Raw genomic sequence first — 234534 nt, forward strand, 5'->3', positions numbered from 1 at the left:
GTTGTGGAGTTAGTCAAAAATGAGGGAAAACCAATATTTGATCAATAAATCAATGACTACTTGCCTTGACTTGCTGACTTTTCAGTGCATTATAGTTGTAGTCTTTGCCCCTATAATATACATATCTTACTTGTCACCAATGCGCTATAATTTTTGAGAAAAATGCAAAAATAGGCACAACATTGGCCAGGGGTGCAGTACCCCCTTAAACTTACAATCAAAGAAATTAATGTTGGCACACTCTCGCATAATAATTGTAAATCGCTGCCCCTCTCCCAAAATTCAATGTTGTCCTCCAGTCCCCCCAACATTGACTGAGAGGGAAGGGGAAAGGGGAAGGTTTGTACTTCTCATCAAACATAGTTATACTATTTCACTGAACTCTCAGAGCAGCAATGAAGAGTTCCAACATATTCCAACTATTTATTTCTTTGATTAGCTGTCCGAGAAATTTGTGTATCGGTCACCTGGAGCTACAGGGTTTTTTCATATCTGTAACCTCTTCATAGAGTGCATAGTTCATATACTTTATGTGCAAAAGTCACCATGTATGTTTCTTTTGGTGCGATTTCTTTCAATAATTTTTTTGTAAAGTGTGACATGCTGTGACCTAAAACACATTTTTGACTAAAATCACATTTTTGACCAAGAAACACATTTTTGACCAAAAATCACATTTTTTTTATTCTAAAAAATACTGGCCATCAAATAAAAGGATAAGACCACCAAGACTGAAATTGTAAGAAAAATGTTAGACATACATTATTTTGATAACTTTTGGACAGTTTAGGACCCTTACTATGCAATGTCCTGCTGTTGTCTCATAATTAATAGAATGACCCATAAGCGAGCAGCTAAGAAAACTACAGGTCCTTTATACTACTAAAAGCCACAATCAGGGAAAACAGGTACACTTTGTCTTTTGATGAATCTCTTCCCCCAGCCCAGCTCCCCCATTTCAATGTTGGACAAAGCCATGTTGTCATCCGGTCTGTGAGACCCTCCAACATTAAAAGATGGGGAGTGGGGCAGGGTGGGATACTTCAAATTCATGACAGACCTGTATCACTCGCCTTCATACTATTGGTATGACATGCATTTCAATTGTTTTGAGCAAGTGTACCAACTTTTTTTTCGCTGATTGCAGCTTTGGAGGATTCATTGATCGTAATTCTGTGATGGCATGTCACTAGTTTACCACTATAGTCATTGGATAGCATGCTGTGCACTAATAACTTACTCATAATGAACACTAATGAAGTTAAAAATGATTTGAGACACTCAGGAAATGATGAAGATCTTATTAGCATTTATTTCACTTTTAAAAAAGAAATCAAAATGCCCTACATGTAGACAACTTCAATAAATAAAACTGAATAATTATTTTTTACTATGCACTCATGCAGTAGTTTCTTCCCTGAAACATTCCACACATGGCTGTAAGAAAGGCAATTGTCTCTGAAAAGCTATGCTAGCACTTCTTTGAGTCATGTTTCTTTAAGTCGAGAAAAATCTACATGCTACACAAATTTGCTGTTTTGGCTCCAAAAGGGGTGATCATGAAGCACTACTCCAAAAGCATGATTTAACAAAGATATGCACACCAGGTTTTGAAACCCTTTTAGGTTTTTTTTAACTTGGCCTAACTTTACAGCAACTGCAGCCACTATTTTTTGGTTAATCACAAACATGTCAAATTCAGTCAATAAAAGTAATTATTACCCCTCATACATATTCATGAGAGAATGACACCAATTCATTGGTCAATCGCAACTTGACACAACTCAAGTAGATTGACCTATCCCCAGTTTGACCTCTCTTACCAGTTGATAGTTTTTCACATTCTCATGACATCATCATTAGAGACAAAAGTTCATACTCCCTTTCGTAAGCATGTTTTAGATCTGCGAAGGTAGGACTTGGCATTCTATATTGTATCATGGTTCTCCAAATGATAAAACAGGAATTTAGAAATTGATTATAGCAAACAAAAATGGCAGCGACCACAAAAAGAAGTGCTTTGCTGTCAGAAACATATTGCAGAACTAATTCTGCATAAGGATGCTTGAAACACCCAATTTATGATTCGTAAAGCCACAAAGCTGTTCAAGACGTATTGCGAGTAGAATCGTGTCCGGAGCTATATAAATTACTTCTACACTTGATTACACAAGTGATTTCTTATTTTAAAATGGTATGAATTGGTGTCATTCTCTTAGAAATATGTATGAGGTGTAATTGTCCCTCTAACCATGTAGTATTTGTATAATATTACATGGCACATTATCAAAATATGATATCAAAGTCTACAATTATTATAAGCAAAAAGATCAAGTTGAGATTAAGGCATGTTGGCTAACAATCATTGAACTATCCACCTTTTTTTTCAGGACAGAAATATATATATTTTTGAAAGGAACCATCTCCTCCTATTATTGCATTACATTCCTACTTGCTCATAGCAAATTACTTCTTAAAAGGAAGCTGTTTTTCAAATATAAATGTCCCATTACATTAGTGGTTATGAAAAAAGGTTCATTCTCTATCAAAAATTATGCAATTTAAAAAGTTAATAATTGGCACTTTAATACAATCCTATAATTTACATAAATATTGGATAATAACAGTATGAGAGTCAAACTTAAGTAATATACATATCATGCAACTTAAAATGAAGGACTAGTTCACCTTTACCAAATACATATATAATGCAGTCAAGAACATAACAGGTCGTAACAATGGTTTCAGAACAAGATCTGGTTGAAAATACTTTTATAAATCTGTTTGAGTTACATAAATTTTTAGTTGTAAAAACTACCATATTCATTCCATTCGTAAGTCATTTTGGGTGAGCACTTATTTTTTACAATGTTTACATACTTGCATACGTTAAAAAATGGCCAAAACATTCATCCATCATCATCATCAGTGTGCCATATGTTTTGGACCATGATCCAGATTTGCATGGGCAGTTTATAATATCACAGTTTCTTTGTTTTAAAGTCACTGGTTGGGCACTTGGGCATGAGTGGTTAATGGAATGAATAGAGGCCTTGCATGTGACGTATCATCCCGTAAATATGGCGGACTACTCAAATGCATTCAACAAAAGCATGATTGCAATCTACCGTGACAGTTCGTCTCACACACATAACCCTACACTACGATCAAATAAGTTGATGACAACATTTGATTGAATGGACTGCACTCCGCCATAACTACGGTGAAGGACACCGGCTCAAATCCTTTGTTTGGAGCCAATCGATAATTTCATGCAGGGCCTCTATACGGTACTTGAATTCAATGGACACTTATTTTGTTGCATCTGATCCCAGTCTTCAGCATTTCTTATTCATATTCTTTGATGTTTTATTATTGTTTGTTTTTATAAAGCATATGCCATATTTGTCCCACAAAATTGTAAACAGATTTAAGTACAGCTCTCTCTTTATATATATACTTTTTCTTAATTCTTTACAACAATTGATCATTGATGATTTGACCTTTTCCAATGGTCAAAGTCTGAATTAATTTAAACTACCTATGTATCCATGACAATGACATGTATAGTAAAATTTATAGCAGAACCCACACATCATCATCAGTCGGCTGCGGAGCAGGCGACTACAAGCTTTCTCCAACTAATGCGATCTTGGGCAAGCAATTTTGTTTTGCTGCAGTATCCCTTCAGTATCTCCCAGGAGGTGCTGGACATACTGTAAATACAGTGTGCGCGGCCGTCCCGGTTTCCTCTTCCCATGTGGTGGAATATAAAGCGCATATTCTTTCACAGGCTCGCCATCTTCAAGACGCAGTATATGGCCGAGAACCCACACATTACATTTATACTTGTTGAAGTTATTCATCTTAGCATTTTTGTATACCAGATGTACATTTCCTTCAGTCAATCCAATCACACACAACTGACATTTACAAACTGGGTCCTTGTTTGGGACCTTATTTGTAAACTAGCTGTATGTTTGCTTCAGTCATTTCAATCACAGACAACTGACTTTTACAAACTGGGTCCTTGTTTGGGACCTTATTTGTATACTAGCTGTATATTTGCTTCAGTCAATAGAATCACACACAACTGACTTTTACAAACTGGGTCCTTGTTTGGGACCTTATTTGTAAACTAGCTATATGTTTGCTTCAGTCATTCCAATCACAGACAACTGACGCTTACAAACTGGGTCCTTGTTTGGGACCTTATAAATATTCTTTAAAGTTGTTCATAATTCTGTTATTGAACAATATGCCATATTTGCATAATAACACAGTCTACAGATGAGTTTACAATATTACAATAGAGAAATATAATTTTAAGTACAAAAATATACAATTAGCTCTTGCATTAGATAACAATTAAGAAAACCAGACACTTTTCTTTTGAAATGTATGAGAAAATGTAACTCCTTAGTTCCAAGATTTTTGTATGGTATGTAATTTCTCATCAGTCTTCACATTAGTGAGATTTTGTATGTATGCACAGTTGGTTGTTAACAATCTAAAAAGAATGTGTAGTTTGATGACTTTAGGCTGAGAGTAATAGCCCCATGTTATAATTCTGTGCATAGGCATAACTTACACTTGAAAGCTTGAGCTAAATTTGCACTCAGTTACTTTGAAGCAATGTCAGTTTTGAAAAGTGATTTCAAGCTATTTTCAAAAGAGACACAGTTATCTTTGTTTTCAAGTTGTCCCCTTGACAAAGACAGCTTTTTGTGGAATTTGATTGACAAAATTTGTGTGGTTATTGCAAGAAGGCCCATCTGCATATGTCATATATTACGATGTGTACATTATATAGAATGCAAAAATTGTCAAATATTTATAGGGCAGCTATTGCTGATACGACATACTTCCACTTTGATATTTGCAGTAAACCTTTGACGAGTGTATACTACTGTGATGTTACAAAGTCGCAGCTAACAGCACTTACGGTGCGAAGTTCATTCAAAAGTTTCCACACTCGGTATTTCAACACAGTAAATATGCGCGGTACGCTTTATTACATCAAAAGTTTACAGGAAAAGATAATAACCCCTTGATATTGAAAATACCACACGAATACGTTATCATGACATCATTTTGCTATTTAAAAAAATATCAATTCACTTTTAAGTTAATAAATGGGGAATTTGCAGGTGGGTCGAGATTAGTGGATGTACTCAGTGTTTGAAATAAGTCCTATCGCAGTGCAATTTGCACCCCAAAATTAGCCTGTTGCAATACAACTTTAAAAGTGTGGTGCAAAATTGCGATACCACATTGTACTGATTTAAGTGTTGATTGTCTGAGACTGCACCACAACTTTCAAAATGGGGTGCAAAAGTGCGTCCAAGATTAAAAAAATAATTGGAAGACAGGATGTACACATGATAAACTATGTCGCTCAAGATGGAAGTGGCACCACTTTTGCAAAAGTGACAGTTACTAACCTATAGGATTAACACTCCTGAAATTAAGGTATGTAATAAGTGCTAAGATCCTTTTCATAAAAAGCAACCTTGTTTAAAATCAGGTGCATTTCAAAAGAAAGTGACTGGTGAACAATTATGAGTAAATCATCTTTAATTACTAAGAGAGTATAATATTTGAACAATTATGCAACTGTTGCACCAAAGATTCAAAACCAACTTTATTTACAAACACACATGAATTTCTTTATTAAATTCGCTGACGTAGTGCATGTTAGTAACCACTAGTTACTGCTCCAAGCCTGGGCTCATACACCTGTTCCGAATTTTGATATGCCATAGGCTTTGTGATCATTTCGATCAGTGGTTTGTAATAAAGAAAGCGTGATCCAGTTGACCTAGCAACAGTCATATTCTAAAGTGCACTATGACAGCAAATTGGCAAGAGTAAAAAGGAATATAATCCATATTCCAAACATATTCTACAAGAATGATGCAAAGAGTCAAAATGTAAACAACCTTGGATTTCAGTAAAAATGGAAAAAAGAGGTTTTGACTAAGTTTATGTTTATTAAAAGTTGGTGTTCCTGCCTTGGCTGTAACACCTTATCAGCAAATATCTACTTCACAGAAAAGCAGGTAACTACAAAAATCGCCAGAATTATTTGTGTATGTTTTCATCATATTTGCTCATGTTAACACCAGAGTTGCTATTAAAGCAGAACACAATATGATGGTAATCCTTGGTTGTCATAGAAACTATCATCTCCATCAATAACATCATCAAATAGTGGCACTGTGAGAGGAATCTGGACATCTGTTGATGTTGCTTTATCTTGTGTGCTGTGCATCTCTGGCCTGCTGGGGCGATTCAATGAGGTTTCCACAGGTTTGCTATTTGTTGTTGCCTAGATGATAAAAACAATATGACAGAAATTATTAACTGGGTCTTTAAACAGAATAAATCATTGTAAGGATCTGCATGGTGTTAGACAATAACTCCACTCTCACTCCGACTGCACCACGTTTCCACTCTGCGATCTCACAGAAAGGCAGGCAACTCCTTTGCTGTTGGTTCTCCTTATATTTTGGAATAATATGCCCATGAAGATTTTTGAAGCAGTCTTGAAAACAGCTTTATTCCCATTAGTTGCTCACTTGATGGTTTTCTCTGTATTTCTTTGGTTATGTACAGATATTTGTATATGGTTATTATTGTAAAGCAGTGTCAGAAGAATCATTGCATGTGGTAAACAATTTGCCAACAGTTCTTAAGTTTGCTCTTCTCTTAACGTTAATATCACCGAGCTTGACAATAAACTCACTTTAACCAACAGTTTCACAAGGCCATTGTATTCAATCTAGGTCTAATATTTTCCTTGACTATTGTCCTCGACTATCTGGTCATCTCAGTGAATGTCCAAATTTGTAACACAATGAATTCTGGACCATAAAAAATTAGGAAATCTTTAATGACAAAACAATCAACTTACTTTTTTACTTTCAAGCGGGAAAGGGCCTCTTTCCAGCCTGCGTGATTTCTTCCTAGCTGATCTTCTCGGAGGAGGAGTACATCCAGGGGTATCTATCCTGCGACGTTGCATGTGTGTTCTCATTGGATACAAGCTGTCTCTGGGCATCTTGCTGGTTGGATTCTGGAGATAAAAAATGTGTGTAAAAGGTAAATTGGAGATCAATACCCCTGAAAGTGCAGTAATGTTGAATTTAGGTATGAAAGTGTGAGTACATAAAACCTTTCCAAAGCGGTGCAGTTTTCCGGTCATGTGTTTTCCATTTTGTAAGTTTTATTTTTCCTCTTGGAAAAGTGCTCTAGGGTCAATAAAATTTTAATATGCAGAAAAGTCAGTTAGTAAAATATCCTCAAGTCCTTAAAATGTATCTTTTCCTATACTTGTGTAAGATGAATAAAGCAAAATTTACTGAAATCAGAAACTTTTCTGAAAACTGGTATCCCTGATTATGCTTATTTTCTTGCTACATGTAACATACTGAGTATGGTCAAATGTGAATGTGATCTTGAAATCACTAAGTGTTATAAAGATGTCTCTTATCTTGTCTCAAATGAGAGTGTACAAGGAGCAGTTGCACATCACATCCCCACCTCACACACACAAAATTCCTTCCTTATAGAAAAGAAATTATAGATTAAAAAATCCTGTAATAACATCAATGATTCAACTATCTGGCTCACTACAAATTACAATTTCATCTTCTGGATACTGCCGCTTATTACGGAGAGTGAAACTGGAGCGTAGAATGTTGCGACGTGATATCCTACTGCCACCACTTCTTCGTGTTGCAGAATTGGAGGTTCTTCGTCGAGCCACACTGTTTTCTTTAAGTTGGCTGATTGCTTCTTGCAGTGCATCTACCCATGACAGGGCAACATTGTTATCATTGGAGTACAGAAGAAGATAATCACCATCAAACACAAGCTAGAAATATTTAGAGAAAACAAGGTAGAAAAAATTGTAATACTTGCTTCCACTACAGAGATATCAAATCTATTTTCACTGCAATCAAGAATAAATAGTGAACAAACCAATTAAATGTTGGTGCTGACAAAGCCTTACTGACTGCAGATACAGAATTAGTTCTTGTGGAATCAGGTTGTTAACATACCAGGTTTCGCCAGATCATCTCCTACATGATTATTACAAACAAATGTGTTGCAATTTTTAAAGGTAGGTCACCCAGTTGACAACCTCATTCCGCTCTACCCTACCAATTTGCATCTGAACAAAGATCACAGTTTTTCATGACAACAGTAAAGTTTCCGGCCTAGAATATGTTTGGTTTTGATGATAGGAACAATGAAGTGGTAGATTTATGCACCTCTGCCACTGTAATAAGTATTTTTGCTTCTAATATCCACACCGCTTGAGTAATTTAACTCAAAACATTTGGACTAAGAATGTTTGGGTGATGGCCCTGCATGTAAGGTAGAAAACACCAAGTGATACAAATCGTTCAGGTAAAATGGCTGGACCCAGAAGATGTGAACCTTCTGAGCAGTGATCTGTGTGTCACAAAGCAGAATTGGTATACAGTTTTGTCTTAGTATAAAAATAAAATAGGGATTTTGAACAGTTTTTATCAGCTAACCATGTAGAAGACAGTATCCAAATCTTGACACCCCTTTGAGGGAATAATATACTAACTAACCTTAAATAGTGCTCCGGCCCCTTCAACTTTCTTCTCTCCTAATACAAGCTGCACCTCGCATCGATCTAAGCATATGATGCGTCGACAAGCATAGGTACGGGCAGTGTGGTTGTGATCCAGAAGATTTGGTTTAGCATACACCAGCATATCATTAAACAAGAAGAACATGCGCTCATTGGATCCATTGCCTTTATTAGACACCTAAATATTCAAAATAAGGATCAGGATATAAATAATGAGAAAAAGGGTTTTAAACACTGATTTACAAAAGATTTGTTCTCAAGGTAGACTACAATAGCCTTAATTACACAATTACTTGACCACCAGTGTATCCATTTGAAAACTTGTACTGTAGCAAGTTTATATTCTCATGGTGTAACTATATGTAATTCATTATTTTTTGAAAATTTACATTTCTTTCCATATATAATCACCTATTAATATATTGGGTTGTTTCTGGCTATAATACATCTTTATAAATCTTTATCAGGCAAAATTGCAATTCATATTTGAAATGCCTCTCTAAGCTGGATTGTTTGAGAGTTCCACCTCGCACTGATTCTTCTAGAATGGGTTTGTGAAAATAAAAATAAGGGGCTGTGCAATAATTATGAGCCCTGGTGGGAGGGTAAAATTGGGGGGGGGGGCAAGAAATTAGGCAATCAATTTCTGGCACACCATTTTGAAATCCCCCAGGGGCTCATAATTATTGCACAGCCCCTAAGTGATTCTCCAAAATCATTCTGGCACATTCTAACACAGTAAGTTAAAAACTATCATGTGACTTCTTTTTGATTCTTGCCCAATGAGTTTGTGAGAATTAATCACAATTCCAGCCAGGTGTGACCAAATTAACTCCATGTTGTTGCACTTTACTTTTGAAACCAAATTTGTATTTTTTACCTCCCAAACCTACACAATTCATGCCCATTGGTCATTCAGGGTTCATATCGATACAACAAGATATATATATTAAATATAAACTTGTATGTATTTCTGAAAATACAATGCATAAACCTACCTTCATAAGTAAGCCTTCTTTTAAGAAGCGTCGCCCAGGGGTTAATATTCTTGGTGCATTGGCTCCAGTTAAAATGTTTTGGATCTTCAACATCTTCTGGAAATTTTCATGTTCTCTGATGTAATCATTGATTCCTGCTGTTACCTTGTTGATAGTAGTCACAGCCTCTGAAAATTAGATTTCAGTCAAAATGAATAATGTAATGACAATATTGTCTACATGATTCTAATTTGCTAAGTTTGGATGGTATGGATAATATGGTTTCACTAGCAATTAAGGTTGGGTAAACACATATATTGATATATTGTATGCTAGTTACTCCTGAGGTTTGTTTGTCAGGAAGTGTGTGGTTTGTTTATTTATAATATTTTGGGGTTCACATTATCACATATTGCTGCACCCGTGCCTGGCAATTAAAAGTGCAAACGTTTTCTGATTAATAGTGTTATAAAGTGTCTGCGATTTGTTAATTAGTACAGAAAGGAAACAAAATGGTTAATAATCAAAACATGCAGCACTGAGTAACACCATTATGGACTTATTTTGCTTCCTGATGTATTATAATAAGGCAACAACATCTTCTATTTCCTTAGGTAATAAATTGTCATAAATTTAAAAGTGAAAAAAAATTCAACACATCCACACTAATGCACCCTCATCATGTGCACACAGACACAAATATTCTTGCAATCCATTCAAGAACACAATTTTGAAACAACAAAGAGATGCAATGTACCAACCTTTGAGTTGTTCATAGTCCTCATGGTCCTCAGGAGTGTTATCCAATAATTCCTGTAGTAGCAACCTGTATCTGTAGTTACATGTAGAAATGAAGGGTGTCATATATCAGTCAAAATTTGACACTGTTTGTTTTCATAAAAGTAAGCACACTTTTAGCCAAAGTCAAGTAGTGTAAAACATTCCTCCATGGTTAAGAGTTCCAACTTGAGGAATATTGCTGCACACTGGGATAATTATAATCACAATAGTTGAAAATAAATTGTGCATCATCCATTGTTGCAAGTTATCTACTGTGTAAACTCAATATGGATATAATTTTTTCAGTTAATTTCTACAAGAATTGATTCACAGATTCTTGCCAAAATGGGCTATTCCAGTTGAAATCCATACATCCCCTATGGAAGATATAACCTTTATCTTCCACACAAGGAGTGTGACTTTCAAATGGGGTCACCTGAATGTGCTACTCAATTTACAGCCCCTATGTGGGAGATTAAGGTCATGTTGTTCACAGGGGATGTGTGGATTTCAACTGCAATAGGCCAATCTAACCCTGCTCTAAAAGAAACATTCTGATACGTTTCAATCTACGCAATTTTGAGTTGCTAACAAATGCATACACTGCAGAAATATGTTTGCACTATTATTTTGTTATCATCTTTTAATCGGTAAGATTTCTGAGATGGAACTGTACCTTGGAACTCTTTGTATCGGTGTAATGAGAAGCGAATCTAAGTTGAGATTACAGGTTTCAGCTTTGGACTCTTGCTGTCGCAGAAACTGTCCAAAATCAGCACGCTTCCTCTCCCAATCCTATCAAAATTAAGTACAGAATGAGAAGTAATTATATATTATGTCATATAAGGCAACAAAAGTATGTCTCAAAGCTGCTGCATGCACTCGTTTTGTGGTGCATATTTGTCTCCGAGAAATTGGCCAATTAAATGTTTCCTCCAAATTTTTACAAAAATATTGTTAATTCAATGTTATGGAACAATTGTACCTTAATTCCTAAAAATGTTCAGCATTAAAAGCTTCCTGATTTATACTATGATCAGCTCGTAATAGGGGAAAAACATTTGGTTTTTGTTGCTGCGTGCGTCAATAAAGTGCAAATTTACGCCTGTGTAAATTCACAAAAGCGTGCTTCAGTCAAGCAATACATAAGCGTGGTTCGCTTAGATGGTGCACCAAGCTCTTTGTACACTATTCTATATCAATCCACAATATTATGAGTCCCGCCTATTACAAGCTGATCAGAGTATAGCTTGATTTTATTTCTAAAGACCTTCAAATTTGACAAACCTGCAATGTCTGCATGGACTTTTCAAAATTATTTGCATATGTGCAGTACACTTTGAAGAATGGTGCCAGCTGGATGAAAGCTTGAGGGATGCCTTTCTCCTGCATGTGTGTTGAGAGTTCTTGGTTTACAGCTTGGATGGACTTCACATTCTCAAAGATCATTTTGTGGTCAGGATCTGGCAGTAAGCCAAGTTGCTGTAAGGGTATCATAAATTGCTGGAACAAAGCAAAAATTCAATACAGATAAAATCAAAAGCTGAATCTTAAGGTGGCACACAGGATCACTAATTATCCATTATTATTCACCTCATAACTCGAAAAGTATTTATGTAAAGTATATAAAAGTATACATTTTATGAAAGGAAATGAGCTCATAAATCCATTTAAAATGTCAGTTTTGGGTCAAAAAGTACAATTTTCGAGACAATCCCCCAAAACGGCTTTTTTGACCAAAAATTTTTGGTCCATATAAAAATTTATTTGAAAATCAAAAACTATAAAACATGAATTTTATTAATTTTGACAAATAAATCAAGAAAGTGTTTTTTTATTTTTTCGAAATTTTGCTTAGTTTTTAAAATATAGGCAAAAAATCAGTAAAAACGTGAGACCCGTGTTCAAATTTTTGAATCATGGGTGATAAAAAAAGTTCTAGGCCCTAATTTAAAAAAATAAAAAAACACTTTCTAGAATTTGATCATATCTAAACGTTTGACTTAAAAACTTACCTCAGAGATGCTTCATTTAGACGCTATGACGGACCAAAATGGTTAAAAGTGGTCAAAATGAACTTGCGAAAATCGCGATTTAGAAAAATACAGCGGATTTTAGGTCCATTTTTGAAGATTATTCCATAAATAAATAATCCGGTGATTTGTGACGTTTGGTCAAGTTAGAAAATGAGAAGGGGCGTCCAACTGCAGCAGATTGGCATTTTTTTGGTGATTTAGAAGGTAAAATATACAATATGACAAAATTATCCGTGCACATTCGGCAGATGTTTATCCACATGGAGTAGCCATTTTATTTACTTCAGTCTTGTTTCCATGGTGCAGCAGAGCGTCTGGCAAGGCCGCGGCGTCGCGTCGGCGTTTGAGGAGCGACTGGGCAGCGGACAGACAGACTGGTTATCTGTGAATCGTTGCACAGTGCATGGTCGTGTTGCAAAGCGAAACCATGTTTATTTAAGCACAATTTTGTCATGTTCGTATAAAAAAAGATCATGCTCTGTATTAAAATTGCTGACATCAGAACATTAAAAATAGCATAGAATAACTGACAAGCAATTATTTTATGTCCATTGTCCTTTTCTGAACCGCAAACATGATGTTGTTACTACTCGTTGCTTTTTCTTTTTGGTAATAAACTTTCTTAAATGGAAATGGCTTTTTTTGCATTGGTGCTTGACAAGCACCACAGCGGCCCGTCCGCGCCAAAGTTATGCATTTTAAAGTCCGTTATTATATAGGCCTACACCTTTTTACGGAATATCAAACACGTACAAAAGTCATAGTCCTATTATAGGCCTAAAGCCACAATAAAGTTATACCAAATTTATTTTGCCAATAAAGTTATAAAATATTTTGTACCGCATAAAAAGTGAATAAAAATACAACAAAAAAATTTAAAAAAAGTGTGTCTGTTGTTGTTTTCAATCAAATAAACGTGTATGATTATAGGCTACAGTAGCCTATATAATAGGCATCATGCTGTAAAGAGCGTTTTTAAACATTGCATGAAAACATTCACGAAAAATGCTTTAAAGCAGTTTACCTTTTAAAATATGCAGAAAACATTATAAACGTGAAAGTTGAAAGCCAGACAAACATTGCAAATAAAAAGACATGCGGCCAAAACATTACTTAAAAAGTGTTGTAAAACCAAAAGCTTTTATCATAATCATGGCATGGTAGACCTAATAGGCCTACTAATGGAAATGTAGTTAAATGGGTTATGAAAAAAGCACGAATTTGCGTTTTCGATTATGTTTCTCGTTTGAAATTATTTAGCATTAAAACATTCACGAAAATGCTTTGATAAACGCGTGCTTTCGCTATGCCGATCATTGATCAAATATCGAAATTTTTGACTTAGGCCTACAGTTGTAGGCCTGTGCCTAGATGATCGATATGATTGTATTGAAATGTCAACGTTTTTTGACATAGCGTTACGGTCAATCAGGAGTATAGAGAACGTTTGAAAATGAATCTTAAATCCGTGTTTTAATAAACTTTGAAACATTATTCAGGGCCTTAGGTATTTAATATAGGCCTACCGGTAGTAACTGCTTGCCTATTTTTTATGGTCTTCAAAATTAAGACGAAACTGAACGACCGCAGAGGCCCCCTAACCAAGGCTGGGACTGCATAAAATATATATGCCTATCGTTTCTTGTCCAACTACACCAACTTGGTAAATCAAATTATAACAATGAAATGAATGAATGAATGAATGAAATAAAACAAATTTTTTAAACATAAAATAATAAGCCTAATGATGTACTATACGGGCTAAGTCTAGCCTATTAGCAAAATATTTAGGGCCTACGTTTTCTGTCATATCTACCAGATTGCGTCATCATTACAGGGCTTCTTACGGGTAACTACTTCTTACAGATAAATTTTCAGAATGAAACTTGAAAAACAAAACATAAACAAAAAAAAATCACTATTTATGTTCATATAAAAAAAAGACCGTAAAATTTATACCACTACCAGCACTTTTTTTTGGCGAAATTTAACGAGTAGGCCTACTGATTCTGGGCCGGGACGGTGGTGGTCTGTCGGCCCGCAGTTTCGCAATGCAATGGTGCAAGCTTTACCTATACCTTGGAAGAGATCAATACGATAAAATACGGTAGTGATCGCGATTGGCGACTCAGCGCCTGAATCAGCAATCACCCGCCCATCCAGTTTACCTTGTGTGCGTGTTTTTGCTAGCTGTATGCGCCATAGTACGCATTACGCTGAACGCGATCTATTATGGGAAAACAATGATGTTATTTGCTTTTGCATTTTGACAAATTTTTAATGAAAAAGGGTCTTTAAAATAGCTTTTCTTATGGTTCAAATTTTAAGATTTCTTTAAAATCTATTAATGACAAGATAAAATAAGGTGTGAAGATGACATTAGTGTTGAAAACTCAATTTTGGCCATGCAACACTTCAGTGATCCTGTGTGCCTCCTTAATCAAAAGCTAAACATAAAACTACCCGCCCGGCACATGTTATTTTGAACAGGTTCCAATGCACATGCTTGACATTGCATCCATACTCTACCTGATAACTAAGCTTTAAAAAATTTGGGCATTTTAGTTTCATAGTGTACAAAGTCATCCAATCTGTTGATTTCATTACATTAAGATGTAATTTGTAATCACTTCTTGTTCTTACAGATGCTCTAAAGTCCTGTTATATGAAGGAAGCACAAACAAATTAGATAGCCTACATGAGATACTACTAAACACCAATGAATAGTGCTGTTCAACTCATGACTAAAATTGTTTTGTCTTAATATGCCTGGAATTCATGACTTTAAGATTGACTAATGACTAATTAAGATTATCAGGAACAACATGGTGCAAAATGTGATCATAGAAAATTTCTGTGTGTATGTGATTCACTCAAAGGGTCTGATTTATCAGTGGCCTAGTGGTCTAAGCCAATTTAATGGCTTAAAAATTTCATGTTGGACCTGTAAGTATTCTATATCAAATAACATGATATCAGACAAAAGATGTAAATAAAAATAAGAGAAGGACAGTTACAGTAGTTACTGGTCTGCCTCTATGCCACCTTGCATCAAACCACCAGCAAGACCAAGTTGAGAATTGGTAGTGGTTTGGCAATTTGCTTTATTTTGCAGTACCTAATATTGAGAAAGCCGGGCCATTAAATTTAAGGCTGGGCCAGTGCCTTTACAATATAACTGTCCATCCAGCAGAAAATGCAAACCTCAGTCGACCACTGTTCACAAGGCAATGAAATTAAAATATTAATGGAATGGCTTTTGATAAGGAAGAAAATACCTCAATGATAATGAGCAGCTGTTCCTGGTAGGTCTTCTCAGATGCAAATATCTCAGAGATGACTTTGTCTCGTGTCCGTGACATTTTAACTAATGTAGCTTTACCTCCCAGTTTATTACGCTTATGACTGAGGACATTTTCAAGGTCTTCTTTCACGCTATCTCTCCTAGCTGTTAACTTCTCACGCCAGGTGGTACTAGGAACTTTGTGAACTGTTATGGAAATACAAAATCAAAATAGCACAAAGATTTATAGTTAATATTAGTCCACTGTTATGCACTAAACTCAAGTTTGTGTGATTTTTTCAGGGGTGGGGGTAGTGGCCAATTTATCACACATGAATATGATTTTTTTCTTCTGTGCATTTTGTTGTTGTAAATATAGCTTATTTGCAAGTCCATCTGAAAATTGGGATCTGCAATAATGAAAAAAAAGGGCACACTTTGACTGTCTTTTGGTGAATATCTACCCTTGCTCCCCCAATTCAATGTTGGATAAAGGGATTTTAATAGTCATCAGGGGTCCATTTCGCTAAACTTTACAAAGCTTCGTAAGTCTCAAAATCATTCTTAACTTACGACGAGTCGTAAGTTCCATTTCACTAAACATACTTACGAACGGTACCCTTCATAAGTAATAGGGATTTACTACAGGAACCCTTCGTAGAGTTACGTCTAGCACTTGGTATTTGGAACTTTATGAACGGTTACCTGAGTTGCGAAGGGTTAAAAGTTTAGTGAAATGGACCCTAGGTCAATGAGACACTCCAACATTGAAAGATGGGGAGTGGGAAAGGGTAGGATAAAGGGCAGAGTCTCTACTTTAAATTCATATCAGACCTGTGTCACTTGCTTTCATACTGCCCTTCATACTAAGTAATATATGACATCCATTTAAATTGTAGCTTTTTCAAAACCCTTTTATAACAGTAGTGTGACACATCGTAGGTCCATATTTTATCATTTCATAAAGTTGGCTGGGAATTTAAGACCTGACCTTTCAAAGATTTATTTTTCACCAAAGGACAAACAGATCACAAGAAGTTCTGAGCCTCAGTGTATAATTTATTTAATCTGATCCTAATATGTAATTGGTTCTGCTGCATTGCATAGTTTGTGAAAACAAACAAACAAATAGACAGGTCAGACACTGAGCATGTCTTGGAATATTCAAAAATGTGTATACAATAGACTTACTTCTTTTTTTCCTTGAAGTACTGGTACTGGTTCTGGGTGGCATTCGTTCACGAATCACTGGGGATGAACTCGCCATTGCACAATTTTCCTGTGATTCAAAAGAAACAAACACATGTCAATTCAAATCAGGGCATGTAGTATAAATTTTTATGTTCTTTTAAAATAGGACTATGATATGTTCTTTATCACATATAGAGCAAAATGCTCCCCATTTTGGACAACCTGCTATACAAATTTCAGCTTGTGTAGCAATTTTTTACAATGTAAATAGTGATAGGCTATAAAATTTGGTATAATTTTTTTGTTTTGTTGAAGTGAAATCCCGGTTCCCGCACTCCGTGCATCCGTATAGGGCATTGAACTTGAAGTCTGTACTTAATATATAATTAACAAAAATAATCATTTACATCCCACGTGTATTTTTTCTTTTGAGATTTGAATGGATCACACCACTAATGCGCCATTTGTGTAACCCTAATGAGTTCCGGTAAAATACAGAAACTTTTTGAGGTATTTTGGGCTGGTCTTTAGACTAATTAATCAGAAAGAGTGGCGAATTATAGCTTTTAATAAAAGTTTAAAGCCTATACATAAATTTGAGTCGCCAAAAAAGTCGCATTTAATGGAGAAAATAGGTCCGCGAATTAAAAAATGGCAGAAACGGGTTTGCGGTCTTGAGCATGGAGCTATTATAAGATGGAGAGGAAATAGATTACGTAACGCATTGAAACCTTGTGCCGATTTGAAATCTGACAAGCTATTCATCGAAAGGTACCTTTTGTTTGGGACAAAGGGCTTCCGCCATTAAATCGGTAAGCTGACCCGACAGTGTATTAAGGTTGGTCTGAACCCTGGAATTATGAAAACTTTCGGGCCTCATAACTGCTAAATTATTAGTCTAAACAATATAAAAGTATACATTTTAGAATGGAAATGACTTGATGAATTCATCTGTGAGGTCAATTTGGGCCAAAATGCTCATTTTGAGAAAATCCCAAAAAAGCGGGTTTTTGGCCCAAATTTTACGTGCAGCGTAACGTAAAAAAATTGTTTGGCCAAAAATTTTTTTATTAATTTTAAAAACTAGATAAAAATATCTAGGACCGTTTTTTCATTTTTTTTTTTTTTTTCTAACTTCACCGAAAATATTTGAAATTTGGGCGAAAATCAGGCTTTTTATGATTTTTTGAAAATTTTGCATTTTTTGACCATTTTTGGTGCAAATTTCTCAAAGTTGGTCAAAATTCAAAAAATAAAAAACGGTCCCTAGATATTTTATCTAGTTTTTAAAATTAATAAAAAAATTTTTTTGGCCAAACAATTTTTTTTTGTTACGTTACAGACGAAAAAATTTGGGCCAAAAACCGCTTTTTGGGATTTTCTCCAAAATGATCATTTTGGCCCAAATTGGACCTCACAGATGAATTCAGCAAGTCATTTCCAGTCTAAAAATGTATACTTTTATATTCTTTAGACTAATAATTTAGCAGTTATGAAGCCCGAAAGTTTCCATAATTCCAGGGTTAAGACCACCCTTAACGCTTTACCTAGCAGGCTACTGTCAATAAGTGATCAAATGCAAGTCGCGTGAAAGCGCTTAATGGAACGAAAAGTACCTATTGTTATACATAAACCCAAGGGTGTGATTGAGTAGCCGTAAGCACAAAAGGCACACATTAGCCGCTAATGCATAGTTTGTTGTCACCCCACTGACATTAGGTGCTTCATTTAAATAAATTGAATGCGCCTGCTGAATTACAGACCCGTCTCAAACATCGCCTTTATAGGGAAGCTAATTGAGAAGGCTGCAATTATCCAGATCAATGACCATATGCGTGCTAATGAGCTTGATGAATTATGTCAGTCTGCCTATAAAGAAAAGCATTCCACTGAGACAGCACTGCTCAAGGTGACCAATGATATTGCTAGGGCCATTGATGATAACAAGGCAGTCTTCTTAATTATGCTTGATCTTTCTGCTGCCTTTGATACCATTGACCATGACATTTTATTCTCTCGTTTAGAGCATGGCTTTGGTATCAAAGGCACAGCCCTACAGTGGTTCAAGTCTTACATAAGTGGTCGTCAGTTTAGAGTATCTGTTGGAGGGGTGATGTCTGATAGGCATGTTCTTGAGTGTGGCGTACCTCAAGGCTCTATTATTGGGCCAAGAGTGTTTACAAAATATTCTCAGTATATTGCTAACATAATCCGTCGTCATGGTTTACATTTTCACATATATGCCGATGATGTTCAAATCTATATGTTTTTCAATCCCAAGATTCCTGGTGATTCAGCATGTGCCATTTTCAAGCTATCCATGTGTGTTGAGGAAGTTCGTGATTGGATGCTTTGTAATATGCTCAAGTTAAATGACTCCAAAACTGAGTTTTTCATTGCTGCCCCTCCACACAATATGCCCAGTCTCTCCAACATCAATATAAAGATTGGTGATGCTGAAGTAATTCCATCTGCTACCATCAGGAATCTGGGAGTTGTTTTTGATGCTACGATGAACATGTCTAACCATATAACATCTATTTGTAAAACAGTTAACTTTCTCTTGTGGAACCTGTCCAGAATTCGTCGGTTTGTCACCGAAGATGCATCCAGTAATGCCATGCGGGCACTAGTGTTATCCAAGATTGATTATGCCAACGCCCTTCTGTCTGGATGTAGAAGCAAAGACGTTGCTCGCTTACAAAGACTACAAAACCGTGCTGCCCGCATTATCTTCCAAGTTCCCCGTCGTCACTCATCTTCACCTCTTTTAAATTCATTACACTGGCTTCCAATAGACAAGAGAATTTGCTTCAAAGTGCTACTTTACATTTACAAGACATTGAACGATCTGGCACCACCCTACCTCTCTGATTGTCTGACCATCCGTGTTCCAACTAGGGAAGGTCTTCGTTCAAATCAAGATCTTACGCGCCTTATAATTCCTAAGACAAACAGACTGATAGGTGATGGATCGTTCAGTGTCTTTGGACCCAGAATCTGGAACAATCTTCCTTCATCCATTAGGTCATCTCCCACAGTTACTACTTTCAAACGTAGCCTGAAAACTCATCTTTTAACCATTGCTAATTTTATGTTGTTTCTTTTGCATATTTTTGTTTACTTGTAGTCTTTAGTAGTAGGGTAAGTTTTTCTGTAAAGTGCAATGATCATTTCTTTGAAATTGCGCTATATAAATGCCGTTGTATGTATGTATGTATGTATGAATCAAGGCTGAATCAAACACATCAAGGCTGCCATATGTCTATAGTACAATAATGGTATTAAATAGCTACGTCCCGGGAGCTACGTATGCATGTAACATATAATAAGTATACCGGTATAGGCCTATATAAAAGTTGTTTTACAAATTGAGATTTTATTTTATTTTATTTTATTTTAAGAAGGAGAATGTCATAATCAGTGGCGTACTGAAGGGGGGCAGCTCTTCTGTGAGAGGTCTTGGGAGGGATGAGGTTGGAGGAGGGATATGAAGAATGAGAGGGACTGGAGGAAGAGAGAAAGAGGAAGAAATAAAGAGAAATAAATAAATAGACGTAAATAAATAGAAAGGTAAGGAAAATGATAGGAATGAGAGGGACAAAACGTAAGAGGGGATGGAGAAGGAAGGGAGATAAGAGGGAGTGATACTATCTTTAGCAAGTACAGAGAAAGGAAAAGAAATGAATGACAAATAAATGTAGGCCTTATAATAATTATTATAGAAACTAAACACAGCCCCCCCACACACACACATAGGCCTAACACTAACAGCACTATAGGCAGCCATTCGATGATACCAATGCCTTTATGCGTTACGTATTTAAAACGCCCAGTCAGATGTATTTTACACCTGCCAAGCACAAGTCACCCAATTTCGAAAATTGGACGTTGAATGTACACTCTCATGAATATTGATTGGCAACATTTTCCAATATGTCAGCACTCAAATCGGACACAATAGAACAATAGACCATTCAGTGCGTTGGTCTTGAGGGCATGTCAAAAACAGTGAGGGCGCTATTCGCGGCCTCGTAGCGGGAAAACGAGGTGGAAGGACCCCCATACATATGTTAAACTTTCATCGATTTGCAATCAACTGATTATCATAAAATATTTTAAAACAAGCCCAAAAGGCCTCAAAATGAGCAAAGAAAACCGGTGTTTTTATTTCAATGGAGCGATTATTTACTTGGTGTGCGCCCATAAATCACCGTTTTGGCTCAAAAAAGTGGAGCCACTCGCAAAAAACGGGCTGGCCGCAAAGTACAGGGTTGAAAAAAATCCCGACTTTGAAAAATCGCTGACGCAAAAATACTTATGGGATTTCAATATTTTTTGGATTTCTATTTGATTTCATCCCTTTTTAGTTGTATTACGAAGTTGTATAGCTCTATCTTAAAATATTTTAAAAACAAATGAGAGCAATTTCAAAACGTTTAGTTTTTGCATTTGACCGCCCGTATGCGTGTGTGCATGGAAAACAACGGAATAGTCTGTGGGTGCACTGCTGGCTGGACACCCTATTCAAATGCACTGTTCTTGTTCGAATACTGGCCAAGACTGCTGATGGAGTCAGACGGTGTCATCATGGACAAGGTTCAGCGAATCCAACTAGATTTTGAATGCAATGGCCTATGTAAAAGGAAAAATAGGGAGAGCGTGGCGCAATGGTTAGGGTACTTGCCTTCAGTGCATGAGGTCCTGGGTTCAATTCCGGTGGTGGCGATTTGCTGGGATATTGACTTGGAAAAAAAAGTCTGAGATTAATTGGCAACTTCTGTAGATTAAATTCAGACTTCTGCTCTCCCATGGTTCATTTAGAATTGGGTAAATGAATCATGAAAGTACTCAAATCCTTCGGAGGGGACGTTAAGCCGTCGGTCCCATGTGCAGAGAGCCATACCTGTACATGTATTTCGCAGCCAGTTTCGAAAAGAGTAGGGTGTTAACCCCTGGCTGTTCCCAACCCGTCCCGATGTTCAAATGGACCCCAATGGAAATAAGCTTCAATAGAGGCTTTCTTGGGTTATCCAGGGTTGTCAAAACCCGAACAAATCAAATCAAAAAATCTGAATAATACTTTACCACCTGAGATTTATTTAAAAAAAAAAAAATGAAATGAAATTGAGTAAGCTTAAATATTTAAAGCCATATTATAACATCTGCTGAGGAAGACACCCTCACTGAATTTTTAAAATTCCTTTTCTTACACGATTAAATTGTACTTTATTAAACCAATATACCCTGCAAAAATCAAGACTCTAGGTGCTGTAGTTTTGTCAAAATCCGAGATTTTGAATAAAACGCCTGAATCAGCGCTTTATTATTACGATGGAATTATTAGTCGAACGCATACACGATGTTCATAATACATAGTACGTACACGGCATGCGGGGCGGTGATATACACAGTCACAACAAAGGATCGTACCACAAGTTTGACATGACCGAAGGAGTGGTACGTATTGGCGACATGTGCCCTGGTAGTAAATTCCAATTTTCTTTGCTTTCCCGTCTGAATCTGAATCTGAATCTGAATGTATACTGCATAACACTCCTGGTGGAGTCATACACGCAGGATGAGGTGTGCGCATGAAATTAACTAGTCTTGCTGGTTGAGGTGGCTTATGACGGCTGTTTTAAATTGCTTGGTGTCTTCTATGGTGGTTACTGAGTAGGGAAGTGAGTTCCAATCTTTGACTGTTTGGGGGAAAAACTGTATTTGTGACAGTTCTTGTTAGATGTGATGAGTTGATAGCAGTTGGGATGTTGGTGCCGTGACAGACGTCGGACCGGCAGAAGGAGGTCATTCACCGGCAGGGCGAGGAGGTTTTGTCTTGACTTCTGGAGAACTGATAATCTGCTTACTGTTCTTCTGTTCTTGAGTGAGTTCCATTGAAGGTTGGTGAGAATTTCAGTAACACTGCTGTGTCTGGAGTAGTCATTGACGACAAACATTGCGGCTCTGCGTTGAATTTTTTCTAATTTGTTTAAAATAAGATCCTGTGTATGAAGATGAGTACTCCAAGAGTGGGCGAACTAAGGTGAAATATGCATTTTCTTTGATGGATTTGTTGTAAGAGTAAAGGTTCCTTTTTATAAAGCCAAGTGATCTATTTGCTGAAGATGTAATACGGTTGATGTGTTTATTCCAGGTTAGGTTGTTAGTAATATCAACTCCAAGATAAGCGTGACACGCCATGGATTCCAGTGGGGATTGTCCTAGGGTGTAATTGTAGACCTTGGGATTACGAACATGTGTAATCCGCATGACAAAGCACTTTTTGGTGTTTTTGGCGCCTCACACTCCGAGTCAAGGTCCACTCTATGAGTGGCTATGAGGTCGTTTTTGGTTGCTATAAGCACACCTCCTTTGGCAGGACCGAAATTACGATCCTTTCTAAAAACCGTGAAGTTGGACGGGAACAGCTCAGAACTGTTCACAGAATCATTCAAATGAGTCTCAGACCCTATGATGATATCTGGGTCTTTATCATCAATACAAACTCTCAAATCCGCAGTTTTGTTGCGGATGCCCTGGAAGTTTACAACCAGGATTTTTAGGCTGTTTCTTTTTGGTTTGGAGGTAGGTCTAGGGTTCTGGTAACCCTTGGATTTGGTGGATGGAGATGAGGAAGCCAAAGGCGAGCTAGGAAACTCACTGGTATTAATGCTGTCACAATCAGGTGATAAACAAGAAAAACTGTTTGACAGCTCAATGTCTGATCTTGAAAACAGAGAGCTGGAGAAGTTTGGAAGGCCGCATTGGCAGCAAATTCAAGATACATTACTACCATCCGCTATGTTTTGATACACTACCGAGTTCATGTCCATGCAATCTGCATGATACCAGCCTTGGCACTGATCACAAGCCACTGCACGCTGGCCCCATTTGGCTGCTTCACCACACAGAAGGCATGGGAACTTGGGTTTATAAGGGGCGGGATTCGGATGTAAATCACCGGCTTGCATAATAATCAACAAAGAAATTACTGACATGACAAGTTTGATAGGTTGGTTACTTTTGTGTAGCCCAATTGACTGGGCTTTGTACTTGTAGGTATTAAGTAGGTTAACAAGACCTGGGAAATACTTGGCATAGTATGTAGGAACCATATGGATATTAAGTAAATTTGACTCTTGCTTAGAAATGAGTTCACCTGTATGCATATCTGTATACAAGCGCTGTAGTTGCAGACCACTTCCAATGACGAAAATCGTCATGAATAACAATTCGGAGCCCTTCATTTTGTACAGGAAAAGGGAAAACAATAACTTGGATAAGACAAAAGAAACCTCCTGCCCCACCGCAAGTTACTCACAACCACCGACCATTGTCGTCACGACACACAAACAGTTTAGTCATCCATCTCTCCCGCCGGGATGGCCGCCATCTTTAAAAATTTACGATGCGACGAAATCTCGCGGTAGAATACGTTGATCCAAACACAGTCAAAAATGTATCTTCTGGGTTTGATCGATTACCCAGAAGAAAGCTTGAAAATAATGATGTTATGAGTCACTACAACCACCAAAAATAGGTTCAAAATGTTCCAGGGTAGTATGTGTACCACAAGGTGAACCTTGTAGGAAGATTTTCAGCCCAAAAGATGAACTTTGAAGACCAAAAATCACCAGCGATGTTGAGGCCGAGGTACACACCACCACATGCAGACATGCGCACACCACATGCGCACACGGTCTACAGTTGTTCGGCTCAAAAATAAAAGGGGATATATCTGACAGTAAAAGCTAACATTTTATTGCAAAGAAATGCTAATCTATTTTGTTTGAAAATGTTATAATGGCTAAGAAGTTTAACTTTAAGCTTACTGAGACGAGTTACTCAATTTCATTTTTTCAATCAATCAATGTTCATGCATTTTTTTTGTCATGTTTGTGAAACTTACCCAGACGTCGGACTAGATGAATCAACAACTCCCAGATATCAGAGAAATGAGAAATCAGTGATCAAACTATCAATTTTCATCAATCAATCACGCACAATCTGCTAAAAAACAAAACAACACAGATTTTCGAATTATGCGGCTCGTTTGTTTAGAATGACGTTATTTACCCGTTGGGTATACTCATCCCCATAGAATTTAGGGGCGTATTACACAAGCAAATATGAACTTTGTCTTAAATTGAGATTAAATTAATTATTACGACAAGCTGCCAATAGCAACTTGCATCCTCCCGTGATTTTTTGGACTTTGGTGTTGCATGTTTGGTTTGGATTTCTATCAAAATGACGGACTCAGTAAACTTTGAAAGTTTAAATTTATTACTGAAAGTAAGTATATGTAATTTTTCCAATTCAGGTTAAACCTAGATTGACGCAGAATATTATGTCGCATCCTTAACATGCTATAAGAATTGCTAAAAGTTAAGCTTAAAAGTTGTAGTATTTTATAGTAAAAGGGCATTTCGTGATCCACAGCCTCATCCCCCCACTTTCCCTCCCCGCTTTGCGTTTCAAAAAAGACACGAATTTTTAAATTAAAGAATAATAGGAAAAGTCACACACAAAAAAAGCGCGCACAAATTTGGTATTTTACACTATTTTCGCCCATTATCAGGTGTTATGCCATGTGTCAATGGCAATGCAGAAGTGATAAACAGTGATCGCACTGATTGCCTCATCAACAATCATGACAACTAGCCCGAAACATCATGGCCCTGTTCCTTCCTCACTCATGCACTAGGGCCATGAATGCCCTACGTATGTAAAAACGGGGCTCCGTGAACTCACGTCGCGGTGATGACGTCACACTGACGGCACCTATTTATAGGAAGAATTCAAAACACGGTGACGATAACAGTCACAAGTGTGGTCTTTACATCCTCAAATGTGCTAAAATTTACGAACATGCACCAAATATGTTTTGTTTAAGTCTCATCTTCACGTGAGGAATGGTAGGAAGTGGTATTTATGAGAAAAAGTGGTATTTTTGTGTATGCGGTACCGTACCCTGGACCAGATATGCTCAGGAGTCCCAGACCTTCGTACGGAGAAGGACAGTGGAAATCGTAGTGACGGAGGTGTGAGTACCTCGGGCTACATGACAACATGTATATTGCAGAAGGGGCAGAGACTCAAATTTGCCTCTTCTATGCACTCGATGATCGCCATATAGCACATACCTGGACACTGAACAATTAGGAAATTTACTTTACTCAATTTTTAAAAACTGTGGATAGTAGGGTTCTGATTCACTGATTGAATACCGGATTAAAGCACAATGAAGAGCTATAAAATGTTGACACCCCATTCACTAAAAATCACTAAGCCAAGTTGTGTAGCATCACATGCTTGTGGTTTGACCCTGTTTATTTTATGCGATAAACACATTACAGGGAATACACATTGGTCAGTGCCACTCAGGGGCATAGCAATTTGGGGCCTATGGACAAGGAGCAGTGCAGGCCCTTTTAACATCTCTAACCATTTTATTTTTTCTTTTGCTCGGTCCCCAAACCCTTAGGGAGTGTTCATTAATACTTTGGTAGGGGGGGCTGGTCTACCTCAACATTTTCACTCGAAAACTTTTTGACCCCCCCTCGATGGACTGCTAAACTTTTTTGACCCCCCTCTTTTGACACACAAAACTTTTTGCCCCCCCCCCCCATTATCGTATAACAAACATACTTAATAGTGTTGTTTCCAGTGGTGTGGTATCTGGGTCACATGTCATTGAGGGAGGCACTAAATTTTGAAACATTCGGTGGGACAATTAGCATGAAATACAAGCACAAGGAAATTTTCATTTTATATTTAATTTAGATTTGTCCCAAATCAGGGTGTTTATCTGATTTTACAGGGATAAATGAAATAGAGGATTTATTTGGAGGTTCATAGGTGCATAATTATATTGTGCATATTATATTATGATAGTACTGTACAAATGCGCGTGAACCGCCCAACAAATTTTGCCATATTGAAGGTTATGGTCAAATATTGTTAAAATTAGAACTAATTTATGCAAAAAGCTAAATATGAGATTAATTTAGTCACGCAAATGTACACAGGTATCAGTTTTGGCCCCCAAAGACCGTGGTACCTGGGCATGCGCCCATTACTGCCCAATCTGCCTATGGTAAATCTACCCATGGGCCTTTGTGTACAAAATAATGTTGCAATGAGAAATAGTAAACTGACCATGCTGAAGTGTGCAGTTTACGTACAAAGAAATCCAATTTATTTGCAATATTTTCTGGATTTAGTTGTATTTGATCAGATTGGTACATACGCTCGTATTCATACTGATTTGTAGCCTTAGTTTGAAGAGATATAAAATTTTATGATAAAAAGTGCCAGTGTTTCTTTAGACCAACCCAGATGTTGCATGTTGCTGATCATCTTTAATGTTATATTAATTAATAGATATGTGTACACTAAGGGGTGGTGCAATAATTATGTGTACCCCCAGGGGTGAATTATAGGGGGGCAAAGATTTTTGGCAGGCCAAAGGGGGGCAAGCATTTTTGGCGGTCGAAAAGGGGGTCAAGCGATTTTTGGCAGGTCGAAAGGGGGGCAAGCAATTTTTGGCACAGATATTTTGGGCACAGTTTCTATATTACGCCCTAAAAAGGCGTAGGAAAACGTTACGAACACGTTCAAATATGCACAATTTCCTGCTCGCTGCGCTCGCATTATATGTTAAGACAATTTAAGGTTTTAAATTGGGTTCCCAAAATCTTGCATGTGTAAGGGGGGCAAAGATTTTTTTGGCACGTCAAAAGGGGGGCAAAGGTTTTTGGCACGTCGAAGGGGGGCAAAGGTTTTTGGCACGGCCAAAGGGGACAAGCGATTTTTGGCAGACCATTTTGAGAATTCACCCCGGGTACACATAATTATTGCACCACCCCTAAGTGCCATAATTTTTTCAAACAAAAGCACTGAAAACGAAAACTTGTCCATGTTAAATTTTGGGTTTTGAAGAGGAAAACTTTTTGGCCCCCTTTCCTACCACCTAAAACTTTTGGTCCCCCCCCTCTTTTAAGGTCCAAAACTTTTTGGCCCCCTCCTTTTTACCAGCCCCCCCACCAAAGTATTTCTGAACACTCCCTTAGGGCCCCTGAGCGTTATCCACCCGCTTGCTACGCCCCTGGTGCCATTCTTCTATGGTAGCACCTGTACAAGTACTACTACTAAATACATTCAAGTACATTCAAAATTGATGTGACTCTATACTTATACCATTTGTAGGCTAGTTCCAAGGAGTTTGTAGTGAGGATATGTGAGCAGGCATTCTTATATCGAGATCTCATTCATCCACCACCAGAAGTGATTCATAAACTTGCAGATGAGTTGACAGTTGAAGACAAAGAAGCTCAACAAGTGAGTACAAATGCAATGATTACACTGTTTTTGGATATCGCATTTCCTTTTTGAAAAGGTAAATATGCCATGTGGTAAAAGGTCTTATCTTTTCCACCAAATTCCAGTAATTATTTAATTACTTTGTGAATGATGAAGAATCGTATTCACCTATTACATACATATTAGATAACATGTGTTACACTTCCCACAATTCATTTAGGGCTCATATTGAAATACCCTACCACGTTTTCACACAGAAAGAAGGCAGGATTCCCCTCGCTAAGCACGCGCCTCAGGAAAGCTCGGTCAGGAAAGCGCGCTCCTAATTTAAGTCAGTGAAGTGGCTAATTGCAGTGTTATAATCACACAGGATTTTAACAAAAGAAGGCTAGCACAGGAAAGCTGCAGGATGGCGCACACCTTCCTGTGTAAGGGTATTTCAAAAAGAGCCCTTATTCTCTGATTTGCTATTCAGTGCAACATGGATCAATAGTGACAAGAAAAACCTCAATTGCAAGATCTGGATGAGCTTTGTTAATCGAGACATTTTTGTTACTGAATAGTAAATCAGTACAGGGAAGAAATGCATTGTGGGAAGTGCAAGATATCTTCACTGTCTCCGATACATATCTTAGTCTTATACCTCATCTAAAGATTCCCACCATCTGATTGTTTAAAAGCGCGGGCATAATTTTGACTATGCCTGCCAAAGTAAATATTCCCCAGGCATAGTTCTGTGTGTGCTTTGTTCCCAGCGTAAAATGATTGTAATCTATGCCGTTCACATTAAAACTATGAATTTCTGTTCCAAAATCGATGCTTTTAAAGGACTACAACTACTGTGCTGAAAATTCAGCAACTCAAAGCAAGTAGTTATTGATTTATTGATCAAATATTGGGTTTCCCTCATTTTTGACTGTAACTCCACAACTGTTATCTGTGCTGAAATAAAATTTCCAGTGCAGTAGTTGTAGTCCTTGCCCCTATAATATACATACTTGTCCCCAATGCGCTATAATTTTTGAGAAAAATGCAAAAATAGGCACAAAATTGAGCAGGGGTGTAGTACCAAACAGCAAACAGATGACAAGAATCGTAAGATTTGGTATATAAAACAAATATTGACTGGGGCATAGTCATGGTTTTGAGATCACCGCAGGCCTATAATTTTAACCATTCCCCTCAAAGCAGTCAATATTTGTATAATATTTACTGTGTCCATGTGAAAACACAAAATGGTGAAAGATATTATGCTAGTCTTTTAAAATTTCCTGGAGTGCTACATATCATACTTCTCAAGACATTTAGAAGTGCTGTAGGGGTATGATTTGAATCACACTCCTGGTGTGTAGGAGAGTTAAATGGACATAATCTGTATTGCATAACAGAATATAAACCGAAAAAATTGGTTTCAGGGGTTTTTTTTGTCATTTTTTTGTGTGTTACTTTTCTATTATTCTTTTATTTTGGAAAATTTAGAAATACTCAAAAAGTTCTTAAATTCTGAAAATGAAGAAGAAAAAATCTTTGAGTGCACAAGCTTTTTTTGTGCTGAGTTAGAATTTGTTCTTGCATGCAACAGCAATTTTCTTGTGGGAGATTGTAATGTAGTAAGGTTTGGAGGATGGGTAATGCTCCTGTCAGACTTTCCTGCTACTTGCCACTGCGGCAAGACGTATCAGCGAATGACAAGCCTTGATTCTGTCAGGGTGTCAGCGGCAATGAAACCAGCATTAGAGTTTGTGTAATGTTAAGAAATTAAAAAAAAATATACTACGCATAGATTGTAATCCTAGTGTAATTTCCTTTCAGCTTCTCTCATCATTGAGCAGTCTCATCCGGCATGTACTATTTATTGGTTGTTCTGATGCAGCAGCAGTCCATAAAGTTTTCCCAGGTATGTAAAGGTTACAGATCGCTAGTCCAAAAGTCTGTTAGTCTGAATTTGAAGTAAGTTTTACTGAGGGTGCAAGCATAACAAGGTGAATCTGGGGACATCTAGATGTGTAAAGTACAGAATGGGACACACTGACTGAATGCTAACTGTTTTGTCCAACTGACCTTCCTAGTACCTTGATAATGACTTTGGGAGAAATAAGTGCATAGTCTCTGAGAAAATGTGCATTTAAACTATTTTGGTCCATAATTAGGCATTTCATTCTTTTTCCTATCATCATTTCTTTTTCTCATAGTTCTTTGTTCCTGTTCCTTCCCCCTTTCATGGAAGAGGGGTGCTCCCCTGACTGGATCTGTACCTGGATGTTTTAACATGTTCCAAAAAACACTCTACTATTGTATAGTAATACTGAATTTACGCAAAAGCAAAAGACCATAGGCAATTCCACCATCTCGGAGACCATCTATATAAAATGCATTTTCTTTGTTGATTTCCCAAAACACCAAAACATTGTTTAAGTTCAATGACCAAATATTATGTATTTCTCATCGCGAGCAGCTAGAATTTAAAACCCTTTTGACGACACATATTGCTTTGGTGAGAAGTAAACAAAAAGGTATATATTATTATCACATGTAGGTAGTTACAAGTGCTAAAAATGGCAATTACTTGTTAACAGTATGAAAACAAACACTGTTGCCCCCCCCCCTTTACACATGCAAGAGCTAAATGACCTAGAGCTAAATGCTAGGATCATTCATGGTTGACTTATTCAACAAAAAAAACTGTTTGTGTTTTTAATATGAAAAGTGATAATTTGTATTCATGTCATACCGGTACTCTATTAATGATTTCAAAATGCATTGAATTTGTATTTTCTTTAATTTGGGTAATCTATAAATGGAATTTATATCCGGGTAGGGAAAGAATGGGTGGATACCTGAATATCCAGGCTTGAGTCACTGCCTTAATTTGGGCCAAAAACACTGTTTTTCATGCTAAAAGGAAACATGCACAAAGTAATTATTGCTTGCATTATGATTTTAGGGACACCCCCTTGCAAATATTTATAGGGAGGGGATGTGTCCCCCTGCTTCTGCCACCTATGAAGGAAACAGATGACAATATGTTATTTACATTTTACATTAACAGATAGTTTTCACAAGGATTTGAGAACACTTTTATCAAGAACTCTTGGTGCAAGTCTGTAAGTACATGTATTATGTAGATTCTGTTATTTGCAGTGATACTCTCCATACATTTTGACTCATTTGGTCTATTAGGTCTTCTGTTGTACATGCTACAAATAGGCATTTTGAAAGATGTAATTTGTATGAATGCCAGAATTTTCTTATGCTTATTTTTTAAAATAAAAACTACACATTAAGTTTGAGAAACTGCATAGCACATTTTGACTGGTTTTGTTTGTTTGTTTTTGTTAAAGGTCAACATGGAGAAATCGTTCCATTAATAGTCAAGGTAAGAAACACAATAACCTACAATACAGTAGTCCTGTCCACAAGAAGAGCTATTTGCTTAAGCACTCTGGTGCTCAACCACAGACTTGGGGAAATCCACCATGTGAACTGTCTTAGAGATCCTGATCCCAAAATATGTCCCCAAATTTACCCCCAAGAAATTTAGGGGATTTTGCTAGTGGTCAAGTGAAGCCCAAGGACACAATAATGTAATGTCATTTTGCAATTCTCGAGCACCGAGTATCCTATGACCTTGGTATGATGGAATGTTTACATTTGTTAAAGAGTTTAATTCAGTGTGCCACTTATAGAGAGGTCACTGTTAGCTTCCTGTTGCAATTCCAAAGCTGACTTGGGCGAAATTTGAGGATTTCTAGTACTGTGAGTGTGGACATACACTTTGGGATTGACTTACGAATCACAATTCTCGGGTACCCTGATGCTCGAGTATTCTATCCCGTCTGAACAAGGCTAGTATGTCTTGTTGTTCTTGGGTGAAAAGCATGGAATGCTCAACATTCAATTAAAAAACGGTGTGTGCAAACCTGGACCTAGGGTCTGGAAGAGCTAGATGATTTGAAAGGAAGATACCCCTTTTGTTAGTGACAGCTTAGCAAATTATAATGGAATAAATAATCCTTTGTTGAAGGGGAAATTAGCTTGTAGTATGTAAGATGATAGAATTGTTGTACAGCCATAGTCTGTGTTTGCTTCAGCTGATCCCTCTGGTGATGTTTGATATTGTGTACACTTAGTAAAAATAAACCGAATGAGAATCCTAAACTGATATATATGATAACTGTATATGTTTCATTTCAGTGTCTTTGCCTCGTCTTGTTGATTTTGACTGGAGAGTAGATATCAAGACCTCATCAGATACACTGGCAAGAATGTCCATGCCAACATGTGTGTTACAATTAAAGGTAAATGCTAGCTTTATGTTGCCAAGGCATCTTTAAAAAATATTGTGTAGCATTCATAATTAAGCAATAATCTTGTTTAATTAAAAAAAAAGAGTGGGATTAAGCGTTTGCCTCAGAATCATTTTTGGAAAAAGGTTTTTTTTATTTATTTATTTTGTTTGTCCTTTGTTGACCCATTATTTTCTCCGTAACAAATCAAATTATACATTATACAGGGTGATTTAAAATGAACTGTACCCAACTTCACCCAATTTTTTAAATATATTTTTGGAAATTTTACATATCAAAAAACTATCATAGAAATTAGTGATAAGTGTGCTGTAGTAGAAATTTTGAATTTAGATAATAAGTTGTTTTAGTCAGAAGATATCGCATTTTCAAGTTATCATCCCATTTTTAGACCAACACACGGAACTAAGTTTATTTGTGTTCTCTACCGCAGTAACAAAATGCAACTACCGTACATTTACAGCAAAACCAAGGCAAATTTTATTTCGCATTATTAAATCAATAATATTGCTATTCAATTACAATGTCAGGTTTGCAAAGATTACAATGTTAAATAATACATGTAGAACAAAGGACCCGTTGACTTGAAATTGTAGAGGGACATTTGAATTTAAATAGAAATGGGGCTGGTGCAATATCCATACACTCGAAATTGAGACCTGATATTTTCACCAATAATAGCAAACATAGCCTACTACCCTATTACAGCTTGCAATATAAAATTATATAAATGTCGATAAGTATTTAATTCTAATTGTATTGATTTATCAATTCATCTTATTTTCATTTTTAAATAAACATGCCCAATTTATGTTGAGCTGAAAGTGTCTCAAGGCAGTTGAGTGAGCAAAATGCTGTAGAACAGATAGTTTGAATAAAATACTCATCCGTGTGCAACATCGTTATTGGTGTGTGTCCTAAGATTGTACTTTTCTTCAAAACCATGATTTTTTCACCAATATTAGAAAACATACTATCCTGTTACAGCTTACAAACACAAATTATATAAATGTCAGACGGAGAAATAAATTCTCATATATAAATGTCTGTAAGTATTTAATTTTAATTTTTGAAGTTGGGTACAGTTCATTTTAAATCACCCTGTACATTGCAAAGTAGTGTATAAAGCAATGGTTTGAGATATTGAAGGCACCGTACAAACTGAAAGTAGATATACAAAAAATAGAAATTTGCCTGTTCAAACTGTTGATTCACTTATATTTGTTTGTTTGTTTCTTCCATAGGTGCAAGACAATGCTACCAGTACTGAGAATGTTCCTGCCGTGAATTGTATGAATGTGGAACTAGGCAAAGAGACATTAGAAACAATGTTGGATGGATTAGGAAAAATTAGAGACCAACTCAATTCAGTGGCCAAGAAGTGATCCAGTAGTTGATGGGTTTACTGAATTAATTCCAAGTACAAAACTGTATTACTGGCTTGAATTTGTTGAGTGAATGCCACTTGACTTATGGGGACTCCCTCCTTCCTAGCCTGGAAAAGATGTTATTCCTTAGAATTGTAGTAAGAATACAGTGTTATTTTGGAAGAGAACCTGAACCATGAGCAAATCCTCTTATCAACCAGTATATTATACTGACTTACACACAAGTCATCAGTCATTATAATTTGTACATAATATATAAATAAATGAACACCTGACCATATAGTGATATTATATTTTTTCATGGTACATATTTCATTATGTGCACCTTAATATACTAATTGAATTTTTTGCTTTTGAATGACAGTAGTTATTTTATAGACTGTGGATTGTAATTAATTTTTTGGGAAAGAGTAAGTTTCAGTATTTAAGATAGGCAACCTGATTGACAACCTAATTGACAACCTAATTGCCCATGTTACCCCATCAAAATACAGATATTATTATTAGGTTGAAGCTCATATTTTTGTCATAACTTCATTTGCGCCTGAAATATGTTTCATTTAGGCGGTATTAAGAAAAACATAGTAGTTTGTTGGAATGCCAACCTGAAAGTCATGTTTCTACATGTGATGGGCCACATTTTTGCTTCTAACCCCCCCCCCCAACTTTTGTAGTAATGTAACTTACAACATGGAATAAGAATATTTGAGTGATGGGCCTTTATAGAGAGGTAGAAGCTATGAGCAACTTTTGATAAAAAGCAGTCATCAACCCTAACCCTAACCCTAATTGATGAATCCTAACACTAATCTTAATCTTAAAGCTAAGGTGGCTCATTACAAATGTTGAATTTATTACAGAAGTGGTAGTATTTGTATAGTTTGTTAAATTTGGTGCACTTTTGCACAAAAATAGCCACCTTGGTGGGAAAACCATACCATTGACTTAATTTGTTAATCCATGTTTACATATTTATACAGGGTGTCCCTGAAAGAAATGTATTGTCCGAAACTTAATTGTTTAGGTATTTTAACAACACAACTAAACATAACTAAATACTTGGTGTGATTAAGGAATAAATTAGCTATCACATACTTTTTGAATTTTGACAATTGACCATACCGTTCTTGAAATATAAGAATTTTACGAAACTCCCTCATTTTCCACAGATTCAAATATCAATCGATTAGAGGTTAATGACTGCGCATCAGTTGTTTTGAGGGTATTGTGAAATATCTAAACATTGTGCTTTGGAACCGAGGAATATCCGAGGGATATTCCGAGGTCCAAAGCACAATGTTTAGATATTTCACAATACCAAAAATAACTGATGCAAAATCATTACCTCATTCATAACCGTCACTTTTCACTTTTTAAATGAAATTTTCGTCACATTTTCTTCTTTTAAATTTGAAAACAGAACACAATTTTAACTGTATCTTTCATTTTCCCTGTCAAAAATAGAATATCCTATGAAGGAAATTACGCTAGCGACCAATCACACTAGCGCGCAATCACGCGATGTCCAAATACGGCGGCCAGCGTCCGCGTAAATTGTTCGAACGCATAACACGTCACGTAACGCGGTCATTGTTGAGCGTACTTTTAGCTACGTCACGAGACGTGGTCATTATACTTTTTCAATGACCTGCATTTGGGTCCGCGTATTTAATAGTTATTATTTATGATTGGATCGCACTTGCTGCGTATATTAATGAGGTTATGAATGATCTATATAGTATATTCTAAGTGCTGAGGCCATCTTGGTGTAATAATTCGTCTCAAAGCCCCCGCACGCATTAGTTTTTTCGCGTTATTCCTGATGGATTGAGTAAATTTCTTCTTTTTTTCCCACTGTTTTATTTTTTCCTCATCCACCACACAAAAATCTCCAGGGCTGTCAACTCTCACGCATTGGCCGTGAGTCTCACGCATTGGGTCACTTTCTTACGGTCTCACGCCAAGGTAGTATAATCTCACACAAAAAGCTGGAAAATTAGTAAAATCTCACGCATCGTCATGCATAATTTGTTGTTCCTACACCCCCCCTCGCTTTTCACATTCTCGAGCGCCGTGGCTCAAATAATCATGGTGAACATTGTTTGTTTGTTTGTTTGTTTATTTCTTCTTTATACTGGGTCCATATTCAGGGGAAAATTTAAGTATTCCCCTGTTGGAGTCGGCAAATCCCGGTACGCCTCTGCCTCACGCCAAGCAATTCCAAAAAGTTGACAGCCCTGAATCTCATGTCTGACATCGACATAGCCCAAAGCATACATCTCAATAAAAAATATTGTTCATCTTGACTACAGTGCAACCTCCCTGAGATTGCTGAAAGATGAAAAGATACACAAAATTAAAGTAAAAAAAATTAATTTAAAAAAAAATTAATTAAAACCACATTCCGTATTAGGTTTTTAACTTGGGAAGGGCTTTGAGACAAGCTATTAAGTTGGCCTAATCACTAGTTGAACTAGTGAAACGTTCCAGGTGAGCGAAAAATAGTGTAGTGTTGAAGTTAAACTGTTTTGTACATTTAAAATGCAGTTAGATTTATATATGAATATCAAAATTATTCCTTTCAGTTTAAGATAACATGAAATCAATGTAAATGTTAAGCCAATATATTTTATACTGTCTTTTAAAAGATTAAAAGGCAAATGAGATACTCATGTGTGTTTGTGTTGTTCCATTATTGTATTGTATTCAAATATCTCATTATTGGCTGCATCTAAAGCAATAAATGCTCTGGTGATCATGTAATATATTATACAAAATATTGCTTCTAAGGTGGTACTACACCCCCTGATAAATTTTGTGACTAATTTTGCATTTCCTCAAAAACTAACTACACAATGGTAACAAAAGTTATGTATATTATAGGGCAAGAAATCCAATTCACTGAAATTTCAGTGATTCGAGACAAGTGGTTCGTTATATGATATTATGTTAAGAAATGAGGTACATTCTAGCGGTACCTCTTTTCTTATTATAAATACCGTAACTTACCACTTGTCTTGAATCACTGACATTCCAGTGTAGTAACTCTTTGCCCCTATAATATGCAAAACTTTTGTGCCCAGTGTGTTATTATTTTGTGACAAAAATGCAAAAATAGTCACAAATTTATCATCAAGGGATGTATGTATGGCGATGGGCTGGTTCTTTTACCAGAGTGAGGGCATGAGCTCCCTCTGCCTCCCTAGCTCAGTTGTTAAACATACCAGCAAGTGTAAGGGCAAAGGAAACCAACAAGTTCCACCCACATTTGGAGTTTTTTTGAATCTGACTTAATTCACCTTGAGAAACCGTAGAAGCCATCAGGACCCTGAAACAAGAGAAAGCACCTGGTTGTGAAAGTGCCATCATGGCAGAAGCCCTGAAGACTGATGGTGTCTTCATTCAAGAGATCAGTCATGAAATCTGCAACCAAGTATTTGCTGAATATAATGCCAAACCTTTTTTAATATGACTTAACTGTATCAGACTGGTTGTTGATCCAATCCTTACAAAAAACAGGCTGCATGGTTTTAGAAATGCAATTCAGAGGCACTACTGACCAAATCCACATGTTGAAAAGAAGAATAGAATTAGGTGCCAGGCACCAGCAGCTACCCCTTTTTGTAACATTCATTGCTATTGAAAAAGCGCTCAATTCCATTGACAGTGATAAGATTGTCATTGTTGCATCCCAGAGAAGATAGTGAAGTCAATCAGAGTGCTATATTACAACTATGGAAGGCTCAAGTGTTTGTAGCTGGCCTTCTGACTGAGAATATCATGGAGTTCTTCATCATAGCAAAGGAAAGCACACAAGTATTTGTAGATAACTGGGAATTTTGAGTTCTTCATCAGGACAGATTAAGTAAGGGTGCATTAATGGGCTACCCCATTTCTCTTTGTTACTCTTTGTTATATCATTGACTTCCTGTTGAAGAAAGCTTAAGATGAATATGGTTCTGTGCACTCACCAGAATATGTGGAAGATCCCTACTTAAGTTTTGAATGATTAACATTGTCCTGTTATATGGCAGCAATTTTAGTATAATCCAGTCCAATCTCGCATCGAAGCACCAATACTCATCAACATGAACAATGGAAAAGCATGTTATACCGGCCTCCTGAAAATATGATCTGATTTTGGATGGTGACGAAAGTGAGTTAAAGATTTCTGCTACCTTGCTTGGTTATCCTATCAATATCAAGAAGCAAAATTCTATCTTGTATTTGGTCTACAAGGTGCAGAGCTCTTGCATGAGCTGCTTTCTGAAAATTGGACAGAATCTGGAAATTACACCACATATCCACTCAACTCAAAACATCTTCCAAACATCCCATCTCTTAATATTTTTGTGTGGCTTTGAAGCATGGATTCTCACAAAGAAGTTGGAGGATGACACCAGCTCCTACAGAATAATATTGGGGATCGGTCACAATGATAGTTTCCATGATGTGACTGTGTACCAGATGACCAACTTGCTGCTGCTTTCACTCTTCATTTAACAATAGCAAATTAAATGGCATGGGCAGATCATCAGGAAACTATGAGATGAACCAACAATCAGAATATAATTATGCTAATATGATCCCCAACATGGCACAAGGAGACCGGGAACAGAGAGTCATGTACCAGACACCAGTACATTGCAAACTTATTCATCCTGACTTGTTGTTAGCCTTTCCCAGCTGAGATTAGAAATGCATATCAGGACAACTAGGTGTCATTGGAAGCAGCGTATGACTGACTATATCATAGCCAATGGATGATGATGTGTACATCTGTTATATCCATTAATCAAAAATCTTAGTCATGGCTGTGGCTTAGCTGTTATTAGCCACAGCAGCTAAAGGGAGTATCCCATTATGCTTTGCAGTGCCATAATAGAACTTAAATGTTTCATAGAAAATGTACACAAAATCCCTCACTTCAACTTTCAATTAATCCCTTAAATCAGGGGAGCTTAGACTTTTGTTTGGAAAAGTATGACCCCTGAAGTATTGTGAAAATACCATAGCTCTCAATATCTAAGCGGCTCTTGTTTATATTTTGTATACATTTGCTATGGAGCATGCAGATATACTGCAATGCATGATAGCGCTGAATTTCATTTGTTACTGCAAGCTGTCTATCGCACGGTAGACAACAGCAACCGTGTTGTGCCGGAAGACTCTTTTGCAGCACGTGTATGTACAGGGTGTCCCAGAATGATCTATACCGGGAAAGATGGAATTGTTTAGGTATGAAGGCCATATTAAATGGTCATATTGTTTTACATTTTGCGTAAAAATGGTGAATTCTAAGTTTTGACAACGCAACCTATTTTGAAAATCTGTAACATTACTAACCGTTCAGCACAAAGTTATTTGGAAAAAGTTACGCAGGTATTTTAGTTGTGCCCTGTTCATATTTCCACTAAATAGCCGATATCTATCTATTATTTATGACGTTACGAAGCAATCATTATATGGAATTAAGGATTTGCGGCCTAATCCCATTCTCTCTTTGGCGGTAGTTTTAGTTATTGTGGTGTGAGGTCCATGTCATTTGAAATGCTTGCAGAGGTCGAACAACTGGTTGTGGTACAGAAAAGATGGCTCCTCAATTTATTGTACAGCAGCGTGGATTTCTTTCAAAAACTTACTGGCAAACCGGCAGTTATGTTGAGACATAAAGAAGATTCATTAGACGATTTCATGAGCACGCGTTCCAGTCAAAGGAGCGATAGTGTATAACTTAAAGAAGTTTGACGAGCACAGAACTGTCAGGAATCGGCATATTGAAGCTTCAGGTGCTCGTAAGACTGTAGAACTAGATCGAACATTGCAGCTGTCCGGCAAGCTTTAAGGCGCAACACCAACAGTACCGTAGTTGTCGTCGAAATGCTGTGCCAAACATCCCACGTTCTTTATTTAATCGTATCGTGTCATTTTCAAGGGTATGCGAGTCGTTTGTGCTGAAAATGAAAAGCAGGTTTTTCATCGATTTTACATTATTGCATGCCACGCCAAAACAAATAAAGGTAGCGTGGTGAAATTAAGAGAATAAGTAGGAGACATGTCCAGCATTATAATGCAGGTATCAAAAATAGATACACTGCCCGTCTTCTATTTTTAGTTATTTTTGCAAACACAGTACAAATCATTCTGGGACACCCTGTATAATATGCCAACGAGCTTGCAGTATGCGCAACTAAAAGGGTAAACAAGTTTCGTTCATTTTAAAAGAAAAGGGGAGTTTTCATGACGGTAACTTAATTTTTCCTAAATAAACAGTGTTTAATTACGAAAATAGTAGAATGAGAATAAATGATAGAATTTTTGTTTTTACTATCCTCTAGCGTGTGGTAGACGACAGGCAGGTCCTATATTATATCTCAAAATATTGGACATGCCTGTTGTCTATCACACAGTAGAGGATAGTAAAAACAAAAATTCCTATTGTTTATTCTCTAATTATGATCAGGGGCATATCAAGAGCCTCATGGGACCCATATGGACAAGGAACAGTGTGAGCCATTTTATTTAATACCTCCATTTCCATCAAGCCCCTGTGCACTTGCTTGCTATGCCTCTGATCATGATTAAACAATTTTGATGTACTTGAAGGAGCCTATATGAATGCGGGTCTAAATGAATGCATATTATTTTCAAGAGAATTTACCATGCCCAAAGGGCAGACCACTCTGAATCAATTCATTTGTCCCCTCTTCAGAATTCCCAAACAGTAACTTTCATCTTTTCAATTTTGGCCTTTCTAATCTAGAGAGGAATTTGTTACTGTCATACTGATAGTACATGTACTACATAAAGTAGAGGTCTAATCACATTGAGGGTAAAATTCCATATCAATAACTACATGATTGGTTGCTCATAATTGGGCCCTTAATCTGGATTCAATTTCATTACATGAGCCATTCTCATAAACTATTCTCAGAGCTTTATGATGAAAACCCCATCATAATGAGACTTATGGTACCGGCGTTCCAGAAATATGTGTGATCAGATCACATTACATGTTTTACAATTCGTAAATAAATCTTTTAAACCAGGACAATGATCATACTCTTATCTGCCTTTGTAATTACAGATTACATCAGTAAGTGTGTGAAGTTTGAAAGTTGAGCAGCCTAAGCCATGATGGCGTCCATTCAGCAAGTTGTCTTTCCCTTCATAGTGTGTTTACTTCATGGATTCCTAATATGTCAAGGTGCAATAACAGGTAAGATTGTTATCAGGTAAATGTGATGCATGTGTTACAATCTAGCAAAACGAGGTCAACAATGTTCACTTCTACCATTTTCCATTTCCAAAATAAATATGACAAATGTAATCCATCCCATGCTAAAGCACAGCAATTGTCTCCAAAGTTGTAAATTTAGATTTCTTATCTAAGTTAAAGAACTGTTTTTGTTTTGCTGTAATGACACCACGTCGATTTATGTGACAGATTCCTTGTTAGTTTCTTATTTTCTCATACATATTTTCCTCATTATCTCTAATTGGGGGTTTTTGAAAACAGTTTCCATGGACTGTGTCCCATTTTCATATGCTTTCATTTAGAACTTAATCCTGTGGTGTCACCATGTTCCAGTTAATCAATTAGAATCATATTTGTAAACTTTGATAACCATTTGACCACCTGGATACCTGATGACTGAGTAACTGTCACAACAACCCATAGTTTATGAAAATATGTATTTCAAACACTCACAATTTGAGAAGTTGGTGTTTACTCTCCCCCTCTCTCCATCCTTTTCTTGCAGGTGGCATGCTTTATGCAAAAGAAAGTGAGAGTCGTGAGGTCAAGGAACTAAATGGACTCTGGAATTTTCGTGCTGATAAATCAAGTGCCCGAGATGAGGGATTTACTCAAAAATGGTTCATGCAGTCACTGGCAAAGGTAATGCATGATTTAGTATTTAGTTTTGCAAATTTTAACACACACACCCCAACTTGTAAGACTGGGATATTGTGTGTAGCTATCCAACTGAGACTAACCAACTGCGCTTTATGCTATTTTGCATTGCATGTGTGGATATATCCTCACTTTGCTCAAAAAAAATCATGGGTGTGTATCCCCAGTTAGATAGTTTGGAATCAGTGTGTATATCATCTGATTCTGAGCTGTACTATGCAATAGGGGATCTCACGTGCTGCGTAAATAATGCCTTTAGCAGTAAACACCCTGGTTGTATAGCCAGTAAGAAAACTAGAGATATCCCTGTTTGCAGACATATCCCCAGTTTATCGGATAGTAACATAAAAATATCCCCATTTTATTATTTACACATGCACCTCCACTCTCTTGCAAAAATTTATATCACCACCTTTCCAATTTCACAAAACTTGAAATGTGTGTCCTTAGAATGGCAAAATCAATATGTCATCACAATGCACTATCCTTGGAAGATAAACAGGGGTGTGGGGGTGTGTGTGGGTGTGTGTGTGTGTGGGGGGGGGTGATATAATACCCTACCTTAGATTACAGTGTTCACGCACAGGTTGCTTCTCCATTTGAAAAAATTAATACTTTTGATATTACATGTGCCTATTATGAAAATTGTAATAACATTACCCAAGACCATCAAAATTAATGTATATTTTTGATACATAATTGATTGATGTTTACTTGGTTAATTGAGTAAATTACATTTTGTTTTCAGACTGGAGCAGTGATAGACATGCCAGTACCATGTAGCTATAATGATGTTACCCAAGACAGAACACTGAGAGATTTTGTTGGCTGGGCGTGGTATGACAAGGAGTTTATAGCACCTAACTCATGGGGCAGTACTCTGAATAGAGTCTTTCTTAGATTTGAAAGTGCACACTATAACACAGTTGTGGTAAGATATATATTCTGCAAATAATGACAAAACAACTTTAAAAGGAAGGTATTAAACTTTGATAAACGTTGTGGAAATATTAATGTGCACAAATTCCTGTTAATTAACATTGCACTAATGCGATACAGTGTATTAGTTAGGATTTGTCAAGTGCCTGTCATTGTCACCAAATCTCGCTGTTCAAAAGTTGAACCTGAAAACATAAACCAGATATCTGCACCTATCTGGGAGTTCAGTCAGTTCAAATAGCTATTGATATAGCTTTGATTTATTAGTCTAGTCTTGTTTTGAGTTCACAGGATTATTTTTAGAATTTGGCATCTGCCAGAGGCATTAATCTTGCCTATCCCAGAAGAAAAATGCTCATCCAAAATGATGTGTGGACTTGATGCGATATCCGACTAATTATCTCTTCTAATTTCATCCTAGTTTAATAATCATTCAAGGCGTGTAACCAGTATTCTGAATGAGGAAAGCCTGATAATTGAGGTAATATGGGATAAATTGGGGTAATATGCCATCCCGGCCCGCCAATTACAGGCTATGCCCGTGAACGTATCTATCATTACATATAACTGCTTTTCTTGGTATACTTGATGTTTCAGTGGGTGAATTCCAAGCAGGTAGTCACTCATGAAGGAGGGCATCTGCCATTTGAGGCTGAAGTGACATCATTGTTAAACTATGGGCAAGAAAACAGAATAACAGTTGCAGTTAACAATACGCTTACTCCTGACACACTGCCTCCAGGAACTGTCACACACAAAAGTGATACAAAGAGGTAATTGTTAGATAAGTCTTGATATGGTGATATGAAATGTAACAGTCAACTTTCGTATTTATTAGTGTCTTGTTGGTGTGCAGTTCCATGATGACTCTTTACTGTAAACTAGTATTCTTGTCAGGTATATGCAGTGTTAGAAATAAGGCAGGCCCTTGGGCCAAAAACTTCTGAAAATCACTGCAGTCCTACTGATAAACTATGCTGTAGGCCTGCATGGCCCATGAAATTGTTACCAATGTCATCCAGATGGAATTAATGCTGACTTTAACACCAATCCTTCCCTGTTATTAGGCATTACCTGTGGTTGATATACAAGTCTGAAGTCGGTCACAAAGGTGGACTAGTGTAACATTAAGATCTTTAAAAGACTTTAATCAGTTGAACATTTACTATGCTGATTTTACAATTGAGTGGTACGTCCTACATATTTGATTAGGATGTGAAGAGTTCAGACCTTAAATGGCCCTTGAAAAGTTTGGCTTATTTCTAGCACTGGGTATAAGTTTATGTATGTTGCTTACACATCCCACAATCTGTGATATCTACTTTACAAACAGTGTGTTGTACTTCATGTATGCCAAACTTGAGGGTTAAATCAGAAAATGAGTGTGAGATATCTAGTTGAAACAACATAAACTCAATTAGAAACTTTGCTGTTTGACTTCTGTTAAATAAAAAAAGTGAAATTAACTTAGAAAAATAACAGTGGTTGGTAATGTTCCCACCTTTGTTATGAGTAACAAGGTTGAGATCAGTCTGAATAGTGCACGTGCAGATATCAGGCAAATAATAAATGAAGTCAGGCCAGTTCATTATTAATATTAGAATTAACAGCCCCATTGGCTATCATTAAAAAAAGAGTCATGAGAAATCTGTTATTGCATATGTTGGTATCATTTATTATCTATTAACACAAATATATGTAAACATTTTTCTGATGCAACAGATACCCACCTGGCTACTATGTGCAAAACTTGCAGATGGATTTCTTCAATTACGCAGGCATTCAAAGACCAGTCAAGTTGTATACTACACCACTTGTGTATATTGATGATATTACCATAAATACAACTATATCTGGAAGCACTGGTAGGTACATTGGAGAGGTTGCAGACTTTTGAAACTGACAATATCAATATGTAATATATTGTTCAAATCTATTTAACCGGCTTTGTACGTTTGCATTTGATGGTTGGCAGCAAATCACAACCTCACAATTGTAGTCATGAGCATGTGTAATGTGCTTTTTGGCATGAATGGTATACTTCACTTTTGTCTGCTGTATTCCTGTACACTCTAATTATATTGCACACTGTCAGAAGTTTGTATTAGTCAAAGTGTTGCTAATTAAATTAGGGAAAAATTACTTTCTCTGAAATTGTTCTGGTAAATGTTTCTATTTCTGAATATTTTTAATAAAGCACTATCTTTCTTACTGTAAATAATAAATCTTGTAAAGTTAACAAGCGGATTGGAAGAAATGTGTCAAATGTCCAATGCTTATTTAAAAAGACTAGTTTGCATCGGACGTCACCTGTCAATCAAACTCAGAAATGATTTTTTTCAATTTGTTGTGATGATTTGAGTTTCTGAACGTGGCAATTAACAGTGTGCCTTATGGTTAATTTTGCACCTTTAAGCATACAAACCATCTCGAAAGGTAGGTCTTAATAATAGGAAACTTCCTTTCCTGAAGGCACCATTCAAACATTGCCTAGAATAGTTGTTTTTTGCCTTGTAACAGTACTGTAAATAATTGCCATTTTCTGCGATTCCTTTTCTCCGATGATGGCACCAGATGAATCAACCTTCCTTTTACACGCTACTAACCAATCTAGGGTTGGAATTGTGGGGAGCTTAATTGGCAGTGACGTCAGATACAAACGAGTCTTTAATTTTGTCTCGAATTATTAAACTGATGTGAATTTATTTTATTTCACACTAATTGCAGGTATTATAGATTTTTCCATTGCCCACATTTCTGGTGCAGTGAATGTAACAGTAGAACTATTTGATGCTGCCAATCAGCTGATTGCCAAGTACAGTGGTACAAAGGGTAAACTGACTGTCAAGAATGCAAAGTTTTGGTGGCCGTATACTATGAGTGATACACCAGCATATTTGTACAAAATGAAGGTAACATTTTTGATAAGACTGCATGTTTATGTAAATATTGGGAAATTGATGACCTTAGACAGCTTCATTTCACATACAAGGATATTTAGTATTAATTGAGTATTTTGACAAACTTCAAATGGCTTATTGCAATATTTGTGGGTTTTCATGTGTACTAACTGGAAGGATATGCCATCAATATTTAGAGGTTAATAACTGCATCGGTTATTTGGAGGGCATTGTGAAAAATCTAAACATTTTGCCTTTGGAACCGAGGAATATCCCCGAGGGATATTCCGAGGTCCAAAGCAAAATGTTTAGATTTTTCACAATGCCCGACTATATAACCGATGCAAAGTTATTAACCTCATTCATAACCGTCACTTTGATCTTTTAACTTTACAAAATAACACAAAATTTTCCTCAAAAGTTTGTAAAAATAAACAATTTTACATCTTCCCTTTCCCAAAATCGATCAGGCTAAAACAAAACGACCAATAACAAAAGCGCGTATCAGAATCTGTGCAAACATGGTAGCGCGCCATCCAAATACGGCAGCCAGCCCGCCCGCAGTTCGTTGGCCGCACAATCTGGCGCACGCAGAAGTCAATTGTGTGCGACATTGGAACAATTACGCATTTTGCGGTCAATTGTGAGATATTAATGACCTCGATTTGCGTTCGGCGTTTTCACAAATAATAAAATATGATTGGATCGCACGCATCGCGTTTATTAATGAGGTTATGAATATTTAATAGTTCAATGCGTGTGGGGATGCCAAGAACATAAGTTCTTCTCTCTCATATTTATCTCATACAGTTTGACATGCACGAGTTGTTAGACCTCCAGATACTTTAGCTGTTGAACTGAAAAATCAGTTTGTATTTGGCATATTGTCTATTGTTATTTTCTTCACAGAATAAATCATATACCTAAACCAGCTAAACGGCATGTGATGTCAGGTTTGTCAATAGGTTCAAATTGTTATTTTGCTATTGTTTTATTTGATAGGTGAACGTATCTAGTTCTGGTGTGCATGATATCTACAGACTACCAGTGGGTATAAGGACAGTAAAGACAACAGACAAACAATTCTTAATCAATGGTCAGCCATTTTATCTGCATGGAGTCAACAAACATGAAGATGCTGATGTAAGTAGAACTTTAAAAAAATCCATCAAAAATGCAATGCACACAAAATTACTTATAGTGACAGTCAGATTTTATGTTGCCTAACTGCTTCACCAAATAATTGAGGTTCATAAACAGATCAGTTTGGTCATAATACAAGCTCATGCTTATTTCATAAAACATAACAAATAGTGTTCAAATGTGTTAATACAAACACAGTTTCCAAATTCAACAGCATTACCTACAAGAGAAGAAATGTTAAATGCCAGATTTTGTCTTTAGTAAATAGATGGCTTTAATATTTGTCACTTGCACGGTTTATTATTATAATAAATTGCTGCAAACCTTTGACGAGAGAGAGAGCATACTTCTGCGATGTTGACAAGGCGCCTCTCATAACGCGTATGACAGCAGAATTAACAATGATTATGATGCGTAAAGCACACATACTACTTTTCGGAGCCCCTTGTTATTATGGCGGAAGTATGCTCTTGTCAAATGTTTACAGCAAAATACTTTAGTTCATGGCCATTTGTGCTTTTGGTTTTGTACCCCATACAGATCCGAGGTAAAGGTCTGGACTTGCCACTGGTCATCAAAGACTTCAGCCTCCTGAAATGGCTAGGTGCTAATGGATTCCGTACTAGTCATTATCCCTATGCAGAAGAGATCATGGACTTGTGTGATAAGCTTGGTATTGTGGTCATTGATGAAAGCCCTGGAGTAGGAATCAAAACGTATGTATCACTATCATAGAATATTATTGCCCCTTGTGGACTTTTCTAACTTTCACCTGCTTAGTTGTCCTGTTGAACTGGTCCAGTGTAACCCTTTTATGCACTTTTAGAAAGTAATTTGGTTTTAAAACAGCTTTTTAAAGGTGTGTGACCAGTAAAATTTAATGCCTAAGATATGATGTTTCATTGTGTGAACTAAAATGTGTAAGATTGCATATGTTGAGTGAGAAATTCAGGCTTTCCACTACTACAAAAATCAGATCACCCTTTAAATTCCATAACAACTTGAGACAAGTTCTGGTAGTTTTGTTTAACTAGTAGATGTTTTTAATAAAGCAATATTTTGGCAAAGCAATAATTATGTCAAAAGAAAGTCACAAGTTCTTGCACCATTTCAAGTGGGGTTTCTTGGTCCTACATTCCCAGGCAAGTTCATGCAACTCATTTTACATGACCTTGTGGTACAATTGTCACATTTTGTGGACCATATCGACACCAAATGGAATTGATTGGGTTATGGTCCTGCTGTCCTGGTTTAATATGCTTTATGAACATCATTTCAATACTTAAGGCTTATATTCAATAACCAATAAGTATTGCACCCAGTGATGTTTTTAACATAAAAGCCTACCAGTTATGTAGTGTTATGTAATGATGCAAACATCTTTGAAATTCTGTAGAAGTGGGAATTGCCACCATCATGCTTTTCACATAATTTCCCACTTCAAGGAAATTCTAAAAATATAGAGGTCTATTTAGAAACTGTGAAATTAGTGAAAATAATAGAAAAAAGTATTTGAATTATCATAGAGTGAAAAATAAATCTTTGAGTTAGTAATGCATGTTGCTTGAGAAGGATTTAATCTTTCCCTAGGACAGAGAATTCCTTTTTAGAGGGTTGAGCTTTCGGTACTCTAGTGAGTGCCATCTTCAGAGTATTCACATGTTGTAACATGCAATTATACTTGTCAGTCAGATTTTTTTCATGAAACATTTTTTATCTATCTTTTTGGAACTGATTTTATCATGGTCCACAATGTCTTGTGTTATCTTCCACAGACTGGAAAACTTTGACAATACATCCCTTGCACATCATATAGAAGTAATGACAGAGATGTGGAGAAGAGACAAAAATCGTCCATCTGTTGTAATGTGGTCTGTAGCAAATGAGCCTAATTCCAAAGCATCCGTTGCAGGGCCATACTTCAAGTAAGTGTGTGTGTTGGGGGTGGGGGAGTATTGGTGTTGTGGGAAGTGTAATGGCTGTGAACACAGGGTGGGTGGGGGTATGTATGTGTGTGAATATGTCTGTGTCAGTGTCATGATATCGTCAGCCTGCTACGCTAATCGCCCAAGTCATTTTTTGTAATTTTGAGAACAAAGAACAAAATGTGGTTCAAGCATGCATCAGTTACGTAATCACCCTTATTATTTCAGATTATTCCCTTTCATTTGTATCATTATCATTTGTTATTATGCAAAGATTGGTGAATAAATATGTTTAAATGCATGCTTGAACCATATTTTGTAGTTTGTTCTCAAAATTACAAAAAAATGACTTGGGCAATTAGCGTAGCAGGCTGACGATATATTGGAATTCATTTATATACTCTTCATTATGTACCAATTGCTCGACCATTTTACATTTTCAATCTCCTAAGTGTACAATCATCATGCGCATATTTTGGGGGGCTTTGGGGCGCCAGCCCCCCGGGGTAAAAGCAGGGGGCGGCCAAAATGAAGGGGAGGCGGAAGAAGAAGAGGCGGCAAAAACGAAGGGGGCGGCAAAAAGAATTATTAAATAAAAAAGGGCGGAAAAATTTGATAATGCATAAGAATTTCTGAAAAAATGGTACTATACAGCCTGTCTAAAAAAAAATTGTGCAAGTGAAAAGCGCCCTCTCTGGCAATTGGAAAATATCGTTGTGAAAAAATGCTTACATCAACGTCAAGGGTGTAGTCTTAGCTCTCAAATGCTGTTTGTTCTGTTCAATTTGCTTGTTTTAATCTCGAGATATGTTTAGTTAAAGACTTAAAGGGTAAAATCACAATTGTGCCACTTTTACTAGGGAAGAGGGGTTTACATGTAATAGTGATAGCATCAAGTTTATCAAGAATTCCTTCGTGAAATCAAAAGAAGACATCAATTACACAATACAAATTTTTTTTTTACTGTTTTTACTGTTTTATCATGATGCAGGAATGATGATTCTCTTTTTCCACTTAAAAGAGATTAAAAGATAAATAAATATTTCACATTCTGCTGTAAAAATGGATTTCACATTCTGCTGTTCTGCATGTGCATGTCAATGATTTTATCATGGTAAATAATGTTCTCGTAGACATGTTAAAAGACAAACAAATATTGCGCACTTATACATGTTATAGGTTAATGAACATGTATTACTTGTTGGGAGAGATATTAGACAAAATAATCCACGCGTGCTGATGTTGATACGTCGATGCACCCGAAGGGGGAGTGCATTAGACGCATCAACATCAGCTATCATTGATTTACATGCACAGCTCTCTTCCCTAGTAAAAGTGGCACAATTGTGATTTTACCCTTTCGTTGTTAAATAAACATATCTCAAAATTGGAACAAGCAAATTGAACAAAACAAACAGCATTTAAGAGCTAAGACTTTCGCCGTGACGTTGATGTAAGCATTATATCACAACGGTATTTTTTAATTGCCAAAGAGGGCGCTTTTCACTTGCACAATTTGTTTTTGAGACAGGCTGTACATCAAAATGTGCTGCTTTTAGGGCACTAGTGCCTGAAACCTTTTTTTTTTTGCTCTTCACTCTTTTAAACGACCGAGAAAAAAATTGGGTCAACCTTTTCGGGCTGTTGAGGAAGGGCGGCAAAATTGAATTTTCTTCAGCCCCCGGGTTGGGGCAGCCACGATACGCCACTGATCATAATAATCATATACATCAACCAGTGCTAAATGAACTTCTCATCATTATAAATTGATTGTAAAAACAGGAAGCCACATATTTTATATTGCATTTTATGCCACAAAATTACGAGATAATTGTACTTTACAGAATGGCGCTGACCAGGGTATCATATCATTTCATTTTATTTGCCAACAAACATTTAAAAATACATAATTGCACATTCAAAAATATTACATCAAAAATGTTCTATTATTAAAAACATTTATAAATACAACATATGGGAACTGAGCGATCCGGCCTGGCGGACAGATAGCACTGGATGGGAAGTTGTACCAAAACAAAATAAAACAAAACAGGACTAAACAAGAGTCACTTTCAAAGTGGCTAACCGTGTGGCTCTCAAACAACGCTTAAACAGAAGAAAAAAACCTCCAGTATGTTAATTAGCCTACATCTTGGACTACAGTTCAAAGCTGCCTCAATTTGTTTCACATAATCAAATTAACATGTCTGCAGGATTTTGAACATGCATTGTCACACACACAAATCAAAGTCTAAATTCAGCTTTACTGATTGAGCTCAAAAGGTCTGACAAAATCTCATTTAGAATTGTGGCTCAATCAAGCTTACACTAATATCATTTTCCTCACTTCGTTTGCTTGCTTGCTTGCTTGCTTGTAGGAGTGTTATAGGTCATGTTAGATCATTGGATTCAACTCGTCCTGTCACATTTGTGGTTGGTGGTGGTTCTCAACCTACAACAGATCATGCTGTAAGCATCGTAACTCAGATACTCATAAACAGTCAACATTAATGGGTATATTTTCTCGGGAAAGTTTTCTGGACATGTGACACCCATGGGCGCAGACATATTAGCCTTATGGAATGTGACCTGAGCACAGCGGGTTGTCTACCAATGTATTTGAATAAAGAAGAATTCCTCATTTGATGCAAAATTAGCTACTTGTCACAAGTTAATAATGTTATTGTGAGAGTTTCTGCAGATAAATATTTTTTCCATAGGTAGATATTTTTGAAATTACAGCTGAATATTCAATCAATTTGATATGCAAGAATTTCTATCGCAATTGCGGCCTAGAATACTATTCCAACTCAAAATGACTAAGACTTGAATAGTGAGGTCACGATAATTCGCATTGGTCATCTGTCCAGAAAATTTTCCCAGGAAAATTTACCCATTAATGTTGACTGATAAAGACTTGGGACAGATTTGTCTTTAACTTGAGCTAAGCTAAGCAAATATTATCATATGCAGAGATGCCACGTCTCTCTGATTATGCAGGAGGTTCACTGAAAATGTCACATTTTGACAGCCATATTTAACAATCTCCTTGATTAAAACATTTTAGTAACTATTAGGTTGCACACATTTCTGACAATCCCCATGATTGCTGCAGGTGTCCTTGATTCCAGGATGTACTGAAATGTTGACATATCTGCATCTGGGTAATTAATATTCTGCCAGTGTTGAAAGCTCAGGCTACTAACTAAAACTTTTGACAAATTCTTCATACTGGTATTCAAGGAATGGGATTCACTTGATCTGCATATCCCACAAGTCTAAAGATTTGTCAGATTCTGAAGTATATATTTATCATGAGTGCTTAGATAACAATTGATTTTTATTCGGGTGCGCCATCGGATATCACATTACCGGTGCAGCCGGTCAATGTGTGAAAACTACAGTACTGGTGCAGCCAGTCACTGTGTGAAATTGGTCAAGATTTTGTGATGAAGTCAGTGCCACATCTGATGAAAGCTTGACCAATTTCACACAGTAACTGGCTGCACCAGTTTTCACACATTGACCGGCTGCACCGGTAATGTGATATCCAACAGCGCACCCGAATAAAAATCAATTGTTATGGAATCCCGTCATGAAAGCCTATCTACTTAAGTGCTTAGATAGTTTTATCATATTACATTTGTCCATGAAATTAGGCATATACAATACTTTGCTATAAAAATCATTTTTGTAAAGTCAGAATATTTTTTAAATCACTTGACTTTTTGTGTTACACAAAACAACCACAAAAAGGACCATGTTATAGATATAGGTGGTACTATTTTCCCCATTGATTCAGCTTTGACTTTGGTTGCATTCAAAATAAATTATATGCTTATTTCATGTTTTATCGCCATGTAGCATAGTATTTGCGAGAGCGTGAAGCCATGTAATGGGCACAAACTTACTTGCAGCTTTTTTTCATTCCTGCATCATGGCAATCCATCATGAATTTTATAATGTCTAGAAGTGCTAATCAACATAATTCCATTTAATAAAAAGCCAATATTGTCCATGGTTATATCTTGCAGGAGTGTAATAGCTCATGTTAAGTCCTTGGATCCTACTCGCCCAGTGACATTTACTATTGCTGATATGCCTTTCCCTCCTCAACTTGATCAAGCAGTAAGCAATAAAAGACTTTTTTAATGGTAATAGCCAGTTGGGCCTAACCAATAGGCCTACTTGATTTTGGTATTGGAAACCTGTTCAAATCTATTATTTGAAGCATGTGTGAGAAACAACATTGTATTTCTCAGAGAAATATATTAGGACTCACACTCAGCTTGTCCAGAGTGGTTGTTTTGTAATGAGTCGTGTAAGATGTTTAGTCATAATTTAATGTTCATAGATAATTGTTTGAAAATGCTCAATTCAAATTTGAATGGTTAGTAGGCTATCCTTTTTTAAGAGTTGAATAGTAAATTACAGCATTATGTTTTAGACTCGGGGTGCCCATATAGGCTTAAATGATGTACAACTATACTTATTTTGATGCTGGAGATAAACCTTTGAATATTTTTTACAGGCCCAGTATGTTGATGTCCTGTGTATCAATACATACTATGCCTGGTACTCTGACCCAGGTCATTTAGAGGTCATCACATTGCAAGCCAATAATGACCTGGTTGAATGGCACAAAGAGTTCAATAAACCTGTCATACAGTCGGAATATGGAGCTGACACAATCCCAGGATTTCATGTTGTAAGTGTACATACTAACAGACAAACATCAGATTGACTCAAACAAAACATAATGAGTATAAACAGATGTGTTACATATTTTCCGCATTGATTGAGTATCCACAAAAGTAAAACATGCTAGCTTATATGAATTTGTGAAAGTCAGGAGGTTTGAAGCAAATAATGTAGTACAGAAATTCACACTTGTGAGATATTCAAAGTTTTCATTTTGCTTAAGGGATCTAAAATGAGCGTTTATTGCGTTTCGACAGTATTTTTTGTGGGACATGAGAGCACCTCAGACCTGTCGAATTGCATTCTGAATCTGAAGCATGTCTTTCTGATATCAAATAATTTCCATTTTTGAAAATTACAATATAATACAAATTTTATGACAAATTATAAAAATTAGATATTTTTCAAATTGTTGATATATAACAGTCCTCGAAGTAAATTATATAAATCTAATGATATATTCTTAAAGTGTATGTAGCAGGAAGGAAAAGCCGTAGGTAAATTGAAAATTTTGACCTTTCATATTGAAGATATGGATTTTTTCCCCAAAAAGACCTAATTTTTTTTGGTGTTTTGGGAAAAAAAATCCATATCTTCAATCTGAAAAGGTCCAAATTTTCAATTGATCGTCGACTTTTCACCCCACCTACATACACTTTAAGTATAAATCATCAGATTTATAAAGTTTACTTCAAGTACTGTTAAATATCAAAAATATCGATTTTTAATGATTTGATATAAAATGTGTATTAAATTGCGATTTTCAAAAATCAAAATTATTTGATATCAGAATGACATTCTTCGTATTCAGAATGCAATTCGATATGTCTGATGTGCTCTAATGTCCCAAAATAAATACTGTCCAAACGTTCATACCCCAGCCCTTAACTAGACCATGATTTCATCAAATGACCAATTCATTATGGCATAGTAGCTCATATTTACTTCATGAACCGCCTTTTGTAAATGACATTGTTTATTTATGGATGGTTTCTGAATTTTATTACCTAACCAATATTGACTGACATGGACTTATTGTCCTATTGTCTTTAGTTAGTTTCACCTGAGACTAATATAACTAAAGAGATTGGAAGCAAGCTCTTTACTCCATTGATTGTCACGGTATATATTAGTCTCAGGTTTCACAAATTACAATAAAATAGATTTTTGGTGGAGCAAGAAGCTAGGGTTGTACTACTAAGTTAACTATAGTTGTGACTGCTACTAGTGGTAGTCATGGCTCGCAACTATTATCATGTGATTGACTTGAAAAAATATTGATACTAATTTGATATGCGCCTGCCAACAAATGTGATATTTACATTACTGAAAATGGAATAGCTATGTTTATATAAGTCTAAAATGCATTGTATGCATTGTACAAGTTCCCTGTTTTCAAGTCCTACTTTGATTTTATTTTCATGATATTTTTCAAGTAATAATTTAAATGGAACTTTTAAAAAATGATCTCCAAATACTCACCTGCAATAGTTTTCATAGTTATCTGATGAATAGTGAACTACAAATAAGCAGAATGTCTACAAACCTAGAAGCTGCATGGGTATACCCATTGTAAAGACGGGTGCATGGCAACAAGTCTCTGAATGGCCATTCAAACAATACTTTTAGATTTGGAGTAGGGTTAGATTTACGGATGAGTTTGGATTAGAGGCAAGGCAGGATTTATAAGGATTAGGATTAAGATATTATATAGGTTTAGGATTATGTTTGCAGATAGTGACATCTATGCTAAGGTTGCTTCTTTGTTTCTATAATTCTGCAGGATCCCCCATTGATGTTCACAGAGGAATACCAGGTAGAATTCTTAAAGAATTACCATGCAGCCTTTGATCAGCTAAGGAAAGATTTCTTTGTTGGAGAACTCATTTGGAATTTTGCAGATTTCATGACAGACCAAAGTAAGTAGAATAGAACTGGTGAATTTTCAAGTAACATGTCAATCCCGCCGCGCTGTGGGGTATGTTTAAATTAAATAGGGCAGCAGAGAGAGGTTAGATAGGTTGTCTAATTAGAGTGTTTTTCTTTGATGAATATTTATTGTTCATAGGGTGATGAAAACTTTCGACAACGGAGCTCCCTAATTTGCCAAATTAATGTGAAATGTGAAAACATTTCACTCTGTATGTAAATGTTGCCCGTTTGAGACTCTACCCAATATGCCAAAATACATGAAAGGAAAATAAGTTCTAACAGTTTTATTAATTTTTTGATTACATCCAAAAAAAGCTCAACACAGAATATATTTATTTTGTCTAATTTTACAGGTGTCACTCGAGCAGTTGGCAACAAAAAAGGGGTGTTTACAAGGCAGAGACAGCCTAAGGCATCAGCCCACTTGCTGCGACAACGATACCAATCCCTGATCAATGATACACTTACTAACTGTAATAAGCATAACAATATTGTGAAGAGTAATACCATTCTTTAAATAGTATTATACAAATACAATATGTTTTGAGGGGAATTAGTCAAAACTACTGGTCCCAAGGTGTTGGATGATTTGACTACTTCCTGACGTGCCAGCGGAGGGAAGTAGTCAAATCATGCAACACCGAGGGACCAGTAGATTTGAATACTTCCCCAAAATAGAACATGTTGTAATTGTTTTACTATACCTCATAAATATTTTAAAAGTCAAAACACACCGGTATCGGTCAGCATGCTGGCTAGCATAATAATATTTTGCTTACCTGATTTTATTGGAGGATTTCTGTTCAATCAATTTAGATTCATATATTCTTTTTAACACTCCATAAATAACATTTTGTTTCTTAAAACGTCAAATTTGTGTATTATCAATCGTTAATCTTGTAACTGCAGCAGACGCCATTTTCACAATAAACGCATTTGCAGAATCGTTGTGTAGCATAATGTTACGTCTGAAGGAACAATGGCGCGCAAGTCAAGACACTGTGTGGTAGTAGGTGTGTGGAAGTTTCTACTTCCCCGCATGCGCGTAATTGCAAGACGCTGGGAAGTAGTTAAAATACAATACTCGGACGCTGGCGTTATTAACCAATAAGATGTCTGGATTACCTATAAATATTTATGAGGTATAGTAATGTGCAATAGTCAATGGGAAATTCATTATGGGAACAACCATCGGTTATCACAGTACTGGTGCATCTGGTCCCTGTGTCAGTGGTTGAGCTTTTGTCAAATGTGTCTTTGACTTTATCAGTCCTGATGAAGTCAAAGACACGTCTGATGAAGCTCTACCATTTACACAGGGAGCAGCGGCACAGGTACTGTGATAATGATGGTAGGCGTACTCGTAGAAATGCTATAACTTATTATGAATTCCTGTTGAGAAAATCTATTTAACCATTATTTTCCAAAGAAGGTATATTGATTCTGATCATTTAAAAATGGCAAGTAGTGACTTGTATTTTAAAATGTAATTTAAAAAGATGCATTCCATTTTGATAAAATGTACCTGTTACCTAGGCCAGGGACTACTAACCCAAGAAAATAAATGAGTAACATTATAGTGGTGGCCAGTGGCGTAGCCAGGATTTGAACGGGGGCACAACTTGTAAACATTTTTTACTTAAAATTTTTCCCTTTTTTCTTTCACTCTGCAAAAGTAGGGTAAAAAATAAGGCTATTGTTCACCCTTTTTTTTCACCAACAACTTCTGTCTACCAATGGCCTTACATGAACCGACGGCCATGATGAGCTGGGAGCACTTCCCCCCACTGGCTACGTCACTAGCGGTGGTATATTTACATATTGCAAATGTCTACTAACCCAAGAAAATAAATGAGTAACATAGTGGAGGTGTATTTACATAGCATTACAAATGTCAACTAACCCAAGAAAGTATTGAGTTACATAACATAGGGATGCCATATTTCATTATCATTGTAAACACTACATAATGATGAATAGCTCATCCACACCCCTTATAGTGACTACAGAGGGTGACGATATAGAATATTTTACTGTGCAAGGCTATTTTTTTCTTGATCTCTGCCTGCTCTCATCGAATCACAGAGAACGCTCCACAGCTTGTACAGGGATGGTTTTTTTGTCATCTGATATTGGGCACTATGCACAAATCACATGTTTACATTCAGGATGCTTTCTGTTGTTTCACACAAGGCAAAATAATACAAAGTGCCTATGGCAGACCACATGAAATCTTTTAAGGTCCACCCTTTCAAACCTTTGTTGTTTATTGTGTGATATTATGTAGCTTGTAGCAAGTTTGATAACATTTTTGTTAATATTTATTGATGCAATCAAATTCTTCTATGTAGGCTATGGGATCTTTTGCCCTGCATTGTTTATCTCAGACCAACAGATTGTGTACCAAATATTAACACAATGCCAGTTTATCTATAGACTAAGCAAGTTTTGAAAAAAGTACTCTGTAACCATCATGAGCATAAAGATGCTTTAAGTTTGCATAACACCTATCAGTTGATGGATGGATGGATGGATAAAGAATGAATTATTATAAAAGGCAAGTTGTGTGTATCACACACAGACGCTCGTGTAGGAAGCCAAATGCACTTTACCAAGATCTCTCTTGACATGAAAACAAAATTTGGGACATATTCATATCAGGGGTCAGTGCAGTAAACATTGTAAACATGAAAAAAGTGTGATGAAAGTGTGGATCAACAGAGACGAAACTCTGAATGTCATTTTATGTAGCAACCTGCATGAATAGCTCCATTATACTTCTATTGAAAAGACTGCTGAGTTTCAGTTTATCACCTCCACAAAAATGATTGTTCATATCAAGTGGGCTCATCAAGAGACTTGCAATCAAATACAAAACGGACACCTTGAAATGACCTAAGAATGATGTGCTAGTGATGATCTGTGTGCTGATTTTTGATTAATCAAATTGATGTTAAAAGGCAACCAACTCACATGCAGTGTGTTACAATTGTGTGCTTGATTAGATTCCTTGCTTGCACCTTTAACTGGTATTGTAAAGCCACCTAATATCTGAATATAGAATTTATATTTATATTGTACTAATTGTTTTTTTCAAAAAATGTTATTTTTGGATGTGGTAAATCTAATATTTAATGTCAAATAATTTTTTATTAAAATAAAAGTTTTGTATCTTCAATAAAGATTGTTATAAAATTAATTTCCAAACTGTGTTTGTGTCTTTCTTTAAGGATGCAGGTAAGATTGTTAGGAGGCATTTCTTAACTTTAATTTCACCATAACAATATTTGGCACTTTTTCCTCACAAAACCTGGAATATGTCGGAAGACCTTGTGTTATAGATAAAGAGTGAGAAACAGCCCATTACCAGAAACAATCAGTGTCTTGTTGAGGTATGGTGAGCATGTTAGTCACTCAGAAGGCAGACCCCAAAGGTCAACTATACTTTTCCTAAATCCTTTTGACTTAATCTAAGCACTTTTATTTTTGTGAATCTGAATAACCTTTGCCCAGAAGAAGTTTCCAGAAGTTGATCATCTTGGTGTCTATTCAAAAATTGATCACTACGATATCAGGAAGCTATTCATGCTTTTGTCAACTGTCCCCATTTAGATGATATCAACCTTTACCCTAATTAATTAACACCCAAGGAAATGGCACAATTGATGAATTTCTTCAAAGTGTAAATGGTACAAAAGCAAATAAGTGTTTTTTACAGCTACATGTATTGAAAAATATCAAACCGCTTTTTAAAATTTTTGAGTACAGGCTACATAATCTCCTGGAAGGAAATTATAAGTTGTCTAAGGTGCTAAATAAACATGGATGTACAATAATAGGCAATGCCCCTTCACCCAGGCATATGTAGTTTCACATTTTATGATGGATATCGGGGCTGGATATAAATTCTTTTGTCGGATTGAAACTAGTATCAAAGACGACCAATTACACAAACAATCTATAAAACAAAAATTTTCTTCAAAAATCACAATTTATTGTTAATTCATTATAGCAGTGTACATATTATTCATAGCTTTATAAACTGTATTCACTACACATGTTTTTAGTTATTTGTCCATGAGAGACCATACAAGTCACTTCTTTGGGGCACCAAGGTGCATTGAGTATGAAAGCTGTCACCCAAGCCACCAGAGAGGAGGTTTGACAATTGACAACATGTACAATTATTATACATGCTGATATGCATGATGCAAATTTGACATCGTTCAAACTAGCTGATTGGTCACACACAGGTTACTGATGTCAAAATGACATCATACATTCAAGCTCCAGCACCCTTGTGAAAATATAATCCTCCCTAGTTCCATATAATGTTATGCCACTTTTCAACTTAGTAACAAGTGAGTAATGCCAATATATTAGTTTCCCAAATACACATTAACACATTGAGAGGTACACAATAACTTTGATCTTTTTCATAAAATTTTAAAAGGTGAAAATTTCAACTTTTAGAATTTGAAATTCACTGAAATATCACAACGCATATCAACAGCACCATAACTGTACCAATAGACCAAGCAAGTATCACATCAACACCTTTTTCACATCACTTGTCTTCACATCACTTTTGTAAGGGATTCATCCAATGAATTTAATAGGAGAAGGGCTACTCCATATAGATCCGCCATATTGGATTGTTATGGTTAAAACTAATCATATTTTTTTGGATCTAGGAAAGCATAAGCAGTACACCGGTTTGTGCATACTAGCATTAAGAGAACAAACAAGTATACGCTAAAAACCATGTTTTGCCACTGGACAAGAAAAACCTCATGTTATTCCAAAGATCAAATGCAAAACCTCAAATGTAACAAGTGGGTACTAGTTCCACGAACCTCACACATGGAATTTGGGTCAAATTCTTTTTGTTTTTAATGTCAACTTGAAGAAAATGCCCTGGCACACCTGATGATAAGTACCTTTAACTGTAAACCACATTTGTGTCTGTAAATAACCAACACCATTTTCTATGTAAATTCTGCTGATTTTAAACAGTTTTTGTGCATCTAACGCAAAGTAACTAGGGCCCACTTTTTAAAATAACAGGTTTAGCATTTGACCTTTGGAAATATATGGAAGGGCTTTCTCACTCAGTAAGATTGCTGGTTACATACACAGTGAACCAATCTCAAACTACAACTTCCCCCCTCCATGTGTGACATGCAACACGGTGGATGTCTGGGCTACTACTTTCCCTCTCCATGTACGACACGCAACATGGTGGGTGTCTTCTATAGTTGAAATTCATTGAATACAGCTGATGTCAGCAGAGTTTATTGGGAAGGAATTGCAGCAAAATGGAAATGTTACATGAATGAAGATATAAAATAAAAACCAGTAGCTATTTCATGTACAAACATTAATTAACATGGCATTTGAACATCTCAGGAGAGTTTGCTTTAAAGTCATCAAATATCTAGCTGCCCTATGTGGTTTACAGACTCAATTTGTTGCCTGCTATAACAACTGCTGTTTTGTTGTGATTGGTAACATGCAGACTTGATCTGGTCTTGCTAAATCATACCATTTGTATAGCCTAAACTTGCCCTTACACATGTACGTACATGAAAATGTATACAAATCTAAATGAAATGTACCCATTAGGCTACCTAAGAAAATCATATTCTATGGGCAGATGGACCTTTCAAATAGTGTTTTTGTTGTTTTGTTTGTAAAAAAATTGCACAGTTTCACTTGCTTCCGTCACATTTTTTTCAGTCAAAAGCAATTTCATTTGTTGCTAAAAAATGGTGGATATATTACGAAATATGGGTTGGTCTTCATTGCCTAACATTCAATAAAGTAGCTCATATACATACATGCAAGAGTTTTGAGCTTATTCTCATCACATTTCCTTGTTCAATACCATCTATACATCATATTCCCACAACATTTCAATATTGCACTCGCTAATCTCATGTGGTCCTGGAAATCAACACTTTGTAAAATGGACAATAGTTATCAAGTTGAATTATATTTATTCTGTCCAACTCTTGGATATTTTAACCACAGATTCACCAAGTTCAGGCAATGCTGTAACTCTTTTTTAATTTGAACATCAAAGCTTTACATGTACATCCAATGAATTGTTTAAGTAACCAAAACATGTGAAGTCTTGAATATCCAGAATATACTTGTCAGACATGTCATAGTATTGCCAGCATATATGCTTGTTTTTTGGTTATTGTTTTTGCTAAGTTCATAAGAAATTATACTAACATATTATGAAGACAAATTAAATTTGTGACATATTCATACCCCTATATGAAATGCACCTGTGATCCTACATGCATAGAAAACTACCATCAACAGAATGGGTTTACATGAGGTAGGCTATCCCAGGCAGGAATGCTAACCAGAAAACACACATTTGGTCATCCAAACACAGCTCACACAATCATAAGATTGTAATATGACAGATTTTCTTACTATAAATTACTAACGATGCAGTAGCATTGCCGAATGTTTTTGGGAAACCTGAAGACCGCTACAAACAATGCCAATGCACTTTCATAGCATAGCAAAATAAGAGAGTCATTCCTTAGAACAAAATCAAGGGTAAACCATCATATTTTCTTCTACGAATCCATTATGCCTACATCTCTTTTACTGCGTGTACAGTACTAAATTTACTTAAGGGTATACAAGGTATTGTTTTTTATTATCAGAATCAATATATTATTGAAAAATAACACTTTGGTGTTTTGCAAAAGTTCATTCTACAAATCATATACTTTGAAAACTTGCTTAATTTATTATTGTAAATGAGTTATGTACGTTTTACAAAAGTGTTGTTGTTTCAGCCCTCTTTACAACATCACTCAAGAACCACAAGACCTACCAAAGTATATCTGTGATATTTGAATTCTTCTACATGCTCGCTATGAATTGAGCAATGCAATTTTTGCTAAAGCTCACTACCATTCGCAAGATGCTGTGAACAACTTTTTTTCTGCTGCTTCGACCAACAATACATCGTATACCCTTAACTACAACCCAAAAACTGTACCTTATCACCTGCCAGTGGTGGGTAAATCTGTTGTTGAGCGGGTAAAATTTCTTAAGTACCCACCTCTCTGGCGGGTAACTTTTAAGAGCAGTACGAGAAATACAAATAAATGTAGGGCCGGGAATGATTGTAGTGCAGCTGGGTATTTTAAACAATTACCTGCCCAATTGGCACTATACCATCGTTCACCCTGATGTGGCAATGAAGTCAGTGCCCATTTCATTGGGCGCAGCTTCAAATTGTTAGCGTTTGCTCGAGGCACTGCCATATACATGCACACGTTTAAAGATATCGCCTAGATGCACTTGCGAAACGGCTGCATCAGCATGTTGACCCCACTGCCACATGAAGGCGATAAATGGTATAGGGTCACACAGTACTTTCTTAATGCAAACCTATGCAGTCCCTGCCCAACATCTCATGCACACATGCACATGTGCAGTGATTTGCTTAAGGTACACAAGCTGATTGGACTTGAGTGTGTTGAACAACAACAGTACTTATGGTTAAAAAAAGAGATAAGAGATATTTCTGACAGATGCCATTTTACATGGTTCTATTCATAATCATAATTTGTAAATATTGGTTACCATACTAAAAACTGTCATTTTCTTATTAGTTACTTATGTGCTGTTCTGTTGTATGGTTTATGATCACTTATCAGTAACCTAGTGCCTCAGAGATAACTGCAGAAAATAGTCATAGGATAAAGCAACAATACTATCTCTATTAAAGAGGTAATATATATAGCATAAACAATTCATACGTAAACTGTAAGATAATACATAATAAAGGTAAATACAGATATATTGAAAACTTTTATATTGGCAATTACGTTGGGAAAAAAATAACATAATATAAATAAATATTAATTGAAATGAAATTTATATATAAATAAAATATCTTGGTATGCTTATGAAGTATTCTGTTCATATAATATCTACATATCTTCTGTTATAGCACTATAGACATATTCCTCTTTTGATGGCAAAAGACAGTCACTATTACTTTCTTTGTGTCATAATTCCTTTTGATATTGGTTGTGATAACAGTTTCTACTCAATTACATGGTGTACCTATTGCAAATAATAGACCATTTCAAATCAAGATCGGAAAAGTTCTGAAAACAAGGAACAGGTACCACCATTCAATAAAATGGTGGACAAGAAATGTCATGAATCATATAGTAATTGAAAACCGTATTAAAAAGACTAGTTTGCGTCTGACGTCAGGGCAACAACGCAGCGTGATTGGTTGCGACTTGCTTACCTGCGTAGTACTGCATTTTTGATCTGGTTGACAGGACGTCATACACAAACTAGTCTTTTTAATTCGGTCTTCAATTATAGTACCCTTCCATGCAAAAAAAAAGCTTATTTAGCCAATGTCAACATGGGGTCATTAGGTAAAATATTTTACTAACATATTGAACACCTCTGGCATTTGACATTTCACAATATGACAGTAAGAGAAAGAAAAGTACAAATGCTCATCATTTTTTGGCACATAAAGTCCAGAAAAAAGTGAATAAAGAGATACATTCTTTTGCCATCAAAAGATTTAAATAAATTTAGGTTAATAAAAAATAACCACCAACAAAATAATCATCATTAGAAAATACAAAAGATCTATCACATTACCTATACCGCATGATTTGGGAGTACAGATCTAAATCATGCAGGCACCCAGGATTATTACACAGGCAAATGTGTTCCCAACTTTTAAATGCACTAGGCAGAAATATCAGACATCATGCTTGGCATACCTTCACAAACTATTATGACAAAACATTTCCAGAAAAAAGGTAAGCAAGCCAGATGTCAGTAATCCAAGTGCAGCCAAAAAGAAATACTCCTAACAGTTTTTTTAATGGCATCACATACATTTACATCCACTTTTGTTTTAGAGCAGTTTGATAGATAAATGATCTACCTGTAGTAGCTGGCTGAATTGTTTGTCGCCAGCAACAAAAAATCCAACCGAGCTAGGCAGAAATATCAGACATCATGCTTGACATACCTTCACAAACATTGAACTCATCAATTTAGAAATTCTCCTTCCAAAAGTCATTATTGTAAAAGAACAACACAAATCCAAGAATAACATATCAAATCTAGAGCACATGAATGCAGCAGAAATCATGAATAAAACACTCGTTTTTGGTACAATTGATGACAGCATCTTCAACAACTTCTCTGAAATTGTAGCATTTCCAGTTACTTAAATTGATTATAATGACTTTAACCTTTTAATCCTTCAAAAAGTTTATTTGAAACAAATGAAATGAAATGGATCAACAACAGCATTACATAGGCCTGTGTCTAGCGGTATACTGCTGAGAATAAGAGTAACACAAAATATTTGCAGCTTAATGAAATATAAAATAATAATTGCATAAGTTGAATATCAAATAATCAGTAAACCATCGAGTACTGTACATATTACTTGTAATATTTGCTTCTTGTACATGGCTTCTAAAATCTTTGTACTATATTATTTATACTTTGTTCAACTTATAAATGGTAAGACTCTTAACATCGTGGATAGATATAGAATGGCATGCATGCAGTTCAACGCAGCACCTATTCTCTAGTTTGTTCAGCTTATATTTGGCGAAAAAATGAAATATCGTGAATAAATCTGTGGATTAAATTCCCAGAAAATAAAAACGGTTTGTTCCAGAACTCTAATTTAATGGATCTACTAAATAATTATATATATATTATATATAGAGAACGGCATGCACGCACATGGGTGCAGCACTTAAGCTAGTCGCACATTGCATAATGTGTGACTGGTGCTTGCATATGTAAATTATAAGTAAGGACATAATTGACATGTGCAATAACAAAAATCAAATACATTTTTTGCCAATTAAAAGCTGAACAAACTATAAGTGCGCTTTGAGTAATGCATGAAGTTGCGACTTTATAATGATGTGCACAGTAAAAACTGAATAATTTTTGCCACTTATAAGTTGAACAAGGTATAACTCTTGAGCTGCTTGATGCATATATTCACATAAGTGCAAAATTTACAACAAATAGACAACCCAGCTAAATCCAAACCTTTAATTAAGAAATAAAGGGTAATTCATTATCCTTTACGCAAATAATGTGTCGAGGCAGTAAAACGTAAATAATGGGTGGCAGCCGATCCCATTATTTAAACGCTTTTACTGCCGAGGACACATTATTTGCGTAAAGGATAATGCGCACCCTTTATTTCTATTCTATTACCAGAAAATAGTGCGATTTAAAGAGAAAATATCATTTTTTTTTTTTTTTTTTTTAAGTTGTTTACTTCAAGGTGGAGCGCGTCAGCGTAAGTGACAGCGCCGATCGCGGAAATATTGCATCGCGTAACCAAGCGTAATGCTGTGTTTAGAATGTGTTACGGCGCTTGACCCATTATTGCAGAATAATGGTCTCTCACGTGACGTTTCAACAAATCACAGTCGCGATTTTGAATAATGGGTCGTGGGGTAATAGAAATTGAAATGAATACCAAATGTGATGTGATCAAGCTATATGGTCCATTTAGATTCCTCTTGGCAGCGATATCAGTGCCTGCTTTTAGTGCCTGCCACAGTGTTAAATTGTGTGCCTTATGACTCAAAAGAACTGGCATGTTGACATACACAACCAAACATGTGCGAACTGCGAGAGAGTGCTGACATCACTATCTTGAGAAAGCCAAATAGGCGAGTTACTTGGCATCCAATACCAATTTCAAATTAATATTCATGCCCAATTAACAGGCCTGCAATCTATTGTTAACATCAATGACACTGGATTTATGGTCCTCAAGAAATTAATATTTTGAAATTATAAAGATCCTACTCAAAGAGATTAGACTCTGCCATGTTTGAGTGTTGATCATGCTTGTGTGCATTCTGCCTGTAATATGTTATGCCGATACTTTGTGATGCGCAACAAGCTTAGAGATTCCAATTATTATTTGATTTTGGGCTTTTGCCGTAAAAATGCCGGAGGTACACTACATATAAGTCTCCATGCGTGACATTTGAACATGGTGGAATTACACACAATGCATTCTGAGTCTCTTCTAGTCTAATCTCTTACACAGACAAATGGATCATCTTACTTGATCACATCATTAATCCACACAATGGATTAGAAGAAACCTGCAGGTCCAGGCTTCATTTCATGTGATGGGTGCTAGATATTTTTGTAATTAGCTATCATTTACTAAATTTGTTAAGGAATATACCTTATTATATAGGTTATTTATTACTACTGCCTCTCTAGTCTATTGGGTTAAAGTATACAGATATTGATAATCAAACAATAGAAATACACTATCAATTATACATCAGTACATTCAGATATTTAGAACTTTCTGACCCTTCACTTTTGTGAATAATGTAAACAATTTGATGAACGTAAACAATTTGAGTTTGAAAATGTCAGATCCAATTTAAAATCCAAAATATTTCAAACAGAATGTCAGTAATTCATGTGACCAGTAGCCAGACTAATACAGACTATTTTCCAACAGTCAAAGTCCCTGTGCATTGTATGCTATGAATTCTCGCATATTCATGAGGGCCGATCATTCGATTGTGCGTTTCTAACAATAACACCAATGTTGCGTGCCTTCGCATATACGCGAAAAAGCGTTCTGTGTGTTCGCGTTTATGCAAAAGACCGTAAAAGTACATGATATGTGCGTAAGTTTCGCCTGTCGCATTTCATGGAACATTCGGCCCTCATTATCAGGTGATGCTGAGACTTTGACTGTTTGTAGTTTATAACCTCTTTAGTCCATGCCAGTAGCACTGAAAGGTACTTGCACTTTAAATTTTGACATGGAATCATTACTAGAAAGACAATAAATTAAGCTTTAAGGGTAGATGAGGTATTGTTGGTCAAAGCAACCAAAACAAAATTTTCATTATTTAGATCAATATATCATTGAAAAATAACATCTTGATGTTTTGCAAAAGTTCATTCTACAAATCATATACTTTGAAAACTTGCTTGATTTATTGTTTATGAGTTATGTACCTTTTACAAAGGTGATGTTGTTTCAGCCCTCTTTACAACAAAACTCAAGAACCACAGGACCTACAAACATATATTTATGATATTTGATATTACCAAACCACAACATTTTAAAATAGTTACTAACCTTAAAATGCCATCACTTCCTTTCAAAATATTGTTTCCAAAGATCCAGAAACTCCTTGCGTAATTTCTGTTTTCTTTTCTTTGTAATTTCCAACTTGAATCATCTTTATCTCAGACTAGTTTGTTGGTACAAGGTGTATAATGAGTTCCAGATATATGGCCTTTCATGGTAGATGATCAAAGTTACATACACATGAACGAGAAAAATTTCATCTAGAACAGTGTGCCTGTGTCAATTCACAGACAAGTTGCCACTAAACCAACCTGATTCACAGTACCATACAGACTGTATCAAAATGATTGGTACCCATTTGCTTCCAGTGATTATGGACAAGACCACCACAGCAAAATGCAACATAGAAGCTACCTTATTTATAGATCATGTTAGATACATTCATAAAACTATAAATCCTGGACATTTGAAGAGGGTCCAATGTTGCATATTGAAGAAGTAGGCTTGTCAATAAACACCAAAAACTGATGGGTACCAATCATTTTGATACATGTTGTATGTGTTTTAAATTGTTCATGCTTTGCAAGGTAATTTTAAGTTATATATAGATTGTATTTGTGCATAGACAAAAAACTTTGGGAATTGTTTCATTCTTCTGAACACAAAACTGCTTGACTTGAAGTAGTAGTTGTCTTTTTTGAGAACAACTGAGTTGATAAATATGCAATCTTGAAAATGAAATGTTAGTTTGTGAAAGAGCTCTGTCTTAAAGAGCCAGGTAAAAATCTGGAAAATGTCAAATAAATACTGCTGTAACCATGGTGGCGACAGAAAATATGTGTTTGTGGTATGGTCAACTAATTGATTGGTATAAAGAATGTTGGTGTTATTTAAACTACATAAACCAGAAACACATTCCGTTTGGGGTGCACAGTGAAATTGATTTTAAATGTCATACATTGATGCCATGTATTACTGTATTAGATCATAGAAGCACTTTGAGGCCTGCAAAGTTGTCCTCATTCTCTCAACACTTTTGATACCTGTATCAATCAACACATCACTCATTGCAACAATCACATAACCAACATTGCAAGCTTAGAGACAGGTATTGAATAACCTTGAACACTTTGAATTCACGCTAGCACAGTACTTTTTGCATATTTTTTGACAAAGTCACCAATACGAAAAACACTTTATAACAAAACAAGAAAAATAATGATTCAATCACATTGTACTGTAGAAAGGATGATTACGAGACTGCACCTTAAGTTTAGCTAGTGGATGTGAGTTACCATGGTTACGCTTACGACTGGACCCCGGTTTTCCGTATTCTTGTTTTGTTACTTGTGCTACTGCACCACCAGAGGCTGTGTCTGGTATTGGTTTACTAAGTAATGCTTGATGCGCTTGATTAAGTACCCGGTTTATGGCAGCGTCCTGTGTTGACTCTTCAAACGTTTCTTTATAACTTGTCTTTTTCAAATGTTCACCTTCACTTTTACTCCTCTGTCGTTCTAGTCCTGAAAGTTCTTGGTGAGATTCCTGAGATGACTCCCTTGTAAGAATATCTTCTCTTTCGATACTACTTGTCGAACTCTCGCGATCTGCCTCTTTGATAGTATCCTGATTAATGCTCAAAGAGGACGCTGTTTCACCATCACCAGATTTGGATCGAATAATGACTTTTCTTCTCTCATACCGACGACGTGCAGATGATGGTGAACATTTTTCGTTAGACATTCTAGCAATTGATGAGGATCTTTTGAGGTCAACATGCATTGGCCTAGGTTTGTCAATGCCCATTTCTAGTTTACGGATTCTCTCATTGACATTGATTAACTTGCCTTCTTCTTCTTGGTCCCCAGATGGTTCATCTGTAAAAAAAACAAGAATGACAATATTTTGATCATTAAAAATAAGAATAAGCTTGAATCATCCACTAAATCTTCTCAACAAAAATTATGTGGTACATACACATTTAGGAACTATGTATCTCAGAACCATATCATGTTCAAATCTGCTAATTTAAAGTCAATTAAAACCGTGTGCTTAGGCAGTGGAGTGGATATATATACGTAATTATGCAAATTTGTGACCCAAAACAATGCAGCACCACAACTCATCACAATACCTTAACAACGCATCACTTTGGTTGTACAGTGGAGTAATGGAATATCAGTCTCAATATCTAAATTAGCTTATTTTAAATATGTGCAATATTGTGACACAAAAGTTTCCCTTTTGATGATAGAGTGGATTAATGGTGTCCCCCGATCTCTCTCCAGAGAGACTCATCACAGAAAAGCCCAGTTCAACAATGTAACAGTGTGGGGGACAACATGGTAGTTCTTGACCTACAGATCTTGGTAGCTACAAGTTGCATTTGCCATGAAATGTTTTTCTAAAAATTCAACAATTTTACTAATTTGACCCCAGATTACCTTTGGCGACTTCAACATGTTCAGCGACATAATATTGTTGATGTGCTGCGTTACGTTGTTGTTCACTTTTGGGCACTACACTAAAATTACACCGGTACAAACCTGTTTCATCTTCCAATGTTTGAAGTTCCTCTTCACCTACTTCTTCCTCAGACGAGTCCCCGCCTCTTCCCAGCACAATCTTCCCCAATTCTTTGATGTTTTCCAGTTCTTCTGGTGTCAACTTGCCTTCCCAACTATCCTGGCTCATCTTGACTGTGGAAGGCTTACCGGTATCTAATAAAGCTGTATGTGAGAAATAGGAGAAGGGTGTACAAGCAACACATTTAGTGTAACGAAATGGAAACTCCATTTCTTTCTTCAGTTTTCTATTATGTATTCATATCGAAGAAGTATGTTCTCGAAAACACATTGCATAATGGGTTTTTTGCATTCTCATTTCAAAGATACTGTGCAAGTTCCTAAAGTGCAAGAAATTTACTTTAAAAAAAATGTATGTGATCTATTATGGTTGGATACATGAATCTTTACAATTATTATTGAGTTCTACATTAATGCAAATCACTTTTGATACTGATTATGTCATATCGCAAGCTCCAAAATACTCAATAATTAGACTCATTCCATCAAATATGACCCATACCTGAACCAGAAAGTTCTCTTCTTACTAAAATAAAAGGTGTAGCAATTTAGTAAGTTAAATTATTCCAGATATTCTAACAATACATTTACTTTACACTTACTTGTTCCATCAGCACCTTTCATATCTTCAAACACCTTCTTGTGCCTTCTCACATCACCAACACGCCATGAGCTGCCCTCATCTGGATAAGCTGCTGCAGCACTCACTTCCTCCTCCTCTTCTTGCACCTCCTCCTCTTCTCCTCCACTTGCACCACTCATCTCGGATGATGTAATAGCTTTTGACTCCACTGAAGTTGGACATGTTGTCTTTTCCATCATTTCAACTTCTTCTTTTAACTTTTCAACACTGCTTCTTTCCTCATAATCCTTGGTATGACGCTTCACTAAACCAGGTTCCAGTGGTATTTTTTCATCTCCAAATCTAGAATATGATGCTTCATCTTCAGTGTTTTCAAGTTCCACTCCACCAGATGCCAGCTCTGGTTCTAATTCCTTACTAGTATTTGCAGAAGTTTCATTTGTTTCCTCTTTTAAAGTTTCTGACTTTTCTCTATTCTCTCTGTCATTATCTGGTGTGTCCTTTCTTTCTACTGGTTGAGATTTACCCTGATTTTTGTCACTATTTGGAGTTACTTGTAAGTCATTGTTACCACTACTACTAATACTTGCTAATGAGGTTACTACTTGTGCAGTTTCTAATGTTTCTTTGGTCATAGTTGTGTCACTAGAGAGAAGTTGTTGGGTTAACTTTTTCACAATGCCTTTCTCAAGGGCTTGCAAAGATGGTGATGCAAAGTGTATACCTGAACTATCAGAGGGAAAAGGACTTGATTCCACATTACTTTGAACTTTGGATGTATCATTGTCTTCCGAGATCTTTGGTTGGGTTGAACTAACCATGCCTTTTGTTCCAAGAGATTGTGAAGATGGTATCACAAAAGGTTTTTCAGTTTCAGAAATTGGTGGAGGACTTGATTCGGCCTTACTAAAAACTTTGGCTTCACTGCAGTCTTGAGACACTTTTGAAGACCGAATCATTGGAGGACTGCTCTCACTTTCCGATTCAGATTTAAGCCTTTTTTCAATGTCTTTCTTCTGTTTTTGTACAGAACCTGCTTCTTTAAATGGAATGCTTTGTTTTTCTGGAGTATCATCTAAACTATCTTGGGTCAATTTGGATTCAGATTTTGATAAGTCTTCCGATTCCCCACTGATTTGGGTTTGGTAAGATTGTGACTTGGATTTGGATTTTTCTGCGCTGGAGAGGTCATCTGCATCACCGCTAAATTATGCGTTTCATAACACCGAGCCCTGGATCGTACTGATCCCTTTGGATAATCCTTGTCGTAGGAACTAGGACTTGGTGTTTCTGCTGTGTCAGATGATGCAGTTCTATAACCATCTGATTCTGGAGAATCTGGAGTTGAGAGGATTGATAGGTTTCGTTTTTCAAGTGGCGAAAGAGTTGCTTTGATGGTTGATTGGATTAATAAATCTTTGGTACTGGGGCTGCTTGAGGCAACTGGTTCTCTTCTTGGTGAATTTTCATTTGAGCTATTGTTATTGGTATTCAGTTCACTTTGTGACATATCCAAGGACATTTCTTGTGAAGCTTGAGACTCATTTATTTCTCCATCGTCTTTTTCTTCCACGTCCCCTCCATCCATTTTAGATGGCAAATCTTCTGCAAGTTGTTTTTCACAGGTAACATCCTTACACTCTTCAGTCCCTGAAGCTTCTTCCTGTTCTTGTAATGTTGATTGCACTTCTAGTACTGGCGGAACACCTTCATCTGGAGTGAAAAACACATCCATTTCTTCTGGACTTAGCAGTACCCTGTCTGCCTCTGCTTGCTCTGGTGCTGGTGGTGTAGCATTACCACTATCATCTTCACCAACCTCATCATCATCTTCCAAGTTAGCCATTTCTATATAGTCATCATTATCATCAACAGTAACTGCAACACTTGATGTCACACTTTCAACATCTACATCTGCAGGAAACATGTATCTACCATCTATTGGAGCAAGCGGTAGAAACAAAGGATAGTTTACAGGAGTTTTTCTACCATCCTCATTAGCATCAGTAATCCTTTCAAAAGCAGCTGTTGCACCTTCCACTTCTGGTTCTTTTTCATCACTTGGATCTACAAATTCTTGATCTGCAAGTTGCCCACTTGCACTCATTTCCTGAGCAGGCTCATCAGTTGTAACATCAGCAATATCATCTTCAGTAGACTCCCCTGTAATAGCACCTTCAATAAGAAACTTTCCAGGGTCTTCTGCTGGAATCATGACAGTTTCTTCTGCTTCCATGTGAAGTGTTTCATCATCTCCATCTTTGATACCTTCTTCATTTGATTCACTTGTTGTTACACCTTCTATACTGAGTATCCTCTGGGTAACTGATCCTTTAGGTGGAAACTGACTAGCAGCCATTTTAGTAGGACTAGTAGGCACTTCAGGGACTACAATCTTGATTTCTTGCCAGTCTTCATCCTCATCGTCGGAATCTTCTTCTCCAACTTCAAAATCTGCACCTGCATAGTGTGCTGTCGGAGAATCAAGATAAATGGGCGATGATATAGCCGACCTTGATGGATCCTCGGGACTGGTTCCAAACAACGCCTCAGCAGTGTTATCATTTGGAGACCATGACCGTCTTCTTGGGTCAAGTGTCGGTGACATTGGCTGCTCCTCAGATATAGATGGTTGTAAATCAGCAGGATTTAAGTCAGTAAAGTGAATGTCTGTCATATGAATGTTACTGTCAGCTGAACTGGTTGTACTAAGGGAGCTTTCTGATTTACTTCTCCATAGCTTATTGTGTCTCTGGTTACTGTGAACAATAAGAACACATAAAATGTAAGGATTAAATACTATACAAGGATGACAATTATGCAATGTATCATCATATTGGTAATCTTTGACCTTTCTCACACATACGTGTTAACACTAGTAAACGCAGACACTTCAGAAATTGACACTTTGAGTTTCACCAGTCTGTCCATGAACACACATTTTTATTGGCCTTACTTTTCAGTTTTGCCTGTTGATCATGGACGGATCCTACACCCCAACTGTAGATGTTGTTCATATTGCATTTTTATGCTATTTACGATCTATTGACACCATCCAGCAAAAGTTTGATATTAGGATTAAGCAGTGTGTTGATGTAGGCTTGCTCATTGCCCACTGTTACACTGCAATTTCATGAGTGTGTCCATTATATTATGTTTACAAAAGCACACAAACAGAGCATGCACATTCCCATAATCAATTTTATTTACTGATGTAACACCTCAAATATGGCTAATGGGGGTATTAATATAACAGCAGCAGACTTTCGTAACATAGACAGAGGAGGTACAGACTTACCTAGCATCTAGAATCCCTTGATATTCTTCCAGTTGTCTTCTAAATCCACGATTAGGGTTGATAACTTTCCGTTTGTCTTTCACAAATTTTAATGCCTCTTCTAAGGTCCATCTGTTTTCTTTCATAAGAAATGCAATTACCTGTCCAAGAAACAAGGAGACAATATATTACCCAATTGGGTATAGAGGTTATCTGTGTTCTATAAGCTGCATATCCTATCAGCGACTGCTATACCTTGTTTAGGACTTTCAAAAGAAGTACCTGCATGTGCAACCATGGCTGTTTCAAAATAGCCCGCCAAAGTCATGCAGGTAACTCTTAGGTCGTGCATTGAATTGGTTTGAATGAGGAATACTACGGGAACCAGCGCCTTTGGTTAGAAGTCACATATGAGTGAAGTGGATAACCTCTATTGTGTGGTTTCAGCTTCAATGATCCATTGTCACATATATACTTTATTATATCATGATTACAGTGACTTTAGCCATGTGATAGTTTTTACTATCACATGGCATGAAAAGAAACCATTTGATATCATGATATAAAACAAATATTACATACCAATGTTCGTGTAATAGTAAAAATATATCATTTGGTCAAATTTTGACTGATCTATTTTGACTTTTCTGAAATAGAAAAGTCAAAATTTGACCTCATGATATATTTTGTACTATCACACTCATAGGCATGTAATATTTGTATAATCATAACTTATCATACCATGGATAATATATTCAACAGTAAAAGGAAGAAAAATTGAATTGAAAACATATTTCTGTATTCAATCACTCAGTATCAAAGCTATTTATGGTGAATATTGGAATCAGATCGCTTTCTTCATAACTGCTACCCTAATGATACAGATCATGTCTGTGCTTAGATTTATGAATATCCAAACAGCACCAGGACGGATTGGGACATCAGGGATTAACACCCTACTCTTATTAAAACTGACTGCAATCTATATTGAAAGGTACAGGTCTCTCTACACAGGAACAATTACTTTATGTCTCCTATAGAGGCTGAATCACTCATGTGGTTCACTTCCCATTATGCACAGGGAGAGCTGAAACCTGAAAAACCTGAATATATAGATGTTACCATTAATTAGCTTCAAACTTTTCCCAAGCCAATGCCCCTGCAGGTTGCCATCACTTGACATTGAATGTGGGACCTTACTTAACATCCACTCCCTAAGCTGAAGTGTGGTATTCTCCCCCTTATGCCTGGGGAGAGCTTAAGCCTGAATTATAATGTGCAGATGTTACCAATTAGATTAAGACTTTACCACAAGCCAATCACTTGGTATAGAAAGTGGGACCTTGCTTAACACCCCCCAAAGGCCGAAGTGTTCTTGTGGTATTTTCCTCCTTAGGCCTGGGGAGAGCTTAAGCCTGAATTTATAATGTGTATAGGTTTCCCCAAGCCAATAGATTGCCATCACCTGGCACTGAAAGTGGGACCTCTTGCTCTACATGTAGAGGCGAGTATCCAAACCTGTGTCATGCTCTTCCATTGGTTCTGGTGACCTGTTCCCAAGAAAATGTTTAAATATAAAATATGTTTGAACTTACTGTAGCTGCTGACCTGCTTATGCCCATTTTGCAGTGTACAAGTGCTTTGGATCCAGCTTCTCTGTAGAAATAGGCAAAGTTGGAATAACATTATAGAACAATTTGAATCAACACTTAAAATTAAGATAATTACTATCCATGTTCATTTGTCAATCATACATTTATTGATCAGGTATGGATGCAGGCTGGTTCAATGCAGTACATTGCTAAGATCAACATTTCAATACACAGTTGGAAATGAATGCTCAATGCTACTTTTTAGATCAGGTAATTAAAAAGTTTACAGTAAGATAAGAAGGTTTTGCATTTTAGACCCAATATGTATCAGCTAAGGGTAGACTAGGTATTGTTGGACGAAGCAGCCAACAAAATTGATTTTCATTACCTAAATCAATATATTATTGAAAAATAACACATTAATGTATTGCAAAAAATCATTCTACATATCATATACTTTGAAAACTTGCTTGATTTATTGTTGTAAATGAGTTATGTACATTTTACAAAATTGTTGTTGTTTCAGCCCTCTTTACAACATAACCCACAAAAGTGTATCAGTGATATTTGAATTCTTCTGCATACTTGCTATGAAATGATCAATGCAATTTTTGCCAAAGTTCACTACCATTCACAAGATGCTGTGAACTACCCAAATAGTCCCTGCGATTACACAACTTGGTTCACTTACTTGGCTTTGGATATAAATCGGTGTGTGTCCTCCCAGTGCTTGAGTAAATCGGAAGTTTCCACGTCATAAAGTCGGATGTTGTGGTAATTGAAACGCCCCGGAAAGAAGTTATCTATTTCTTTTGTAACATTCAAGATGTACCCAATTCCATTATATTCTAGTTCACCAAGATTGCCAGCATTCCACTCAGAACCCAAATATAGGAAGTCTAATATTTTGGAAGGTGAGTCCATTTGTCGTAAGATAATGATCATCTGTTCATCAATGAATCCTTTGAATTCCTTCAATTCATTGCCAACAACTTCTTCTAGTCTAGTACGAATCTGGTTGGGAAGAAATCAAACAGTCAACAAATGTAAGGGTACTACTTCTACATTTAGGTAACACTCATAATATATAATGTAGTCGAGGCAGCTTTGTACATTATGCGACTATTATATTATGCTATTTGTAAGTTTATGTGAGCATAAGGCAGGCGTAACTTCTTAATTTCTCAATTATTCACCCACGACATTCAAAAACATACATTTTGAGATGGGTAAAAAAGTCATTTTTGCAGCATTTGGTCAATATTTTAAACAATAAGGCAGATATCCAAAAAACAAAAGAAAAAAAAATTGTCCCAGTAGAATGGAGTTTTTAGGTTAAAACAAATGCACACAGCGTGACGAAACTTTAAGATGTATATTTTTATATTGTGTCAAAACTAAATTTAAGGTAAAAATACCAAATCCGTGTTTATATTTAGATTATTGAACTCTTTTCCTTTCCCAAAAAGTGTATATTCCGTATATCATTCATGAAAAGTTAAGAGGTTCTGGCACTGTTACTTGGTGCGCATGTGAGACTTGACAATCACCTTGAAGTAACAATTTAGTCCTTATATGGTTTAAAAAGCAATGATTTTTATAGGGGAGCAGTGTGGCACACTGGTTAAGGTCTTTGCCTTTGGTGCGAGAGGTCCCTGGTTCAATTCCCCGCAGGACCAAAAAAAAATAATAATCTCCGCTCTCCCCGTGGTTCATCTGGTAATGGCGGGGCAGATGATCCATGATAAAGACCTCGTTTCAGGCGGTTCCGATCAGGGTAACGCCCGATTGTCTGCTACACTTGACTGTCCTGTAAAAATACCCCGACCAGCTATCTACGGCGACCCCCTTCGTTCTCCAGGTCACTTGTGCCTGGCCGAAGTTTCATCAGCGTTATCTCCTAGATTTCAGCTGTTAATGCCTAGATATGCCCGACATAAAAAAAAACAAGAGCACCAATGGCGCTGTGGCTCTACGCTTTTTTTGTGGGAAATAAATTGTTCGTGGAGTCGAATGCGCAACAGGTTGGTAGCTGTATGGAAAGGTTGGGTAGGTCGGCCTGAAGGTTTAAAAAAATTCCCCACAAATATTCAATACGGTCCTTGAAACTCGATGCGGGGGTCAATCTTCCTCCGCCGCATTATTATTTTTAGCCGCATTACTATTAGTTGCAAAATCTGAAAATAATTCATTATTGTGCAAATTACTACTGAACCAGCAAGAATAATTTGTTCTGCAAAATTTTAAAATCCCTTTTTTAGTATTTTTAGTAACTTGGCAACTATTAGAATTCATCTAAATTGACCTCAGACGACCCCAAAATGACCTTCCCAAAATTTGGCTCTAAATGGTGACCTCAGATGACCCCAAAATGACCTTCCAAAAATTTGACTTCAAATGTTGACTGTACCCACCAAGTTTCATGCCCATACGACAGTTTTAGTAATTTGACCTCAGGTGACCCCTGGCTGACTTCGAAATGAGCTTCCAAAAATTTGACTCTAAATGTTGACTGTACGCACCAAGTTTCATGCACATACGACAGTTTTTAGTAATTTGACCTCAGATGACCCCTGGATGACCCCAAAATACCATATGGCAGTTTTTGCTAATTTTACCTCAGATGACCCTGGATGACCTCAGGTGTCCTTGACCCACTAACCAATACAAACTTGTTCTGCCTGGGGTCAAGATGCACCCACCAAGTTCGAGGAACATGCGACCCCACAAAATTTGGCTCCAAATGTTGACTGTATCCAGTTTCATGTTCATACAACAGTTTTTTGTAATATGACCTCAGATGACCCCTGGGTGACCCCAAAATGACCTTCCCAAAATTTTGATTCCAAATGTTGACTGTACCCACCACGTTTCATGACCATACGACAGTTTTTAGTAATTTGACCTCTGATGACCCCAAAATGACCTTCCCAAAATTTGACTCCAAATGTTGACAGTACCAACTAAGTTTCATGCCCATGCGACAGTTTTTAGTAATTTGACCTCAGATGACCCCTAGGTGACCCCGGATGACCTTCCCAAAATTTGACTCCAAAGGTTGACTGTACCCACCTAGTTTCATGCCCATACGACAATTTTAGTATCTTCCCAAAATTTGACTTTAAATGTTAACTGTACCCACCAAGTTTCATGCCCATACTGAAGTTTTTAGTAATTTGACCTCAGATGACCCCTGGGTGACCCCGGATGACCTTCCCAAAATTTGACTCCAAATGTTGACTGTAACCAGTTTCATTACCCTACAACAGTTTTTGCAAATTTGACCTCAGATGACCCCTGGATGACCTCAGGTGACTTTGACCCGCTAACCAATACAAACTTATGCTGGGGTCAAGATGCACCTAGTACCAGGGATCTATACGATGATTTTGTTTTTTGGGTGGATCACCGCATTTTACACATAAAATACACGTAACCCACACACAACGCAATTGAATAACAGACCGGTACTGCACAGTGCCGCTGGTTACCAGCTGTTCTCATTTATGTAATCAGCAATTGGAGCCTACAAAATCTGGTGCATTTATAGTGTACGGTACTAACATGTGATATCGGGAATTGACACAAATTTTACGGTAACAAAATCAGTCATACCCAGAAAGGATAAAATTGAATTGAGAAAATATTGTATGTGACATGGTGTACTAAAGATGCATCCACCCACCAAGTTTGAGGAACATGCTTCCCCTACTATGCTAGTCTGAGGTGCTCTGACGATAACACTCCGATCGCCATGCAATCTATGAATCTAAGTTTTGTAGGCCAGTGGGACAACGGAATCACCACGTGAACGAGCTACTACTACAATAGTCTCTGAGTAAAGAGGCAGACACAGACAAAGAAACAGATAGTGAATTAAATAGTGATGATCAGTTGAGTTGTAGCAACTACAAATTTCGAACGCTTGTCAGGGGTCAAATCCCCACCATTTATATTTCCCCACACTTTTTAGACAGACACCTTTTTATCAAAAATTGAACCCCCACCCTTATGCAGTGTTTGTGACCAAAGCTTACAGCATTACTTATCAAATTCGAAGACCGAACATCGGCGCTTATCGCTGTTTCATACAGTCACTTCCGGACCAAAGCTTACAGCATTACTTATCAAATTCGGAAGACTGAACATCGGGCGCTATCGCTGTTTCATACAGTCTCTTCCGTGTCCTTTTTAGCACTATCTGCGCCATCAATCCATTTCAGAATCCGAATTGATGCAGAATTTATCCTCATCTATTATATCAAACACTCATGATTTTCTTATTCATCTGAAACATCTTTCAAAAGATACGACTTTAGATTGTTTACAGCATTACTTTATCAAATTCGGAAGACTGAACATCGGCGCGCCGCTTCATACAGTCACTTCCGGGTCCATTTTTATCATTATCTGCGCCATCAATCCATTTCAGAATCCGAATTGATGCAGAATTTATCCTCATCTATCAAACACTCGTGATTTTCTTATTCATCTGAAACATTTGCGACATATTAAATGTTGGCAAAACTGCATCACTGCAACTGCATCGAAAAGATACGACTTTAGATTGTTTATCATAAACACATGGGCAAATTGTAAAGGGCTGAGATACCTGTGAGATCCTGAATACATGAAAACGTCAGTCTATACTCTCTACACGGCCGCTGTGGTTCGGATCGCTCCACTTCTAGTGTGAGCGAGCGGGCCAAATGCTGATGTAGAGACTGAAAATTATATTCATTCATAAAACTCACGGGGCGTCGATTCTACTGTGGGGTGACGTCGTATGAATTGAAAACATCAGCAAATTAATTTTTGACATTTTCTTTCCAGATTTATGAAGAAAATATGAATGTTTTTCAACAGATCATCAAATTACTTTATTATATTTTTTTTGCAATTGGTTACCCACACGCTTTATAATTATATATTGCTCCCACGCTTTTTAGAAACCCACCCTTTATTCCGCAAAATTGTAATTTTTACAGATTTTCAGAATTCCCAACCCACGCTGTAGAAAGCGTGCCAGACAAACAATGATAATGAATAGCCAGATGTGACCTTCGCTGTCGAGACGTTGTTTTCAGGGTTGTCAAACCGCGATTTGGTAACCCAATTAGGCGACTTTTGAAGATTTTCCCGGGACAATTTCCTGCCCCATAGAATGCAAAGGGTAAAGAAAAAAAATTGGGCGACTTTTTCGATTATTTGACCTGCGATTCGGGCTGAATTTTTTGGCAACCCTGGTTATTTAGCGTTAATTTAGCTAAATTACTACGCCGCTGGTCTCTAAATATTTTGAAGTGTTGTCCCATGGTAACAAAACTCCCGAGAACTCAATAAACAATCTGGACAAAGGAATCATCCAATCACGTTTCTATCCATGTGAGATCACCGCAAAAATTCATGATAAAAGGTCACTTTCCCAAAGAAAAATAGTGCAATCCGTCAATTCCGCCATGATCTCACAACTTAAATTACTCAGACCAAAATAATCTCTAGCGCATACAGGGAACCAAGCAAAACGATAGAAATGACTTGTTTCTCATGACGACTTTTGACTTTTCTCACTTCAAAATAAGTACTTTCCCACCCCAAATTCACTTCTAAAGGAGTGCAATCGATTGCTAAATAACTAAGCAAACCTTGGAACGTAATTTCAAAGCCAAATATCATAAACAAAAGAAACCTTAGCATAAAAAGCAAGAACGCAAGTGGCCAAAATATGTAGCAAAAATACAGTCCTCACTGACTGCAATGACTCAGGCTCACCTAGCTACGCTAAGAGCCAAAAAAATGATCACTGTTACCTCTTTACTTGTCACTTCCTCTATATCCACATTCATCAAGACTTCTCTTAGTTTGACCACAATCAAGCGTTCTGTTAATTCCTTACCTCTTTACTTGTCACTTCCTCTATATCCACATTCATCAAGACTTCTCTTAGTTTGACCACAATCAAGCGTTCTGTTAATTCCTTACCTCTTTACTTGTCACTTCTTCTATATCCACATTCATCAAGACTTCTCTTAGTTTGACCACAATCAAGCGTTCTGTTAATTCCTTACCTCTTTACTTGTCACTTCCTCTATATCCACATTCATCAAGACTTCTCTTAGTTTGACCACAATCAAGCGTTCAGTTAATTCCTTAGCACTTGGTCTGTACATTTCTCTATAATAACAACAACAGAGATATAAAATGTTAAAAAGTCATCATGTTATATACTCTTTCATTAAAGGACAAATCTGAAATAATCAAGTTTGGTTGTCGCCCTACTGCAAGCCTGTGAGTGGGGTTTAAAAAACAATTGGAAAATTTACCTACCAAACTAGAGTACAAATTCAATACTATTCGTGCGTATTTCACTGGCAATAATTGAAGATTATAAGCTTGCATTTCATTGCATAAATGTGAGCGTCGCACATCGTCATCATCCCTATATCTTCGTGTCAAAAATTGCAGTGATAGTACAGCGAATCCTCTCATTTTTCAACAGCTACGCATTTTGTTCGAGATAGGCCGAGCAACTCAGGCTAAGCATACCATCACTATCATATGAGATACACACAGAGTTTCTATATTCTACACATTATTACGATTTGTGCATGCTCTAGTACCCCATATGATGTTTCTATTACAAGAAAATCGATTTGTTTTCAGGTAAAACCAGGGTTTTGTTTCCAGTACACTCACTCGAAAAGCAGTACACTAATTAGCGGGCCTTGCAGCTTGCTGTGGATATATTTTACTGCATTTTTATGTAAAGATTTTGAAATCCAATGTAAAAATGTTGATATATTTAATTTTGAGAATTACAATTCTACTTTATAGGTATAAAGGAACACGTTTAGCCCAGTCAGTTAAGTTCCAGGTGCAAGCCCTATAACACAATGCATATGTAAACTTTCTTTATCTGTGTCAATAATTATAGAATATTGATTTCAACGGAGTATTGAGCTGTATGGAAAAAATATTTATAATACAGGGTGTTGACACTGTGCGTCGCTCGACAAAATTACATTTTATGGTAGCCATGATGTATCTTCTTTTTTAATTCCATATGATTTTTATGAAATCAAATGTCAAATTTCCCATGGATGGTTTGGAACAAAAATCGCTTACAGACAATCATGTATTTCATTCCGATGGGCGGAGTTCTAAATAAACATATTACACAATGAGTACGGATGAGGAATCAAAAAATATCGCAATGATGTTATGCCCTGCATTGATTTCGCTGCAATTGCAGTTTATATGCATGTGGGCATGACCTTGGATTTTTGGAATACCTATATAAATTCAATACTGATCCCAAAAGTCTCAAAATATGTTGGGTCAAGGGTTGGGAGGTATGAGCTACATTCGGTGGGGAACCTTAACCATACAATAAATTTTTCACGAAGAGTGGGACTTGTGACAAGAACAGCTTGAGCAAGTGATTACCATTCTGATTTACTTCAAATGACTGGTCTTTCTTGTAAAAGCAAGAATACAAATTCAAACCAAATATCTCTATATTACAAATGGATTTCTTCACTCACCCTTCTTTTTGTATTTTGTGTTCTACAGTTTCATGAGACTCTATATCAGGTAGCATGTTCCATTCCTTGATACATTCTGTTTTAGATTGGATTCTTGAGTCATAGAAACTAATCCATGTGAGGTTCAAACCCCCAGAGAAATAGGTATACTTCCTTGCATTATCACACACTTTGTTGAGAGCCTGTAACGCTGACCTGTAACACAAAGGGACAAATTGGATCATTCATCTCAAATATTGTTGTCTAATAAGATAAATGCATAAAATTTTATAGTAAGTTGAGTTTTTTGCCCTTAAATCCCCATTGACTGCCATATACATGTATCCAAGTTACTGACCAATTATGCTTCATAATCAGTTATAACAACATTTCCGAAGAATGATGAATAAATTTGTTTATTTGTTCAGTGTTTTTACTGTAATACTATATTATTCAGGCAAAACCCTCAAACATGAGTTACACAATTCTCATATTAGAGTAATGATATGGATATCAAAACATTACTTTCAGTGTGCTGAAAAGGGGTTTCTAAAGCAAAATTAAATGGGCTTAATTTTCCTTCACATATACAATGTGATGTGATCAAGAGGATCAGTCTATAATGCTACTAATATGGATTTTGAGTTATTGGCAAAAAAGGTACTCAAGTTCCTTGGTTTTAACTGTAAGCAACTGGTAAATTGCCTAGCATTAAAACATAGCACATTTAAAGGGCCAGTAACGGATGTAAAAAACCTGATACTGAAAATTTACATTGATCGCATTACACATTGTGAAACATATCAGTTATCAGTTATAAATCAGTTATATATTACCTCAGATGAGACATCCAATTAGTGAAATTAATTTTAAAAATACCAACTGTAGGAGTCATTTACAAACACATATGTGATGTCATTAGTTAAATTAATTTTCAAAAATATCCCACATGGGAGTGTCCATTTTCAACACAACTGCTGCAGTGATGTCAGCAAGATGTGTGCATCACTGGTAACATTGCTACATCTGCTGCACCTGCTTAACATTCCATAGCAAGTTGTGAAAGCCCACAGAGCAATAATGAAGGAGGAGACATTAATTAGGTTGAATACAGTACACATAATATGATCTGCAACTAAGACCAACATCAGAAATATTAACACTTTCGTTTGTTTTTTCCCAGTTATTACCATTTCTAACTTACTCATTATCTACACTTACTGAATCCCCACATCCCTGATATATTTGGTTTCACAGTTATGAACTTTTTATATGATCATTTTCTCTCTGTTTTTATCGTATTTTTACTCCCTATTTTTACCTATATCCCAATTTCATTATTGCCAACTTTAATCCAATTATATCATATCATGTGACATATGCACTTCTGACAGAATCACCTCACCTTCAAACCAAACAACAGAAGTGTTTACTTTCTTTTTGTTCACAAGACTAATTTTAGCAAAAGTGTTAGCAACCTTTTTTGTTTGTTATTCTTTGCATTGTATGTCAAAAGGTCAAAACGATTCAACCAGGAAATTGGCTGTAGAATGTGAACAATCAGTCAAGGTTTAGCGGCACTGGTTAAAGCCAAGGATAACATACAGGCTTATATGAGATTGTATCTTAAAAGGGTGTATCTTACTATTACATAATGAAATTGTACTTTCTTTTGCTTCAGTTTATATCTTTCAGTTATACTGAATAACAGAAAGGAATCTGGCAATAACTACAAACACATTAGTCTTTTCTTAAATCTGTAGATTAACTTAATCAACCATTTGCACATTGCATATAATGCATCATGATTCTAAATACATCATACAAATGGTTACTATCAGGCACTGATTTGTACCCTTACAGGTAAACATACAACTTTTGGTTGTTGCTTCATATGTTCATATAGAAGCCCCATGCGAATGAGGATTATGAATACAATGTCACGCTCTAACACACATGTAACACTGGTACTCAACAACGGAATGAATCTATATTCCTCATTAGCATATTTGGGACTTCTATATGAAGCACCTACCCAACATGGGGTCATCAACAGAAACATTTTCTTAACATACTAACAGCTATTTCACAACTATCTCAGGTACTTCACAATATGACAGTAATGATAAGAAAAATGCAAATGTTCATCATTTTTGGGCACATAGATTTTGACAGATTGAAAGGATAATCATGCATCTTTTACACAAGACATACCAAACACTGGTTCACTACAAGAACAGTATGTGACATATTTAGAAGTTAAAATGCATTATGATACGGGCAAATGGAGAATTATGTTTAACAAAACAATTGGACACAATAATGTCCATGCATTATTATGATAGGTACTGAAAGCACAGTGACAGGAAGTATGGAGATCACAGGCAATTATGGTGGGTGCACTGGGTAAGGCCAAGGATAGCCCACAATGCTGTGAAGACTAGATGTCACCTATATAATTGATATTAGGACTGTCACTAAAAGTACAATACTCAAATCACACCTATTATTTGTAGGCATATAATATGTTTTGCATATGTTAAAAGTGTGTCAAAAGTCTGTTGAAATCTCATTAACATAGGGCTGTGGTAGTCTAGTCCCCTAAGACTGTAAAAACAGACAGGTACAAGTTAAATGACTTGACTTGACATTTTGATACAAGTTGCACACTGATACTAATATGCATATTTGTATTCAATCAGGAACATTACTAGTATTCCATAAGGGTTTGCGTAAAACAATTTGCTAAATATGCTGTACTTGTTGCTGCCTAAATGTACTTCTTAGATTTAGGTATACATACCACATGGCCTGCACGGACACTGGCTTGAAGATATGAAGTTGGTTCTCCGCTTTAAGCATGAAACCCCTGTGCATAGAGAAATAATGCATACAAATGTGAACATTTCACTTGAATAAGATAAGTTTTCAAATGTAATAAAGCATCAAATCATAAAAATATCTCACTATAGCTTAAATGATACATGTATCATGTAGTGCCCTAAATTTAGTATTTTTTCTCAAAAATTATCAAATTTGACAAAATTTTCCCATTAAAAATGGCAATTCCCTTGTATCTTGTTTGTTTTTACTGTGCCAAAATTGTAACAAGTATTTCACTTGATTGTGACCACCTACCCATCTCCATTGAGCGTTATTTCTGTATCAGCCCATACAGGTAGTACCAATCCGACAGTGGCATTTCTCTTCATGATATCAACACCAAGAATTACATTCTCTTCTGTGTCTTCAACACCAATACAGCTGACAAGGACTAAGTAGCGGATACGATAGTCATAGTCATGAACACTCTCTAATCGCACAGCCTGAAATGAAAGCAAAAGAATTAGGACAAATTCAATGAAGACCTCAAAATGTAATTTTTTTGCACTTTACCAATTTTTGTGGTAGCTGCTTGGAAAAAAAATGTAGCACAGAAATTTACAGTTTTGCAGTAATTCTCTTTCACAGTGGCCATACACTCCATGTATGAAAGCATAATACCATGCAGGGAATACATCACAGTTATTAAACAGCCACCACGTTTTTGTGAAACTGCATGTTTTTCCTTATTACATTGATAACTAGTTTGACAAAAAAATATCGTAAGTTTAAAGATGTCAATTCTTATTTGATTCTGGACTTAAGCGATAAATGCCAGCAATATACTTGGGTCCACTGTGTGACAATCCAAAATGGCAGATATACGGTGCATACACAGGTATTTGGAGTCTGGACTCTAAACAGGAGCATTTTGTGAAATGAAGTTGTCCATTTCATATGTCATGAAATTGGTGCTAACTTGACATTTGTTCCCGTTTAATTGAATTACTGATGAATGAAGTAATACATTAAGCTTTCTTGCCACTTACCAGGGTAATTGAATCCTCTGGGCGTAGAAGTACAAACATGCTCTGTAAATGTATCTGAAGATCTCCAACAACTTGAAAAACAAACAAACAAATTGGTTATTATACAAATATAATATACTGCAAAGCCTTTATAAGGCCTTTAGAAGGCTTTAAACTTAAACTGTTTCAAAGTTTCAGTGGGGATCCCAATTTGCTGAATTTTTCCATGCACACAGCTTAGTATTAAAAGTTGTTGGCCATATAAAAATATGCAAAATTCATGGGGATTTCCACTATGTTTCAGAGGTTACCGCCTAAATCTAAGACAAACCTATGAACTGGACTGATCAATATGTCTGAAAATATTGTATGCACTTAAAATATGTCAGAATATTTGATTCTGAGGTTATTCTTAACTTACCATGCTGATCCTCATCTATACTGTAAAATATTGAGGACAAGGTGAAACTTCTTTCGTACATTCTTGTGTATTGGATGCAGTTATGAAGTGGTGGTGTTACAGGTACATGTATGCAGTTTGTAACAATGTCTATACTCTGCCTGATAACAAGACTTTAATCAACTGCAAATACTATGTATTTCATTTGTTTTCATTATGCATAAATGTCATTTAAGAGCTGGCAAATCTTTTCAGCCCAGGGTACCATTAAAATAGTATGGAAACTCCCAGCCCAATTGTATGAAAAGAAATACTAGCAACACTGAATAACTCATTCACAAAGGCAAATGTTCATTCACTACATACATATAATAAAGGTCATTGTAAATAGCCACTGCAACTGATACTACCTTAAATTATGGTGATAATTACTTTTATCTTGTCTTGTTAAGTCAGGAAATTACAATTTCCCTGGATATATTTTGCACAGCTAATTATTTGGAAGGGCTCTTCCTTCTTTCTGTCATTATAACACTAACAAGATATTGTATATGTAACTTGATTAAAATCATGTGAATTAAAAAGTTGCTTTATTTTCTGTATAAATCACTGACTTTTAAATCTGTTAAAGCATATCAGATCTATATGAGAGTGTTTTTCACTGTGTCTTAGGGTTGATGGCATGTGGTACCTTGTAATTTGTGACTACAAACCACTTCCTTTTCAAGGATACTTGTTTTCGTTAGAACAATCCCTCTTGTAAATGTTGCTTCTGATTATATGCAAAAGGTTGCATGTATGGATGTGGTCACAACTGTTGCTATGGGTCACATATGACATATATACACAAAATATTAACAAAGGACTGTACATCACATAAATTCAAGTTCATTAGATTTCTGATCAACCTGGGCACATTTCACTAACAATTACAACACAGTATTAAGTCCTAAACACATCACACTAAGCTAGAACTCACAGCTGCAGAAATCCTGATGTTTTTAGGCACCTGAGCTTTTGATCCTATAACAGGATCTGTATCAAAGGCAAAGTAGAAATTACTAGATTGATGTAGATTCCTCAGTCCCTTGACTTGAAATGAAGTCTCACTCACCTGGATTCTTTTTGATAGGTCTGCAGTCTGTTCCATGAGGTAGGAATAGGGCTGCCCCCTTCACAGCAAAGAAACTGGAACTGCAAAACAATAAAACAAAATACTTAAAAATTATATTTAACTGTGTTTCCTTTCCGATGTTTATGATCTAAAATTCAACAGAAATTGCAGATATTGCAGATTACACTCACATCATATGATGGGGAACCTATAACACAGTACAAATCATCCCTCAGTAATGTAACCAGACATTCATAATAAAAGGTGCAGTGTCTGTCTGACTTGACAAAATCTTAACCTTCTGTTTTGACAACTGCCAGTTGATTTTCTGGTATCAGGAGGAAGGGGGGAATGTCCTGACTGGAAGGGTCAAACCCCCTAGCTATACCAGTCTATAGTATAAACAACGCAAGGAATACATGTGCCACTGCCTTTGGCAGGGATCCACTAATTCTAGCTGAATTTGTACCAAAGCATAGTTTAATTACTGTTACATTGATCTTTCTTGATCTGTTTATCCTTAACCCTAACCCTACCCGTGGTTTTTTTGCTATCAGAAGGGAAAGAAGAAATGAAAAAGGAGAGAAGATGAAGAGAAAAGTCACTTGGCACCCCGGGATTCGAACCTCGGACCCCTCGCATGCCACGCAGAAGATCGCCAGCATGTAGCCACACAGGGGACGTTGGCCCGGCCAACGATTCCCTGGGTATATATGACTTGGTCTGATTGCGTCATCAAGTCCCGTGGAATGCATGCATGCAGAGTGGTTTTAATAGTGAGCTTTAGTGAGTCCTAGTTGGGTTAGGGTTAATGAATCATGTGCAAAGAACCCTTATGATGGTGAATGATGAATCAGCTCCTGGGTGAAACAGACTGGGACTTTTGCACACAGCAAGTGTATGACCTTTTCCAGACCTTTTTTGCACAGATGTGTTTGCCATGCATGCATTTGGCAATGCATTTTCTATTTTCAGGTGTTTTAAACATGCAGCAGTTACTGCTGACATGGAGCCTTTTCTACAAAAATGCATTTTTCTAGCTGTTCAAAATAAATAATATCCTCATCAAGATTTACACTACTGCACTTGGTAGGGTCTTTTTAAAATGATTATATTTGACTTATTCATGGTAACGTGTTGGAATCCCATATATTTTATCAATATAATATAATATAATATAATAATATAATAATATGAAACAACAATGATTGAAGAATACAAACATACTAATTAAGTAAGCATTTGAGAATGGGCTTGAGTCTATCCACAACGATCACATATTAAAAACCATATTGCCGATAACAGTTCACCTACTCAATGAGATCACAGATCCTGCTAACATTCAGTAAGCTCATGGTAGCTTTATTTCTGCAGATATCACAACACAGAATATTCCAAGTGGTAGCACCTCATACATGTAGGCCTATAATATGATTCCAAGGATTTATACTCCAAGATGGAAAAATGCATAATTGTATATTTTACCATTCAGAGTAAACAAAACATAATTTAAACAGTGACATTATCTGCTTTAAACCGAAACTTTTTACGTGTGTCATATCAAAACTTGTGATAGACTGTTTCTGGTTCACCTGCACAGATAATGATGCTATATGTATCTAAATTCTGTATAAACACAGGAAAAACCAACGCCTGGAAAACTTCCTGATATTGGTTTCAAAAGTGGTTGCCAACTGACAGTGGGCTAGCTGCAGCCGGCAAATGGCAAAAGGCTGTACCTTTCCATAGCATTCTTTTATGTATCTATTGTCTATAGCCATGGTCAAATACTCACACCTTTCAAAAGTTTTTTAGGCTTCTATAAGGTGGAAAAAATAAGGCAGAGCTAGTTGTGCTCTTCGTAATGCATGACTGATGCATGCTTATGTGAATTTATGCAAGCGTGAGTTGAGACTTCATTGATGCGAACAAGTAATTTAAGCCGAATAATTTTTACCTATATAAACAAACATTACAGTGTAAAGGGAAATTCACAAATGTTGTATACTGTACATTGTCAAGTGCATATAGTTTGAATAACAATTGTTCTAAACTTTGATTCTCCCAGAAGATAAATGTATATTTTGGTATAACAATTATCATACAATAAATGTCTTGTTGACATTACATACTGCTCTGACATAATAATAATAATAATAAGAGAGACTTAATATAGCGCCCAACGCTGACAGCCTCTGGGCGCTGAACAATAAAATACCTTAAGCTACAAATACAGAAATACTTAACTTAAACATGATAATAACAAGCATATCTGACACAAGCAAAAACATTATAAAAGATCAAAGCACATAGTTTCAAATATCAAATCAAAGATATAAAGAGAGCGTGACCAGCACCATGTGAGTTGATTTAATTAACAAATAAAATACCTTAAGCAATATATTAAACACCTTAAGATAAGCAAGATAATACAAAACCAATTTACATTTACGAGTATATTGAGTCAAATATTACTTCAACAATATAAATTAGGATATACAAAAACAAAGTACATATTTAAAAGTATCATATTTACAGAAAAAGCACAACTTAAAATAACTTTGGGATTGTGAAGACGCGTGAACAGCACAATAACAGGAAAAATGGTAACCCAGGAGAGGAGAGGTTACCAGCACTTCACTCAGTATGTGCAACAGCAACATACTCCCTGAAACACTAGGGCTGAGTTCACGAGAATGATAAAAGCGATGTGCCCGGCACAACAATGACGAGGAAAATCCCTGGAGAGGAGAGGTTACCAGCACATCACTCTCAACAAGTGCAACAGCAACTTGCTCCGTAAGATGACAAATCGGCAGGGTAATCAAATTAAATAAACATATACATGAAATATGGGCTAAATTCACGACAATGATAAAAAGCGATGTGCCCGGCACAACAATGACGTAGAAAAATCCCTGGAGAGGAGAGGTTACCAGCACATCACTCTCAACAAGTGCAACAGCAACTTGCTCCGTAAGATGACACATCGTCAGGGTAATCAAATTCTCGCTATTCGCAACAAGGGCGCCGTACTGCATGATATCAAAGTAAAAAATATGTGTGAATGTGAATAGCAATCTAAATAGTATGTCATTCTAAGCAGATTCTACAGCCCAACAATTTGCCTTTCCCTCAGTGACTGATGTAAAAAATTTCAAAATCTCAAAATTTTTCACTGAAATTGTACTAGGTTTTTGAAAGAATTCTCTTCAAATTCCTATCCAATGGTTCATGGTATAGACTGTATTAAAATTACCAAAGATCAGTATTGTTTTTTCATGGATGTTAAAACTAAAACTTCAAAGGAAACACTAGAACTCAACTGACCAACTGACCCTCTCAATTTTTCCCATTTAAGGGTAAACACAAAAGCCTCAAAATGCCGGTCAAAACAGAGACAATGATCAACATGAAATTTCACAGGTTGGGAATACATGTAAGGTCAGTAGTTATTCAAAACTGCCATGAGAATTTCAACCTAGATCCCATAATATTACATAGATCAAATAAAGCATTGTGTTTGATACAGCCTTTCTGCATGTTACAGACAACAGAGAAATAACATGAACCCTGGTAAAAGATAATTTCACATTATGATAGCTGCTAGAAGGTACATAGAGAGGTCAATGTAGGCATACATTAACAAGTGTTTTGATATCATAACCTGTGTTGAAACAAGGGCACTGATGATATCTATTTTTCCTTATTTTTCCTTACTTTTTCAGTGGCAATGCCCGGGGGGGGCATTGAGGGGGCAAAGTGAATTTTCAGGGGGGGAATCTCCAAATTTTGCACAAAATTGCAGCAAAATATGGAAATTTTCGTAATTTTTGGTTTTACTGGGGGCAACAGGGGGGAAAGATTTGACTGGGGCATTTGCCCCTCATGCCCCCCTGCTAGAAGGTACATAGAGAGGTCAATGTAGGCATACATTAACAAGTGTTTTGATATCATAACCTGTGTTGAAACAAGGGCACTGATGATATCTATTTTTCCTTATTTTTCCTTACTTTTTCAGTGGCAATGCCAAGGGGGGGCATTGAGGGGCAAAGTGAATTTCAGGGGGAATCTCCAAATTTTGCACAAAATTGCAGCAAAATATGGAAATTTTCGTAATTTTTGGTTTTTACTGGGGGCAACAGGGGGGAAAGATTTGACTGGGGCATTTGCCCCCTCATGCCCCCCCTGCTAGAAGGTACATAGAGAGGTCAATGTAGGCATACATTAACAAGTGTTTTGATATCATAACCTGTGTTGAAACAAGGGCACTGATGATATCTATTTTTCCTTATTTTTCCTTACTTTTTCAGTGGCAATGCCGGTGGGGGGCATTGAGGGGCAAAGTGAATTTCAGGGGGAATCTCCAAATTTTGCACAAAATTGCAGCAAAATATGGAAATTTTCGTAATTTTTGGGTTTTACTGGGGGAAACAGGGGGGCAAGATCTGACTGGGGCATTTGCCCCCTCATGCCCCCCCCCCCCGGTGGTGCCGCCACTGTTCATTATGCTGGACTAATCATGCTAATGATGTGGGTATACTTTTGCTACATGTAATCAGTGGCGTAGCATGGGTCATCATGTTGGGGGGGCACCGACCATGATTGGGGGCACCGGGTCTGATTGGGGGGGCTATTTTTTGGCTATTTTCCTGTGGGATTTTCTAAAATTTCAGATCGAGGGGGGTGTCTCTATGACACTACGCCACTGCGTGGTATAACATGGACAGTCTCTTATGTAGAAATTCCAAAGCAGTATGAAATTTGTTTGAAATTTGTTTAAAATTTGCTACCACACCCCAATTGCTTAGATCATGTAATTACATACAAAATATGTAAGTTTGTAAGCGCATGAATCAACCAGTTGTGGCAACATAGACTGTAAAAAGATACAGTTACATCGAATATATCTCAGATTAGAAATGTCATGTCATGTCATCACCACAAACTAAAGTACTAGAGCCAATAACTTAACATTTGCTGGACTTAAGGGCTGGGGTATGAACGTTTGGACAGTATTTATTTTGGGACATTAGAGCACATCAGACATATCGAATTGCATTCTGAATACTGAAGAATGTCATTCTGATATCAAATAATTTTGATTTTTGAAATTGCAATTTAATACACATTTTATGGCAAATCATTAAAATTGATATTTTTGATATTTAACAGTACTTGAAGTAAACTTTATAAATCTGATGATTTATACTTAAAGTGTATGTAGGTGGGATGAAAAGCCGACGATCAATTGAAAATTTTGACCTTTCATTATTGAAGATATGGATTTTTTTTCCCAAAACACCAAAAAAAATTAGGTCTTTTGGGGAAAAAAAATCCATATCTTCAATATGAAAGGTCAAAATTTTCAATTGACCGTCGGCTTTTCCTCCTGCTACATACACTTTAAGAATATATCATTAGATTTATATAATTTACTTCGAGGACTGTCATATATCAAAAATTTGAAAATATCAAATTTTTATAATTTGTCATAAAATTTGTATTATATTGTGATTTTAAAAAGATGAAAATTATTTGATATCAGAAAGACATGCTTCGTATTCAGAATGCAATTCGATAGGTCTGAGGTGCTCTCATGTTCCACAAAAAATACTGTCGAAACGCAATAAACGCTCATTTTGGATCCCTTAACTGAGCTATAACCAAATAGCAGAAATACAAAGTTTTTACCAGTTAATTATTACACACAAAAACAAAAATTACCAGTATTCCAGGTACTGATGCAAAATTAGGAAACAATCTTTATCCATGTCATTGTCTTTTTTAAAGACAGTTCTTGTTCAAACAATTTCATAGATTTCATACAATGAATTTCCAAAATTTAGTGGCCTTTTCCTCTGGGATATTTAATTCATTATAAAAATCAAATGATAATTATTATTATGCTTTTGCTAACTAGTCTCAAAAACAAACCAATTTTAATGGTTCAACTTTAAAAAACAGGTTTCCCTTTAAAATGGGTAGGTGTTTTTATGCTCCAAATACTCTGAAAGAAATTTGTAATTTCAGTATTACCCATGAAAGAAAACATTATGTTCCACATGGCAGTATGTTTGCTCAAGAAAGGACCTTTCAATGTTACAATGTTTTCTCAGCTCACTCACTAAATTACAAATTGTGAAAACTGCACTCAAACTGATAGTTTCAGTGCTGAGCAAATTTAAATATTTCAGTAGTTGAAATGCTTTTTATATAAAACCAGTCGGACATTAAAGTGATGAATACAATAAGGAATTATTTGCCCAGGTGGACTGACTTTTATTGTTTGCCGTTTCAAAAGTACACACATTCCATTACAAATTGAAGAAAAATGATGAAAAGGGTGCTGATCTTTCCTTTTTGAATCGTTATTCTTCTATGGGAAGCATAAACCTTTAATTTGAGGCAAATAAGGAAACAACCTGATTGGAAAAGGTAGATCTCATAATTGCATTTATTAAAAGTTCTACCAGTCCAATCTTCCCAGTTCATGATTATACAGGGTGTCACATAAAAAGCGGCTTCCAATGAATGTGGCGATTTTTTTTCATTCAGGGTTTACAATGTGAAAGCTACATTCTACTTTTTACACATGTATGGGACACCCTGTATAATCATGGTGTGGCATGAAACCAGACTGTTACATGAAAATTTTGGACAGGGTTGGGCAGTCGTTGTTTTTTCCTCCTTGTATACCAACTCAGCCATTTAATTTGTTGTAAATTTGTTTAAAAAAATAAAAACAGGAAAAAATATGAATTGTCTATTTTAATTCAGGTTGGTCTCAACAACAAATCTGATTAAATATTTGATCAGATTTTGACATTTTAGCCATATGTTTGAGCCAATAAGTGTTTTTTCTTTATTTTTTCACTAAATTTCTAACTTCCTTTAATATAAAAAAACAACCAGTTGGGTACCTGAAACATGCATGTACTAATATAATAAGCCTAGCCTTAGCATGACTACAATTGAATTCATTTGCCTATTTTCTTTGGGCTTTTCATCAGATTAAAGTTCAGTATTCTGAGCAATTATATAACCCTTGAATAAACTTTGATTTCCAAGGCATTACACACATTTGAGTTTTATAGACAGACTGTTAAAAATAGATCTATGCACTATTTCACTCTATAAAAGGTCTTGAAATAAACATGGCAGTAAAAGGAAGCATATTATCAGGCAACTGTCAATGACATACACCCATTTTCCCCATCTGAGCACCAATGCCCGCCATACCAATGTTAATGATCGCATTGCAATTGAGTTAACCATTTACTTTTCAGGTCAATAATTTGAATAAATCAAAGTATGCTCTATTTGAACTGGTATTTGCACATGCAGAATTTAAAAAACATGCATGTGTATGTGTGTGCATATTTGTTTGTTTGTTAGTTTATTTATTTATTCATTTAAACTATAGACCACTTGGCATGTGACGTCATTGCCCGGCAGTATGCGCGCGCATTATGGCTATTTCCATTGTTCTTTGCCCTGCAGTGTGCGACGCATCGTAGTCTGCTAAGGGCATGTGCATTTTAAATCGCATGCCACATTTCATATAGTACAGGAAAGCCATTGAACAGTGTAGCGGCTCGTTCGAGCATATCGATAGATGAGTCCCTCGCCTTTGTTGATAAACAGTGATGTCAAGTGGTCTATATTTACATATTATTATGTTTTGATGAATCCAAGTGTGTGAAAATATTGGATCCAAAACATAATAATGACAAAATTGGATGCTTATAATGCCTAATATTTATTGGTCTCGCTATGAGTTTAAAAAAACCCCATATTGGACTCAACTTTGTCTCGTCTAATATTTCAAAACTCATAGCTCAACCAATAACTATGCCTGAGGTAAATATGGGCAGAATCAATCCAATTTTATACCAGTATTGACTAAATTACCAAAAAGCTCAATAGATGAGGGTTCCTATAGTGCATCTATGACCCAAGTTTGCTTGCAACAGGATTTGAACTGTTTACATGAGATCAAATTTTAAAAGTTGACCTCAAATGACCTTTAACCTTATATGACCTTAAATACCCCCCACAAAAACAGTAGCCAGAGTTTCTGTCCATGGCCCACCTATCCTGAAAATCTGAAGTCAATCCGCCTATCCATTCATGAGATACCGTAAAACCCCGTCTACAAGCATATAGTGTTTTTGATGAAAGTTCGAGTAATACGATACATGCGTAAATATGCCAATACAATAGATTGGTCTTACAATAATACTTGTTTGTATGTGCTTGGATCTATAATTTATTTGCTCAAACTCCATAATGGCGTCTGGATTAATTTAGCTTTTATCAGAAGCACTCTATATGCTTGTAGACGGGGTTTTACGGTATAGCATCTGGAGGTACATGCGTATGGACGAACACTGCAAAAACAGGCCTTGAGCTGGAGGCATAACAAATGTGGTGTGGGGTTGTCAGGGGGTTTGTGTGTGGGGGGGTGTGTGTCTGTTTTCACCTTCAACCATTGACTATGAATTTCAGTTTGCACATAAAAACAGTGGATGTCCACGGTTACAAGACATTCAAAAGGTGCTACACACCTTTAAAAGGAACAGTAGAAGTATACATGTCTAATGTCAGGTCCATGGTGTGGCGATAAATTGTCAGGTTATAAAGTGAAATATCACAATTTTCATGTCCTCGGTTGCCTGTATAAAATCTTAACATACATGGTATTGGTTGCAGGTAATCGAGTAGGGGTGTGCGTAGTGTGAGGGAGGGGCATTAGTGTGTTGCATATGCTTGAATTACATTTTGACAGGGGTGTGCTGCTGGAACTGCTATCCATATTAAGGGATTGAACTGCTACTCATATTTAGGGATTTTTTACTCAAATCGGGACACATGGTTAGGAGTTTTTCTTGCAAAAAAGCGACCCATAAGAGCAGCACATCCCTACAGTATACCTTTACTGAGAGTGGCTCCTGGTTCATCCAAAAATGGCTCCTGGTTCACTCCAAATCTTGGTGAAACATGGCCCACTTTTTTTTGCCAAAGTGGCCCCTGGTTCAAGCTCTCTTATTTTCACCATTGGTGAGTACACAACCCCATGAAGAAGTGTGTGCTATACCCACACAATGTCTGCACATGTAAAGAATGAAAATTGATCCTAGGAATTTGTATGTATGTCGCATGGGGTTTTTCAGCATATCAACATGCTATGTAACATAACTCACTTATAACATACATGTAGATGAAAATCAATTTTGCCAGATAGCACTTTTTCCAAGATAACGTTTTATGTGCTTGTGTATGTAAGAATGCATACATGTACTTATAAGGTGATAACTCATAGATTTCCCAGATTGTGAAAAGATGTGAAATTGGCAAAGATATGAAATCCCACCATAATTGCCACCTTTTATCCTTATTTCGAATATTGTTTATAGGCCTACAGATTCCTTTCAAACTCTCTTCCTTATCTATTCATGTTTAAATATAGGCCTGTATCTGAAAAAACACCAGTACGTGACAACCTCTCATCTCAAAACATTGACACTTCCTGACATTCTCTCTTTTATTTACATGTATGAAACATGCTGTGCCAACTTTATGTGTTGAACCATGGACCTACTTCACAGGCAACCTTCTCTTGGCTTCCCACCAGGATAGGCTTTGATACACAGAGGTGAACAAACAACCAGAAAAATTATCTGATCAAAACATGCTCATCATTTAATTTAACCATGAAAGTTTGTACAAAGTTTCATTTAGAATATGACACAGAGAGTGTCATCCCTGTCATAGTTGTTGTTGTTCCAAGTTGTTATCTAGTTACTAGACATTGGGTCAGATAGAGGCCAAACTCCTAGCGCTCCTAGAAACAACCTGCGCTTTTCCCAGCACGCTATTCTCATCAGCACTGTGTGTTGTCTCCTGTGTACCAGGTGGTACTAGACTGCATGTAGAATATATTGGTCCAAAACAAACAACCAAGTGATGTGACGAAAAGGCTTGTATTTTGTTACTTTTACCAGAATTACATGTGTCAGCTAACATAGCTAATGAGGCAGAGAGATTTCCATTATACATGTGTAATTGTGTATGGGTCAACAAAATTGTCAAACTCTGTTCTAATTTGGTACCTAAATCCACATTCTTAAATGTCAGAATATAAGCAGAAATGGGTAATAATATAAATGTTTTTGCATGGACCACATCCATCACGTTTGAGAGCATTTTACAACTTGTTCCTCATATTATTTAGTCTGGTGACTATGAATTATGATGTTCATAAAATCACAAATCATAAGTCAAAGAGTGTCAACAAGAACAGCAAACAATGGAAATGTCATTCACATTATTAAATTTATGTTCCATTGCCATGGCAACATGTGTAATTCAAGTTAATACTGCATGCAACATTATCAGTCCCTCTCTCTCTCCCTCTCTCCATGCACACATTAGAATTGATACAAATGCGATAAATACACAGGTGGAAAAGGTGCAACACAAATGTTTTTTAATGGGGGTTTTAATGTTGCTTTTGATGCAGAATTAACAACATTTTAGCGAAGTCAGTTAGGCAAGTGGGATTGCAGGAGCTATATTTGTCCAGTTTTAGATATTTAATTGAAAAAAATGCAGTGTACTTCTTAATATTAATTACGGTAATACATTTATCTTATAGGAAATTTGCCATTTATCCCCATTCCAGAAAAATACAGAACTAATTTTTTTGGATTAAAAAAATAGTATCCTGTTTTGCCAAATGAAACATAGCTAAAAATTCTAATCATTCATTTAGTCCTAACTGGGGATAAAAGAAAAAGTTCATTATTTTACTAATTTCTTGAAAAAAGAGCCAAAAACATGCATTTCGGCATGTTTTCTGACAATCGAGTCACAATTGTGCTCTAATTTTCACTTTTTTTGTGTTACTTTAATAAATGGTTGGTTCTAAAAATGAGACAGTCTTTTCCAAAGATTAGAATGCATAAACTGAAATTAGTCTTGGTACAAGTCTTTGGGCTTGATTGTCACAGCATACGAAAAACACCCTAAAAATGCATGTTTTTGGCCCTATTTCCAACAATTGGCTAAACATTAAAATTTGACTTTTCAGAAATGACACCCCTTAATTCCTTGTGTTGTGTTGTGTTGTACAACTTTATTTGTCTAAATATTTGCATGCATGTTAGCCTTATTTTGTTTGCTTTTACATAGCGTTTGTGTAAAGGAGGTCACACACAGGGTTTGATGTAATTTGTAGGGTATTACAAATGGCCAGACATATGAACACACAGTCAGTTACAAAACATTTTATATTTTATTTATCAAAGCAAAATAAAATATCAAAGCACTATAAATTTCTAAATTTCAATTTTTTTGTTATTATTCATTTTACTGCTTCAGCTTGAGCAGACATGCCAATCATAAGGACTCCCACCTAATAGTATGCACTGGGACAGACACAGGTAAACACCTTACTCTTTTTGAAACTGACTGTAATTAGATGTATGGCTCATTGTTCATAGGACCAAAAGCATAATGGCTCATCTGATGGACCGAGTATTCTCATGGTTCATTAAGGGAACAAACCAAAAGATCGATGACGTCCTATAAACGTAACTAGTTTCGTTTCTCAGCCGACCCCCTCCCTCCCTGCCAGAAACGTAATAACGAAATGTTGAAAATTTTGACATAATAATAATAATGACACGTTCTTCGGACCGATGTTTTTGTACAAACGTAATCGAGTATTTTTACCCCCTCCCCCCTAAACGAAACTAGTTTTGTTTATAGGACGTCATCGATCTTTTGGTTTGTTCCCTAACCTGATTGCAGTACCATAACAGAGAGCATTATAAGTCTGAATTTAATCCTTTTTTATGTTACCAATTACATTCAGTGTTTTATTAAGATCAGAGGCTCCGGAAGATTTTTAATATTGGGGTGGGGGGGCATCAATATGAGGTCCCCTTCGAGGCATGAAACACTGAGGGGTGGGTGCGGGAGGGGGTATGAATTGTACCTTATATTAAATGAATTGTACCTTAAAATTCTGAATGTTACCTTAAAATTATGTATTTTACCCTAAAATTATGCATTTTACCCTACAATTCTGAATTTTACCTTTTTTTATATTAGGGGGAACTAGGTACTTGCCCCCCCTGGTTCCGGAACCACTGAAGATTGTTGAAAAGAAATTAACAATGTTGAACAGCTAATTTGTTTGGAATACTCACCATGATTTCTTCAACCTATCATCACTCTCATCAGTTTCCTGAAAACGTACAAAAGAAAAATGTTTTGTCATATTTAGTGTGTTGATTTTACAAGCTTGTCATTTTATTCTTGAGTGAAGCATGCCGTAGGCTTCTTGAAAAGCCTAACCCTAAGCGTGCTTAATACTACAAAATAGTAGGGGCCTACTCTACAAAGCAACTTCATTTGATATGTCTGCATTCACATTTTATTCTATTCCTTGCTGTTTCTGCTGTATTCGGGTATGCACTGACTACCATCATAAAGGTGTTTCTAGTTGCACTGATTGTAATTTCTAAAGTACACATCATTAATTTACATATTTATTTTTTTAAGCGTTAGAAAATGTAAAAAAGAGAAATGCAGACGTACAAATGTAACATTGACACCATGACATTTTTTATCATCTTTTTGCTAAAATAATTATAACTTCCATAATTTAAAACTTTCTAATGTAAAACACTTGCACACCCTTTATGAATGTCACATTAACAAAATAAATCAAATGTAACTTTTGATACTTTTAATGATAATAGGTAAATGACCTGAATATGCCACAAGTTATTAACACTATTTTATTCAGGAAATACAAAAATACATGAAATAATGTTATATAATAAATAGGATAATAAAAATAAAGAAATACCATAGAATTATACAATGTAGAGGTTAAATATTGACTTCAATAATCTACACAAAAATTCACAACAATACGCACAAGCATGTTGGAATGCAGTTGAACAGGTCTCACTGACTGAACAATAACAATAAAGTGGTCAGTACCTGAATTGTATATTTTTTTGCATTGGAATTAAGAATTTATATCATTTGTGAAATTCCAGAGGCGAGCTGCATCATTTGCACATTACAACATATTGTGTACATTTGTAACAAAATTTCTTGTTCAAGTTGTATGAAAACAATTTGGAACTTTGAATTTTGCACTAGATACAGCTACAGACAATACAGTGTGTTGAATATAAAGACAAGACATCTATACTAATAAAATCGTAAGCTCTGTCTGTCCGTCTGTCCGGCAATGCGTTTCGCCGCGCTTCGACGCATCACTCCGATATGGGGTAGTTTGAAAGGTCATCGGAGGTCAAGGTCAAAGGTCAAAATTTCAACTTTGTCCGATCGGGCCCAAACTTGGTAGGTGGAATCCTTGATACGAGGCGAGTATATGCCCGAAATAAAATTGAGGTCAACCGAGGTCAAAGGTCATTACGGAGGGGTCAAATGTCAAACTTTGTCCGATCGGGCGCAAACTTGGTGGGTGGAATCCTTGATACAAGGGGAATATATGCCCGAAATAAAATTGAGGTCAACCGAGGTCAAAGGTCATTACGGAGGGGTCATATTTCAAACTTTGTCCGATCGGGCTCAAACTTGGTGGGTGGAATCCTTGATGCGAGGGGAATATATGCCCGAAATGAAATTGAGGTCAACCGAGGTCAAAGGTCATTATGGAGGGGTTAAATTTCAAACTTTGTCCGATGGGGCCCAAACTTGGTAGGTGGAATCCTTGATACGAGGCGAGTATATGCCCGAAATAAAATTGAGGTCAACCGAGGTCAAAGGTCATTACGGAGGGGTCAAATGTCAAACTTTGTCCGATCGGGCTCAAACTTGGTGGGTGGAATCCTTGCTACGAGGGGAATATATGCGCAAAATACCATTGAGGTCAACCGAGGTCAAAGGTCATTACGGAGGGGTCAAATTTCAAACTTTGTCCGATCGGGCACAGACTTGGTGGGTGGAGTCCTTGCTACGAGGGCTTAAACATGGTATAACAAATTCTCAATATGACAGGAACAGGAAGATTTCACCACTCCCTGTGAGGACTGCAATGTCTTCCCAGCATTCATAGCTGAAAATGATTTCTAAATTTCAAATGGATGTATCAAATAAAACTGAGGTCATCAAAGGTCAAAGGGATCAAGCCAAGGTCATTTAGGGTCAGAGGTCATATGGGTTCAGTGGGGGGTCAAACAGCATCACTATCTGATGCTGGTGGTGCTCTCACGTACAGCTACAGTGCCCTCACAGCCGCAGGTACTCTAGTGTTGTAAAAAGATTTGCGTAATGGTGCATGCCTTGAGGCGAGGTGATTTTCACATACACATGAAGAATTCCCTTTTCTGCAAATCCCCAGAAGAATTAAGGATCTGTGCCTTTATATTTGCTGGTGAGAATTTCGGTATTAAGGGAACCATATATGCGCCATTCCGCGAATCTTTAGGGTAGAGCCAAACAGAGAAATAAGCACAAACAGCCCCACTAGATGTACATGTAACACAGGCGTTGTAATTGTATCCTAAAGTTGTAGAAGCATTAATAATGAAGTAAAACAGTCAATTTAAGAAAGAAATTTATCAACAATGGCAAAAAATGAAAAATTGATTTATCAATGATTTTTGAAACAAATCATGTGATTTAAATCAACATAACCAAGCAACCCTGACTTGTCCAAATCAAATCCTGATAATTGCTGAGCATTTGCATGCTGCATCAAACATGAGAGTTTATTCGGGGAACACATTGAAAACACCAGCAATCATACATGTAGTACATGTAGACATTCCCCATACTATTCAGTTCTGTACTATTCTCAACTGTGGACAGGGGTAGACACACCTGTGTGCATTTGCCTTAATCGGTATCATTCCAAGTGTGGACTAATTTTTTGTAAACATGGTAACCTACACATGGATGTCCACATTTCCTGTGCGTCTAAAATACTAAACTGATTTCCCGTACAAGTTTTTAACTTACAAAATATATACACCATAATTATTTGGTTGATTTTTTAAATAACAACGGTAGTGGATTCTTTTTCACTTGGCAAGATCACCTGATAGTGAAATTGAAGTCGCACAAACACCAACCACCAGGTGAGATGGACATCAATTGTCCCATACCATAGATCTAGGATCTGTGCCCATACTTTAGCACTTTATTTTAGACTAAAGCTACAGATTTCACAAGGCACAAAGGGCAGTGAACTTGACTGCCATTAATACTATAGTTTAGATCTCTATCTGGTTGGCAGAATACATTTGGAACCAGCCAAGGGCAACTTGATGAATAATTATTTTCAGATCTGTCACAGATAGCATTGAAGTAAACAGAATAATTAAAATGAACAAGTAATTTTGCTTGCCCCTTTTGCCATATTCAAAATCAGGCCCGTACGCAGGGGGGGGTGTGGGGGTGCGACCGCACCTCCCCAAATTTGCAAAAGTATACAAAAAGTCCCAAAATTTAAGAATTTTAGCGTGGCAGTAAAAAAATCAGGTTTTTAATGGTTTTTGGTCAAAAAGTCCAAATTTGGGGTATAAGTCCACTTTTCACAAAATCGCCCCCCTCCTTGGGAAAAAAGTCCACTTTTTCAAAATCAGCCCCCCCCCCCCCAAAAAAAATCCTGCGTACGGGCCTGTTCAAAATGTTTTACTATCATATCTATTGAAGAAGAAAGAAAACAAAAACTATCCTTCTAACATCTTTTTATATCATAGACCTTTCTTCCAGGGTATGATTATTTCAAACATTACACAGAAACAAACCCCAACAGTACAGTAAATGTAAGTGAAATGGGCCCTGGGGAAAATGCTGCAAGAAATAACAAACTGCATCAGGACTGCAAACTTTTGGCTCCCACAAATATTCACAAGGCAAACAATGATATCAAATGAAGTGTTCATCATGCTGTGGCGGCGCCATGGTTTTTTCGGGGCACTGCTAGGGAAAAGTGAATTTCAGGGGGGCAGAGTGAATTTCATGGGGGGAAAGTAAACAAATTGTGCATAAAATTGCCTTAAAAAGTGGACATTTTCATAATTTTGGGTTTTTACTTGGGGGGGGGGGCAACAGTTCTGACTGGGGGGAATTTCCCCCATGCCCCCGCCACTGTGTTAATGCAATAATAGTGCACATCTGCTGATATGCTCATACATTTTCAATTGAGGTGATAACTGATATGCCTGTCAATATGCCCCCCTTTTAAAGTTGAATATACCCGATGACCCCCTTTTAAAAAAGGTCATACATGTACCCGATGACCCCCCTTTTTTAGGTGTGGCTACCCAATAACCCTTTTTTTCTTGAATTGTAGCATCAAAATGCCACAAAATAATATATCAATTTATATTTTCTTTGTATCTTATTGTTTTTATCAATAATCAATCAAGTTAATGAGCTAAAATGACTGGAGAAGCTCATTAACATATAATTTTTGCAAATATTTTGCTAAAAATCCATGTTCAGGGTACTTTTATTTTGCATATTTTGGCCTTGAAACTTGGACAAAGTGTTTCTAATAATTATGTTCTAATGTATTATATGAAGCCACCCCTAATTTGCAAATGTGCATAATTAATTAGCATTTATGCAAATTAGCTCATTAATTATGCAAATATGCAAATTAGAGGGCGTACTTAGCCTTAGTGCGCAAAAATTTTGAGTCTCCATCTCCATTGATCTCCACTTTCCAGCCCTTAATTTATAACCCCTCTTTTGGGTTTAAAAAATTCCCTATTTTTGGCATACAAATTCTATGACCCCCAGTATATTCATGACCCCTCCACCCCCCTATTCAGAAGAAAATGACAGCCCCCTTGAAAGGATATTCATTATGACTTTTCACACATGGTAATTTGAAAAGCAACTGGATAAAAATGTTCACAATTTTTCCAATCTCCATCTGAAATCAAATACAGTTTTTGATATCCTTACAGTTTATACAATTTAAAACAGGCAGGAAGGAAAAAAGGTCACAGTCCTTTTGTATTTCATTTTTCCTGATGATCAGATATCTTTTATAAAACACATCAATGCTTTCCCAGGTACCTATATGTACCACCTAGCCTAGCTCTATAGAGTTAGATCACATGCAGCATATAGAACAAATATGTTACATGTTGGTGAATTGATTTCAAATTAGCGCAAGGTAGAATGAAAATTATGAATATTTTATTTTGAAATCAACACCAAAATTATCACAGATGGAAAATATCATATTTGTAATTAATTTTCCTGTAGGATGATATAAATTTATAAGAGAAGATATTCACTTTGTTGACAAGTGGTTTGTTTTGCATCATGTGACAGCACCACATATGATTGGTAGAGAAAGCGAAACCCATACCTCAATCACTGACAGCCGACATTTAATAGTTATTTCCTTACAACTTGCATAAAATTCATACTGTTGGTGGTTTGCATTTAACCTGATTTTGAGCAATTGTAATTTTTTCATTTTACAAGTTTACCATGTATGAATACATGGAAAACACATTTAAATTTCATGCCTCATAATAATACATCGGCTTATATTGGTGTAAAAATATTACAGTGTGAAAATTTCTGTCCCTTCCAGTACTCCACAGCTCTTGATTAAAAGCCGTCTACGCAATTCATTTCAAGTCAATGAATGATATGGATGAAAATGGCCGAGGGTAAATACCAACTCCTATTATGCACGTATGAGCTGTATTGACATCATAAAAATGTCATCAAAAATGCCTATGTAATTACAAAACCACACAAGTTTATTTATTACTTGATGAAGCATAAAACAAACATGTTCGAATGATACAGAACAAACATATTTAATATTGATCTTGCAATATAGTCAAGACGTATAAAGGGAAATCATGTGAGCTTTTTGTAATTAAGGTCCAGAATCATAAACTGACTTCAAAAAAATATGAAAAACTTTTGTGACAAAATGCTCCACCCGGGGGCTCCACAGGGGTTAAAACCAAAAAAAAAAAAAAAAAAAACACCACACTCTAATTTTCATCAAAATGATCTCTAAATCTAAATGAATGATTTTTGATAGCAATTCAAGTAAATTAATACTAATTAAAATCATCTAGGGTGTCTTGTTACATACAACCGGTTAATCAGACCCTAAAAGGCATGAATTTCAGTTAAATGTGTGGCCTGGTTCCTAATATCTTTTTATGAAATATTTAAAGTTCTAGCTGTTGCTAGAACTAAGAAGCATGTACTACAAAATCCTGTACATGTGCTGATTTAAAAATGCAATTTCATATAGAGTTTCAGGGTCTAAAATATATGAATTTGCTCTGTTTTCAAAAATATCATAATTTTGTCCAAATTTTGACCAATATCCGCAAATTTAAAGGAATATCTTCAGGTTGTTTATATTCTTAAACAAACACACATCTATTTCCCGTATTTTTTACGTCCTCTCATAGCATGTCTGCGGACGTGTTCACCCGTTATCATAACTCTGTACCCGTGACCAACGTCCATGTATCATTATACCGGTAATCATTTTGTCCTCCTTTATTTTTCCTTTCTATATTATCATGTCCACTGGTCTCTGATGTGTGGCTCAGCGCTGGCCTCTGATGTGCGCCGCTTACGTGCACAATGATGTTGGACACATTACGCACGCAGCGCTGACGCGCTGTCAGTTAGATATGGTACGTGTTTGATCGGCACCCAGTTTTATAACCAAACAGTCCGGTTCAACCATATTTTCACAGATTTTGAGGCCAATTCTTGACCGTTTTCAACCAAATAAACTTCCTTGCCATCTCGGTATATTCCTCGACCTCCCGTATGAATTTGGTGACATTTGGATCGAAACTGACGGAGCCTTTAAATTACATGCATTGCATAGATACAACATTTCCCTATTTATAGTAAGATCAATCAAAACAGTATTTTCAGGCAGCCCTGCCTAGCATCCTGTATTCCTGGCCTAGATAACATGATCCGATTCCCAACCAAATGGTACAAACCAAGCACACTGGTCAATAAAACTGAAACCAACCAATTTGTGACACATTGTGCACATATAACCCAAATGAAAACACGACTGGCTGAGTGTTTTGCTGGCGTTGTTTGTTGTAGTGGATCAAAGCAAATACTCTACATAAGATTATATCTCATGTATTTACACAGTCTTTGCTTGTAAAGACAATTTTATGATAGCAACTAATGATCGTGTACATGGTAATGGTACTCAAGCATCCAGAAAGGGTTGCCAGCATCAGAATGTTTAAATAAATTGTTTCCAATGACCTAGAACTACCGTAAAGATTCGCCTAATGGCGCATGGGCTACTTTGACATTAGGCACAACCATACAAATCCCACTAGCAAATAAAGACACATACCCTTAACTCTTGTAGGAAGGTGGGAGCTCTTTATTTGTACCGGTACATGAAATTTACCCCAAAGCAAAGGAGCATGTGTGCCATTAGTCAAATCTTATACTGCTTGTCACAACTCCAGATTGGTAGTGAGGGAAAATGTGTGAGAGAGCATTCCAAGCAATAGACCTTTTCAACAGGACAGCAGGGGGGTGCAACGCACCTCCCTACATTTGGAAAAGTATACAAAAAGTATACGAGAGGTCTGGGGTTCAAGTCCCCGCACATGCAGGTATGTCCGGAGTTTTTTCTCTGGTATATCTGCCTATGCATGTTATGTTTCCATTTGTAAATTCATGTTTAAATGTACTAGTGTGCGATGCGTAATTCTTCTTTCCCCTATATATATTGATATATTAAGAATAACGATTTAATAAGCATCATTAATTTGATCTCGTGCGCTAGTTGTAATGTTTAAATGTTTCCATGTTCCAGTGTATGATGCGTAAGCCTCTTCCTCTGTTTGTATGATTATATTAGGCTGGCGGGTAAGCATCATTTTTTGATCTCGTACACTGGTATGTAATGTGTTGTTTGTACTGTTCAGTGTTCACCCTTGACTGCTCATATCCATAAGTACCAGACTTGAGTCCTGTTTATCAGGGACAGTCTGTGTAGCTCAGTGGTAGAGCGCTTGCCCGACAAGCGAGAGGTCTGGGGTTCAAGTCCCCGCACAGGCAGGTATGTCCGGAATTTTTCTCTGGTATATCTGCCTATGCATGTTATGTTTCCATTTGTAAATTCATGTTTGGAAATGTTCTAGTGTGCGATGCGTAATTCTTCTTTCCCCTGTATACAAAAAGTCCCAAAATTTCAGAATTTGCAAGCATAGCGAGCAAATAAATCAGGTTTTTTTGGACAAAAAAGGTACAAATTTTGGGAAGAAAGTCCACTTTTCACAAAATTGCACCCCCCTTGGAAAAAAAGTTCAAAGTCCCCCAAATGAAATCCTGCGTACAGGCCTGCTTTTCCCCATGACTTAATATCGATATTGAGTCTTGGATGTAAACAAACTATGTGCATTCCCCACATGCTCGCAATGTGAAAAATACCAAAAAGTATAGAAAATAGGCCGTTTTTAGCGGATAATGGGCGAAAATAGTGTAAAATACCATTTTTTTCGCGTTACGCGCGCACATCATCCCAATAAGGCCCTTTTCGGGAAGCTCGAAGACATACAGTCTCTACAACTGCAATTTTTTTTGTCTGTGCCCCCAAAATTTTATTTTGCCCCCCCCCCCTGACCAAGAAAGCTGGCTACGCCCCTGCAGCAAGCATTGCAGTATAGCTGCATGCTCCATAGCAAATGTATACAAAATATAAACAAGAGCCTCATAGATATTGAGAGCTATGGATAGTTTTGCAATACTTAATAGGGGTCATATTTTTGCAAACAAAAGTCTTAACCTCCCCTGATTTAAGCCAGTTATTGAAAGTTGGAAGCACTTGAGGGACTTTGTGTACGGTACATTTTCTATGGCACATACAGTTCTATTAAAATGGTACCGCAAACATTGGCGTACGCAGGGGGGGTGTTACGTGTGTGAAACACCCCCCTTGGGTTTGTCCAAAAAATAAAAATGGGGGGAGAAAAGGCAAAGAAAGAGAGGGGGAGAGAGGGAGGGAGAGAAAGAGAGGGGGAGGGGGAGGGGGGAGAGGAGAGGAGGGAGATGAGCATGGCATAGGGGACATAATATCAAAATAATTATCATAGGCCTATAGATGTCTTAACTACCCCCACTCAAATTTTCTCTCCCCTTATATACCCGGTATTGACTGACCCGCAACGTACGTAAATATGTCGATTAATGTTAACACCCCTCCCACACACGCCCACACCCCCCATTTAATTGTTAATTGACATGGATATAGGGCCTACATGTTAACACCAACACCTCTCCATATCGTCACACCCCTACCCGGCAACGTCACGTAATCACGTAAAGGTTTTAATTGTGCAAATTGAGTTCGGGCCCTTTTTTCTGTTTGAAGCAATGATTTAAATAGTGTAAAAATTATGCACCAAATGGCTTCAATTGGACCTTCATTTTGCAAAATTTTCCAACTTCTGCAGGAGGGAAAACTCTTGTCCACGAAAGGCTTCATGGACCGTTATTTCACCAATTTTCGGCTTTTTCAAACTAAAATTTTACACACTACGGTGCCAAAATGGTCCGCCAAATCGCCTCAATTAGGTCTTCATTTTGAAAAGTTTCTTAATTCTGAAAGGGGGGACATTCTGTGTAGTGGATAAACAAGTAGCCATTTTGACTTCTGCTTTCGACATTTACCAATTTGTAACACAATTTATATATAGGCCTACAACTTTAAGTAAGACGAAAGGCTTCATGAATTTTCGGCTTTTTCAAACTAAATTTGTACACACTAATCATGCTAATAGTGCCAAAATGGTCCACCAAATCGCTTCAATGAGGTCTTCATTTTGCAAAAGTTTCTTAATTCTCAGGGGGGCACATCCCCCTCAGACACCCCCTGTGTAGTGGATAAACAAATAGCCATTTTGGCTTCTGCTTTCGACATTTACCAATTTGTGTTTAACACAATAGGCCTACAACTGTAGGGAAAACTTGTTCACGAAAGGCTACATGGACCATCATTTCACAAATTTTCGGCTTTTTCAAATTAAAATTTTACACACTAATAGTGCCAAAATTGTCCACCAAATCGCTTCAATTAGGTCTTCATTTTGCAAAAGTTTCTAAATTCTGAGAGGGCCACATCCCCCTCAGACACCCCCCTGCGTCGCGCAAGCGCGACGGGATGACCGCTAGGAGGTCATTTCTTTATTTTGATCGTTTTTTTTTATCGTCACCCCCCCCTTCAGAGATTCCTGCGTACGCGCATGACCGCAAAGCATAATGGGATACTCCCTTCAGCTGCTGTGATTCCACACACATAGCACACTATAATGTGTACAAACATCCATATCAAAATGATGCACTTGTCGGCTGATACATGTGTCCTTGTTTACCGTATTTAGAGGAATAAATAACATATGGTACCGTAGAATGGGGTGAATAGGGACAGTTTTGGCACTCTCTAGATTGTAGTTTTTTTCCTGTAGCCCCATGAGCCAAACTTTTGAGGGCATATTATGTCCACCCATGATGCCTTTAATCCAACATTATAAAAAATTTAATATATCGCTCATTCTACAAAATCCGGTGCCAATAGCCCTTTTTCCATTCTTTGGTCCACAAATAGGGGAGATTGGGGTTAGTTGAAACATTTTTCACAAAATCGTCTTTTTAACGCAAACCGATTACTTTCAAGAAACACTAACCATATCAGTATAAACATATACATACATGCTACAAATACAGCCTTAAACTTTATTGGACCTGCTTATGATTATTCATATAATCCAATTTGAAAATTTGAAAAAAGTGTTTCAACTAACCCCACCCCTGGGGTAAGTTGAAACATAGGGTGGGGTTAGTTGAAACACGACTTGTAAAAATTTCAAAATAATTATTATTGTGTTGTTAGGGTTATACTTCCCTTGAAGGCACCCTTTAACATACAATCAGTGTGAAAAAATGAATAAATAAATATGTGGAGTGCGGGTCAATACTTTGGACACAAGGTGACGAGTGTCACCATAGACCAAAATATGAGAAGCCTAAAATATTATAAAATGTACTTTCTGTATGCACTTTTTGCTTGTATTATTGCTTTTTAACCATATTAAAGCAATATTGAAGAAATGGTAAACATGTTACAAATTTGTAAAAAGTCAAATTTTTAACCATATTTTTCTATGCGATTTTCACGTTTCAACTAACCCCACCTCAAAAGTTTCAACTAACCCCGATGCCTATTTTTACATTTCAAAGTTCATTACACAAAATAAGAAATACAATAAAACTTTTATTTAACATTATTCTGGGACTTACTACTAGTGCTTATGATACTCAAAAAATAATGCCCTGAATCTTCAAACAACATGGAGATAACGCATCTTTTCTGAGGGGTATTAAAATTAGTCAGTAAGTCAAAAAACAGATATTCCTTTCCCAAGCCAACACTGGTGGGGCACCAGTGCTGTTGCTAATTTGGTGGATGACCCTTACTAATACCTATTACTAGGTGCCAGTATTTTACCAAATTAATTTTTTGTGTCAGAAAAAAATACAATGTTTCAACTTACCCCGCGTTCCAACTAACCCCAATCTCCCCTACTTTGTCGAGCATTTAGGGCATCAAATATGTTGTTTTTCTGGTAGAACTAAACGAGATCTACACGGACATATATAGTTGTCCATACTTTAAATGCTTTCTTCAGCCTGATTAACCCTTGCAAAGGCTCGAAAATCGCTAAAATTGCGTTTCCACTGCTCAAGTGTCAAATCTGATCCTTAATATTTTCTTTGAATAAATGCGATATCTTTACATATTTGTTGTTTTTTATTTTGATACGGCGTCATCATATTGCATATCAACATTATTTTTTAGTGATTAAAACGTCTTTGTGTAATTCTAAAATAAATTGCACTTTCCACGAAAACGCTGTGAGCTACGTTACCATTTTTTAACACACGTTATTGGAAAGACGTAAAACAGAGGTATCAATGTAGTTTACGGTTTTTGAAAGGAAACACTCATAGGTTTTTAAAAATAACAGTAAAAATCGTGATGCTGTAGCATTTTTGGCATAGAAATGTTGTAAACATTGAAATTTCGACCGACCATGTTAAGATTGGTGAGCTACGTTACCAGAATTCCATAGTATGCACTTGTATAACAAATGCACTTGTATAACAAGTACTTCCTAATAATATGTGATAGGTACCAGTGATCGAACCCCATTTATATTAGAATTAACCGACATAACATTCTAACGTTCGCAAATCACATCAAAAACATTAAAAACCCGTGAACTACGTTACTGTGAGCTACGTTACGCACTCATTTATGCATCTTCAAAACTTCTATGAAATGGTAAAATCGGTGTTACATTTCACTCAAGTGATCTTTCGTTTGCTTTTTATGACCTTGGATTAAGTAAAACCAGCCCATTTTGTAGCCGGTAACGTAGCTCACATTACATTGAGTTTTAGTGTTAAAAAACATCATGAAGTCCTGAAAGAAAAATATACAAGTGGTGTTGACAATCTTTTACATCTGAAAGTAGTGATACATTTGCTCTTAAAAAACACAAAAAGCAGGTCTTTTTGAACAACTTTATTTTTTTCAATTTTTACAGTGGATTGGCACCGGATTTTGTAGAATGAGCGATATATGGGGGTATATATTTTTTAAATAAAATTTTGGTGAAGGAAAGTACAACTTTGAAGGAGTGTATGCATTTTTACCCCCACATGGAGGGTAAAGGGACACCAAGTGAGTTTTAAAAACAATAGAAACATGTCAGGGTAATTCATACCATCATAACTGATTAAAATCCGATTTCTTGACAACGTTGATCAGGCTCGTCAGTATAAGAAGAGGGGGTAGGATGTGGTGGGGTAAGAGTGGCTGGGGTAGGTTCTGGGTGGTAGGGAAGTAGGTGGGTAGGGTAGGGTGTTGGGGTAGTGGGATCAGGGTGGTAGAGTATGAGAAAAGGTATCATGGTGATAGAGGTAGTGGATAGGGTGATGGTGGTGGAGCAGTGGATAGGGTGGTGGGGTAGGCACCTAGGTTTCATTATCATTGAGGTATAGGACTTTTTATTTTTTCGGAGAAGAGCAGGTAGGGTAACTACCGTGATTCGTCCGAGTATAGTCCCACGTTCGAGTATAATCCCACCCCCATTTTTGAAAAATTTCAGAAATTGTAAAAATTTTTGGAGTTTCCTGGACCTAGACCTAGATGCTAGGATCATTCATGGTTGACCTAAAAAAAAAAAAAAAAAAATTAAAAGATATTTTGTATTTTAATATGAAAATTGATAATTTGTATTCATGTCATACTCTATTAATGATTTCAAAATGCATTGAATTTGAATGCATTTTGAAATCATTAATAGAGTATGACATGAAAACAAAGTATCAATTTTCCTATTAAAAATACAAAATATCTTGAAATTTTTTTTTTTTTTTTTTTTTTTTTAGGTCAACCATGAATGATCCTAGCATCTAGGTCCAGGTCCAGGGACACTCAAAACCGGAAAAAATAAACTTAAAAAAAAAAAAAAAAAAAGTTTTTTTTGTTTGTTGAAATTGAGTATAATCCCACCCCCAATTGTGAAAAATGTTCACATAAAAAACGGGTGGGACTATACTCGGACCAATACGGTACTTGATTATATTTCTACATGTTCATACTACATACTCTGAAAATTTGCGCGAGGCCGTTTTTTTAAAATCACATTTTTGTTCCTAAAATGGGGGTTATAGCGCCCTCAATGGGCACTCTCTCCATAGGGCTACATGTAAAGACCAGTTATAGACAAATGGCCCTAAAATAAAATGGCCTCGTTCATTTTTCCTCAAATTTTGCATATGATGTAGATTTAACATCTGGAATGTAATGCAAGTGGTGTCGTTGCAGCTCTTCTAAATTCATTTTTAAAATGTCCGCCCCAGACCAAGGTTTAGGGGATAGGGTGCTGGGGTAGATGGGTGGGGTAGGATGGTGGAGTGCTGGGGGTAGGGTGTGGGGTAGTGAATTCTGACAGTGGCATGATAGTACTATTAGGGATGGATGAGGGTGGTAGCCTGGGTAGGGTGGTGTGGTAGTGGGGTAGGGTAGTGGGGATGAGCTAGGTTTAGTGAGGCTAGTGGGGTCAGGGTGTGGCATAGTGATTTAAGGGTGGTGGTGGTAGGGTTAAGGTGATGGGGTACGTTTATGAGGGTAGTGGGGAATGGGTGGAGCAGTGTAGGGTGGTATGATAGGGTGTGGTGGGGTATGGGTGGTTGTGGCAAAGGTTTCCCTATTCACCCCGTATTAGGTGACATTTACCTGAAAAATATTTAAAAAATTGTTATAAAAATTCCTTTCAGAATTACTGAATAATCTTTTAGAAAAAGTTGTAGGACCTTACAGGCTAGGTCCTGGTGAATTTCCAGCTCATTTTCTAAAAAAGTGGCCGTGGGAGCAGGAAAGTTTTGACCAATTCTGCTTTTTAGAACCTTTTTAGATAATTTTATTTTGGACACCCTGTATCCTAAATTTATTCTTTCACATCTGCTGAACCATTTTCTAAACATTGTTTGAATGCTCTTTCAATCTGTGGAAATAAAAAAAAATAAGTGTAAAACCAAATGTGAAAAAATGAGATTTCAAAAACTTTTCTCACTTTTGTCCCTATTAGGCCTGGCATTTTCGGGTAATTTTGTACCCGGGTACCCGGCGCGTTTTTCTTTTTTCGGTTTTGTAGTGTCGGTGGACCTAGACCTAAATGCTAGGATCATTCATGGTTGACCTAAAAAAAAATTAAAAAAAAAAAAATTTCAAGATGTTTTGTATTTATAATATGAAAATTGATAATTTGTATTCATGTCATACTCTATTAAGGGCTGGGGTATGAGCGTTTGGACAGTATTTATTTTGGGACATTAGAGCACATCAGACATATGAATTGCATTCAATGAATACGAAGAATGTCATTCTGATATCAAATAATTTTGATTTTTTTGAAATTTAATACACATTTTATGGCAAATCATTAAAAATTGATATTTTTGATATTTAACAGTACTTACTTGAAGTAAACTTTATAAATCTGATGATTTATACTTAAAGTGTATGTAGGTGGGATGAAAAGTCGCTGATCAATTGAAAATTTTGACCTTTTGTATTGAAGATATGGATTTTTTTCCCAAAACACCAAAAAAAAAATTAGGTCTTTTTGGGAAAAAATCCATATCTTCAATATGAAAGGTCAAAATTTTCAATTGACCGTCGGCTTTTCCTCCCTGCTTACTTTAAGAATATATCATTAGATTTAAATAATTTACTTCGAGGACTGTTATATATCAAAAATTTGAAAAATATCAAATTTTTATAATTTGTCATAAAATTTGTATTAATATTGTGATTTTCAAAAATGAAAATTATTTGATATCAGAAAGACATGCTTCAGTATTCAGAATGCAATTCGATAGGTCCGAGGTGCTCTCATGTCCCACAAAAAATACTGTCGAAACACAATAAACGCTCATTTTAGATCCCTTAATGATTTCAAAATTGAATGCATTTTGAAATCATCAATTTTCATATTAAAAATACAAAACATCTTGAATTTTTTTTTATTTTTTTTTTTAGGTCAACCATGAATGATCCTAGCATTTAGGTCTAGGTCCGGGGGACACTAAAACCGAAAAAATAAAAACTTAAAAAAAAATATAAATTTTTTTTTTTTTCCTTTTTAATTTCGGGTACCCGGGCAATATAATTAAGAAATGCCAGTCATTTTTTACTCTGTTCAAAACGTGACATGTACACCAAATTGGCCTACTTTTAGCGACCCTTAACTCCGAAACAGTTTAGTCAAAGTTAAAAATGCGATGACATTATGTGCATTCTGCTCGTGAGAAAAAATTTCGATATATAAACGGGTCATACTAGGATTTCAATTTTGAGTTTTATTTCAACTGGTGGTGAAGGAAGGTTTTCTTGTTTCAACGATCCAATAGTAGGATACAAGATGTAGGCTAAAAAGGTCTTACACATGCGCGGTGGTGTTCTTGAAATCATCTAGAAACGCTTCATTCGCTGGTATCATTTCAGGACAGGTGGTCTTGGTACGAGTACTACGAGTCTATGTGTACTTGTGTAAGTAATCAAACAAATAAATAAATAACACATAACCGTGGCGCACACAAGGCAGAGGGCACACACCATGCATTATCATGATGAATTACAGTCAACAGCTCATACATGTAGACTAGTCACACTGACACACAGAGTGTGTCAACACAGTCACAGCAGTGCATGCACATAACATTTGACATTGTCATTGATTGAAATTGTAAAGGTACTTACCGAAATGGAGATGGTCGAGCTGGAATTACTCGAACTGGGTGATCTTGACACCGTTACAAGAGCCATTTCCTAGATCTAGAGGTCTCAACAAGACTCCTACCAAGATCTAATATTTTACATGATCAAAATAAACAGGTTTGGTTTGGAACCAGCAGTTCACTTCGTTTGGCCAGCCATCGTCGCAATGAATCAGGAAGTGGGAGGATGAATTGGGATTGCAATATTATAGAAACAATATGAATTACCTATAATATATTATTATTTTATATTTATGGCTTAATTTACATATTTCTCACTTCATTTAATCAATATTATTATAAATAAGTAATAAGCTGTTAATATTCTGTAAAAACATTTTTATCATTCTTAATTGTGGTTTATTGTTGCTAATTATATTCTTTACCATATGCAAAAAACGCTATTTCATCAGCTGATCTTGTTGCCAGTTCAAAAACATGAAAATCACTGAAAATAATTATTTTCTCACCCCAAGAAAAGGGTGGAAACTATTTTTTAACTAGTTGACCTTTTTAGTATAGGAAAAATTACAAGTAGGGCCTACATGTACAGTAAAATAAATAATAAAATGAAAGTCACAGAGTGAAAGAAGTGTATGAAAGTGAAAAAAGGGACAGGAACACGAAAAAAGAGAGAAAAGTATAGGGAGGGGGGAAGCTGGGGGACCGGGGACTAGAGAAAAAACTAAATGCAAAGCAGACTGAAACTTGTTTTTTTTAAAGTTTACTAAAATCACTTTTGCCAAAATCATAAAAATAGTTATATTGGTTTTGAACATTTCAAAATCCCCTCTAAATCATTGCACTGAGAGGGGACGAGCCCGGAAATCACACAGAAGAAGAAGAAAAAGAGCAATAATTGCCTCTAGGCCTACATTTGTCATTTTAGTATGAAAAACACTTATGTTTTGTGTCCAAAAATTGCAAATGTTTTGTACACTTTGCGTGCACTGGCCCATAATAATAGCAAAACACATCTCATTTGGGGCTAAAATGGTCTGAAATAGGCTATGTGACCGTACACTCTAAATTTCAAGGATTTAAAATAAATCTCAAGGGACTGTGATTAGGGACCAATCAAGTGCGAGATTTAAAATTAAATCTTTAAGATTTAAAATTAAATCTTTTAGATTTAAAATTCAAATCTATAAAGATTTATTTTAAGTCTATAATTGATTGGTCCCTAACTACAGTCTTAAGGATTTATTTTAAATCCTTGTAATTTAAGTGTACCTACTGAATGAGCCGTAAATGTCCTCAATTGTATTCTGAGTTACAGTGTAAAATGGGCATGAAGGTCATATTCATAGGTACCTCAATTTGGTGCTACGTGTATCTCATTTAATGAGATAGGCCTACACATAGCACCAAATTGAAATACCTATGAATATGACCTTCATGCCCATTTTACACTGTAACTCAGAATACAATTGAGGACATTTACAACTCATTCGTGGTGTACGGTCACATATTGTAATTTTTTGCATGCTTCGTGCACAAAAAAAAAGTCTTAATAAAACCGGAACATTATGCTCCCGCCCCCCCCCCGACTCCTTTAAATTTTAATGTGTTTTCCACTGTTCAAGTTCATGGCACTCCCGCAGGACTACCCTTTTTTTTTTTTTTCTTTTTTTTTTTTTTTTACATGAGGAAAACTTGAAAAAGAAGTTTCCAAGAGAAATAATAATTCAGGGGAAAAAGTTGAAGGTATAATATAAAATACACAATTTTGTGGAAAAAATTTAAGAAAAGTAATGAAATTTTGTTTAATAATTCTAGAGAAAAAAAGTGTTCATTGGACCAAAAACCTTTTGGTGAGAGTATTAGTGCAATGAAATAAGGGGGGCAGTAATTAATTTTTTGGCACCGGTATACATTAAACTGAAAACGACTGGAATTGCAGAATAAGGCTTAGTTCACATTTAAATCGCTGAGCGACTAGCGATTGATTTTCAACCAATTAAGTAAAGCGCTTTTTCACTGTTTTGGAAAGGGATTGGTCGAAAATCAGTCAATCGGCGCAAGCGAACGAGCATAGAATCGCCCAAGAAAAGGTCATAGCGCGTGCGTGTTACGTACCTTGACAACACTGTGGCAACAGTACGCTTCATCATTATACGTTTAGAGTGAAAGAAGGGCCACAAATTGTGCCTTTTTGATCAGTTTCGGGCAACGTCATTTGGTTTGCATTATGATTATGAAGTAGCTGTTTATTCAACAGGTATAATTATCGTGTTATAACTATAAGAGAAACATGCTTTCACTTTAAATTTTAACAGAATTGTTGTGAATTGAATTTTGAAAAATGGGAAGAAAGGCACATGAAGCATGAAAGTGTACATACTTGTAAGCTTACCTAAAACATAAAATACGTAAGCTTTACAGTACTAAGTTATGGCCATGATAAAGTAATATAATTCTCTGATGAATTCGTGTAACAAACCTGGACGGGTTCAGTCTTCACTGACGATGACCAAGAACCAAGAACCAAGATGTGTATGCATGATGCCTTGATGGTTCCAATTAGGCTAATGAAAGTTGACCCCCAGTTTCCCGTTACATAGTTTTTCATGACTGGGTAGGTGACTGTTTCATTATTCATTATTCATTATTTTCAAACTTTCATTATCGGTGAAAAGTTAATTACGGAATGCTATGTTTTGAGGCCCAAATAAAATAATAAAGTATAGTAATGACCATGCTTCACTCAAATATTTTACCAACTTAGTCTTCAAAACAAGTTTTAATTAAGCACATCTTCTTTGGAATCTTCAAATTAACCTATAGGTTGTGCAACATATGAAAGCACCAGAAATCCATGATAGTCTTTGGAGAACCACTTTTCCATATAAATACACTGTGTCTGTGTGTTCTATTGCACACTACTTTTTACAAACCAAACTTACTCTCCACTAGCACATCTTTGGAAGCAATATTTATACGGAAATTAGTTTGTCTACTTGCACAAACTGTTTTTGATCATTTAGGTTGCACAATAAAATATTGTAGCTGTTCTGTCAAAACTTTAATACTTGACACAGGTCCTAAAGCAGATCTTTGAAAGTAAACTTTTATACATGGAAATTGTATTGTTTTCCAATTTAGGTTGCACAACAAATGAAAGTTCGAACGTTCACATGGAGGTTGCTGGTAAAAATCATCACAGGGTACACGTGTTAATAATAAAACAACGATGCAAGAAATTGACAAATAAATCATTTTATTTATAAGTTTCTTTTATTAAATACATATATTTGTAATAAAAGCAGAATAAATTTGACTTCAAACTTTATTTATTTTATTTATTTTGATGTTGTCTATATATAGCGCTACATAGTGCACGGTAGAAATGCTTTCATATTTGTTCATACGCTGGTTCCCATAAACTTGGCTGCCTCTCTTTGTGTTCGGTCTATCCATTTAGTGGTAGGAGAAACTTAGATGCAGGGAATTTTTAGTCTCCAGTAAATGCGCCCTACGATATTGCCATTTTACCCCGTAGTTTAACCCAGCGTTTATAAAGACTATTCGGGCCGGTCAGGGTCGGCGTAAAAGTGCTTAAAATACGTGAAAGATGACATTAAAACTATCCTTTTTTCTTAAAAACTTGAAAATGTGAAATAATGAAATAATGGAAAATAATGAAATATTTGATCGGCATTTTTTTCTGACCGGAGTCGGGTAACGGGAAACTGGGAGTCAACTTTCATTAGCCTTAGGGGTACTTTTCAAGAAACGACCACGTGCGGGCACAGAATTTTCGAGGACAAATATTGTTCACGTCACTCACGATTGTCCAAATTAAGGGTGTTTTGTTTGGAGCAAAATTCTCAATGAAATGAAAAATAGGGTGTATTTCTAGGTCAGGACCTTCGTCCGCGTTTTACCACTACAGTTTTTCATTTTATGCATTTTTTCTGTCCATATTTTTATTACCGTAGTTAGGCATGTTCACAAAATTTTCAAGTAGGATATTTCACATTGAAATTATTTTGTTTAAAAAGGTGATTATTTATCTTAAAAAATGAGGGGTCAACCATGTCTGTAGTAGGTCAAAAATTAGCGAAGTTATGGGCAAATGTCTGTTTTTTAAAAACTGCACTGTAATGCATCATTTTTTACCACGATGATCCATTTTACACAAAGGCGATTTTATTTTATGAAATCTAACTTTCACTGCATGCTGACTTCTGTATCAAGGATAAAGTACCAGCACAAATTTGTGTATTTCCCTATGGGCAGTGAATGTCGCCCTCTATAATAAGCAATGTGGACATGTCTACCGTAGTTCAACAGAAAAATTGATATGGTATTTTTTTGTCTTCATTTCCCCGTGAAATAGGGGGGGGGAATTCAAAAGCGTCCTTGAAATGGTAAAAGTGTGCATGTGATGTCATGGTTTATTATGTGCATTAACATGCATACTTTTAGCTGTCAGAACAAAGAAATCTTTGCTCTTCAAATGATAGATTGCAAATTACCGTTGAAAAATAATCAAAATTTCTCCACGGGTACCAGTATATCTGAAGGTAATTTGAAAGTAATTGAGTTTTCATTTGTGAGGACTTTTATAGGGGTGGGGTGGGGGGTATTGGCATATTGGTAAACTGCAACTGCTATAAAAAATCAACACACTTTAAGCCAACCGTTTTTTTATTGTTCCAAACACGAGCAGAAAGTATGTGTGCTTCTTTAAATGTTATGAAACCGAAACAAATATACCCCATTCAAAACAATGATGCATGCGACTGATAGATGATGATAGCGTCTGAAGAAAGAAAAAAAGAAAGGAAGGAAGGATGTGAGGAAGAGATATAGATAGAAGGAAAAAGACAGAGGAAAATAATGAAAGCAAAAGAAGTAAAGAATTGATGTGAGCACGATAGAGATAGAAGACTGAGAACTAAAGAAAGGAAAGAAGTTAAAAAGGGTGTTTTGGTACAAAAATTGCACATTAAGCCAAATTCATGTTAAAAAACTTCAATATTAACTGCATAAGTGGGCTGGTTTCCCCTGTTTACTAATAGTCCCATTTACTGTCAGCGCTCCCGTTTACTCGCCTAGCGTTTGTGTTGGTCCCCGCGCTTATATAAATGGTGTATAAATTTTAAGAGGGTGCATGAGAGAAATTATTATTGATGATTGTAGCCACCACCTTCTGACTTGGAAATTTACCTGGCTGGCGCCCTCTATTTTGCATCACTTGGAACTCAGGCTAGCCAATGGAGGAAAGTTATCATGTCGGTTGTTTGATGATCTCGGAGAAAAGTCACCTCTTTCTACCGTGACTATTGCGTATTATTGCATAAAGCTATGGATATTATGTTGTGCCTTTTTGGAGTAAAAGGAAATAAAACACCTGTAGTTTGAGAGCCAACAAGAACGATAAGTATTGTGTTTCCTAGCTGTCATATCGTATGCAAATCTTGCGTGTATTGAGAAATGGGTCATCCGAATTCGTCAGACCAAATCGTGTGATCAAGAAATAGAACAAAAAGGGTTCGCTAAAGAACAGCGATAGACTCAAGAACGAGTCAGAAATTAGACCCTACATTAGTAGAAAGAGGTGTATTTGATCGTTATCTCGATTTATACTCAAGTCATAAAGTTGTCGCCTCGAGAAAGTATCTCGGGGCAAAAGTCTATTGTGCATGTACATTTGCAGTATAGTATACTGCATTGGTATCGTACACAGTGTGTACATTATAATTTGTGCTCAGCTCAGCGCTGAGAAATTCACTTGCGCACATGTTTACAAACCACGTTGGGCGCTAGACTTGATCAAGACTTGCGTTCATGCTGATAGTGGACCTAGATAGGCTAGGTCTAACTTGCATGGTTTTGGACTTAGATAAGTCTAATCTTTGTTATGACTGGAAGCATCCTTGCCCTTGACAAGTAAAGTTGAAATTTGTTTCTGAATTTAATTCAGGGACCATCTCAGATTTAGTGAGATAGTAAACAAGCCAGTTTGTAATATAGAATCTCATTAATTATGGCTGCAAAATATCCAGGGGATATTGAACAGATTGAACACGCTAGCATTAAAAGCAAAGTTAGCAGAAAATCAAAGAGTAGTATTAGCAGTGCTATTGCCAAGGCTGCTCTGCGTAAAGCAGAATTAATGAGTAAACAAACAATAGTTCAAAAAAGACAAGCAATTGAGAAAAAGGAGCTTGAATTGCAACAACAAAAGGAGTCTATAGAGATAGATGCAGAATTGGAATTAGAAAAAACCAAATTAGAAATTTATGAAAATCTCAGTACATCTGAAGGTAGTCAGGAAGGTTCGCCTCTACCATCTACTATAGACAGCCGAAAAAACGTACAAAGTTGGCTTGATAATCAAAATGATAGTCCTGGAAAGGTTGAAATTCAGGAACCAGTCGTACAAAAATCTGATGTCAGAATGCAAAGGCCTACAATTAATGTACATGTAGACAGGTCTATGGCAGCTGGTCAAGACATATCTCCTGAACCACAGGGAGAAACTGTTCATGTTAAATTGGCTTCTAATATAAAGCAGTGTGATGATAGGAATATAGTACCTCATCATCAGGAGTCAGACCAGAAAGTACAGGTGAACTTGGAAGTACCAGTGCTACCAAATAGACTTCCTGCTTCGTTGAAACCTAGAGACATAGAACCAGTAGTCAGGCCGAAAGTTAGACAGCCAAAGTTGGATGACCACAGATCTGAACGTGATGTGAACCGGCCACGGCTTGATTACGATAGTTATGCTGAGGAATATACATTCCGACCAAGACATGTGTATGATGATGCACCTCCTATGAAGCCATACAGACATATGAAGGGACCAGCACCCGTAGATCAGTATGATCAGTTTATGCCATATTACATGGACTATAGACCACAGCAACAGCCTGTTGGCCCCCCACATTTTCCAACAGTTGGTGCACCCACACAGCCTGTTGGCCCCCCACATGTTCCAACAGTTAGTGTACCCACACAGCCTGTTGGCCACCCACATGTTCCAACGGCTAGTGTACCAACAGAGCCTCAACAGCAAAGACAGGCAGATCATTCTGCAGATCAAGCTGAGCAGCTTAGTGAATTAACCAAATTGCTGATAAAACAGCAGTTGCGAGCTTTATTGCCAGAGACGAAGATCCAGACTTTCGATGGAGATCCGTTAAAGTATACATCATTTATGAGAGCCTTCGCATTTGGTGTCGAGGACAAGACAGATGATGAGAAAGAAAGACTGGAGTTCTTATGTCAGCATACAGATGGAGATGCCAAGAAATATGTAGAGAGCTATCTTCATTATGAGGATCCAAAGGAAGGCTTCGAGAAAGCTAAAGAAACTTTAGCCAAGAAGTTTGGAAGTGGCCATAAAATTGCACAAGCAATGCTGAAGAAGGCCAAATCCTGGCAAGAAGTTAAAGATGAAGATAAAAGCTTAAATGCCTTTTCACTATTTCTTACCGAGTGTAAGAACATGATGCAGACAGTGGATGCGTTAAGTGAGTTAGATCATTCTAACACCCTGAAGATTCTTGTTGCTTGAAACTGCCATACCGACACAGGAATCTATGGAGAAATAAAGTGTATGCTATTGAAGAAGAACAAGGAAATACAGTAAAGTTCAGCGATCTTGTTCAGTTTGTCGACAGACAGGCGAGAATAATTGCGAATCCAGTGTTTGGTAGAATAGGGAACTCAGAATCCTTCAGTAGCAACAAGAAGAAAGCCTTCACTACAACTGCTCAAGAGGTCACAGAGAAGAAAGCTTCAAACAAGTCATGCACCTACTGTGGAGATGGCACCAAGCACAAGATCATGGAATGCAGAAAATTCTCCAAGTTGCAACCTAAGGAGAAATCAGCCTTCTGTTTTGACAAACAATTGTGCTTTGGTTGTTTGGAAGCAGGACATCCTAAGAAGCAGTGTAAGGATCTGTTGAAGTGCAGTAAATGTCAGAAAACACATCCCACTGCGATGCACAGAGACAAACGAGAGCAAGAATCTCAATCACCTAAACAAAACAAGTCTCAAGAAGAGGCAACTGCTCGTGGCAGTAATGTAGTGACTGGTTGCACCAAGACTCTAGCTTCAGCAGCTACAAGTAGTGATACCTCACCATTAATGACCATAATACCAGTATTGGTGAAGCATGAACTTAGCGATAGTTTCATAGCCACATATGCTTTCTTGGACAACGGTTGTGATGCGTTTGTCGCCTCTTCGCTACTACAACAGCGAATGAACCTGAGGACTCAAAAAGAAAACTGCTAATAGGAACTTTGACTTCAAGAAAACCGTGAACTCAAAGGTGGTGTTGGATAAATTGCTAGTGGGTGATTTAAATCAGAAGAATTTCATCCCGTTACCACAGGTGTATATCGAAGACAAGATTCCAGTCTCCGCAAAGGACGCACCGACTCAAGCAGATCTGAGAAGATGGGCACACCTTTGCAATATACAGTTGCCAGTAATACCAAGCGAGTACCCATGTATTCCAGAGGTAACAATGATGATTGGAAGCAACACTCCGGCAGCCAGCATGCCGCTGGAAGTAGCCACAGGAGAAATTGGTGAGCCATACGCTATACTCACACCCCTGGGATGGGCAGTGTACGGTATTCCAGGAAGATCCAGCCAGCAAGTTCAAACCTACTTCTGCAGTGTAACAGAAGGTAGCCTGGAAACCATGGAGACCCAGTTCCAGTCTTATGTGACCCTGAGTTCAACAAACGATGAGTGATAGAGGCCTGCCAGTCAAGCAGCTGGTAGAAAGACCAGACTGGATACAGGGGCCGGCGTTCTTGTCAGAACCAGAAGAAGAGTGGCCGGGTGCAGAACCGGCAGTATCAGAAGAATCTCCAGAGTCCACAGATGTGGAAGTCCACGCTGTCACAGCTGAAGACCAGAGCGATACAGATAATGCTCTAGACCAGCTGATAGAGCACTACTCCAGCTGGACAAGGCTCAGAAGAGCAGCGGCCTGGTGGCTGAGACTTAAGAAGATTCTTAGAACAAAACAGAGACAGAGTCACAACTTCACAGACGCACTTACTGTGCAGGAGTTGGAAGAGGCAGAGTGTGCAATCATAAAACATGCACAGAAATCTCTGCAACTAGACTCGAAGCTTACCAATTTAGACCCACAGGTGATGGATGGGATGGTAAGGGTAGGCGGTAGACTGAAAAACGCCAAGATACCGCAGAATGCGAAGCATCAACTTATCATTCCGAAAGATCACCACATAGCGACTCTCATAGTCCGTTATATTCATGGAGAGATTCATCACCAGGGTAGTAACCACGTTCTCGCCGAATTACGACAGAAATACTGGATTGTGAAGGCTCGAGCTAAGGTGAAGTCAGTCTTAGGGAAGTGCATAATCTGCAGAAAACACCGAATGCCAGTTAGCAAACAGAAGATGGCTGATCTTCCGCCTACCGAGTAAAGAGTGATGATCCAGCCTTTACAGTCACTGGATTAGATTACCGGACCCTTCCATATAAAGCAGGGCAGAGTAACTAGGAAGAGATACGGTATGCTGTTCACGTGCATGAATAGCAGAGCAGTCCACATTGAAGTCGCTCACACCCTGGACACTAGTTCCTGTATTGATGGGATTAGGCGATTTATAGCAAGGCGTGGACCAGTCAAAGTAATTCACTCTGACAACGGAACCAACTTGGTCGGTGCGGACAATGAGTTACAGCGCGCTCTGCAAGAACTAGACCAAGACCAAATACAGAACTTCTCAACATCCCACACATTTGAATGGCGATACAATCCACCAGCAGCCTCCCACCACGGTGGAGTATGGGAAAGGCAAATTCGTACTGTAAGGAAGTTAATGTGTGCCATCCTCAATGAACAACACCTGAAGACATGCAGGTCGGATGAGCAACTTCATACCTTCATGTGTGAGATAGAATCGACGTTGAACAGCAGGCCACTCACAAGAGTGTCGGATGATCAGGATGACTTGGATGTCATCGCGCCCCGTGACCTCTTGTTGCTGAGACCGAGGGCGGACATGCCACCAGGGTGCTTTGTCGAGAAGGACATCTACGCTCGTGAGGCGTTGGCGTCAGATCCAATACTTGGCCGATCTGTTTTGGCAAAGATGACTGAAGGAATATTTACCTGAACTTCAGCGCAGACAGCGCTGGCTGCAGCCACAGAGGAATCTGAAGGCGGGAGACGTTGTTCTCATAGTAGATGAGTCAGCTCCTAGGAATTCCTGGTTGATGGGAAAGATCGTCACAACTTTGCCAGACAAGAATGGCCGAAAAGCGACAGGTTGATGTGCGAACCAAGTCATCCACCCTCACGGAGGCCCATCAGCAAGTTGTGCCTGTTGTTGGAGGCAGAAGAATAAGCTGTCTGTTTCCATGGTTTCTGGAGACTTGAAGTCCAGAGCCTATGTCTTTTATGTTTGTTAGATTGACTTTGTCTTGATGTATCCGGTAGGGAATGTCTCAGGTGTCTTGTTGTTAAAAATCATCAAAATCATGGCCTATTGATAACAGATTTCTCTAGGTGACACTTGCGCAGTGCGTAGGTCTTCGATGCAAAGGACATCTGCGCAGGCAATACAAATTTATACATTAGGGAGACACTTGCGCAGTGCGTAGGAGTGCGATGCAGCACTCAGCGCAAGAGATCTTGAACACGGTAACACAAATCAAATGGGTTTATCGGAGTAAGATTATTATGAATTTGGTGAAGAGCCTTTTATGGAACGTTTGAATTTGTCTATTTTTCAATGGTGCACAACCTTGTCTGTGTATTCTGGCCAGGACATGGACAATTGTTGTGCAATTTGTTTGTGGAAGGTTTTGAAAGACTTTTGATAAGAGAGGATATGTTTTGTAATGGAAATTGATTCAAAGGTTTGATTCTTTGATGGAAGTCATCTGTGAGCATTTGATTGCCTAACATGGAAATAGAGCATTCCTTGTGTTTGTACTTGTAGTTGTAATTGGCAACCATGTTGTTTTCGAGTTGCCATGTCGTTGTTCGGTTTGATTCAAGAAAAGAAAAAAATCATACTGACACGAAACACCCATAAACACCAACAAAAAACAAATATTATTGTATGAAAGAAAAGTTGAATAAAAAAGGAAATCGAAAAATATAAAAAATATTTTTGAGTATAGTAATAGCGTCGGTAATCGTTTGTGCCACCTATGGCTGTATGGAGCCATTTGCTTCGAACTACCGACCATAATTTTAAGGATCAGCAACGTTTGTACCACTCATGTTGGAGCATGAGCTCGGAATTGCTGATCAATGGATCCAGCGAGTTTGTAATTCATCAAGTTCATCATGGACCGTCGGATTCCAGGGAACCCCGCAGTAAGGAGCAGCGTTGGAGCAGTAAGTCAGCAGCGCATGATCTTCTTCCAATGTTTCATCTGGAGTGCCGAACCGACGTGGATTATGTTATTTGGACAATGGACATTTTGTGATTAGGACATGAAAACTTTTGATTAGGATTTAAGATAATCCATGGAACCAGTGATTTTTAGTGAAATTCGCTAAATTGTTTGATACCACAGTCAAAGTGCTATAAAGCATCATTTGAACAATATTATGACTGTGAAATGTGACTATAGCGCTGCTACAGTGTGAACTCTTACATTATACTTAGTTATATTAGTGGAGAAATCATTATAGACAGTATATAATCTCCATAAAGCGCCATTGTTGAATCAATAAGTGTTATATTCAGCTATCAACATAATCAGTAAAGTTGGAGATAAAAGATTATTGTTAAATTTTGGCAATGTTTTGGCCCAAATTTAGTTTGCCATATTTGGATCAAAATTTATTGTTTGTTAATTAAAAGAAGTGCTTAGTAATTGCATGTTTGCACATGGCAATTAAGGGGCCGGTATGTAGCCACCACCTTCTGACTTGGAAATTTACCTGGCTGGCGCCCTCTATTTTGCATCACTTGGAACTCAGGCTAGCCAATGGAGGAAAGTTATCATGTCGGTTGTTTGATGATCTCGGAGAAAAGTCACCTCTTTCTACCGTGACTATTGCGTATTATTGCATAAAGCTATGGATATTATGTTGTGCCTTTTTGGAGTAAAAGGAAATAAAACACCTGTAGTTTGAGAGCCAACAAGAACGATAAGTATTGTGTTTCCTAGCTGTCATATCGTATGCAAATCTTGCGTGTATTGAGAAATGGGTCATCCGAATTCGTCAGACCAAATCGTGTGATCAAGAAATAGAACAAAAAGGGTTCGCTAAAGAACAGCGATAGACTCAAGAACGAGTCAGAAATTAGACCCTACAATGATTCTTTGTTTTGAAACCCACATTGTATTGATACTGTGTGTAAAAAAGCTCTTAAAGGAATGTTCATGCTAAAAAGATGTAAATCTAATTTCTTCATTGAAGATATTTTGAAGATGGTTTATATAAATGTTGTTTGGGAAATTGTAGTATTTCTTTAGCAAAACGTCTTCAAATTATTTAAAACAGGGCTGCACATATAATTTGTGACGCGAAATGGGACACATCAAGTAAATAAGTAATATTGTTTGTGATTAACTTAGTTGGAAGCCAGTTTCTCATAGGCAGCAATACAAACAATATTTTGAATAACTTGTCAGTTGTCACCTGCTTAATTTAGCTCATATATTTTCAATTCCAGAGAATATTTACAACTTTCGCCAGAGTAAACCTAATGTTAAATTCCTCAACCAAAGAAAGACTACGTACGGTATAAGAAACATAGTTTAACATATATAGAGGTGCAATCATTCATTTGGAACAATTTGGATGACGCCATTCAAAAATCTAATGACTTTACAGATTCTTAAATTATTTAGAGTGTAGGCCTATACTTTTAAGTTTTGCCTACATCTATTTTAAAATGATTTTATGCATATCATAATTTACTTGTACTTTGGTTTTGCTTTTAAATATGTTTTTGTCTCGCCTGAACTTTGTTCAGGATGGGACTTAGTAATCACTATTTCTGTCTGTCCGTGTGTGGGGGTGTGGATGGATGTGTGTGTGTGTCCGTCCAAAGCTGTATCCGGGGAACCGTAAGACCTATGGGGACGCTATTTGGTGGGAGGAACTTGGGTATCCAAGTTTGCTCCGTAACTGTATGTTTTCGGTAAAAATATGCAAATTAACATAGCTAATTTGCATAATTTATGCGAAAATCAGCACAAATTGATAGCGGAGTTTGTGGACAGACTATCTCAAGATCCATCGGGCGCATGGTAACGAAACCTGGTGACAGGCATGATACACACCTGCTGATCACCTGATTAGTTTTTTTGGCGAAAAGTATGCGCATTTAGTTGTTAATTTGCATAATTTATCCGCCTTGTGGACCTGTATCTGGGGATCCGTAAGAACCCTAAGCCCTATGATGATATAATATTGGATGGCTGAGCATGATACCATAACATATCGGATGAGTCATAAAAATATCGGACGAGCCAACGGCGAGTTCGATATTTATATGAATCCGATATGTTATGGTATCATGCAAATAAGCCATCCAATATTATCATTATTAGGTTTTCTTAAGGGGGTACTACACCCCTGCCTAATTTTGTGCCCATTTTTGCATTTTTCTCAAAAATTATAGCGCATTGGGGACAAGTAAGATATGTATATATTATAGGGGCAAGGACTACAACTACTGCACTGGAAATTTTATTTCAGCACAGACAACAGTTGTGGAGTTACAGTAAAAATGAGGGAAAACCAATATTTGATCAATAAATCAATAACTACTTGCTTTGAGTTGGTGAATTTTCAGTACAGTAGTTGTAGTCCTTGCCCTATAATATACATATCTTACTTGTCACCAATGTGCTATAATTTTGAGAAAAATGCAAAAATAGGCACAAAATTGGACAGGGTGTAAAGTACCCCTTAAGGGCTGGGGTATGAGCGTTTGGACAGTATTTATTTTGGGACATCAGAGCACATCAGACATATCGAATTGCATTCTGAATACGAAGAATGTCATTCTGATATCAAATAATTTTGAATTTTTGAAATTAGCAATTTAATACACATTTTATGGCAAATCATTAAAATTGATATTTTGATATCTAACATTACTTGAAGTAAACTTTATAAATCTGATTATTTATACTTAAAGTGTATGTAGGTGGGTTGAAAAAGCCGACGATCAATTGAAAATTTTGACCTTTCGTATTGAAGATATGGATTTTTTTCCCAAAACACCAAAAAAATTAGGTCTTTTGGGAAAAAATCCATATCTTCAATATGAAAGGTCAAAATTTTCAATTGACCGTCGGCTTTTCCTCCCTGCTACATACACTTTAAGAATATATCATTAGATTTATATAATTTACCGAGGACTGTTATATATCAAAAATGTGAAAAATATCAAATTTTTATAATTTGTCATAAAATTTGTATTATATTGTGATTTTCAAAAATGAAAATTATTTGATATCAGAAAGACATGCTTCAGTATTCAGAATACAATTCGATAGGTCTGAGGTGCTCTCATGTGCCACAAAAAATACTGTCGAAACGCAATAAACGCTCATTTTAGATCCCTTAACTTACTCCTAATAACCCTGAAAACATAATAATGATGAAACTTGGTAGGGGGTAGCATGACCAAAGGATCTCGACCTGATTTGATTTTCAGCGCAAAATATGGTAATTAAGTACCTAATTTGCATAATTTATGTATAATATGCAAAAACGTTTTTTCTCAGAGACTAGGGTGCATCTTGACCCCAGACAGAACAAGTTTGTATTGGTTAGTGTGTCAAGGCCCCCCTGGTCATCCAGGGGTTATCTGAGGTCAAATAATGGGCACGAAACTTGGTGGGTACACTCAAGGGGGCGCAGCACTAATTCAGCGTCCCATAGGATAACGTGTGAATTCGGCCTACTTCAAGCGCCATTCCTGGCGCCCCTGCAATACTTGGCAAAATAAATTTGGTATCAAATTAAAGCTCTGTTTCTCTAGATTCCAAAACTTTTGTCGACATATATCGATGACCATTGACTTTTTTCGCTATTTTGCGGTGCAAAAAAAATTAGCTAAAAATATACTAAACTCACCACTCACATTTCAAAATGGGGTTTTCTCTTAATCCGCCACAGAGAATTGCTTTTAAGATCAATTGTCCAGTTTTTTTCTGCATGTTATCATTAAAGACACTTGTCGAATTCATATGAGCTAATATTGAGTGATTTAAAGTGAACATGTCGGTAGATATGGTCGCTACAATCTCATATTCACTATGGACTATATTAGCGAATTTCGTTGTTACATAAAATGCGGAGTGATTTAGTGTTGCGCCCTCTTATAAGGTGTTAAAAGGTTTTAAAATCCACATTTATTACTCATTATGTAAACTAGAGGAAATTTGAAGCTCAACACCGAAGATTTCATGTCTCTGCGACATTCCGTTCAAAAGAAATGATGTTTTAAAGATCAGTGCCGAAATCCCGAAAATCGAATATTTTGACTTTTCCTCCAATATCACGAAAGTTTGTACAAAACCCACAAAACTAGTGACAGGCGACAATTTGAGCACGTCTTTGAACCAAGTTTAATTTCTTTTCTAGATTATCAGTGTTGCCATTTTCTTTTGCAAATCATTTATTACTGAGTTTGAAGTATAAATACCCCCGTTCCAGTGGTAACAATTACGATCTTTGCGTAGGCCTACTGAATATTCAGCAAAACGGCTTCATGCAGATTAACAATGTCTATTAACTTTAAAATCCATTTTTGAGCCTTTTGAGGATTTTTGGACGCATATCTAGACTTTGTAGGCGCCTACCGGCCAATAAAGTGTTTTTTTCCAATAATTTTTTCATGGGGATCACATTTTGTAATCTTTGTTTATCATCACCCTTGCAATGGAACACATTTTGTGAAGCGCATCTCTTATTTTTGCGAAGAATGTAAAAGGAACGCGTTCATAACGACGGCCGTTACAAGGGGCGTAGCACTAATTCAGCGTCCCATAGGATAACGTGTGAATTCGGCCTACTTCAAGCGCCATTCCTGGCGTCCCTGCAATACTTGGCAAAATAAATTTGGTATCAAATTAAAGCTCTGTTTCTCTAGATTCCAAAACTTTTGTCGACATATATCGATGACCATTGACTTTTTTCTTTTTTTTCGGTGCAAAAAAAATTAGCTAAAAATATACTAAACTCACCACTCACATTTCAAAATGGGGTTTTCTCTTAATCCGCCACAGAGAATTGCTTTTAAGATCAATTGTCCAGTTTTTTTCTGCATGTTATCATTAAAGACACTTGTCGAATTCATATGAGCTAATATTGAGTGATTTAAAGTGAACATGTCGGTAGATATGGTCGCTACAATCTCATATTCACTATGGACTATATTAGCCGAATTTCGTTGTTACATAAAATGCGGAGTGATTTAGTGTTGCGCCCTCTCAACATTTAGAGTCAAATTTTCGGACGGTCATTTCGGGGTCATCCGAGGTCACCAAGGAGTCATCTGAGGTCAAATTACTAAAAACTGTTGTATGGGCATGAAACTTGGTGGGTACAGTCAACATTTTAAGAGTCAAATTTATGGAAGGTCATTTCGGGGTCATTCGAGGTCACCCAGGGGTCATATGAGATCAAATTATTATTAACTATCATATGGGCATGAAACTTGGTGGGTACAGTCAACATTTAGAGCCAAATTTTTGGAAGGTCATTTTGGGGTCATCCAAGGTCACCCAGGGGTCATCTGAGGTCAAATTACTAAAAACTGTTGTATGGGCATGAAACTTGGTGGTTAATACAGTCAACATTTAGAGTCGAAGTTTCGGAAGGTCATTTCGGGTCATCCAAGGTCACACAGGGGTCATCCGAGGTCAATTACTAAAAACTGTCATGGGCATGAAACTTGGGGGTTCATACCACTAAATCCGCCTGTGAAGCGGTTTCCGGTAAAAGTTTATCACGACTATAGTCCCAACTTTGCATACAAATTGTGCAAAATCGGTGCAATATTAACAATTTTAGTGTTGAAAATTGTGTTTTACTAGAATTTGTGAATGTGATCTCTACTAATTTGAAAAGAAAACGCAAAAATTTGAGTGATGTTTACGATAATGAGCGCATGAACACACGAGGTCAAAACGCGGTTAGCAGTCGGACGTAAACACGGGAAAATCGGGCCTTTTTATATAGCGCTAATTTTCTCAAAAAGTAGACCTAAAATGTGTCATTTTCAGATATGTTATGCAGAATTTTGTTCTGATTAAGATTTTGTTCTGATTAAGATTTTGTTCTGATCAAATATATATTTCAAAACTAGGGGTAACTCGACTTATGGCTCAAAACGTGACCCCTATTTTGCACGTAAAGTCTATGAAAGGCTATTTTGTGTTATGTACCCTTGGTGGGTACAGTCAACACTCAACATTTAGAGCCAAATTTTTGGAAGGTCATTTGGGGTCATCCAAGGTCACCCAGGGTCATCTGAGGTCAAATTACTAAAACTGTCGTATGGGCATGAAACTTGGTGGGTACAGTCAACATTTAGAGCCAATTTTGGAAGGTCATTTTGGGGTCATCCAAGGTCACCCAGGGGTCATCTGAGGTCAAATTACTAAAAACTGATGTATGGGCATGAAACTTGGTGGTTAATACAGTCAACATTTTAGAGTCAAAGTTTCGGAAGGTCATTTCGGGTCATCCAAGGTCACACAGGGGTCATCCGAGGTCAAATTACTAAAAACTGTCATATGGGCATGAAACTTGGTGGGTACAGTCAACACTCAACATTTAGAGCCACATTTTTGGAAGGTCATTTTGGGGTCATCCAGGGGTCATCTGAGGTCAAATTACTAAAAACTATTGCATGGGCATGAAACTTGGTGGGTACAGTCAACATTTAGAGTCAAATATTCGGAAGGTCATTTCAGGGTCATCCGAAGTCACCCAGGGGTCATCTGAGGTCAAATTACTAATAACTGTCGGTCGTAGGGGCATGAAACTTGGTTGGTACAGTCAACATTCAGAGCCAAATTTTTGGAAGGTCGTTTCAGGGTCAACCAGGGTCATATGAGGTCAAATTACTAAAAACTGTTGTATGGGCATGAAACTTGGTGGGCACAGTCAACATTTAGAGCCAAATGTTTGGAAGGTCATTTTGGGGTTATCCGGGGTCACCCGGGGGTAATCTGAGGTCAAATTACTAAAACCTCATCTGGGCGTGAAACCAAAAACTGTCATATGGGCATGAAACTTGGTGGGTACAGTCATCATTTAGAGCCAAATTTTTGGACGGTCATTTCAAGGTCATCCGAGGTCACTCAGGGGTCATCTGAGGTTAAATTACTAAAAACTGTCGTATGGGCATGAAACTTGATGGGTAAAGTCAACATTTAGAGCCCAATTTTTGGAAGGTCATTTCGGGGTCACCAGGGGTCATCTGAGGTTTAATTAGTAAAAACTGTCGGATGGGCATGAGACTTGGTGGGTACAGTCACCACCAGCCAGGTAATTGTGCCCAACCGAGAACCACCAAAAGTTAGGGGTCAAAGGTCAAATTTCAATATTGATCCAATCAAGCTCAAATTGAACAGGCAAATCACCATGGCTTGTTGCAAGTTCATTTACGATTTTACGTCTACCAAAGTAATCGCGAAAGCAGGTGGTCACGAAAGCAGGCGAGACTCGTGGTTCGAGAACCGCCTTGTGTATACATGTTGTATTTCAGGAACTGGAAAGTGTTATAATTTTTGTTACGGGTTACATCGAATTTTGACATAAATATTAATTAATTATCACTAATTAGCAGACCTTATCACAGGTCAGTGTCAATATAATTTTCAGTTCTTAAAGAGTGGCATCCAAGGATACTGTGTTAGAAAAATGAAGAGATTTGATCATTCCTTTCTCAAGTTCTAGGCATTTTAATAGCAGGTGATATGGAAATTTGCATTTGTGCACCCTGATTGTGCCTCTGATATCCAGCCAATTATATTACCATAAAAGAACAATTATTGAATTATATAATAGCAATTTATTGTTGGAGTTAAAATTATTTAAATTTTTGAATATACCCAGTTCATGTATAACCCTGCTCTAATGGTGCTCTTATTACTTTATTATATTTTTCATATTTCTAGATTTAATGATGGCCAATGTTCAAGCTGTTAGTCCTATTGGCCAATTGCCTGGCTCAGGAGGAATAGGTCGTAGGTCATCTGCACCCCGCTCTCAGTATGGATCACCAACCCACTACGGATCCCGTCCAAACTCGCGGGTCAGCTTCTCAGATGGCAGTGGAAAGCCCCACTCTCGTCAAAACTCTGGAGGGAGGCTTCCCCGCCCTCCATCGCAACCAAGGGGTTCACCTGATGGGTCATCAGGTCGTGAAAGACCTCCATCTGTACGATCTTTGCACGAGAAAGTAGAAATGTCCGAGTTCCTGTCTCCAGCTGTGAAGACTGCTGTGAGACGTTGGAAAAGATTCCATGAGGAGAAAGTGCGAGAAAGATTCAAAGAAAGAAGACAAAGCAAGAAGCTGTATGTACAAACTGTGAAGATAGAAAAGAAGAAATTAGCTAGGAAAATTCCTATTGATGTACTTGCCTTGGAATGGATGAATGACAATAAAGTTACTGTTGATGCAAGAGCATATCTTCTAGAGAAATTACTACCAACTCTCATATTGGGTGTTGAGAAGCTGTTAATGGAAGTGGACAAGAGAAATCTTGCAGAGGAAATGGAAGTCAACCCAAATTTTAATCCAATCAATTATTTGGCTCAGTATCTGATGCGGAACAATCCAAAATATAGTAATTTTCCTGAAGCATCGCCATACATTAGAGGGTTGCGAGAGGTGACGGATGAAATCAAAAATCATGTGTTTTCATTTGAGGATAACAGGTAGATATGGATAATAATAATTATAATATAGACTTTTTTTTGTAAAATTGGTCTAAATTTGGAAACAAATAAGCATACATTCAGTTTATGTGTTCATGATATAGCATACTGTTGCAGACTGTAGTTTATAATTAATTAAGTCTTAGTAGGTCAATCATTTTCATTTTGTTATTCAACATTCTTGATGAAAATAGTTGTTCTGCGATTTGAAAAGAAATTTGAATCTATAATAAATTACAGAGTTGCAAAACTTTTTGTGATAAAAACTCACGGTGGTGAATGCAACTGCAAATTTCACTTTTGCAAACCTATAATCATTCACCGAGTTACGCTGCATACTCACCTCATTTTTTCAATTTTAAAAACTTAAAAAATATCCAGGGACCTCAAAATAGTGAGCATCAGTTACTATGTCCGCCTAACAAGTAGATCGCGTCAAACAAAAAAATTGTGCATCTTCGTATCAACACGCTGCCTCTAAAGCAAGTGGGAATAATAAACACAGGAAAATCAATGACTATGATTTTATGGATTATGTTATTTCAGGCTCGCCAAGGTAAAAGCGGAAGCTCGTAAGAAAAGAGAGGAACAGGTGAGGCAGGAAACACTTCGTACTAAAGAGCGTCTTGCTCGGTCAGGTCGCATTCGTGAGCATTTCACTGACTGGATTCTTGATGAAGAGAATGAAGTTGAAACACATATTATACATACTGCACTCAAGAACTTCAAAGAGGTCCTGGACCAGCTTCCTCCAGATATTGGAAAGGGTAGGTTTGAATTTTGTAATGAATTAATGTACATCTGAGAAATTGTTACAGGTTTCTTAAGGTGGACCAAGTGGGATATAATTTGTTCAATCATTTCAATGCCTTAATATTTTGATACTTTGTATTTTCATATATGTGCTGAGGACAAATCAGATTTTAAAAAAAGGGGGAGGGGTTCGAAGTCGGGTTTTAAGCAACATCAATTCCAAAAAGTTTTCCCAAAATTTGACTACAGGCTTCTATGGAAAAATATATCAAAATGTTGCTTAAAACTCTTCATAAACAACTTGTTCATAGAATTTGTTTTCACATAATGTTCAGGTGGTTGTTTTCTTTGGTAGAGTAAATTAAAATAATGTGGTTTCTGATGAACTATCATTTGAAAAACTCTGCAAACATGACAAATTTAAGCAAAATTTCCTTTCCTATTTGCATCATATGCATGATACATGTACATACACATCTGTAAGATACATGTTGCTGGGGGGTGGGGGCAGGGGGCATTTCCCTCCCAAATATATTTCTTGCCCCCCACTTTTGAGACGAAACTCCCAAATTACGTAAATTTCCACTTTTTGCTGCAATTTTGCGCCCCCTTGAAATTCACTTTGCCCCAATCCCCCCATGAAAAAAAAAATCCTAGTGCCGCCACTGTTGCTGGGAATCATGTGTGTGATGACTTGGACATGTGAAAATGTCATGAAGCACAATGACTGTTCAGGAAAATGCTTGATCTTAAATACGCGGCTACTGGGCTAATACATTTTACCCACAAACTTGCATGATCTTGGATACAGAATCACGCTTGGGCCACCGTAAGATTTCTTGTTTTTTTCAATATCCTAGAGTAGCAGGGAATTGGGTTCACTAATTTCTGATGAAAAAACCTTGATGCAAATTAAAAGTGTGTTATTTGATAACGTATCCCTTATCAATATCCTGCATTTAGTTTTGACAAGAGTATTTTGTGGACTTTGCTCTGTTGATACTTGGGTTATATATATATCTTAGGGTTAACTTGAAAATCAACTCGTACAGGGTGGGTGAGAGACCTTGACATTTCCAATTGTGATTAATTTAATCTGGTCAAAGCTGAAATAGAGCATGGTAGTTTCATTTCATTGTATTTTTGTTCAGACCAATGCAGTATGTGATTTGCTATATGTGATGAAATATTGACACCGCAGTTTTAAATTAACTCCCAAGCTTTAGCAAAAGTTTAATTTAACACTAATTTTGAATATGTTATAGTCCAGACTTGTAGTATTGGGAACAGCAATGAGTACGGGTATGGGTCCGGAGCAATGGGAAACAGGTACTAGGGTGCATCTATAGCCCCCCTATTTTTAAAATGTTAACCCTGATTTTTGTCCATAGCATAAATGTGTTCCACTATCAAAATAAATACCTCACACAAAATTTTGTCGAAATCGGACCTCGTCCTATGGGGCCACCGGCCATCAGAACATTTGTGATAAGCTATACCACAATTTCATAAGGCAGCTATTTTGATTCATATACTTTGTGTGCTTTATTATAGCTGCTGTATTCTCAATACTGCTAAGTGCATCAATTTAAAGATATTTTAGACCATTTCCAAAGCATTTGCATATTTTTTTTGTAAATGGCAGCTATGTTTGCAGTCTTCATTGCTGTATCAAGTAATAGCTGCCTTACGTAAAAGAGTTTTACAATCCTAAAATGCTATTTTCAGCACTCGCTATTACATTCATTAAGAAGTTCAGTGCTTCTTGAGGAGTCTGGTTTTAATCATTCATCAGTGTTAGATTTGCGCTAAAGTTCCGAGATTTGGCTCATTCTTGTGGCTTAGTTCAAGAACTTGTAGTGTATTTTGGTAGTGCTTTTCCGTTCTTGGTGCATCCAAGAAGTCTGTGCTAAGCTGTGCACTGCGTTCTGCACAGTGCACAGTCGTTGATAACATATTGATGGCTCCAATGTTGGCAAAGGATTCTTGATATGCTGAAGAATTTGACCATGTATTAATATCTTCAGTGAGAAAGTCAGTATTTATTTGCAGGATGTGGATAGTGAACCATGAGTCTTCATTGACCAAGTCTCCAAGAGATGTTGCAGCGGTGATGTTGGTTGGAAACTCAGACTTTCCAAAGGATAATCCAATCCGCTTCTTAGGTGCTAAGATGTCTACTGCAGGTTTAACTGCAAGGAGTTTATCAGCGAGTACACATCGCACATCTGTGGGCACTCTCAAGTACCATACTGACATTCTGTCAAGTACCATAGGTGACGCTTCAAAGCTTTAATTGCAATTGAAGAAATGACTGGATTCACAGCCTCATACCCCGGGCCTCATACATGAGCAACTGATTGAGGTCATGCCATGGGGCATCAGCAGCTGAAGTGCAGGTCAACCACCACGAACTGTAGATCAGCAGAGTGGCGAAAATAACAAATTCTCTCACTTTGGGCACTTGATGGGCGGCTGTTATGGTACCTTGTGGCAGCTGTGAAATCTGGGCTTCAAGCAAACAGATCTTTACTGAGTAAAGTAGCTAATTGCCATCCATCTGGCTCTGTGGAGAGCTCCAGGTTGCTTGAATTTAGCTGACAATTACTGCATCATCGCTTCCTAAGGTGTGGACTCCTTGATCAAGATCTTATTGGAAGGACTGATAAAAAGAAGACCAATGATTTACACAACATGCAGTATTAGGGCTTTGCTCTGATTGTTATTTATATGTTTATTGTTGACCTTTGACCTTGTTTGGTTGACCTTTGACCTTTGTTGACATTGAACTCTGTTGACCTTTGACCCTCATCTGAATATCCAAGAAACAAATCCCACAGCAGAGTATTAAATTTAAGTTGATATGGCCCTCTTCTTTCCATTTACACATTACATGCATTATATAGGACTAGGCGGTTACCCGTATTTGGCGGTTCTCGGCTGTCGCGATTACCTGGCTGATGGTGACTGTACCCACCAAGTTTTATGCCCATAGGACAGTTTTCACTAATTTGACCTCAGATGACCCCTTGTGACCTCGAAATGACCTTCCAAAATTTGGCTCTAAATGTTGACTGTACCCACCACATTTCATGCCCATACAACAGTTTTTAGTAATTTGACCTTGGATGACCCCAAAATTACCGTCCAAAAATTTGACTCTAAAAGTTGACTGTACCCACCGAGTTTCATGCCCATTCGACATTTTTTAATATTTTGACCTCAGATGACCCCTGGGTGACCCTAGATGACCCCAAAATGACCGTCCAAAAATTTGACTCTAAAAGTTGACTGTACCCACCAAGTTTCATGACCATACGACAGTTTTTACTAATTTGACCTCAGATGACCCCTGGATGACCTCGGGTGATCTTGGCCCACTTACCGAAACAAACTTGTTCTGTCTGAGGAACGTGCGACCCCTAGTCTCCGAGAAAATAGGCGGAAAACAGTTTTTACTAATTTGACCTCAGATGACCCCTGGGTGACCTTGACCCACAAACCAATACAAACTTGTTCCGTCTTAGGTCAAGATGCACCTACCCACCAAGTTGCATGCTCATATGACAGTTTTTACTAATTTGACCCCTAGATGACCTCTGGTGACCTTGACCCACTAACCAATACAAAATTGACCCACAAACCAATACAAACTTGTTCCGTCTTAGGTCAAGATGCACCTACCCACCAAGTAGCCTGAATCCTTCCAGACCCAGAATTGCGGCGCCTTTTATTACCCACAATCCTTCACGTTGCCTTATTCAGGGCCTGAATTCGTAACACGAAAAATTTTGGTGCACTTTTTTCGTCTGGAGCACCTAAATCGTGCTCCACGAGCATCTTATGTAGGAAACTTTTTCTCATAGTCTCCAACACCGCCAGTTTTGTTCCGCTCAAACCATGGTGGCTGAGGACCGGGTCGAAGAGACTATGTCATGAATAAGTAATGAGCTTACGTCATGGCTTGCATATTGTCAAAGTCTGGACAATCATGTTATCTGCAGCCAGCGGTATATGGACAGCATTAATAATGGGATTTTTGGGAATATTGGAAAAGCAAAGTTTAAGTTTAAATGTTTTGGTTTTAATTTACTTTCATTGCCACAATCATTATCATTCCTTAATATTCTTTTTATTATCATTATTATTAAAGTGGTCCTTTTTTCCCAACGGGGTGGTTGTGAAAAGTGGACTGACTTTCTTCCTAAAATTTGGACCTTTTTTAGACCAAAAAAGCATTAAAAAATTGATTTTTGGCTTGTTACGCTCACAAATTGTGATATTTTAGGACTTTAAAAAAAAAAAAACTTTTGCAAAATTAATTTTTCACTTCTTTAAAAAAAGAAAACCAATCACAAAAAGCTGTTCTCTCGACTCATAATTTTTAACTGATTCCCCAGAAAAAAATCAAGCTGTAGGCCTAGGCCTACTTTTTTCAACCAGGGATATGTTGTTTCATATCAGTCCCCATTTCTACAAAACTGATAGCAGAATTTTGCCCTATGCCTTCATAAGGTTTCTAAAACTATACCAAGCAACCATAAACAAGTTTGACAGAATGTCGGGTTTATTATATAAAGGGCATTCAACGTTTTAACAACAAAAATCAAGAACTTAAAAAAATATTTACAAATATTTTGACAACATTTAAAAATGTTTTTCTTTTTTGGTAGAGTTTTTCATATAAACACGTCTTCATGACCTTTATATATAAAAGCAGACATTTAAATGTTCTTAGGGAGCCCGGTTAGGGAGTGTTCATAAATTCTTTGGTGGGGGTGTAAATGTAGCTAAATGTGGGGGATCAAAAAAATATTGTGTCCTTAAAAGGGGGACAAAACCAGTCCTTAATAGCGGAGGGGGTAACAAAATTGAGGGTAAAAGTCCGGGGTAAGATGTACCAGAAGGCATGCACATTTTAATTCTTTTAATGAAAAATTGTGTTTCATTTTATAAATTCTAACATTTACAAGTTTGTGTTTTTTTACGGGAAAAATTATCACCGAATACATCAAATATTGATTAGTCCTGAAAACACACAGATACCGGCACATGTTATATTTCTTTTCATTTTATTTTTCTAACACATGACTGATACAAAAAGGATAACAACTTGTTATGGTCAATATGATTTAAACAAACATCAATTTATTTTAATTGAAAAATACACTAAGAAAAGTTGCATTAATAAAAAATCAATAAAAAAATTGGAGGAAATAAAACTGCTTTTAACATGAAGTACCTGATATCCAGATTACTCAGTTTACTTATTTTTGAAAGTTGCCACGTCCCCAACTTTTGTCCAATCTGCAACCCTAATAAACTATGACCAAAGAGGCCTAGCCAATTCTGAACACCTTTTCATGAAATTGTACATCACTCATCACTGTCAGGGCCTAGATTTCAACGAGCATCACAGAATCGATTCTCGTAATGATTCTTGTAAGATTCGGTGCGAGAATCAAAATCTCTCATTGTATCATACAGGAAGTGCAGTGACTAGGATGGATTTTGATTCTTGCAAACCAAGGCGAAATCTAGGTTTCAACTGTGCTGATTTATACAGAGCCCTCGAAGTGACATGGAAGAAAAAAACGGGGTCTGAGATAGCCTTGAGATAGTAACTCGGGGTCCAAGATAGTAATTTGAGGCCCGACTTAGTAACTCGGGGTCTAAGATAGTAACTTGGGGCCCAACTTAGTAACTTCGTGCCCCAAGATAGTAACTCGTGCCCGAAATAGTAACTCGGGGTCCCCAAACGACTAGTCAGGGTCCCAATTTACTCTTGGACCCGAGTCACTATCTTGGACCCAAATTACTATCTTGGACCCAAGTTACTAAGCCGGACCTCAATTTTTTCTTCCATGTCACTTTGGGGGCTCCGTAGTCAGTGCAGTTGAAATTGCTGCTTTTGGAAGTAAGGCATTTTGTGATTGTGATCCACAGCATCATCCCCCCCCCCCCACTTTTCTCAAAAAAAGATTTTTATACCACTGGAAACCTCTGGCTACATAATGTTTATGTACAAAGAATTTCTTGCAGATTAATTTGTTTAGCAGAAATATCATGAAATTTGAATTATGTTCTGGTACACCAGAACAAAATTACAACAAATAATCATGCATACCTCGCAAATGCAAAATCGAAATCAACTGCAATTTTGGGAATAACCTTTTTTTTGGGATATCTACAAAAAAAAAATATAAAAAGAGGATGCTAGGATCACTAAAATTGAAAATTAACATTATCTAATTATTGTCCACTGTTTAATACATACAGGTACATGTATAACCTACACCACATCCCTCTCTTCTAGGTTATTTATTATTTATTTATTACTATAATTCATAGTCTGTAAAATGGGTACATACAAAAGTCATGCGTAACTTAACAGGGTAAGGGGACAGTTATTGGCAAGTTAAAAATGGGCGAGTAAGACTAGAGCGAGAGAAAATGGCGAGTCAGATAAGTTTTTAAAATCCCTGGTCCCTGCAGAGGTTAAAGATTGATCCCTGCTGAGAATACGGGAAGTCTCGCCATTGAGTTAAGATGTTTTGGCAGACGAGTTACGACAAGTCCCATTGATGAGTTAAAATTTACGGCAAGTCCCATCAGCAAGTTATGGCAAGTCTTATCAGCAAGTTAAGATTACAATTTGATTTAGGGTAAAATGGATTTTTTCTCATCATCATGAACCTCAACTATAGAAAAATATTGAATTTGTGTATATCGTGGAACATTCAACTACGCTTGTTACTCCGCAACTAATCATGCTAACTACGCGGCGCACAATGCTACTCTATGCGTCCATATTAGCGAGGCTATCTGCGTACAACTGCTTACTACGCACAGCCACGCAAAGAGTATGTTCCACGATGTACACAAATTTTTCTATAGTGAAAGCCATTTTCCATTCATCATAACGGCATTCCTGTAACTCTCTTACAGGACTTGGTAGCTCGCCGATTTGATCGTGTTGTCGTAAATCGCCATTTGGACTTGATGGCTTTGCCGTAACTTCGCTGGTGGGACTTTGATGGCTTTGTCGTAACTCATCTTTAGCTTACTTTGTGGGGGTAATCGAAAAAAAACCCACCCTAATCTCTGTGGGGGGTAACTTGCCTTTTCTTTAACTCACCTTTTTTAACTCGCTTTTCTTTTTTTAACTCGCCTTTTTTTAACTCGCCTAGTTACCACTGTGTCCAGTATTTGTTGACTTAATTGTAGTCCACATTATCATAACTAGCGGGATACCCGCGCTTCGCGCGGGTCCCCGCTAGATGGGAGCGTTCACTATAAGAGGAATAATTACTGAACAGGTAGAATCATTGAAAAGGTACATTTTATTTATCTGTTCACCCGTTATCATAATCCTGTGACCCGTCCATATACCTTTTTGTCCTTTATTTTTCCTTCTTTCCGTATTACCATGTCCACTGGTCTCTGGCTCGCTAGTCGCGTGGCTCTCGCGCCGTTCTGCTGCTGAATTGGCGTAGTCGCGCGCATTACGCTGTGGCGCCGACGCGCTGTCTGCCAGCTGCAGTGACGCGTAGGCTGACAACCGATTTTCATAACAAAAACCCTGTTTTTACCCATATTTTCACTGTTTTTGCAGCCAATTCTTGACCGTTTTCAACCAAATAAAGTTTAAACACGTTTCCGTATATTCATCGATCTCCCGTATGAATTTGGCGACATTTGGATCGAAACTGACGGAGCCTTTATGTGCCCACATAGATACATACATACATACAACATTTCCCTATTTATAGTAAGACTAGCGGGATACCCGCGCTTCGCGCGGGTCCCCGCTAGATGGGGCGTTCACTATAACAGGAAGAATTTCTGAACAGGTAGAATCATTAAATAGGTACATTTTATTTATCTAAATCTGTCTCTTACATTTTCTTTTTTAGTTTCTTCTGCTCAGCTTTATTTATTTAACCCCGTTCCCATTATTTTCTAAATCTATTCTTTCTTACATTTCACTTTTAGCTTCTTTTTTATTTGCTGCTTGTGATTTCCCGCTTCCATGTTTTTATTTAATTCTCTTCTCATTATTTTAGCTCCTTTTTTTCTTTCCTGATTTATTTTCTTTCCTTCTTTGTTTCGTTACCGTTTCATTTTACTTTCACCCGTTATCATAATCCCGTGAGTGTTCATTTTACTTTCACCCGTTATCATAATCCCGTGAGTGACCCGTCCATGTACCTTTTTGTCCTTTATTTTTCCTTCTTTCCGTATTATCATGTCCACTGGTCTCTGGCTCGCAAGTCGCGTGGATTGGCGTAGTGCGCATTACGCGCTGGCGCCGACGCACCTTGCCAGCTGCAGTGACGCGTGAGGCTGGTAACCGATTTTCATAACAAAAACCCCGTTTTTACCAATATTTTCACTGTTTTTGCAGCCAATTCTTGCCCGTTTCCAACCAAATTTTCGCATAACCGTCTCGGTATATGGTTCAATGTCCCGTATGAATTTGGCGACATTTGGATCGAAACTGACGGAGCCTTTGTACACGATACATAGATAGATAGATAGATAGATAGATACATAGATACATACAACATTCCCCTATTTATAGTAAGATTATATATTATGAGTTCCACTGTGGTAAAACATGTTCCAAATTAACAGTGATGGCTAGTGGCTACCAGCTAGTTAGTCCACTAAACCTAATTGATAGGTAGGCGAGCCGTAACAGCCATATGTTGACAATGTCTTTTTCTGTCAATAGTTTTCCCCTCGAAGTTAAATTCGCTTGATTTTTAGTTGAAGTGCCGACATTCTATATGGCACAGGTGATTGCTATGGAGCATTTACCTGTCTCTTGCTTAAGCTTGTTGCTGCAGGCGGTTCCTTCCAATAAGTTCATATTTCATCTGTAAAGAAAAATAACCAAAAAATATCAATTAAAATATTTAGATTTTAATATTGAACAACCTACAGATCCCCAAAAGTGACATAGAAAGAAAAAAAAATATCTTTGGGCCTGAATTAGTAGCACGGGCCTGACCAGGGTTGTCACCAGGACCCAAATAGTACTGGTTAAAATATTGAAGGCAAAGCGTGGCAGCGAAGCTCTCGCGCCTCGCACTATCTTTTTAGTTGAGCGCTAGGGATCGGGAATAGGCTTTGAGGTACCACCCCTAAAAAAATTTTCTTCCTCTTTTTATGATGAAATATCATTATCCACTTCGAAATGTAAAAAAAAAAACTTTAAAAAAAACCCAATTTAGTGAGTGCCAGACGGCCCAGTCCAGCGTGGTGACAACCCTGGGCCTGACTATAAATAAGGGGCCCATGCTACTAAGTCAGATACTATCTTGGGGCTTGAAGTTACTATCTTGGGGCCTGAGTTACTAAGTCAGGCCTTATGTCCTAATCCTTTCATCAACCAATATAGCAGTTACTCATGGACTGTCTTTTGGAACTTGAAGGAGAGCAATAAATAGCTCTTCATGAGCCTTCAAGGAGAGCTGTTTCACATAAAGATTAAAATCAAACATCACTCTCCTATATCAGATTTAAGGGGTACTACACCCTGGCCAATTTGGTGCCTAATTTTGCATTTTTCTCAAAAATTATAGCACATTTGATACAAGTAAGATATGTATATGGTCATTTTCACGGTAAAGGGTGTAACTTTGGATTTTTAACATTTTAATCCGTAGTGTTCTAATAAAGCCACAGAATTCCATAATTTTTGGCCACATAAGTCATCTAGTTAGCAGCTACCTTGGGTAGCATAATCAGCTTTGGGAGTTACTGCGTTCAGTTTTAGCAGGCTTAAATGTACTTAATATTGCCATTTTGAAAAACTATAAAAAACAGTAACATTTTGTAAAACCCTGTGTTTTCTTCAGTTAGTTCATGGATAATTTTTCTTATCCTGAAAGTACAGTCATATGTTCAGTAAACACTGCCACATTAGATTTAATTGTGAACGGCCCTGTATTTTTGAGAACCGGACTTCCATATTTGTCGTTTCGGAGGCTTCATTTTCCGTTAACAATTGTTAACAAACTTTGTGGGTGTAGCTTTGGTTCATAATTCTTGGTTATTTCTTCACTTCTTCTTGATTTATAACAGTTGTTATCTTAACTTGAAATGGGTAACAGAAATTAGCCGATTTGCAAGCTTTTAAAATTTTTATAAAATCTTGACTTCAAATAGCCGTTTTTCCGTTAACTTTTTTGAAGCCTCCGAAACAAACTGTTCAGCAAGCTTGTGCAAATATAAATAAAAGAGCTCATCCAATCTATTTATCAAAATGTAGCAAAGTAGATCCTCAAGTCACATGTTTTTAAATCGTGGAGATATATATCACCGTTTGAAAATGGGACCCAATACAAACTTTCCGTTAACAATTGAAGCCTCCGAAACAAATGAAGCCTCCGAAACAACAGTAAACTTAATTATCATCTATGCATATCTAAATTGGTGTGTTTCATACTGATATCTGCATTGTAATTATTACTTGATATGTGCAGAATGTCATAAATTTAAAAAAATTGACATTATGGTTAATGTTTGAAAAATATACTGATACCTTAAAAAGCCTGTTTCGGAGGCTTCACATGCAAAAAACACCATACTTAACAAATGGGTGAAAAAATTAATGTGTGATAAATCTACAATATCTGCCGCATAGAATCATTGATTCAATACACACAAGAAAATAACAGCTTAGATGATCCCAACACTGTTGTTTTCAAAAAAACTACTTCTGCAATGTTTAACAATTGTTAACATGAAGCCTCCGAAACAAGAAAAATGACTTGCTGTGATAATTTAATTTTTGTCACAACTGAAATTCAATACTTAGAAGCAAAGGATGAAAATTGGTAATTGTGATATTTTTTACCTATTTTTTTATGTCAACTTGTAGTACTTAGCTAAATATTTTACTTTTATGATCACCTGTGTTGTTAACTGAAGCCTCCGAAACACAAATCGCTTGAATTGCCAATTCTAAAAAATAACTCCAATTTCTGTGAAACTTGGATGGGAGGTTCCTTTCATCAAGTAGTATTTGTACATGAAGTTAGACATTCAAATTATTTTAGGAACCCAAATAAAAAAAAAAAAATATGTTTAAGGTTTGGAAATTTCCATTGTAAATGACACTTGATGTTAAAAATTTTCAAAACTGCAATTACAAACATAGCAAAACATGGTATAAAATTTAACTTATATCTGTTGACTTACTTTGGAATGGAATTTCACATGTATTCCAGCTTTCATGTCAAAATTTTCTGAGGTTATGTAAAATACATTTTTCTTAGATTTTAACCAAAATGTTATGCAAATGTCAAATTTTTTATTAGAAATCAAAAGGTTTAAGCCTTGAAACATTATTTTACTTGAATTTAAGTTGCTTCTATGCATGATTTCAGTAAACAGAAACATATTTAAGTGGTTTGAAATTTTGACCCTAAAAATCAAAAGTTACACCCTTTACCGTGAAAATGACCATATTATAGGGGCAAGGAGTACAACTACTGCACTGAAAATTCAGCAACTCAAGGCAAGTAGTTATTGATTTATTGATCAAATACTGGTTTTCCCTCATTTTTGACTGTAACTCCACAACTGTTGTTTGTGCTGAAATAAAATTTCCAGTGCAGTAGTTGTAGTCCTTGCCCCTATAATATACATCTTACTTGTCACAAATGCATTATAATTTTTGAGAAAAATGCAAAAATAGGCACAAAATTGGGCAGGGGTGTAGTACCCCCTTAAGGAGAGCAGTAGAGAGCAATGCTCTCACTCTCCTCAAAAGGCAGTCCCTGGTTAATCATAGTACATGTACATACCAGCTTTTTGTTGTACCAGTACTGTTGAGTTCATCACTATACATTATGATTAAAAGCCACCATCTCCTGAAAACAGTTGCTGCAGCGTAACTGTACAGTTCACATCAAGTTGACATCACTGGTATCACCTAGTTGGGAAAATTCAAGAAACAAAATATTAAAATGGAGAAACGTTTTACAAGAACAAACATGTTTCACTGTGCCTCCAGTAGTGAAATTGTGCTTCTCCATGCTGCAAGCCCCAGAGTTACATGGGAGGCCTATGTACAGTACCAATTCAAAATATATTTTTGGAAATTGTTTTACCATTTATTTGCACACAAAAGTAAACTGCGGATTTACTGTGCACCTTTTAGATAAAAATTTGATCATTGCATCTGTGTGTGACTTGTATGGCATGCGAGTTGTGTTGGAGATCAATGGTGGTGCATCCGTAGTGTACGTACGTAGCACACGTATTGCAATTTGGCATTTTGCCCATTCATGCCTAAAGGCTAAACTATGATCAGCTCATCATCATGTGTGAGATGGGAGTCCGCTTTACAAATGTCAAATTCCGCTTTTTTCCGCCTTGTAAATTTTGCGATAAAAAATTTTCACAAAAAAAGCCTTAGGCCTACGCCTTAACATTGGAGATTGTCAATTTTCTTTTTTAAGCTTTTTTCAGTTCATTTTTTTCTTTTTTTGGCAAAACTGCTTTTTCTGTGTTTCTTCCCAAATTTTGTGATTGTCCAAAAAAATTCTGGTCGGGAGCAGGACTCATTGTGGTCTATTGTGGATTGCGTACAGAGCTGGTGCAGCACCTTTTTGGGTGGAAATTAAGTAAAATAAAGTCCCAACTCATGCTCGCGTAAATTCACATACATTGTAAGCGTGCGCCAGTCACGCATTACGCATAAATAGCATTTGATTTAAGCATTGCTTGCGACCACCTGCATGGCAGTGCGTGCATGCCATTCTACATACACGTAGATCAATACCATGTTGTTTCTTGTTACAAGTCTTATTTGTTCCACCTTATAAAAAAACGAACAAACTTAAGGTGCCCTCAAAGATCATGTTGTCCGCATTTAAATGCATGAATGTCACTCTCCTCAAAAGGCAGTCCCTGGTTACTCATTGTACATACACGCTTTTTGTTGCACCAGTAGTACTGTTGAGTTCATCACTATACATTCTCATTAAGCCACCATCTCCTGAAAGCAGTTGCTGCAACTGTACAGTTCACATCAAGTTGACATCAGTATCACCTAGTTGGGGAAATTAAAGAAATAAAATCTTAAAATGGAGAAAAGTTTTACAAGAGGGGCCTCTAGACTTCTCGCGTAAATTCACAAATCATGCGCCAGTCCTGCATTACACAACGCACAACTAGCGTAAAGCATTCATACACTCCTATCAAAGCAGCCAATCAGAAAAGTATGAAACATGCATTGATTGTGTATATTGTGCACTCTGCGTACTACGGCAGTGTTTCATGCGTGTTCGTGTCACATAGGGTTGATTCATTTTTCGGGCGGGTTTATATTTGGTTCTGATTTCCAACATTTTTAGTGATAATTTGTTATATAAAAAAAGTTAAAATCATGTGTTTTTTTCTTGTCGTGTATGACATGCGCTTATTTTGGGGGGCTTTGGGGGCGCCAGCCCCCCAGGGTAAAATCAGGGGGCAGCGAAATTGAAGGGGCTGCAAAAACAGGGGCGGCAAAAACAAAAACAAAGGGGGTGGCAAAAAGAATTAATTAATAAAAAGGGCAGAAAAATTTGATAAAGCATACAAATTTTTGAAAAAATGTTGCTATACATCAAAATGTGTTGCTTTTAGGGCGCTAGCACCTGAAATCTTTTTTTTTTTTTGCTCTTCACTTTTTCAAACAACCGGAAAAAAAATGGGTCAACCTTTTCGGGCTGTTGAGGAAGGGGTGGCAAAATTTAATTTTCTTCAGCCCCGGGGTTGGGGGCGGCCACGATGCACGCCACTGTATGAAATAGATTAATAAACACATATTACTTAGGCCCTATTGCTCGAGAAATTAGGCAAAATAATGCACTTGCGCTGATGTCGATTCGTCTAATTTTGTCTCCCCCCTTCGGGGCCCATGCATTATACGCACCAACATCAGCGCACATGCATTATTTTGTCTCCCCTTCGGGGCTTGTGCATTAGATGTGCAACATCAGCGCATATGCATTATTGTGTCGAATTTCTCGAGCAATAAGTAACACGCATTCATAATTACCTATAATTATTGCGCCCCAGGCCTTGCCGTTTGACTTTGAGGTGAGCGATCGCTCTCGCCCCCCATAAAATTTCTAGTGAGCGATTTTCCACTCGCCATGGACACTAAAATATTACTCGCTGCGAATCTCACAAAATCAGCCAGCGAATTAAGTGTTTAAAACGATTTAGAAAGGTACAAATATTAGTGCCTTTCGCGTGCATTTGAACGTGAATTTTAAAACCGAAACTCTATTTGATTATACCCCAATAAGTGTATTGTGAAAATTCAACCATTCGCGTACCATCATGCTAGCGAGTGATTAACGACTCGGCTTTAAAATCTAGACAGCAAGGCCTGGCGCTCAACTGCGTGCATGCCATATCAAATCAATTGTCATTGATACAGGTTGTTTATGACTGATGTTTTTTCGTGGCCTGATCCCGGGCCTGGCCTAGCCTACAATATATAAAAGAGTGAATCAGTCATGAGTCACGACACTGCTCTTGTTTACGGTGTAAAAGATGGCCTTATAAACCATGCACATTATACGTGAAAATAATTGATATAACTTCAGCTTTTATACTTACATTGTTTACCACTGCACCGCACCATGAATGCCGAGGCTGTGCATAGTCAGTGCATCCATGTCACTGTGGTCTGAGCGGGGTCTGTGGCGACGATCTTTCCTTCTCAAAATCAAGTTAAATATTGCGATCTGACGGTGTGCAATGGACTCAATATGTTACAAAACCACAAAAGTTTCACCATGATGACTAAAAATCGTGCAAAGTTGATTATTTTGGTTTAAAAATGGGAAAATTGTAGAAACTACTAATGGCGGACGCAACAAGAAAAAAAATTTTAAACATCGGCTACCAAATTTGCTGGCAAAGAGGTTTATTCCCTGCATCGGTACTCAGCTGTTTGTTTTCAAGCTCGCTTTATGTATAGCGAACAAAAGCTACCCAAATCAGCCAAATGTTGGGCTTCAATCAGGGTTCCGTTTGTCTTTATATTCCCATGGTAGCATAATGAGCGAAGAATGGGGCACAATAGTAGCTGAATGCAATGACGTAATCAAAATCTACTAAATATTCATATTTTAGCATTTTTCACTGCACCAATATTGGATTGCTGAACGATTCAGTCCTCACCATCAGCACAACCCGATGACCGTGCGTAGATGTTGAAGGACTTGGAGGATTTAGTCTACCCACCAAGTTGCATGCTCATATGACAGTTTTTACTAATTTGACCCCTAGATGACCTCTGGTGACCTTGACTCACTAACCAATACAAACTTGTTCTGTCCCGGGTCAAGACGCACCCACCCGTCAAGTTTGAGGAACGTGCGACCCCCAGTCTCTGAGAAAAACAGTTTTTACTAATTTGACCCCTAGATGACCTCTGGTGACCTTGACCCACTAACCAATACAAACTTGATCTGTCTGGGGTCAAGCTGCACCCACCCACCAAGTTTGAGGAACGTGCGACCCCTAATCTCCGAGAAAATAGGCGGACAGACACACAGATAGACAGAGAGACAGATAGACAGATAGACAGACGATGCGTATTATTATATAGATAGTGTGTTTTTAGAGTGCAAAGTTCACTTTACTACACGTTTCAATGGACAAGCCCATTTTCGGACTTCAAGCCTGTGGTGGCCCCATAAGACAAACTCAGAATTCAATAAAATTTGGTAGGGATTAGTTTTGGGACAAGTGGAACATGTTAAGGCTATGGACAAAAATAATGCAAACTATGGGGGCTATAGATGCACCCTAACGGGTACGGGTACAGGTACAGAAATTGGGACTCAAGTACGGGTACGGTAGTACAAGTCTGCGTTATACCTCATAGATCTACATTTATCCCTTATTACTCAGCATTATTTAACCTACCTCTACATGACTTAGTCTTTGAGGCAGTTAATATTTGAGAGGGACATTTTATGCAGTTTTAGTCAGTGTTTCTTGTAAATTGCAAAGAAATTTCATTTCTATCCGTTGTTACAGGAGTGAATTTAGATGCATACCTCAAGCCACTGAATAAGGAGAAGCTGGAAGTGCCTGAATTTGTTGAGGTTAGTATTATTACCAAATCAGCAAACAAACATATTTCTATACTTCATACTTCTATGTGTGTTAGAACTAATGATAGCTAATGTGAAGGTTTATGTATGAAGATATGAAAGAGAGATTACAATTGATGATGAGGATAATAATTATTAATAGTTTTTACATACAATGAATTACGGAGTTGGAAAACTTTTCATGATAAAACTAGAAGGATGGTAATGCTTTTGCAAATTGCATTCTTGCAATGCTAATAATATATTAAGTTATTTCAAGTTTTTTCAATCCTACTATCTGAGCAATTAAAGTCCAAAAATGAGCAAAAACAGCCTAAAATACATATCCATTGGTTTTCGCACATATTTACATGATGGTCTGCATTAATTGCGCCATAATGAAAGGAAAATTGACTAAAGAAAGCAGGTAGAATAAACACAGGTATATTAAAATGAATGAGGAGAGTGCATGGGTGCCATGGGTTGGCGATATTAAATACAATCCGTGAATCATGGGTGACCATCCACCTCCTGTATTTTTTTAATCCTGCATCCCATAACCCCCCTGTCAAAGGCATTGTCATGGTTGAGTGACAGGCACATGGTTGTTAATCACAGTTTTCATTCAATTGCCTTTGAGTATACATATTCATTGTTTAACATCTTTGCTGTTCAACATATTCATCATAATATGCATACTGATGTTGTGATGAACTAAATCTGTTTCAGTACCTAAGAAACCTTGTGACTGAGATGACACCGGAACTCTTCGCAGAGCTCATGACCCACATGTCTCAGTGTGCTACTTCTTATCGAAGGGCAGCCATCTTGGAAGCCAGGAAGGAAATTCTGATGGAATTATTCAAGGCTTGTGACCATGCATCTATCGGCATCATTGACAGGCATAGGGTGTTAGGGCTTTTCAAAGCTTTCTATGACAAACAAGCTTGGGTGAATAAGAGACACTTCAGGAATCCAAGAAGATGTAAGTTGATGTCATCAGTAATTAGTGGCTTGCTTAGTGTTCTCAAACCAGTGGCAAAATCATCAATGTTTGTTATATAATTATATGATTGGTTGAACCAACATAAATAGCATTATGCACAGTGGCAGTACCAAGTGGTGTGGGGGCATTTCCCACCAATCTTGGGCTTCCCTCCACTTTCCCCCAGTTAAAATAAGAAATTGAAAATTGATAAACTTTTCTGGCCCAAATTGACCCATTTTAGGTCAATTTTCGGATTTTTGCCCTCGCTAAAATTTCTTTCTTCCTAGAAAAAATTGCTGGTGCTGCCACTGATTATGCAAAATTAGTTGAAAAGATACTTTGAATAGAGCAGAACGAGCACAGCTGGGGACCAGAGGCAGCAAAGGTGCTCCTTTTGTATTCAGCTGTTTCTCCAACTGGCATGACATAATTCTCCAAAGTGAACAAGATGTCTAGTTTTGGTAACATGCCTCATCCCTGCATGTTTTTGAATTACCATTCATTTTGCATTTCATCTATTCTTCGTAAGATTGTTTTAGTTGTTTTAGTTGTTAACTTGTCATAATGATCATGTGCTTTTGCATGTGTCATAATATCTTCACTTAATGAACCCAGCTATTCTTTGTTTTTGACTGACAGGGCCAGTTGTAGAGCTTGATGAAGTAGGGGATGATGAAAGTTCCATAGCTGAAGAGAGTAATGTAAGCAGTAGAATGTCAGGCTCTGTGGCAGACAGTAGACCTGGCACTGCAGATCTATCACCCAGTACCCCTACAGAACAAGCAAAAGATGAAGGTACTGTGGAAGAGGTGGACCAAACTAAGCTAAAGAGTGATGAAAGTGTTGATCAGCCAGAAGGTAAGACAGTGAAAAGTGCACATTATTTGACACAGACAAGTTCAATCTTCAGTGCTGCAGTCATAGTTTCATTGTTTTTTTTGTAAATGTTATAGGCTTGGTGTGACCTGCACACGCAATACCTAAACGCTTCAGATGAGACGCATCATTGTTTTCATTTGTTTCCGTGCACCATCGGCAAGGACCTGAATAGCCCCAATTTTCCCCCAAAGCTGACGGTGCCAATGTACATGGCAGTTTTAATTCTGTGACAATTACTCAGAGCATGAATTTGCTCAGAGCTTTTGGAATGTATCAAATTTCTACAATATCCTCACATAACAATTTCAATTTTCATGCACTGTTTTATTATTCACCTAGTTGTTGTTTATTTTTATAAAATCATTTTCAGAGACAGCTGTAGCATCCAAGGAGTCAAGTGAGGTTCAGCAACCACCTACAACTGAGGAAGGAGAAGAGAAACCTCAAGATACCACAGCAGCAGATGGTGAGGATGGAGCAGGACAGGAACTGCCTGAGGAAAAGAAAAGTGAAGAGGCAACTGATGCTGTAGATAAGGAAGCAGATGAAGGTGAGTATCCATTTTGTATGATGATTTTAAGTCTAATATTTAAAGCTATTATAAGACCATGTTAAAAATACAAGATCTAAAATTGTGGTGGAAAATTGCTCCAATGCAGCTTATGACCTTATGGAGTTTTAGGCTTGAAATCCCAAGAATCAAAATGACTCTTAGGATTTATTTCCAGAGTCATTTGGATTCTTGTGGTGTGTTTCCAACAGTTATATGGGATAACCAAATGTATTTTACCTGGTATCTCAGGTAAGTGAAATTACTGAAGGTTAATAAAAAAATATCGTACAATATTTGGAATAGCATACTACTATGTAGATTTGATTTGATTTTTCAGTTTTGAACATTCTCAGCAGACATGTTACATTTTTTGTGTGCAAAAAAGCTTACCACAAAGTTTTTCTGATACTGCAATGATGATTGCTCCACCAGTGCAACAGAAATATCACACATAAATAAACGTAGAGTTACACAGTTCTACTATGTATGCAACTTTTTTTCATGATAAAGTTTTTTGTATTAATTTCATTTTATTTATATTTTTATTTTTGCATTATCTTATTTTGTTTTAAATGCACAATGACACATTTGTGTTGCCAACTTGGTAGAGAAACACTCACCATTAAGTACAGAAGTTCCAAAAGAAGAGAGTAATGAGCCAGAGCAAAAATCATCTGAAAATGAAGATAAGAAACCTGAACAAGAGTCCACTGAATCTGCAGCTAATGATACAGAGAATGCACAAGAGTCTAAACCAGAATCTACTGAATCTGTAGCTACAGATGATACAAAGACTGTGCAGGAGTCCAAACCTGAATCTACTGAATCTGCAGCCACAGACGATGCAACGGTTGTGCAGGAGTCCAAACCTGAATCTGCAGCTGCAGATGATGCAAAGACTGTACAAGAGTCTAAAACCGAATCTACAGCTGAAGATGTAAAGACTGTGCAAGAGCCTAACACAGAATCCACTGTACCTGCAGCTACAGATGGTGCAAAGACTGAGCAGGAGTCAAAACCTGATTCAGAACAGACACCAATTGCGGGTGAATCAGCAGTGGAGACTGTAACAGAGAATAAACAAAATGGTGAAACAGGTGCAGAGGCAACTGATGAGTCAGGGGAGAAGAGTGCAGAAAAGACAGATGTCACAGTCAATGAAGCTGCTGCTGAGTCTAAAGAAGTTGATGAGGGATCAGATGAGAAAAAAGATGAACATGCAAAAGAATTACAAGATGCTACACAAGAAGTAGCTAAAGAGGATGGCATTACAGAAGAACCTAAACAAGTAGTCAATGAGGAGGGAAGTAAAGAGGTTTCTCAAGGTCAAGAAATTGAGAATGCACCAACTGCAGTCAAGGATGAGGCACTTGCAGAAGAGACCGACAAGGACAACAAAGAGGGTCAAGGTTTGTGGCGCTTGCCTTGAGTTCTATATTGCTGTGGCTAACTCCTTGAAGTGCCTCTATCTTACTTCCTGCATGGCTCATCTATCATCTGAAAACTTCAATCCTATTGTATCATTCTTGGTTAAATTTATTACATTCATTGATGATTTCCTTATTGATTGCAGTGTTTTCTCAAAATGTATACATTAACTTTTGCATGGCTATATTTTCCAACAGCTAAAGTGTATTGATGTGAAGTGATAATCTTACTAATTTACTTACTACCTTCTTCCTTCTCAAATGAGTGTAGATGCGTGTATGTGTATGCTTTTGTAGAATACTCTCAATCAGGAATCCACACCTGAGAAATTGCTGTATCACAGTGAACACAGAAACCACAGTCATCTGCGCTTTCTGGACAGTGTTGACAGATCACAAATAGCATAAAAGTTCTCCAGTTGGGATGTAGGGTCGGTCTGTGCTCACTTATTAAAACTCTAAAAAGCTGTGGTAAGGCCAAAGTGTTTGTGCCTGTTGTGCTAAGGCAATTTCTCTGTGCGTTTGCCAGTGTTTACACATAGGTGTGTGTGTATATGTGTGCCTTTTTAATCACATCAGTTTTGGTAGGCAGTAAATTTACCATTTACCTTGAAATAACAATTATAAAACTTTTGCATGAAAAGATGTATCAAAATCTTAAAATACATGAAATAAAAAAAAAATATAGTTCAGATGAAATTGACTCTTAAACTCAGGCCAAAATGAATAGCAGAGAATAAATTCTGTTTGAATACAGGAAAATACAAAGTTGTATACAATACTTCATCATGCTCGAGTAGGGCAACTTGTTATGCTGGTTTCATACTACCCTGCCACTTGCCGCTGAGCGGCGTGGCGCACACGTATTGCAGACAAACGGACACAATCAAGGCTTGTCATTGGTTGAAACGCCCTGACGCTTGCCGCAGCGGCAAGCGGCAGGAAAGTATGCTGGAGGCTTTATTATGTGCTCATAATAACAATCCATATCAACTCAATAGACCTTTTCAGCAGTTGATCGGAAATCTTTCAAAATAATTTCAGAAAGATGTCACTTTAGATAAACAAAAATACCACCATGACCACAACCAATCATACACTGGTGACAATGCTTTTGTTGAGTGTGTGGCGTATTATTTTTCGCACCAATCATGTACTGCATTGTTTTACTTGACACAGTCTATTCAATTGCATGTTAGAATACACATTGAAATTGCCAGAAATTGATTAGATGAATATAATAATGGTTGTGCATGATCAATGTTTTTCGTAACTGTCTTGCTGAAAAGGTCTATAGAGTTGATTACCTGCAGTGAAATGTGTGTGTGTATTGTAATGATACAGTACTGGCTCAGTGCTATCAGATACCAACTGAGATACATAGTCTAGTTCATTAAAGCAGCTGAGATGCTTGCTGGACACTATTTGACAGGTATTGCAGTCCAAGAACTAGGTCAGTTGTAGCATACATGGGTTGGAAAATTGTTTTCTCTAAACTTATTTTGTCTATTCCATTATATAAACTAGATGAGGAAGGTGCCAAAGAGTCTCATCCCCAGACGGCTGCTACAGGAAGAACTACTGCTGTGTCTTTTGATGAGGAAGCTATCGCTACTAAGGATAAAGAAAAGAAATTATGTAAGAATTCTTGCTTACTCCACCACAAATAGGCTGGAAAGTAAAATATCAATGAGTGGGTTGAGAAATCCTTTATCTGTTGTTTATTGAAGGATTCAATTTATCATATATATCTCAAAGCTATAATTTATGATTTTAAACTTTTGATCTCAACACAAGATTAGACATACCTCAAATTTTCGGTTGTAACTTCGACCTTCATCGGGAGACTGGCAACCCAAGTTTGGTCGTAGACTCTTGGTAGCTGGTATCGGCCCCCGTCACGGTTAAGTGAAGGTTGGATGACTCTAATGTAGATGGCCTCCTTGACACCCCTTTCGAAATACTTAGGTTCCCGGTCGAGGATCTTAACTTGCTCCAAGTCAACTTGGTGCCCCGGGGATTCAATCTCAAAGCTAGTTCTACCGACAATCTGGCCCGTTTGTGATGGATGTTTACATATATTGAGAAGTGATTTGTTGTAAAATATTATTGATGTTTATGAAAATATTACCCATAAACAAGTTCAATGGAAGATGTCATGCAGGGTATGTTAAACGGGGTGTTATGGGGAATGCACGTTCCCATATAGCTAACTTTTATAATTATTTACGCAAGAAATAGATCGGGTTGTTTCTTAGGTGACCGAGAATAGGCGTATATACCCTAATAGGCCTATCTCTAATTACCGTTACTTCGGTATCTATTATCTGGAAACCCATCGTTCACCTCTTCCAAGCCCTGAGTGTCCTGCTACATTGGAAGACCCCAAAAATAACCCCGGTATCTGGATGTAGGCCGTTGCTAAAGTAATGAAATCAATCGGGAGAAATGTGAACGCAATAAAGCCTAATATAATGGGTTATAGGCCTTACCATAACTGATTATTTTTAACCATTCTGGATGAGACGCACCTGTTAGTCACATGCACTCTGTAATGCTTTCCGATGCCCACGCTGCGTCCATCGGTACTCCGCGCACACGTCTGTTGATACTCCGCAATAGCGCTCTGCGACCACGCGATAGCCCCGCGCCACGCGATAGCGCGCGGACAGACGGACAAACTTTCTATGATTAGTATTATGATAATTCTTGGCTATAATGGAATGTACTTATTATGTTCATGTAGCATACTATAGCGTGTGCGCTGTATGCTTGTGTAATGTCGTGGAGCTGCAAGCATGCCAAGTGTTACTCCTTGGCCAAGAATTACTTGAAATACCTGTATAGTATATAATTATTATTTTTGATAATATGTATATAATTAAGAGAATTTAGCTAAAACTATGTAAAAGATTTAATTAATCTTTTCAAATTTACAAAGTATTACAGGGCATTTTTATATGTCCTCATATTCTTTAATGACCTCTGTTTATCCTACAGCCTTGAAGTCTCCAGTGAAAACACCTACTTCTCGTAGCGGCTCAGTAGCAGCCAGTGCTTTTGATCAGAACACGTTAAACACCAGCCAATTTGTAGCACTTATTGAGGTATTCCTTGGAGATGACCCACCGGAAGAAGTTGTCCAGGCTGTGATTAAATTCATCCAAGAGGGATATGTGGAAACGGAAGAAGAGAAATTCAGCAGGTTACAGAAGGTAAGTGAATAGCAACATTAGTCTGTTATTGTAAAACACAGTGACACCTGTGCCAATTGAATCTGCCAGTCAGAGGTAAATGCACCCAGTCAAGTGAATTTGTGTTCCTTTTACATTGTTTTAGGCAATACCGACGCATATTTATCTATGCGATAAAACCAAAATCTTGAATATTGATTCAGTTAGCCTGTCCAAAAAACAAAACAAAACATGAAAATGAACACATTTAAAATGGTTCTTTTGTTAAAAATAATGACAGTGGACAGCATACAAACAACCCGAATTCTCATATGCAAACATCTAGATTCCTGCAATTTTTACAACTTGTAGCCGTACTCAAGATACAATTGCCAAACACATGTTTGACTAAAAACCAAGCAACGTTTGGGGATTAAAACGAGACATTTAGTTCATCCCAAATAATGGTCATATTTAAAAAAATTTTAATCACTTATTTTGGTGTTTCCACATAACAACAACACATTTTCACTAAATAGATTCATCAGGTTTGTAGATATACAGTAAAATAATTTTCTTTTGCACAAAACCATAATATTTTACTCACTTGGCGGTTTACGCCTATCATGGTGATAGGCATCATCAGAAGATGTTGGATGATCCTTACTTCGAAGTAAGGATCATCCATCCTCTTCTGCTGTAAATACCCCTCTACAGTGGGATGATAGGAATAAACCATCAAGTGAGTAAAATATTATGGTTTTGTGCAAAAGAAAATTATTTTACTACAACAACACATTTTTATTGTGCGTTTGCCTCTACGGGCATGTCAGCTGAAAGAGCACATTTTTAGGTACTAATTGTGTAAAAAATCCAATTTCTCCTAATATAAAAAGAGCTTAGACTATTACCAACTTAATATGATTCAATGTTACTGATTGCTAGGCTCGTCGTGAGGAGCAGCTGGCTAAGAGAAAGGTGATGATGGATCAGCTGTTTGATAAGTGGGACAATGATGGCTCTGGCTTCCTAGACTTAGATGAGCTGCACAGTGTTATGAGTAAATTTAAAGAGAATATGGAGAAGAAGATTGTAGCAAAAGGTAAGGAAATTATCTTTTTATAATGACAATATAATCAAAAAATTCTGAAAGTTCTGACTTTGACTTGACTCCGTTTACACTGGGAAAAAGTTGAAATTTGATTTTGACCTCAAAGTCACTTGCGACAGATGATTACCATAATTAGAGTCAGTGGATGTTTTAAGAATCAGTTACTGAAGATGTCTTCAGGGATATTGACTTCAGTGTTATTCAGCAAACATGCATGGCACACACAAACTTAATTCTGTCGCCTGACTGTTTATACTAGCAAAAGATACAATTAGATAGCATCGCAGTCAAATTGAATTAACTAAATAGTGCTGTCAAGCAACATTGGATAGCAACTTTGGAAGTCGTAATCGAGTGGAGACATTACCTGTTTACACTATATTGTTTACAAATTACACTATATTTAGTATAATATCTATACTAATAAAATAATGAGCTCTGTCTGTCTGTCTATCCGGCTATGCGTTTCGCCGTGCTTCGACGCATCGTTCCGATATTTCGGATATAGATAGGTATCGGGCATTCCACATTTATGGGGTAGTTTTAAAGGTCATCGGAGGTCAAGGTCAAAGGTCAAAATTTCAACTTTGTCCGATCGGGCCCAAACTTGGTGGGTGGGTTCCTTGATGCGAGGCGAGTAGATGGCGGAAATAAAATTGAGGTCAACCGAGGTCAAAGGTCATTACAGAGGGGTCAAATTTCAAACTTTGTCCAATCGGGCTCAAACTTGGTGGGTGGAATCCTTGATACGAGGGGAATATATGCCCAAAATAAAATCGAGGTCAACCTGAGGTCAAGGGTCATCACCGGGGGGTCAAATTTCAAACTTTGTCCGATCGGGCTCAATCTTGGTGGGTGGAATCCTTGATGCGAGGGGAATATATGCCCGAAATGAAATTGAAGTCAACTGAGGTCAAAGGTCATGGAGGGGTTAAATTTCAAACTTTGTCCGATCGGGCTCAAACTTGGTGGGTAGAATCCTTGCTACGAGGGGAATATATGCGCAAAATACCATTGAGGTCAACCGAGGTCAAAGGTCATTACAGAGGGGGTCTAATTTCAAACTTTGTCCGATCAGGCACAGACTTGGGTGGAATCCTTGATACGAGGGCTTAAACATGGTATAACGAATTCTCAATATGACAGGAACAGGAAGATTTCACCACTCCCTGTGAGGACTGCAATGTATTCCCAGCATTCATAGCTGAAAATGATTTCTAAATTTCAAACGGATGTATCAAATAAAACTGAGGTCATCAAAGGTCAAAGGGGATCAAGCCAAGGTCATCTAGGGTCAGAGGTCATATGGGGTCAAACAGCATCACTGTCTGATGCTGGTCGTGCTCTCTCACGTACAGCCCGGGCGTACAGCTACTACAGTGCCCTCACAGCTACAGGTACTCTAGTAGTATAGACACATGCTGGAGCAGAAACTTTTAAATGGTTTGGTTGCTTCATTATTAATTTGATTTGATTTGATTTGATTTGATTTGATTTGATTTGATTTTGATGGATTATTTGATATCAAATTTTGTTTGTTTGATTTTTAGCCAAGCAAATGCTAGATAAGGAAGACAATGATCATAGGCTGAGTAAGACAGAGTTCAAGAGGTATCTGGAGGTGGTGTGTTCATTACTACCAGGCGGTGAAGATAACTTTGACCCATTGGTAGAATTCCTCATGACTAGTGTGGAGGTAAGAAATATTGGGGCTATGTTTTATGATTGGGGACAAAATGATATTGGGCTATTCCTGTTGAAATCCATGCACCCCTATGGAACACATTACCTTAATCATCCACAAAGGGAGTGTGAAGTCACCCTCCTCTTTATGGGAGATTAAGGTCATGTCTTCCATAGGTGGTGTATGGATTAATCTTAATCATCCACAAAGGGAGTGTGAAGTCACCCTCTTTATGGGAGATTAAGGTCATGTCTTCCATAGGTGGTGTATGGATTAATAAAACCACACTGTTGTAAATTGCTTGTCATGCTTTTGTATAGTATTAGAAATAAAGCAGGCCCTCAGTTCAAAAGCTTGTAAATGTCTATGTGGGTCCATTGGTACATTATGTTTTGATTATAGTCAGCAAGACTCGATGCCAACTTCTTTCCCTGCTGAAGGCATAACATGTCGAGTCTCAAGTCTTAGAAAGTGTCACAAAATGTGGACCAGAGTAACATCAATTTTAATTTGAGATGGCAACATGGACCTGTAGATCTGTACAGGGCCTGTAGAGTTGCAGACTTAAGGACCCAAATGGTTCTTGAAAATTTTAGCTTATTTCTAATACTGCAGCTTTTGAAGAATCAAAATTTGCTGTGAGAAGACAATTGGAACATCAGCTTTAGATTAACAAAGTGAATTCTTCATTCCTTGGTCAGGGTCTTAGCTAGAAATTTAGGTTTGCCCCTCATTTGAATAAAAATGCCTGTCCTAATTTGACCTTAAAACAGACCTCTACAGTCCATTGGGGGTTCAAAGAGTTCAAATATGCCTTGCTATGGCCTTGTTTTGCAAAACTGGTCTACTAAAAAGGTCAACAGCCTTTGTCAATACCTACAATTATAATGCATCATCTGTCAAAGGCATTAATTCTGCCCGTCCCAGGAGCAAACTCCCCGTCTAAAATGACGGCCAGACGGGTGGCTAGCTAAGACACTGTCCTTGGTATAGAATAAAGAGTGTTGAAATGTTGAGTCTTTTCTCTTACCATGATCTCATAACTTCTTTTCATGTTCTTTTCTATCATCAACCTTCTTTCTATCTATCTTATTCCGTGAAGATCATTGACAGTGAGGTAAAACCTTTCCCTCCAGGATATACATAAATCATAGGAAGCTTTTTATGTTGTATGGGCTTATAATTATATGAAACAAATAAAACATGTCTGACATATGTGATGCGATCAAGCAAAATTACACTAGTCATGCTCAGAGTTTTATTTTGTTGAAAAACCCATCATAATTAGACTTTATATCATTCCTTAGATATGGCCATTTTAGTGTTCATCAGAACAATAAAATACAAAGGAAGGTGAATTCTATTATTGGCTATATCTCAAAGTCAATATTCCTGACATCTGACTCATTTTGCTTGATCACATCACATACATTCTATCGATTCCACACCACTAATATAGTCTCCTATATTTTTCTGCATAAATGACAACTATTGATCCTTTTTCTCGGTATAAAGCAACAGGTTGTTCCAAATTTGCATTTTCTTTAAAGACTAACATATAGGTAGATATAAAAGATGAAAAAAAGATGTTTTTTACATTTTACTCAAAATTACATGAAGGTATAATTTCAACTCAAATACTCCTTATAATTTGCTAACAAAGGCTGTCATTTCAACAGGCACAATTGATCTCACATAAAGGTTACTTTATTTAGTGGTGTGGACACGCATGCATTTTAGAGCAACACTTGATAGTTTAAAAAAAAATTGACAAGAAATCAGAACCTATTACAACTGAATGTTCAAGTATGCAACAGCTAATGTTTGGCAGTGCTGGCTACTTTTACTTTTTGAATGAGTGTGATGAAACATGATAAATGTGTGTTAACTACATTAAAGCATTGGAAATGAGAAAATTAGTAACCACATTGCAATAGAAATCTTCATATATATATATATGCTTCGTTGCTTATTGGTAACAGTGTTCTTGCTGTTGGTTGTAGCTATTTTATATATATTTTTATTGTAGCTATTTGTGTAATTTTAATTAAGTTAGCTTAGTGGATTGGTACATGTGTCAATTATGTCTAAACTGTAATTAAATCTTGTGAATTGTGAATAAATTTGCTATGAGTTTGATGTATGAGAATTTATATTTTTTAGAATATTATTGTTGCAATTACAATTATGACACCTTTGTTTTCTTTTATGTGAAGCGTTCATATGAGGAGCGTATCCGTGGACAAGCCCGTAAGAAGTGGTTGGCTCAAATTCAGCAGGCTGCTGAGACAAGTGGTGCTAGTATGGATCCTGTTTACAAGTCTGTCTTTAATTCACTCTATAAGGTAAAAAACAACATAATATCACTTAGACAGTGCATGATCTGAGGTTACTGTTCCAAACCCAGGCTACTTTTTGTACATTACAATGCATATATCCCGCAGTATTATGGCCCTCTATAACAATACACTTACTGTTCGGAATAAAGCGTAGTATCAACATGTTCGTCAATAGCCTTAGACAGAGCTTGTTATGATATCACGGGCAGAAATATTCAGAAATTGCCTAGGAACATTGGGTTATTCCAGTTGAAATCCATACTGTTCTTAATCTTTGACACAGGGAGTTTGAATTTTATCTACATTCCCTATGTGGGAGATTAAGGTCATGTCTTCCATAGGGGTGTAGGCCTATGTATTTTATTTCAAATGCCAATCAGGATATCCCTTCTATGTCATCAGGAGGATTTCATATGTGTAAATTTGATAAGATTTTTTCAAACAGAATTTAAAAGCAAAATTTAGGCCATCTTATTGTTATATAAGATTTTTATCAGTTACAGTTCTCTCTTTTTTCTCCTGATTTCATTAGGATTCTGAGCAGCATGGTCGTGGCAAGCGTATCAGTGGTAACATAGCCATGTTAGAGCGTAATGATACCGCACCAGGTAGAGGCCCAACTTGTCTTCGTTATGTTGCATCTACTCCAGATGATGCGCATTTCATGGTCAATAAGATCATGTATAGGGACATGAAGGGAATAAGGTAATGACTGGAATATCAAGGACAATATGTCCATCTTGATATTATATAATTACATTTTATACTTATCAAAGATGGGAGGGTTTGCCTCTTCTATAGAAGCTAAGCGGTGCCCTTGTGGTTATTGTATTATACTTTGTATATTATTGTCGGTTGAATCATTAATTCATACATAATTAATAGATAACTTAGTAAGTTAACTAGTTGGACAGTCAGATGGTTATTTAATTAACTAGATGCTAGGTAGTCAGCTGCTTGTTACCTTTAGTTTGTTCAAGTCATTCATTCCAGCCATACAAATACGTATACATTTATTCATAATCTGTTTCAATTAATGTTTGCCAAACCTCTTCTTTTTTAGACATAGTTTTGTCAATTTAGGACTCAGTACATCACACTAAGTAGTTTTTTCTGTGTAATTCTATCACCAGAAAGAGATTCACCTAAATGTGTGGATAATATTATAAATTAAGTTTAATATGGATGTATTTTTGTGTGAATTACTTGATATATTTTAGCTTTACATCAGTGGATAGTGGTAAACCAATTCATGTGCCTCGAGTACAAAACCATGGCAACATCATGTTCTGGAATCCAGAGAGACAAGAAGAGGTAAGCATGCAGTTGAACTATATGCTTATGGCATCTACTTTGTTAATTGCTTTGTTAGTGTCAAATTGATTGCTAAGGCCTGATGCATTCATCTGTGTTGAGATGGATGGAAAGAGATAGGAATGTTGTCAAGGTTCAGTTAGATGAGAGACTGATGATGACCAAATTAAAACCTCTATTGCATTATAGTATTTTGTAAAGATCTTTAGCACTGGCTGACTGCTTGCCCTGATCATCTCGTAAAAAGAACTAGGTCACCCTGCATCATGTGATGCTACGCAGCTTGTTCAGCGAATGAGGTGCTGATGTGATGAATGATGTGATTTAATTTAACCAATCAGAACATCACTTCCTGTTTATGCTGTAAACTGCGCCAAACATGGGCAGTGCGCACGGTCTGTGTAAAATACTGTAATCTAACATGCCTTCTCTATGAAATGATACACTTTGGAAATGAGTAGCCTATGTAACCCTCTACTGTCATGTATCAGTTTTATTTCAAGAAATCCATTGATGACTATGATCCCACCAAAGTAAGTCTGCTTGTGTGATACAATCAAATGTGTGAAATTACATTGTTTTGACTACAATTTGTGTGTGATTCAGAAAGCTGCACATACACAGTCAGATTCCTCAGGTATGGGTACTAAATGCATCTTTAAGGGGAGTTATGTGCGATCTATTTCCCATATCTGGTACATATATGCAACAACTTCATACCATTAGCTCTGACGCTATATACTATTACCCAAATGATGTGTATTCATTGGAAGCTGAATACTAAGTACACTGGTAAAGTGTTGCATGGTACATACATGTGAATGGGATACACCATTACAGAGGAGCTTGGCTTTGTCTCTGGTGGGGGTGATTTGCCTTAAATCTGTTTTAGTGTGCATGTTACAGGTATTTGTAGTGACTGACTGACCATTGATTGATAGAAAGTTACAAATATCACAGCAATTTAGCACCATCTTTGAACACCATATCACATGTTTGCCGTTGTTGAATGTAGCTACCATCACGTGTGTGAACACTAGTATATAGTATAGAGACATACAGATATATACCCATCCACCCATTCCACACATACCCCAAACACACCCCACCCCACACACCTGTTCATAAATAAACACACATAGTTATTCACAGAACAATCAATGTGTTGCATTCACAATAGTACTGACAATATTAGTTCCATGTAAATCACTGAACAAGTGAGTCAAACCGTTTTTCACCTTCCCTATTTCAAAGTGTAGTGTTGATAATGGCACTTTTTATCTAGCTGTAGTATTTTCATTTTGACTTACACCAGCCATGTATTGCCACATTCTATCATTACATAAGCAATTCCCCCAAGAGTAATTCAAAATGAGTAGATCAGGCGGATCAACCTTTTTAGGGAGGGAGCACTTCACACTTTGTATAATGTGCTAAGTATTTCTGTTTTATTTGTATGTGGTGAAGAAGCTATCAGAATGTCTGGATCATTTACCAGTAACATTACCAATGTTAATTTTGAAGGAATATTTAGGATTCCATTCCATCTGTGTTTGATGTTAACAAAAGACCAGGGCAAAAGATACTGTTTATTTTGTATTTTTTTCTATTTGCTGTGAAGTGATTAAACCAGTATGTAAAGTAAGTTTGAGAATTTTGCACCACATAACAAGAGCTGCAATATCGTACATTGTATAGCTGCTTCAGAATAGTACCATTTGAAGTAGATAACTGCAGTATGTGTATATCAGATGAAAACAGATGAGTATGTATATTATTGTGAGAGTAAACCAACCCCTGACCGGTTGACTCCATCTCATCACTTTTGATGAGCATATGTTGGAAGCAGTAAAGATAACAGTATCCGTTTGTAATATCATTTATTTGTGTCCATTTGTAGGATCGGCAGGGATCTTTTATAGTGATACCACTGAAGGATCATCGTAAACGAGTTTTTGGTACCATGGGTATTGACACATTAAATGATCCGCAAGAGAAAAGCATCTTTATCACTCATGAGATCAGCTTCTTCCAGGTATGTTTAGGGCTTTGTTAATGAAGGGAAGCTGTTTGAATGACCGAGGAATTGTCATTTGATTTAGAAAATTTATATTACAATGGATAAAAAAGTATTTAATATTGATCACCAATGAGTGTAGCTTTGTTCAGGAAGGTCCAGAACTTGTTGATGAGAAGCATGACTGGGTAACTATACCACTTTTTACCCTGATGTGGCAGTGTACTGATGCCACTACCTCATCAAGGTGAAAATGGTATAGGGGATGAGAATACCATCATACCTAGGGGGAAATATCTTCAGAAATGGAATGTTGAAAAAAGTAGAAGTTAACCTACCACATGCAAACCAAACATTTAATTCCAAGTCTTTAAGGGCATTCTGGGTACAGAAATCTTGATTTTTGTTTTACACACTAGGGATCCATGTCACTAACATCGTAAGTAATAGGGATTTACTACAGGGACCCTTTGTAAAGATTAGTAAAAGAGTATTTGTTACTTGAGTTACAAAGAGTTAAATGTTTTTGGTTTTGGTGATGTACTCCCCTGGACTGATCTTCTGACCAATTCTGAATTGTTGTCCTTCATTTATTTTGTAAACATTATTTTAGGGTGTAGCTAAAGCCTTCAGCTCAGCTTTCCAGTATGTTGACATTCGTCGCAAAACACTCAGAATAGCTGAAAGTGCAGTTTCTTGGATTCATAGACGTAGCCCTCATGTACAGGAGATCAGTGTGTATATAGTAGAACCAGATGACAAGGTAATATCACTGCTTAAAACAGTTTGGTTTCAAACTTAATTCTTTGATATATACTTTTTTTTAAATATCAGTATACATAGTTACCCTTGTATTTGATTGTTTTGTGTATTGGTAGTACAGTTCATGGAAGCTTAATAATTGTTATAATTGTTTGTAATAAAAAGTCCCATCAAAATGTTGCAATTGTAGCAACGCAAAAGAAAAAAAAGTTTTAAGTTCATTCAAAGATCTTGGACTCTGTATAATAGCCCCTTGTGTATTGCTAAGGGAATCCGGTATATCAGATGGGCACACATAGGGACCACATAAGGCCCCAAATCAAATGATAATTGCATTTGTAAAACATGAACTTACAGCTAGTTCTTAGCACCTGTTTTGCAACAAAGTGTTACATGATAATTGCATGCAGCGTCTATTTAAAATCAAAGTTAGCCAGGTTGATGGCAAAATATTACAAAGTTACAAACCTTGCAGAGAGAGGACTCCCCTAGTCTAAACTTTTAAGGAATGAACAATAGTTATGTAGCCCCTTAATTATGTAGATTTCTGCAAATGTGGTCCTTTTACACAATTTGTCAAGCAAGGTAAGTCACATATCATACATACAAGCATTGCATACATGTACAATTTGTAATTGTCTCTCCCTTTACTGAAATGTATTAATCCTAATGAGACCAACTCTGCCATGCTTGTATGGAGGGCAAAATAGTGTACCTCCAGATTATTTTGCTATGAGTCTGGAAGAGAGTAATGTATTGTGCGGTTAATGCGCACTATGTGGACTTGCACAAACATTTGTAATGCTCAAGCTCCAAGATGCAAATTACATTTGATAGCTGGTTTTTGCCAGAGGTACACTATTTGGTCTCCAATCATGACAAACCAATATGGTAGATTTACCATAGCATTAATGGTGCCATCTTTGTGCTCTGTGGCTCTAATCTCTTTGATTAATCCAGAAAAATAATTGTTAACCTCTTCCAATATAGTCTGTCTTTCACTTATTTTCTGTTTACTAAAACTAATATTTTAATTGATATGTCAACATTTAGTTCACTTCAGTTGTGTGCACAGTATGTTTTACCTTGACAAACATTTGGCGATGGCAAAGGTTTTTTCAAATGTATGTGTGAGCAAATTAAAAACGTTTGGCAAATGTTTGATATTGCTAAATGTTCAGGAAAAGCAAGTGTGTGCCAGAATTTGTTTTTGTTGTACCGGTATGATATTTAATGTAAATCAAAATGGGAATAATTACTGTAAAAACAATAATCAAAGTTTCTCTATCAGCAAACTAAAAAAAACCTGTTTGATTCTTATATAGTCTTACAGCAACTCACAGCAGATAATTGTTTGCAATCTTGCTTATGTTCGGCAACCACAACTATCAATGACAATTTAATTGCACTTTTCTTAGATCACATTCTTATTAAGAAAAACAAGACATGGTTCCTTTATTAACTCCATCTTTATTCACTTTTCTTCCTTTGCACTGTTTGCTGTGTTTTATTATTTGTATGTTCGTTTTTGTGTTCATTGTTTTGTAGGAGTTTAGCAGCTTGCAGGGCCGAACAACACGAACACGAAATAAAAAAATGGCCAAATATATTGAAGAAGATGTAGAAACTGTTAAGGTTAGGGATCATCAGTATGATAATAGGGAATATATAATGAAATATGGCTAGCTTAGAATCATACTAAAGATACCACCTTCCAATTAGGTGGAAACCTTTGACACTGAAGTGTATAAATTCAAGAGCCAGTAGGTGTATGTTTGCTGTCAATTGTGGACATTTGTATGAAAACACACCTTCAAACATGGACACACAAAGTTATGTGATAAGAGTAGGAATACATTAAATGGCATTTGAGTCCACAATTCTGATTTTGCCATTGATTTTGTAACAACCCAGAGAAATAATACTATAATTACAAAACAACATGAGCCACACCTTGAAGCAATATTCCTGTTTACCTCCTTTGAGTCTGGTAGATCTGAAATTTGGTAGGAGTGAATGATGATTTACAGCTTAAAATTTGGAATTTAGGTTACTTGATACTTGTCAACAACTGAATGTATCATCTCAGCATATTGTAAGTGTATGTAAGTATTGTAAATGCTGCACCTAATGTCTTGTGTGTCCTCAATGACACATTGCATGTTTACTAATGTTTGTATTAACTCACACCCTTGTGCATCTTTTCCAATAGTAAACACGTTAAGTGGTTTATTTAATTGCCGTCTTATAGAATACTGAATCTTTTATGTGGATTTTGTTTTGGGAGCAAAATGAAATTTTGCTTATGCAATAATAGTTTCCAAAAAGTATTATTATTAATTTTATTTTGAAACATAGATTGACCAATGTCCAGACCTATATATACTACATGTGTACTAATAAACTAATGAGTTTGCATGCTGAATATGATCTTACCTGTATTTGATGTTAAATAATTTTTTTTTATTAGGAAGGAGCTATTCCTCTTCTTTTATTCTCAACACAAGGCCACAACATTGGACTAATAAGCAGTTATGTTTTGTGACATGATGACTGCTATTGACAATTCTATGTACCTATATTGTTTGTTTGTTTATTTATTTGTTTGTTACAAATCTGTTATTTTTGTAGTTGGAAGACTTCATCTTAAGGAGGATGCTAACAACGGACAAAGCTGGCAATATTGAAACACATGACCATCCTACCAAACTTGAAAGGAAAGAAAATCTTTTCAGGTAATGAACATGCAATATTTCTTGTTTTATGAGTGACTCATATCATCCTTTTGAAGAAAATTTAGCAGTTTTTATTTGTAGTTTGAAAGACCCACATCAGATTCCACACCACTAAATAAAGCAACTTACATGTATAATATTTTTCACACTGATGTGGCAGTGACGTTGAAGCAGCTGTTTTACGCATGCATCTATGTGGTGTCTGTAAGTGCGTGCGTGCAAATGCCAGCACTTTGAGCATCCGCTAGCTACTTGAAGCTGTGCAAAATGGAATGCGCACTGACGTCACTGCCACATCCGGTTGAAAAATGGTATAGCAGAATGATGATGTAAGGGCAATCATCCTTGCTTAACTGGCAGCAGTTGCCCTGGTCATATTGAGAAAAATTATAATCTTTAAAAATTTGTGTTTCGGTGCAAATTTGTCATCAAATCATAAGTAAGGGCCTATTGCAGAACTATTTGAGGAGAAATTATTTTCTGTGGCATTTCTGGGAAAATTTGGGAGATGTTTTAGAGATACAAACTTGTCAATAATGTAGTAATGTGGATTCAGGTCTGGGTGATTACAAAACATTAATGGGTTGTATCTCAAAATTTCAAGCTTCACCATACACTTTTTTTAAAAATCTACATAGAGCTTGGTCTTTAAAAAACGTACATTGTAGCAACTAGTCGCTCAATAGCTGAGAAAATTACATTCGAGTAGCTGCCATTTAACATAGTAGGTTATTATTGGGGAATGTATTTGTGGTGTATATCCACAGTGTACTCAAAAGTGTTGGTATAAATATGCATGATTAAAAGTGTGTCACTCACTGCACCAGGTTAAAAAGCACTGGAGATCAGTATAGGGTAAGTATGCAAACAAGTCATTACTTACATGTATATAGAATAGAAGAAATCTGTATTTGAACACCTAAGAATGATTCAAACTTACCTTAACTCTTAACAGGGATTACCTGTTCCGATGCGTAGACAACTCTGAGACCATTACAGCTGATGCATATGGACATCGCCACACAGCCTTCCCACTTAGAGATTCTGAAGGTCATTGTGTGGCTCTGGTAGATATTAGTATCGGTGATCTGAAGCATCTACCATCTCATGAGAACAAAGAAGTGCAAAGAATGCTGAAGCTCTTGCAGTATGCCCATAAAGAGGTTTCTTTGGAGACAGAGGGAAAGGAGCAAAAGGTTGTGCTAGGTAAGAGTGATCTATTTGAATTGTAGGAAATGAGATCATGAAATTGATTTTTTGTTTGTTTAATTATTTTGCAAGCTGGTTTATATGGTTATGTATTAGTTATTTAACAAAGCTTAAATTGCCCTTCTGCCATAAGCAGGATCAGCTACTCACAACCTGGCAAATGGAATTGTATATTGGATAATGTTACATAATTTGTTTCCACCTCCCATTCATATTACTGTTAGTTCAAGGTTCTACCTACAAAATCTATGCATGATCATGCAAAGAATGTATTATTTAAAGTCCTTATTCCATCTTTGTGTATGGTTCAGAAATAAAGTTTTATAAAACAAACTTGAAGAAATGATCACATTGCTGAAAATGTCAAAAGATATCTTAAAATTGAGTGGGCTAAAATTATAACCATATGTTAATAATACATTTTGTTCGTATTTTCCAACAGAGGCTGAGAAGAACAGTGAAGAGTCGCGCATAGATATCATGTTTGACCGTATCATGTTGACTGATCTGAGAGAGACTGTTGGCAAGCTGAATCTGAGAGCTTTTGCTGAGCTAAAGAGCTATAAAGACCCTCCAAAGGTGATCCATGATATATTAGCATCTGTGTTGAGCCTCTTCTATCAAGATAAATCAGAGGTGGGCGGAGAATTGGAAGAGTATAACAACTGCAAGCAGGTAATTATCAGTCTACAAGGGTGTATATTCTATTCATATCACTAGCAATTTACTGCCATTTGCCATAGCTTTGGTCAACATATTTCAGTAATACTCACTTGGTAAAAGGATGCAACTAAAGTTCGGCTTATGTAAGGCGGAAACTATTTGGCTTTTGTTGCTGCGCGCATCAATAAAGTCCCAACTCACGCTTGGGTAAATTCACATAAGCGTGTGCCAGTCACACATTACGCAGCGTAAGCATTGCGCCCAACTACGTGCATGCCATTCTAACGGTGTTATGAGTCTTATTTTTTCTGCCTCATAAACCAAACAAACTTAAGTAAAGACAATAAGACAAAGATATTTTTCTTTACGAAAGTATGCATGTGCCATACTGATAACCAACCAATGGCAAAAGACAATCAGTGTTTTAATCTCTTTGTATGCTATAACCTTTTTCATGGGAGTCATAAAGAAACAATACCATCAATCATGGTAAAGGAAGTAAATTGTAAGTGATAAGTAGCAGATATACCTATCCTGTTACCATATTGGGGCCCAATGTAATGGATAAAAAGACAGATTGTATTGAAGCTCCAGGTTGCCCTTTTTTTTAGATTAATACCAGAAAAGTGAAAGTAATTGTTTCAGTTTTGTCATTCTAGTTAATTCTATAATCTGTTCCAACTTTGATAACACATCTTTCACTTTCAAAGGGATTTGATGAGGCAGGTGCCATGTTCAATTCTTAACAATTCAATGCTCTATTGATTACATTTTCTTCGTTGCATTCGCACCCATAACCCTCCTCTGACAGTGAATGGAATTGGTCCAGCATGACGTCACAGGGTGTTACCCTTACTGGAACGTATTACTCCTGGACTCCTAGAGAGAGAGAGACAGACAGACAGAAAATGGTGGACACCCCCCCCCCCAAAAAAAAAGACTCCTACAGATTGGTACTTACATGCTATATTATGTTTACTTTCAGTATGTGAACCAGGATTTAATCAAGAAGATTGAGGAATTTGATCCCACAGCCCTTGAAGCAATAGGTGCAGTCAATAGAGTTGCAGCAAGGCTAAAAGGTAGGGACAAAGACCAGCAGCATTTCACAGAGTTTGATTTGTCAATATGGCATACAGCTTACAGCTAGGAACTTATTATTATTATTTTGATAATCTGCTGTGTACCCGATTTCAAGGAAATGTCAAGGTATAAGCCAGGTGTGTAAGCCACAAGGCATAAGCCATAAGGTGTAATACAACAATTCTTGGGATAAATGTGCTCACATACCATGTGTACCAATGTGGTCCTGCCCTCCTGTAGGATAAATGTGCTCACATACCATGTGTACCAATGTGGTCCAACCCTCCTGTTAGGTGACTGAAAATGGTTGAGAATTTCTTATATGCTAAAAAATTATGATGGGCTTCTTATTCTCCATTAACTGCATTCGTTACCTAAGTAGAATATACAAGCTGAAGTGTTAATATGCTGATTTTTTTCCTTGAAGAGGCCCAATTTATGAAAACAAAACTGTTGACTGCAGGCATGAGAATTTTCCTACTTTTGCAGGATTTCCTGCTTTTTGTGGTCAAAATTTCCGCACTTTCTTTTAATTTCAGCCCGTTTTGGGCCTTTTTAGCCTCATTTCACGTGCTTTTTCAAACTTTTCACATTTTTTCACGGATGATCATTCTCATGCCTGTGACTGGAAATACTTTCAAATGAATGTTCATACATGTTGGCAGTTAAAACAGAAGATTAGTTGAAACAATCAATCATCATAAAATATATCTTTGAGATCCATAAAAATGAACTGATTTTAATGCAATTTCCTTTACATTACAGAGGTACCTCATGGTGCCGTTGCCAAGCATGGATCTCTACCAGCACAGCATTTGTACAATTGGGCTTTTGTTTGCTTGTCTCTACTGGAACATACCAGCAAGATGAAGATGAATCAGAAACAACCATTGGCAGATACCCCACCACCAGGGTCAGCTATGTCTGGAGGAATCACAGAGCAGTAGAGTGGGAGGAGTGGGTGTGGAGCTTAAATATGGGCAGTATATATATTTTCTGTTGGTATTTGGGACCATTTAGGCTCACAAACATAAGCTACATTTACAGGGTACTACTGTCCTTCAATAAATATCATTGATAGTTCTTGAAGTTGAAATTCTGTTTTCATGGCTGTCAAAGTGCTTGAAATTGATGAAATTTAAATAATTTCTTATTGTTTTGTCAAAAGCCTGATCTGTAATTAATGATACACTTTTGGTAAGTTTGTCAATAAATATTGGTCCTTGAAATAGTTTTGACGAATATATGAACCCTGCATTAATTCATGTCATTTTGTATATTTCTCAAAATGCTTTCTTTAAGAGCCAATACTAGATGCTATGCGCAGGGCATTATCTCATGACCTAATTGTTATCGCTGAATAATTTAGCTAATTGACAAGTAATGAACAAAGGTATCATAAACATATTGCCATGAAGATGTTCTTGGAAATGTTATCCTAAAAATAGCATAGACAAGTTCATTGAGCTGAAGACAAGGTTGAGACTAATACGCTCTTATATTGAAACTTTGTTGCAATAAATTAGTCCAGTTGTCAGGTCAGTATTTCCTGACTTGGGAGCTTTGAATCTATATTGTGTAAAAGACTGTATATACATGTGTATATATATATTGTAAATAGGATGTGTAATTATGTGAAAAAAATGGTGAAGTTTATATATACTTATTGTATATAACTTATAAGTTGTTTTAAGTAGCAAGGAGTTGCATTTAAAATGCAATGAATTTAGTGCAGGTCATAAGAGATTAGACCTAAAGAGAGCTGACTCCGCCATGTTTGTGTGTCGCCATGTAGGGCAAAATAGACATCTCCAGATTATTTTGCCATACGCCTGGTAAAAAAGTGTGCTTGCTTGTTTGTGTTTGCGAGTAGTGTGTTGTACCAATAATCTGCACCAGTGCAAACAGGCTCATGCTGTTCAATTCTTGGGGTACATTATTTTGGTGACAAACCAAGAATGGCAGATTTACTATAGCTTTACGCATGAAGCAATTCTGAGTCCTTTCTCTTTGAGTCTAATATATTGTACAAGTTGCATCTTCCACCTGAGTATACGTATTATGCACATCAAAATTTAACATAATAGATTGAATTTGAATTCAACATATTGCTTCTTCCATCCAAATATTCATGTAATGCAAATCAAAAATTATACTTTGTTTGCATCTTCTGTCCAAATGTGGTATGTACATTTAAAATCAAACATAGCATTAGCAATGCAACTTCCGTCCAAATGTACATGTTCTACAGGAATCGAACGTACTGTAAAAATATTCCGTCCAAATATTAAGTGATTCAAAATGGAACATGTTTGCATCTTTCGTCCAAATTAATATGCAATATCCATCCACTGTGAAACATTTTGTATCTGTGTATCATGAATCAAACACTCATCACCATCCAAATCTTGTCTGCATCACATACTACCGTATCTGGTGTGATTTTTTTTTATTACTGTCATCTAATTGTGATGAAATACACTGTAAAATTAATTTTATATATTAAATTTCAGGTATAATCACACTATTACAATTGCATGTCCATTCACAAAAGAAAGACACATGCTGAAATATAAAATAATATGAAATACAACAATGACAATAAAATTCACACAAGGCAGCATGTGATGCAGACAACGGAATGGCACATTCTTATTGTGGAAGTAGATCCAACCAAATGGTTAGTTTTAACTGTTTAGATGTGTCCCCTTGTAATTTTGACACAAACAGATGAGGCAAAACGATGGAAATTGCAATTTAATTAAAATTGTATATATATTGCCAATATGAACATCACATATATGTTTAACTAATTTTTTGATCGTAATAATTAAACAACATATTACATTTGGTCAATTTTAAAGATTTTGTCACAAATGCAACTATAATGCCTTGATTTTTACAGGGTATTTTGAAAAACATTCAGGGCATCCTCAGGAAACATCACAAGATGGCTTCAAGTTATACAGGCAGTATCAAAATGAATGTTACCCATCCAATGTTATGTTTATTGAAAAAATACTCTTCTTCCAAATGCAATAATGGTTCCACTTGAAATGGCCACTAATGGCCAGTAGGTTGATTTACTTACTGTTATTAGGTGGATGTTATGTTATATAAAGACACAGCACCATAATCACTGGGAACTGGTGGCTAACAATCATTTTGATATAGCCTGTAAATGGAATCAGAATTTTCTGCCATATTGATTATTATAGAATACACATGTATGGTTTGCACATACTTTTATCAAAGAATTATAAATTTATTAAACCTTTTTCTGACAAAAATTTAAGGTACTAGTATTTGTCTGTGTGTTATTATTTCTGCCTGTCCAAAATTTATTTTATGCAATATCCTAAAGCCACGATTTCTCTGTGTTACAAAATTTAAATTCTGTGTTACAAATTGGACGATTCCGTGATTTTCCGTTTTCTAATATAAAGCACTGAAGAGTGAAAACAAACATGTTTTAAGTGTATTTTGTGCTATGTTTACTGTAGTATCCCCTCAACATTTCCATCGTAGGCTTACAATTAATGCTAGAATGAATTGTTTAATGGTTGATTACTGCTAAATAATCAGTAATCACTTTTCTTTGTTTTTCTTTGCAAATCAACACAAAAGTTCATTTTACAGTTTCACTATTTTGTGGCATGTTCAAATTTCCGTGAGCAAACCCCGAATTCCGTGAATTTCTCAGTTTGTCCGCATCACGGAGAAATCGTGGCTTCACAATATCCCAACTTGGAAAACCTCGAAAATGTCTAATATTGGAAAGATCAAGTGCCAAGTAATCAAAATCCCGAAAAAGAGTTTTCAATCCCAAAATGCATTTTCCAAACAAAAACGTCCCAACCACAATGGGTCCTTGCACAGCATGTGTGTGTATGAGGGGTGCAATTTCATGACTACGTACTAAAAAGGAAAAATAAACTTGCATTCTGTTGACACTCACAATTTAAAGGCAAAACAAAATATGTTGATACTACCCTGATAAATTAACACAAATTAGACCAGATATCCTTTCCATAAGACGTTTATTTGATTTGCATGAAGTATAAAATGACTAAAACATGGAATGTTACTGACACCATACTAAATTCAATAGGAAAAGAAATGCTTCTGAGTGTAAAGATGATTATCCATGCATTTGATATTCTACGTTTGTGTGAGAGGGATGTTAAAGGACCAGCCAGCTTGGACATCTGTTTTGATGCACCCCAGGGGGTACTCGGTAGAAACGATCATACAGGAATGTACAAATATGGGTCTCATATTTGGACCTTCGTTGTGTAAAAATGGCCAATTTTCTAGGTCAATTTGGGGTAATTTTTTTCAAAACAATACCCCAATCTCACCTGACTGGAGCCAAAATGTCAATTTTAGTGGGAAAGTTTGTAAAACTTTTGTGAAATTGTGTTAAATTTGGCCAAAAACCTGGGCCTCAGGTATAAAAATGTGTCAAATGTTCTTTTGAGTATAAATTTGTATAAATATGGGTCCGCTTTCAGATTTTTGTAGGCACATCCCAACTGGTTAATACCTCAACATCCCTTTATTCAAGTAGACCAAGTGAGCATATCGAATGTTAGAAAATAATTACATAATACAGATATCAGTTCACCCAGAAACTATACTTGGAAATGCAATTTAATGAACACAATGTTTGCTGCGTCCCATGAGCTCCCTGTTAGCGCATTTTCATAGTTGAGTTGCAGGAATGTATTCATTTGCCATATTTATGTTCATTCAATTGAATTGAGTATATATATAATACTTCAATGACAGATTACTTGCATATATAGCCCATAAAGTGTACTGGTTTCCAGCTGTAAGTTTAAATAATAACAGGCTATATAATAAATATAAGGACCTGTGTAAAAATCTTACTTCTGAACAGAACAAGGTATCCAAGATATCATGAAGATCAAACAGTTACAAATTGAAATAATATTGCAGTTTAAAACATTCTACAAGCCACCCATATTTTTCAAGTTGTAAATGATAGCATATAATATCTGGTCAAAATATAAACATGTCTTTTTATATTGTTCTGCACAACCAAGAAGCAAAAACAGATATCCAACATCCATATAAAATAATACACAGCAGCATATGGCATGGGTCCTATATTTTGTTTTTTGTGCCCCAACTCTTCATACGTTAAGCTGTAATGATCTTAATGAAGTTCACAGGTTGTAAACACTTTCCTCAAAGATGCAAGAAATTCTGTTCTCCTTTTGTTCTTTCAGTTTTGTACGAGATGAATGTCATTGACTTTGTTGATTGGTGGCCACCATCACAAATATTTATAACAAGTCTTGAAATCTCCAAAAATACTGCTGCAACATGATATTAAATTACATTATAAAAATGAGTACATAATATATAAATAAGTACAATAATTCACTTGTGAAAGTGACTCAAACAATATAACCAAATTATCAGGATTACATAAACATGAAACGCAATGCTTCTACTACTGAACGTGTACATCAACTGAGTACATTTCTTCTGCACAAAACCAGAATTTTACTCATGATTCACAGTTTTGTCTATCATGGTCGATGGTAAAATTCTGGTTTTGTGCAAAAGAAATGTATTCCGTCTGTTTACCTACAAACCTGATGAATCTATTCGGTGATACATGTACATCCAACTACCATACCACAAACATATTGATACTCTAAAATCAATGTATCAAGCATTACATTGAAACCCATAGATAGAATTGATGTGATAATGATTTTGTAAACTATGAGAAGATACAAATAACTTAACATTACAAAATACTGACTAGAACAACATTAGACTGAATTCAAAAATTCAGTTTCTTTTGGACACAACACAATAACAAGCAATAAACAATAAGTACTATCTGCCATCTTAAAAAGCAATCATCCTAAACATGATTATGAATACAAATCTTCATAAATTTACATTTTGTAAGTAGTAATTTGTACAAACTTTAAAAAAGACACAATCTTTTAATTAGGAGAAAGATAGATTGCTCAGTGAAATAGTTGAGCTGCATTAAACATTGCATGGACTGGTGTGACCCAGTGCAAGTAAACAATGCGAACGTCCCCAGTAGACAAACCAGAGATATTGATATCAAAATATTCCAAACAGATCAAGAAAATCTGAAATGTTCACTTCAAAAGTAATGGATAATTTTAAGTATGTATGAAATGTAGGAGATCCAAGACCCTGGACTTATAACCTGAAAAATTCACTCATATGTAGCAATGGTAAACCTTTTTTTTTTTTTTTCTTTTTCAGGGGTCTGTTTCACAATGATTTATGATTGATCTTAATCTTATTTTCTCAGAGTTTATGCATGATAAAAAGATTGATCATAAGTCTTACTGTCTTTGTGAACTCTCCCCACATCCAATCCCAACTTCCAACGGTTGCAATTTATATTTAAAATAAGTATTATTTGATGACTGTCACTTGAACAAATGTGATGCGATCAAGCAAAATCAGTCGGAACTCGGATATATTAAATATTCAGTTTCTTATAAAATAGTAAAAAACATTTACAAATCTGGATTTTGCAGAAAACCCCATTGAAATTGAGCAACCAGTTCCAAAAATATGAGCAATTACAGAGTTTCCAAAACAAGAGGAAACAGAAGGAAATATTTCCTTTATTTGGCTATATCTCAAAATCAATATTTCCGAGTTCCGACTGATTTTGCTTGATCGCATCACAAATGTTAACTAATGTGAAAGAATGAGGCTTTCCACCCAGTGGAAAAGAGACAAAATACAGATATTAATTTTACAATATTCTACCAAAAAAACAACCAACAACTTTTTGATATCAAAACCATCGTCAAATACAAAGTACACATTTCTTTGTAAATGAAAATGAATGTAAAGCAGAGAAGGAAGCTCCACCAAATGACATAAAGTTAAATTGAGCAAAAAATAATGGTACTTGGGATCGAACCAGCTTACTCCTACCAGTTCTGATTTTTTATCCTTAATTCATTGTATGTCATGCCCATGCTTCCTTCCTGCTTTAAAGGTGGGTGTTCAAAATGTAACACATGAAATTTTCTACCTCACATTCATGATCAACACCCAAACATTCCTGTCCAAGTTTTTTTATAAATTGTTTCAGCGGTTTAGAAACCACGAATTTACCATGTTTTTGTAAAACAAAACAAAAAGAAATGCAAATGAGAAATATATGAACACTCACCTGATACCAAATTCTGCATTCTGACAGGGTTAATTGGTGGATGAGGTTGTCAATCAGGAATCCATTCTCACTAAACTTTTAACTCTTTGTAACTCAAGTAACCCTTCATAAAGTTACGAATGTACCCAATACTAGACATAACTTTACGAAGGGTCCCTGTACTACTGTAAATCCTGTTTGCAAGTAAATTTAGTGAAATGGAACTTATTTACGTTTGATCAAGATTCTGCTAGGATTGGAAATCTTGAATCGTCTTACATGCTAGCTAAGGTGAAGCATTCAGGCCACCCCTTCGTAATTTATAAGATATTTGTAAGTTGTTATTTCACAAAAACTTTCAGACATCTTCTTTTAAGATTTTCAGCAAATACAAGTTAGATAGAATAGGTATGAAACTTCATTTTATAGACCATTCTTCTACTTGGCATACTTCATTCAGCTATAGATAAATATAGCCTTGACATCACCGTAGAATAAAAACGTAAAATAAAAACGAAATGTTGAGTTCAGATGAGACACGCTATAGAAGAATGGTCTAGAACATTTTGACCCAGTGAACATTTACAGTTATCAACCTTGAGTACTGTTGTTGAGACATATTACTGTTTCCTTTTCACACCATTTTCATTTTACACCAATTGATAGTAAAACCAGAATCAATTAAAAATCATACATGTTAAACAGCTAACAGCAAGAGCTACAGATGTACAATATGACAGTAGTATTGACAGCTCTGACACAGAGCCTTATATATTGAAGCCCTGTGTGTTTATCTCGCTAGTCTATACTATTATAAAATCAAGCAAAGAAGATGTACCTGGCTATGTGGTTTCTCCTTTATAAAATATATAGACATCAAAGGATTTCACAGATTTCAATCTAGGGTACAATTTCATTGCACAGTGTGAGAATTTGTAGGAATCATTTGATCCTTAAAACTTGTACTGAGAATTTGATCTGGGTAGAAAAATCATTTTGCAAATTGATTTATGGATTCCTATCCAAATCCTCACCATGCAAATGAAACTTCAGTGTAGATGTCCAAATTGTCACCCTGCAAATGAGACTTCATGATCAATAAAGCTATGTAAAGTTTTTGCATTTTTGAGGAACACACACTTTTGTGAGCACAATGACAACCCCTAATATTGGATCTTACAAATCAAGTGTTAGATGGCAGGCAGTGAAATTGGTAACATTAGCTGCGAAACATCTGTCATTCGCCACTTGCAGTTCCGCCATTATGCACTATATGCGGGAGAGCCTCGAACTGGCAGCATACATGAAAGGAAGAATTACGTAACCTTACACAGAATGTTATATGACTGGTTCAATTCCCATTCATGTATGCTGCCAGTTCGAGGCTCTCCCGCATATAGTGCATAATGGCGGAACTGCAAGTGGCTAATAACCCTGACAATGTGACTTATAAAGAAGATCATGCGACTAACTGACTGACTGACTGTTCAAACTTCTCTGTGAAGGGTAGTTTAGACAGCCATAAAACATTACTGAATGATTGACTGTACACAAAGAAGATGGACTCCCAAAAGAAGCTATTGTTTCATTTTTATCAGTATGCTAGCATTTGGCAAAATATTTTCTTACAGTACATGGCTAAGGGCCATCTGGCAAGGTTTGGGCAGGCCCTCAAATTGCTATTCTATATCTAAGGGAGTAGCATTATCAGAACATATGCATGCAAAAAAGCAATTTGTATTCAAACTTGGCCAAAATTTCTTGCAACAATTTGGTCTACAAGCTTTTGTCATGTATGCACTGATATTTTGAGCCAGCAACACCCCACTCTCTCCTACACATGGTAAACCTATGGCTATGTCTAAATCTACACAACTGCTTAACTTCTGACAAATATACATACAAATAAAATCTACTTGTATTCTACCAATAAATATATAACTAAGTATGCTCTGCTCTTAATATAGCCGAGTAAAGATTACAGTACACTGATTGCAATATTTTCAAATTACACAATAAATTACCTTGCCAAACACAAAAACATACACTCCAGACACACCCCCACACACCACACAAGACATAATACACACGCACACCCCAAAACAACATATATACAATCACACTTTATCACTCTCTATCATTTAATAATTTATCTATCTTATCATCTATCTTGTCCAGTTTGTCTTCCACCAAATTCTGCCGATAGTGTAAATGTAAGAGTTTCTCATCCACATCCGCAACTGTTGCTCTCATCGACCGCCTGAATAAACCAAATACCCTGTATCCTATGTAGATAGTGATGATGGTCATTGATGCTATTACTATGTTGTTTGCCACAAGAGAACATAAATACATGCATAGTCCTGTAAGAAAAAAGTAAATAACATTTCCAGTTAATTACTACAATGTATAATAACAAAAGTATAGTCTGTATGTCTTCCTCGAGGCAGTAATTGTTTTTTATTGTATCTCTAAACGTAATGATAATAAGTGTATAAAAGTTTTTTCAGAAAGCAAATGGCGCAAGGAATCCAATTAGCATAACAGATTCCTGCAAAAATGAATAGTTTTTGAGAAAACCACAAAATATGATTTTACTTCACTGCCTCGAGGTAAGTATACGGACTTGTATGAAAGCCTTATGATTTTAAAGACAATATAGATGAATTAACTCTCATCAACTCCCTTCCTTGTCATGATGGATAAACAATGTTTAAGCAATAAACACAGGGATGTACTTTCACATCATTGCCAATGGCCAGGGTTGCCATAGCCAAGATTTGGTAGCCCAATTGGGTGACTTTTCAAGATTTTCCCTACAACTTTTGATCATTCCCTGTTGCATAGAAAGCAATGGTTAAGACACAAATTGAGCCGGTTTTTTTGAGCAACTTTTCTACAAAGGTTTGAGAAAAATTGGGTGAGTTTTCGATTATTTGACCCACAATTTGGGATGAAAAAAGGTAGAGTAATTCTATGGCATTTTGCTAAGCAATACCAACTACAATAGGCTTTGAAGCCAGTACTATTGCACCTACCTATTAGTACAACCAACTGTGTGAGACACCAAATTGGCCCATATAAAGCATGTAATACAAGAGTAATAGACATGACAAACAAGCAGCTTCCAAGAGACATCATATGGTAGGACAGATAACCAAAGATGAACCACACAACGAGTAGGAATCCTGCCAGAGTGGTAGAGTCTATCTCTTTGCCCTTCTTGCTCAGGTCACCAACTGCAAAATTTAAAATGACAAAAAAATACAATACTACCTGTTTAGACATGACCGTGCTAAAATGTGGTTGTAAAAAATAATTGAAGCCAAGTGAACAATTTTTGGTATGCAATAAAGGCTGTTGGCCTTTTCCGCAGGATCCGCCATCTTGTGGGTACTGCCGCTGTGTGTGTCATGCGTTAGACATTACGCCCCCGATTACGAGAAAGTCGCAGCGTGTGACGCACCTCTTCAGTCAAGCATCAATGCAGTGATCTTAGCAACAAGGCACTACCTCTATTTTATTTATAAATCCTGTCTAATAGTTACGAATTCATTCAAAACGCACTGAATCACTGTGCTAAGCTATCTCACCTCGTGAATAACATCTATTAGATCTTCACTAACTATACACCATTTGACAAGTGACATCATTGCCCGGCAGTATGCGCGGATTGCGCGCAAATTATGGCAATTTCCATTGTTCTTTGCCCAGCAGTGTGCATACGCATCGTAGTTTGCTCAGGGGACGTGCATTTTCGCCCACCACATTTCATATAGTACAAGAAAGCCATTGAACAGTGTAGCGGTTCGTTCAAGCATATCAATAGACCAGTCCCTCACCTTTGTTGATAACCAATGAATGCAATGATGTCAAGTGAATGCTTATATAACACCACAACAGGACCTTTTCTGTTTTTACTTCTGAATGCAGTAAATAATAAAATAAGATATTGATAAATAGAAGAATTGTAACCAGGTTTTACTGACCTCTGACATTGAATAACTTGTAGAGTGTGTTGTCTATATACTGGGCTATATCATCACTCAGTTGCCCATTAGCCACTTTGCCAAAGAAACTTTGGCTCTTCTCTCCAGCACGCTTCCATGACTGAAAGTAACAAACAATTGAAAGGTATCACTATGATTAGTGAGGAATCATAATCATGTATGGTAATCTTAAATGCTAACAAAGAGCATAATTAGCCTAGTGCAATGATATCTATCTGGCATCTGCTAATGTAATATTACATTCATTCATTCATTCATTCATTCCTTCTTTCATAAATTCATTCATTCGTTCATTTTTTCACTCATCAAATAACAAAAATAGAATACATAAAAAATCATAATACAAAATGTGTGAGTGAACTAGAGTACCTAGGATAACCCAAAAAGCCTTTGCAAATGAAATCGCAATTCCATTTCAGACCTTACAATAAAGGGGTAAAAGGAAACAAAAAACATTTGAACAAACAATTCAAAACATGCACCACTAATTCACACAGCAGATAAAATTAAAGCCAAAATAGATCTGACTTAGGATACATTTACTTCTCTACTGTATCACTTCATTCATGTTTTAAAATGGTTTTAGAATTGTGAAGAAACTGTTGACAAAATAAATCAGAATGTCAAAAATGCGGAAAGAAAAAACTTTTTCTGCAATTTCCAAAAGTAGGGTCTACATTCTTTTGTAAAGTGAAAACTTTTCCAGATGTTCAAGGTTACAGTCGGTTGGGAAAGGACTAGCAAACAATTGTTTATGGGCCTAATCTATCACATTCCCTTGATCACAGCAGGTTTAATTACAAACTTACCTTTTGAGCTTTGCGGACCATATCTGATTTAGTAAAATCATCCCATGTCTCCTTCACACTGTCTACGACTGACGCATTTATTGTCTTGACATTGTTGCACAGAATCAACACAGTTAACACTGTGAACAGGAAGCCACACTGCAGCAACACACACCGTCTATTGTCAAACATGCTTACTTTTCCGATTCCAAACTAATTTGACAAAATGGTAAACCTGAAAAACAGAACCAACAAACATACCAAAAATGAAACCAAAATGACTCAAAAAGATAATTGTAGATATTGCCATGGTAATACCCGAGTGGTATTTGCCCCCACCACCCTTGTGAGAAAAAGTGCCAATAATTTTTAATGTATCTCTCTGATGTATTAAATATGTCTCTTGGCAAATTGCCATGCATCCTGAAAATGTTAAGGGGGTACTACACCCCTGGCCAATTTTGTGCCCATTTTTGCATTTTTCTCAAAATTATAGCACATTGGTGACAAGTAAGATATATGTATATTATAGGGGCAAGGACTACAACTACTGTACTGAAAATTCAGCAACTCAAAGCAAGTGGTTATTGATTTATTGATCAAATATTGGTTTTCCCTCATTTTTGACTGTAACTCCACAACTGTTGTCTGTGCTGAAATAAAATGTCCAGTGCAGTAGTTGTAGTCCTTGCCCCTATAATATACATACATGTATCTTACTTGTCCCCAATGCGCTACAATTTTTGAGAAAAATGCAAAAATAGGCACAAAATTGGGCAGGGGTGTAGTACCCCCTCAAGGCCAGAGTAATGGAAGACACATTCGTTCACGCCCGAATTTGAGATTTCTTGATATTTATCAACACTAAGATGTATTCTTTCACTTGAAACTGATAAAATACAACTTGCTAATATTTACTCGTACTTTTGCTTGATTTGTTTCACTCTTTTCAACTCTAAAAAGTCACATGGCTCAAGACAGCTTAGTAAATTGGCGGGAAATAATGAGTCAGAAATGCGCTGAATGCGAAATATTTTGATTACGCTGCGATTCGCTTAGCGTGACGTGGCGCAACTCTGCGCGTATGTCCAACGCAGTCTAGGCGCATTCGGTTTGTTGTTCACGCCAGCAGCAAATGTGGTGTAAACAAAACAGAAATTTGCAGTCAAAATGCCACTTGGATTTTTTAATTATTTTGAATTTTGGCGCACTGAAAGCAGACATTATAGATTTATTGGTGCAAAAAGATGCATATTTAGACCATGCACCAGATACAGTTTTTACAAGCGTGAAAGTCTTACCGTTTTAAAATATAAGGACGTTTTGTGCATAATTTTGACATTTTTTTACTAAAACGTCGATTTCTCAGAGTTCATTTTTAACAATATTGCACGATTTTTGTGACAAGATAGCTCGAAAAATATGCAAGCAAAAGGTAAACTTTTTGCACTATCGTTTAGAGTACATCAAAGTCTAGGGAAGGTTTTCTCATTTTTTCAAAATATTTGTTTTCAATAAAAATATACACCATTATGTTCAATTTTAGCTTAATAGAGTGACAAAATTGCTTTTTTTCACATGTTTTTTCAATATTTGAAAAAAGAGACTTAATTTCAAAAAAATTAAAAAACCTTCCCTAAGTTCATGTCTCTTCTTCATGAAAGGCTAACTGAATCTTTTTTACTCCTAACGGACTTTTTTCTAAGTTGTCACAAAAAACTTGTGGTAAAAAAGTGAATTTTCGTGATTTTTTCAAAAATTCGAGATTTTTGAACAAATGGGATTCACCATGGGATTCCTTGACTCATTTCCTTTCCAAAAATGTATAGTTTTATATACTTTTGACATACCAATTCAGAAATAATGATGCTCGAAAAGGTCCATGTTCTCTCCCATTACTCTGCCCTTAAGTCTCTTCATTGTTTGTTTTGTGGATTTGGGCCCCTGCCTCATGATACAGGCTTGTCCCCCCCCCCCCTGGAAAAAATCCCAGCTACACCACTGGAGTAGGGGGTCTGCACAGATGGGGAGATCTTGCGCTGGTGGGGGGAAATGTAGTTCTGACAGACCCAAACCACTGTCATTGTTGAGCAATGAACTGAAGAAATGTTTCCACTCCTTGAGAAGTTCTTTATCACTTGAAGGAGCTGTCCCATCTCTCTTTTTGACTTTCACATTTTGCTTGGTGTTCATTCCGGAGAGTGGATAAATTTCCAATTAGCAAACATGTAGCAGTCCCTTGGCTTTTACCCATTCCCATCCCAAAAATATTTTTTTGAGGGAAACTAGGGGATGCCTTAGCTCAAAACAGGAAAGAGTTGGGTCAGTAATTCTTCCCTGTTTGGGCAATCTTGGTGATTAGTTGTCATACTATAGACGCGTAGTAATAAACATAAAGATTAAGGAAGCTGGTTCCTGCTTTGCATATATCATGCAAAATCCATTTTCTTTTCTATTGGATACCTATCAACTCCAGCAGTCAAGTTAGCTCAATCGTTTTTTACTTTAAAATGAAATGTCAAGAAGCAGTCAAGTTAGCTCAATCGTTAAGGCGTTCGACTATAGTGCGAGAGGTTGTGGGTTTGAACCCTGGCGGTGCCTAGTATGCTCTCGTGGAAAAATTGAGTTAGCTTGAAATTCCCTGGACAAGGAACTTACTGCTAATTGTCTCGTTGTAACCCGTCATGTAAACTCGGGAGCTGATCCTGGTTGCGATGGTTATTTGTGGAATGTCTAGGGTGTGCGCTCTTGTAGCAGCAAAGTCCCTGATTTGTTGTTAAATGGTTTATGGAATGATGTGGGGCCGTAGTGGTCAGCGACAGCCTGTAAAGTGTGCTGAGGCTTGTGGATCAACGTTTAGGCGTTGTGCCCAGGTGCGTAGCGCACTATAAATCACTGCGCTTTCTTTCTATCTGGGGAAGCATTTTGGAAACCTTAGCTTCAGATCCAAATACTTGATTAACCTTCCCTATGCAATAGTTCAGTGGAAATCTTATCAAGGGTGTGAGTCACCACATAATAAAAGAACTGAAAAGCTGAAAACAGCCAGCAAAAAGCTGTAATTTGGGAAGATCCTATACTTTTGTACAAATCAAGTGTACAAAAAAAAGAAGCTGAAAATCAAAACTAAAAAAAGCTGAACTCTCACACCACTGAAAGTAATAAATCACAGCCCTGAAATCAATAAAGATTTAAGGGGTACTACACCCCTGGTCAATTTTGTGCCTATTTTTGCATTTTTCTCAAAAATTATAGCGTATTGGTGACAAGTAAGATATGTATATTATAGGGGCAAGGACTACAACTACTGCACTGGAAAGTTTATTTCAGCACAGACAACAGTTGTGGAGTTACAGTCAAAAATGAGGGAAAACCAATATTTGGTCAATAAATCAATAACTACTTGCCGTGAGTTGCTGAATTTTGAGTGCAGTAGTTGTAGTCCTTGCCCCTATAATAATACATATCTTACTTGTCACCAATGCGCTATAATTTTTGAGAAAAATGCAAAAATAGGCATTTGAAAGTCTGAGTCTGTCTTCCCTTTAAACCATTACTCTAAATAGTCCTTAGAATGATCATGCAATGGTTCAGTGTCCAGACTGTATCATCTAGGAAAGAATTTGATTTTTTTTAGGGAAGACCGAATAGAACAATTACCTCACAATTAGCCTAACAGTTGTATAAGAAGTTTCTGGGTCTATGTGACAAATAGTCACCTATATTTAGTCAGGGATGGGAGGTATAGGTAACAATAAAAATATACATAGATAGCAACCAGCATGAATTTTTCCCTTTTGGGACCATTTCATTGGGATTCAGGTTTGGGAAGAATCAGGGGAACCCCCCGGAAGGATATGACACATTGCGGTATCTACTAAAGTGAGGGAATAATTTAGATTTTCTGGAAGAATAGACACCCCTGCATAGTAATGAAAGCTTCTCCTTTGGTTGAATTCGCCATAGAAGTGATGATGTAACAGGATAAACTGGTCATGTTTTTTGAGGTGGGACCCAATTGTGTCACATCTTGCAATTTGTCAAAAATCAACTCCTATTTTGTATTTCTGATTATATTTCAAAAAGTTTTCACCCAAACTAGTAAAAGTATACATTTTTAGAAAGCATATATTGTCATGATTGCAAATCTGTAAAGTTTGAGTGGATATACAGGGTGTACCAAAAATATACAGGGTGATTCCATTGAAAAATACCGAAAAAATTTACTTTCTTTACCACTCCAATATTTCTACATAGTATATTAAATTGGAAAATGAACTTGATATTTGGAATGTACACAGTTATTCCTTTCATTAAATATATAGTTTGCACTATATTTGTTAAACCCATTGTGTTATACAGGGTGTGAAAAAAGTTGTAAATTAAATTTTTTAATTTATGTAAAATTTCCCTAAGTGCCATTAAATTTGGAAAATATATTCAAAATAGTTTACAGAATTGCTATAATATCAAATTTAAATATCCAATTCCTATATAGGGTGTTCCAAAAATCAATATACAGTGAATAATTAGTAACAAAGGTACATGTACATGTAGGCATATACATGCACAATTAGCATATCAATAAACTATTTAACAATAAACCAGAGATCAATATATCATCAGATTAAATCCTTTGACTGTAATAATCTCCTGTGAGAAGATTTATTTTATATTTCAAAGATAAAACAATATTGAAATTTATTTCATATGCATGCATACAAAATTAAAGCCCATTTTATTGTATGACCCACATTCCACTGCATTAATTAAAAGCTTGTTAAATCCTTAATTACTAAGTTTATTAAGATTAACTAGGCAATTATTGTTATAGAAAGTTAAACAATAAGATTAACATTATGCAAATGCATTTTTACTTCTACTAGGCAACAAAGTGCATAAATTTTATTAATGAACATCAACTTCCCATTGGAATTACACAGAGCTCCTCCGCTTACGGCTCCTCCACTTCCGGCACCACCCCTGACTAATTAACTAATTAAGCTGTTGTAATTAATTAATACATTTGTTAAATTGTATTTGTTATTAATTCATTAGATTAATAATTTATCTTCAAAATAAGACCAAAACCATTTGTTCATGATGAATTTTGGCAAAAATATAGGAATAAGTAGACAAAATGATTTAGCAAAATGTGACAGCACCGTCTTTTTTAGGGTCCCAGTATAAAAAACATGACCAACTACCATTGCAAAAAATGAATACAATTTTTGAATATATCGCCCTGCACTTACAATGTTCACGCGAACCGCAGGTTCTCGCAAAAGCCCTTTGCGAGAACCTATCCCGCGATTCATGATTGCGAATTTGAACCCCTGGTTCATACATTTGTGCTATATAATGGTGCGCATGATTGGTCGAGAGCTGGGCATAAACAACGTTCATGCCCGGCTACTTCAGCGTTGCTCGAGAACTCTAGCCAAGAATTTGCTCACCGATAGCTTCACATTCTAGGCTAGAGACCATTGCATTCACAATCTAGTCGGATTCGCTGAAGCATGACAAGTTCAGAAGTAAACACAGCCGATCACGACAGGCGATTGCATCAAAAAAGTTGCTAAAATTACACTTCAGCAAAATTTTAGGCTGCCCAAAATAGGCAAACCTTGCTCATAAGATACAGTTGAATCATCAAAATAACTTTCATCCAAATTTCAAATTATTTTTCAATTATCCGAATCAAACATAAACCTCCGGTGAAAAAACTTGCACCGCTGTCCGAACGAAAAATGATAGCAAAGCATTCTAGCATCGAATGCGTAACTATCGTGTGCAAATTGGAAGCTAGAGTTCTCGAGTAACTTCAGCGTGACGATTTTGGTATAGAAAAAAGAATCTTACATCTTAATTTTTGTTATTTATTGGATGGAAAACAATCAATGAATGTTTGGGAATGTACATGTATGAATGGGGTCTGCCTCGGGCATAAACAATCGATGATCATGCCCTCAATTCTATGAATGAACCCCTAAATCACCAGCGCGTACCTAACCTGGACCACAGAGGTAATAAAAAATTCACTTTATATTCCACATACTTATGCACTTATCAAGTCTTTCCCCTGCCCTGGGGGACCCGGGACTAGCGGGGACTTAGCCGGGGAAGTACATTTTGCCAGCGTGACATCCCGGCACTGACCCGATAAAGTCCCGCCTACGGGCATAAATTTTCTGTACATCCCCGCTATGACTCGGCCCCGCTAGCGGGCTACAGTGTGACAATCCCGGCACAATCCCGACCCCATGGGCGGGACTTGCGTTAAAACAATGTACAATCCCGGCTATGCCCCGGCCCATCTTGCAGAGTTTAATATACCTGTGTCGATTATTGAATGAACGACATTATACTATAGGCCTAATAAAAAAAGATTGATTGGATTATTTGGATAGCAGTGATCGTACACAACACGGCCGATTTAATAGTGCATGCCGATAATTTAAAAGACATCGACATGTTTAAGCCTTAACTTACATGCAGACGCAAGGATTTAAACAAAATAAAGTGTTTTTAAAAAAGTAGACTTTCATTTATAGATGCACGAAATTGGTTTTTAAAACATAATATTGGTTACTTATAACAAGTAATTACCCCACTCCTCAGTTTGCTTTGTAGCGCCACAATTGTGAAAATAGTGCATTACAGAAGAGTATGCATGTCAAAATCGGCAGTTCTTGGTATACGGTACCGGTACCGATGTTTTTAATGGTGTGACTTCTTCGTGAAAGTCCCCGCTATGTCCCGCAGTGCGGGGGAAAAAATTGTACGCCCCGGCAAAAGCTCTGCTAACATTCATGAATGATTGGCCCGGCATAGCGGGACGATCTACTGTACATCCCGGCCAAGTCCGGCTAACTTCCCGGCCTGCGGGGCAATGATTTTGTGTACATCCCCGGCTACGTCCCGGCATGTTCCCCGCTATGTCCCGGGTCTCCCAGGGCCGGGGAAAGACTTGATAAGTGCATTACAGGGTTGTAGCCACGGTGGTTTGCGCTGGTCGGCAGTAACCAGTACTCAGCCTGACCGACCAGCACTCAAGGGAATTATGGGTCTTGCCGACCAGCACTAAAAATGACAAATTGTCCTCAAAACACCTGTCAAAAATATATGCCATTCATTACTGTCAAGTAATTACTCTCGGAGTAATTGGCATTCAATTTTTTTTTAGCCAGCACTAAAAATTTGGCTAGCTACAACCATCCCTGCCTATACTGAGTGATGGGCTCAAAGTATAATGAAGTGTCCAACTCAAATTCAAAACACATGGTAACAGGAGTCGATATACAAAATAAAACTTACATGCACAACTCTGATTTTTTTCATAAACATTGGCTGATTTTCACTAAATTTTACATGCACAGGCAAAATTCTACATGCATATCATAGTCGAGTCAAAGTTACATGCATCTGTGCATGTGGTATTTCGAACACTGCATGGTAAACTTTTAGAGAACTGTACATAGACCTATCCGGTATGATGGTTGTATAAATTAGTACTACCATATTAACTACTACTACTAGTACTACAATAAACAAAATACATCACAATGATTTTAACAATCAATGTTACAATACATGAATGTAACTACATGTAGTAGGTAACCTAGGCAAACCTTAGTTAACACATTAACTAGTCAGCGAATTCGCCGAGACCGGGGCCCCAACACAATGCATATTTACATAGAAATTTGAATTTTTCGAGAATAGGTGCTGAAGGAAACCTACATAAATATGTTTTCTATACTTCACTTGACCCAAATATATGATTTTTTATGGTGATAATTAAGTCGCACATGGAATTTTTGAGGGATTTTGATAGCAGTTCCATTAAAAAAAGCTGCCATCGCCATGAGACTAAGATCTAGAAACACCCCCGAAATGCCGTTTTGGGGAATTTTGCTAGCTGAATCTTTTTGATGAAAGTCAATCTTTGACAAGATGTAATTGTAACTTTGCTACGGAAAGTGCTATGAAAAAAAGGTTTTCAGTTTTGGCTTAGTTTACTCAAGGGCTTTAATTTGATATATAAAACGATGCAATTTGATGGCAAATTTGAATTCACCTAGGATACCTACATGTAGGTTCAAAGTTGCATCTATAGGTGTTTATAGTAATAGTATGATTTGTTTTATTTGGATGATTTTATTTGGGTGTATACCAGGGACACCATTATACTTTTTGAGAGAAAATATTTACTAGTACCGGTACTTACTTTTTGAGCAAAATCAAATCATAAAGCCTACCTTCTTTATGCAAGTGGACTAAATCACGGAGAACCATGAGCGAATAATTGATTGACCCAGTCGTGACATTGTTTCTATAATGATTTTCCCTTTTTAGTAGTACAAAAGAACATTTAACTAAAATATCATACAAATGTATACATTTCTTTGGATTTATCATTGACAGTATTTATATGTTTCTTTTTCGAAGTTATGGTTATTATAATGTTGATACAAGAGTTTTTTGGTGGTTTATTTTAGAGAAAATATTGCTAAGCTTAATACGCTAAGTGGTCTTCCCCATGACCCTCGAACTATGACATCACCAGTGTGACCTCATTGGGATTCCCTCTGAGCAGCTGATGTTGTTGATGTTTACATCTGAGACTGCCGGCTGCTGTGCATGTGAGAGCAGTAAAACCATTCTAATGTTGTGCAATTTTGTCACAACCACCAGTTGATCACTGTGTTTATGTACAATGATGTGAATAATAATTTTATACTGGTGATATAAGGTTTGCACAAATTCACTGGAACAGTCTGACAAAACAGTTTGCATCTGTAGCTAGCTATTTCCATCAAAGGATATCCAACACTGGGTTAGACATTGGCAGACATATTATTATAAATGTGAATGTGACATATGCCTATAAAATCATTGCAATGGCAGAAAACAAAGATGCCAGTACAGCAGAAAATTGCAACCCATCTGCAAGTTTTAGAATGACAGTGGCTGGTATTAAAAAGAAATTTCCTAGAGTAGAGAATGTATCAACATCAACCCTTTCGGAATGGATGAATAGTTGTGGTGTTGATGAAGAACAAAAAGCAGGAGCCAGTGCTAGAGATGTCGGGAAAAATAGAAAGCTTGTTCTTTTTGTAAGTTTTGCTTGTCTTATTCTGTGATAATAGACTTGGCATTTCTCTTGTTTTTGTGACGAATGTGTTATTGTTTATGCTGCTTGAGTTTCACAAACCTTAATTTTCAGGATGTGAGGCCTTTGGAAGAATACAACGTGAGTCACTTGCCTTCTGCAATACGCTTGGATCCGGATGTCCAGGATATGGAGCATGTCAAAAGTGTTATTCAGGAACAAGTTGAGAAGGATGGTATCAGCAGAAGTAAGTATAGTTCTCAAGCCTGGGAAATAAAGGGACATTTAACACAAACAGACAAATAAACAAAGAACATAACAACACAAATGTTGGGTTTACATAAAGGTACAATTACAAAAGTAATATAAGTTCAGTGTCAATCACAGATTTGCAGGAGTCATATCACAATGTAAAAGTAACCCTTGCCACTTGTTTATTTTTTTTGTTAAATTCAAGGATTGATCAGCAATTTGAAGTAAAATAACTTGTTCCTCACATAGTTCTAGCTCCTCAATAGTTTGCTGCAGGGTTAAAACAGTGCAAACAAATATAAATGCTTTCGAAAACATACAAAGTTATACCAATAATGGTTTCCACAATTCATTTCAGCTGGAGAAGACTATCAACCTGTCACAGCTGTTATGTACTGCTCAGTAGGGTATCGGTCATCAGCTATGGCTGGCAGAGTTTATAAAGCTCTCTGTGGTAAGTCTGTCATTCAATCATTCAGAAAAATTATCTGCCACAAATTAAATTTTTAAAAAGGTACACAAAATCAGTTTCTGTAGGCCTATACCCTATTTGACCTATTTAAGGGTACTACACCCCTGCCCAATTTTGTGCATATTTTTGCATTTTCTCAAAAATTATAGCGCATTGGTGACAAGTAAGATATGTATATTATAGGGGCAAGGACTACAACTACTGCACTGGAAATTTTATTTCAGCACAGACAGCTGTGGAGTTACAGTCAAAAATGAGGGAAAACCAATATTTGATCAATAATTCAATAACTACTTACCTTGAGTTGCTGAATTTTCAGTGCAGTAGTTGTAGTCCTTGCCCTATAATATACATATCTTACTTGTCACCAATGCGCTATAATTTTGAGAAAATTGCAAAAATAGGCACAAAATTGGCCAGGGGTGTAGTACCCCCTTAAGACCCCGGGTGCTTTGGACAGTCACTTTTGGGGGCGCTTATTAAAACAATAAAATGAAAGCCTGATTGGGAATTTAGGCACATAAACAATAAAAATACATTGTATACGGAATCAAAATCATAATCATGTGCTTGAAGGTTTAGATGGGAAATTTATGTTGACAGAATTAAGTTCTACAGGTGCATTGAAAAGTGAGTGCTTTTCGGTTATCACTTTAACATTTCTGTAGGGGTGCTTAGGGAGAGGCACCAATTAGGTCAGATACAGTACTCTCTTTATTAAAAATCTTAATATAGTCTGTTACACACATTCACATTCTTGCTTAGATTTTTTTCAGGATACCTATATTTTAACCCCTATCTATATTTTACACATTTTGGGTTTTATATAACCAATGGTCCACTCACTACCCTTTTGATTCTTGGTTTAAAGGGACAAAACAACACGAACGTATATTGCTAGACAAAAGTAGACATTCATAATGTTAACTTTTTCTTTATTTTAAAAATGTCATTGCTTATTTACATTTTTTCATTTTTACACATTGTATTAAATTCTATTGCTTTTCAGATCAGCGTAACAATACATCTGCAGATAACTCTTTGACTGATCTCAAAGTTTACAACTTACAAGGTAGCATATTTCAATGGGCCAATGAAAATAAGCCTCTTGTAGACAGTAGTGACCAACCAACTCAATATGTACATCCTTACAGCAGGTTATGGGGATTACTCATTGATAAGAACAGGTGGAAGTGGGCAGACTCTAAGCAATAATTGCAGGTGGTTATTCATGTACTCAGGATTGAAATATATGTCTCGGAAGATAATGGCTTATTTTTTTTTATCTAGCTAAGCATCAGTGGTAGATTAGGTGGATACCAGACTTTTGAATTTGCGTGTTCAAAATGATGATGTTCATTACAACATTTTCTTTTTAGTCTGAATTATTTTAAGATAAAAGGTTATAATTTTCATCATTGTTTTGAATATGCAATTTTAAATGTGTAAGCTTTAAAGGCTTAAACTAGATTGACAGCCAACATAATGCACATCTTACATTCCCGCGGTGAATGTTTTTATTTTTCTATTATCAGGATTTGATGTTACTTACAGTGACAAATTTATCACAAATACCAGAGGTACATGTATAATAATTGAACACACGCCAGTCAAATTAGGTTTTACTGATTTGTATTGTCTGTATATTTTTAAACATACAGTAAAACATGACCTTTGGAATATTAGTTCCCTAAAGAAAGTAAGAAATAAAGATGAATCAATGCTAAATTAAAAAGAAACAAATACAATAATGTAACATCTTACATCTTATGTAATAAAGTATGGTATAAAACTAAAGTAAACATATGACATTAAACATGTTGAAAGTTTAATACAGAAGTGTTCTTGAAACGTTTATTCAAAAGGTTTAATAACATTTAAATATCGGGTTATATAAAAGATCATGAATACGTTTTTATAGTAAACATAAGTGAAATTAGATAAAAATTCGAATTCTCAAAATGGTCTGCCAAAATTGCCCCCCGCCCGTTTTAACATACTAAAATGTTGTGCCTCCTTTTGGCCTGCCAAAAAATCTTTGCACCCCCCCCCCATTATAATTAACCAGCCCGGGTAACAAATAATCACGTATTGCACCACCCCTTAATAAATTTAAAATGAATAAATGGCAAGACTTCTGTTTAAAATGTCTCCCTAATGTTGATTTGGAGAATTCCAGCAATCAAAGTTAGATTGCATCTCATCATAAAACAAAATTAGACATAATGTGACAGTGAAAGAGTCATGAAGCATTTAGTGTACTTTTAAAAACATCGAAATCCCAGCATCATTCGCAAAAGGTTAGAAAAGGTTACCAGAAAACGTTTAAATGTCGGGTTATATAAAGGACATATAAAGGGTATAAAACGTTTTCAAAACGTTTTCATAACATTCAAAAACATTTGTTGATAACCTACTATACTGCAAATATTCTAACATAATGTTATTTAAGTATTGACAAAATATATGGCAAAAAATGCTTGTAAAAATATTTTACAATAACATTTTGAAAACATTTTAAAATTATAGTGTAGTGTGTTTTCATATAAAACGTTTAAAACGTTTCCATGACCTTTATATGACCCGACATTTAATGTTATTAAATCGTTTTTATCTAAACCAAACCCAAAGTATAACATGTTTAAAAACGTTTTAAAACATGTTTGTGTTTGCTGGGATGTTCAGTAACACAGTTTGCTTAACTTTTCATTTGATCAGAAAATCGAGATACCCATAGAAAATAACAACACTATATGCATAAGGGTGGTGCAATAATTATGTGTACCCCAGGGGTGAATTATAGGGGGGCAAAGATTTTTGGCAGGCCAAAAGGGGGGCAAGCATTTTTGGCAGGTCGAAAAGGGGGGGTCAAGCGATTTTTGGCAGGTCGAAAGGGGGGGGGGCAAGCAATTTTGGCACAGATATTTTGGGCACCGTTTCTATATTACGCCCTAAAAGGCGTGAGGAAAACGTTCTGAACACGTTCAAATATGCAAAATTTCCTGCTCGCTGCGCTCGCATTATATGTTAAGACAATTTAAGGTTTTAAATTCAGGTTCCCCAAAATCTTGCATGTGTAAGGGGGGGCAAAGATTTTTGGCACGTCAAAGGGGGGCAAAGGTTTTTGGCACGTCGAAGGGGGGCAAAGGTTTTTGGCACGGCCAAGGGGGGGGCAAGCGATTTTTGGCAGACCATTTTGAGAATTCACCCCCGGGGTACATATAATTATTGCACCACCCCTAACTAACTTGGAAGTGTTGGTTTACACTTATCCTGCTTATTTTGAGTTATGTTTTCCCCGTGATCATGGTGATGAAAGTTTTCTCTGGTATAAGATGACAAGAACTGTCTTTAAAAAAAGACAACGCCACAGATAAAGCTATAAAGATCATGTTTCACATTTAAATGTTGCATTGTTAAGTGCCTGGATTGGAATGTTGTAATTTGTTTGTGTGTGGATGGGATATTTATTGGCGAATACCATCAAGGATATACTGAGAAATACCGTGAAATACAGTACTACAGAATTTTCATGTTGAAGCTGAATTTACTAAAATGTTTGCCAAATACATGCATAATTGTATCAAAGATGGAGATTCACCCCAGGAGATTCACATCTACCCAAGCAATCCATATTTTATGCTGCACAGAGTAACCATATATAATTTGGTCATTGATTAACAATTAGTCATATAACAGCTTTGCTTTATTTTTGTGATCTATAGAAATATCGTTCCATTTCCTTATTCTAACCCTTGCAGTGACACTTTTGATGATAATGATACATGAATGATGAATATTAAATGAATCTATAATAAAATTAGGGAGTTCAATACTTTTTAAAATAAAAACTCGAAGGGTGTGGTGGTGACGCTTTTACAAACTGCAGTTTTGCAATATTAATCATATGCAGCAACTTTAAGTTTGAGTAAATAGCAACGTTACACTGGTCGTACGTGAAAGGGGCTGCTTCTACTCTCACCTGAAGACACTGTATTTCACTGTATTGGATATGTCACAAGCCCTTATTTTTTCCAATTTGATGGGAACTTCTATACTCGCCCATTACGAGTTGAACAAATCATAGCAATTGGTGATGGTATTTTTTTTAACTTAGTTACCGCTCGACAAAGGTCTCTAATAATACACCCAACGTGAGGCTAACGTGCATTATTAGGAATACCCCCGCGAATCACCCGAACGGAACTACCCGCGCCGATATGGCAACGGTCACCTCAAGGACTTGCAACTATCTTGTGCGGGCCTAAGCATGGCCTAAGGTAACATTGCCGTGCACATACACTTTCATTTATGTTCCAGTGTATTTGTCAATGTCAAATCACAAATACAAAATGTGTCTAGTTGAAATAATTTGATCAAAAGTGGCGTCAATTCTAAAATTTTACGCAAAAAACAATCATCCAATTACCTCTCTGTCAAACAGCTTTAGCTTATACGACAACCTTCCAAAAACACTTCCAAAATAATTTTGAATGCAGTCAGCGTATTCGTGTACTGCGCTTTCCATTGAGAAAATAATTGTTTTAATAGTCAAAATAATAATTCTGAGCTATTCTGACATTCTTATAAATCTTTTATAGAAAAGACCTTGACAGATATCATATCAGCAACAATAAGATTGTCATCGTCCGTCAAGGTCATTCCTAGTGCAGCATATAAACCACTTGCCAACTGTGTAACAAATTGTCCAGTTGTCATGCAATATTGCTCTATCACACCACTTCCTTGTGTGCCATCATTCCTCCCCAAGAGAAGACTACCCGATCTCTCATCTAGGCAGATTGCAGTCACCTTGGGGATGGCTAGCTGCTGTATCTTCTCTCCGGATTGAAAATCTAAGACGCATACTTTCCCTTCTTGATAATTGGTGAAATATATTTGTCTTCCGTTCGTTGTGATCCTATTCCTTGGGTCAATATCTACTTTTATCATTCTTAGGAATGTACCAGATGTCTTGTGAAGCGTGATCACTTGTCTGCCAAGATCTGCAACAGCAATGACATCGTGTCCACCAAACCCTGTTGTCGTAATTCCTTGCGGAGCAGAACAGTCTTCAGCAGCATTAGCGTCTTGTAATCCTGTACGAAACGCGCGTTCAAATCTCCCATCATTTGCATACATTTTAACCATCGCTGAATCGATAACCAAAAATTTGCCATCTGCAGTGACACCAACATCCAGTGGTCGAGTGATTTTTCCATCACCTGATGTCGAAGCTCCAAGAAGGAAAGATCTTTTGTACGTTGAATCTTCAAACCGATACACTCCAACATGATTGGCTCGTGAATCGGCCACTGCTAGCAGACCATTCTTTGTAACAGCGATTCCTTGTGCTTTTTGAAAGCTTCCGACACCAAATTCGCTGGTCAATGTTACTTTTCTTTTGTAAACTATTTGTCCGATATGAAACAAGGAAGCTGACACTTTGCATCTGTTGCTTGATTGAAACTTAATGTTCGCCTTTTCTTCTTCGTGTTGCTGAGATGTATGCAATGACTCCAAAGTACAAGATTTGCTTAAGACGTCGCACAATTTATTCTGTTCATCTTCGTCAGGATTGACCTTTGGCATGTTTGGGGACGCATACATTTTCTCTAGTTTCAGTATTCTATCTTTTGTGACCGTTCTTTGTTCATGAAGTCTTTCAAGTTTTTGCTTCTTCATGACATTCATTTTAGCTTTCAAAGTTCGCGCGTTCGATTGGAGATCAGCTGTAAGCATCTGCACCTGCTGATCAAGCTTCAGCTCCTCAGATTTGACATTGCGGGCAATGGAAGTTTCCTTCTCAGTAAGGTATCTCAAATGTGCTCGGAGTTTCTGAATATCTACCTGATGTTTATTCATATTATACTTAACGTCATTAAGAACACCATTGCTGGAACACTCCTGAATTTCATGTCGCTGGTGCTGCTGAACAATGCAATACTGACATACCAACACATCACAGTGTGTACATTTGAATATGAGCCTTTCATCTGGATGCTCCAGACATCTCGACATCACCAAATCATCCTGACTTCCAGTCTTTTTAATATGAGCGCTAAACTTCTCTATCATATTACGCATTCTTAAATTTGGTTTCAGCATATCTATTCCATTGGTAGGCACAAAGGTAACATGTCGACATTCAGGGCACTCAATGGTTACAGTACTAACGACAAGTTTCTTGATACATTGGAGGCAGAAAACATGAGGGCATTCCAAGTCTCTGGGATCTTTGAGGATGTCGTAACAAAGATGACACAGAAGTTCCTCCTCCACGGCTTTTGTTAGACTGAATTCGCTCATTTTGCACCGATTTTGATGAACCACCGTACGAATCTGATGATCAATCGGGCGCTGTCTATGAAGAGTTTGGTTAGTGTGTCCGGGAGAGTGTTTCGAGATATGTAAAAAGATTTTATCACATTGATTCAGATGAGTTGCGTTCAACTTCTAATCAGAAGCTGCGAGATGAGTCTGCCCCGTGTCCGACCAACAAAGTACAAGGATTCCATAATTGAGCTGCGAGACCAATTATCAGGACTCCCGTTTCTTCATTTTCCGCCAATAGCATTACATGCAGTGCACTCCAGCTATACTGTATAGTAAAATTAAAATGTCAAAGGATAGGAACTTGAATTGACTATAACTTACTAAGCAAAACCACATTGCACACTATTTCCTGAATTGAAATTTGACGGTATGCAGAGATCTGGGTTGACGGTGTCACATGAACCCTGGGTTGACGGTGTCACATGAACCTGTTAGTAATCTGTGAAAGCTCATTACCATGATTACAATTTGGCCTTCAACTGCAGATGGGTTCTGGATGGTCAGCGGATTTGACAGAAATTCATTCACTAATGTTCCTGAGTAGGCCAATGTTAATTTGTCGTATTTTGCTTTCATATTGAACGCTATACTGATGTCGGTAACATGATCGGGTACGGGTATAACCACTAATCATCGACGAAGATGGTCAATGTAATAATGTGTATTCCAGTTGTTCAATTTTGATCAAGTGCTGCATCAATATTCAAGACGAACAAGTCCGTAGAAATTTTGCCCGAGAAATTATATATTTCACATGTTTGAGCTGCTAAATAACAGATCTCACCACAGTCCAATGAACTAAAGTTCTCAATTGCTAAACGATCCAATGCATAAATTATCCTGATATGCATGCAGGCAAAATTGTGACAAATATCACACCAAACACTATATAATGGCAATATATTTATAATGCTCTGCTGATACTTTCACTCTTCCCTTATTCGCTGTTTTACTTCCTTTAGTGTATGTACGAGGGTCATTCAAAAAGTTCTACCTCCATCATCACATCTCTGTTATCTTACGTGCCAGGAAGTTGAAATTACCCATGAATATACTCTTAAATCTTGGCTACAAAATAAAAGTAATTTGATCAAAATGTGATTTTTGGTTGTTAAGATGTGATTGTTAAAGCGAATACAGATTTGGTGCATCGGAAACGGTCTGGAAAGAAAGGCCATGATTAAAAAAGGTTGCACACATCTATGTGGACATCATTACAGATTTATTTCTGAAAATGATTAAATGGCTTTATTTTTGTTCAAATAATTTAATCAATATCTAATGCTTGCATATAGTTCAGTATTACTGGGTATCGTCTTTTGCGAAATCGGACAAATTTCACTAACATTTGTGTGTCTGTTGAACCCTTCGATGTTTTCTTCTCATATAAAACGTGTTTTATTTTGTTTTGAAGTCTCAATGCATAACAGGGACCTCAAATAGGAATATTTTGTTTTGAAGTCTCAATGCATACCAGGGACCTCAAATAGGAACAAAATATTTATCCCGAGTAAGCAGTTGGACAAGCTTGGACAACCGCCTCTTAAAAACATTGTTATGGAGATTATCCAAGGCTATATACAATATGAATATGATGCTTGCTTACTAAACTTTTGGCTTCAGTTTTTAACCGTTTCCGATGTACCAAATCTGTATTCACTTTAACCAACATATCTAAATAACCAAAAACCACATTCATTAAATAACTTTTATTTTATAGCCAAGATGTAAGAGTATGTAATTTCAATATCCTGACACGTAAGCTTACAGAGATGTGATGATGGAGGTAGAACTTTTTGAATGACCCTCGTATATAAATCAAGCCAACCAAATGCGATAAGCCAAAACAGTGACTTGTCGGAGTAGATCATATTAATTTTCGCAATAATGAACTGTATGAGCAAATTTGAAAATGGGAGTATGGCCGGGGTTTATGGCAAACCTTGGCCCCCCTCTCGGTCTGCCAAAAATTGTACACATTTTTTTTGGGAACAATTTGCAAATTGCACAGCCCTTTATGTAAATCCGTCATGCACGACTTTCAAATGGTTTATATATCTAACTATTTTGTTATAATAGTATTATTTACTGACAAGTAATTCTTTTACAATCGTGAAAGTAAAATGGACGTATTATCAGAAACACAGACCATTTTAAAAAGAAAACAGTGTAGAAGATGAATTCATCGAACTTCTGTATGTAAAGGCATAACGGAAGGCCAGTTTTGAACAGCAAACATTATAGTGTTGGTGCTTTAATTAAAATACAACCAGTTTCAATATTATTTTCAACGTTAATAACATTTTTCATCTGTTAAAAATAGGTTTGGATTAAGTCGTGTCTTTGATATGATCAAGTAGCTCATGCATTGGAGTTCATATCAGTTGGTAAAAGTAGGTAACTACTTCCTCTGGGTGTCCAATGTGACCGTGCGTCTTCCGCTGACTCAGCTATCAGCCGCAAAAAGTTTGCTATAAACCTAATACTAGCTTACTATTACCTTATTACATAAGTGCGTTTTTCTACAAAATTATATTTCTGAAAGCAAAATGACCAAATAAGTTTGCTTAGGCATATACATTTTATAATATCCATGTTTTGTACATTAAAACATATCCTGATACTAAAAGGTACAATCTACATTAAGATTATATTATGCACGATGTAGCGCTTAGGGATTTGACATAGGGTGTTTTGAGGCACTTCATAAAAAATACTCATTTTGGGGCAAAAAAGATTTTAAGGTATTGGCATTTTTGGCATTTATTTTACAAGCCTCATTACATCCAAGGAAGTGTGTTGTATACCTCTCTGTTGTTCAATTACTTCAAATGCCATACATGCCATAAGATTACAAAATGTTGGCAACATCAACAGAAAATGTTTGTTTTCTCAACACCAACAGTTTCAGAAGATAAGTGAGAGTAAATGATTATATAATCATAATCATAAAATTGTGAATCACTTAGATTCAGATAATGTATAATTTGATGCTGAAGAGCCGAAGGGGCATTTGGATTATTCTATTTTGAAATACCTATTCTTGGTCAAAACATTTAAACAAGTCCAGCAATGCCCCTATTTGCAAAATGCTCTCAAAACCATTGAAAATGTTTCTGAAAATTTTAAAAATATTATATGCACGTATAGAATACTAGGCAGTATAGTATTGACCCAGTATTTTTTGGGATAGTTTGAAAAAGTGATAGCAAAAAAAAAAATTAAAAAATAAAAAAATAAAATAAAAAAGGATAAAAAGTTTAAAATTTGTAATTCCATTGCTTTTACCCAATAATTAGCGTATCGAAATGAAGGCCCAAATAATTGAAGCCATTCACTATTATTGTATAAATTATTGCTGTAAACATATCGTAAAACCTCGTCTACAAGCATATAGAGTGCTTTTGATGAAAGCTCAATTAATCCAGGCGCCATCCATCGACAAAATTAGAACATCTTGGAGTTTTAGCAAATAAATTACCGATACAAGCATTACGTCGTATATAACATGTACATACAAAGAAGTACTATTGTAAGACCAATCTATTGCATTTGGGACATTTATGGCTGCTTCGTTTTAATATAGCCTTCATCAAAATCACTCTATGCTTATATAGATGAGGTTTTACGGTATAGGTCCTAGTGTTTGGTGTCCAAAGCAGAAAGGAGGTTGAAAAATTTAGCAAAAAGATTTATTCTTTCACTATATTTAGAGAATGATTGACTGTTCACCCGGTGGAAGAATGATTGATTGATGTATGGGAAGCACGGTGGCCCAATGGTTAGGGCGCGAGCTTCATAATCGAAAGATTGCGGGTTCGAGCCCCACCACGGCCAGTGTGTTGCGTCCTTATACTGAAGATAGCTTGATTCCCAATTGCTTCATTCCACCCAGGTGTACTGAATGTGGAGCTGCTGCGGGTAATCACAATCTAAGTCGCTGAGAGTAGGGCCTACCTGCGCATCAGTGTGACTTGGTGAACTTGAGCGGCAGATAATTGTTCATTCATTCATTCATTCATTCATATTTTATTTTGCCAATCACCAATCAGTAATACAATGTACAAATGTAATTCAATAATGATAAGCAGAAGCAATAATAGTGATAATGATAATAATATAAATCATGGTAATAAATAACTAATATAATAACAATAGTAACATTGAATCAACCTGAAAAAATAGGGTTAAATCAGGTGATTGACGAGGACCCTGCTAAACGCGGAGCTGTGTGCTGATAATTAAGTCATGCCTAGCTGAAGCGTACCGTAAATCAAACAACATTTTTATTTATATTCCAACTTCCAACCCCCTTTAGCGTAGATTTCTTTTTGACATGGGTGGGGGGGCGGAAAAAAAATTCTTGAAGCCCAGCACCACGCACCTTTTAGCGACCAGAATAAGTTTATGGTATACAAATGCGCGAAAAATTGTTGAAACATGGCAATGGTGGTGGAATAAATTCGCGCTAAAATAGCCAAATATGAGGTTAAGTTGGCCAGAAATCCCCCGGAGAAATCCACATGCCGAGTCTAGTAGTCAACATTGGGATGATTGTATGAACTCATATTGTCATGCGGGCACTGTGATGATCCCCTCTGGAAAATATTCAGAGATATTTACCCCCCCCATCCCCCACCATATATCTACGCCTATCCCACCTATTTATGGACACTCCCTAAGTTAGGCCGTATAAAATTAATGTTTTGGTTCTCGTCCAGAGGATTTTCATGAATTGATGAGGGAGGGAGGTGTTTTTTTTTTTTTTTTTTTTTTTCAATGTAAACTTTAGCATTGTCAGTAGTTTTCAGTCTTCTCCAACAGTGATCAAGGAAACGATGATGAGCCCTTTTTTTTTTTTTTCAAATGTGAGATTCTGAGGGATAAACCCCTAGAGTACCACAAAAAGACTTGGAAGTGATGCTTGTTCTCTAATAAACTTATTTATATGTATGAAGATTTCATAAATCATTCCAAAGTCTAAAAAATTGAAAAATCTATAAAAAAAAAAAAAATCTGACAAATCCCAGAAATTGAGGAGGGAGGGACGAGAACCAAAATATTAATTTTACACGGCCTTAAGATTAGTTTTTTCAAAACGTTTTCAAGTGGAGATATCTGTCATTCTGTAGATATGTCCAAAAGCGGGTCAGGTACCTGGTTTCACTGCTTGTTCTGCTGCCCCCAATTGTCATTCTGTGTTTTGCACAGCCTCGGCTTTGCACGTAAAATATGCCCCGCCCACTACTGGTTTTTATCGACACGTGTGTCATCTGTGATTCGCTGGTGACAACAACCGAATAAATGACATTTGTCAATAAAGGTCAGTTGCCATATTGTAATATTTTTTCTGTAATTATGCATTGCAAGGCCTCTCGCTTGCACAGTATTTAAACTTATAAATGCTGAATGGCATCCGAACTTAGATACTCAAGTATCTTTGATGGCATGTACTACTCCAGATACACCACTAATTTTTTGAGATTAGAAAAATATTATTATATTTTGCCAAATGATAACTGGCAATAAAAGCCAAATTGTTATATTTGGCAATTTGTTTGGAAATAAGGGCCAACATGCGTTTTTAGGGTCAAATTTCAGGTAATGCATTATTTGGAAAACATATTTTTTATAATCAGTTATCAAAATTAACATAAAATAGTAATGAGCAAACACGCCTAGCCTTCGTGCCAAAATTTATTGGATCCCGATTTGAGATGAATCCCTAAACACTGGGTCCCGATTTGAAAAATTGATCAAAAACTACCGGTATCAAATTGATAATTAAAAAAAAAATCTCTAAAGATGGGAAGGGGAGTTCCGGCGGCACATCCCTGTCAACTTGTAATTTGAGTACACTGGAGGAATATTGGGACCCCGGGGAGGCACTCCCTATCTGAAATGGCAGGGATGTGCCTCGGCCATGTTAAAAGTAGGCTTTCAGGTCAAATGTACAATTACAAAAATATGTGGTCATTCAGTACACAACCTGAATAAAAATGGGGTCATTCGTTATGAAACTTTAAATAAATGGGGCCATTGGGGTAACAAACTGTAAAATTAGGGGTCATTGGGTACAAGATTGCCAAACTAGTGTCATTGACTACACATAAGTGCCAAAACTGCGAAAAAGAAACTCACTACCTTGGGAACTTTAATCAATTAACAATTGGATGATTGAAGTTTGAAAAATCCCCATTATTTCTCGAGGAGAACACAAAATTCCACCTGACTTTGGGAATAAAAAGGGGGTAGCAGGAAAAAGAAAAAGGGGGTCATTGAGTACCTGAATTTTTTAAAGGGGGTCACTGGGTATTAGGTAGGACAATAAAATAAAAAAGGGGGTCATTGGGTACAAGCCGGTTTGAAATAGGGGGTCTATCCCGAGGAACATGATGCATATCCGTTATGGAAGTGCCCCCCCCCCCCGGGATTGGGACATTCAGCGAAAATCATTTTGGAATCATTATCACCGTCAATTAGTCCTACAATGCCCCCTGGTTGACCAAAAAGCTTAAAAAGGATGATTCCAGAATAGGAAAAGGGATGATTCTTAATTTATCTTTTGTGATTTTGATCTGAAATGCATTGGATGTGAAAACTAAACAACGAACTGGCAACCTATACCGGCTTTATAGATCAATTCCGTTTCCGATTATAAACATGGCGATGTCACTGTGGCATGTGTGCATTTTGGTCCTTCATCTTTCTCTTGCGGTATTAGCCGGGTATGTATTTTTAAGGTTATGTGAAATCAGAACTTTGATCTGGGACATATTACTGTTCTGAACAGTAAAGAAGAACGTGATGTGAAATTGTGGTGCGAAATTATGGTCATTTGAATTGTGGGCTAATTGACGAATAAGCAATGCGATAAGCTTAAACATTGCATGATTGGCATTTAATGATTATCATGATTATGTAGCAATTGGTAGGTATGACATGAGAGGGAAACCTCAGTTAAAGACCCATTCAGTGATCCCAGCGCAAGTGTAAAAAATTTGAATTGTTTATAAATTGTTTAAAAGTGAAGGACAAGTCATTCAAATTGTCCATTGTGTCATTTGGTATTTTTGAAATGACAAATTTGGCAAAAAACGAAGAAAACAGCAGTACTGAAGCCGTTTTGGGGAATTTTGCTAGCAGAATCTTTTTGATGAAAGTCAATCTTTGTCTTGACAAGATGTAACTTTGCTTCGGAAAGTGCTATGACAAAAGGTTTTCAGTTTTGGCTTTCTTTACTCAAGGGCTTTAATTTGATATATAAAATGATGCAGTTTGATGGCAAATTTGAATTCACCTGGCATACCTACAGGGTCTTAGCTAGCCACCTGTCTGGCCGTCATTTTAGACGGGGAGTTTGCTCCTGGGACGGGTAAAATTAATGCCTTTGACAGATGCTATATTATAAATTGTATGTTTTGAGAAGCTAATTGACCTTTTTAGTAGACCCAATTTGTAGAACAAGGCTATATGAGTATATCAGCACATTTGAACTCTTTGAATCCCCAATGGGCTATAGATGTCTGGTAAATGTTTTAAAGGTCAAATTAGGACAGGCAATTTTATTCAAATGACGGGCAACCCTCAATTTCTAGCTAAGACCCTGATACCTACATTATGAATATGTTGTTAAATGATGTTTGTCATTGCCCATGTGTCAGTCATGTCAATGCCCGGGGTCAATGCAATGCATGAATGATATAAATGAAAAACCCTAGACTTACACTAGCTTTCAGAAAAGAACCGAACTCTCACACTCTTGATGTGCATATGTGACTGTGAGTAATACCCTGATCATGCATGCTGATCAGTGATCATGTCATGTGAACAATCGAGATTAAAAAAAAAATTGTTTCACCAAGAGGTTTTTTTAAAATTGAATTATGACATGTTTTGTCATTGTCCTCATTGAGTGCAATGATAAGTGTCTCCTCCTTGTCAGAGGGTGGGAGATGGAACAGCTGAATTCCAGCAAAAACACCAATGCAATGAAGCAATCTGTCTCAAGCTCAATTGACGTCATGCTGACAGACAGAACGCTAGTGCTGGTAAGCCTGGTATCGACAAGGCGTTGTCGACAAAAGCACTTTTGCTGATTGTGACAAGAGCTTTGCATGTATTGACAAAAAATATCAGAAATTTTGCAATCGAAATTGAAAAATTGATTGGCAGAAACTTCGCTAATTTCCTTCTTTTTTACCAGCAAACCAAAAGATATCATGCGACAAGAAAGTTATGAATCTTTTTTATCTAAATATCAAAGAATAGTTCATAATTAGCATCCAAAATGGTCAAATCCAGCAAAATTGTGACCCCTTTCCATGCTTTCCCATTTTAAATCGATGTCGATTTGGCTTCAGCCATCTTGGTTTATTTTTAGAACAGCCGCCATGTGACGTCAGGGGGGCTTGGCTGAATAACGATCGTTGATTGGCCAAATGTCAAGGTCGTTCTACTTCTTAGCGTGCCGTGTGCACACTTGGGATGACGAAATTTATGTTGTGTGTTTACTTGGTTGAGTATTTGTTTATTTATGTTTTTTTACGTGAAAAATATGCTTTATTTTTTTAGTTCCTCTCATCCCACATGCAAATAATATAAGCAACTATACCATGACTATAGCGTTGCCAGTATGTATCGTTTTCATAGTCCCTGCAGCGTGGTGAGTAAATGTGCACTCTGTAGGTTGCCGAATTTTGAACCTTGATCGTCGCAATTTGCCTTGGGGCGATTTTTTGGGACATTAATTAGACCTGATTGTCGACAATTGTCGATGTGGGCCTTTTAATTTTTGTCGATTGTCGACAATGAAAATGCTTGCCGATACCAGCATTTGGATATTATGGTTATTTAACTTGTTGTTACAGAGCTATTTTTGTCTACAGTGTAGTTGCATTAAGTTTGGGCTCATACAACTTGATTATTCTACTTTTCAATTATATGTTTCACAATGTGGAATTAACATGAAGATAATTTAGTAAAATGTTAATGAAGATACCGCTGGTGGATAAATGGTAGAGGATATAAGGAGCATGTACAATCTCTGGGACAATGTTGTGGAGACATCTTTTTGAATTTTAAATTATATTGTTGTTAAACTTTGATTTTGTATAGTAATGTCATCACATAGCTATCATAAAAACTGATTTGAAAGTAGTTGGTGCTTTGAATTATATTATTATTAACTGAAACAGTAGCGTAGTGTGAGTCATTCTATGGGGGAGGGGCACAGACCATGATTGGGGGACCACGGGGCTATATAAATTGTGGGCACAAGTCGTTTTTCGGCCAAATTTTCCAACATGGGCTTTTCTATATATATATTTTCAAATCAATTGGGGGAGAATGTGCCCCATGCCCTTATGATGCTACGCCACTGGCTGAAACTACTATAGCTAAAATAATAATTTCTCGATCATGAATATATGAATGTACTGCGTGCACTGCATAATTTCGCAAGTTTAGTGGAATGACATGATAGCGCGATCGATTGTGCACGCACAGGAAATGCAGCGCTACACAAAGCGTATGTGGTACACATTGTACGCCGACGCAATTGTCACTGCGTGCCTATTGAGCTCTCATGATCGAGAAACTATTATTTTAGCTATAATTATACTTGTCAAGGATATTTCTTTTTCATGTACTTCTTGCAATTTATAAGTTGTAAGCTTGCATAACACACTAATTATATTTGAAACAAATTTTAATTATTTTACTTATAGGAGGGATTTTTACAAACTCCTCGGTGTATCCAAAAAGGCTACCACTAGAGAAATCAAGAAGGCTTACAGAAAGTTGGCTATGGAGTTGCATCCTGATAGGAATCCAGATGATCCAACAGCTGAAGAGAAATTCAAAGATATTGGTGCTGCATATGAGGTATCTTTAGGTTTATTGGTTACACCAGAGTCAGAATTTTGGCAAGAATCCATGCTGGCAATAATTATTAGATTGGCAGAATATAATAGTCCAGTCAAAGTGGGTTTTGACTCGCCACTAATTGCAACAGAATTTTTTTCACGGCTATGAATGTCAGAGATGTCCACTGAACAGCATACAAAAAGTATACTAAAATATACTTGGTGGAAAGGTAGTTTTTGGCGGGAAAAGGTCATACAGGGGTCAAATTTCAAAATAGCTCCAATAATTTTAAAAGCTATGCCAAATTATTCCTCGAGTCATAACGATTCAGAAAAAATATAGTTTGCCATATCTGTGATGTACGGTTCTTGAGTTATAACCGAAATGTTGAGTTCCACAGAGGTCAAAAAACTAAAAATTGTCTGATTTTAACCAAAATGGTCTCAAATTATTCGGCTTGCAAACATAATTCATTTAAAGAATATTTGCACTGTTTAGTTTGTTTAATTACATGCCTAACATCAAAAACGAGGTCGGGGTCAATAGAGTTCAATGGTCAATGACCTCTTTTACCCTGCTACCTAGGTAACGAAACATCCAAGATATGGCAAACTATTCTTATTTTGGAGTGTTTTTAAAGGCGAACACATTGAGACCATTTTCAAGGAGATCGGAGCATTTTTTAGAAGTTGACCCACGTGGAGCCCAAAATTTGACCTTTGACCTTTTGCTTATAACTTGAGAATGGTACATCACAGATATGACAAACTATACTTTTTCTGAATCCTTAAGACTAGAGGGATGCTATGGTATAGTTTTAAAAAAAATTAAAACAATTTTGAAATTTTACCCCTGTATGACCTTTTCCCGCCAAAAACTACCTTTCCACCAAGTATATTTTGGTATATTTTTGGTATGATGTTCATGGGACATCTCTAAAATGTAAAAACTTGAAAAACATTCTGTTGCAATTAGTGGTGGGTGACACCACTAATTTGTTTAAATTGACTGGACTATAAGTAGATTTTCAAAAACAGTTTTAACTATATATATAGTATATAGCTAATGAAGTGAGAATCCAATTATTCTTGTGAAGTTCTTTTGCTAGAATCCAACTACTTTTCCAGGGGTCCATTTCACTAAACTTTACGAAGCTTTATTAGTCGAAATCGTTTGTAACTTACGATGAGTCATAAGTTCCATTTCGCTAAACTTACTTATGAACGGTACTCTTCATAAGTAATAGGGATTTACTACAGAAACCCTTCGTAATGTTACATCTAGTATTGGGTATTTGTAACTTTATGAACGGTTACTTGAGTTACAAAGGGTTAAAGGTTTAGTGACATGGACCCTAGATATTTCAGACTGAGACAAATAATCCTTCATGTTTGAAAGGTCTCATATAGCTGTTTATTCTTAATGTAGAAGTAACTATTCAAATAATTTTTTTGAATACATTACACATAAAGGCAGTAATTTAAGTGAGGGTTGCTTTGTTAATTTGTTAACCCGCCAAGAGAAATGAAGATTGAATCTTACTAAATGTGTGATGGTAAGGTAGTTTTAGCTTGTAACATGAGCTTAATTAATGTTGTTGTTCTGAATAAAGTACTTGTAAGCAACTTATTTTATAATATAGTAACCTGTCTTCTCCAATCATGTGGATATTTATTCTCATTTGTTTCTCAAGTCTTTTCAGTTTCAGTATATCTTGATTTCAGTGTGCTGACTTATTATACTCAAGACCAAAGCCTGTATTAATTTTCCTACCGATTTGATGTCATTCCTATTTAGTGCTTGTCAGATGCAGACCAAAGGAAGATTTATGATAGACATGGTGAAGAAGGACTAAAGGAAGGCCACGGATCACACGACCCATTCTCAAGGTATACATACAGATAATCTACATTCGGAACAAAGCATACTCTCAATGGATAATATTCATAACAGCTCCCCATTTCACCCCTGGGTAGAGAGTACCACCATGCCCCCAGGGGTTTGAGAGTATGATGCTAAATGTTCAGATGGCAAATATGAAATGATATACAGATTGTAAATAGGGTACCGGTAGCCAATTTTGATCAAAATTAATGCCAAAATATGTGGTTTCCAAAAATGTAATGTAATACCATCCTCTGATATTGTTTCATAATATGATTCATATGGGGATACACATGAACACAGTGCACAGCATGATTAGGGCATGCACATAATGACTTCATAAGAAACAAAACACAAACACCCCCACCCCCACCTGTTATCATGTTCCAAACCTCTTTTCATATCAGTACGACACCCACAAGGAACTTTTGCATGATCTATATCATTGGTTATGGGCAGGGACAGGCGATTGCGCGGAACATTTTTTCAGCGCAATTCCGCGCAATTGGCTATTTTTTTTCCTATGGGCAGGGATACATGATTTGCACTGAAAAAAAAGTTCTGCGCAATTTGCTATTTTTTTCCGCGCAAATGGCCTGTCCCTGGTTATGGGTTCATTTGTTGTATCCGTTTATGAGTGAGAGGGGTGTTGAGGTGTCTGACACCTCAACACCCCTCTCTAAGCTAATTGATAGCATGTTATTTAATACGGTACATCATCACCTCACTCAAGTTGGACTGCTGGTTGAATCATGAATGGAATAAGATTCTTTCATTTGCTGTTTTTAAAAGAACAACTATCTGGAAACACTACTCAATCAGTATTGCACTCAATCCATATCTAAACTATATGCAGTGTTCGAAATAAGCACTTATCCTCTTGTCCTCTTGTCCAAAAATCACTGGGGACAACCATATTGAGCTATGTACTTATCCCTGGACAACCACTATTTGGATTCTTTGCACTCAAAAACATGACATATATTTTGGGGACAACCAAAATGTTTTGAGGACAAGCAGAATTCATGCTTTAGTTATCCTCGGGACAACCTCCATATTTTCCTTATTTCGGACACTGACTATATGTTAATGATAAGAATATTCTGCTTCCCACTTGGCACCACCACCACCACCACCCTTACAAAATCACAACTTCATCCTGAGGCATGGTGAAATGTAATACAGGAATGGTCACAGCACTACAAAGTGAGTTGCAGTGAGCTCAGAAGTATCATGAAATGTGACTGAGTAAAGGCACACAGTGTAAGATATGTGGCACTATGAAATCAATGTAAGATGTGAAGGCACACAGCACCTTGCTGCACCAGAAATGGCATGAAACTCACAGCACCTGGTCAGTCAGTGTCAATGAGCCTGGTGACTAAACATTGATCTCATACTCACATTTCTAGTTTCTTTGGAGATTTTTTCAACCCATTTGGTGGTGGCGGTGGAGGCAGGAATCACAACTCTGATACCCCACGCGGAGATGATATTACCATAGATCTAGAGGTCACATTAGAAGAGCTTTTTGTGGGAGAATTTGTTGAGGTAAGCATTTGATGTTATCAATGTGTTTTTCTTCTTTATTTCTACCGCTGATCAGTTTCTTTGGAGATTTTCATTTTGGATTTGGCGGTGGTGGACATAATCGAGACCCAGAGATACCAAGAGGAGACGATATCACCATGGATTTGGAAGTAACACTAGAAGAGTTATACTCTGGCGAATTTGTTGAGGTATCAGTTATAGTTACATTCTTATCTGTAGAATTCTTCAGTATAATTATTTATGGCATTGGTCTAGGGTAAGACAAAAGTAAACATAAAATCATCCCCTATATGCAGTATCCTAATCCCAGATATAACCGTTATCCAGGCCCATAACCAGGAATCTTCTGTGGGGGTGTGGATTTTCCAGATGCAGGCCTTTTCAAGAGAAATTTTCATTCTGTTCATGAGCAGACTTTTTGAAGAATTTTTGGGCAAATCTTGCTATTTTTGTTATGGACAAAGCAGACCTTTTGCTGATTTATGGGGGGAGGGGGGTGTTAATACCAATTAGAAACGCATTAGAAAATATTTGGAGTGTATTGAGAGTGTCCAATTGCACTCTACATGCTTTGGGCATTGTTTTCTAAAAAATGAACCTCTTTTGATTTGTGTCATTTGAAGGCGGATACATTTTAAGCATTGATTTATGGGTCGCTACAACCTTGTTTATATAAACCTGCAAACCTCATCACACTTTCCAGGTATTTGCTAACCACTGTGGCCAACCATATAAACCATTGCTGTAATAAAAATGCAATACTAATGTATCTAACATGAATACACCATCCATTGTGTCAAGCAACCTGCTCATCTATTGTGCACATTTTTCAGATGGTGCGATTCAAACCAGTGGCAAGAGAAGCTCCTGGCGTAAGACGGTGTAACTGCAGACAAGAAATGAAAACCATACAGATGGGACCTGGTAGATTTCAGATGTCGCAGCATGAAGTCTGTGATGAATGCCAAAATGTCAGGTAATGTCTAATTGCAAATTTTAATGAAACTACCATTTCACAATACAGACATTGACAAAAATATCATATATACAAATGCAGAACTGTGATCCAAGATCATTTACAAGGAGATTTTCAAGTTCGACTAAAAGAAATAAATTGCTCTTTCATTGCATATTACAGAAACAAACCATCACAGTCTATATACATAGATTTAAAGCTATACGTGTTCGTGTATAGAGTCCAGTGTCATTATATTCACAAGCAGCTTTTGTGTTCATAAATGAATATCATGCTTAGAATTTTGAGTAATTAAATAATTCCTGCAAAATCACTTTGTAAGAATCATGATGATTAGATCATCTACTGTTTGATAAAATTCTAACCTTCGATGGAGAGGATGCTTGGGCCAGGTTCCCAACAGCTAAAAATGTAACCCACACATTGGGTATTAATGTTCATGACTGTCTTGTTTTGTAGAAGTACCCCGGTAGTTATGAAAGTAAAAACTGACTTTTGACTTCTTTGAACAGGCTAGTGTCATTGTCACTCATCTCAATATCAATATAACTCTTGTGATGTTATGTTTCCCTTAACAGATTAGTAAACGAAGAGAAATTATTAGAACTTGAAATAGAACCTGGCATGGTGGATGGACAAGAATACCCATTTGTAGGCGAAGGTATGTTACATTTATTGCTTTGTTCCGGAGGGAATGTTTGCAGCTGCTACACCTGTGAGAATAGTGATATCCTTCTGATAAATGTATTAATCTCATAGAATTGTGGGTCATGGAACAGTCATTCTGAAATACTTATGCCATTAGTGAATCGGTAGCTTTGGTATTTATGTAAAGTTATGGTACTTATGGTTGTCCCTTAACTTGTTTCTTAGTGCTAGCCAGTTGTGAGTGTGTTGGTCTATGTACCATAATTGGGTTTAGCTGAAAATGAGAAGTCCTTCTGACGACTTCCTTTCTGTTCAGTGTTATCAAAAATTGCAATTGCATTTTTGCAGGACCCTAATTATGGGTAAGAAATTTGTCTACCAACTCTCCAGTTGCATGTGAGCTGGTAGTAACTTGTGAACATAATGCTAATTGGTTAATGTTTAATTTACCCCTTCTCTTCTTTGTTATCCTCAGGAGAACCACATATAGATGGTGAACCCGGAGATCTTAGATTTAAAATTTTAGCACAAAAGTGAGTAGAATCAATTATTTATCTGTGGTATGCAAAGATATTATATCCAAATAGTACTGACTCAATTGCACCATACGTAATGCTATGGTAAATCCACCATCTTGGTTTGTCGCATATGGAGGGCAGATAATGTACCGCCGCCATTTTTCGGCAAGAGCCTGAAATCTAATGATAATTTTAGTCTTTAAGCTTTGGCAGTGTAGCTGTTTTACACATGCATCGCGTAACTTGCATTTTTGACACAACATAGAATTTTGCAGAAAACAAGCAAATAAGGTACTTTGACTCGTAGTTTACAGGGGGCATAGTTGCCTCCATGAGTGACACGCAAACATGGCAGAGTCGGTACTCTTTGATTCTACCTCATTGGTGGTATTGCATTTGTAAAATTACAAATATCATTAGATAAAGTACAAATAGGATGTAGTGGTACATATTTACTTTCTTTGGCCTGAAGTATGATATACAACAGATAGTTACACAGCCATCGGCTGTGTCTTTTTTCTTACAGGATCTTCTTCTTTCTTCTGTCAATTTTTACATTGCTCTAGCACTCACATGCTTACATCGATTTTGACCTAACTTAGTCACAATGATCATTCACCGTGCACCTACAAGTTACATGAAACTCATGGGGTCAAAGGTCACGCAGAGGTCATAGGGGCCAAAAACGTGATTTCAACTAAAAATGCATCGTCTCCCACAACGTACGCACGACAGCGACGCCACTAGCACACATGGATTGATATTACCCAGTGTCTATGTGGTGTACACAGATTTGGGGTCAAAGGTCATTAAGGGGTCACTTCCGGTATAAAATGAAATACCTTCAAACATTTTTATTAGCTAAACAAAACATAGGCCAGTAACGGTATGTTGACATGAGTTGTAGTAACCCAGTGTATATGTGATATTTTTTTATATGGAGTCAAAGGTCATTAAGGGGTCACTTCCGGTATAAAAACGAAATACCTTTAAAATGCATCTTCTCCCACCAATTACGAAGGACAGTGGCGCCACTTGCACACATGTATTATACTTACCTAGTGTCTATGGGGTGTACACAGATTTGGGGTCAAAGGTTATTAAGGGGTCACTTCCTGTATAAAACAAAATATCTTCAAAAAATTTTATTAGCTAAGAAAAACGTAGAACAGTAACGGTATATGCACACATAAATTGTGGTTACCCAGTGTATATGTGGTATTTTTTAATTTGGGGTCAAAGGTCATTAAGGGGTCACTTCCGGTATAAAACAAAATATCTTCAAAATTTTTTATTAGCTAAGAAAAACGTAGGACAGTAACGGTATATGCACACATAAATTGTGGTTACCCAGTGTATATGTGGTATTTTTTAATTTGGGGTCAAATGTCATTAAGGGGTCACTTCCGATATAAATAGATATACTTATAAAATGCATCTTCTTCCACAAATTACGAGGACAGTGGCGCCACTTGCACACATGCATTGGTGTTACCCAGTGTATATGGGGTGTACACAGATTTGGGGTCAAAGGTCATTAAGGGGTCACTTCCGGTATAAAACGAAATACCTTCAAAAAAATTTATTAGCTAAGAAAAATGAAGGACAGTGACGGTATGTTCATATATGAATTGTGGTTACTCAGTGTATATGTGGTATTTTTATTTTGGGTCAAAGCGTCATTAAGGGTCACTTCGGTCTGAGCGAAAACCCTTCAAAATGTCCTTCTGCCACAAATAGCATGGCATAGTGATGCCACGTGCAAATGTGCATTGACATTAGCCCATGTCTATGGGGTTTTCATATATTTTGGGGTCAAAGGTCATTAAGGGGTCACAACAAGGCTGTGTTCGTGGTCTTAGACCACAGCTAAGTCTAGTTTATATTGAATCAGCTTGGATCAGTGATTTTATACTTGAGGTGGCCCTATGTAGAGGCCTTTAACAACATGCATAGTTCATTATGGTAATTGGAATTATGGATATCACTTTCACTTAAATCATGAGCTGGTGATTATGGCACACTTGTGTGTTATAGTGATAAAACAAGTAGTTACATAATGATTATTTAATTTTTTCATTTACAGACACCCTATATTTGAAAGACGAGGCGATGATTTATACACAAATATCTCAATATCATTAACAGAAGCCCTAGTAGGGTTTGAAATGGAAATAACACATCTAGATGGACATAAGGTAAGACATCTATGTATCATTTATACAAGTACAGGTTTCGCTGGACACATGCGACTTTGGTATCTCGTCTGCTCTTATTTGAGTTATGTAAGCTATCCACCAGTGGAGCTTCTGCGACCCCTGCGCAGAACTTCCGATAGTGGATTATCTGCGCACGGTGGACGCAAGGAATCCACAGTCGGATTTTCGGCGCACGTGCAATGAAAATCCCCTCCGTATATAGTTCGGTGGAGTAATTCTGCGACGGTCGCAGGGAATCCACGGACGGATTTTCGGGCGACGTGCTCAGAAACTCCCTCCGTATATAGTTCAGGTGGAGTAATTCTGCGCGATGCGTCGCAGGGAATCCACAGACGGACTTTCGGCGCCGCGTGCGCAGAAACTCCCCTCCGTATATAGCTCCGGTGGAGTAATTCTGCGCGCGGTCGCAGGGAATCCACGGATGGATTTTCGGCGCACGTTTTAATCATCTCATGAATTGTTATGATTTAATATTATTAAATGGTAGAAAGTATGAAATATTATTTATATTTAACTCCGGTGGAGTAATTCTGCGCACGGTCGCAGGGAATCCACTAACGGATTTTCGGCGCACGATTTAATCATCTCATGAATTGTTATGATTTAATATTATTAAATGGTAGAAAGTAAGAAATATTATTTTAGGGCCTATATGTTTAGAGTCAGTTCTATGCATCAAGTTTCATGTTTAAAAAACATAACTTAGAAAGTAAGAAATATTATATATAGGCCTATATTTAGAGTCAGAACGATGGAGTTTTTCTGAGCACGGTGCAGGGAATCCACAGTGGGACTTTTCGGGCGACGTGCTCAGAAACTCCCTCCGTATATAGTTCAGGTGGAGTAATTCTGCGCCATGCAGTCGCAGGGAATCCACAGACGGACTTTTCGGCGCGCGTGCAGAAACTCCCCTCCGTATATAGTTCAGGTGGAGTAATTCTGCGCACGGTCGCAGGGAATCCACGGACGGACTTTCGGCGCACGTTTTAATCATCTCATGAATTGTTATGATTTAATATTATTAAATGGTAGAAAGTATGAAATATTATTTATATATAACTCCGGTGGAGTAATTCTGCATGACTGATGCAGGGAATCCTGGACGGATTTTCGGTATACGTTTTAATCATCTCATGAATTGTTATGATTTAATATTATTAAATGGTAGAAAGTATGAAATATTATTTATATATAACTCCGGTGGAGTAATTCTGCTTCGATCGCAGGGAATCCACGGACGGATTTTCAAGTATACGATTTAATCATCTCATGAATTGTTATGATTTAATATTATTAAATGGTAGAAAGTAAGAAATATTATTTTAGGGCCTATATGTTTAGAGTCAGTTCTATGCATCAAGTTTCATGTTTAAAAAAATAACTTAGAAAGTAAAAATATTATAGAAGGTGGAGTTTTTCTGCATGCGGCCCAGGGAATCCACAGTCGGACTTCATGCGTGCTCAGAAACTCCCTCCGTATATAGTTCAGGTGGATAATTCTGCGACGGTCGCAGGGAATCACGAGACGGATTTTGGTATGCGTTTTAATCATCTCATGAATTGTTATGATTTGATATTATTAAATGGTAGAAAGTAAGAAATATTATTTAGGGCCTATATGTTTCTGCTCCAATTTCGAGTTTTTGCGGATGCTTTACGCATAAGCGGGCGGCGCGAACCTCCAAAATCGGAGGGTTTGCGTCCGTTTAAATATTTTTAATAATGTTCATACTCCAAATTCGGAGTTTAAAATTATAGTAATATTAATATTTTCCAAGGATTTTAAAGGTTATTAATGGATTGACGAATTTCCCAGTAGGCGCTAATGATACGGCCTATTTCACCAGAAGGCGGTAAAGATAAGACGGCTTATTACACAATAGGTGGGATATAGATGAGATGAGATTAGGCCAACTGCTACGTATCTAAATAATATCAGGAATAATCCGATTCATGTAATTGTTAATTAGTCATTGAACCAAAAGATCAAAGGTGTCGTGATGAGAAGATTCGCGAAAATTGTTAATTAGCCATTGAACCAATAGATCAATGATGCGGGATGAGAAACCCGCTGTTTTGCAGCATTGAAAATAATTTTAAGAGGTATAATGATGACACCAAGAATAATCCGATTCATGAGAATCATTTTTCATTTTCATACGCATATATTAATATGTATTGATAATTCTTGTTTTTGTACTTTTACTATTTACCAAGTCTTCTTTTTTTACTTATGCTTATTGTCTCAGCTATATTCTAACTATTTTCATTATATTTCCTACCATGATAAAGTTTGATTTCGTTCGAAATTCAGAATATGGACTATATTAAAAACCTGGATCAGGAAAGTTCCTAGATTTATATTTATTCGATTGCCCATGTTGTGTATTTTTCTTAGTTATTTGTAAAAAAAACGCCATTTATAAATGTATGTTCTGCGCATCAAGTTTCATGTTTAAAAAAATAACTCAAAAAGTAAAAAATATAATATAGAGTCAGAACGGTGGAGTTTTTCTGCGCACGGTCGCAGGGAATCCACAGTCGGACTTTCGGCGCACGGTACGTTTTAAGGGAGTGTTCATAAATACTTTGGTAGGGGGGCTGGAAAATATGTAGGGGGGTCATAAAATTTTAAGAGTTCTGAATAGGGGGGTTAAAAAGTTTTGGGTGTATGAACAGGGGGGGTTAAAAAGTTTTTGGGCACGTAGAGGGGGGGGGTGTAAAAACTTTAGCAACATTAGTCCTGAAGCAAAAACTATAAAATAGCCTGAAATTTTTTCACGCGCTACGCGCGCAAATGTTCCACTAAAACCAGAACAAAAGTTCATTCCAGATAAGGGTATTTGATCAGGTCCTTTATGTATTTTGACAAGTCATTCAATAGTCAAAGGTATATAAGTATGAAGTGTTAAAAATTGTCTTGTTGTCTACAAGTTTGAGGTTTGTGTCAGTTCCTTCTGGTCTGCATGCTCTTTAAATCACTAAAAAGGTGCAATATCTTTGTTCTTCTTTAGTGTTGACAATTTTACAGTAATGTTTCATGCAGTACAGATTATTTATTATCACTGATACAAGTAATTCATGTTGCTTTACAATCATAGGCGGAGGAAGCTTGGAGAACCGGGGTACACGTTTCCACCCCCTAATTTTTCCATGCATAATAAGCATAAGTAAAAAAAGAAGACTTGGTAAATAGTAAAAGTACAAAAACAAGAATTATCAATACATATTAATATATGCGTATGAAAATGAAAAATGATTCTCGCGGAATCGGATTATTCTTGGTGTCATCATTATACCTCTTAAAATAATTTTCAATGCTGCAAAACAGCGGGTTTCTCATCCCGCATCATTGATCTATTGGTTCAATGGCTAATTAACAATTTTCGCGGAATCTTCTCATCACGACACCTTTGATCTTTTGGTTCAATGACTAATTAACAATTACCGCGGAATCGGATTATTCCCGATATTATTTAGATATGTAGCAGTTTTGTTGTGTAATAAGCTGTCTTATCTTTACCGCCTCTGGTGAAATATAGGCCCTAAATAATATTTCTTACTTTCTACCATTTAATAATATCAAATCATAAAATTCATGAGATGATTAAAACGTGCGCCGAAAATCCGTCCGTGGATTCCCTGCGACCGCACGCGCGCAGAATTACTCCACCTGAACTATATACGGGGGAGTTTCTGCGCGCGCGCCGAAAGTCCGTCCGTGGATTCCCTGCGACCGCGCAGAATTACTCCACCTGAACTATATACGGAGGGGAGTTTCTGCGCACGCGTGCGCCGAAAGTCCGTCGTGGATTCCCCTGCGACCGTCGCGCAGAATTACTCCACCTGAACTATATACGGAGGGGAGTTTCTGAGCATGTGCGCCAAAAATCCGTCCGTGGATTCCCTGCGACCGTGCGCAGAATTACTCTGCTATATACTATATACGAAGGGGATTCATTGCACGTGCGCCGAAAATCCGACTGTGGATTCCTTGCGTCCACCGTGCGCAGATAATCCACTATCGGAAGTTCTGCGCAGGGGTCGCAGAAGCTCCACTGGTGGATCATGTACATACATGCTTATTTGAACAAAGAGGCAGGCAACTTATTGTGTGATGTGTGAAATTTTAATTGATTGCATCCTAATTGTTGTGGTCGTGTATAGCACACTGAGAATGCTAAGGAGTTACATCGTCATGTGAATAGTGGCAGTGTATTGATCACCTCTTTTACAATTTGTGTCTGCAATGCTACAGTCCACTATTCGTAATAACTAGCGGTCACCCGACTGTGTCTCGCCCATAGCTCTTAATATGGGCTAATTTGATACAATTTTATATCAACTTGTGGCTGGGGTCTTGGATGGTCTGAGCACCATAAAGTGCTAAAAATCATATAGTACAGGGTGTCCCAAAATGATTGGTGCCCATCCATGTAACTAGACCATCTTATCCAATCTGGACCAAATTGAATTATCATCATTGTATGCTATATATTACTGAAATACTTACATTCTACATACTTGTCTTTGTATATTGACTCCCATTTTTTCCTGTATCTGTATTTCACAATTGGTGCCTTTGTCATGGTTGGATCAGAAGGAGCTACATATTCCTACTCGCATATGATTGTGAGCTTTTAAACGGTGACAACTCACTAGTCCAAAGGTTCCCTAGTCCAAAGGCTCCTTAGTCCGAAGGTTCGCTAGTTCGAACACATAATTTACCATTCGCTAGTCCGAATTCTGAAAAAGGTTCACTAGTCCGAATATCGGGTTCTCTAGTCCGAATATAGAATAAGGCTCGCTAACCCTAACCCTAAACCCTAACATAAAACCTAACCATAAACCTTAACCCTAACCCTAGCACTAACCCTTATTCTATATTCAGACTAGAGAATCTTCGGACTAGAGAACCTTCGGACTGGCGACCCTTCGGACTAGAGAGAAGTCACAGTGTTAAACACAGAATACAAATTTGATCCCAGATAATACAGCAATTATGTACAAATGATGAAAGCTTAGAATTAGCAGGTGTCTGAAATTACCTATTTATAAAGGAAAAACAGCATCAGTAATATGATGTAATACTTGCATTGTGTTCAAATTACGGCTTTAAAAGAATGTTTGTCTATTTTTGCAACAGCCTAATTTTTTATTCTTATATTTTCTTCTGTTTTCATTGACAGGTTCAAATAGTTAGAGATAAAATTACATGGCCAGGAGCCAGAATGAGAAAAAAAGGTGAAGGCATGCCAAACTATGAAAATAATCATGCACGAGGATTTCTTATAATTACATTTGATGTAGATTTTCCAAAAGGTGACATAGCAGAATCAGAAAAGCAAGGTAAGTGGATTAATGATACTTATTCCTTTTATGTTGAATTCCACTATTACATTTATCTGGACTTTCATCTTGACTAAAGGGCATAATCATACTAGTAGTCACAGCATGCGATTTAAAAAGGTAGTGTTTTCACAATTGCCTTCAAGCCAACTGCTTGCGACTTGACACTAGGGCATACTAGCGACTTATCAATCAGGTATCGGCAATCACTCTTCTGATAAGTGACATAAGTTATGTCATAAAAAAAATGATACACTCCTAGCGATTGCGTAGTATTGCCCTTAAAATCACACTTTTGACCCGCTGTGTAATCGGAAAACAATCAGTCATAAATTAATTTTAATCAAGTCTGTTGTCACAGCTGCAGCAGGCAACAAGCTGTGCATGCACAAGCCTGATAAAAAATGGCAGACCCAATAAATAATTAATCTTAGCAATCTCGTGCTACCATGGAGTATGATAATCGCAACTCCATAAATCTCTTCACCATGCTATAGGGTTTTTACCTGTCTCAAGTTGAGAGTAATGCCATCCCAATGCTATGTTGGATGTTGTAGTTACAAATTTGAATCGCACACTCTAACCTAATCCTGTGGGGCGTATGGATATGCACAGGAGGGTGATTTGTCCATATGATAGAGACGTAAACACGCCAATTTGAATCTGCCACTGCAAAATCCAACATGGCGTAACTCGTAACTTGAGATGAGATACGCTATTATAGTGCAGTGTTAGTGCGCAATACTGCGCATCTCATTTGGCACAGCTACAAATCTTGAACAGTCACTCAAAGCACTGGGCTGGCATAGACATGTACACATTTATTTAAGATGCCACATAGATTCACCCTCTGCCTAACCCTGTTATGAGTTACTGCACTAGGGTTGTGGCTCCTAGGGATTATAGTCTGTCCACCTAGAAGTACAAACCAAATCTGTGGCATCGGGGGTCGATGCCATGCGTCACACGTGAACGCGACGCGACGCATAAAGAGCGTGGTGCGCTCGGCAAGTACAAATTGCACGGCAGTTTGCGCGCCAAAGAAGCATTGCACTGAAATAATTATTCTCATACCTCCAGTTTCCGAGGTCTGTTTACTTTGTACTTCTAGGTGGACAGACTGTAGGATTACAATGGAACGCCATATTACTGGATAGATTCATAGTTGATGTATTCCTAATCACTATTTAAAAATTTCACATAATATTTCTTGTTGTTTTGTTTCTTTCAGATATAGCAAATATATTGAAGCAAGAACCAATGCAGAGAGTATATAATGGTTTACAAGGATACTAGGTTTTTATATTAGTAAAGTAGATAGTACAAGGGGATTTTTATCAAGAGAAGGGATCATTGGGGATATGTACTAAATCTTGTAGTCCATAATCACACAAAAGGACTTACAGACTAACCCAACTGTTTTCCTCAAGATGTGGCCACCGATATTGGAAACTTCTGAAGTTAGGTGGTATATAATCTGGCCCAATTCATCACATGCCATTTGTTATGTAAACAGTGGCCTTAATAGTCCTCTTGTGTGATCTTGGGGCCTTAATATCAGAACCCCTAAATGGCAATAATATATTGCTAGACTTTGTTCAAAGCGAAATAGGTGAGACTTATAACACAATGGATTGATAGAATAGTGTACATTTGAAGTGGGACATAGCGCCTAAGCCAAGTGTGCCTTGTGTATTTTATTGACTGGTGCACTATTATGAATTTATTTACAGGAGCATAAGTTGGGGCAGCATGGATGTGTGGATTAACCAAAAAACAAATAATTTTCGCCTATTTAGGTATGAACAAAGTAAATTTAGGTGTACTGACAATTTTTGTAGACACTTTCAGATGTACATTACATGTAGTTTGTGGAATCATCTGTTATTATAATTTTGTTTCTTATCAAAGAGGTTCGATTGGGAGAGTGTGGATTCTGTATACCACTGTGTGTAACACTGTGGACTATCTGCCATATTTGATTGTTATGCATGTGGCCACATCTTTGTACATCCAGCTTTTTTTCAGCAAAGGCACAAAAATGGAACAGTAATCTATGCCTTAAAACATGAGTGTTACCAAGTTTTGCATGTGTGACACTATTTTCCTGCCATAAGTGACAAGCAAACATGGCAGAGTCCATACTCACCGAATCTAACCTCCTTTGTTTAATATAGATTTCAAAATTGATTATAATACAGAATTGCATTGGGAACAAGCAATTGTCTGTATCACAGGAAATGTGTGTTCTATGATGAAAAGTTTAACTTGCTGGTTGTTTACTGCTTCTGAAGAAGCTGTGTACAAAGTTTAATGGAGTGCATTTGTGAAATTTCTGCTATTGAGCCTGAACAAAAGAACATTGATTACTTCTTTTGCAATGATCTATGATGAATAAAGAATGTTTAATGCATACCTGTACTACTGTATAGTGGTATATTTGACTGTTGTAATGTAAGCAGTTATGTGGTTTCTTGTTTCTTGTGTTCACAGTTTCAAACAGCGGCACATTTAATGCTTATGGGTCCAATTATTTTCACAGGGTTTTAAATTTGCAGTTTTGAAATTAACTGCAAAAATAAAAAACCTCATGAATATTTCCACTATACAGTAACAGCCTTGTTGTATAAGGATTTCTTGACACACTTGTAGTTGTAAACAGTTTGTAAGCTTATTGCAAATAAAATTTTTGGATAATGGGTTCATCCTAATCTTTTTCAATGAAGCATTCATCACATATACTTGTCTTCATATCTTGTACAATGAAATATTTCACCATTTATTTTTATTGTCTTTGTATCTTTTACAATGAAGCATTTCACCACATATACACATCTTCATATTGTTTACAATGAAAGATTTTCACCATGTACACTCTTCTTCTTATCTCTCAACCAGTATTAACAAGAACATAAACAGTATAAAGCACAGAATGCTAAAAAATAGGGAAAGAACCTATCTATCATGTCTGCAATATCTTAATATCAATTTGTAATAGAAGTTAGCTCTTTAAGCTCACACTATATTATAAATGATCCTGGCTTTATTAGCAGACCACAGACTTTGGTCATGTATTGGATATGAGTTGTTTACCACTGTATGTTGAGCCCAGTACATACACTGTACAGTCACCACTCTGTGAGGTCATAAACATTTTGCACAGTGTCCATTGTTGTGTACTTCAATTTATTGCGTCTATTCTTAGTCACTCCACACTTGTTTTATTACTATGCAAATACATACATGGAACAAAAATGTGCATCAGTCAATATGGATAATAACATGATTTGATAATGCTTAAGTTGGTGTAAACCTGGCAAATGGCAGTGAAAAATGCATTGAGACTTGTGGGCCACATACCGTAAAATTCTGTTGACAAGCATATGTGCCTCTAAATGAGTTTTTTTGACAAAAGAGATGAAAGGCAGACATCCTCCACAAAATCATAGCAAGAGATTGGTCTTACAATAAAAATGTTTGTACAGCCACCTTTATCAGTAATATAGTTGTTCAAACTCCAAATAATGTTTTTGTAGAGGGTGTCTGCCTTTCAGCTATTTCATCAAAAAAAACACTCATTTAGAAGCATATAAGCTTGTACTCTTCTATGGGATTCATTAAAATGGTCCTACTTTTAGTCTTAGATTGATTGGCCTGTTAATTCAAGTACATCAAACTACTTTGTCTGTTTGGGGTTTCCCTCCTTTGTTCCCCCATCTGGTGTATTTTGCAGCCATAATAGATACATTTGCATTGCTTCTCATTGGCAAGTAGCTTTTTGTGGCTAAAGGGGTTAACAAAAGTCTTGTGTGCCAAAAAATTGTATCAAAATAACTGCATATCTCAGTTTACATACTACACAGCAACTCTTTTATAAATGTGAACTAATAATTTGTAATCCTAATTTGTGTACCATTTTGAATAAATTTGGTATTTTATTTTATTTTAGAGTAATATGTTTCTGTTATTCACAAGAAATTACTCGGATTATATGCTGCTGAATAAAACCATACAGATACTAACATTATAATATGATATAACGAACTTTAGATGATCAAGCATTACTGCTTGGCAAACCTTGATTGTCATTTTTACCAAACTTCTTCATTGCTTGCTGTTTAATTATAACATATGAAATGTATTCTTCAGTAGAGCACCGTGTATTTGGCAACACCTTGTTGATTTGAAAATTCTTTTTAAAACAAACTAGTTTTGAATACTAGTATTTTAATTCCAAAGCTGTCCTGTTCTAGATACACAATGTAAGGTACCATTTGTAGATTCTTTCATGTATGTGCAAGATTGTTATATATCTTGATACATCAACTTTATTTGTATAACATAAAATTGGATGAAACATGCAAAATTAGTCTGTACAGTACAATGCCTTCATTCTGCATTGGGCTAGTCCAGTTGAAATCCATACACCCCTATGGAAGACATGACCTGAATCTCCTCCACAGGGGGTGTAGATTTAAAATATGGAGGCGCCCATTCAGGTAACCCCATTTGAATTTCACACTCCCTGTGTGGAAGATTGAGGTCAATTGTCTTCCAACTGGAACAACCCATTCACAGTAACCAATGAAAACAGTTTGGTTGTGTTATTTATATGTGAATCTGAAATTGCCACTATTGTATTTTATATGTGTTGTCAATTATTCTGACTTATAAAATAAACATGATACATGTCAAAAGCATTCCATTATTAGTTTACCAAATTTCATTTTGTAGTGAGTTTGGTTGGTTAGGTGTTTTGATTTAAAATAGTAGTTGTTTTGGATGTAGTATCAGCTGATTGTTTTTTCTTTCCAAATATTTTGGTTAGTGGTAAAAGTCTTGGTGCTATGGGCACGTTTGATGTTTGCTGAATCAGTCAATCATCTCCTCTAGTATTAGGCATACCATGTTTAATCCAGGGTTGCAAATCACCAACATTTACAGCATCATAAATGTTAGGATTAGATCTTACAAATCCTAAATCTATGACAAGTTCTAAATTTATTATAACTTTAACATATGTTTTATATGTTGGAGGCAGTGTTTCCACAAAGGTTTCCCCACAGGCAGGCCCCTGGACCCATCGGCTAAAATTGGCCCAACAAAAAATCCTGAAAGGGAACACTGCTTTGAGTTACTATGGTTTGGATCAGTTAAAGGAACTATGATGTGTCATAAATGTTATTGAAATGCACCTGGTTACAAAGATATGCATATTGCAGATTTTTATATCTACCCTGATATGCACTTTTTCCACACTTGGCAATGTTTTTGTTAATAAAGGTTGACCATGCTGTGTATTTTTGTGTGCTGTGCTTATTAAAAACATGTCTTAAAACCAATCCAAAATGTTCAATTATTGTTTAACCTCTGGGTGGAACAAATTTATGTGTTGTATAATAAAAGTTATGTGCTTTTATTAAATGCAGTCGTCAAGTTTTGCAACTATATTAAAGACAAAATCTAATGTAAAAGCAAGTCAACTTTTTGCTGGTGTACTTGTAAACAAGTGGTCAGTATTGTTGTAGCAATTGTGTCATTGTGACAAGTGCTGATAAATTGTCAGTTTCATGAACTTGCATTATTTTCTCAGGTAATAGTTTATGCGTGGTATGTTGCATCAATTTTATCCTTAAAAGTGAACATGAATTCTGTAATCTCATTGGTCAAACATCACTTTGATATGTCACATGTGTATAGCCTATATGCTTACACTGCACTGTTATTAAAAGCAAGGAAGATATTGCATTCCTTTTAGAAAGAATGCCAAATTACATCCTTCCACAAAGTGTACCAGCAGTCAGGATGGTGTAGAATTCATATTCTCTGAAGGATAGAATTGTTACTCCAGCTGGTTCTCACAAAATATGAGAAATATCTGGTCTGGTCCCGAATGGTACGGCACCAGTGACCAGACCATAGATGATTCAAGGAATACGGCACCAGAACATGGATATGTTCCCTTATTTTGCGAACAACCAGGGGGTAGCTAATATAAGTTCTCCTTCCCTTCATGTGTGCCCTAGATTCTGTTTCAAATATTAGTTTGCATTCTTAAACAACTATTGCAAGTCTGTATGCAGATAAAAATGTGACCAATGCTACTCTATAAGGGATGAAATCAAAACTCAACCGGCAGTCAACCGCCAGTTCCGGGCGGTTCTCATTGTTTAGGACAATAGCAACCGGACGGAATCGCTCGGAGTTCTGATTTCATCCCTAAGTAGGCCATGTTGGTTATAGGACAAATGTTTCTGAAAGCTAGCATGTGTTACCCCTGTTATGGTGATTGCAGCACACTATTGAGGTTAAGTTTTCCATGTGCAGCACTATATGGAGTGCTATTCAAATGGTTCTTCACATTTGAACTAGCGAGACTGCTTGCTAGCCGATAAACCAGGAACCATTGCCCGTAACTGAACTGAACCATCTGAACAGCACTCTGCATAGCATTACATATGGAAAACCCAATTGTAAACTGGGAAATTGTACTGGGGTACTGTACGTAAGGGAATAAAATGTGCCACAGGGTCATCAAAATTGGTGACCTAGTTGTTAGATGAACTTTGGTAACTATTCTACAAAGTTTCTGAAATTATTAAGAGAAGATATGTTTGTGGAGTATTTTTGTCATTGACTATCAATAAAACAAGTTTATATGCTCAAAAAAACAAGTACTTTGTATTGCAAATTTCAATTAACTTTTGAATGGAAATTATTTAAGGATCAAACTGTTCCTACATTTATGGTGCAATGTTAACAAATAATTCTTATCCACCTTATTGAAAGCCTCATTCTCTTGAATTAAGTTACAGATAATTGTTGTCAGAGATGGGTGCACTTTTTAATTCTAATACAAAATGAAGAAAAAAACAATGGTTGAGTGCCAATAAATGCTTCACCTTGGAGCATTCAATCGGATTTGACTGAGGTTGCATTGATTCCCTCATAATTGTCAGACCTGGGGACTCACTGGTCAGGTAAGGCTGTAAGTACCCTTCTTGGGGAACTATGGAATATGTGATAATCTTGTTTATAAAGTACACAAACTAATAAAACACCACTACTATTTGAAGTACTTTTAATATGTTGTTTGTCATCATTTTATTCTTGTTACAATTTACTTTTACATTGTTAAAAAGATCAGACTATATAATTCTTATTTGGAAATGGTTACAAATATTAAACAAATTTCATGATGCAGTTTACTAGAATAATAATGGTAAATATGAGTTGTTTATAGTAGTCATAGTTCCTGAAGTTACCATACATTGAATTATCCAACATGACCTCTATGGCTACGCTGAATTTGGAAATGTTTATCACAACACCAGCAACTTTTATGAGAAAAATTAAAGAAAGGTTACATGTACATTCGGAATGAGTTTCGTAAAGGCTGAAGCAGTTTCTGCTAGTTGTGGGTTGACATGATATGCTCAATTTGAGGCTACTGACCAGAAGTATTGATACTACGGTTTATTCAGTTGAGCCACCTGTATAAGCCATGCATAGCATTGTATTCTGTCAAAGCATGAGTTCCAAGCATTATAACCTCTTGTCTAGAGAGAGAGATTTATAAGTCAAGTGCCAATCGCATTGTTTTCCTGATATGCGTGTATAATGCATAAGCCCAACAGGAGCAAAAGCACCAATATTCTGCGCAAGTGTAATGATTATGATATGCAGGATGGTATTTGCAGCCAATTTTATAGGGGTCAACTCCCACAAATAAGCCTCCAAAATATGCCCACATGAAGCTCCAACCCCCTAATTTGCCCTTGTTTTTATTTCTTTTCGAAGTTTTGACCTAATTTTCAATTTCAACCCC

At 36.7% G+C, this 234534-nt stretch overlaps 10 protein-coding genes across 13 annotated transcripts; 6 read left to right on the top strand and 4 right to left on the bottom strand.

Moving 5' to 3' along the window:
- Positions 1–3291: 3291 nt before the first annotated feature.
- LOC140155879 (rho guanine nucleotide exchange factor 39-like) lies at positions 3292–24944 on the bottom strand. The gene is made up of 11 exons (XM_072178875.1): positions 24812–24944; positions 16900–16987; positions 15704–15915; positions 11677–11892; positions 11066–11184; positions 10371–10441; positions 9631–9797; positions 8610–8810; positions 7646–7879; positions 6917–7078; positions 3292–6331 (listed from the first exon to the last, which is right to left on the bottom strand). Exons 2-11 carry the CDS (start codon positions 16973–16975, stop codon positions 6137–6139), a joined length of 1653 nt encoding a protein of 550 aa, XP_072034976.1. The 5' UTR covers positions 16976–16987; positions 24812–24944; the 3' UTR covers positions 3292–6136.
- Positions 24945–25088: 144 nt separating this feature from the next.
- LOC140154319 (COMM domain-containing protein 9-like) lies at positions 25089–34146 on the top strand. Its single transcript, XM_072176891.1, has 7 exons — positions 25089–25197; positions 28114–28245; positions 30040–30124; positions 31277–31331; positions 31569–31603; positions 32422–32525; positions 33779–34146. Exons 1-7 carry the CDS (start codon positions 25153–25155, stop codon positions 33917–33919), a joined length of 597 nt encoding a protein of 198 aa, XP_072032992.1. The 5' UTR covers positions 25089–25152; the 3' UTR covers positions 33920–34146.
- A 6861-nt stretch (positions 34147–41007) lies between these two features.
- Positions 41008–56978, top strand: LOC140155880 (beta-glucuronidase-like). 2 transcript variants are annotated; one of them, XM_072178877.1, is made up of 13 exons: positions 41008–41141; positions 41686–41822; positions 42586–42768; positions 43374–43549; positions 44499–44641; positions 45504–45688; positions 46679–46819; positions 47360–47535; positions 48595–48744; positions 51123–51213; positions 53276–53452; positions 55229–55364; positions 55731–56978. In XM_072178877.1, the coding sequence occupies exons 1-13, from the start codon at positions 41057–41059 to the stop codon at positions 55892–55894; spliced, it is 1944 nt and encodes a 647-aa protein (XP_072034978.1). In that variant the 5' UTR covers positions 41008–41056; the 3' UTR covers positions 55895–56978. The 2 variants fall into 2 exon arrangements, with proteins under 2 accessions (XP_072034978.1, XP_072034977.1); XM_072178876.1 differs by lacking the exon at positions 51123–51213 and adding an exon at positions 52779–52872.
- A 9314-nt stretch (positions 56979–66292) lies between these two features.
- LOC140155883 (uncharacterized) lies at positions 66293–116992 on the bottom strand. Its single transcript, XM_072178881.1, is given in 15 exon segments — positions 66293–69390; positions 70060–70242; positions 70701–71814; positions 71817–73440; positions 73980–74119; positions 75554–75614; positions 76242–76564; positions 81619–81724; positions 83095–83289; positions 85877–85942; positions 86212–86399; positions 86946–87016; positions 88439–88518; positions 100657–100694; positions 116814–116992. Coding segments are annotated over 15 exon segments (4905 nt in total). The 5' UTR covers positions 116880–116992; the 3' UTR covers positions 66293–68740.
- A 1917-nt stretch (positions 116993–118909) lies between these two features.
- On the top strand, positions 118910–177955 carry LOC140155881 (EF-hand calcium-binding domain-containing protein 5-like). 3 transcript variants are annotated; one of them, XM_072178878.1, is made up of 23 exons: positions 118910–119051; positions 135959–136721; positions 137268–137488; positions 153534–153601; positions 154319–154574; positions 155217–155435; positions 155827–156006; positions 158964–159074; positions 160437–160651; positions 161555–161711; positions 163271–163416; positions 165621–165749; positions 166276–166448; positions 166964–167057; positions 167549–167590; positions 168958–169092; positions 169688–169837; positions 171385–171471; positions 172468–172571; positions 173527–173777; positions 174223–174455; positions 175429–175525; positions 176292–177955. In XM_072178878.1, exons 2-23 carry the CDS (start codon positions 135964–135966, stop codon positions 176471–176473), a joined length of 4008 nt encoding a protein of 1335 aa, XP_072034979.1. In that variant the 5' UTR covers positions 118910–119051; positions 135959–135963; the 3' UTR covers positions 176474–177955. The 3 variants fall into 3 exon arrangements, with proteins under 3 accessions (XP_072034979.1, XP_072034981.1, XP_072034980.1); XM_072178880.1 differs by lacking the exon at positions 171385–171471; XM_072178879.1 differs by lacking the exon at positions 167549–167590.
- Positions 125551–126264, top strand: LOC140154716 (uncharacterized). The gene has a single exon (XM_072177282.1). The coding sequence runs from the start codon at positions 125551–125553 to the stop codon at positions 126262–126264; it is 714 nt and encodes a 237-aa protein (XP_072033383.1).
- A 6200-nt stretch (positions 177956–184155) lies between the features above and the next one.
- On the bottom strand, positions 184156–195871 carry LOC140155884 (uncharacterized). Its single transcript, XM_072178882.1, has 5 exons — positions 195781–195871; positions 187541–187754; positions 186711–186831; positions 185760–185960; positions 184156–185084 (listed from the first exon to the last, which is right to left on the bottom strand). Exons 2-5 carry the CDS (start codon positions 187709–187711, stop codon positions 184849–184851), a joined length of 729 nt encoding a protein of 242 aa, XP_072034983.1. The 5' UTR covers positions 187712–187754; positions 195781–195871; the 3' UTR covers positions 184156–184848.
- A 208-nt stretch (positions 195872–196079) lies between these two features.
- LOC140155885 (uncharacterized) lies at positions 196080–199197 on the top strand. Its single transcript, XM_072178883.1, has 4 exons — positions 196080–196638; positions 196749–196881; positions 197245–197340; positions 198368–199197. The coding sequence occupies exons 1-4, from the start codon at positions 196423–196425 to the stop codon at positions 198571–198573; spliced, it is 651 nt and encodes a 216-aa protein (XP_072034984.1). The 5' UTR covers positions 196080–196422; the 3' UTR covers positions 198574–199197.
- Positions 199198–201197: 2000 nt separating this feature from the next.
- Positions 201198–204078, bottom strand: LOC140155886 (uncharacterized). Its single transcript, XM_072178885.1, has one exon. It carries the CDS (start codon positions 203665–203667, stop codon positions 201943–201945), a length of 1725 nt encoding a protein of 574 aa, XP_072034986.1. The 5' UTR covers positions 203668–204078; the 3' UTR covers positions 201198–201942.
- Positions 204079–210320: 6242 nt separating this feature from the next.
- Positions 210321–231406, top strand: LOC140155887 (dnaJ homolog subfamily B member 11-like). Its single transcript, XM_072178886.1, has 10 exons — positions 210321–210422; positions 213423–213579; positions 215359–215450; positions 217052–217184; positions 217830–217972; positions 218551–218633; positions 219096–219153; positions 221225–221336; positions 226547–226706; positions 227938–231406. The coding sequence occupies exons 1-10, from the start codon at positions 210358–210360 to the stop codon at positions 228000–228002; spliced, it is 1068 nt and encodes a 355-aa protein (XP_072034987.1). The 5' UTR covers positions 210321–210357; the 3' UTR covers positions 228003–231406.
- Positions 231407–234534: the final 3128 nt, after the last annotated feature.

This window comes from Amphiura filiformis, chromosome 6, assembly GCF_039555335.1.
Source record: "Amphiura filiformis chromosome 6, Afil_fr2py, whole genome shotgun sequence".
NCBI lineage: Eukaryota > Metazoa > Echinodermata > Ophiuroidea > Amphilepidida > Amphiuridae > Amphiura > Amphiura filiformis.

Coding starts and splice junctions, on each gene's coding strand:
- LOC140155879 (XM_072178875.1), bottom strand. CDS start 16,975: ATGGCGAGTTCATCCCCAGTGATTCGTGAACGAATGCCACCCAGAACC. Junction 15,916..16,899: donor TACTTCAAGGAAAAAAAGAA/GTAAGTCTATTG, acceptor TTTCCATAACAG/TTCACAAAGTTCCTAGTACC. Junction 8,811..9,630: donor AAGAAGGCTTACTTATGAAG/GTAGGTTTATGC, acceptor TTGAATATTTAG/GTGTCTAATAAAGGCAATGG.
- LOC140154319 (XM_072176891.1), top strand. CDS start 25,153: ATGACGGACTCAGTAAACTTTGAAAGTTTAAATTTATTACTGAAA. Junction 28,246..30,039: donor AAGACAAAGAAGCTCAACAA/GTGAGTACAAAT, acceptor ATTTCCTTTCAG/CTTCTCTCATCATTGAGCAG. Junction 31,332..31,568: donor AGAACTCTTGGTGCAAGTCT/GTAAGTACATGT, acceptor TTTTTGTTAAAG/GTCAACATGGAGAAATCGTT.
- LOC140155880 (XM_072178876.1), top strand. CDS start 41,057: ATGATGGCGTCCATTCAGCAAGTTGTCTTTCCCTTCATAGTGTGTTTA. Junction 41,142..41,685: donor ATGTCAAGGTGCAATAACAG/GTAAGATTGTTA, acceptor CTTTTCTTGCAG/GTGGCATGCTTTATGCAAAA. Junction 42,769..43,373: donor CACACTATAACACAGTTGTG/GTAAGATATATA, acceptor TTGATGTTTCAG/TGGGTGAATTCCAAGCAGGT.
- LOC140154716 (XM_072177282.1), top strand. CDS start 125,551: ATGAGTGATAGAGGCCTGCCAGTCAAGCAGCTGGTAGAAAGACCAGAC.
- LOC140155881 (XM_072178878.1), top strand. CDS start 135,964: ATGATGGCCAATGTTCAAGCTGTTAGTCCTATTGGCCAATTGCCTGGC. Junction 155,436..155,826: donor AAGTGTTGATCAGCCAGAAG/GTAAGACAGTGA, acceptor AATCATTTTCAG/AGACAGCTGTAGCATCCAAG. Junction 166,449..166,963: donor AGGGACATGAAGGGAATAAG/GTAATGACTGGA, acceptor GATATATTTTAG/CTTTACATCAGTGGATAGTG.
- LOC140155884 (XM_072178882.1), bottom strand. CDS start 187,711: ATGTTTGACAATAGACGGTGTGTGTTGCTGCAGTGTGGCTTCCTGTTC. Junction 186,832..187,540: donor TGGTCCGCAAAGCTCAAAAG/GTAAGTTTGTAA, acceptor TGTTACTTTCAG/TCATGGAAGCGTGCTGGAGA. Junction 185,961..186,710: donor CAAGTTATTCAATGTCAGAG/GTCAGTAAAACC, acceptor TAAATTTTGCAG/TTGGTGACCTGAGCAAGAAG.
- LOC140155885 (XM_072178883.1), top strand. CDS start 196,423: ATGGCAGAAAACAAAGATGCCAGTACAGCAGAAAATTGCAACCCATCT. Junction 196,639..196,748: donor ATAGAAAGCTTGTTCTTTTT/GTAAGTTTTGCT, acceptor CTTAATTTTCAG/GATGTGAGGCCTTTGGAAGA. Junction 197,341..198,367: donor AGTTTATAAAGCTCTCTGTG/GTAAGTCTGTCA, acceptor ATTGCTTTTCAG/ATCAGCGTAACAATACATCT.
- LOC140155886 (XM_072178885.1), bottom strand. CDS start 203,667: ATGAGCGAATTCAGTCTAACAAAAGCCGTGGAGGAGGAACTTCTGTGT.
- LOC140155887 (XM_072178886.1), top strand. CDS start 210,358: ATGGCGATGTCACTGTGGCATGTGTGCATTTTGGTCCTTCATCTTTCT. Junction 217,973..218,550: donor GATGAATGCCAAAATGTCAG/GTAATGTCTAAT, acceptor TTCCCTTAACAG/ATTAGTAAACGAAGAGAAAT. Junction 219,154..221,224: donor TTTAAAATTTTAGCACAAAA/GTGAGTAGAATC, acceptor TTTCATTTACAG/ACACCCTATATTTGAAAGAC.